Below are 281,865 nucleotides of genomic sequence, written 5' to 3'. Positions count from 1 at the left end.
CAGATGCCCTCTTATACTTCTTGGGATGCTGCTATTGATGTCACGTGCTGCACGGTCCAATGGATTTGGAGTGTTTTCACACGTGCTTCAGACATCAGTCATGCTGATGGCATTTCTCATAGTGTCCACTAGAGGATGCAGTGTCTCATTCACTCTCGGGGAACCATGGTTATATGCATAACCCCGAGATGTTTTTCAGCAAGAGAAGTTGAGTTAACATAAGAAAAAAATTCCATAAAGAAAATTTGGACGTTGGTTGAGGAGATGAAAACTATTTTTAGTTCACTGAATGTTCAGTGAGAAAATCATAACCATCTACACAAGACATAACCTTCACACATTATATCTCCAGCATCTGGAACTTTAGTAGAAGTGAATTTGACAAAGATTAGATAGTCAAACACATCTACTACAGACTAGACTATTGCTTTTTTTTGCTGACATTCCATGACGCAATTAAGGATCAAAATTAATTTCACAGACTCCATTTGAATATGACAGTAAGATTTAAAAACAAATGTAATCAAATGAATTTCCACTGGTGTATTGTTGAGAACTGGTAATCACATCAATTTGGGTGAATAATGAGTTTTCAGGCCCTGGGAAAAGGATTGCAGACAGAAGATAATAGAAGGAGCAGAGCACGAAAGACAGCAAAGACAGGCCAGAGAAGAAAGTGTCATTATGAATAATACTATTTCATCTCAGGAAAAAAAGAAAAAGAAATCACAACGAGCAGGCTGTCTGCTGCCTAACCGAATGTTTGATTAGATGTGCGGTGGGAGTTTGAGTCACTTCGGTGGCAGGTATTCTGCAGTCGGTGATGATGGCTAAACCTTGACATGTGAACCAAGCATGGAAAATGTTAAACTCATTTCTCTTGTTCTTGCCTATGATTTACTGCACAGGTCTATGCTATTTTTTGGTATATTCGTGATGTAAAGATCATCTTATAAAAGAATCCTTGCAGCGGGATGAAATGTTTTACTTGGTTTTACTTTACTTTAAGATACTAAATCCATGCTGTTGAAATGCAAATGATGTTCTCGCTACAACTTTCAGAGGTACTTCAGGTGCAAAAGGCTCTTTGAAGTGCAGAACTTGAACAGTCTGCACAAGAAAAGTAGGTGACACCCCTGTTTTGAGCAAAGGATGTTTAAAGTGTTGTTTTCTTTTGTGAAAGGACAGATTTACTCAAGTTAACATCTCACAGAGTAGATTTCTTTTCTGTTTAGACACATAAGTCTTGGCTATAATGAAAGCTCTATTGCATCCAACAATTCCATGGAACAATGTCCTTATGGGGCATGGTGGCACAATTGACTGATTAGTGAAAAAGTGTAAAAAATCTGTCATTGTTTTGGTCACCAGAATAAATTGTATTATAGGATTTTAAACCTTAATAATATTTTGTTAAAAAAGTTAATTTTATAGTTGGCGCTTGCCAACTGTATGTAGTATCAGTTTCATAATCATTCAAAATCATGATAACCGTTGGTTATGGGAGTCTGTAATGTGCTCTATTTGTACAAGTAGGTACTTTTAATTGGAAAGTCAGAGATCCGACTCTGAATCTTGGAGGAATTGCAAAAACTCCAACTTCAGTGCATCATCAGAAGAGAAACAGTAATATACTGTTTATTTGCCCTTGTGTTTATCTGTGTCTCAAACTCTGTGATACACACTGCTATCCACACTCTATTTGTAGACATATGTGTAAAATACCACTTTTTATGTGTTTTTAATAGGCTAGTATTGCTAAAAATGGCCATGTCCATATTGGTTTTCTGACTTCTCTACTGGAAAATGCTCCAGATGGGTGTGATGTCATGCAGCTCCGACATCCGTCTTCCGAGGTCAATGGAAGGCAGCATAAGTTTGGTGAACGGGTACAAAAAAAGAGTAAAAGTGCTATTTGCTTTATAGCAGCAACAAATGCTCATGTACAGCTATTTACTGTAATTATGACAGTGATATATTTACAACAGCAAATTCCATTCACTCATCTGTAGCTGGAGCCAAATTTAAAATAAATATACATTTGTCTAACTGAACTTTTGACTCAAAATCTCTGAACATCTGTTGTAAAGAATTTTTTTTTTATAAAAAATTTATAGATTTTTTATAGATTTGAATTCTAGTCTTTTAGTGCTGTTTTTCTATGCTGCGCGTGTAGAAATAAAACTCAAGAGAAAACAACTTGCAAGAAAAGCCTCTTAAAAATGCATAAATGTTGCATTTGTGTCTCTCTCATGGGTCTTCCACTGAAAACTCATTTTGGTTTAGTGAACCAATCTTGTGCTTTTCTTGACCGCATGGTCAAAAATATGTTCAGCCAAACACTAAAACAAAATCACCCACTCCTGCTCTTTGCATGAGGTCTCGAAGCAATACCACATTGAATGATTTCAAATGGTCAGTAATTAGGTATGTGGATCCATAATGTAGGATAGCATTTACGTCACCTAGCCTGGTATTGTGACCCGACGATAACTGGAGAGTGTCCCTGACTTTTACATAAGAACGACTCTCTCACTCTTCCTCAAAATTCATCTGTTTGTTTGGTTTGTAGAGTAGGCCTATGTTTCAGTGAGGAAATCCTGAATGGAGAATAACGAAACAAAATGACGACACAGTAGGGTCTTAATCAAATACAGCTGTATTTTATTAAAGTACATTTTTGTCATTTAATTTAATGTCATTGTTAATAGTAAGTTGCATAGTGCCAGGGCAAGTTAAAGGAGTGCATTTTATGTTGGGATATAATAGAGCAGTTACATGGTTGACAGCAACAGAGCTGACGGGACTTAATTCTGATATTTCTACAGATGGTTTTCTCTGTTTTATATTTCTATTATTTCTATTTATAAAATAGTTCATTACTTTAAAACATGAAAATTAAAGATTCTTTATTTATGGAACATTTCATTACTGTAAAAGGTGAAAATATGATGGTAAAAGAGTTTATTTCTATACTCTTTTATTCTGTTTTCAATAATATACCGCATTATTATAATTAGAATTAAAAAACTGAATTAAGATTATTCACAAAGGATGCATTAGAGGTGTAATAGAGGAGTAGAGGTATAACCTCGGCATCCTGGCTAAATTCGCCCATTGGCCTCTGACCATCATGGCCTCCTAACAATCCCCATATCTGCTGATTGGCTTCATCACTCTGTCTCCTCTCCACCAGTAAGCTGGTGTGTGGTGGGCGTTCTGGCGCACTATGGCTGCCGTCGCATCATCCAGGTGGATGCTGCACACTGGTGGTGGATGAGGAGATGCCCCCTGACTATGTAAAGCACTTTGAGTGCCTAGAAAAGCGCTATAGAAATGTAAGGAATTATTATTATTATTAAATTGATAAAAACTGACAGCACAAAAAAAAATAACTTTTTAAATAAATACTTTTCTTTTGATTTTTCTAATCATCAATGAAAACTGAACAAATTAAGCAGCACAGCTTGTCAATATAATCTAATCTAATATATAATATAATTTCTTGAGCAGCAAATCAGCATATTAGAATGATTTCTGAAGCATTGTCATGTAATGATAATTCATTAATGATAATCATACTGAAAATTTTAATTTTAAATATATTAAAATAAAAAAAGTAATTTGAAATTGTATTTTATAATATTACAGTTTATAATATTACAGTTTTTTTTATCAAATAAATGCAACCTCAATAAGAATAATAAATAAAATGATGTCATTACGATTTGTACGGTTTATGGAATATTTAATTACTTTAAAAATATGATGGTAACAGGGTTGCCATATTTTGTTAAAAATGTTTTTAAAATGTGTTGATACAGGAAAGAGAAGCTGGGAAAGCATGGCACTTGTTGTGAAACATAGAATGACCCTTATGTCGTTGCACTATGAATAAATGTAACAAGCACTAGAGCAGAGATGTATTGAGTCTGACAGACTGTGTGCAGTCCTCTCATGCATTGTCTTTTCTGCTATGAGCTCAATACAGACCACATAATTAATCAGAGATCACTTTTGCCCCTGCCATGTCACTTCAGATGAGCAGTTTATGTGTGTTCATCCCAGAACATTTGTATGGATGTTGTTCGTTTTATTCACATACTGGGCAGCCTGTGCAAATTTCAGCTTTTCAAAAGTCTTTGTGCTACATAAAACCAAAAGCATTCAAAGTCACTTGCATCCTCTCCGATGTCACATTAAGCCATGTGATTTATTTCATGGGTTTTATACAAAAGCCCAGCCAGTAGATTAATAGTCCCGTGGTGCTGGACAATATCATCTGAAAGGGGATATAAAAAAAAATGGTAGTTGCATTCAGGCTCAGTAGGAAAGGAAAGACTGTAATAAAAAAGAATAACTGTGGTGATCTTATCAAAGGCCAGATGGCAGAAGATGATGGAGGATTGCTTGCCAGTAGAGTGGGAGGGGATCCAGTCCTGTCAAACTCACCCCGCGGTGTCACACCAACACAAATACGGCATTAACAATAAATGCTGCCCCATGGTGCCAGCTGATGAGGTCACAACTAGACACTGTTTAACCGGCTGTTTTAAAGACATTTATACGTGTACTGTCTTCTTAAAGGAATAGTTCACCCAAAAATTTAAATTTTTTGACAGTGTACTCATCCCCAGACCATCCAAAATGTAAATGAGTTCGACTTTTCTTTTGGAACAGATGTGGAGAAAATTAGCACATAACTTGCTCACCAGTGGATCCTCTGCAGTGAATGGGTGCCGTCAGAATGAGAGTCCAAACAGCTGATAAAAACATCACAATAATGCGCAAATAATCCACACAATGTTTATAAGAAACAAATCAATCATTAAGACATTTTTATCTTAATATTAATATCTTACTATTTTATCCATAGCTTTCGCCAGTGAAAAAGTTGTATGAATCAGGAGAGAAATATGTCCTTTTTTCACTGGAGGAAGCATCATTATGGATTATGGATTATGGATTATGGATTCGTACTTCTTATCCACTTAAATACTCAAAAATGAAAATTCTGTCATCATTTGCTCATCTTCAAGTTGTTCCAAACTATATGTTCATCATATGTTTAAGTTGCTGGTGACCGAACACTAGTTTTGGCGCCCACTGACTTCCACTGTAAACATTAGAGAGACATTTCTCAAAATATATAATTTTTTCTTCTTAGATTCCATCGACTAAAGAATTCATACAGTTTTGAAATGGCATGAGGGTGAGCAAATGATAACAGAATTTTCATTTTTGTGTGAGCTGTCGGTTTAAAAGTTAATTCCCTTCTTATTTCCCTCTTAATGTGATCATTCATGTAGAATTCATTTAACCTCTTCAAATAAAAGGTCAGCAAGTGCTCAAGTATGCTCTCAATAAAAATTTAGCATTCAAATTAGCCACAAAGAAATGATCGCTCTGTTGACCCTATCTGACGGCAAAGCTGAAATTATAAAGATGACATTTTTCTCAGCTCAGTGAGCACATATGTTTTACTGTTTGAATAGGAAGATGAGGCAAACTATAGAGTTTAAAGAAAAGTAAAAGAAAAAGATTCATTTTAGGGTTAAAATAGCATATTTAATCAACAAGTTAATATCAGTTAATATTTTAACTCATTAATATAAAATATAAAATGTAGCATTTTTTCACATTTAAACTAAAATGCTTTATCATGAATCCGTTTTTAACTAAATCTGTGGGAATGCATTGGCATGAATTCTGTCTTTTCTCTCTGTATATTTAGATTTTAGTTAGAAGAACAATATAATATTAAAGAGACCAAGTCAACCCCGTTACCACCATATTTCCCCTTTTAAAGTTATTTAATGTTCCATAAATAAATCATATTTAGACAACAAGACCCATAAGTTAATATTTTAACATAAGTTAATGTTTCATTGAAGCATTTGTTAAATTATAAATGTAAATAATACATAAATAAATAAATGCATTTTATGTATTTTTTGTTTGTTTATTACATTTAAATGCTGCTGATGTTTTGCTATCACAAAATTAACTTCAAATGGAATTTACAAGAATTAATATATTAAAAAAAATAAAATTTAAATATTAAAAATATATTAGATATTACTGTTTTTATTTTATTTTATTAAACTGTATTTTTATCAAATAAATGCCATTTTGGTGAGCATAATCTTTCAAAAATATAGAAATAAATCTATATATCTATATCTGCATATTTATCTATGAATATAAGACTTTAAATTGTAAAACCAGAGAGGCTGATGTGATCATGATTTTTTATTTATGGGATATTTTTAATTAATTTAAAAGGGGAAAATATTATGGTAACGGTTGACTTTTAGTCATTTTAGTCATCATTCATATTTTAATATATTATTATTTGTTTGTTAATATTATTAGTCAACAGTCAATTAATAAATTAGCATTCATTAATATTAATATTTTATCACAAGGTAATGTTTTTATTAAAGATGGGAAAGGTGGGAGAAATTTTATGATAAACGCATAATAAATGCATTTTGTATTTTTTTTTCTTTTTTGTTTTCTTATTTTTTTTAACATTTAAATTAAAATGCTTCAACATAAATCAATCAGTTACAGGTTTTTATAAAAGTCTTGATCATCTCACGTGACCACTGATATGTTTACATGCTTTACAAGCAAGATTTATTTCAGCAATCTTATTAAAAAACTAAAAATATAATTTTGCTGACAATTAAAAGGTATATTTCAATATGGAAGATTTACATTCGATTTAGGATTTTTAAAAATGTCAACTCTAACAAATCTAATATGAAGTGGAAATGCAGTATGGTCAAAATGCACATTATGTGATGTGATGACTGGCCTGAAATATCTTCAATCAAATGTGAAGAAACAGAAAATAAATTAATTTTTCTAGCACGTTTTTCCAGTCAAATTTCAAGTTGTCCAATCAATCTATATAACACACCTTATCTGCCATTTCTGGAATGGCCAATTTTAAAGAATCTCCTGTCATGATGGCATGACAGAAGGTGCTCGGGCTGAACTCACCCCGGGGTAAAGAGGGCTGCTGAGTCTTTCAATACACTGCAATTCTCAGGGGTTTTATCTACTCTTGATATCACACTGGTCTTCAGCAGAACTCCTCAGCAGACCACGTGTCTGAACAGGCTCTCCCTGAACAAAGTTGCTTGCAAAATGACCTAGGTGCCCTCAGAGCAGCAGACAGGCTGTGAGTCTGCATTTGAAAATCCTCATTTTTGGATCATCCGACTAGAATGTGTTTTAATAAGAGATGATTCAACCAGAGCGCAAGTCAAGCTTTCGAGATCTGGGTGAGAATACAAAGAGACAAAACTATGAATGTGCAGCAATAATAAACATTAACGGTGTGTGATGATGACCATGTGTTTTCAAAATGGCTTTAGCTAAAACAGTGCTGGGTGCAATGCAATATAAGCAATTAAATTAAGTAGTCAGATTATATTACCTTAAAAAATGTATTACATAATGTAATGTAATGGACTGTAGCAAAAACTACAGTTTTTGTTGTATAATTTGGAAACAGTAACGGACCACAATTTGCAAGTAATCTACAGTTGCTTAAGTGATCACTAAAATGGGTTTCAGTGTGTTGCTACATGATAACTCACATGTTCTGCGTGATTTTAACATTCTGCTGTGGTGTTCTGAGTACATGCTCACCATGACATCGTGGTCTCTGGATATGCCTATAGGTCACTAAGGCTATTGGATTTTTCAGCCACTTTATCATCTGCCAAGTTAAAATCATAAATCTGATTGTTTTAAAAACCAATAGCACATCATTCCCCTAAAGACGTCGTGTAATTAGAGGAATCATTTCTGTCTGTATAGCATAGGTTAAATGTTGTGGGTTGAGTTACATCCTGAAGTTTAATACTTGCGCTTAAGGGTTTGTTCAAGTCACCAACCCTACATATGAGGTGATTGAATTAGCACCTCTTCTAAACCTCTTGTCTATTTTTGTCGAAAGCATGCGTCAGCGGAGAAATGCGCTCACAGTTCCACCTTTCTGTTCATCGACGGATCTGGAAATATAAATTGTGCAGGTGTCAAGACCACGAGTAAGGTTCACATCCAGGCATTTGTGCGTGGGGCATGCGGGTTAATTAATCTTCTGCGGGCGGATCAAGTCAGTGTGAGGTTTTACAGCTACGTTGAGATCTATGCAATCACCCCCACCCCCTACAACGGTCATAATAACCTTAGATGGGCTTTCATGGCAGAAAATGGTGAATAGAGGTTTCTGAGTGGTTCTTTGACAAGCACAACTGGGGTCTGGACTTCAGGCAGATTGGTTGCTATGGAGACAGCGCCCCTGCAGCACACTAATGGCAGACAGCATTGCGCAGATAAGCACAGTGCTAATCATAGACTATTGTCCTGAGATGCGTTGTGCATTTCTTGTGCCCTGTGTGACGGACCGCGCCTGCCAAATGTCTTTGGCTGGTCTCCTCGTGTACATTTAAATCCACATTTAAATTCCTTCAAATTCTCCCCTTCACCAGTTGTTTTCTCAAACTGCTGAGAAATGCAGAACAGGAGCGGAGAACTGAACAGAAGAGATTACTTCTATGTGTAATGTACTGAGAGCTCTTTTTTGTCCAGCCTATCAAAAATGGTGTATATCTATGAAACATCCAGTCCCAGTATATCTCCTCAGAAAACACATGTAGGCTGTTCTCTGTGTGATTGTGCACCTGTTGTTAGGAAGGCTCTGGAAGCACTAGCTATTACATAACATTACCGTCATCATATTGAACATAGTTGCTCGAATCACAAGGAACAACCTTGTTTACGCAGCTGTGAAAGGCTAGACATGACTAATGCTTCCTCTAAGGTGAAATAGATGCTTTTTCACTCTGTTAGAATGCTAGTATCGCTCAACACTTTCTCTAATGTCATTCAGAGACTAATTAAAGGCAAGCTCTTATACGCTAACAAGTCAAGGAGATGTTATAAACCATTGCAAAGAGAAGGGAAGGATATTAAACGTACGTCCACTCAAATTTATCATAATTACATCTTCGCCTAATCTAACAACATATACGGACCGCCTGGAGCTTCTGCTTTTTTCAGTCATTTGCGGGAACATGCAGCTGGCCCTCTTTAGCAGCCCACTGAGAGGTATTATTCAATCATCTATAGCCAGATGTGATATGCAGGATTCTACAGAGGGGGCAAAAAGTCCTCATCTATCTCATTACATCTCTCATTGCTTTCATTATGTCACGGGTGGCCTGTTGTTGAAACTCTATTCAATGAGTAGACAAGGACAGTCGCACTATGTAGGCTAGATGACGTCACTAAAAGGATAAACTGAAGACCTTTCATAAACTTACATAACATAAGTTATCTTTAACTTAAGTTGCATGCTGAAAAGATGGTAAAAATGCTACTACACTGTAAAAATGAATTACAACACTGTGGGATATTGTTGTGGGAAACCGGACAAAATAGTCAAATAACCTACTACATTTACCAAAATGTGAAGTGTGCTTTGCAATAAAATTGCATACTGTTTGTAGTTCTTTTGTTGAATAAGTAATTTCTAATCGTTAAAAAAAAAACAATAAGTGTTAAAAATTGCACACTGTCTGAATAAGTACTACATTTAAATTTGAACTTACTTCTCGACTGTTTAGAAATATGTTCTATATAGTATGAAAATGGGTGGTATTAATTAAATTCGGACGTACAATATCAGCCATGTTGTTACTGTCATGTTACCAACCAGTATCAGTTGCATTGCCATTCTTTTAATCTTCTCCCATGGCCTCATGGGATAGTAAAGTGTCCATTAAATGCGCACTTCAGAATCACGGCAGAAATAGTAGGCCATCCAGGTACTTCTCACCAACTATTTATTGAATACTGTGCAGTATTCAGTATGTAGCAAGCCATAGTTCCGTTTGTTGTTCCAAGAATTACTTTGCATATAATCTGCATAAAAACACGTGTTAGACAAACTGTGTTCTCGCAAATATTGTTCTAACAAGTCTGTTTGTTGTCTGAGATGTCTGAACAAACAAAACAGTTGCTGGTTTGATAAGGGCTTGTGAACACCCAGCATGCATTGCAGCATGAATAATTGATTAAGACAGTTGTTGAGTGATCTGAAAAACTCATCATATTGCTGTCAGAATGAGAGTCCAAAGGGCTGATTAAAAACATCACAATAATCCACACCACTGCAGTCCTTCAATCACATCAGTTGACATGGACACTTCTGAAGAAAAAAAGAAAAAGAAAAGGACTTTTTCACTGGACAAAGCATTATTATTTTTATTATTATTATTTTTACAAGTGTGTGGATTACTTGTGGATTATTGTGATGTTTTTATCAGCTGTTTGGACTCTCATTCTGACGGCACCCATTCACTGCAGAGGATCCATTGCTGAGCAAGTGATGTAATGCTAAATTTCTCCAAATCTGTTCTGATAAAGAAACAAATCTACCTCTATCTTGGATGGCCTGAGGCTGAGTACATTTTCAGCTACCTTTTCTTTTTGGGTGAACTACACCTTTAAACTGCCAGTTCTGGAAGATACTCTTGGGGAACAAAATATATGCAGTGAAATTTTTCTTCACATCATCACAATGTCTAACAACTCAATAGAGCAATGCACAGGAAATAAGATCTCCCTCAAATGTCTCTGTGTTGCATTTACACACATGCCACAGCCAATGTTGGAAATTACAGTATGTGCAAATTGCACCTAACATCTCACTTTTAGTTTTTCCTGTCAGTGAAATGAAAAAACACAGGAGGCATGAATGACCCACTAAGGGCATTTTTCACATTTGTGAAAAAAATCTCTCGATGCATTGATTATAATGACTTTCAATGCGATAAACAAAGTGATGTGTGCCTGCGATGCTTATGAAATGATTAACACACTGTAGGTGCGGTAAACAAGAGAGAGGCTGAAATGGCAGCTTGGAAATGCATGATGATGAATTCAGTTATGCTAATAACCATTAGGCAATCAAGACTAAAATGTCATTTTTTTGTTATATGAAGAGCAGACATAAAAGCCAATTTGCTCAGCCATTTTAAAAGAGAGAACATTAGCTTTGACTTACAGATGTATCACAAATCAATAATGTGCACTTTAATTACCTAAACAATTAGCACTAATAAATGAATAATATTAAGAACATTTGTGCATTATCACTTGCAGTAGAAGATTTTTTTAAAGGACTGGGTACTATAAGACTTTTAACACTGTATAATCTAATATGGAAACTAGAGGGATAGTAACTTAAATAAAGACTTTTTTAAACAATATTATCACATAGCAGACTATTTAATAAAATATAGACAAATAACAAAGGCAACAGAGAAATAACAAAGTAAGAGCATAATCTTGCTTTATGGCAGTATGTTTGCATTCTTCCCAAAGGCTCCTCGTTTCTCATTCTTACAAACAAATGACCCCTTGTGGACACAGGAAGAAAGTGCAAATACAAAAACAAATGAACTTCCAGTTCCATATGTGAAAGGACTTAGGCCATTTGATGAAAACACACACAAAAATAATATATTAGAACTTTAAGTCACGAAACAACAACATACTTTCCAAATAAGAAAAATGAAATACAAACAGAAAAGCATCATTAATTAAGGGGACACAAATTTAATGTAATTATACAATATATATATATATGAAATTGATTGAAATTGTCAATCAAAAGTTTGGATCACGTTGTTATATATATAAAACACACACACACACACGCACAACAAATACTTCTTATTGATTTAAATAAAATATGGAAAAACTTTTATTTACAAAATCTATATTAAAATTGATACTTTGGCAACTAACTGAAAATAAAAAAAGTTAAAGTACTAAAATGACTAAAACTGAAAAAATAATTTAAACTAAATGATAGAAATACAAAAAATAAAGATAAAAATAAAATATAAAAAAATGAACTAAAATTAGAATGAAAAGTGAAAACATTAAAATAAAAGCCAACTGAAAATTAATTTATATATAATAGTATATATATATATATATATATATATATATATATATATATATATATATATATATATATATATAACATTAAACACTGGCTTGCACACTTTATTTCAATTTTCCACATTTAAAAGTCATTGAAACTATTAAATAACCATTATTCAAATTAAAATATTAGCTTTGTAAAGAAATTAATAAACATGGCACAATTTATCCTTTTCTTAAAAACTAATTTCAAGCATTAAATTAAAATGTTTTTAGGGTGATGAGAAACAAATACAGTCAGGCATGTCCCGACCTTTGACCAGAATTTACTGAACCTGAATTAAAACGAGAGTCAAAGACAGCGTAATCATATTTATTAGGTGTAACTGGACCAAACTCAAAAAGTACACTCCAATAATTTAAGTAAACTGTTTATTGTTTTTTAGGAATTGTTAACATATTGTGTCCCACACCAGGAGGACAGGTTACATCTCCTGTACTTCTCTGCAAAAAGACAAACATGAATGAGGTCAAGACGTCTCTGGAATTCTGGGATGCAACGCTGCGATGAAGGCAGCAGAATCAGTGAGGAAGCTCATGAGGCACCAGCTTGTAATGAGAGCCACATGAAGGACAGCGCTGGGCTTCACCCTCATGGAGCCAGAACCAAACCACAGCGGTGTTGTCCTCCTCACCTGGACACACACACATACACATACATGTGCTTAATACAACCTCTATCAAAATAAACTGAAATGACATCAAGTACCTAGAATCAAGAGTTTTAACTTACAGACACATCCAACAATTCTTTTGTTGGTGATGGAAGGCACAAGATGAGGGTCCGACTTTGACCCAGCATACTCCTTGGGCTTCAGCATGCTGAAAGGATCCTGGGAAATAGAAGAACATGATATCAGTCAGTCATTTTGGAGAATTTGTTTGAAATGTGCTTTAAAGGGATAATTCACTCAAAAATGAAAACTACCCCATGATTTACTCCCTCTCAAGCCATCCTAGGTGTAGAAGACTTTATTCTTTCAGACAAATACAATCAGAGTTATATTTAAAAAATGTCCTGGCTCTTCCAAGTTTATAATGGCAGTGAATGGCTGTTGAGATTAATTAGTCCAATAAACTGCATCCATCCATCAAAAAAGTGCTCCACATGGCTCTGGGGGAGAATAAAGGCCTTGTGAAGTGTAAATATCCATATTTACGGTACATCTTTATAAACTATAACCTCTAGCTTCCACTAAATGTCATACATGCGTTCAAGAGAGAGTGCCGTTGCAGCAGATTGATGGATGGAAGTGCTATTTCGGACTTCTATTGGAATACTGAATCTCAAACCCCATTCACTGCCATTATAAAGCTTGGAAGAGCAACACATAGGATGGCTTGAGGGGGAGTAAATCATGGGGTAATTTTCATTTTTGGGTGAACTATCCCTTTAAAAGGACTAGAATTCCTGTATAGCATGTTGCTGACAATGCCGAGGTCATGGGTTCGATTCCCAGGTAAAGCATGACCAAATAAAATGCATACTCTGGAATACTCTGTAATCTGAAATGTCACTTCAGATAAAAACATCTGTCAAAATGCATGAATGTAAAGGAGTAGTTAACCAAAAATCAAAACTCTGCCACCGAATCATCCCTCATGTCACTTCAAACCTGTTATTTTTGTGGAACGCACATAAAAATGAACCTTCATGCAGCTCATTTCCATAATAGGAAAATAAATTAATTTTATCTGACATTTTTATTATAAGATTAATGTATCCTGCATGTTCATATCAAATATGAACCCGTTGGGTTTAACATCAATGGCATTTTTTTCACAATGGCTTTCTGCAAGTGAGAACCATAATGTCATTTTTATAATGACATTGACATTAAACCTAACATGAGGCCATTAAAATGCACCATATTTTAAAGTCAAATTGACAACTTGTGTCTTCTTTGGAGTCCTAGAGACATGACCTTTCAAGCTGTTTTATGGAAGAAAAACCTTTATAAATATTCTTCAAAAATAATTTGTTTGAGAGGAAATGAAACGGCACGCCAGTTTGGATCAACATGAGGGGGAGTAAATAATAACAGAATTTCACTTTTGGGTGAATCTGTCCTCTGCAATGAAACTGATATTTGATACAAGCATCAACATTTATTTTGGCAGCTTTCTGACAGATCATAATACATACTGAGCCTGTTTTCATAGCATCCATAATTTTCTTCTCGAGTCCAGTTGCCTGCTCCTCATCAGTGGGAATACCTGCGTGATAAATTACGATTAAAAGACTTCAACAATTCTAATTCTGTCCATTAATACAGTCCATTTCTATATTTGCAGACTATCGGCCAAGTCAAGTATAGCGCATTTGTATTTTATTTTTAAAACTAAACCAATATATCCCAACAATCCACATTAATACTCTTAAACAACAAGAAAAAATATCCCATGAGAAAGTATGTTTAAACAAGCTTTGCCATTTAGACTTCCGCTGCGGTAAACGCATCGACCTCCGCGGAAGGCATCGCGTCCTTGGCACGCGTTCAAACCGCCTCTTAAATGATGCTGCGGCGCGTTTCTGTTGTTAGAAACAGCCCGTGATAGAAGACTGACCTCCCGCTGCCATCCCTCTGCTCAGCGCGACCACCGGAGAGGCCCTGCGGGTCACAGCGGCCCGGACTGCGCTTCTCAGAAGTAACCTTGCGGCCATGTCTTCCTCTTCCCCAAAAACTACCAGAATCGGGCTGATGACGTCAAGGAGGCGTATTTGTAACACTGGCGTCGCGCGAGTTACACGTCAGCAATCTATGTATTGCATACCCTCTGATGTGAAGTGAACGGCTGGCAATGGTTCTTGGACAGATAAAGCCTTTTTCTTTCTTTCTTTTATTCAGTTCCATCACACAAAGGCACAATGCAAACATATATAAAACATATATAAAAATAATGGGATTAAAAAAATACATACATTATGGCAGCTACATTAATTTGAAAGGCTTTAGAATTTTTCTTGTTTTTATAAGCTTCTTATTTTGTGATCTCATATTAGAAAGGGTTTCAAAGTATATTTTAAGATCATGTAATATATGATGGTTTCTTATGAATGACTTTTGACTTGCGAATATAACACTTTGCTAAGATAATTAACAGATGAATAATATTAATGTTTATCAGAAAAATATGGGTTTTGAAAAAGTAAAACATCATGAGGTTCTAAATTAAGGGCTTTTTTCATTTTTTATTAAGTCTATTTTTAAAGTCAACCCCAAATGAAATAGAAAAGGGAAATAGAAAAATAAATGTTCAATAGATAAAGCCTTTTACTTACAAAAATCTTCCATTGCAATTGTTATTTTGGCTACAATAACTAAAGTTGTTGTTACAGCTTTAAAATCTTAAAAATAATTTGAAATCTCCTTCAAACAAAATAGTTTATGTTCATGACTATGACTCATGACTAATACTATATAAATGCCTGTATGTGCACACACACACACACACACACACACACACACACACATATATATATATATATATATATATATATATTTTTTTTTTTTTCTGTTGTCCTGTTTGAATCAAGATGAAAAGAAAATAAGACTTTTATCGAACTTTATTTGGATAAAGTAAGAAAACAGATTTTTCAAAAGCCCAGTAACATAATTAAAGCACATTAACAAACCACAATCATTTTGTCACACGATACTGCATCTGATTTGTGAACTGTACTTAAAGAAGCTCAACATAATTAGCAGGAAACAATCCGTAGTGACCATCAGGACTGTAACCTCTCCACCAGCCCTTATCTATCATCTCGATCCCTGTGATAATATCATCCGGGTCAAAGGTGATCTCCGAGTCATCAGCTAAATGAGAAACAAAGAAGAAAATATAGTGCATAAACTGATATGCTTTTAATACCACAGCTTCACTGATTATTAGAGTGTTTGGAATATTGTATATACATTTACAAACTTGTTAATCAGGCCTAGCTTTACTGTAAATTTGAATCTTATAATTATATAGCATATAATATATATATAATTAGATAATATAAAATAAATGTTCAAATATTTATATACAATTCATTTATAATTAAAATAAATGACTGAGATTATACAGTAGAACCACACCACTCACAAGCTTGGTAATCATAAAGTGCTCTTGCGCAGATGTTCTGGTTTCCCCCCGTCTCCGCTTCCTCACCAGCATGGGTTTGGAAATCCTCCAAATTAGACGATAAATACAGTACATCATTTTTTAGACCCAGCTGAATTATTATTATTATTACAGAAAAATAAGTCCTAATATGTCATGGAAGTAAGGTTTGGGATGACAAGACAAGTAACAAACCTGGTTAACATTCTCGTAGAGATTTTCATGTGAGGGGATGTTGGTGTAGATGTTGTTTACATCATAACTTTGTTGTTTCCCAGCATCAGGGCTCGATCCCTCCTCATCTGAATCTGCTCCAGGATACACAGCAAGTAAGATTTCAAGCATCATTATGACACTGACTGATAATAATAAGCTTTACAGAGAAACACACACCATCCCATTCATCTTCAGAATCCTCGGCTTGTTCAGTCACAAATGGATCATTAGAGAAGGGGTCTGAAAGACAGAAATTAAGCAACTTTTTACTTATCGGTTACATAATGTCAAACTACAGAAACAAAAAGGGTTGTTGCTTTTATTTACCTTCATATTTTACTGGGAAAGCCGGAGTTTTGTGCACAGGAGAGACTGGAGCTGGTATATGTAAAGCTGAGGCGGCTGCGGCAGGGCGAACTGGAGATAAGGGCTGAGACCTGCTTTCATTGGGAGGGTTTTCTGCACTGACTGCTTGCTTGGATAAAAATGGGCTTCTCAACTGACCTGGGGGAAAGACAAGAAGTTCTGAATTTTGGGATTAAAGGCTTGGGACTGCTCATGTTTTATATACAGTATGAGGTTTTGTCAGATGTTCTTTTGATGAATTGTTGGACAGGAGTTTTCTTTACCTGGTCGGGTGGCTGAAGAAGGTGTTGCACTGTTGGCCAAGCTTCTCTCCTTCTGCATGAACAGCTCTCTGGGATTGATTGAACGCTGAGAGATGAGTGATGCGGCCTCCTGAAAAAAGAGAAAATGCATGTAGAAAATGCTATTTTATGTCCTTTTATTTCTTTTTTGCCCTTTTTTACATATACTTAAACCTATAATAGAGGAAAACACTAGGATTCCAGAACTTTTTTGAACATTTTTTAATGATTATGTGTAAACTCTCCAAGACAGACCATAAGACATCAATATTTTTATATTATACCATTGTTTTATATTTTATTATATAAATCACAATGCTTTGTGGGAAGAGTATTCCATTTTATCATTAAAAAATGGTCTGATTTTTTTAATATACTCTTTTCTTTGAAGCAGTGATTCATCTCTGAGGATTTGTGCAGCTTAGAACTCATTACTAAAGAGTTTTTATCTTTCTGGAGAAAATCAATGGAATATCCAAGGACACTCTCACTGTTGTGCTGTATTTATTTTGACTCATCAAAGGTGAACTCACATTGGCCTTCTGCACAGACTCAGATCGCAATATTCCTGCTTTGACAGGAGACTGGTTTTCCTTCTGCTCTTTCTCCTTAATGACAAGCGAGGCAATCAAGAGTGACTAACGTTATATTAAATATGATTTTATCATGTTCAGATTTACTGCAGTAAAGTCATATTTTACCACTTTTCTTTGCTCCTGGTCTTCATTTCGTGCCTCTTGTTTCTTTTCAAACAGCCTGTGAGACAACAAGTAGGAAGCAAATTAGTAGTTACGTTAAGTCAAAGCAACTTGTTAATTTTTACATACACTACTTTTCAAAAGTTTGAGGACAGTAATATTTTTATATGTTTTTTGAAAGAGCTCTCTTATGCTCAGTAAGGCACTCATTTTAATATATCATATTAAATTATTTAATATAAATAATTTATATTTCATAATAATTTATAAAATATAATTTATTCCTGTGATGCAAAGCGGATTTTATTTCAGCATCATTACTCCGGTTTTCAGTCACATATGATGACTTGATGCTCAAGAAACAACTATTATTATCAGTGTTGAAAACAATTGTGCTGCTTAATATTTTTGTGGATGTTTCTAACCCATTATTTGAAATAAAAATCTTTGGTAACTGTCTCTTTTGTTCAAATTAAAATAAAATAAGAATATTAACATATTTCCGGTCACAAACTAATGAATGGTATTGTATATGAGATACTATTTGACGATATGAATAGGACAGACACAAAAACACTCGCCTCTGTTGGTCAATCTCTTTCTCTCTCTCCCTCCGTCTTCGCTCTCGTTCGTTTGCCTCTCGAGCATCATGATCCCTCCGTTCTTTCTCTAGACGCTGCCTCTCCTCATTTGCCTTCCTGCGCTCCTCCTGACGGCGGTTCTTTTCATCTTGCTGATAAAGGAAATGGAAGAGAACGTGTCAACACAACAAAGCACAGATGAGAAGATAAAAGCATTGTGTTTTACCGTGCCGTTTCCTCACCTCAGCCTGAGCCCAGAAGTTGTTTCTGTCTGTAATTTGGATTTCATCTAAAGCACTGACCTTTTTATAGACAGAACCCTATGGGAACAAAGACATTAGAGTAATTCAGAAAGCAAACAAGCAGATATTCAAAGCCTCTATAAATATGAGGCATGGACATAACTCATCACTTCACTCACCACACGTCCAAGAGGTTCACAACTATTGTTCTGGCTTGATTCTTTGTGGATGTTGTAGTTGACGCCTGAGCCCTTGGCCACCTTCTCCATGATGGCTTCAGGTTCAGCATCATCATCTGATCGAGCGTTGATGGTCACATGGGCACCCTTTAATAAAGCACACATTCAAAATGAAGAATTTGAAGCGAATGAAATTCGATGACCTTAATTTAATTACAAAATGAAAATCAAGATTTATAATAAGCTGCATCATATTAGGGGTGTAAGAAAATATCGATACACGTGAGTATCGCGATATTTTGTTAGGCAATAATGTATCGATTCTCAAAAACCTAATCATAAAAGATTCATGACAGTTTAGTTTTGAGTTTATTTCCCGACCGCTAGATGGGAGTCTTCATCTCTGAACAAATCCTGCGTGACAGGAAATACCAGTATTAGAGCATGCCACTAATGTTAGCGTTAATGTAGTTCGCTGCTAGTAATGGAGGGTGAAAGATTTGTCCCAGTTCATGTTTAGGTCTACAGAGCTGAAGTGTGCTGTCATTTAGGCTTTTGTGGTAACCTCCACTGCGGGACTGTTGAGCTGTTGAACCGCCTCGGTTCCACCGCTTGCCGCGACCCGTGTGAAGACGCTCGCTCGGGGCGCAGCCATAGGCGGGAGGGGGTCGTCCCGCAGCTTTCTCTCATTTTGGGGGCGTTTTATGCAGTTGGTGCGGTGTTCGTGTCACGGTTTCGACGGCGGTAAAGTTAGTTTGACATTTGCCATACTGTCGCTTTATAGGATTTGTATGATCTAAGCTTGTATGATTTATATGACCTTTTTGGATCTTTATTTTAGTTCCCTGGAATTTCAACGGAGAGACACTTCTCAGGTTATTTTAAATCTAAATTTGTTCTTTGAAGATTAAACTAAGTCTTATTGGTTTGGAATATGAGGTTGAGTAAATGATGACAATTTTTCTTTTCAATTTTCCATTATAAAGTAGGCTGGTTCTCATCAGTACATTCGGTTTTGGACGTTTTTGTCCAATCGTACCCAGTTGATGAGCACAAACTTGGGAACTCCAGAGTTAGGGTCAACACTTTACAGTGATTCATCTGAGGATTTGTGCAGCTTAGAACTCATAACTAAAGAGTTTTTTTTCTTTCTGGAGAAAATCAATGGAATATCCAAGGACACTCTCACTGTTGTGCTGTATTAATTTTGACTCATCAAAGGTGAACTCACATTGGCCTTCTGCACAGACTCAGATCGCAATATTCCTGCTTTGACAGGAGACTGGTTTTCCTTCTGTTCTTTCTCCTTAATGACAAGCGAGGCAATCAAGAGTGACTAACATGTTATATTAAATATGATTTTATCATGTTCAGATTTACTGCAATAAAGTCATATTTTACCACTTTTCTTTGCTCCTGGTCTTCATTTCGTGCCTCTTGTTTCTTTTCAAACAGCCTGTGAGACAACAAGTAGGAAGCAAATTAGTAGTTACGTTAATTCAAAGCAACTAGTTAATTTTTACATACACTACTTTTCAAAAGTTTGAGGACAGTAATATTTTTATATGTTTTTTGAAAGAGCTCTCTTACGCTCAGTAAGGCTGCACTCATTTGAATATATCATATTAAATTATTTAATATAAATAATTTATTTTCTATAATATTTTATAAAATGTAATTTATTCCTGTGACATAAACCTGAATTTTCAGCATCATTACTCTGGTTTTCAGTCACATATGATGATTTGATGCTCAAGAAACAACTATTATTGAAAACAGTTGTGCTGCTTAATATTTTTGTGGAAAAATAATTTTTGGATGTTTCTTTGAGAGTTCAAAAAAACTGCATTATTTGAAATCAAAATCTTTGGTAACTGTCTCCTTTGTTCAAATTAACATGTCCTTGAGGAAGGAGAATATAAATATATTTCCAGTCACAAACTAATGAATGGTATTGTATATGAGATACTTTTTGACGATATGAATAGGACAGACACAAAAACACTCGCCTCTGTTGGTCAATCTCTTTCTCTCTCTCCCTCCGTCTTCGCTCTCGTTCGTTTGCCTCTCGAGCATCATGATCCCTCCGTTCTTTCTCTAGACGCTGCCTCTCCTCATTTGCCTTCCTGCGCTCCTCCTGACGGCGGTTCTTTTCATCTTGCTGATAAAGGAAATGGAAGAGAACGTGTCAACACAACAAAGCACAGATGAGAAGATAAAAGCATTGTGTTTTACCGTGCCGTTTCCTCACCTCAGCCTGAGCCCAGAAGTTGTTTCTGTCTGTAATTTGGATTTCATCTAAAGCACTGACCTTTTTATAGACAGAACCCTATGGGAACAAAGACATTAGAGTAATTCAGAAAGCAAACAAGCAGATATTCAAAGCCTCTATAAATATGAGGCATGGACATAACTCATCACTTCACTCACCACACGTCCAAGAGGTTCACAACTATTGTTCTGGCTTGATTCTTTGTGGATGTTGTAGTTGACGCCTGAGCCCTTGGCCACCTTCTCCATGATGGCTGCAGGTTCAGCATCATCATCTGATCGAGCGTTGATGGTCACATGGGCACCCTTTAATAAAACACACATTCAAAATAAGGAATTTGAAGCGAATGAAATTACATGACCCTAATGTAACTACGAAATTAAATCTAGAATTATAATAAGCTGCATCATACACTCACCCTCAGAAAATTGGCCATTGAATGAACGTGGTTGGCGCAAACACCCTTTCTAATGTCCTTGACTCCCTCGCCAGTCTAAAACCAAATAATAATATAAAGATGATTTCTAAAATGGAGATTGAGAGGTTAAAGCGATAGTTCAGCCAAAACAATTCTGTCATTATTCATTTTAATCCCTCCACCGAAAGTCAAGGTAACCAAAATTTAGACAATCCAAAAGGATCATGATTGCAACATACAACTAATCCATATGAATCAAATGGTTTAATCCAAGTGCAAAGAGATACTGTCGCTTTATAGGATTTAAAAGATCTAAGCTTGTATGATTTGTATGACCTTTTTGGATCTTTATTTTAGTTCCCTAGAATTTCAACGGAGAGAAACTTTTCAGGTTCTTTTAAATCTTAATTGGTTCTTTGAAGATTCAAGTCTTGGAACATAAGGTTGAGTAAATTATGACATTTTTCTTTTCCATTTTGATTATAAAGTAGGCTGGTTCTCATCAGTACATTCGGTTTTGGACGTTTTTTTGTCCTTTCGTACCCAGTTGATGAGCACAAACTTGGGAACTCCAGAGCTGGGGTCCAACACTTTACAGAAAGCATACATGACTTTGCCGCTGTTCAGTTCCTCTACCATTTCTTCAAGCCCACCATCTATGGCACACTCAGAGAAAACACACAAGCATTTGTAATTGTCAACTGCTGCTAGCTCATCAAATAGAACAAAAAAGAATGACATCACGCTATTGGCATTCCTACCTGTCTTATTTAAAAAAAATCACTCACCTCCCTTCCCTGCCACCCGAATGTCATTACTGTTTCCTTCATAGGTGAACAACACCCTATAATCAACAAAAACAGTTTATTTGTTATTTCAGTCAAAATTAATTGACTGAAGGTAACCACTATAAATGACAACATACATTTATAACGTGAAAATAAAATTTAATCCAAAAGTTACGCAACAAGCAACTAATAATTCCCTTTTGAGCACGAGATATGCAAAAACTGGGTTTCTTGAAAAGTAATTTGCATATTATGTTAAAGAGAAATAGCTCATTTTAAGCTACATTTTAAGAACGTATAACGTTAAAATGTCGTTAATACTCAGAAAATATAATTCATTCATTAATTTTCGATAGTATGTATGTTGATTTGTATCAGGTAGATGTCTTACCAGTTTGTGGCCGTTCTCCCGTTCACCACTTCATTATACGCGTCTGTGAGCGCGGGTCCGTTTTTACTCAAATTTACTGCCATAGTGGGTCATTGAACTTGCTCAAATTCGTGGAGAACTTTTAATGCAGATATAATTTTAAACCTGTCTTGCTCTTTCAGTGGACCGTCTTCTGCCGTTTTGAAAACGCACCTGTCCCATGAAATCTGGTTCAGCGAGTTTTTGGGGAAATGAAACGAGGAAGAGAACGTGTATTTTATTTTCCATGCAGTCATCCCTTACACATTTGTTAAGAAAAATAAATATAGCAAACATTATATGTTGTTAGACAAAATATATTAGAGAAAAAATGCTTCTGTCGCTCTGTCGATCAGTAGACTAAATTAGTATTGGGAATCACTTTAGCGAATCGGTTTGTCCGGACCGTTTCGTTTTCATTGAATTAGTTAAAATGATTCACCAATACTTTTTAGTTCAAAGTAATGCACCCGCCCCATTTTGTGTCATTGTGTGTGTCAAGTTGGGATATTGATGGCCTATTAGCCTATTGTTCACAGTATAAGCAGCAGTGTTGTTCAGACTTTACATCTTTGCCGTTAAACCAAAAGTAATTTCGCAATCAATCGTTTGGACTGAATCACTATCCAAAAGAACCATTTGTTCGCGAATTCCACGTTAGATATTGATCAGTCTCAGGCGGGAGTTGTACTAGTTGGACTAGTAAAATCACATTTTTTGCAGTCACTTCAAGTATAGGCTAAACATAATGCAATGCTTAACCTTGCAGAACAAGAGAAACTGGAAGATCTGAAATACCAGTGTCATGGAAAACATTCATTCAAGCTTCATTCAAAAGGGAACATAGTGCCCAAATGCATCATATTATGCGAGTTATATTTTCCTGCATTCTGGCAATAGTGAGAGATTCTGTAAAGAAAAATGGTCTCTGTCAGGTCAGTAACTTAGCAAACTGAAGAAAGTATTGTATAAAAGGGTGTCAATAAATGTGGCCAACATGTATCAGAGAAAAACATTGATTTCATAATGAGATTTTTTTTTTATAAAATATCAAAAGGAATAGCACTGTAGATTATTTTCACATGCTTTTTTGATATTTGCCACAGGTGCAGCATTAAAGGGGTAATAGGATGGCCATTTTTTTATTAAGTTGATATGATTTTTTAAGTTTTTAATGAAAAGTCTGTAATATAGTTTGGTTAAATTTTATCAATGGTTTTGTAAAAAAACAATTTTTTTCCCATGTCAAAAACAAACCTTTTCAGAGGCAGTTTTGTAGCATTTTCCTTTAAATGTTAATGAGCTCTGCTGACCCCGCCCCACTCTTCAGAGCTGCTCTCTGAGGGATTGTTTACTTTAGCCGCATTCATGGCTGTGTCATTCTGCTGCCTCGCTGACATATGAGGCAGTGACTTTGCAGGCAGCGTTTTTGCATGAAAGTGATTTCCGACAGACTTCTGAGGCAATGTAACAGTTTAAAGATCTACAACAAAATAGAACAAATTTTGGTGATAATTAAACAAATATTGAATTACTATAATATTGATTTCTAGCTAGAAATAAAATCAAAACTTCAAAAAGTTAGTCAGAAATATACATTTACACACAAACTGACCACCAAACACAACTTTCAGATGCCATCTTTATTTTTTAGTTTAACAGTCATGGAATGGAACGCACAGGATTGTGGGATATCAAAGTCAGCGAAGGATACATCTATGCCTTCAAAATTCAGATATGCCTTGATTCCTTCCTGCCTTGGAATGCTGCCTCCGAAGGGCCGGGTTTAAGATAAGACACCAGTCCACTCTGTGCTGAAACATCACTGTCAATCAAACGATTGTGGGAGGGGCCTGTTGTGTGACATCACAAAGATTTAAGCAGATTAAAAAAAACACTGGGTGGGTTTTATCATTTTAGGGTTGTGTACACACTCTGTCGACACACATTTCAGTTCAAACAACTTGTAAAAGTGCATAGCATCTGATGATCTCTTTAAGGCTCATACACAACTATAACGACAACTGAGCAGATTCTGACTGTCTGCTGCAGTATCTGGGATGTGCTGAAGAATACTAATAAGTGGAATTTACTGAAGCGTGAAGCGGTAAACAACAAAATCTCTAAAAACACTTAGCTTCCCAGCTAAAACAATATATGTTCTAAAAACGCTTGTTGATGTTCCCGTTATGTTATGAAAACATTATTTTTAGCATTTGGCAAATATTATGGTAACATTACTTTTGAATAAGTGTAGTAACATAAAAAAACGTATAAACGATTTAATTTAAAATATTTCAGAAATAAAACTTTGACCAAATGTTCTATTAAAGGGTCAGTTCACCCAAAAATGAATATTATGTCATTAATGACATATAGATAGTCCGAGAGCTTTCTGTCCCTCCATTGAAAATGTATGTACGGTATACTGTCCATGTCCAGAAAGGTAAGAAAAACATTATCAAAGTAGTCCATGTGACATCAGAGGGTCAGTTAGAATTTTTTGAAGCATCAAAAATACATTTTGGTCCAAAAATAATAAAAATTACAACTTTATTCAGCATTGTCTTCCATTCCGGGTCTGTTGTGAGTAGCGTTCTCGACGCTGCTGACGTGTTTTCTGGTGCGCCCAAAGACAGCCTGATTTCTGCTGTTATAGTGGCCCTGAACAAAGTAGTAATCTAGATGTCTAGAATACTTATGACATGATGTTGTGTCATGTTGACATTGTCTGTGGAATGGAATGATGCTGTGAAGAAGAATTTCTCTAAGGGGACAATAAGAACTAAAGTCTTCGTTGCATTTACACAGTTTTGAGCAGCAGGTGTCGCCAGCATGTCGCGTTTCGAGTGCTTTGAAACAGTGACTCATTTTGCAACGCATTTTCTTGTTTTTGCTATTCTTCTGAGAAAGATGTCATTCACTTGTTTTGGCAATATACCTACACAGATAAAACATTTTCAGGGTTTTTTTTTTTATTTTTTTTATTTTTTTTAATGTTCATCCAATCTCATTTTTTAAGTGCCTATTCTTTCAGTTATAGTTATAAAGATGTTTTCTTTAGATTGTTTGACTATCCGAAATATAATATAGGAACATATCACTTAATTAATTTGTACATCCTGCTACATTTTACATACAATAAAAAAATGTCTGGCTCTAAGTTTCTATATTTTTTATACAAAGTTGATGTGGACAAGTAGGCCTATATGCTAACAATTTTTGGTTCCCAGAACTTTATTTGTTATGGTTTGTTTTTGGTTTGCCAGCAAAAGTTTTTTTAACGGAAATAGCACGTTAGATTTTGGATTGTAGAATGTTATTATTATAACGTTCCCAGAACGTTAGTTTTTGGTTCCCAAAACGTAATTTTGTTAAGATTTGTTTTTGGTTCGCCAAAGATTTCTTAACAGAAATAGAACGTTCGTTTATGGCTTGTATAACGATATTTTAGCATTCCCATAACGTTATAACGTTCCTTAATGTCTTAAGCCAACTCAAATATGATCACCCTGCTGTACGTCAGTATAAGAGTAGCGATCCTGTGGTGTTTTGACACATACGTCTGTGGGCTAAGCACTAGATATCTATCTACTCACCCTAGAACCTCCCCTGAGTGCAATTATAGATAATGACATCTCCATGTTGTACAGATGGCAGTTTCCAAATATTCCATAAATCAAAAACCAATTCAAGAGTTTTTCCAAGCAGTTCCCAAACTGAAGCTGCATATGATTTTATAAATAACATTTTTATTGTTACTTTTTGTTTGTTTCAACAATCAGCATTCTATTCTATTCTATTCTATTCTATTCTACTTTATTCTATTCTATTCTATTCTATTCTATTCTATTCTATTCTATTCTATTCTATTCTATTCTGTTGCTCAGGTCTAAAACAATGGCTGCAGTTAGTAGTTTGACCGCAGGATGTCGCCCTACTCATTATTGTTGCCCCTCATTTCGCTCACGCTATAAGACTTATGCAATGGTTTGCTTATTATAACAAAAGAGAGACAAAATGGGCATAGTTTGTAGAGGGAAAAACTTTGAATAGGGAAACCTACGTGTTTTCCAAATATATTAGTTTACACTTCATTTGAAACAAAATAACTCTGCACTTCAGTCTTCTCGAAGGATTCGAATCAGTGTAGGCCTACCTCACAATTTCAACCGCACTAATTCATCTGCCAGAGAAAATCATATGCTTGCGATTTTTTCTGTGACCACATGTGCAGTTTGAGCCAAGACCATATTTAAATGAATTAATCGCAGATTTTTGTGAAAGAGGAACCGGGCTGCTCTGTAACAGCTACACTGAGAGTTTCAATAGCAGAATCCTATTTACGTGATTTGAGTAATGCACTGTTTTTTCCCCCTATACAGAGTGGTCACATGTCTCGTTATGACCCCTCCCAGCATCCAACTGTTCGTGATATGGCACTGCCAATGCCTTTTGGGCAGATTTCAACTCCTGCTGTCAGCCCAGAGTCTTTGTCTCTGGCTAAGATAACCCAGTTTTGCGCTCGGTGTTGTGTTGCTGCCCCAGCCTTTTGTGTGTGTGTGTGTGTATGTGTGTGTGCACGCAGGTTTGTGCTAAGCACACTTGTTGACAGGTATGATATAGAGTGCATCTGCCCCCTGAGCCCTCTCACACACAGCAGACAATTGAGTGCGATATCGTAATGGGAGCGGGGCCCCAAAGGGCCCGGCCTTGGGGCTGGGAGGGCCACGGCTCCTGTGTCATGGTTAGGCTGGTGTCAAGGTTTGAGTTTACGATCATCCCCCAGTCTTTCTCTTTCTCTCCACACACACACTCAGCATTACTAAGCCATGTGCCTCACAGATCTCTGGGATCTCTCCCTTGAGGCCAATCCCTCGTAATCAAAATTAATTGCCTGTCCTTGAAACTGTAATCGGGTTTCTCTTTTGAGCTCAGCAGACTCAAGTATTTCATGTACATTGTTATTATTGCACATGCTCGCATGACTACAAATGTTTTACAAAGTTTTACAAAACTTGTAAAGAGCATGATTTGGTAGCATGGTGATACTTGATAAAATGATAAAACAGATTTACTGTCTCTCTTTACAAAAAAATATTTTGAAAATCTATCCAGGTTATTTTTCACCCCAATGAATAACAATGAAACCCAGAAACACATTCAATTTAATGTTAAGTTTTGAAGTAGAAAGTAGAAATAGTATTTTCTTGTATTTTATTGTCTTGTATATATATATATATATGTATGTATATAGACACACACACACACACACACACAAGAATTTCTGTTTAAATTCTCCTGTTTTGATTAGATTTTCTTGAATATCGTTCCTCCTGTTGAGACGTGTTTTGCCCTTTTTTTTTTGATTTTCTAAATTAGGACTTGCATTATCTGCTCTGCAAACACAGCTTTGCGGTCCATTTCCTCCAGACTGGTGTAAGTCTGTGTGTCAACATTAGCAGTCAACTGGTGGATCGTATAGCATACAACCGAGAAAGAAGCTTAATTGAAACTTTTAAAAGGTTTTTCAACTACTTTGTCACATTTTCCCCACTTCTAGTCTTGCATGATGTCAGACTGGCTCTTTCAGGACTTTTTTTTTTTTATTGGCGGGTTGCTGTAAACGTACAATGGCCTCATGGCCTGTGGGCTTTTTTTGTTTTGTTTAATGTGTGATTGTTTGTGCCTGTTTCCCACTCAAACGTTTAGAATAAATAATCGGCCACCCCCTCTCATTGCTTGCTTCTCCCACGGACATGCACACACAGTCCCATTAGCATCTGATTTGACATACATCATGTTAGTAAATGAATGGCAAACTAGTGAGTCCCCCCTGCCAGGCCAATCGATGAAATGCTTCTCAGGTGCAAACATCTCTCCAGGGCCGGTAATCAAACCCCCAACCTCAGCGAACCTCCTTATCAGAGCCATCCTTAATTAAGGGTCATTAACATTCTTTCTCACACCTTCCTTTCAGCCGAGCAGCTCGGCGGGTTCCAGACCCCTTGCTGTCAGTCTTGAATGAGCAATGCGCACATTTATTCACAAGCCGGAGTGCAGCATGCTGGCCCTGAGCCGGATGGTGCCAGACCCCCGTCCCTCCTGCACGTGCAGCCCAAACACAGCGAGAGAGGCGCTTTATCCTGTACATTGTGGGCATGTAATGTTTATTAATGCTTCGGTCATGTAAACCTTTGTTTATTTTGCAAGTAAAGCCTCTCACAATATTGCATTTTGACAGATGACGAAGGTCGGCAGTAATGGGTGTCCATTGCTCCGGGACAGCTGCTATCGCTTCACAGCACAATACAGCTGGTCTGCTCTAATTACTTCGACCGTGAGCTGGTCATCTGAGAAAAATGTAAACCATTCAGAAGGAAACAGTGAGACGGCTTCAGAGTGAGTTATTGATAATGTGGCATGTAGCACTTCATCTGGAGTTTACGCTGCTTCCTGCAAATAAATTTATCTGGAGTCAAGTCCATAGAGTGCGTTTGCATGGAGCATATAACCCGACCATATAGGTCTCAGTTTCATTATAACTGATTATGCACACATGGCTATTTCTAATAGAACAATTATATAATTGGTAGTAATTTTAATGGAAATGCATGTAAGAATAAATATACAGTCAATTAAATATGTTATCCTTAACAAGACAGCCATTTATAATGCTAAAAATGCTTAAACATACATTTATGTATTTAATTTATGCGTATAGTAAAAATGTATAATATTCAGCATAAAGAGACTTAATCCTATTTTTGGGACTATTAAGATATTGACTATATTTTCAATAAATTATCATTAAATGTGAAACAAATGTTACATTATTTACCATATACAGTACTGTATATACTATGCTTAACAAGACAGCGTGTATTTAAAAATATATGTTGAAAATTTAAATTCTATTTAACAAGATATGCATGTACTTGTTAAATGATATATAATATTTAGCACAAAGAGACTAAATGCCATTTTAAAACTGTTAAGATATTATTGACATTATTTTGCCATAATGTAGCATTAATAATGACAATTAAGCACATTTACCCCCATTTTGCAGTATTGTAATGCAAAAATAAATCTTATTCTCATTTAAATGTGAAAAAATAATGGTACATTAATTAAATAGAAAAGCATTCATATATTATCATACTATTTGCTGTAAGTTATATTGAATTCATACAGTATATATATATATATATATATATATATATATATATATATATATATATATATATATATATATATATATATATATATATATATATATATATATATATATATATATATACATATAAACACACAAGTAGAGTATTACATATAACAATAAGTCAGCACTGTAAAATGCTATAAAAATATGTATTTTACATTTATGTTGAAAGGCTATACTGCATTTAACAACATGTATTTGTTAAATCATTATTATAAAATCATCTTATTTTTAAAAAGTATTGTGTACATGTAATATATATATATATATATATATATATATATATATATATATATAAATGATTTTTCACTTTAAAATAAAAACAAACAAATAATAAATTATATTTATAATAAGATTTTGACATTATTTTCATCCCAATTAAGCCCATTTCTTCTTTTTTATAATGCAAAAAACCCCTCATTCTCATTATTAAACGTCAAAAAAAGAAAAATTTCACATTATTTACATTGTAAAGTTTGTCTATATTATGATAGAATTTGTTGTACTGCCTTTAATTTATATTGATTTTAATTAAAAAAATACATTGTGCCTGAACTAAATTACTCTCGTATTACCTGCAAAGCAAAAGTGGATATTAAGACTTATTTTCAGAGAATGTATAGTGAATATAAATCTAATAGTTTTTGTTCCACTGGTAGATTAATTGCTCAGCTCTGTAATCAGACTGAATCAGAGGTCACTGAGGAGGCCATGACTGTATCACACAGTTTTGATGTGCACTCCTGAGGCGTGAACTTAACCTCGATTCACTATGACACATTTCACAGGGGGCTTTTACAACCTGTGGGTTGCGGTGGTCTAAACGACACTGTTTGCTTTGACCGTGGTTAGCACAGTCCCCACAGTGTTAAATGCTCTGTTTGGTGTGCTGAGAAAAGGCTTTTTTTCTCAGGGTGACTGCTTTATTACAGTGAGAGTACTTCATTTCCTTTCCACACTAGGCTGGCCAACACAGTAGCAAACTGATATGTAATTTTCTGTCAAATAAACTTTTAGCATTTATCATATTTTTTTTTTACATTTATATTATTTTATATTTAAAAAAAATAAAATTGATTTGTATTATTTATATATTAAAATAAAATATCAATAATTTATCAATAATATAATAAACCATTTAATAGTGTAAAATCAGGCTTTTTAATTATTATTATTTTATTTTGTTTACATTTTATAAATAAAAAGCTATGTTGTTATATACTTTGTTCATTATGATGGTTATCAGTATATTTTAAAGTACAGATATTGTATTAATTTGTTTCTAATCTGTCAACCACAGCAGCCTTTTTTTATTATTATAATTTTTATGTTATTTCTTTTGTATAGTATGTAGTATGATATTTTTTAAAAATTAAATTAGATTTTACATCATATATTTTAAATCACATTGTTAATACTATAATATTCAGTTTAATCAAATCTGGCTTTTGATTTGTTTTTTGTTTAGTTTTTTTTTTTTTTTGTAAGTGGAAAAGCCATTATTATTTATTATTATTATTATTTATTATTAAGGTTATTGCTAGTACATTTCACAGATAATTAAAGAAACATCAAGCAACACATTGAATTGACATTCTGATGTACAGATACTGAATAATCATTTTCTTGTAAAACATACTCCAATCTGTGTTATTTCTTTTTTTTTTTGTAGTGATCAGCAATTTTTGTCCTTTACATAATATTCACTGGATTTTTAAAGTAATAATATTTGTCTTATTGTATGATTATTATTATTATTATTATTTTGATTGATGCTTGAGAATACCATCAAATATCAAATTTGGTATTCCTTAAATAGTATTACTGTAATAGTTACTTCAGATTCTTTATATTGTGAAAAGGTACGATGCAGTCATATTTAGACTTAGAACAGAAAAGGCCTGACTCATAATTCTGGTGTAATGTGGTACTTTTTTTCTAAGACCAGGATTTTTTTCCTGGTCTTAGAGGGCATAATCTAATGTGGGAGATAAATCAAATCAAGCCTACCCTGTGCTGGTGGTCAGACCTCTTGCCCATTGTTGGACTGACCCATTGTTTCCCCAGGGAGCTCAACATGGTGGCAATTAGTCTGAACCCTTCCCCTCCCATCCATTAGTCAGTCCAAACAGCATCCAGCTCTCCAGGACTCCTTCATTAGCCTCTGCTTCAAACAGAAATCAAAGTCAGATCCTACACATCCATTAGACGAGTCTATCTGCTTCTATTTAGTGTCTTAAATGAACTCTACAGTCTTTCTGGAGAGCATTTGTTCCTTTACGACATCGTGAGGAACCTACTTGATCTGTGGCTTTCTTCAGGAGATCTGACACAACAAGTGGCCGGCGCTATCTGAACAGGTTTATCACACAGCAGCTTCAGCAGGCGCTGTCCAGCTGTTTGAAATACTGTGACACATCCTTCCGCCTCACCCCTTCTCTCGGTTTCCTTGAGGAACAAAAGAGGGATTTCCTTTTGGACTGATATATGGCGTGGCTGGAGTGAAACGGCGAAAGTTAGAATGGGAGATAAAATGTCTTTGCGCTATATGCTTGTCTCATCTCATTAGCCTGCTGACCGCTGACAGAACAAAAATGAGACACAGTGATGGGAATTTACTTCCATTTTTATCCCCTTCAATCTATTTCCACCTGGGTGTCCGGCTGATTACAGATTACATAATGAAAACTGTAGTTAATAAAGTAATCTAGGTTACTCATTTTAGGTTATGTATTCTGACTACTTTTAAATTGTTTTAAACATACCATTAAATGTCCCACATTGACATAAAAAAGCAGAAAGAATATATATTTCATTCTTTGATATCAATATCATGAAATGCATTAAACATTATATTACTCCAGGGTTTCCCAAACTGGTCAATGAAAAAAACTGCAGTGGGTTTGACTGAGCTGATAAAAAGCAAAGAATTTATGAAATCATAAAAATGTAAAAGAAATAAATGTATATATGAATACATTATTTTAAAATGAAAACAAAATAAAACACTTGAACACTAAAAATATTACAAATAAATTACAAATACACACTAGAAGTATTTCATTTGTTTACCTGCAATGTTTTCTAAGTATTCTTTGTCAAAGGGCTGCCAAAAAGTTTACTTGAACAAACATTAATAAACAGGAAAGCAGCAATGACATTACACATCCAAAGTTTTCAAAGCCAATTTACGGAGCCCCGCACATGACATGCAAGAATAAATAAATAAATTGTGTGCACGATTTATTAATTAATTCCCTCGATGTACTAAAGTGTAATTAATTCTCTCGATTTATAAATTGTGTGCATGATTTACCAAATCGAGGGAACTAATTAGTAAATTGTGCGCACACAATTTATAAATGGCAGGAACAAATTAGTAAATATTGTGCACAATTTATAAATCGAGGGAATGAATTAGAATTAAAATCGGGCACTAATTGGTATGACATACAGTAGAATTTTTTGAAATTATAAAAAAAAAATAGAAAAAGACAAAAAAGAAGAATGAGGGACAATCAATAAATTCTGAATAAGTTGCTATCATTGTGTGAATAATATGTAATCATGTAATCCATAAAAAGTTACTAGTCTGAATATGAGCCATATAAAAAATGTAATTTAATCTAATTAAAGTTTGGAATCTGACTACATAATCCAGATTACATGTAATCAGTTACTATCCAGCACTGATTGGATGAGATCATCCAGTTCGTAATCTAATTGTGTGATTCAATCTCGTATCCCAAAGGTCCTGGAAAAATGAAAAGCTTTGTGAGTGGTTTAGATTTCCTTGTTCACTGTGGGTCTGTAGTCCCAATGGAAGAGCTGAATACACACACAAAGAGCCCACGGGGCTCATGGGGCCCCATCCTCCCCCAAACTCAGACGTCCCCACCAACTGCTACAGTCCACATAACTCCAATCCGGTTTTCACTTCCTGTTTGGGGTGGGTGGACATCACACAGATACTAGTTTTTACACTAACAGGCTCATAAATATTGTCAAGGGAACTGATGCAAATATTTTGCTAGACGGATGACATTTATTAGGATTAATATTTGCCTGCCATCAGTTACTAAATCTTACATGTCAACTGCAGTGATGCTAATAGAATGAAATATGTCTGTTGGAGTCTGTCTTGAGGAAAGTTACTCACAGTTTTAAATAAATTTTTAGCATAATTGCTATGCTGTTGCTAAGGCATTCTGAGTAGTTTAAGTGTGTAGTTATGACATTCTGAGTGGTTGTGGTGCATTGCTATGCTGTTGTTGAGGCATTCTGTGAGGTTTTAGTGTGTTGCTATGCTGTTGCTAAGGTGTTTTGACTGGTTTAGTGTGCTGCTATTGGCTAGTTGCATGTGGCCGCCATGTTGGATTTTCCTAAACGCCAGTGCAGAGAGCTGAACTCATGGTGCGTACACATACACAATGTATTTTTCCTTGGTAGTTATGTAAATGTACAAACCCTAAAACAATCAAATGCTAATTTAAAAAAAAAACATTAAATGTGTAAAGCCCTATCATTTCAGCTACATTAATGAGCACCAAAGAACCATCCAAACCACCGTTTGTTTCAGATTCATTACAGTAAATAATATATTTACATTTGTGACAGACAGATAACGTATATATTCCATTTTTCTGGTCATTTTTCTCAAACTCAGCAGTGAAGTTCATTTGTCAGTGCCACAAGTTTAGCCCACTGGAACTTAAGGTCAGCAAATGGAGAGGAAGGGATATGACTATGACCTCCGCAGGGATAAACGGGGAAACAGAGGGTTTGTATTTATATACAATGGGCACTCAGCAGCCACTGCTCACTGGGACTGAGAGCTTTCACCACTGCGTGGGGTTAAAGGTTAATAGCCTCTTGGAGTTTCATGCATAGAGCACAGGTGAGAGGTCACAATAGGGAGATGAAGAAAAACATGTCCAAAGTTTCATACATTCAGATAGTTTTAAGTTAGAAAGGAAAGACCTGTGCTTTAACAGGCATTTTTAAGTGTGTACATTCAGGTTTGTATTATTTTACAACCAGTGAGTAGATTACTTGCAAATTGTAGTTTGTTACTGATTACAGATTACATAATGAAATTCGCATTTAGTAATCCATAAAAAAAAGTGTAATCTGATTATGAGCTTTTTAAAATGTAATAAAATTTTAAGTAATTACGTAATACAGGTTACATGTAATCAGTTACTATCGAGCAATTCTCACAACACATGTTTGGTTATGCTACTTTTAAAGATCTTTGAAAATGCAATACAGCAGATTTGATCATGGTTATGCTGAACATAAACTGACATACTCTAGCTTTGACTCTTCCATGTGTACCTCTATAAATAACTGTATGCCTAAAGCAAGATATTATGGCTTTACAATCATATCTCCTATAGCTCAGTTAAGATTTCATTTCCTGAAATCAACTATAAAAATGTGTGCAGTATAGAAACTGCAGAAGAAAATGTAATGACGCCACTGCGTAGGCTGATCTTAAAACAAGAGCGTTCTGAATTTATAAGTCAATGAACAGTCATTAGTCACGATCAGCTGCGTACAGGCTGCATAAAATGGCTAATTTTAGTTTAATGGTCACATATATTAGAGCTATTGAAAACTGGGCTGTGCCGAGCTAATTATTCAACCTAATTGCAGCCATGTCATGTCAACAAATAAGTCGCTCTTTGTACACCCTTCCTTACTCAGATGTAGAGATTGGTATCACTATCGGTAACTGCACCTTCCTTTTCATGGAGCAAATGAGTCTATAACTATAGAATGTTATAATTGTTTTAAGGAACTTTAATTTTTCTTTTTTTGCCCAAGTGGGCTCTTCCTTCTGTTTTTAGTCATCAACGTGTGAAACCACAAAGATTTTAATAGCTTCAAAATGTTGCATTAATCTTTGTCTTTAGCAGCTGGCTTTGAGTCTAGGTTAATGTCACTGCCTGTTTTGGTATGTGGTTACCCTCCCTATTTGGATGCACCTTTGTGTCACAGCGAGCTAATTACTCAATGTAACATTCCAGATGTGAGTTTTGTCAAAATTTCCATATGCCTGTATGCTTCCAATGTCTAAAACTCACATGGATTTGACACTTCGGCTCTCAAGATATACGACTGCCGAGAAATTAGCACAACAGACGCTGTTGAAAAAAATTAATCATTGCTGCCAAACTGCATAATGCCTGTAACTGCAAAAATGCAAAGATGTAGCGTTGATTCTGAGATTCTGTGTTATGAAGGGTGGATGTTTGGGGTTGGGTGTTGCACATTTTATCTGATCTGTTTATGATCATTTGGGCCCTTGAAACTCAACATTATTGGACCTCATGGGCAAAATATATTAATAAGTTTTATATTTTCCACCCCCGTTCGTGTTTGTGTATTGAAGTAGCGACAGATGTTTTGTTCCATATTTTGATGCACATCTGGGCGTAACTGATTATCAAAAAAGAGGAACGTTGAGCGGGGCTTTGGTTTTATGTGTAAATACACATATCCCAGGGCTGTTGCAATACTAAATGAACACTGAATGTAAATTTATTTTTTGTGCAATATCCTGTCGTGTCTCAATCTGAACTCAGCAATTGGATATGAAAATATTGCTGCTTAAAGTATATATGTTTTTAAAAATATTTTATATATATATTAATGTGTATGTATATGTGTGTGTATATACATAACACTTTTGTTGATTGGATGTTGAGATGTGGGCGTGGCACATAAGGGAGACAGGTGAACATAAAGTTGCAGGGGCGGGGTTTAAGATTAAATGATTGGAGAAGTGTAGTTATGACATTATGATTAAAACATGTTTAAAGAAACATATTGTGCACGGATTAACAAGATATTTAACATATATTTAGATTAATTAATGAAATGAACAAAATTAACAAAATTTTAATTTCAAGTTAATGTGCAATGCTTTAGCTAGCAATATTCTCAGCTCTAACACAATTTCCCATGCTTAAATTGAGGTTTTGTAGCTTTTAGTCCACGTTTCTTAGCTTTGATGCTATCGTGTGGTCCTAAGAGATTTTCACATTTAATATGTTGATTTACATTTAAAATGCAGCGTTTTCCAGGAAAACTGAGCCAAAACGTTGTGTTTTGTCCTGATGGTGATTAATATAAAAATACGATTTTTGTGAAAATATTGAAATAAAGTATTACTGAACAAGATTAGAAAAGTGACTTGATAGGTTTTACTGTTCAGCTTTACATTTCATTTAACAACACTTTGCAGATTTTCCCGCAAGATGTGTGGGAAAATGTTTATCATGCATGCTATTCCTGTCTCACAGACACTGGAAAACTACCCAGAATATGAAAACCTCCTGGCCAAACCAGGAAAATGATGGCATTATGATGCTGTACAAACTAATCACTGCATGTTATTCTATCTAGGAAAAAAAATACTCTGAAGCATTAACATTTTCTTCTCACCATGTTTCTAGGCAGCTGTGGGTTTGTGTTAAAGCACCGAACTGCAGCTGCATTAGCTGTGCATGGATCCTCTGACTTAACACTGACTTAACAAGTACAAAAATATTTTTAAAAAAAATGAAACACACTGTTTGCATGAATTGCATACTTTAATGGTTCCTAAAAACACAGATCCATACCTTTGATTAAATGTTACTCAACTAAGTGTGTGATAAGCACACACTTCAGATATGTAATACTATCAGCACTGTTGTCTCTTGTACAGGAAAAGCGTGTCTGCATCTGCAAACACATTTGATCAGGTGTAGTTAATGATTCTCGGCCCAGGCCTGAGTAGGGTGATCTGTGTGCAGCTGTAGTTAAGATCAATGCTCTGAATTTGTCAGGCATAAGGACTCCACATGTGGTGCTTTTGCAATATTTGTGTAATGTTGTGGCAACATGAAAATGCCTGAAGAGCATTATTTGAATGTCAAGTGTCGGATCCATGGTGCCAATTTGTCTAGAGATGCATCTCATGCTAGAGAACATCATTTTCCCAGTGGGGCACGTGCAATGATAACCAATCAAATCTGCTCTGGTGTACTGTGATGCAAATATTAATGTGCTGTTGGGATTGCAAAATGTCATCTGTTCTAATCTGACAAGCATTTGAGAGCTTTGGGGCAATTTATATCAAGAAATACGTGACAAATTCCTTCCCACAAAATACTTAAGATAATAAATCAAGCATTGTTGTCTTCATACATTGTACATGGCTGTATGCTCAGTGGTTGCTCTTATATAATTCATGAGTCTTTTTCAAAACTGGATACATTTTTTACCTTTTTGGTTCAGTTAATGATTCTTAAATGTGCATTGTAAAGATAATAAAACACTCTCACATTGATTCCTGCAAAACTTATTCAAAAACCCTGAAACACCTACACTGAATCTACAGTGAAAAACAAACCATGTGGACAGACTCTCAAACAAATTGCTCTAATGAATGGTTATTTGTTCTGAATCAAAAACATACAGTGCAACAAGTTTAGCTCGATTCCTAAATTAATGACTCTTATGAGTTGGTTCTTTTCGTTGAATGAAAAATACAGCAACATGGGTTGATTCCAGAATGAATGACTCAAATAAATTGGTTATTTTTACTGAATAAAAAACATACTTTGTAACCAGTGTAATCTGATTCCCTGGCTCTTATGATCTGGTACTTTTCAGTGAATTAAAAACATAAAGTGAAACCAGATTTGTCCAATTCCTGAATAAATGACTCAAATGGATTGGTTCTATGTACTGAGTCAAAAACATACAGTGCAACCAGTGTAGTCCGATTCAAGAACAAGTGACTCTTATGAGCAGGTTCTTTTCAGTGATTCAAAAAATACAACAAAACCAGGCTGATTCTTGAGTGAATGACTCTAATGAACTAGTTCATTTTACTGAATCAAAAACATCCAACACAACCAGTGTAGTCTGATTCCCAAATGAATGACTCATGATCCACAACCTTTTAGTAATTCAAACACACACAACTAACTAATAAGTGTATTTACTGACTATATATTTTTTTTAATCTGAAAAGAAATGCTTTGGAGAGAAACAGTTGATTAAATAAGTGATAATCTCATTTGTGAAATGCATAATGTTCCTTTCACAACAACAACAACTTTGTTTTGTTTCAACCAGAGGAGAGTATTTCAAATTTATGCCCCATTTTTATGTGTGCAACGCCCTGATGTTTTAACAGCTAAAAATAAAACAGAACGATGGAAGTCACATTCTGCTGACTGGCTCCGTCTCATTAGAGTTTTTACTAGTGCCTGTACACAAATGCTGAAATAATGTTCATGTCTCCTCCACGCCCAGAAACGTGCTGCAGTGTGAACAGAAGGGGGCTTTTCATGGATGCTTAATATACATTATATTGGAGTTTTATTTTAGAGATTTTTTTAATGAGTTACAACATGAACATAATGCAGGAATAGCCAAAATAACCTGGATTTTTAATGCAATCGTATCAAATTTTTCATTCTAACCTCATTATTTTCCACAGTTACACTAAACAGACAACCATCGTTTGTAAGCAGCCATATCATCTGGTCATGGTAATGGACATTGAAGGCAAACACATCTGTTGAATCAGGGCACTACAGTGCTTCTCTCTTCTCTGGAGAATGTTTCTGTCTACGGCCCAGATGAGGAAAGTCTCCAAGCCACAACATGGCATCCATGTTAGGGTCTTTAATGAGGATGTCTACCACTGGAGACGCTGGATTCATGTGAGGCCCACATTGATGAGGACAAAGGGTGAATTCTTCCCCGGCCGAGTGTGGCTAGAGGAAGTAGTGCAGATGCCAGTGGAGATAACTGAGTGTGGGTTCGAGTTTCCACCAGCTGGTTGCACGTACTTCTGTTGTGCACAGACCTGTCTGTAACTGAGAGCAGAGTGTGCAAAACGTATTATGCAAATATATTTCTTAATGGCTGCAATGTCTTTTGAATGGCAAATTTTTGAATGAAGATTTTGAAATTAAGTAAAAAAGAATTAACATTTCAATTCTATATTTATAGCATGTAAATAGTTATATATATATATATATATATATGTGTGTGTTTGTGTTTGTGTGTGTGTGTGTGTGTGTGTGTGTGTGTGTGTGTACTTTTTAATATTAATGAAATGTATGTATATTTACTTTTAATTTTAAAATTAATTTTTAAACTGTATTATTCAAATATATTATTCAAATTATTCAACTATATTTTACATTTAAATTCTACATTATAAACGTGAAGGTATATGATTGTATAAAATTTATTTTTAACATTTTAATACTATATTTTATATTTATGAAGATACTTTATATTTATAAAAAATACATTAATGAATCTTACAATTTCATGTAAATTCTGTATAAAATATTTAAATACATTTAAATATGCAATTCAATATGATATATATTTGCAAAAATGTATATATAATATACAGTATAATATTATTCCCTTGTTCCCTTGGACTGTTCTACCAGAACAGGAGTTTATGAGGGTTTATGCTAACCTAATTACTCTAAAAAGAAATGTTTTAATCTACTTGCAACCAATTTGGACTTTACCCAGAATAAAGTGCAGCCATTGCAGTGCACTTTAACTGCTGACTTAAATACTCTTCAAACCAGCATACTTAACCAGCATGACAGTACTTTGGCAAAACCAGCTTCATCATGAAAATCATACTGGTTGAATAGTGTAAACTTCACCACCAGCATAAACCAGCATGAACTAGCACTGAGATGAGTTTTTGTGGATGTCTATGACGTTGTTGCACAGGGACTGCAGTTAAAAAGGCATCACATGGTACATGGGTTTAGTAAAGAGCACTGAAGTGTAAAACAATCTGATATCATGACTAATTGCTTTAATGAAGCTTAGCATTCCTAAAACATGTTAATCCGACTTAAGGTGGACCACATTAGAACTTAACCCCTGTTAAATTCAACAGCGCCTTTGAATTTGAATAAAATCTCTGTTCATATGGAGGTGTTTCTTTCTGAGTGTTTCCTATTGGTCAGAAGTATGTGTAAAACTCACCAATCCTGACTCTATTTGCTTTCCTAATGCACATTTCAAATCTCATTGTGAAAATTAATCTGTAGTCTTTTTAACCTTTAATCAAAATATATGATATTGTTCTTATTCTGTGACTTTTCAGCTGCCATCACTTTAAATGCATGAGCTTTTGCATAATTTTAACAAACAGCCAATCACACTGCAAATTCTTACATTACTAATTATTTATTTAGCTATTTTTTGTCTATTTGTGCAGTTAAAATGTTTAAAAATCCTTAAAACAAGTTACTTGAGAAGCAACACTTCATAAGATATTACAACTTTTTAGCAAATGTGTCTTTACTAATGTAAGTATATTTTGTCTTATTGCACCGGCAAATTCATGCTTCATATCTAAAATATTTAATAAATAATATATATTTAATTATTGTATTTAAAGGCATTTTATATTAATATTTAAATATTTATTACTGAATCACATTAAAGAGTCGTTGTTAAATACGATAACAAGTACAAATTACAATTTTACATTTATATATATTATATTACATAAAATAAATGTACAATTGATTATGTATTATAAAAGATCAAATATTTGTATAAATATAGTATTTGTTTAGAAACAAAAATTACAATATAAAAATTTTAATTATATGTAAAATATCTTATATATTGTATGTAATACCCACTTTTCACGATGCAGCCAATTTGCAATTAATTAAATAAAGTACTATATATTTATTAAATATGCTGTTGTATTTGGAAATATATCATGTTATGAAATTAATATGGGTTGTGAATGGGGACTCATAATGATTTAAAAAAACCTACAATCTTTTGGCTGGCAAACGTTTCTTAGAAAAATGCCGCGACTAATGTTATCAAGGCTCGCGTGTCATTCACAGTCTCTTAACATCTCAAAATAGTATTACCTAAATACTCTATGATTGCACAAACACCCACATCTTCCTTACAAAACAGGAAGGTGTCATTACCGTAAAATATTATAGTGCAGCATTCGCAGATGGTATGAATATAATTCCCTTTTGCATTCTAGCTGTTTTTGTGTGTTTTACAGCTTTGACTTTTTACATCCTGTCCAGGTGAAACTGCACTCTATTATTTATGGCTCGTATAAAAATGTGCCTGTTCCCACATGCTGTTGAATGTTTTATTGTGTTAATTATACATTGGCCCAGAGTCTGGAGGCCTGCTTAGAAAAGTGAAGGTAATTATGTCAAAAGGGAGGTTCAACACGTTTGCGAAGGCTTTAGCTCATGCCCAGAACATTTGCATCTTTTTCGGCTGTCTTACAGTTATTTGTGTGGATTTTGCATGACAGGACATGTCCTGAGTGACAAACAGCTCTCATTAGTGGTAATGATGGCTGGTTAATGTGTACACAATGTCTCTATGTGAAATATTGAATCTGTACTTTCAATAGTAAGAATCATTGGTCATTTAAATGTAAAACATAATTTAATAATTTGAATAATATATTTTAATAATACACATATAGGCAAGGCAAGGCAAGTTTATTTATATAGCACATTTCGTACACAATGGGAATTTAAAGTGCTTTACATAAAAGAAAGTAAAATAATCATTAAAAAAATTAACTGCAAAATGTAGTGTTAAAAGGTTTGGATCATATAACTATAATTAGACTGAATATATGTTATGTTATATAACAATATTTATCAAAAATATTGAAATCAATATTAACAATTTATTAATCAATTATTGATAAATCTATATTTTAATCAAGCCATTTTGGTTATTATATATATATATATAAATACTATAAAATATAATATATAAATATATATATAAATGAAAATATATGATGAAAATATATAAATATATATTTTCATCATGGGAAACTGTGGGTTAAAAAATATTTTGTACATTTATGTATCTAAAATATTGAAATCAATATTAACCATTTTTTTATCAAGCCATTTTTGTTCTTTTTTTTGTCATGGGAAACTGTGGGTTAGAGGTTTATTCAAATCACTAACCATTAGTATGAGCAAAATAAGTTATGCTTCTCTTAACAAAGAGCACTAATATATTCTGTATATCATGTGACAGTTCAGATGTAACTGCAAACGTTGATTATGAATTGTCTGTGAATTACGTTCTCAGCATGGGTCACAAAAGATGAAAGCAGAAGAAGCCAGTGGTGAACCCAGGATTGACCTCTCACATGTGCAGAATGAGGGAAAGCTTTGTTTCAGATTGTCTTAAAATAGGAACTAGTTCCTCATTTTTCTCTTGGATTATTCAGAATATAACAGTCAACAGTTTGCTGGTGGGAAACGAATTTTGCCGGCCCTACGAAACCAAGAAACGTCTCACGTCTTTGGTTGATTTAATACAGTGCTGATTTGGCTCATCGCTTCTCATTTTGCTTTGATTACACAACAAAAGGACAGAAATAAGGTGCTGAAACATGAAAGCATCCAAATTTTGCGGCACAAAAAAGCAAGGTAGGATGAGAAAGAGAAGAACTGGCAAGTAATGAAATATTCATGCGCACAAGGCAGATTTCCCTTTAGTTCTCATGATACGAGGAGGGAAATCTTCAGCCGGCCTGTCTTCTTAGAGGATGGATGCATTATTGCCAAGTTGTTATTTTTTTTGGTACTTTCAGAGAAGAGAGAAGATGTGGCTTAATCAAGGAGATGCACTTCTCCTTCCCCTGCTCTTTGATGTTGTGAAAAGACGTCCATGGTTAACCCTAAGTGTGCAGCGGCTGGGCATTTCTCTTTCAAGCCTGGGATGATGAAAGTGATAGTGCCATGGTGGAGCTGTATCAGGGGGAGTCCAGCTTCTCTCGAAAAAGAGATGTGACCCTGATTGAAATGAGGAACATATTTGATCTTGAAATGAAGTCCTTCTTTGCTTTGCACTAATGCACTCATCTTTGATCATCAAACCTAATTGATATTACCACTTTGCCTTTAAAGCTTACTGAACGATTCTCCAGCATATTGTCCTGAGAATACGGTGTCATTGGTGGAAGGATGTTCATTGTGTGGGATATACCCAGATCAGATCAGCACCACTGAAATAGAGCAAACTGTGAAAACAAATGCATCTAAATGCACTGGAAAAATAAATTAAAGTTTTAAATAAAGATTATTGGGAGGATATGTTTAACAAGAAAATAAGAGATACAGACTATACAGAGATAAAGAGATACATACATATATATATATATATATATATATATATATATATATATATATATATATATATATATATATATATATGTATATATATATATATATATATACGTGTATGTGTGTTTGTATGTCAAATTTTTTCCCCGAATTAAAATAAAATATATTATATTTTATACTTATAATATTTATTAATTTATATTATATTTCTTACAGATGTTTGAAAATATATTAATAATTTTGGTACTTCTTAGTAGTTAATTCTTTGTCATTTTTGGTGACATTTTCAGTGTGCATATGAAATACTTTGTCTATTTTATTATATAAAAACACCCTCAATCTACATTTAAAAACAAACAAAATTAGATAGATAGATAGATAGATAGATAGATAGATAGATAGATAGATAGATAGATAGATAGATAGATAGATAGATAGATAGATAGATAGATAGATAGATAAAATAAAAAATATATTATCTATATCTATATTATTTTTATTTAATTTTTTTTATGTAGCTTGAGGGTGTTTGGGAGCCAGTATATTGTATTCTAGAGTTCTGCCAGTCATTCGAGTATCACAAAACTGTTTAACACGCACCTGTTCCCCGTGCTCGATTTGATTAACCCCTCTCGTTTTATTTATTTGGATTCAAATCTATTCAAATTTTTGGTTGGATGCAGGGATGGTGCTGAAGATGTGTTATTTATCCTTGGTCAACAGAGGGGAAATCTGAGAGTGAAATTCCCATGTCGCTGATAACCACAAAGTCAACATGTCAATAATTCATTGCTCATATGATTTAATATATCAGCATTTGAATTATTCATTTTCTTGGTTTTCTCTCTCTCTCTTCACCTGACAATCTACATCTGACTCTCCCAGTACATTCATATTCATTTCAGTTGGACTGCCGCTGAATGATTTATGGATGGCTGTCTTGGCCAAGCACTCCATGTAAAAAGGCCATCCGTGTTGATGGAAAAAACAAACATGGACACAGTCCGGAGTATTTGAGCTGCTCTCACCGGCGGCCCTTGGAGAGGAGCGCTGGAGCTAGTGAACGCTCTGGAAGAGTAGGAAGATAAAGAAAACCACACAAGAGTGAAAAATAGAGGTTTAATAGAGTTCAGTAAGAGACAACGATTGTAGACTGCATGTTCAGATGAAGAGTCATTTGGCTCACAATATAGTCTTAAGCCACATCCACAGGTGGACCTGGTTTTAAAAGTTAAAAAGTTAAGGTTTAAAAGAATAACTGTTTTAAGTTTGAAAGCCACAGAAGTATATGAAGGTTATCTCAACCAACAAAAAGTTCAGATCAAGCATTATAAAACTGTATGTTTCTGTATGAAGTATTGTTGTGTATTTCCAACAACCACTTCCTCCCCTATTTATCCTCCGACATGGAAACTGTCCCGTATTGAAGCCTGCCTGCACAAAACAAGACGTGGACTGAAGTGGCCTTTAAGTTCCTCCAAAATCGGAACAGTTGATTTTTATAAACATTTGAGATCATCTACTGATTGCAAATATTATAAAATAATGTTCATTTAAACAATTGATATTGGTAATTATTAATCTATATTAATCTATTGGTAATTATTAGTCTTGATAGATAGATAGATAGATAGATAGATAGATAGATAGATAGATAGATAGATAGATAGATAGATAGATAGATAGATAGATAGATAGATAGATAGATAGATATATTCATATAGTCATATTATTAGATACTGTGTGGGAGGACATATGGGTAGTAGATGAAATCATAATAATGATTAGTAGTAGTAGTAGTAATAGGATGTTGCTGTTGTTGTAATGAAGCTTATTTGTTTGAATCCAGGAGCTCTCTCCTTGAGAAGTGTCTACTGTCTCTTTAAGGGGGACCGTCGCGTGAATAGAGTGTCGGTTTGCATCTCAGACTCCTCCTCCTTCATTCTGAGGAGGGTGTTTCTTCCTTCTGCCCCAGTCCACTTCTATCATCCAGGGATACAAATGTTTCTTTATCCACATTCGAGTCTGTCACCGGAGCTGAATTATAAATATTAAACACACAGTCGGGACCCGTTCGCGCGCCTTCAATCAAACCATGGGATTGACACGCTGACACGGAGATATTTGAGCGTTTGGAAGAGAAACTCTGAAGAACTGAAACTTTGTATCCACACCTTTGTTTCGCGAAACTTTTTTCTTGCATGTCTTTCCGTTCTGTGCAGGACTATCGGAAGATTCCAGGCACGCGAATGGATATCAAATAATGCCCTCCACTGTTTTGGAGGTTTATTTCAGTGTGGTTTTGTAGGAAGAAACCCCCATTCCAAAACCCACAGGCTTCTGAGCGGATCATGGGAAAACTGGGAACGTCTTGTTTTTTCTTCTAGCCTCGGCACAGTCGCGCTTGTAAGATTTGGGGTTAGTTCGGATTACAGCTTTCGCTGAGAGAAGAAAGTTTCGTTTTAGTCAGACTTCTGGGTTTTTAAAGTGCCAGCATGCCTCAGTTAAACGGAGGAGGAGGCGATGACCTGGGAGCAAATGATGAACTTATTTCATTTAAAGATGAGGGTGAGCAAGAGGAGAAAATATCAGAGAATGTGTCGTCGGAGAGAGATCTGGACGAGGTGAAATCTTCCCTAGTGAACGAGTCCGAGAACAACAGCAGCTCATCAGACTCCGAAGTAAGCAAACCCGTTCTATACGATCACTTTAGTGCACTAATGCATGCATGTAAGTGTTAATTAGCCGTGCTAAAACTAAACTGATGCTTTATTTTCCAAATGCAAGCAAACAGATTGGCGTCCTCGACCCAGACCAGAACTAGAAAGTTACGAGAAACAGAGAGAATACTTTGCGGAAGGTAATAAAAAAATAATAATAAACGATATTTAGGCTATTCCTTGTGTTTTGTGTTAGTGATTTATGCATAGTAATGACAATTATTCGTTTTCTGTCGCCCCTAAAGCTTTGAGACGACAACAAGATGGAGGATTTTTCAAGGGACCCACTTATGCTGGTTATCCGTTTCTTATGATCCCAGATATTACGAATCCCTACCTCTCCAACGGATCGCTATCTCCCAGCACAAGAACGGTATGCCATTTCACTTTAAACGCAACTAAGACCTTCATGACGTCACGTCGCACTCTGTAAATTTTTCTGGTGCAAGACGCGCGTTTCAAAGGTTCCCTCTCAGTGCGCAATATTCTCTTCTTTGTTTGACACTTTTGTGTTTAGAATCTCTTTTAAGACTCAAAACTAGTAAATACCACAGCAAGCTTTGTCTTCCAAAAGTTTGTTACCACTTGTTGAATCTTGAGCATGCATGTATAAGGAGGCCATTCTGATGCATTGCACAATAAGTCATTTAGCCTACTCTGGCTCGCCCGAGCACAAAAGAAGCATTTACTTGCCACTTCCAAAGGCTCAAAAATTTACATTTCGCAGTGAGATGTCTGCACAATTAATTTTGTATTATCAACACAGGATACAAACTGGAGACAAGCCCAGGCAGATAGGATTCATCCAGCTTTTGGTGTCAGGAATGTCTTTACTCCCTTTTGTTGTTGTGTGATATGATGTTACCCGGTCAGAGAGTCAAATTTACGACCGGACGGCACATAGATATCGAAAGCAGGAGGGTTCTGATTGCGTGTTTTTATGACTTAGTTATATCATAAAGACCTTTGAGTTCATTTGAACCACATTTGGATTTTCTAGATAAGTTCTTCCCCATCAGTGAAACTGTCTTTCAATTAGTGGGCTGTTAGGCGACTATTGTTATCATTAGTTACTGCTTGACAGCCCTATCTGAGGTCTCTACTGGATGCCCATTATCTTAATGACATCTTCACCTTAGGGGGCGGTTTGGCTACCTGAGCAGCAAGACCCCCACCAAGGTGTTTGAATCCCAGGCAAATTGCTGTATATGTTTGTCTTCCTCCATTTAGCTCAAGTGAAGGATATCTGGAGTGTTTTTTTTTGCACAGTGTTTGCCTGTTGCTTTCTTAAGCCACTGTGTCAATGTAAAAGTTATGAGGCATGTGAACGTAGGCTAACATGTCATTGTGGAAAAATTTCAGCAAGCCTGTGGCAATAAACATTCATTCATTGTGTTCATTGTGCTGCTAACTTGCGAGAATGCATCAATCTGTTGGTCATATACTTAGATATTAGATGAGGCATAAGGTTTGCTTGTTTGCAGCACAATGGGTTTTTTTCAACTCGTCAAACATTGTTAGCCAGAGAATGGTTGCTGTTGCATGAGTGGTTTGATTAAGGAAAGCAGGTTACCTTTAACAGCTGTAACAAAGAGCGACTGTGATTTAAGTAGATAAGATGGATAATAACATCTGACTTCTGGCTGGCTTGTGTGTATTTGTGTGTGTGAGAGCCTGAAGGCAACTGATTCAGCCGTGTCTTGCTCAGTGTACAAAAGCAAGGTTGTGTATAGTTTTAGAGTACAAAAGTTTGTTAAGCGCCACTCAGTCTATGAGGGGGAAAAAAACATGTAATGTTACCGAACCGAAGCTGCAAATTGTTTACAGCAACTGCTGGCACTGGATTTTCATTGTAAATACAACCTGCTATGCTAAGATTTTTTTCAGGGAGCTTTATTTTCTCTCAGGCTTTTTTTTTCAGTTTGCGCAATGCTAAAAAAAAACACTAAATGTCTTTTTGTTGAGGGTTTATCTTTCCTCATCCAGTTATAAAGGATACTTTTCCTTAACTGAGTTATTCAACTTTAACAAGGTCTGCGTTGACCCCAGGTTGAAGTTACTTAAGGTTTTATCTTCCACAATGTACTCTATTCGCAAATGCTAATGTAGTTTCAATGCTCCCATCAGTTTAACAAAATTGCTCTTTGTTTGCTAATTATCAATTCCTTATTTAATAATGTTTCTTTATTGATTTAATTATATTCTAGTGAGTGTTAACAGCAGGGTAAAAGTCCAGTGCTTTTGTGTGCAGATTAGTCAACATGTTGTTAGCCCTGTGAGGCTAATCTTGTTTGATTTTCTTACTTGGGATTGTTGGTGTGACTGTAATGTTTTGTTTATTAATTTGGTCTGTTAAAGTTTGCTAGATGTCGTTGCTATCATTTTATGCTAGCTTAATGTAATTGTGAAGCTGACTTAGCAAAAACTAGCAACGTTTAAGGTCCATTCACACCAATAATGATAATTATAATAACTATATTAGCAGATTGGCTAATGGATGGATTCTGATTAGCTATGTTTTTATCATTGATCAACCTGAAAAACAACAAGCTTGTTAAGGTCTGTTCACACCAAGAATAATTATAATCATAGCTATATTAGCGAATTGGCCAATGGGTGTTTTCTGATAGGCTATCAATGTTTATATCATTCTTCAACTGGAGGAAAAAAAAGTTCTGAAAGTGATTCTGAAAATATCGTTCCTCTGTGAAATAATTCGCTATTAAAATGGAATTAGAATAATAAAAATGTATAGTTAAAACTTAAAAGTTATCAGCCACAAACAGCTACAATGGCAAAAAAGCGAGCATTTGAACAATTTGAACACAAAAGAATCCACTGAATCCACTTCCATTGGGGTCGAACCATGCTAACCTGTGATATTAATTAAACTTAAGTGCACTTATTGTACAAAGTAGTACTAGCGATAGTCTCGCGTAGCCAGGCTTTCAAACTGATGGCTGAAGGTCTGGAATCTATGGCAGCTTTCAGCTTTCATGAGGTCGTTTGACCAACATATCAAACAGCCAATCACAGTTTGTTTTATTCAGCATCACGTTTTGGGGCGTGGAAATGTCGCCACAATAACAGACCAGTGTGTAAAACTCACTGACATGTTTTAAAGATTCTATGCAGCAAACCTAAAATATTTCACATACTTTTGAAAACCCAGTGCTCGTCGCCATGGTTGTAAACACAACGGGTTTCTTTTTCATGAGGGGGTTTGGCGTCATAGCATCTTTGTTTTTAGTTGGAACGTTAAAGAACGCAACATGCATAACCCCGCAGGATATCCTGTATAATTAAACCAATCGAATGACGACTTCTAAATTCCTGAAGTGTTTCCACTTTTGTGTTCCATATGCATCAGACGTTCGTCCAACTGTCTGTGGGCATGACGTCTGACGCGAGTCTATACTAGCGAGTAAATTGTAAGTCCTTGATTGCAAGGCTGCACTGTCAGAGCACGTCTGCCCTTTTTGACTGTCAGTCTCTTCCCCTCCATCTTTCTTCCACTTTTTAAACTCTCTCCTCTACTATGGTATAAAGTAATACAGTATAAAGTAAACAGAATATAAAGTATAAATATAAAGTAAACAGAAGAATTGTCCTTCGTACGAGAGGGCCTCATTTTACATAAACAAACAGTGCTCAGGAGAGTGGCTCTGTCAAAAGCCCAAACCATTTCCACACACTCAGCACTCAGAGGCGGGGTGGGGGTAGATGGCGAGAGAGAAACCAGCCACCCCCCTCTGGCCTGTCCCACCTCCCCGTCTTCAGCTACAGAGGGGACATTGTCCAGGCCTTTAAGTTAAGACGGCATTCCTGTAGTGCAAGACGTTTCAGGAAACCTGAAAACTGGTGTACCAATGTTTGTACAAATGACCAAATAAACACAGCTTTACAATTTTATCCCGACTTAATGTGTTATGTTTTTTCTCTTTTGTAAGGATAAACTCAACAAATCCAAATTAATTTAGAAATATTTCGGTCTCTCTTTTGCTGTGCAGAAGAAGTGTGTGCTATGAATGCTGCGTCTTGTTAGGAGTCCAGGAATTGCATGAGACATAAACCAATTCTCCTTTTCCCCTTTTTAATGTTAATACTTCATCAAAAGACTGTTTAAAAATCTTCCCGCTGTTGGACGCGTTCCACCGAAGACCCTTTCTGGTAACTTGATTATTGACTGAGATTAAAACCAGAAAGTTCCTTAAAGAAAGAAATGTCAAGCTAAACATTATTTTCCTCCTTTGGTTTTCCGCACAAGCCTGGCGTTGCTCTAGACATCAATTTTTTTTTATGAACGGGGCAAAATAAAGACTTAATTTACAGATGTTCCTCCTGAAAGGAGAGTGGTTTATGGATCTGTATGTGAGGGTGAACCACAGGGGCTAAAGAAATGCTACAGGAAGTAGATAAAGGAATGCAGGGAGCTGTTCCCAAGGCCGTAATGTAGATATCTTTCCTGTTGATCGTATCATGTCCTGCGCTGGCTGCATTAAATCATTCTGAATTTGCTCTATTTTTGCTCTATCTCTTTGGCAAATTATATTCATATGGCATGGTGTTAACAGTATGGTTTATATGGCAAAAGCGCCATCATTACACAGTGGTTTTAATTCGTAATGAAGCAGAACTGCTCCGTATCTTAATGCATCTAATTTCCAGTAATTTGTTTGCTACTATTTTATATATATTTATATAAATGTTTATATACATATAATGAATTGTACATTTTATATATATATATATACATACATACAAATATTCATATATATATACATACATACATTACACACACAGACACACTATTCTTTTTTTTTTTAGAGACGACTGTATTTAATAATTTTTTTAGGGTAATGAAACTTTCAAGGTTTCATGGTTCGGCTAATGGCATGATTTTTGGGGCAGGGCTATTACTTTTAATGACCAATAGCAGATGGCGGAAGCTTTTTAATTACAATTTTAAAAAATTTGCACAGAATTATAACACTTCACCTTTTAGATATTGATGTTTATTAACTTCTCCGAATAATAGGTTTTATTTATTCATATATATATATACACATCTTGATATCTAGGTGTGTGTTTATTTTTTCGTCATTGTATTCAGGAATCTCTGGGCCATAAAACAATATGATTTCAATTGTCCGAAGATAAATCAGGAATCTAAAATGGATGCAGTTAGCCTGATCTTTTAGGGACGTGCTCCATTGGGAGCAATATAAAAAAAAATCCTGAGGCAAAACAGACTGAAGCCCTTGTTGCAGTTTCTGTGTTGGTTTTAGTGAGTGTGTGTGTGTGTGAGCCGCTGACATCATTCTCCATTGATAAGATTGTGCTGGCAGTGGTCAGCGCTCATCAAAATCCACTTCGTGTTCGCTTGCATGTCCTGCAATGAATTTCACCCCCACCTCCCCATTTTGGTCACAAAAAACAGCGAGTTCTCGTTCAGAGCTGCGTACTGACTTCATGCATCACTCCATGCTAATAAAACTTGATTGTGCCGGGGATAAAGTTTAAGGGGGTGGGGGGGCTTCAGGCTTCATCAGTCTGGTATTTTCAACAGCTGTTTTCAGTTATTACCTCGCAGTCAGAGCTTCCTGGGGCCTCGGGAAGGGGAGAGAGGGAGTGAGCGGGGTGTGGGGGGTAGTTAGGGGTAAAGCATTATGGGAAAGAAACGAAGCAAGCTGTGGCGATGAGGGTGCCAGATAGGTGAAAAAGTTGGTATGCATCCAGGAAGTGTATGTGTATGCATCCTGTTGGCTTAGTTGGAGCACATGAACACTGCGATAATGTGTTATCTCATCACAGCCCTCGACGGTCTCACATGACCTTGTTGTGCCCGCTGCTTCATGCCAGGCTGAAAAGGCCACAGGAGATCTGTATCAGCAGCGTCAGGATTTTCTTGTAGGGTGAGGTGTACTTTCAGCTAATTCCTTATGTGATCAGTTGCTTTGTGATGTGGTTATCAGGGTGTGCTTTTAATTACTGCTGTCTTTCCCCTCCTAATGTTACCTTTAGGACAAAGAATGTGTGTCTTCTGACTTATGAAACCTGATAAATAAGAGAGTGGCTGATATGGAGGTTTTGAAGGCCGATTCCAACACTGTCTGGCTTTGTGAAATTCAGGATGCGTAGCTAGAAGCATCTGCATTCACATACCCACCTACAGCATGTTTCGGGCTTTATTTTATATATGCAAAAAAAATTTAGGGCCTCACAATATGTCTTGGTATCATATTGGTTATCATTTTATATTATGTATGTATATTGGCCGGTATTGGGAATTTTAAAGTGCATGCTCATGTGTCTTTTTACATTTTGATTACCATCATCTAAAGCTAATTTAAAGTTCATTTTAAAAATACTAATTAAATTATATGTTTTAAATGTAATCTTTTACAAATCTCAAAATAAATATTCATTTTAATACTGTACAGTATAATGTTATGATATTCAAATTCCTAAATTCACTTGAAGCATTTAAATATTGATTTTAGTGTTTTATTTTTTACATTTATTATCACCTGAAAAGTCGTAAATGACTTATGTCTTGTAATGAATGGAATTTTAGTTTCTGCCATGTATTGTATGTAGGCCATGATATGGAAGAATCATGGTTTTATCAGAATTGGGCATTTTAATAACAGTGCATCTCCATTATAATCCACGATGCTTATTGGTAGATGGACCTGCCACTAAAGTGTTAAAATTTTAGGGATTTACTAGTATCGACATGTACCAAAAAAAAGTGCAGTATCTTCAAAACAACAGTTAAGCCCACAAATAATTGTCCAAACACTGAAGGGCGTTGCTGGCATTAGCAGTGAGTGTATGTATTATTGTGACGGTGTCAGCTGTAAGCTGCGCCCATATTGAGCACCTTTCCCCATCTTAAGGAGTCATCGGTGGAGAAGCTTTTTGTGGGGCTTGGGGGTGGGCTGGCGGCCTCGATTCTCGTGTGAAATGAGGGATGTTCTATAGTGACTCTTGGCCGAGGCGGCTGGGAGTGTATGGGAGCTTTTATGAATAGGGGCCTTTCACGTCGTTCAGTATGGCTCTGAAAGGCTGAACAAAAGCCTAGAGGGTGGCGACTGAGAGCTACACGGTAGATCCACAAAACACTTCACTTTGCAGCGGCGTACTCGTAATCCCTAAGACATCAGCCATTCCAAACGAACGCATTCAAGAAATGACACGTAAACAAAGTGGTCGGCTGACAAATCTTTGAGAAGTTTAACGCCATAATTGGCATTCAATTGGCCTGGCTTATGGTTGTCAAAATGCTGGATTTGTTGTCCGTCTGGGAGTCTTATTCAGACTATAGCCGCTGAAATTATGTGGGACGTTGTTTCCCCATGTCCTAAATGGAGATGAGTCGTTTTTCCAAGCGTCTGACAGTGAGATACATCTTCACATTGTTTCAGTTAGGGGTGAGAGGTCAAGGTTCACAGCCTGTTGACGTGACTCACAGTTGAGTGGTCACCAAAGTTCCCAGATTCCAGTAGGGGGGCCGTCGATGTGCTCTGGGCCTGGTAGCTTTTACTCTCCCCTTCCATGCTAAACTCTCCGTTAGGAGATTTTGGGTTAGAGCTGTCAGACAACATGTGGCATAAAAAACAGTCTCAGACACCCTGCCGTTCACTTCCTCTCAAAAACGATAGTCCGTGGCATAATGATTAATTAGAAAAGAAGAACAAAAAAACCTTGCTCCAGTTCTTTTTGCTCCAGATATTCATTGGGCCACCACAGTCTGGCTCATTCAGATTGGTGGAGTGGAAGTGACATAACCGCTGGCACAAAAGAGAAGCCGTGTGATTGGAGGAGAGTGCGCATTGTGTGCTGTTGGGGGGTCCATCATAGACATGGCGCTTATACAGCTCTCACCCTGACCACAAGGTTGAGAGGGGCTCCATTGTCACATGACATGTTCACACTGGACCACAAGCTTTTGTGTGTGTGCTTTTTTGTTTGTTCGTGAGAGTGTATGTCTTATCCAGCTGGGCCTTGCCGGTCAGGGCATGGGCCGCCCCTCCCCGAGCACAGCTGCACTATGGACCCAGAGGCGTAGTTGAGGGCTTGTGAAAAACCCCTGAGCCTTCCTCATTTCTCCAGATGAGTACCTCATTGTAATTGACTGAACAGGAGTGCACTTATTTTTTTATTTTCTGGACATTTCTCTGTTTTTCGCTTTCTTATAAACCCTTCAAAAGTGACTACTATTGAGTTTAAGTTGACAGTATTGTTCAGAAGTTAGGGGATATAACAATTGTTTCCAACGTAGCTGTAAACTTCAAACTGATTTTCCTATTCTGTAATATTTCCAATTGTTAGTTTCTTAAAGGTTTGTCAAAAATGGTTACCTTTGCAAGAGTTACGTCGTCTAATTTGTTGGTGTTGTAGTCAACCAAAACTCCTACTACTCTTTCAGCAGTAATGGTTACCACGTGCTCCCAGATTGGGTTGGGTTAAAATGTTGGAAAAGTTGTATCTTTTACATCTGCTTCATCTTCTAATTGTTAGATCTTTGGTAACTTTTCGAATAGTTATGTACTCTAACTGTCAAGACTTTGGTAAATTTTCCAACCGTTATATCTTCTAACCAAAATTTGTTAGGAGAAGGAACTGTTGGAAAGGTATTTATTTGACAAGCTAACAAGTAATCAAAAATGGAGAATGATTTTTGTTGACTACAATGTCACCAAAATTATGGGATGTAAGTGTTTGAAAGTATTGAGGGTGGACTGTAGGAAATGTTTTCAGCCTTGTCCAACAGTAGTGACCCCTAACTTTGTTGATGCTGCACACAACCAAAACTTGGGTCATTTTGGGTTTCTTACAGACTTGTTGAAAGTGGTAACCTTTCCAAGAGATGTCTTCTACATTTGTTGATGTTGTACTCATCCGTTAGTGGAAATTAGTGACATGGCAGTTGCAGTGGTTACAAAGATCAACAAGTTCATAAGAAACTCAATATGGAGAATGAGTTTTGGTTGATGTAAAATGTCAGAGAAGTTAAGGGATGCAACTCTTGACACTGTCATCAACCACAAATCTTTTTCCATTTGGTGGCATTCATGACAGCTCTGATCAATATTCATGTTGTTAATTTGTGACCCATGTGCCAGTTAACACATTATTTAGGTTTATACTGTTCACTTGCGATTTGTAAACAATTCCTAGCATCACATCGCACTCTCTCTGAAACACTCCCACAGTTTGTAACAGCCAATGTCGATGGTGCGTACCCCTAGCCGCCCAGCTCCTAGACCCAACCTCATGAAAAACCACACAAACACGCTGTGTGTACTTTAGAGCTGGTTACAGCTGCGAGCAATGAAATCTGGATTGTGTTAGCCCATGCACTGTGATTTATAAATTGTTTCTCAGACCATAAATTCCCACTATAATTGCACTCCAAGCCCCCTTCCACTCTCCTCACTCTCTCTCCCCCCTTTTTTCCCTCTCCGTCTTTCACTCCTTCGCCTCCTGCGCTTCGGCGGTACGTGGTCCGGCACTAATTGTTTGCAGGAAGGAACTGGTTTGACAAGACAGAACGTTTTTGAAATTAGGTAGGGTGGTCACAGTTGTGAGTCAGGGCTGTGCGTCGCAGGTACAGTGTGTCATGCCTCCATATCGCCCCCCCTGGACTGTTATTGCACAATAATAGTTGTTAATGGTCTAAAGATAACACTTCGATCATTAAGTGCAATTTAGCAAAAATCTGCATTATTTCCTCTCCTGCATTTAATTGCAGAGGGTTTTTTTCTGAACGTGAAATTCACTCCCCCAGGCCTCTCTGTGGTAGATACAAGTTTTATACCTAACAGCCAACAGGTTATAAAAAAGAATCCTGTTTATTTGTTGTGCCTCAGGTTCTCCATATGGAGGAAAAGCTTGTCAACAAATCCACTTTAAAAGAACAAACTGCAGTGGCTGCTTTGTAAAGCTTTTCCAGTTCTGTTGCAATCGGGTGACATGATTTTTTTTGCGCTTTTGACGCCTGTTAGACTTGTGTTTTAGCAGGAGGGGGTATATTGAGAAGGGGTGAAGTTTGAGTTAGTGTGTGTGCTGGGGGGAGCTAGTCCACCAAGAGAACACAATAAGCTCTTTGTCTTCATTAGGCACTCAGCATTTGGGAAAAGGATGGAGGTTTCTTTATTTTACTTTATCTTCAACTGTCTTTAAAACCAATATACCATATTTGGATCTCTGAGTTTTGATGTATATGCTATGCATAATTTAGTCTATTTAAATACTTACAGGCTGCATTGTTGTTGATCAGTTTATTTATATTATTATTATTGCTAAATATAGTTATCATAAGTTGGATGCCTACAAAGTTGAAGATTGCTATAGCAAGCATTTTTGGGTTCTAAAGTGGCTTTGTTATCCCTCTTAGCTGCTTATGAGTTAACAAGCCCAGGCTGTTCATCGTAAACCTGGGTATAGTTTGGACTGCAGTGTTGTAACCAGATACTGAAATACTGGAAACCGCATAACTGACTTGTAATTGACTTTAAGGAGGGTGGCTGCATTTCGCCTTTGCAGAAAAACAGAGCTCCCGACAGACACCTTATTACTTTTCCGTGGTTATAATTATGTGTTGGGTTTTATTTGACCTACTGTTTTGTCCTGTGCCACAATAAAACTTATTCTTCATGTTGTTAACGTTTGTTTGTGCTTTTCTCTGGAAATAATTAAAAAGAGATCAATGTAGTATGCATTTCTGAAGTATTTTTCATGAAAATTTTTGTTTAAATGGTTGTTTTTTGGGATCAGAAACTGAAGGGGTCTACCAAAGGTAGTTCTTTTTTATCTTCTGCAACCGGACGGTTGGTGTATGCAAACTTGGTCTCTGTTGCCATCCCTAAATGGGCCACATTGCCATGGTAACCCCTGGTCTCTGGATGGCTGACCTCTGAACCAGTTCTTTAAGTAGGCAGTGAATGGAGGGAGTAGAGTTATCAGTGAGGTCACAATAGTATCCATGGGAACTCGGAGAGCAACTGTCAGTCATGAGTCTTTCCTGTCGAAGCTGAATCCAGATTCTGTGTGGAAGCCACTGTCTTGATGAAAAGAGGCACTTTTAGCTAATGTAGGCAGGTCAGCCAGCGCCACTGAACTACGGGAACAAACCACAAAAAAGTGCTTCATTGCATTAGGATGATTTGGGCTTGGATCGGTTTTATAAGTGATTTTGTAGGGATACACTGAATTTCGACCTAAATTTTCAATACCAAGAGCAGATAATTTATAAATGGCATAAAAAATAGGATGCTGTTCAAATTCTACACTATTTAAGAGTTGTTAATTAATTCAACAGTTGATACTTAAAAAAATATCTGGACTGTATAATCATTATAGTGACTATTATAAATGTTTTATTTTTTAAATTAAATATTTATTAATCGTTTTTAAAGTCTAGAATTTACATTCTTGAAATAAATAGTTTTAGCAAACATAATGATTTTAACTTAGTTATGAAAATTTGTAACCTAACTGTTCTGAACAAATGAGACAACAAATGAGATAACTTTACAAATATTTTTGTTTTTATATTTGTATTTATTTCATATTTATCTTTTTTCCAGTTTAAACCAGCGATGCATTATTTATCTATACAATAAACCCATACATAATTAAAAATTGGCTTGGTCAAATGGATAATTAATTTATTCTGATTATAATAATAATATTTCACATTACAGTTATCTTGGCCTGATTATATTGTGCATCCTAATAAATACTTTTTTTGTCCTAAAATCAGTAATATATGGTTTTGAGGAATTTATGTTATGCTGTGGCTGTTTATATGCACATAGGTTTGGATCTAATTTCTGAAACAAAATAAGCGTCTGCTGATCGTTTGTGCCTAAAAGTTCCCAGAACCCTGTTGAATTACTTCCTAATGTGATTGGAATAGGTGAATAGGTGATTTGTTGGTCAAATTTCTGCAGTCCAACCGCTTATTGTTTCTGTAATAAGATAAGTCTGCTTTAATGAGCTTCTCCTCCTCTTCTGAGTTTAATCGCTTAATTCAGACTTCATAATTACTTAATTTTTTGCTTATTAACATTGTTTGCTTTTGTTGTTCAAAGTTATTTTCTTAAAAATCTAGATCTCTCGTTCATATTTGGAGGTAGTCAAGAATTCCAGTCCTTTCCCCCGCAAATTAATTTCTAATTAGCACAGATAGGGGTGTCATTTGACTATGAATTGTTTACTTAATTATCGGAAACTCTCGCAGCTCTTAAACAAACAATAGGCCTGAATGCCGACCTGCGGTGAGGGAGGGCTGTAAACCGCCGCCTCTATTGTCTTTCCCTCTGGAGACAGTGAAAAGAGCAGCGAGAGGTGTCGCTCGCATAAATAAATGAGTCAGGTGATGTCGCACCCCTCTGGTCGCATCAGGACACTGCCCTATAGGCATACATGCACATAATACTGAGCCTTTTGTCTGGCTTAACTGTTCTGATCCTGAGATGTAATAGATTCCTTTGTGTGCCACCAGCTTTCTGCTCCATTCTAGTGGAGTGTGTGTGGAATGGGTGGGAACATTGGGATAAAATGTAGGCCATGCTTTGAATGATTGACATGAACTATTTGGCTCCGCCCAACTCCGGATTACTTTTTTTTTCTTTCCCCTTTTCAAGAAACTTGCTATTTTGTGGAAGCTCTTGCGGTTTGAAGATTCCAGAACGAAGCTTGCGGTTGCAGCAACACATGTTGAGGCTTCCAGATATCTCCTTAAAGAGGTGTCGACTTCTTTTTGTTTTGACCGAGGGCTTCATTTCGTCTAGCATATGACTGTCAGGATTGATATTTGTGCCGTTTTAAGTTGTCATAATCCTGTTAAAGATCCCCATTATCTTCGCTCAGCTGCGCGGAAAGCATTTAAGCAGCATTTCAGTCTTTCTCTGTGACCTCTTGACATCAGGTAGACAGCTACAAACTAACTCTAGGTGTATTTCTGAAATTAAACCGCATGAACCTGTTTAGAAGAATGTCTTCTGTCTCAGCCTGCCCAAGGCTGTTTTCATAAATCATATTTGTTTTCATAAATCAGTTGATTTTAATATTCAGGATTCATGTACCAGATTTTATTTTATTTATTTTAATATCAGCCAGACTGTTTAATCTGCTAATGGTTGGCCAGTTTAAGATTATCGGTATCAAGAGTAAAAATTATATAATTTTATTTCATTTCATTTTATGTTTGTTTATTTTATTTTTTTGCTGATTTTTGCCCCTTTTTAAGATTTTTGGTATCAAGAATAAACAGTTTTGCTTAATTTTTTTTCTGCAAATGTCAATATTAAGCCAGTTCAAATGTAGATACAGTTTAAAAATGCAATACAATTTAAAAAAATTGTTTTCTAAATGTAGATAGTTGTAGATATTTAATAAAAGAAGATATTTCCTTTTTGTAGTTGAACTTTTTTTTTTGGTGAAGGTTTCTGTGTTTCAGATCGTCGCTGAAATTTGACATGCATTCTGAGGGTTTCATGCCTGTGCACCATTTCTTTTCTCAACAAGAAGTCAGTGTTGCATATTGCTAAGCATCTGCTCTTGGAGTTATGGCTTTCAAATACAAATCCCCAGACCCCAAGACTGTTTACTTTGGCCGGTCTCGCTTTGTGTCTCCAGAAAAGCAGGGCACAGGTCCCTGCAGCCTGGTAGTTTGTGTGGGAAGGCAAAACTGAGATTGTATTTCAAGATAGTATGTTAAGTTTTCAGTCAGGTGATGGCGGTTATGATGAAGAAGGTAGATTGTATTTTTTCAGTCATCCGTCCACTTTAACTGCAGCTGCTAATACCAGAAACAGGGTAAGGCCTCCTGACGAGAACCAGGCTAGACGTTCCTCTCCAAAAACATTGACAGATGCCCTCTGAAAATGTACATTCTCATCATTTACTCACCCTCATATCAAACCTGTTTGACTTTCTTTCTTCTGTGGAGCACAAAAGAAATTGTGAGATGTTGCTCGGATCCCAACTTTCTTCAAAAGACCTTTTTTTTATATTCCACAGAAGAAAGAAAGTCATACAGGTTTGGAGCAACATTAGGGTGAGTTCATGTTTGGGTGAAAAGTACCTTTAAGAACATTAATTTTGACTGTTTAGCCAAATTTGTGGCTGTCATTTATCAACTCCACTACAGACAATGGAAGGTGAAAGTGAACCCAACTTCTTTAGTAAACAAGGTCTTGGGCTCATCCTGCCAGTTGAAGGAAACCGTACCAGTCCCTGCTAATATTCCTCATAAACTACTTTTGTTTTCCGCACCACCAAACCCAGCAACCCCATCCACCGCACCATAATGTCTTTTCCATTTTTAGCCCACAGCCTTATCCTAACTTCCTCACAACAATTCCGCTTGTGATGAATGAAGTTTAAAGGGAGAAACAAATCTTTATTAACCCTAAATGTGCCATGATGATTGATAGTGGAACATGTTTGGGTTACTTGAGATGAGATTTTGTGTTTTAACAATGGAATCGGCAGATTTTGGTATTGCAGTGTTGGATAATAAATAGCATGTGTCTATACTAGAGTTAGTTTACACCTTTTGATATTGGTAGTTAGTGTTGACTCTAGTTGACTGTACATATCATTGACACTCAATAAAGCAGTTGTTGCCAAATCTATTTTTAATGAGTAATCAGCTTTTGATTTGCGTCTATCAAGTTTGGATTATTCAAAGTAAGGGTTATTCAAAAGTTGACATTGCAGCATGGTTATTTAATATATAAACTATTGTATTAATTGAATTTCAGGCCAAAATACCTTTATTTTGATTTTCTGTTACCATGATTATAAGATTTTGATCCTATTGCCCACCCGGAGTATATATGCTTGGGCATTAATGTATAAGGATTTGTCTACATTTATGGTGTCCCTTAAGTAGAACTATAAATTTGGTTTGTGAAAAGCGTTCTTGAGGTATAGATATGCTCACTACAACTGCAGATGCTTTCAGCCCCTAGACTCAAGAGCTTAGATACGGGAATGATGACTCCTCAGGAACATCTGATACGGTTTGACTTCTACACAAACCAGATGACCGAGCCAGGCGGGGAAGCTCCGTGAAGGGATAAAAAAAAAAATAGATTTTATAAATTGCTCCTGAAAATCATAAGCGCTGGATGCGAGGGGCCTAAGAAAAGCTGAAACATATCAAACTTTGACACGCGCGCACTGAGCTACGAGGGCTTTCACAATAAACGTCTCCCTCTGTATAGGAAGTCCAGTCATTCATCACTGCATGTCTCCTCCATGTTCCTTCTCTCATTGCATATCAATGCTCCATGCAAGGCCCCTCCATATTCTCCCAGCGTGTTATGGGACTTCCTCCCAGCTGTTCTTCATACTGACATATACACATTTTATCCATCCAGCTGGGCATTTACTATGCTGGGACCTGCAGTCCAAATCATATTTATCTTTCACGTTTCGCCCCCTCCCTTGGGCCCGACTGCTCCTATCTCGGCCCTCCAAACTGTTCCAGCTAATGCTCCCAGGTGCTAAACAGTACTCAGAGTTCATCTCCACAGCTTTCAAATGAATTGAGACAAAGAACAGCTGGATTGCTGTAATTTGTGGATGACTCAGAGGCCTATTTAATTGATATCTTCAATTCCATTTTAAATTAATATTCCAGGTTAAATACAGGTCTTCCGAAATACGGTATACTTGGGTCAACAATTTATAAACTTTTCATCCAAGTGCTTAACATCAAGGCATAAATCTGAATTATTTCCGGTGGCCAAATATTCCTTTAATTCAAAAATTTGGCTTTCGACCTGTCTTAAAAGTAAAATCTGGTTTTGGTTGTTCAAGACAGACATTCTGCAACATCACTATAGCCGTATAAAGCACCTTTAAGAAAAATATAAGTATTTTTGGTTTTGCAGTGACATGTGGACAACCTAATGCATGTGTTGATGATCGATTGATTGTTACTTTCTCTTTTGTCACCTGCAGTATCTACAAATGAAATGGCCGCTTCTTGACGTTCCCGGGACAGCAGCCCTTAAAGACTCCAGATCACCAACACCAGGGCACTTAGTAAGTCCATCAGCAACTTCATATTCTGTATAGTTTACAATGCAGTCAAAATTATTTGATTATAAATTGGGAATAGACTAACCTTTCCATAATTTTCCATTCTTATGTTATGTTTCTTCATGATATGCATCTTTAGAAAGCAGATGCTTTGAAAGGTAATAGTTTGATCTGTAACCATTGAACCAACTATAAAATATTGTATTGTATCGGTTTTAACTGAAAAGGCTGGTTTATCTTGCCTTAAGAACAAAAGTACAGTGGCGTCCTGCATAACTTCTTTCGCAATGAACAACCGGAAACATTTTTTTCCCACACAAGCATGACTAGCTTTAAGCCGAAACCTGGCTTAGGCTGAGGGCTTTAGCTTGTCGTTCCAAGTGTCAACAAGCAATAGACTTATTTTCATGGCATTCCACCCCCTCCAGCCACTCATGCGACCCAACTTTTGACCTGCTTCACCCTTTCCAGACACCACGGCGGAGAACCTCAGGAATGCCTGCTCCACATGGTTGCTAATCCATTCCGGAGACACGTTTTTTTTTCACCCTCCAAACATGGAGATTGTCAGGTCAGAACGATTGAGGTTCTGCCATGGTGACAAAGTGATCACTGACTGTGGACTGAGCTGGAAGATTAGAGCGTTTGCCCAAGAGATTCCCAAACAGACCTTTGGGTCAGTTCTGTCTAAACGAGAATCCAATTTAAAGTTCTCAGGCCAAAGATTACGATGACCTGATAATAATACGGGGACACTGGGCCTGTTGTGTCTGGTGTTTTGTCTTTATTTACTTAGCATGTGTTTCATAAAGCATGATTGGGGACTCCAGACAGACTGCAAATATGCAGCAGGGGAATTTCAATCCAATTATACTGAGAGGAGTTGACTATTGAATCCTGTTGATGCTGACTTTGCTTTAACACTCAGCATTGTGTTGTCGAGAACGTAGAAACACTGAATGCTACTTTTTCACCCATCAGAAAAACAGACTTCACTTCCTCATTCGATGTTGGCAGTGGGGATTAATTTCTGGGATGCAGATCTGGGGGAATCTCTTGTGATCAGAGGATTAATTAAGAGTCAGTAAATAATTTAGGCGACATGCTAGAGGTTTTATTGTGTTTCTAATGAATGGCATGGGCTTTTGAAATCGCACCAGGCTGCCGAGAGGGCGTGAGTGACCTGTGGAAACCATTTCTGTGGCTGCACAGATTGGGTCCAGAAGGCACACATGCTAATAGGGTGAGCCAGAGCGGCCGAAAGGCTCAATAATTCAGGAACCAGGTTTGTTTAGCATTCCATTGGCATCCCTCTGACTGTGTTCAAGTGTGATACTGCAGCACCGAGCCCACCTCTTCACATTGCCTTCCATACAGTGCATCTGGACCCAGGCCGCATGAATAATACATCAAACCAGAACACAGGGGCAGGTGATGTATGAGGCATTGTGGGAACTTCAGACTTGTCAACCCCTGTGTAAGCTGTGTGTTAGATTTATGTGGGTTTTTTTTGGTCTTACAAAAACTTCCTGTGACTTCACTGTGGTTTATGTATCAAATGGCAATACCATGGTACAATTTTATTTCTATGTTCTATGTTTATTTCTATGTTCATGAACCATGACACTGTTAGGTACATCAAAAAAAAAGCATGGTAATGTCCGAAAACACAGTATTAGCATGATGGTTTCACAATAGCTTGATCTCTAGGTAGTTTAACGGGATGTTCTTTAGATTTTCTGATTAACAGCAATTAGTGCTAACTTTGATGCTTATCCTCACACTTCACAAAAAAATACACAACAGGTCAAGTTGTATGCACTCAGAGTCTTGTATCTGATATGAAATAATCTCACAATGATATCACAAGTGCAAACCTGGTACTTAACCCCCACAGTAAGTCACAGTGTTTAGCAAACACTTGTATTAGCAACAGTCGACGCAGCAATCACACTTGGCTAGCCAGTGCATTAACTGCTGTCTGTCTCAAATGCATGATTGCACATTAGGTCTAGTCAAGAAATTATGCCTTAAATAATTTATAATTAACTAATAAAATCTTTACCAAGCATTAGTCATGGGTCCACAAGTAATTTTCAAATTATTTTCAAAAATCGGATTACAAATGGAAATTCAATTTAAATTGCCTGCTAATGACATTGACAATGGATGAGTCTTAGTAAAAGCATGATGTTTGTGCTGATGGGAAGAGTGTTGCATCATCATGCAAAAATCCAGATGAATGCAGCATGTGATTTTAGTTTTTTTTTTTTTTTTTTTTTTTTTTCATTAAACCTGTTGTGGCCTCTATTTACAATGTATGGTAAAGTATGATGATGTAAAACAAGATTCAGATTGCATCTACAGAAAGTAGTTCTTAATGGAGATGTTAAAATCTAATTTAGAGCCATGTAACTGTAAAGGCAGATGGTAATAACTGTAAATTGCACCCCATTGTTAGGGATCAAACTGTATGGCTCATACTGCTAGTTTTGGCTTGTCCTTTCCTCTGCACTATTTTATTATCCTTCATTTGAATCTGTATTTAGCAACTCATTCTTCCACTGCTAAAGCAGTTCATTGTGTCTTGATCCCTCTTGCTCAAACGCCTGTTTGCTCAGTAACTCAAGAAAGAGATGGAGGAGGTGAAGCCAAAAGAAAAAAAACAACAGGCCACATTTGCTTCTTACTCCACAGTGTGCTTGTTTTAGCAGAGCTCCAGTTTAACAGCTCCATGTGGTGGCACCAGAAGTCATCTTTGAGTGGGTTCCTTTGCTAGCGGGCAGAGAAGAGCAACAGATTAATCAGCAGGTGTAGAGTGCTGACCCTGCACTTTGTCCTGTACACGTGTGACTTTTGTCGTTTTCAAATGGATGCGATACGTCCTTGTGGAGAGTCACTCCAAAGAACGAAAAAAAAAAATTTGAAAGAGGTGCAATGTTTGGCTAACATTGTTAACTTTAGTTCTAAGTGTCTCGTAAAATAATGGATATTGAATGAAGACTGACCTAGCACAGCTGGTAAATATGTGCTTGAGAACACTAGAGTCCACATAATTTAACTGTGATACAAAAGGTGGAACAATGTTTACACAATGACTCATTTTTTCTGTTTGGTGAGGTGTTTTGTCAGCTGTTTTTCACTGCTGTGCTGGTCAGGTGTCTTCCCCTCCTATAGACCAATTTACAAAAGTGGATTAAGGGAGATTTATCAGGCTTCGCCCTTGATGAACTGCAGGACTTGTTTGAACAAAAGATAAAAAAGATTCAGATACTTGTTGACAGACCACAATTGAAAAAGAGCCCAGTTCTGCCATCTAAAGGTGGATTCCTAAATATTGCAACCAGAACGGTTGACTGAGACAGTGCTATTGTTGTTGTGTCATTGTCCTTATGTTACTGAATCCAGTGACTCAGCTTGCATATGTTTTCAATGCTCACCACACTATGGTCATGCTGTGTTTCCCCCCAGTCCTTCGTTTAAAACTTAAGTTGTGTTTATCTGGTGGACACTTCCTTTCTATTAGCTGTAAAGAGCCCACTCAAACGACAAACGGGAGGACTTGACCAAGTGTTGATATGGATCCTTGGGATGCTTGGAGTCGGCTGGTCCCATCCAGTCCGTTTCAAACGGGGGTGAGGAGCCCAGTCTGGTGGCAGTCTTAAGCTTGGGATGTTGGTGTCAGAGGCAAAACGGCTGGTGTGTTCACACAGCAAGATTTAGTGGCAGTAGGATGGCAAGAGAGAGAGAAACCATTAGTCTCAACAGCTAATATCATAGTGCAGCAGACAAACACCATCTTAGAGGAACAGTGCAAGTTGTCCTCTACCTTTCTTTTTCAATCAACTTGCTGACAGATCTTTAAAACAATCCTGTAATGCACCTTTCTCCAGAAGTCATGCTCAGGTTGTCTTGGCTGATGCATTGCTAAATTATGTCCACACACAGAGACAGACAGTCAGACAGATAGATGGAAGGAGAAAGGCAAGGAATAGAGAGGCAACCCAGAGATCGGGATTTGTTTGGACTGTGGGAAACGAGAGCCAGTCTCGTCTCAATGCAAGCCTTGTTCATGTTCACAGAGTTCTGGTTGGAGCAGAGGTCAAACCCACTGCCTACATAGAGGTGGGGGGAAGGTTAGCATGAAGGAAACAAGAAGGCATTCTCCACTCTAGCTCACTTGTGACGTCCTGAGCCAACAAGTACCCCATTCAGTCTACGGCTCACCACCTTGCATTGCCCTATGTACACAGCATAGCAGTGCTGCTTCTGATATTATTATAGTGCTACTGCTATATTTATGTGGTTAGGGTTCTGGACGTATGTTAGTAAATTATATGCTAATATAGGCTCCTCAGTATTCAGTGGTGTGTTAGAATTGCCTTCAAATGACTGTGCTAAAAATTATGAGTTATTATTCAGGTAGCAAGCATTAAACATTTCGAGAGTTGAACTAACTTTAACTACAGCACAATTCTCTTTGAACTGCTGGTACGTCATGATGTTGGTTGACCTGAAAGAGAAAACTGAGTAGGAAGTTTTGCTATTGCTTGCTATAGTGTGCCATTTGTGGGAACTCTTCGAATGTGAGCTTGTTTAGCTTAGCATTTGCATTTATGTACTTGCATACAGTTTTTTCCAGGGCTGAAGCTCGGGTATGTGTAGTAAAAGGCTGAAATGGCCTTGATAGTTGGTTTTTGCCAGAATATACACAACTTTCAAGCAGTACTCCTCACAAAGTCATCAGGTTATAAGTCTAAGGTAATATGGAGGTAATCCTGAAGGGTTGCCTTCCTGCAGACTTCAGTTCCAATCTTGCTCCAACACACCTGCCTATTAATTTCAAGTAATCCTAAAAATGCCGATTATCTGATTTAGGTGCATTTAATTAGATTTGTTGCTAAACTCTGCAGAAAGGTAGCTTCTACAGAAGTGGACTTGCCTACCACTGGCCTATCAGCTTCCAAAATTGGGCCGCCTTAGGAATCTCAAAAGTCGTCCTGATCTGTTAAAGTTTTACTGCCTTGCCAAGAGAAGCACTGAAGGATTTGTTACAACAGGTGCCACCTTTGGCTGCCTCTTGAGAGAGTTGTAGTAAACAAGACCACTTCCATTTCGCTTCAAATGCCAGGCCTGTCCTAGTGTCATTTATGGTTGGTGGCAGCTGGAAACATCTTTCTCTTGTTGAAATGCTGCCTGTTAGGGGTGTTAGGTGTGATTTCTCCCACTCTCCATGCAGCCGGTCAAATGCCCAACTGGTGTTTATTTTCCTTTGGGAGAAGTAGTGAAAAGTAAACTCTGCTGCCGAGACCCATTGTTCTTTAAAACTCTCTGGCGCCGATCACAAGTAATGAGGCCTAATGGCTATTTTCTTCTTTTCGGTTGGTTGTTTAAACATGCACACACACTTCATTTCCTCTCCCTTACCTCCTTTTCATTTTGTTTTCAGTCCAATAAGGTGCCAGTGGTACAACACCCCCATCATGTTCATCCCCTTACACCGCTGATCACCTACAGCAATGAACACTTCTCCCCTGGGACGCCTCCCTCTCACCTTTCACCGGAGATTCTTGACCCAAAGACGGGTAAGCGATCAACAGCAATTTCCAGATATATTTGCTGAAGCTTTGAGAAAGTAGTATAATCCAGAAACGCTGAGTCATTACTTTTTTTTTTTTTGGGCTGGGGTTTATTGCAATAATTTGGTGGGAAGTCGTGGCCTAATGGTTAGAGAGTCGGACTCCCAATCGAAAGGTTGTGATTTCGAGTCCCGGGCTGGCAGGAATTGTGGGTGGGGGGAGTGCATGTACAGTTCTCTCTCCACCTTCAATACCACGACTTAGGTGCCCTTGAGCAAGGCATCGAACCCCCAACTGCTCCCCGGGCGCCGCAGCATAAATGGCTGCCCACTGCTCCGGGTGTGTGCTCACAGTGTGTGTGTGTGTGTGTTCACTGCTCTGTGTGTGTGCATTTCGGATGGGTTAAATGCAGAGCACAAATTCTGAGTATGGGTCACCATACTTGGCTGAAAGTCACTTCACTTTCACTTAATATGTGGATAGAAGTAGTTATAGGTGAAGTGTGTGATTTGGGGGGCAACTAATGGCATTAAATGAAATTGCAATCATTTTTAATCTGCCCGACTGGACCAGGGGTGTGATTTTTGGGGCAGAACTACCCTTTTTAGGCTAATTATAGACAAGGTGGAGTGTTCGAAGATATTCAGTGTTTTTGCCAATTTGATTTGGTGCCAGTAGCAGCACAGAAGTTCACCCTTAATTTCACTTACAGTCATGGCCAAACATATTGGCACCCTTGGTAAATATGATCAAAGGAGGCTTTGAAAATTAATCTGCATTGTTAATCCTTTTGATCTTTTATTTTAAAAGAAATCGTAAAAATCTAACCTTTCATTGGATAATAAGAATTTAAAATGGGGGGAAATATTATTATGAAATAAATGTTTTTTCTCTAATACACATTGGCCACAATTAACGGCACCCTTTTATTCAATACTTTTTGAAGCCAGTTTAGCAGCTCTAAATTTTCTCCTAGAATGCCTGATGAGGTTAGAGAACACCTGTATATTTTAATATTTGTCTGCAGTTTTTGTAATCAGTGATTGTTTCTTCAGGAATACCTAGGACCCCTCATCCTTCAGAGCTGTCCCCATATTACCCTCTCTCTCCTGGGGCAGTTGGACAGATCCCACACCCTCTAGGATGGCTGGTTCCTCAGTAAGTCTGAACCCTATGGCTTTAAATTGCATAACATCAACCTTATTTTACTCATACAGATGGCTTAATGAAGTTTCTTCTTAAAAGCGCATCTGTTTGTCCCTGATTTTGCTTTAGCCAGTTGTTTGACTGCTGTTGTTCTATCTTCAGGCATGGCCAACACATGTACTCCATCCCTCCTGGGGGCTTCAGACACCCCTACCCTGCACTCGCCATGAACGCCTCCATGTCTAGGTATGTAACCGAGGGCAAGACCTTCTTTTCTGCACAAACATGCTGAATTCAAGTTAAACTCATATCTATTAATAGACATGAGATGCAGACAGCGCAATTCCTCCCTGAAGGCTCAGAGAACAGTTAGTACAGGAAACTGCTGATGTATTTTTTGCTCAGTAATGGCGCCTTGATACCTCTCTTTCTTTTTCAACCCTGTCCACGTTTCAGAAAGGAAATCTTTTATTGGATGCAACACAATTTGTTTTATCTCTCTCAGATAAAAGTACAACTTAATCCCCAACGCTCAATGCTTATAATGAAATCAAATTATTAAATAACGCTGAAATGTTTGTTTAGCATGGCATATAATTGTCGTATGCATGGTATTTATACTTTTTTACCATATTACTGTAGATATGCTAGCCATTATTTGAAAGTAGCACTTCTATCTCACAATCAACTACCTACCGTTGTATTTATACCTTCACTATGCTGATATATCCATCCACTTATTTCTGTATGTTACTGACTGTGAATCTGTCTGTCTTTCTAGCCTGGTATCCAGTCGTTTCTCTCCTCACATGGTGCCTCATCATCCTCATGGCCTGCACCAGACGGGCATCCCTCACCCCGCCATTGTTTCGCCTGTCATCAAACAGGAGCCCAGCGGCGACAACGCCAGCAACTCGACACATGGGTCAGTCCATCTCCTCCATTACTACCTCACAGTTATTACTCTGCTCTTCTCTGACTGACTGTCTTGGCGTCCATCTGCATCTGTACAGAAAGCCCTCAGTGCCTGTGAAGAAAGAGGAAGAGAGGAAGCCTCACATCAAGAAGCCCCTAAATGCCTTTATGCTCTACATGAAGGAAATGAGGGCCAAAGTAGTGGCCGAATGCACCCTGAAAGAGAGCGCAGCCATCAACCAGATCCTGGGCAGGAGGGTGAGCGCTTACAACTCTATTACGAGAGGAGATGAGATGCATTAGTCTGTTTCTCTTCATCTTGTCTTAAAGTAATGGTTCGCCTAAGAATGAAAATTGGCATAATTTACTCCTCATGTCATTCCAAACCCACATGAAGCACAAAAGGAGATATCATGAAGATTGTGCTGGCTGCTCTGTTCCATGCAATTACAACAAATTAGCACTGAAGCTATCAAGCGTCAATAAAGGATGCAAAAGCATAGTAAAAGTGGTCCGTATGTCTTGCATGCTTTTACATAATGGTTTGGAATGACATGAAGGTAAATAAGGCCGGTGACACACTGGCTGCATGGTGTGAGCGTGGCCTTTCTACTGCGTGTCAGCTGCGTGGCGGCTGCTTTGCATTTTCTGTGTCTTTACACACCAGAACCGTGCCTGACGTGGCGCTGGCGCGCTGCTGCTACTGTAGGATACATAGAGGGAGGCCGCCGACAGACAGGCTCTTGTCTTCACGACAACAATATCTATGCTTCATGTTGAGCATAAATATAAAGCCTACTGATAAAGGACACAGTCAACAGTATTGACATCAAAATAGACTATGTTTGACAGGTGCAATATTTGAAAATCGATAATTATTAATTTATTTTTTAAATTACATTTATATCTAAATATATGTCAACCTATAGACTTTCAAACATCAAATTGTCATGAATTAATATGTATTTGTGTACAAAATGACATATAAACATTTTCCTATTCTATTTTGCCTGGAAACGCTTCCAACACGCTTTCGTGTCGCGTGAAAAATAGGCGTCAGTTCTATTTCTAGCATGCACGCGTTTTCCGCGCGGCTCGAGCATGCAGGCAGTCTGCGAGCTCTAACCTGTTAACATGGGAGCCGAATTAAAAACCGCCACGCCACGCAGCTGAGACGCTTGCGCTACGCATCCAGTGTGTCGCCGGCCTAAATGACCGAAATGTGCATTTTGGGGTGAACTATCCCTTTAAGGAAAGCATAAAGGAGGGAAATTTGACCGTATGTTCTTTTATTCTGCAGTGGCACTCTCTTTCACGTGAAGAACAGGCCAAATACTATGAACTCGCCAGAAAAGAACGGCAGCTGCACTCTCAGCTTTATCCGGGCTGGTCTGCGCGAGACAACTACGTAAGTGAGCCCAGAATCCAGAGTTTAATGCAAATCATGTGTGGTTCGGATTCCTCCATTGTTTTTGGCAGCCAGGGGAGTTTTGCTTAATCAAACACATCTAATTTGCTCTAATCACTTCTATCTGCAGGGAAAGAGGAAGAAACGGAAGAGAGATAGTAAACCTGATTCCCCACAAGAGAGTAAGTGTCACTGGCCATCTGTATTTCTTTCTCACATTCTGTATGCATGATCTTTCGCTGAACTTGAGCTTTTTTTCTCAGAGCATCCCTGTTGGTCCGATCACTCAGCTCGTAGATCATGTTCAGTTCAATTTTGACCTTAGAAGCTAGATGACGGACATTATAGCTTTTTTCTCCTTAACTGGAAATTTCCTGAATTTTTTTCAAGGAATAGTTCATTTACTCACGCGCATGTTTTTCAAAATAAAAAAGAATACTTTTTTAGTTATTATTATTTGTGTGTGTGTTTAAAGTAATTTGGGAGCAAATGGGAGTTATTTTTAGCAGTTTTTAATTCAGTTTTTGTATTTTTATGAAAATAACCTTTAAATATAGTCCATATTTTTCAGGTCAAAATCATTAATGTTGGTCATTGTTTGACTGAAATGCCATCTTAAATTAGTTGATTAAAAAAAAGGCAAGAATAATTATTTAATTAAATATTTAAACATATATATTGATTTATGTAACCATAAACAGCGTGATATCATTAAAATAGTTTAATTATCATCATCATTTCATTTTTTTTATTTGCCATTTGTTAACAGACTATGTGGGAGTATATTTAACCCTGTTCCTCTTTCATCTACAGGTAACTTCATGCCCCAGCCCAAGAAGCAGTGCGTCCCGTACCTGCCGTCCGAGAAAATGTGTGACAGCCCTACCTCCTCTCACGGCAGCATGCTGGACTCGCCTGCCACACCGTCAGCTGCCCTGGCTTCACCGGCGGCGCCTGCGGCCACTCACTCAGAGCAAGCTCAACCCCTGTCCCTCACCACTAAACCAGAGGGCAGGACCCACCACCCCCACTTCCCCCTGCCAGGGAAAGCCTCGGGCTCCAGCTCCACTTCCTCTTCCTCTTCCTCTTCCTCATCCACCTCCCATCCGAGCATCTCTCTCCACAGCCAGTCGGCGACCCTCCTGTCCCGTCCCATGCCGTTCAGCACCCTCCCTCCCTCCCTGCTCTCCCCGTCCTCACCTTTCCACCAGGCAGCCCTACATTCCCATCATGCCTTGCTGCAGACACAACCTCTCTCTCTGGTCACCAAATCAGTGGAGTGAATGAAAAAAAAAGACAAACTTTTTACACCTGTATATTTTTTTTTACATTTTAATAGATATTAGACCAAGTTTTTAAGATTGAACGAAAAGGAATAATTATTGGTCAATATTTGACCACCCCTCTATTTTGCCTCTGTCTTTGAAACAAAAATGAATTTTTTGTAAATTGTTTTTTTCCAACGTGATTCTCCAATGTTGCTACGTGTATAAAAGTCAAATGTATAAAGATTTCTTCTTTTTTTTTTAAGCCGTACTTGACAAAATACAATTTGTAGTTTTAGTTCAATTCGATCTAATGGTAGTTAGGAGTTTGATTTTTCATTACTGCATTCTCTCCCTAGTTTTTTTTTTTTTTTCTCTTTTGGTACCACCTCCTCCCCCTGTTCCTAACCCAGTGTGTGTGACTCTCCTAAGTCTCCATAGCTAATAAACCTCAAATTATTTCTAAAGGCTGCATTGTGTTTTTTGGGGGAGAAGACGCTGCATGTGATGACTGTTTGTATAATGCAACAGACCTTCTGAATAGAGCCAGTATCACACACACTGACAGTGTTCATTTATCTAATTACGACTTGTTAAGTAGTGTGTGTGAAATGCTGGCACTCATGATGTGCACAAACTAAATTATATAATTCATTGTTGCAAAAAATGCAGCTTCTCAAAGAAAAAGAGTACTGTGTTGTCACACTGTGACTTTATCCTGATAAAAGTACTCTCAGAGAGCAGAATAATGAAAAATACAGATTTAAGGTCAAGGTGAAATCAAAATTTATTTTGAAATCAAAATTTAATTTGCTTAGTTCATTTGGTTAATGCAAAGAAAAAACAATCGAAACTTGGAAATGTCTTTTTTAATACTGTGGTTTATCTGGCAAATGGTGTTTAGAAGAACAGACATTATTTGATTACCCTGCGGTTTACTTTATTGTCAGGCTTGTGAGATAGAAATGTAATCAAATGTTCTAGTGATTTAAAGTCAGCTTTGAGTGATGATGAGGACACGGGAATAGATTGTTTTCAGAAGGCTCTAAATAATAATCAAGACTGCAAACTCGTTCCAAATATTGTAAAAGCCTTGTCCAGAATTAAATATTTCCACGCGTTTACAGCACAATTATATGTGTTTTGACACACTGCCACTGCTTGGAAAGTCAGTCCTCTGAGATCTTATTAGCTATTTCAATTAGCAAACGGCATGGAAGGTAACTAACTGCTCCGGGTGTGTGCTCACAGTGTGTGTGTGTGTTCACTGCTCTGTGTGTGTTCATTTCGGATGGGTTAAATGCAGAGCACAAATTCTGAGTATGGGTCACCATACTTGACTGAATGTCACTTCACTTCAAAGGTAGGCTGCGGGATTCTGTGGCCCCTGGGATGCGGACGTCTGCCAGGAAGAACAATTAGGTCTTATGGAGGAGTCGGAGTGACCCACTAATTCCGCTTAACACACATAAATGCCTTCTAGCAATGGCAAATGTATATATTTATAATGTATATAAAATATGTTATTCTCTGTCCTTTGTAGAGGACCAAAAAAAAAAAATAGACATGAAAAAGCATGTATAGGCAAAAACACTGTTCAATTTTTTCATTCACCAATCAGGTTTCAGGCTATTTTTAGCCAAACTTTGTACAAAGATGATTCCCAACTGTGTTATGAAAAATACAACTGCTTTACTTTATGCATTGTGTGCATAAAATGTCCATCAGTTGGCATTCCTATTTCTATATGCATTGCATCTAATTTGCACATTAATGTGTTCTTGAGGCAAAACATGATGAAAAATAATGGGAGTAATAAATTTGCAACATTTTCATAAGAATATGTCATATTAAATAGGAATATTCATCTATAATTTCCTTCCCTATAAATTGACTTGTAGTGTCTCCTTGATTAATATACTGTTGGTCCTGGTGTCCTCTACAGAAGATATGTATGAAATAAAGCCCTGCTTTGTAACAAAAATTCATATTCCAGTTTAAAACCCTATAACGTTTTTTTGAGATAAAACGACAAACTGGTTTAGCCAGATTTAAATTATAATTACAAAACATCATATTTTCCTAAAAGTGCTAAATTTGATCATTCTGTCAACAGCAGTCATATTTAAAGACCAAGGAGAGGGAGTGTTTATGATCAAACCTAACATTTGATATAAATAGCCCTGAGTATGCTCTGTGCAGGGCATCCAGATTGAAAACTGTGGCATGTAGGGGCTCAGAGAAATACACTGAAACATTATGTCCTCTACAGAGGACAGAAGTCAATGCCTGGGTCCCAGGATATGGGTCCGCTCTCAAGGAAACTGCTGAAGCCCATAATTACGAGATGACCAGGACAGTTCATTGTGGTTGTTGTGGTGAGTAAAAATGACATTCCAGACCAGTGGAGTCGGACTGGGGGTAAAACTAGTACTGATTACCAGAGCCCCAAAGGAAGAGAGGCCCCTTGAAAAGTCTGTAATATATATTTTCGGGGGGGGGGCATTAGGACTGCCTATGCATAGGGCCCGGGATCTTGAGCAGCGCCCCTGTTCCAGACTAAGGAAGAGTTGACCAGGAAACACTTGAGGTGCTAAGAATGGCTTTCAGTTGCATTCAGTCACTGGTTTGCAAAGCTGTGTTTAATGCTATGAAACTGGCTCCTTGATTTTGTTTTGTGGGTAGGCTATAGTTATGTGATGGCATCAGATGTAAAACCACGGCATATGATAAATACGTTTGATAGCTATAATATAGCCTACATGGCTATATTAAGTTCGTGAATCATCATAATAATGTGTTTACTTCCATAGATAGATAGATTGACAGATAGATAGAACAAGAAAAAACGTTACATTTGAACAATGTGGTCTTCTGAGTGAGGATGTACTGCAACACCGCCCTCTAGTGGCAGACATAAATGTTCCTCTGGTGTCGGTCAGTAGAGTTAAAGACTTTCTGCCAGTAGATGGCGATGTTGTCTAAAGATCCCTTCGTAACGCACTTGCTGTAATTTGTTGTAATGAAACTGGGGCTAGTTGTCAAACTCCTGGGAATATTTGTCGCGGTAGGATTGTTTTGTCTCTATATACTCACAAACTTGAAAGTCTTGACTACAAAAAAAAAAAATACACCTTTTCCAAGTTGTTGCACCCCCCCCCCCCCCCCCCATATATATATATATAATTTTTTTTTTTTACTCCTGAAGCAGAAGAAACTGTTAATCTGTGTTTATTCAAATGAGCAAAAGCACTTCATTGCTCTTGAATGAAGTATTCATGTAGATCCTGACATCAGCATTTGTGCTGGCTGTGTGCACTGATGAAATCCTGCATGCCTGGATCTGCTGTCACTTCCCATTCATTCATTGTGCAATATCTTGTGGACACACCTTCATTCACAGTAAATATACAGGGGCAGAGTATGATTATGATTACTTCATCTGAGTTCCAGACAGCTGAGCCTTTATTTTTACTCACAGCATGAAATGATCTTTTTTTATTATTACATTAATTCTCTCAGACCTAATGTTAATGTGTTCTTTTTGACACTAAACACATTTGCTTGATTTATTATTATTATTATTATTATTATTTAATTTAGGTCAGTTATGTCTAGCAAGTCATTGCACTTCCATATTTCGTCATATTTAAAAAGAAGAATTTTAACATTGTTAAGATTCAACGATGTTTGAACATTGTGTTAAGATTCAGAATTAATCAAAAGGGACAGTAAAGAGTAGACATTAGGTTATAAAAGATTACTAAAAGTTATTTAGAATTTTTTGTTCATCACAGAATCCCCCCTCCTTGAACTGCCACCTTAACGTGGTGGAGGGGTTTGAGTACCCGAATGACCCTAGGAGCTATGTTGTCCGGGGCTATATGCCCCTGGTAGGGTCTCCCAAGGCAAACAGGTCCTAGGCGACGGGTCAGACTAAGAGCGGTTCAAAACCCCTTATGAGAAGGAACAATCAAAGAACCGTGACGTCGCCCGGTATGGCGCAGCCGGGGCCCCACCCTGGAGCCAGGCCCGGGGTTGGGGCTCGTATGCGAGCGCCTGGTGGCCGGGCCTCCCCCCACGGGGTCCGGCCGGGCTCAGCCCGAAGGAGCGACGTGGGGCCGCCTTCCCGTGGGCTCACCACCTACAGGAGGGACCGTAAGGGGCCGGTGCTTAGACAATCGGGTGGCAGTCGAAGGCGGGGGCCTCGACAGCCCGATCCCTGGACACGGAAACTAGCTCTAGGGACGTGGAACGTCACCTCACTGGCGGGGAAGGAGCCCGAGATTGTGCGTGAGGTAGAGAGGTTCCGACTAGCGATAGTCGGACTCACCTCTACGCACAGCTTGGGCTCTGGTACCACACTCCTCGAGAGAGGATGGACTCTTCACCACTCTGGAGTTGCCCAAGGTGAGAGGCGGCGGGCTGGTGTGGGTTTGCTTATAGCCCCCCAGCTCAGCTGCCATGTGTTGGAGTTTACCCCGGTGAACGAGAGGGTCGCTTCCCTGCGCCTTCGGGTCGGGGATAGGTCTCTCACTGTCGTTTGTGCCTACGGGCCGAACGGCAATGCAGAGTACCCAGCCTTCTTGGAGTCTCTGGGAGGGGTGCTGGAAAGTGCTTCGACTGGGGACTCCGTCGTTTTACTGGGGGACTTCAACGCCCACGTGGGCAACGACAGTGACACCTGGAGGGGCGTGATTGGGAGGAACGGCCCCCCTGATCTGAACCCGAGCGGTGTTCAGTTATTGGACTTCTGTGCTAGTTACAGCTTGTCCATAACGAACACCATGTTCAAGCATAAGGGTGTCCATCAGTACACGTGGCACCAGGACACCCTAGGCCGTAGGTCGATGATTGACTTTGTGGTCGTTTCATCCGACCTCCGGCCGTATGTCTTGGACACTCGGGTGAAGAGAGGGGCGGAGCTGTCAACCGATCACCACCTGGTGGTGAGTTGGATCCGATGGCGAGGGAGGAAGCTGGACAGACTCGGCAGACCCAAACGTACTGTGAGGGTCTGCTGGGAACGTTTGGCCGAGTCTCCTGTCAGAGAGATCTTCAACTCCCACCTCCGGCAGAGCTTCGACCGGATCCCGAGGGAGGCTGGAGATATTGAGTCCGAGTGGACCATGTTCTCCACCTCCATTGTCGAAGCGGCCGCTCGGAGCTGTGGCCGTAAGGTTTCCGGTGCCTGTCGAGGCGGCAATCCCCGAACCCGGTGGTGGACACCGGAAGTAAGGGATGCCGTCAAGCTGAAGAAGGAGTCCTATCGGGCCTGGTTGGCTTGTGGGACTCCAGAGGCAGCTGACAGGTACCGGCAGGCCAAGCGGACTACAGCCCGGGTGGTTGTGGAGGCAAAAACTCGGGCCTGGGAGGAGTTCGGTGAGGCCATGGAGAAGGACTATCGGTCAGCCTCGAAGAGATTCTGGCAAACCGTCCGGCGCCTCAGGAGAGGGAAGCAGTGCCCTACCAACGCTGTTTACAGTAGAGGTGGGGAGCTGTTGACCTCAACTGGGGATGTCGTTGGACGGTGGAAGGAATACTTCGAGGATCTCCTCAATCCCGCTGTCACGTCTTCCATTGAGGAAGCAGAGGCTGAGGGCTCAGATGTGGACTCGTCCATAACCCAAGCTGAAGTCACCGAGGTAGTCAAGAAACTCCTCGGTGGCAAGGCACCGGGGGTGGATGAGATCCGCCCTGAGTACCTCAAGTCTCTGGATGTTGTGGGGCTGTCTTGGCTGACACGCCTCTGCAGCATCGCGTGGCAGTCGGGGACGGTGCCTCTGGGATGGCAGACCGGGGTGGTGGTCCCTCTTTTTAAGAAGGGGGACCGGAGGGTGTGTTCCAACTACAGGGGGATCACACTTCTCAGCCTCCCTGGGAAAGTCTATGCCAGGGTACTGGAGAGGAGAATCCGGCCGATAGTAGAACCTCGGATTCAGGAGGAACAGTGTGGTTTTCGTCCAGGCCGTGGAACACTGGACCAGCTCTATACCCTCTACAGGGTGCTGGAGGGTTCATGGGAGTATGCCCAACCAGTCCACATGTGCTTTGTGGATTTGGAGAAGGCATTCGACTGTGTCCCTCGCGGCGGCCTGTGGAGGGTTCTCCGGGAGTATGGGGTCCGGGGCCCTTTGATAAGGGCTATCCGGTCCCTGTACGAACGGAGCAGGAGCTTGGTTCGTATTGCCAGCTGTAAGTCAGACTTGTTCCCGGTGCGTGTTGGACTCCGGCAGGGCTGCCCTTTGTCGCCGGTTCTGTTCATGATTTTTATGGACAGAATTTCTAGGCGCAGCCAGGGGCCGGAGGGGGTCAGGTTTGGTGACAACACGATTTCGTCTCTGCTCTTTGCGGATGATGTTGTCGTGTTGGCCTCATCAGGCCAGGACCTTCAGCATGCACTGGGACGGTTTGCAGCCGAGTGTGAAGCGGCTGGGATGAGAATCAGCACCTCCAAATCCGAGGCCATGGTCCTCAGTCGGAAAAGGGTGGCTTGCCCACTTCAGGTTGGTGGAGAGTTCCTGCCTCAAGTGGAGGAGTTTAAGTATCTTGGGGTCTTGTTCACGAGTGAGGGAAGGATGGAACGGGAGATTGACAGACGGATCGGTGCAGCTTCTGCAGTAATGCGGTCGATGTACCGGTCTGTCGTGGTGAAGAAAGAGCTGAGCCGCAAGGCGAAGCTCTCGATTTACCGGTCAATCTACGTTCCTACTCTCACCTATGGTCATGAGCTTTGGGTCATGACCGAAAGGACAAGATCCCGGATACAGGCGGCCGAAATGTGCTTTCTCCGCAGGGTGGCTGGGCGATCCCTTAGAGATAGGGTGAGAAGCTCAGTCACCCGGGAGGAGCTCAGAGTAGAGCCGCTGCTCCTCCACATCGAGAGGGGTCAGCTGAGGTGGCTCGGGCATCTGTTCCGGATGCCTCCTGGACGCCTTCCCGGGAAGGTGTTCCGGGCACATCCCACTGGGAGGAGACCCCGGGGGAGACCTAGGACACGCTGGAGAGACTATGTCTCCCGGCTGGCCTGGGAACGCCTCGGTGTCCCCCCAGAAGAGCTGGAGGAAGTGTCTAGGGAGAGGGAAGTCTGGGGTTCTCTGCTTAGACTGCTGCCCCCGCGACCCGGCCCCGGATAAGCGGTAGAAGATGGATGGATGGATCACAGAATCCTGGAAAAAAATGTATCATGAGAAAAGAAAAAAAGAAAAATTATAAGCAGCACAACTGTTTTCAACATTGATGGTAATAAGAATAGCAGAGCAGAAGAGACTTCTTTAAAAAGCATAACAAAAATTGAATGACCTAAAACTTTTGAACAGTGTAGTGTATATAAAGAAGAAGTAGAATATATAATGAGATAGCAATGGCAAAAAAAAAAAAAAACGCAGTAATATCTAGAGGGAGCGGGGGCCGGCGAGAGGATTTTTCACGAGTGAAGATATTAATGCGCCATGACGAAGTGCTTACAAGCACTTCCCATGGTATTCCGCCATACAATGTAGTTATCCATTTTACACGCTTAAAAAAAGCGCAACGTTTTGTTTTGTGTTAACGTCCTAGGTCGAGTTACACTACGCGAGTAACTATATTTAAATAGGGAAAACGTGGAGGTGTTTGGTAGCTTCTCTGCTTGGCCCATATTGAATGAATGGGCTAAGCTAAGTGCTTTCAAAGTGTCACCGCGCGCCAAAGCGATTGAGTGCACGCACTGAGAAGAGAGAGGTATGTATCAACTCGTCTTAGTTAAGGGAAAAACATAGTTTAATATGAAAACACGGTGGAGTATCCCTTTAAATTGAATGATAATAAAGCACATAACATCATGCAACTTTCCCAGCCGCTCACTTCCTGCTGGACATGAAACGTCTTGTGACAGGAAGTCCTTGATTCATTATCAGTCTCCTGTGAAATACTTTGAGAGATGTGATAGAAGAGTTAAGGTGAATCAGTTTGTCTACATGTTCTTTGCCGTCAGTCTCTGTTCTGTGATCTTCAGCTGATGGAGTTCTTCCGTGACCTTCTGGGTTCATTGATAAGCTGCGTTGCTGCAAAGGTCAAGCTCAAATCTTCTGCTTCTGCCATCTGACTGTCCATGAATGGGAAAACCTCTCTGGTGAAGCGGGTCACAAAACATGGCATCTGCTTTTTGCCTCCCAGCAGTTTCCCTCTGGATTCAAAGTTGTAGGCCACCTGATAATTCAGTTGTGTCAGAAGTCTCGTGATCTCCAGATCTGGACCTCCTTTCTTTTCTAGCAAATCACAGAGAGTTTGAATCAACGGCGAGCCTAGAGGATGCATGAATGCACCGTACCCTAGAAAACGATTGAACGTACGTCAGTGAGGAACTGAAGTGTTGGGGACTTTACAAACTATGCAGACAATGTTTTAGAGTTAATAAGTCAGACCTGGAGATGTGGCGTACATGACTGCTGTGTCAATAGGGATGGAAAAGAGCTCAAACATGCCGTCCTCTTCCTCTGAGAATGAAGAATCTGCCTCCACCTCCACACCTCCATCCAAACCATGCCCTCGACAAGCCTGAGCACCAGAAAGTTGTTCATTATAAACATCAGTTAGGATTTGCAACAAGTTTCAAGCTTTAAGAAAAATATACAGATAAAATTATGAAATAATATCAGTTCAAATCAACATTTAACATCCATGCATGTATTTATTTGATGAGTAGCCCTGCAATAAGCAGAGAGAAATGCCAAAAAATGCTATATTTCTATTTCTCTTTCATTTCCTATGTAAGTCATGTGAACAGTAAAGTGTGACTTAAAGTATGAGTCGTGATCGCAATTTTGACCAAGTTTCATACCATTCCGATGAATGAAGAAAAAGGATTAGCTTAAAATGACTAAACAGTACCAGAGAGTCAAAGGAATGTACGATCATCACAGCATTCAATATTTGCTGAAGTATGCAAGAAGTAAAAGGTCACAGGAGTTTGTTTGTGAGAAAGTTTTCACAAAATGTACCTGAATGAGGAAGAGTTTGCTCTTGTCTGCCATTGACGGGACTCCAAAGTAGCTGTAGATCTCTGCTAGTTTCACAGCACGTCCATCAGCACCAAACACAACTCCCTCCTCACCGTGACTGGATATGATGCCCACAAAACAGTCTTTGACCGTCTTCTCGCTCTCTGAGGATGGAAGACATCAGTGGTGGTGTGTAATTAAATAGAATAAACAGATCCTGCATGTGTTCTTTTTTTGAGCTCCTATTGTTTATGAGGTCACAATCTCTGCCATTCATATTATCTTCAGATAGTCACTGACATTGCTCATATGATTCACTCATTCGTTTCTGATCCATAGCAAAATCAAATTGTGATTCAACTCCTCAAAACCCAACACGAATCTATATTTCTTTGCATATTAAATCATTTCAATCACATTTCAATCAAGTCATACATTTCTTTGCATTATTGTAATTAAATGTAATGGACGGATTCTGCACGTGTCCTTTTTTTTTTTTAGCTCTTTTGTACATATTGTTTATGCGGTTTATGAAATCAAAATCTCTTCATTTCTGATTGATAGCAAAATCAAATTGCTATTCAACTCCTCAAAACCCAACACGATTCTACATTTCTCTGCATATATAAAAAAAATTAAGTTGAAAGAGTCTGTGCCAGAGGTAAATTGTAAACTGCTGATAAATGAGGACAGTATTATTAACAAGCGTGTGACTTTGACACCAAATAAATGACCTTTTGTAAAGTGTTTTTAAGAAACACGAGAGAGAGAAAAAAGGAATATTGTTACCTGCTTTAAATGCTTCATAAATCTCATGTGCTTCAATGTCCATTCTGATGTCCACAGAGAAGCCGAGCTTGCTGAGGATCTTGTGAAGTCTTCTAGTGTCTCTCTTCACCCCGTTCCTCTTCTTCAGATCTGCATCTGAATAGAAGTTCTCCACAGACACTATCAGTGCCCTGTTCTTCACAGTCTTGTCAGCCGTGAAGGGAAATCTAAAAGACATCATCTTTACCTCTCTTCTGTCAAACACCGAGGTCTAAAGCAGCACAATCTGTGTGTGAATAAGGAGAGCCTACTTTATGAGTCTGTCTGAACGTCATATAACAGGTGAGTCCAGCTTTTATGTGCCTCATCACATGTCTAATTGCATAAATGGAGTTTCCTCCCAGCATTTTCAGTGTTATCAGTCTGATCTACACAACACCATATATATATATATATATATATATATATATATATATATATATATATAAATATATCCAAAAGCTTTTAGGGTGAGATTGCACACCTGTATTTTTTCCAAGGAAGGGTGGATATGTATGTACACAGTAGACAGAAGACATCATGATTTACAGCTCAACATTATGTCAGCTTCAAATTATTTCTGCAATCCTGTTCTTCCCACAGGGACAGAGACGGCTAAAGGACACAGTGATAATTAGCATTAAAAAATGACGTGCTTTCGTTATCTTGTGTTTACTTTTTTATATCAATAGCTTTTCAAGTTTCTCAGTGCCAGTTTTCACCATGTAAACCATGTAAACCACCATGTTCACCATTGTTGTTTCGACCCCTGCTGAAGAAGAACATGCTGTTGTCACATATGTGTTGCGTTGGATTTGGCAGTTTGAAATATTTTTTTATAAAGTGTGTTCTTTCCAATTGTTTGTAAGGAACCGATTCTTGTCATCAACAGATTTAAATATTTATAGTTTTTAAAATTAAAAAAAAAAAAATTTTTAAAAATGAAATTTGAATGTCTCAGAATTTCATTTCTCACACGCGCCTCTTAGTGGAAGATGACTTTATGGTCTCTTCATGACTTTGACTTCATGGTCAGAATTGAAATTATAATACTGTCAGTGTCAATTTATTATTATTAACAATAATAATAGTTTTTCAGAGTAGGCATTATTTTTTTATAGTTATAAAAATAATAATAAGTTTTTAATTTATATCTATTTTTCCACACTACACTATTCAAACCATCATCAAAAAGGGTTCATTTTATGACAAAACAAATCTTGTTTTTAAAATCAGCTGAACTGTTGTATGTTTAACTGTTAGATGTTTATCAGTACCTGCTTATCCTTTATGAATGTAAATATGTATGTATACTTCATGCAGATTGCTTGTTAGTACTGATGTCTGCCGTACTCTCTGTACAGTGTGTTCTGATGTGTCCTACACGTCAAGAAGTACATCAGTTGTGTAAAATGATGCACGTCTCTCATGCTCACTGCAGCGTCGTTCTGGAAGTTCCTGTAGGTTACGGAACACTAGATACTTTACTGCATATCAGTTTGTGCTATTCGCATACCAGACATAGTTAAATGCTTCTTTTTGTATCTCATTTTCATTCTTATTTTCACCAGTTCAGGTTACTAGTATATTTTCATCGACTTCTGTGTTTCATCATTGGGAGCCAGGATGTTCAAACTCCTTTTTCAGTCATTTAATGTATAAAAGTTCACCAGAGTCCAAAGAATGACTAAACACTTTTAAGCCATACCGAACATCTCATAATCACAAATAATAGTCATCACTTTATGGACAGTTAAAAGAAACTTGGCATTAATGTTTGTGACCAACAGACCATGATGAAATCCTGCATGTCTGGATTGGCTGTCAACTCACATCATATGAGCACCTACCAATAAACACTTCACACCTACAAGTACAGTAACTACAGCAAGGACAAAGTATGAATATGTTGTAATCTGAGTCACAGAAACTAGTTTTGCATATTGTCATCAGCACAGGATCTGTATTATCGTAACATAAGCGTTTCCTAGAAATGGTGTTTCAGTTAAAATGCCGTTGCAACACTTATTGATTTTTGATTTGAGTAAGACATTGAGCTTCGAGTTCAGTTTGGGTTTTATTTGAATATCACATATAATACAGATAAACACTTTAAGATTTATATATATATATATAAATGTTTTTTTTCAATGCACTTTTACCTAAATCAGTTTTACTTTAGGAAAATATAATAGAGGTAGTAGCAGACACAGCATTATAAAACAAGTCACATCCTGCACGTTCACCAGCATCTTACTTCCTATTACCAATGCAACTTTATGTGATTATATGTTATCTTATCAAATGAGATGATACGATATCTAACATGAATCAGTTTGTCTACATGTTCTTTGCCGTCAGTCTCTGTTCTGTGATCTTCAGCTGATGGAGTTCTTCCGTGACCTTCTGGGTTCATTGATAAGCTGCGTTGCTGCAAAGGTCAAGCTCAAATCTTCTGCTTCTGCCATCTGACTGTCCATGAATGGGAAAACCTCTCTGGTGAAGCGGGTCACAAAACATGGCATCTGCTTTTTGCCTCCCAGCAGTTTCCCTCTGGATTCAAAGTTGTAGGCCACCTGATAATTCAGTTGTGTCAGAAGTCTCGTGATCTCCAGATCTGGACCTCCTTTCTTTTCTAGCAAATCACAGAGAGTTTGAATCAACGGCGAGCCTAGAGGATGCATGAATGCACCGTACCCTAGAAAACGATTGAACGTACGTCAGTGAGGAACTGAAGTGTTGGGGACTTTACAAACTATGCAGACAATGTTTTAGAGTTAATAAGTCAGACCTGGAGATGTGGCGTACATGACTGCTGTGTCAATAGGGATGGAAAAGAGCTCAAACATGCCGTCCTCTTCCTCTGAGAATGAAGAATCTGCCTCCACCTCCACACCTCCATCCAAACCATGCCCTCGACAAGCCTGAGCACCAGAAAGTTGTTCATTATAAACATCAGTTAGGATTTGCAACAAGTTTCAAGCTTTAAGAAAAATATACAGATAAAATTATGAAATAATATCAGTTCAAATCAACATTTAACATCCATGCATGTATTTATTTGATGAGTAGCCCTGCAATAAGCAGAGAGAAATGCCAAAAAATGCTATATTTCTATTTCTCTTTCATTTCCTATGTAAGTCATGTGAACAGTAAAGTGTGACTTAAAGTATGAGTCGTGATCGCAATTTTGACCAAGTTTCATACCATTCTGATGAATGAAGAAAAATTATTAGCTTAAAACAACTAAACAGTACCAGAGAGTCAAAGGAATGTACGATCATCACAGCATTCAATATTTGCTGAAGTATGCAAGAAGTAAAAGGTCACAGGAGTTTGTTTGTGAGAAAGTTTTCACAAAATGTACCTGAATGAGGAAGAGTTTGCTCTTGTCTGCCATTGACGGGACTCCAAAGTAGCTGTAGATCTCTGCTAGTTTCACAGCACGTCCATCAGCACCAAACACAACTCCCTCCTCACCGTGACTGGATATGATGCCCACAAAACAGTCTTTGACCGTCTTCTCACTCTCTGAAGATGGAGGAAAGTATTAGTGAGTATTCTGAATGGATTGTGCAAGTTAACGTTTTTGTAGTTATCCTAGAAATCTGCAGTCATAGCTGTCATTATAATGTCAGGACTGATTCAGAATGCCAAAATCTCTTCCATGCAAACCAATAAACTCAAAACCTATGAATAAAAATCATAAAATAATAATAAAATAACTTTCATCCATTTAAAAAAAAATTTTTTTATTTATTAGTCAAAATGACAGTACATCATGATTAGCTCACATTACCTGCTTTAAATGCTTCATAAATCTCATGTGCTTCAAAGTCCATTCTGATGTCCACAGAGAAGCCGAGCTTGCTGAGGATTTTGTGAAGTCTTCTAGTGTCTCTCTTCACCCCGTTCCTCTTCTTCAGATCTGCATCTGAATAGAAGTTCTCCACAGACACTATCAGTGCCCTGTTCTTCACAGTCTTGTCAGCCGTGAAAGGAAATTTACAAAAAGACATGATTTTCTCTTCTGTCAAACTCAAATTTGATCAGAATAAGCTGCATGAGTTTGTCAAGGCATCTGCATGTATATATACTAGTCCAGCCCTTATTTGCATGAAGTTACTTCCTATTTATGAAGAATGTCGCTTTTAGGCAATACCTTTGTGTCATCAACTTTGTGATTATACAACTCAAATAACTTAATATATCCGCTAACCTAAAAAAAAAGAAACCTTTCAGGTGCTTTTTAGGTATTTACTCTTGCAAGATTTTATGAGGACGAAGACTGGTGAATTTCAATTGAAATCAATATAAGAAAATATAGGGAAGATGCAGTTAATATTTACTATAATGGTTATTATTTTTGGAAATTATTCTCTGTTTATAGGCACGCTGTAAAAAACAAAACAAAAAAACACACACACACAAAAAAAAAAATCCTTTTTCCAGAAAATAAAGATTATTGGAGTCTTTCTGCTTAAAATCTTCATGTTTATTTAATGTTTGGATTAAACATCCTTTTGTTTGAAGCTGTTTCTGAAAATGAATAGCAATTTCTAAGTGAACTTTGTTTCCTAAATTCTACGCCAATGTTTTAGTGTAACAAACAGTTTATTGAGCTCATTTTACATATTGTCCAAAATATGTTGTAACACTATATGTGGTAAATTGTCACAATGGGAACATGCATTAAATAGTGAATTATGTGGTTTTCGACTATTAAGAAAATAATTCTGAAGAACTTTTATGTTTGTTTGTTTTGGCCAACTTGGAATATGCAATTACAACATAATAAACTCAAGTGACAAATTGGCCAAGTTAATAGTGACAGAAAAATTTGAACCTGTATTACAAATATTTTAATATTTGTGTCAAAATCACTTCTTACTTGAAATTATAAAGTTATAATATATATACATTATTATAGTATAAAGCCTTATAGTTACAGCCATTGTATCTGAATCAGTCTGATGACTAGTCCAGGTCTCGTTTTAATTGAGAATAAATACATTTGTTTTAAATTCTTTTTAATATTCAGTTCAATTAAAAGACAATCTGGAGTTTGCCGCTAGAATTAACTGGATATGTGTAGTTTGGTGGCATGCATATTTTCAGAGGAATTTTCCTTTTGACAAAAATTTTCCCCTTGTCTCAGACTTCCTGAATCTTATGTCTCTCTATACTCAAATCTTTCCTGGTATATAATAATGTAAATCCCAGTCACGGTTCATTTAGCATTGAAGATGCACTAAACAATGTTCAGAACAACTTACCTCATCTGTACCGAAGAATTATTAAAAGTTAACATACAAAAATAACATTAAGCGTTGTTTTGGCCAACAGATATTATAATGAATAAAGTGTATCAAACTGTTTGCAACCAACCAAAGACAGAAAATGAAAATAGTATTTAGATGGTAGTCACGAGTTCAAAGGTGGAATGCAAAGCTCCAGAGAAACATTCCGATTACATACATTGCAGCTTTCCTCTGCCCAACTTCCTTAAAAAGAATGTCTGTACTTATAAGTATTTCCTGCACAGGTTCAATTCCTGATTCTTCTACCATATAGTATTCAAATACTTTGTTTACTCATAATTTGTATGTTATTAAAAACAATGTTCAGAGGCAATTACAGCGTCTTTATTCATTTTTGCTCTCATAAACGTGAAAGTCAATTTTTACTTGTGTCTAAAAACAAAGATTTACACACACACATAAAGAAGACACTATGGTCAAAGTATTTAGTGTATATTGATGGCAATACATTTACACACATTTTTATTGTGTTTGTTCTTTTTATAACACGTAAGTGAAATGTGTGCAAAATAAGCAGCCAAATTGTATGTGAACACAAAGAAACCTAGAAAGAGATGTGAGGATTAGAGAACATGTATAGATCATTGAGTATATGCTGTCCTTTTTCTATACTATTGGGGCGAAATGCAAAGGGAAAAATGTAGATAATCATGAGGGAAAGAATACAGCGACTGAAAAGAGCTCTTGCCATTGATATTAACATTTCACGTTAAATTTCAAGCGCCACGCTATTCTCATGATGTCCGAAAATAAGACATGAAGGAATTCGACATCTCAAGCTTTATTTGTAGGCCAACCTTATGATTTGAAATGATTATTTTTGAATGGAAGTTGCCCAAATCAGAAGTGCCACGCACGGACCAAGGGCTTCAGCTCAGTTGTGGTTGGGTTGCAGTTTTCCCTCCCGTCCTGAGGGCGGCAGCAGAGCGCGCACTTCCCGAGCAGATTAACTACGTCACAGGAGTTGCCCGCACGACTGTTGTCTGTAACGTGGAAGTGGGAGAATCCCACAGAGGTATTGGTTTACATTTCAGCAAAATGTGTCATTATTTATTGTATTTAATTATAATATCTGTCGTGACGTAACACGGGTCTTGAATACGCTTGTAAAGACTGACAAAGGCTGCATGTTAAATACATTCTGTTTTGGTAAAGACTGAAAGTGAAACCAATGTCTAATTTTTATTTTATGTACTTTAACTCCCATATCTGACACGTAATCAAACTAATTTATAAATAGTTATGTTTTAGTGTTCATTAAAGCTGTACGAATAGTGTCAATCATGTATGGGATGTAATCAAACATATGTGTTTTGCAAAAGTGTTTGGCATTACAAAAGCCAAAGCAGAGCAGCTGTGAAGACATGTCTTCCAATAAGAAAAATGCCATTCCTGACAGGTTAGTTTTCATAATCTCACTTATTTTATAAGGTTCATTACCTGAAGTAAAGATTTTAGGATGGTTTGTGTCTCCTTTAGATGGACAGACTATGAAGCAGTGGGTAAACGGATTCCTGGAACTCGCTTCATCGCTTTTAAAGTTCCCTTAAAACAGGTCTGAAGACATCCACAAATCCTCCACCTGTTTGAAACACACACGTGAGCTTAGAATTAATTCCATTGCTTTTTGTTGTAGTCTTTCAGATATCATTTAACGCAATCAGAAGTCTTTGGACCGTTTGATCTTGTTCGTATTTTAGAAAAGGAAGGACAACAACTGGGTCTCATCATTGATCTGACCTTCACAACTCGCTACTACAAAGTCGAGGTAGGAATTAAAGCCTGAACAAAGGGCTAATCATATTTTTTCCTCGTGAAAGTGTAAATAACTCTTCCTTGCTGCAGAATCTAGCTTGATGAGTTTTTGTCAGGGTGGAGGGAAGCTGATGGACTGACTTTCTCTGAATGTGTGATTGTGTTTGTTTCAGGATTTGCCAAACACATTGTACCACCTGAAGATCTTCACAGCAGGGCATGAAGTGCCAAACGATGACACGATTCTCAGCTTCAAGAAGGCCGTCAGACGTTTTCTGCATGACAATGAAAACAATGGTGAGTTTTAGTTAATTAAACCAATGTGAAATCAAAAATGTGAAATCAATCCTTATCGATCAGTGGGATTTTAGCAATATTCCTGAAAGAAGTCTTTTAAGCTTACCAAGGCTGCATTTATTTGATTCAGTAAAACAGTCACATTGTGAAATACTATTACAATTTAAAATAACGGTCTTCTATTTGAACATATTTTAAAACGTTATTTATTCCTGTGATGCAAAGCTGAATTTTCAGCATCACTAGTCTCCAGTCTTCATTATCACATGATCTTTCAGAAATTATTCTAATTTCCTGCACATTAAACATTTATTATTTTTAAATGAAAACCGTTGTGCTGCTTCATATTTTTATGGATTTCAGGATTCCTTGTTGAATAGAAAATTCAAAAGAAAATCATTATAACCTTTTGTAACATTATAAATATCCCTTTTGATTAATTTAATGCATCCTTGGTAAATACAATTATTAATATCTTTTTGACCGCAAACTTTTAAACAGTAGTGTACTGTGCATGTTCCTGGTTTTATAGTGAACAATTCATCAATGCATATTATGGCAAAGACAAATAATTCTCATCAAAATGCAAAAACGTAACTAATGTTTAATAACCTATTTCACTGAGAAATATGTCATTACAGAAGTAAATTAGGTTTACGTTTGTTTAACAAAAAATACTTTTTTAAAAACAGATAAGCTGATTGGTGTTCATTGCACGCACGGTTTGAATCGCACTGGCTATTTAATATGTCGGTGAGTAAAATTACTTTCTTTTTGCTTGTTTTCCGTATTCGTGATCCATTAACTTTGTCTTTAGATGAGCTAGTGCATCCAACAGTTGTCACTGTTAAATATTGTGTCATAGATACCTAATCGATGTTGATGGGATAAACCCCCAAAAAGCGATTAATTGTAAGTATACTCACTCATACTTACTGTATGAATTTGCATGCTTTTAGGAATTCTTATTTGAATGCTCTGATTTCTTCCAAGTATTCAATGAATCAAGGGGATATTCAATTGAGAGGCAGAACTATCTTGATGACCTGAGGACGGGGCCCAAGAGAAGGTAAGCTCTTCTGCATTCCATCAGAGCCCTGTAAAGAACATTCGATCATATTTGACGCTGAATTAATTTCTAAGGCTTCTAAATGATCAATATGATCAAAACTTCTGAAAAGCTACGATAAGCCTTCTGTCATCCGATTGATAGTTTATACCTTTTTAGCTAGTAAAAAGCCTTTTAGTATGATTGTGAACATATTCAGGTTGTTACTTTTTTTTTCGTGAAACCTTTGATGATTTTTGAAAAGTAGACGTAATAATGAGTTTTATTGTTAGTAATTTTCAAGATTAACATTTACTGGACATGTTTGCCTCCCAGAATGAAAACTACAGTGTTTTGATCATAAAACTACACATTTAAAACATTTATCATCTTACTAAAACATTTGAGCAATATAAAGTGACAAATTATATTGATATGCATTTTATGTGAATAATCTGTTATACTGTTATAAAGCTTTCATTGATTTACATTACACCTCATCAGAATTTCATCTTTTGGACCATATAAATATCAGCAACTTTCCTCAGTTCGGGCCTCTGAGGAAAATTAATTTGTTCTTTCCTCCTCATATTTTCATATTATAGCTCCATATTCTCACTATATCATACTATATAAGGCAATTATTTTTTATTTTTAGACTTTTATTTGATATGGCATGCTTTACAGTGTTAACCGTGCAATTCTTCATGCAGTAATGAGGGAATGGAGGAACCAGACAAAGAACCTGTCCAAGGACTTGCAAACGAACCACGAGATGATGCTCCTCATCATCGAAGGGAACAGCATAACCATTATCCTCCTTTTAATGGACAAGAACTTCACCAATGGCACAGGGAACCCCAGAATCAATTTCTGTAAGCTCAGATAATCAAATCATTAGTCAACATGAAATCAAAATGGATTTTCTTATTCGATAAAGCTGTTTCTTTTTCTCAATCTCCCAATTTATCCTCAGACCGTTTCACCAGAAGAACAACATGAGTTGGTTCGAACCACCTGAGCGCCAGTTCTTCCGTCCACCCTTGATTCCTCATCCACCGCACGCCGTGAGACCCTGCTTTCCCAACCAGAGCATCAGAGGATTCCACTTCGGACCTTATCCAACTCTGCGTCCCTCCGACAGGTTTGGCCAACCATACCACAATCCACACGCGCCTCCAGAGGGATTCACGAGACCTCCAGGGCCTGACAGAAAACTTCGACATAGACACAGGAAAGGTCCGAAAGATTGGACTCCTCGCTGAAATGAAGGAAGCTACACATATTCAACCCAAACTGCTGGACTGTGCTTTTCTGAACTCAAGCTGCTTGTCCGATTGTTAAATTATTCTCTCTGTGCAGGAACTCTTCTTTTTCTTTGATGGAGTAAATGGATTTGGTCTCCTAAAGAGGTTGACTGTTTTATTAGACTCTTCAAGCTAACAATACTACTACTACTACGTTTTGGGATGGTTATCTGTTATTAGGTCATTTAATCCAGCAAATGTAATTCACACAGTTCATCTATAACTGCAGCTAATCTATCAGGCCTTATGTTTTAAATGAAGTGAAATATTAAACACCATTGAAAGTCCAATTACAGTTGTTTTATTATTTCCATATATTTTACACATTTTGTATTTCTTTTTTATCGTGCGCAATATGATATCAATGAGGAACAGATTATTTTGTCATGTTTTCCCTGCTTAAAACTGGACACTATTACAGTAGAAATAAACATTTTCATAACTTTTTAAATGCGATTCCATTACAGTTCAATGTTGCTTTAAGGCAACATGCAGTTTTTTTTTTTCATTTCCTATGATACATTTAATGATATATTACTTAAAGAAAAAAAACTTAAAAAAAAAAAACTTACTTTTGAAAATACTTCTTTACTTACCAGATTTTTTGTAGTTAATTATATGGATGAAAATTGATGATAAATGCACTTTTCAATGGAGAAACTATGGAGTCATGTGACATGTACACATGGGTCCTATGACCACTTTTTTGCATTTTTTTGATTAGTATTAATTTTATATTTATTTGATATTTGAGCACTCCTACTCTGAGATAGCATTTATCAACTAAATGGGTCTCTTTTTATTAAAAAATCTGAGGCAATATTTGATTAAAAATATATAATTAGAAGCAACAGCAATAATGTATTACTGTAACGGTACATAAATTCGATTTGTTTCTTCATCCTGAGGGAAAACACAAGTTCTTCGCGATTGGTCAATCTGTGGCATTACTTCACCGTCAGCTGACTGAAGTGGGCGGGGTCTTTCCATACGATGCCGGAAATGTTATAGTATTACAGTTAATGTGAACACACCAAGCTTTGTTTTCACAGTGTCGAAATATGACCAAAGTATATGAGATAAATACATCAAAGCATCTTTGAAAGCGTAAAGGAGTGTGGTGAAAGCAGGTAGGAAAGGTATTTTACCTTCATGCGAGGCTTATCTTGCTATCATTGTTTGTTGCTGGTTGGCCTGTCAATGACTCGACATCTTATTTACATATAATACATATTAATGCACAAATGTATGCATATATAATTACATACAGAGGCCCCCCAAAGTATTTGGACTTTTAAGCAATATACAAAAGTCAATGAGTTAGAAAACAAAATCAAACCAATAGGCATTTGTGTTATTTGTTTATTTATTTTTATAAAACAATAACACCTGTTCCTGAAAAGGCAGTTTTTTTGCATTTACACTTGATTTCATATTTAGATTTTCAGATTTAGATTAGTGTCCAAATGCTTTTTGAAAACCCTTTTTTATAGTTTAATCTTCATCACCTTACACAGAAGTAACTCCACCTAAAGTCAGAGCTTTATTAGTCAGTGTACAGACAGTGTACAGTGTGTTATTGATCTGCAGGCAGGAGACATGATGTCTGAGCACAGCGACTCCAGTCTGTCGTCTGAGGAGAGGGTCCGCGCTCTCACCAAGCTGGGCAGCTCTGTGGACGTCAGCGAGGATGTGCCGCCCCGCCGGTACTTCCGGTCAGGGATGGAAATCATCCGAATGGCCAGCATCTATGCAGAGGAGGGGAATGTCGAGCATGCGTTCATTCTTTACAATAAGTACATCACGTAAGTAAAGCAAGAACAGGCTGAAAGTGTTAAATGCCTGGCAGCTCTGTTATTGATTGCATTTATTAGATTCATTATACTGTTCTTTCTCTTGATGTAAAAGGTGTTTCCCAAAAGTATGGTACAAAATAGGTCCTAAAAACTCTTGAAGTCAAGATTTTTTTTTTAGGTATTGATAAGTGAAAATAGGTGCTTAACCTTCATAAAATATTGATTCTCAGTGTCAGGAGGTCAAACTAAGTGTTTTATAAGCTGAGCTGTTTTTTTTTCTATTTATTTTATGAGATTAGCAATTTTTGCAACCCTATTTAAAAACAAACGTAGGATATGTAAATAGTTTAAACCTCTGATTTGAGTGATTTTGCTATTTATTGGAAATATATTTCTTCATATTATTAGAAATAAACATTGAACACACATCAAAATTAAACAGATTTAAAACAATACCTATTATATACTGTATATAAAATTTATTATTTTATTGTTATGAATATACATACATATTCTAAAAATAATTGCACATAATATTCTTATTTTACTTTCATTAATTGAAAAACTTTATATTTAAAACTTCCTTACATTTTAAAAACGTGATTTGTGTGGTTTTGTTATTTACTGAAATAACATTTCTTAATATACTAGAAATAAACAATTACTAAATATCAAAACAAAATGTATTAAAAATAAAATTAATTAATTAATATATTAATATAATTAGTTGTCATATATTATATAAATAATAAAGATTTATAAAAAAAATTGAATATAAAAAAAAAACAATATTTAGAAAATAATAAGTAATGTTCCTGTGTTTTACTTCCTTTTAGGTTGTTTATTGAAAAACTTCCTAGACATCGTGAATATAAAACAGCCAACATTCCTGAGAAGAAAGAAACGATGCGGGTAAGATGTGATTTCCTTTTTTCTGGGGATAGTTAAGATGTTAAAAGCTTCACAAAGCATGCAAAATGTGAAATAATTTCTCAAGCTAATGAATAGCCCTTATTTTCCATGCTAGAAATTAAAGGAAGTTGCTTTTCCGAAAGCAGAGGAATTGAAAAAGCTGCTTCTCAAGCAGTACGAAAAAGAACATGTCGAATATCTTGTTCGAAAGGTGGGTTACATTTAGGGGCAGATTTTTCTTAAATGATACCTACAAAATAATTAATGTGCATGTTTATTGACGGGTGTGTGACTCCTGGCAGCGAGCGGAGGATGAGGCCCAGGCTCGAGAACTGGCCAAACAGCAGGATCTGGAGGCTGAGCAGCAGGGACTGGCCGAGCAGCAGCGTATGTGTGAGCAGGAGCAGTTCAGTGCCTTTGAGGAGCTGATCCGCAGGCAGGAGCTGGAGAAGGAGAAGGAGCGCCAGCGCATCATGCAGGGGTTCAGCATCCCGGCGTCACCCACCTCTCCACGAGATCTCCTGGTGCCTGACGTACAAGGACCTCCACAGGCCTCATTGACACCACCGACGACCCCCGGAGGAACCCCGAACCATGTCTCTCAAACATCATCCCTCCCAGCGTTTGACCGCTCACTGAAGCCTAGTGTTCCAGTCAGCGCAGGACACAGTGAGGCCTCACAGTTTGCTCTTCCTTATGCATGCTGACCTTGTGATAGAAACAGTACTATTGTCATGAAGCGCCATTAAGTTGAGATTACATGTGTTTTATTAGGTGCGTTGGTAAACGGCTTGCGGCAGCTCTTTGTGCCTGCCGAGCTGTGCCAAAGGTTTTTAAAGCTAGCAGATGCTAACACAGCACGAGCCGTGGAGACCTGTGGGATTCTCTGTGGCAGGCTGGTACGTGCAAATCATTCACAGACAAAGCAGACTGACACTAACCAAATAATTTTTTTTTTTTTTTTGAGCTATCCATTTCAGTAAATCCCACTAAAACATGTCTTTCAGCCAAAATCTAAAGAAAAAGGAGAAAAAAATCAAGACTATTTTTATGCTATTTTTTACGGAAGAGGATTAGGGCCAGGCAATAATAAAAAAATAAAACCATCTCGAGATTAAAGTCATTATAATGCGAGATTAAACTCGTTAAATTTCGAGAAAAAAATTCGAAATACAATCTTGAGAATAAACTCATTAAATAACGAGAATAAAGTCGTTGTGTTTCGAGAAAAAACTCGTTAAATTTCGAGAAAAAAGTCGAGATACAATCTCGAGAATAAACTCATTAAATATCGAGAATAAAGTCGTTGTGTTTCGAGAAAAAAACTCGTTAAATTTCGAGAAAAAAGTCGAAATACATTTTTGAGAATAAACTCATTAAATATCGAGAATAAAGTCGTTGTGTTTCGAGAAAAAACTCGTTAAATTTCGAGAAAAAAAGTCGAAATACAATCTCGAGAATAAACTCATTAAATATCGAGAATAAAGTCGTTGTGTTTCGAGAAAAAAAGTCTAAATGAAATGTAGAGAATAACGCATTCGACCAGTGTTCATTGCAGCCTACTGATAGAGGATGGCAGAGTTGGATCACTTAGTCAAGCTATATTTTAGACTTTCTTTCAGTAACAAAGAAATACTATCAATTTTAGCTAATTATGACAGAATATTAATTAGCATACGAACTTTAAAGAGAATTTGCCAGCGGCTAGGTCTTTTTAGAAGAAAAAATCAGTCCAATTTGCGCGATGTACTCGCTTTTGTCCAACATGAAATGACAACCAGTGGACAAATGCAAGGTTATCGCTGGCTTCACCTACGCGCGATTCATCGAGGTTTCGTGGTTTCCCAGGATACCATAAGACGCATTATTAAACTTGTTGATCCTCAAGGTGTGGAATTTCGACGAAGGAAACGCTTGAGAAGACGCCAGTAGTACACTTGTGCTGGCCCGAATGCACTCTGGCATATGGACAGCTATGATAAATTAAAACCGTACGGCATTGCCATTAATGGCTGTATAGATGGTTACAGTCGTTACATTCTGTGGATGGAGGCGTATGTGACAGGTTAAAGGAAATACTTACTGTACTGTTATGGGTTAAAAGGTTTTAGTAAATTAATAGGATGTGAGTATCTTAAAATATTTAAGGTTAAAAAGCTCATGCGTTCAGTACTAGTAATAAGGATTTATACAATTCATATAATTGTGTTAAAAAGTTAAAATCTGACATGTTTACAAAGGGTAACAATTATAAGAGCAATATGTAAACGTTATATTGATTACTTCATTTTGTAGTGCCTAATTTACAGGTGAAAAGTGTTGATCTGTGATCGCCAAAGTGATCTTAATCTATGCACCCGTGATTGATTGCTTTTGTCTTCCAACCCTTTTCTCCGGGGAAATCGCGGTCTTTTCCTCATAACACTAAAGTTTTCAGTGAGGAAACACCTATATCACTCTTGTGATTATTTCTCCCCTTTTTCAGGTACGTTGTATACATAAAACTGAGTTGAGTAAAGGTAATAATGAGTTCACATGTTGAAGGTGTTTTTTAGTAGCATTTTGAGTATGTGAGAGTTAAGTTTGCAGAGTTTAAATTGTGCATGAGTGAGCGGAGCCCCCGCTCGGTTACAGAGAAAAATAGCTTCATAACGAGAGCAGCCGCCATTGTATGTCAATTGTGAATAAACAGAGACGCAGTATATAATCTATTTTGCTGTGTTAATTGTATAATGTCTTTCAAGCACTTTATTGAGATGTTTGGTAAATGTAGTTATTGTTTATTGAGCTAAAGCTACTTTGTGCTTGATTGACAGCTGAAGTTATATTGACAAAATGAGTATATTTTCCAGTGCATTATAGAATATGCTGTTGTGACTTAAATAAGCTATATACCATACAAAACTACTATTTGCTGTAGACCTGTTGATCTGTCAAATGTATTATTGTAAAAGATGTGGATCTGTTGATTTGTAAAATGTATCATTGTTGCAAATATAACACTAAAGTTTTCAGTGAGGAAACACCTATATCACTCTTGTGATTATTTCTCCCCTTTTTCAGGGGTGTAACATTTTGGAGGCACCGCTGGGATTGCTGTTCAGATGTCCAGTGGCCACATACTGGTCGTTAAATTCCGAGCCAGCTAAATCCCCCCATAACAACCCGGGCAGGGAGGGAAGTGTTGCTGTTCGAAGGGACCTGGATCCTGGTGGCTAAGTACGTGTCAACTGAGGCCATTAAGAGATCATCAGAGACAGTAAAGACCATCTGGTTCAAGTCCTGCACAGTAAAAGTTTCTCCTGTCCTGTCAACATGACAACCACGTTGGAAGAGCTACAGGGAGAGTTAGTAGGGAAATTGCACACCCTGACTAAAGACGAGTTACTAGAGATATGTGATTTTCTTGGCATATCAGGTGAACAGAGAAGAAATGTCCAAGACAAATCCCGCATATCATTGATGACTCGTATCATGATGTTCATTGAAAGAGAGGAATTGGCAGAGTTAGAAGATGGCGGCATGACGGAATTGTTACTACTTCAAGACAAAATGGCGGAGATAATCAGTGGCATGGACAACAAAACAGAGCAAACTGAACAGGATATGGAACCAACAGAAACAGATCGCAGAATAGAGGAACCGAGAGCTGTAACCCCACAACAAGGAGTGAAAACTGAGCAGGTTACTGCAGTCAATGCAATGATCAGTGATTCTCTGCGCCAGCCCCAAATCCCTGTCCATCCTCAGGTGAGCATTCAGCCCTCACCTAGCGCTCAGCCACAGCCCAGTCAATACTGGCGCAAAGAGTTTAAAATTTCTGGGCAGATAGGTGAACCGGGCCAGAAAGAGAAACTGATTTTTTCCAGCCTTGCCCATCAGATTGAGAATGGACTTAACAGAGGTTATCCTGAGGTAGAAATTGTAGATGCAGTAATCAGGGCTATTTCTCCGGGCTCACAGCTCCGCAGCTACTTGGAAGGTAAACCCCAGCTAACTCTTCCCACGCTTAGATGCATCCTGCGTTCCCACTTTCAAGAGAAGAGTGCGACAGAGCTTTACAAACAGCTAACTTCAGAATCACAGCACTGCAAGGAGACCCCTCAAAGCTTCCTGATGCGCGTCTTCGATTTGAGGCAGAAAGTACTGTTTGCATCCCAGGAGTCAGAATCAGGACTTAAGTATGACCCGGCGCTGGTCCAGCGTATGTGTTTACACACAGTCCTTACGGGTCTCCAGAGTGACAGTATCAGGATAGACATGCAGCCTCTCCTGCTAGATAGTGAAACATCAGATGAGGTTTTGCTAGAGAAGCTTAACGTTGCTTGTGCTAATGAAATAGAAAGACGAAATAAAAAGCGGTTTAATGCCACACAGCCTGCTACAAATGTCAGTGTAGTCCAGTCAGATGATACGCCATCTGCAAAGTGTTCTGCGAAGGACGTCAAAGCGAAGATACCCGCAGAACTATTAACAGAGCTAGCTGAACTTAAGACGGGGGTAGATTCTCTAAAAGGTCTCAGTGCAGAGATAGCTCAGATTAAGGAGACATTACAGCAGCCTATGTTTCAGTCACAGCCTTATGCTTATGCCCCACCTCCAGTTAGGAGGCCAGATAGGGAATTCCAGCCACCTCTTCCCCAGCAGCAGTATTACAGCAACTACAGACAGCCCCAAACACCACCCGACTCTGTACAGCATCAATATGCACCTAACTGGTATACAAACCGCTCTGCTCAAGCTACAAGGAGGTGTTTTATCTGCCAGCAGGCCAGAACTGATGAACGCTGCACACACTGCTTCCGATGTGGGAGTGGAGAACATTTTCAAGCTGGATGTAAAATCCGTGGCGTCAGACCATCACGAGAGGCCCCTTTAAATGGGAAAGGGTTACCGCTGAGGGACGAGTGTTAACCATAGCTATCGAAAAGTCCCAGAAATGTGCAAATTGTGCCAGAGAAGATTTAATTGAGAACCTGAAACAATGTTCATTATGTAAAGAGACACTGTATTGTTCCAAAACATGTCAAAACCAGCATTGGACCAAACATTCTGAAAAATGCACTCACCTGAAAATTGACTCTACCAGTAAAAAGCTTTTCTGCACAGAGGAAAACGGCCTCTCTTTGCCATCTCTAGCACAGGTTTGCCACCCCCATAAGGTCACCTCGTTAGTCGGCAGACAGTGTCTTGTTGAGTGTCACCTGAATCACCAACACCTCCAAGCTCTATGGGACACAGGCTCTCAGGTCTCAGTCATTGATGAACGATGGAAAGAGGAATACCTCCCAAACGCAAGGCTGAGAGATGTTTCAGAAATCCTGGACTCACCTGACGATCTAAGATTGACTGCAGCAAATGGGACTGAAATGCCGTACCTGGGATGGATTGAGACAACTTTTCGCCTAGCCTCTGAAACTGACCAAACAAAAGAACTGATCATCCCAGTGCTGGTAATGAAAGGCTGTCACCTATCTCATCCAATCATAGGTTTCAATGTTATTGAGCACATCCTGGCAATGACTGAACAGACTAAGCGGTACAGTACAGTGAGAAAAGCTTTTCCAAGCCTCAAAAGAAACAAGGTGAGCGCTTTTATACAGGCTGTTAGCGCAGAACAGACAGATGAATATGGGGTGAAAATAAAGGAAAAGAAGGCTGCTGTACCAAAACACAGTAGTATTCAGATTGAGTGCCGTCTAGCTTCCCAGCCTTTCAAAGAGGACACGACAATGCTCTTTCAGCCAGACCTGAACCCTCAGTGGCCAGATGGACTTGAGTTCTTTGATACTTTAGTCAGAGTCAGGAAAGGTGTTTGTCCAGTCATTATGCTTGATGTCTCTAACCCCACTGACCATGACATTGCCCTGTTAGGACGCACAATAATCGGTACAGTACAAACCATTATGACTGTGCTACCTGCCCAAGTCGTTGAAAAAGCTGTCACCTCAGCCACAGTGAATCATACCAGCGTACGAACCCAATGTAATTCTAGTGAACAGTGGGATCCACCAGTAGAGTTAAGTCACCTAACCGAAGGGCAGAGAGAGGTAGTTAGGCAAATGCTTAGAGAAGAGTGTCACTCCTTCTCCAGATCAGACAATGACATTGGCTGCATTGAACGGTTGAAAATGACTATTTCTCTAAAGGACTCAGAGCCGGTCAATCGCACATACATGTCAGTGCCCAGGCCACTGTATCAGGAGATGAAAGGTTACCTTCATGACCTCATAGCTCAGGGCTGGGTGAGAAAATCAAACTCTTCATACTCTTCACCTGTTGTGTGTGTTCGGAAAAAGGACGGGACCCTCCGGTTGTGTATAGATTACAGAGAGCTGAACCGAAAGACACATCCCGACCGCCAGCCAATCCCTCGGGTCCAAGACATCCTGGACAGTTTAGGTGGTAATTCCTGGTTCTCCCTCTTAGATCAGGGAAAAGCATATCACCAGGGGTTTATCTCTGAAGAAAGCAGACCACTGACAGCATTTGTGACCCCGTGGGGACTCTATGAGTGGATACGTATGCCATTTGGTCTCATGAATGCTCCTGCAGCTTTTCAGCGTTGTATGGAGGAATGTCTGGAAGGGCTCCGGGATAACATCTGCATTCCTTATCTTGACGACACACTAGTTTTCAGTAAAACTTTCGACAGCCATGTGAATGATGTGCGTAAAGTTTTGCAGCGCCTCAGAGAGTATGGCATCAAACTCAAGCCAAGTAAGTGTGACCTCTGTAAACCCCAGGTCCGTTATTTGGGAAGAATAGTGTCTGCAGAGGGCAGCAAAGTTGACCCAGCCGATTTTGAAGCAGTAAGAGCATTGAAAGATATCAGACCAGAGACGGTGGGCCAGCTCAGAAAAATGCTTGGTTTACTCACTTACTACAGACAGTACATCAAAGACTTTTCTAGGAAGGCCAGTTGTCTTTATGACCTCCTGAAAGCAGAGAAAGTACCTGACCACCCACGGAAAACTAAAACAAAGAAAATAAGTCACGTTGTGCCCTCAAACAAGCCAATCATGTGGAGTGACCAGCACCAACAGTCACTTGAACAGTTGATTGAATGTTTGCTTCACCCACCAGTCTTAGGTTTCCCTAATTTCACTCAGCCATTTGTTGTACACACTGATGCGTCACACCAAGGCTTGGGAGCAGTTCTCTACCAAAAGCAAGATGGGAAGCTTAGGGTCATTGCTTATGGTTCTCGAACATTAACAGCAGCTGAGAAGAACTATCACTATCACTCTGGCAAGCTAGAATTTCTAGCTCTAAAATGGGCAATCACTGATAAGTTCCGTGATTATTTATACTATGCTCCGACATTTACTGTGTACAGCGATAACAATCCGCTCAGCTACATACTGTCTACTGCAAAACTGAACGCAACCACTTCCAGGTGGGTTGCAGAATTAGCTGATTTCCACTTTACGATCAAGTACAGGCCGGGCAGAGAGAACAGTGATGCAGATGCTTTGTCAAGGATGCCACTGGATGTAGAGTCACTGATGAGAGAATGTTCTGAAGAGCTTCCACCAGACACTATTACTGCCACGATACAAGCAGTTGAGGTACAGAAAGAGTATGTTGCAACTTGGTCACTCTCAGCTGCATCTATGTCAGTATCAGTTGAAGGTGAGACAACCGCTGCATCCATCAGCTCGATTCCAAAAGGTGAAATAAGAGAAGCACAAAAATCTGACCCGGTCATCCGTCCTGTGCTCGATTTCAAACTATCTGGTTCCAAACCACCAGTTAAGGAGCAAAAAGAATCCAGTCCAAAGATAAAATGCCTATTGCGAGAATGGGACAAATTGACAATAGACAGTGATGGCATTCTGTACAGAATCACTACAGCCCGCAAGCAGTTAGTTCTACCAGAGCAGTACAAAGGTAAAGTGATGCAAGAGTTACACAATAACATGGGACACCAAGGTACTGACCGCACTGTATCACTAGTCCGTGACCGCTTCTTCTGGCCATATATGCAATCTGATATTGAGCACTATGTGACTAAAACTTGTAGCTGTGTCAAACAGAAAAAGCCAAGCCATGAAATAAGAGCTCCTCTGACAAACATTGTGACTACACAGCCATTTGAACTGGTATGCATAGACTTCCTCCATCTTGACAGATGCAAAGGCGGATACGAGTACATCCTCGTTATTGTTGATCATTTTACACGCTTCACGCAAGCCTATGCCACCACGTCCAAGTCAGGAAAAACTGCTGCGAATCTCATCTTCAATGACTTTGCCCTGAAGTTTGGGTTCCCCGTCCGCATCCACCATGACCAAGGGGGAGAATTCGAAAATCAGTTGTTCCATCAGTTAAAGAAACTCAGTGGCATGGCGGGGTCCAGAACAACACCCTATCACCCGATGGGTAACGGTCAAGTGGAACGTATGAACAGAACCTTGTTGCAAATGTTAAAGACACTAACTGAGACACAAAAGTCAAATTGGAAAGAGTCCCTGCACAAACTAGTTTATGCATATAACTGCACCCGTTGCGAAGTGACTGGCTATTCACCCTTTTATCTTCTGTTTGGGAGATCACCCAGGCTTCCAGTCGATATGCTCTTTGGATTGTGCACAGAGACAGGTCCCAGTAACCAGCGAGACTATGTGGAGAAATGGAAACAAGGGATGGAGGAAGCATACGCCATTGCAAATGAAAATGCTCAGAAAAATGCTGAAAGAAGTAAGAAGTACTATGACACCAAAGTAAGGAGTGCAGTGCTACAGCCTGGCGAGCGAGTTCTGATTAAAAACCTTACACCAAGAGGAGGACCCGGTAAACTCCGTAACTATTGGGAAGATACAATTCACACAGTAGTGAGACAAATGGGTTCAGACCTGCCGATTTATGAATTGAGACCAGAAAAGGGTAGGGGACGCTCCAGAGTCCTGCACAGAAATCTACTCATGTCCTGTGACCACTTACCATTTGAGACACAACCAGACATGACTAACGAGGACAAAAGTAAGAAAAAAAGGAGACATCAGCCTGCATCACAGTCTTTTGACTCTGATGAAGACAGCGGGGATGAATATGACCTTCATCATGAGCCACTACAAGTCCCCACATACATTGAATCAGCGAGAGAGTCGGAACACAGACCTCCACCACTAAAAGAGACTGTTGTAGTGCCAGTTCCTGATATGCTACCAGCACAGCTCCTTGTTGAGAAGCAGTTGGAGAGGCCAACAACCGTTAAAGACTTACTTGCTGAAGAGATTAACTTGCCTGCTGAGGAAATGAACTTGCCTGATGAAAATCCGCCTGATGATCATCCATCAAGGACCTTTCCTTTATTAACTCCTGTTGCTGAACCTGAGGACCCAGCCTACCAGCGGCCACAAAGAGAAAGACACCCTCCAAGACGTATCACCTATGATCAGCTTGGTAGCCCTTCCTTGTACAGTATCCAGCCACAACCGCAGTTGTTCTCTGTCTACCCGGTCCCGGCACCAGGACTGGTTCCGTGGTTGCCATCATCACACCAATTTTACCTTCAGCCACCCTGCATGTATGGACTTCAGCAAGCATAACGCTATAGAGATGACATGTTTGACTGCTTTTATGGACTGTTGATTAATGCAAGAGACAATTTGTAGACTATGCCTACAGATCATTGAGTCTGATGGACTGTTGATTAATAGAGAAATGAGTCCTCAATGAGAAAGGACTGCTTATGGACTGTTTATACAGCTGGTCAACAGATATGGACTGTGGATAATGCGTTGACTCTATTTGAGCTGTGACCTTTGACCTCTGCTCAAGTACTGGCTCACAGAAGATGATTTTCTAGGTCCAGAGCCTAAGAGACTGTTTAAGATGAATGTTGGTAATGTCGGGACGACATTTATTTTGTCGGGGAGAATGTGACAGGTTAAAGGAAATACTTACTGTACTGTTATGGGTTAAAAGGTTTTAGTAAATTAATAGGATGTGAGTATCTTAAAATATTTAAGGTTAAAAAGCTCATGCGTTCAGTACTAGTAATAAGGATTTATACAATTCATATAATTGTGTTAAAAAGTTAAAATCTGACATGTTTACAAAGGGTAACAATTATAAGAGCAATATGTAAACGTTATATTGATTACTTCATTTTGTAGTGCCTAATTTACAGGTGAAAAGTGTTGATCTGTGATCGCCAAAGTGATCTTAATCTATGCACCCGTGATTGATTGCTTTTGTCTTCCAACCCTTTTCTCCGGGGAAATCGCGGTCTTTTCCTCATAACACTAAAGTTTTCAGTGAGGAAACACCTATATCACTCTTGTGATTATTTCTCCCCTTTTTCAGGTACGTTGTATACATAAAACTGAGTTGAGTAAAGGTAATAATGAGTTCACATGTTGAAGGTGTGTTTTAGTAGCATTTTGAGTATGTGAGAGTTAAGTTTGCAGAGTTTAAATTGTGCATGAGTGAGCGGAGCCCCCGCTCGGTTACAGAGAAAAATAGCTTCATAACGAGAGCAGCCGCCATTGTATGTCAATTGTGAATAAACAGAGACGCAGTATATAATCTATTTTGCTGTGTTAATTGTATAATGTCTTTCAAGCACTTTATTGAGATGTTTGGTAAATGTAGTTATTGTTTATTGAGCTAAAGCTACTTTGTGCTTGATTGACAGCTGAAGTTATATTGACAAAATGAGTATATTTTCCAGTGCATTATAGAATATGCTGTTGTGACTTAAATAAGCTATATACCATACAAAACTACTATTTGCTGTAGACCTGTTGATCTGTCAAATGTATTATTGTAAAAGATGTGGATCTGTTGATTTGTAAAATGTATCATTGTTGCAAATATAACACTAAAGTTTTCAGTGAGGAAACACCTATATCACTCTTGTGATTATTTCTCCCCTTTTTCAGGGGTGTAACACGTACACAACCAACAACGATCCTAAAGTAATAGCCAGTTACTTCATAAAAACAGTTACTGGCATAGGAGGGTGTCCCGAGAGGTTGCGCGCGGACATGGGGACCGAAAATGGTAGTGTGGCAGCAATGCAAAGGTCTTTACGAAGTAACCATGGAGACAGTTTTGCCGGAGAAATGAGTTTCCTTTACGGAAGAAGCACAGCAAACCAACGAATCGAGGGATGGTGGGGTATCCTCCGTAAGCAGAGCGCACAGTTTTGGATGAACCTTTTCCAGACATTAATCAGTGATGGACACTTTAGCGGAGACTTTTTGGATAAAAGTCTGATCCAGTTCTGCTTCCTTAACCTTATTCAGGTATGTCTTGTTTTAAAATGCCATTTTGTAGACCTACTATAGTTTTATAACCTATGACATTTCTAACATGAAAAAATACTATAGTATTTACTATAGTAAATTCAATTGTAGTATTGCCTACTGTATAGCCTATACTAAAGTATTAACAATTTGTTACTGAATCCAATGCATACTGTAGTGTTAACTATAGTGAACTGACAACTGCATATACTGTAGTATACTTTAGTTTTTACTACGGTAAACTGTAGTGTGTTGTAGTATAACCTATAGTAAAAACTTAGTAGGCTACAGTATTGGGTAAAGTAATTTGTTTATATTACTATAGTTTTTATATTACCACAACAACTATAGAATTACCCCAACAAATTAATTCAAGTACTTTACTATAGTGTGGTTCAAAAATACTATAGTATTTTTTTCATGTGGGTTTACCATGAAAAAAAAACAGTTCCAGACCTATAGCCACTAACAGCCAAGATAAACAATGAACTAGTAACTATTAGGCTAACAACGCCAATGGATTTTAAAACGATTGATATAGTAGCACTTGCTAAACTATATCTTTTAAATAGCTATATAATTACGCATACATCACACTATTGTTCAATATACCTAAAGTATGCTTTATTTCTCTGTACATTTTTATTATTTTGTATTTCTTTATTCTTTACAGGACGAACTTGATGAGGTAGTAAATACATGGAATTCCCACAAAATCAGAGCACGATCTGGAAATGATGCAGCATCAGGACGTCCGATAGTGATGTTCTCTCTTCCAGGATTGCACAATGCTGAAGATAGACTCAAATTAATTGACATGGACGAAGCGGCCTTGTGTCAGGAAGAGTGCACCCCCAAGGGTCAGTTCCCTTGTGATGAAACAGTTTTTGATCTGTGCTGTCTGTTAATGGAGGAAAATGGATGGGATGCTCCTACAGATCCATTCAGTGCAGCTAATCTTTACATTTTGTTGAGAGCAGAAATACAGCAAAATATTTGATGGTCCTTAATCCAAAGAAAAGTTTGTTAGCTGGGCACCTATCTGTCATAACTCATATTTATTTGTCTTTTCTGTAGTTCATGCTCCATATCAATGAAAATTAGAGCAGGTGTGTTAAAATGAGTGTGACTGCTATATCAACAGCAAAAGTTTAATACACAATGCTTACTTAACCCTTTGTAGGTAAACATACCATGTGTCCAAAGTATCACTATATAGTGCATTATGGATTGCACAGCCTTTATTTAGCTAAAGTGCATGTTGCTGTGTGCCATGTTAAAAATAAGAGTATTTGATGTTTTTTATGATACCGAATTACCAACATTATGTCTGATTTATGCACAGTTGTTGTATATGCACATTTCACCTTTAAGAAAAATGTTTATTTAGTACAAATGTGAACAATGAACAGCACTGCTTATGAAGTGCACTGCTTATTGAAACATGAAAACAGCACTGCTTATTGAAACATGAAAACATTTTGAAATTTCAAAATCTGTTAAATTGGCACAAAACTCCTTGGATTTTAACAGAAACATTTTCTAAAGGAACTTTGAGTCTGCACTGAAAATTAACAATAAAATATTTGAGCATACAATTACAAGTATCAGTGTATGTATGACAATAGTGTCTTTTTATCTGTATCTTAAAATGTGATCAAGCAGTTAAATTATTAACAATTTACAGCATAATTAGACTGGGATTTAAACTACTTTTTTTTTCAAAAGTATATGCTTGTATAATTGCAATCTTCAAGCTAAGATTTCTAAGGCAACATTGCTAAAACCAAACAAGCAAAGGGAAATGTGTGTTAACTCATCTTTAACTTATGATAAACTTTTGATTTCTGTAACTGAAAATCAAATAAAAATTAAATCAAACAGAAATCAAAATTATTTTTCAGATATTCTGAATGAGGTGGACAACTACATGTTAAACTATGTCCATTACCCAAATGTTGCTCTCCAAAACAGCATTAAATTCAGCACGAAAGTCTGGAAAATTCTCATAGTTCTCACACAGCTGAAGGAACATCCCACATGTACGACCAATAGGGCGCCTTGTGAAATCTGACATCACTGCAAACTCAACAGAGATGCGTTCTGACACAATCAAGTAACATCCTGTGCAGAACCTCAGAAACTTTCCTAGTTTCTCATCATCCATTTCTCTGATGTACCTTTTCAGATGATGTGCCACTTCTCTTTGCTTTGCTGTCATATCAGCAGGGAACTTCAAAAGTCCTAAGACCTTTTTAGTTGTTGGTAAGAGTTTAGCATACATCTCTTTTAGCTCCTCAAAAGTAAGGGTGATTTGTGATTGTGTGATGTCCTTCCAACAGTCTAACACAAACATTGGCTTTTGGACAAGCTCTTTGTGGGAAATCTCCTTCAGAATTTCGGAGAAGTTTTCTGCAGAGACTTTTCTGCGGCATTCATAGCTGTCAAGAACTTCCAACAGTTCATCAAGTTCAACAGAAGAGAAATCCTGTAATGCACGTTGAAGAATTTCTCGTTCTTGGGTGCTTACAAACTGAAGGAAGCACTCTATTAGGTCACTGTATACTGCACCAAAAAGCATCTCCTCCATAAAAGGGGGGGCCATCTTTATTGGAATGTATTGGCAGTCTTTGTAACCTTTCAGGAAAATTCTGCCAACAGCTTTCCAAGAGTCAGCTTGGAAATCATGTCTAATGAAAGGAACTTTCATTGTAGTTCCAAGTGTACAACGATCATAGAATTCTTGCCAGAAGGTACTATATATATCTCGGAGAACCCCTGACCCACAGCCAGCTTCCTCTGAATTGTCTGGCAATAAGCGTTTAAATGCCAGTTGCCTGGTCAAAGTCTCCGGATCAGAAAATTCATTGATCATGTCATGGAGGCAGTTTCCATGACGTATAATGATTTGTTTTGTTTGAATGCCAATTTCAGTGGTTTCTGGAGGCACATAAACTAACGTGTTCTACAGGTCAGATTCATCTCCTGAGTAAGGGCCAAATGTGATTTCAGGGTCAGAAATATTAAGTGGGTCATTCACTACATCATCTGCCATGATGAAAACTTCCTCAGCTAATGTAATACTCAGGCCTGGTACCACTGGAAGATCTGTGACAACTGAGGAATCTGCATAGTTGTTAGTGGGCATTGTAGAAAAGTCTGCTAAATCTTCACTATAATCACTTTGTAGTGAGATGATGCTGGTCTCATCATTATTTTCACTTTCAGACTCAATATTTCAATATTTGTACTGTCAGCTGACTCGTTTGGCTTAGTAGCTATGTAGAAGCGCAAATTTGGCAGTTTCACTGCCTCATGTATTGTGCCAATGGAGACATCATTGGGAAGAACATTTTGTCTGAAGTCCCAAACTTCAAATGTGAAGTCACATTCATCACCCTTACAAGAATTTCCATCCGGGAAGAAAAGTTCTTTTCCTTCTTTAAGGATCTCATTGTATCCTGCATTAATGTCCATTGCAACCTTTCTAGTACCCCCTCCTTGTTTTGTTCTGACCTGTTTTGTTTCTTTGTTTTCTGTATGAATCCAGCCAATTTCAATCTGTCGCTTACTTGCTTTGGCTCTGGATTTGGGTTTGGGTTTAGAAGTCTCAGGTCTCTCTTCAGATTGGGGTTCAGTTGTAGATTGCTTTCTCAGTTTCATCTTTTCTCTCAGTCTTTCAAACAGACCCAACTTCCTTTTGGAAGCAGGGTTTTGATTGCGGCAAAAATTGAAAAGAGCAAGTCTATCTCCATATGAGGGAATATAGTTGGCCAGAGCTGAATCCTCCATTAGCAAGATAACATCACTGTCAATCTGTGGATTAAAAAAAATAATATGCCATTTGCCTTTCAAAAGAACAATCAAGGTCAGTTTAAAGGTATAAACTAATGATTTATATTTTTCTAATGCGTAGGCACTGGCAGTAGTCATTATGAGTGTACAGAAAATGTACATTAAATGTATTATTAATGGTTTGTGTTTTATAATTTATCATCAACTAACTGTAAATAGGCTACAACACTACGGGCCAGTTGTACTAACAGCTTGCACCAGAGCTAATCCTCTTTTGCTGTTAAAAATATATTTTACTAAAGACAACGGCTGACCATAACGCCGGTTTCACACTGCACGCGATAGCAGAGCGTAAGCAGCGCAGGAGCAGTGCATATGGTGAGCAGGAGCACCATACGCGCGTTTTGCTTTCACACTGGCAGCGTTTGTCACGCGCGCCTGAACTGCGGGTTTTGTACAGACAGAGTACTCTATAATGGATAAGTTGGCATTGCTTTATTTCGTTTTCAAATACAGTTAAGAGAAAAGACTTGTCAAGAAGCTTATTTTATTAATCATTTAATTATAGCCTATAACTTTTGGTTCATCTTTGTTTTTATTGTTCGGGCAACAAGTTTATTTTTGGACATTTATTTTATTTTTAAATTGCTGTTGATCATTTGATTGACTGTTTAAAACACAATAGATATCATCAATGCACTTTTTGGATAACACTGCGGTGTATTTTGCCCATGATCAATGCATTGTCACTTTTAAGCCTGTTTTATGCTTCTGCGTCGAGTCGACGGCGTACCTCCGCGGACCCCTTTGCGTCGACGCGAACCCCTCTCCAAACCCTCCGCCGGAGCTCGACGCGCACCTCCAAAAAATTGTAACTACGCGTCGAGGCGACGCAGACCCCAAGGGCTGTGATTGGTCAGATTATACATCATTTCTGGAGTGTAGCTTTTCTGGTTTCCCCGGGTTTCCCCCTCCCGCTATAGCGACATTTTTAAAGTGAACACTGCACTGTTTGTGTTCAACGATGGACAAAGTTTTTTATATTTTTATATAGCCTACTAAGTTATTTAAAATAACCTAAGTTATTTATATTTTAATTGTACTTAAAACTTTGCCCTTTGTTCTTATTATCTTATGCTTCCATGTTCGTACTTATTGTATAGAAATTTGGGGCAATAATTATAAAGTTCACTACTCCAAAAACAAATTCGAATTATACACAAGGTGAGATATTTGACCACACAAATATATTATTTCTGCAATCTAAAATTTTGATTTTATACTGCTCAATTCTTGTATAAAGCCCACAAAAATATATGCATGTATGGGTGATAAACTGTTTTTTTATTGTGTTAATATGTATACATTTACATATTCATTTATCTTTTTTTATCAATCAATAAATAAATCAACGTTTGTTTTGCAAAAAGATTGTTGTTTATTTACAATATGTTCATGGTTACATCATGGATACAGTAATCAAAGTCTGCCACGGGACACTACATTATCATGCCATGGCACAGTCATCCATGTGGAGACTTCTTTTTCTTCTGCGATTAAACATTTGAAATAAAATCATTTGTTAAAATACATATGATATGATATAAGGCGTTTATGGATCGCAGTGGAACACGGCACGCACTGTGAATCCGAATTAGATGAGGAACATGCTCATCGCTCTGTGAGGAGAATATCCATTCTTATATGGTTATTTTTATTACTGCAGTATAATTTCGTTAAGTTCTCTGGCTGAAACACACATATAGCTTTGAAAGACGCTGGAACATTGTTGTTCAACGTCGATTAGCTCCAGCTGCAACAACACTGAACACTCTCTCTCTCTCTTTCGCTCGCACTGAACCAAAACAAACTAGCAAAGAGATTCGCGAACCCCACACCCCCCTAGCGTTCTGGCGGTGAAATGCACCGCGATGCAACGCAACCCGACGCAGAACTATAAAACGGCCACGACGCCGTAGGAGTGACGGCGTAGCAACGCCGTCGAGTAGACGCAGAAGCATAAAACAGGCTTTACGCCGGTTTCACACCGCAAGCGTCAGCGGCGCGTGAGCAGCACGTATTTTTTTCGGCGTCCATGTTATTCAATGAGTGCATTCACATCGCACGCAGAAGCGGCGCGGCAGCGCGTAGCAGGAGCAGAGCAGGAACAGCAGTGCAGCAATAGTTTCGGCGCCCAGTCTATTTTTAACGCGCCGCTTACGCTGAATTAAAATGACACGCATTGATCATGGGCAAAATACACCGCAGTGTTATCCAAAAAGTGCATTGATGATATCTATTGTGTTTTAAACAGTCACTCAAATGATCAACAGCAATTTAAAAAGAAAACAAATGTCCAAAAACAAACTTGTTGCCCGAACAATAAAAACAAAGACGAATCAAAAGTTATATAAATGAAATGATTAATAAAATAAGCTTCTTGACAAGTCTTTTCTCTTAAATGTATTTGAAAACGAAATAAAGCAATGCCAACTTATCCATTATAGAGTACTCTGTCTGTACACAAGCCGCAGTTCAGCCGCGCGTGACAAACGCTGCCAGTGTGAAAGCAAAACGCGCGTGTCCTGCTCCTGCTCACCATACGCACTGCTCCTGCTCTGCTCACGCTCTGCTATCGCGTGCAGTGTGAAACCGGCGTAAAAGAAAATTTTACAACATTGTGTTCTTATTTTGCCTAATTAACGAAATGTCAATCTTCGCCTTTATAACAGAAGATACAATACAATACAAAAATCTTCAAGATACAGCCTACAATCTTCACATGTATAACGGATTGTCACCTTATAAACAGTCCTTTGTGTGGTGGAATAAGCAATGCTATATAGAAATATATGGTTCGTATCTTAATTTAAATTTTATTTTATTATTTTATTAGTTCATTCATTATGCTAACTCAGCTAATTAAATGTGACGAGCTGGATACTAATTACTAATGAAATAATGTCAAATATTAAATGTAGGCTATTGATTAGAGTTGCCATACACTAAAGGATTTTTCTAGTCATTAATTTAAGCAATTAGGACAAATCGCACGTTTATATTCAATCCTGGGTGCATGTAGGCTATAGCCTATATTCCGCGCTCAAGCGCATGCATAAAACTTGCCGCAAAGCACCAGCAAAAGTAGGCTAATGATATAATAAATGTATCTGAAAAAAATAACGAAGCATTTTAATTGTTTATTAATTAACTAGTATTTTCTAAATCAGTGTAGGCTGCCTGCATACATATCTCCATACATCTCCGCTGTAATGTAGCCTAGATGCGCCTTTATTACGGACAGGATTACTTAATCAGATAGTAGCTACCGTATTTGCTTTCGATTGGATTTTTTTTTCGTTGGTGGACATTTTTTTATTAACTTTATAGTTATATTTCTCATGTCTGTGAGGCTTGTCTATACACTGTTTGTCAGTTCATTTTTGAGCGGCGCTCCAATTCACAGAGATCATGAAAGCGCGCCCTGTTCGTTTTAATTTTGTTTTACAAAGGCACACCGTTTTCTTGTTGTTGTGAGTTTACACAAATAAAAGTAAAAGTAGTTGCGACTGATGTATTATTCTGTTCTGTATGACCAGAAATGATGGAGTATTTTAAGTTGTTTCCACTGTTGATAGGAAAATGCGAGTGGCACCGGCGCCTTCATCCATGTCATAGTGCGCGTACCACACTCCGCACAAACACTTGGATATGAGCTTCATAATAGCAAACATTTATATAGGTTAATGTTAGAGCGAGCAGCCATGCCAGACAGATAATCCTCTTCATGTTTAACTAATCAAATTCTGTTGCATTTTATTGCCAGTTTGAAAAGGGCGGCTGAAACACTTAGCCTACAGATAAACGCCCAACGCTGGTGTTTTTCTTTAAACAAATTCGTTTAGACTTTAAAATAAATATTGTTTATGGGCTAATTAATGCCACAACAATTTGTTTATTTTATTGGCTAATTGTATTTTTCATTTTTGTTTTGCATTGAATACCATTGAATATTTTCATTGAATGCATTGAATATTCGCTGTGCACCGCAATACCACCCTCCCATAGAAAGACACGTTAAGAGCCACCTATTTTCTTTATAATAAAGGGAAGGAAAACGCTTAATGTATAATTAAATGCATTGCGTTCATATTCTTTATAACTGAAGCGTTTTCTTTATTATAAGGGTGTATTATTCCATTAAAAAAGGACTGTTTATAAGGTGACAATCCGTTATACATCTTGAAGATTTTTTTATTTTATTGTATCTTCTTATAAAGACGAAGATTGACATTTCGTTAATTAAACAAAATAAGAACACAATGTTGTAAAAAATAAACAACTCAGGCTATGTTCTGTTAGATGTGTTTTGAATACTTTTTGTTTAATTATATCTCTAGGTAATGAAGATATAGCCTATTAACAAAAATAAATCTTATTAGGCCTATATAATATATCATATTAAAAAAAACTTAGCCTATATAAAATATATTTTTAAAAAGGGCCTCATTGATTAATTTTGCATGATTGGGGGCTGCTACTATTTGCTTAAGCTTTTTGAATGTGTGATAAAGGCGCGATAGGCTGTCAATTTTATGTGGATAAAGGCATATTTTGTACATGATAACACATGCCCTTATAAGGGCAAAAAAGATGTCGTTTTAACGACATAAGATCTCGTTATTATGAGAAAAAGATGTCGTTTTAACGACATAAGATCTCGTTATTACGAGAAAAGATGTCGTTAAAACGACAAGATCTCGTTATTACGAGAAAAGATGTCGTTAAAACGACATAAGATATCGTTATTACGACATAATTGGGGGGGGAAAATAATATTTATGTGGCAGCAATGCGTCACCGTACTGTTCCAATTTGAATACATACCTTTTCTTCCTCTAGAAGTGAAAGTATGTCCTCTGAAATACCCCGGCCTCGTAAAAATTCTGTCACAGTGATGATGGACATAATTGTGCAGTCTGCTCCCCCTGGGCCTTTCAAATTGATATTACGTTAGAAAAAGCTTGGTCGTGTAAACGTGACTCGCTTAAACATAGGCTAATAAATGGGTCTAGCTAAGAAGAAAGCAATGTGGAGCTATAACCAGCTCTGTAAAGTGTTCGTTCTTGAACTATTTAGGAACTATTGATACGGTATTACAGTGCACATGGTAGCCTACAAAGTCATCAATAATCAACAAGATACATGCATGAAGTCAAAATTCACTCACTCGCTCGCGTGTCGATGGCTGAAACGCATGTAGGCTCGATTTTATGATGAATGTCGCCTCAAATCGATCTCAAAAATTTAACGCGTTCATTATTTCGACTTTTTTTCTCGAAATTTAACGAGTTTTTTTCTCGAAACACAACGACTTTATTCTCGATATTTAATGAGTTTATTCTCGAGATTGTATTTCGACTTTTTTCTCGAAATTTAACGAGTTTTTTCTCGAAACACAACGACTTTATTCTCGATATTTAATGAGTTAATTCTCAAAATTGTATCTCGACTTTTTTCTCGAAATTTAACGAGTTTTTTTCTCGAAACACAACGACTTTATTCTCGTTATTTAATGAGTTTATTCTCGAGATTGTATCTCGACTTTTTTCTCGAAATTTAACGAGTTTTTTCTCGCAACACAACGACTTTATTCTCGTTATTTAATGAGTTTATTCTCAATATTGTATTTCGACTTTTTTTCTCGAAATTTAACGAGTTTAATCTCGCATTATAATGACTTTAATCTCGAGATGGTTTTATTTTTTTATTATTGCCTGGCCCTAATCCTCTTCCGTAATTTTTCTATGTTTCATAACAATCGACAGAGATTTTATTGTTATGAAAATAAAGAATTATATTTATATTTTGCTTGAAGAAAATAAAATCCATTCAGATTTCTTTTTCATAACAATAAGCAGACCCCCCCCCCCCCCCCCAGTTCTTACTAACATAATTTTTCTGAATGGTTTATGTATTAATAACGGTATTATTAATACATTACTGTAATAACATAATTTTTAATGAACAACATTAGTGTTCATACAAAAATATTGTCAAAGTGTATTAATAATTTATATGATAATATTATTTAAGCGCATATAAATATTAAATAGTTAAGGTGTATTTATGCATAATGGTAATATTTGTTATACTACTTTTAGCTTTTTAGTTAATTTAAGTAAATTAATAATAAAACAATAAAATACAATTGGGGCCATTAAGATTTTTTTTGTCACTTATGCTCATTAAGTCTGCATTTGTTTGATCAAAAATAACGTAAAAACTGTAGTATTGTGAAATATTAAATTATTATAGGTGCTCATGTTTTTGTAAAAACCATGTTGAAGAATTCAGCATTCTTTGATGAGTAGAAAGTTCAAAATGAAAGCATTTATTTGAAATGAAATCTTTGTAACATTATAATGGTCTCAACTGTAATTTTTGATCAGTTTAATACATTTAAATGTATTATTTAAAAAAAATCTTATTGACCATAAATGTTTAAAACTGAAGTGTATATAAATCTCACTTACTATCTATATAATTGGGGCAAATTACAAACTTATTAACATATCTGAGGAAATCTGTAATATGATGAGAAAATCACAAAACAGTTTGCTTGTCTTCATCCACAGATGAAAAACGCCTTCACATTGACACACGTGATCGTGCCCAAGCAGTGTGGAGGACCAGATTACTGCGACACAGAGAACGAGGAGGAAATGTTCCTAATACAAGATCAGAATGATCTCATTACACTGGGCTGGATTCATGTAGGATGTTTTCTCTATAGTCACATGACTAATCATTTTTTTTAATAGTATCACTTTAATTATGTGTCTTGAGTATAATCGGTCTCTTTTTTTGCTACAAGACCCACCCGACCCAGACAGCCTTTTTATCCAGTGTGGACCTGCACACACATTGCTCTTATCAAATCATGCTTCCAGAGTCTATAGCCATTGTGTGCTCACCTAAATTCAATGAGTATGTTTTTAGCTATACGCTGCCTTCCTTAGTTTGAGTGATAGCAGGTATAACTCAACAATGACAGTCTGATAACTTGTCCTCCAGGACGGGCTACTTTAGCCTGACAGACTACGGGATGGACGAGATCTGTTCCTGCAAACAAAGAGGATTTCACCCGCATCCAAGAGAGCCGCCCCTCTTCTCTGTGAGTGAAGCCTGATTAGTGATTAGAGAACCCTAAATATTAAACTTCAGTGTCTAAAGTAATAGCCAAAAATGTTTTATTTGCTAAGAATTTACCCTCAGGCCATCCAAGATGTAGATGAGTTTGTTTCTTCGTCAGAACAGATTTAGAGAAATTCCATCAGTTAACATCCTGTAAAGCAAAAAGTGTTTGTAAGAAACAATCCATCATTAAGGCATTTTAGCTTTAAACCTGCGCTTCTGGCCAAAATATCAGGCAATAATCCATACTAACACTTCCTGCAGTGAAAAAAAATCAATCCCTTAGTGTCCTCTCACATCAAAATCCAACAACATATTTGTTTAGACATGTTTTGGGCTTGGTCTGAGTTTATTCTCTAGATGAGACAGCTGTTCACTGCAGGAAGGATTATTATGGATAGAAGATTCATATTAAGCTGAATCTAAGGGTTTGAAGTTAAAAGAATTGTAATGAACGATTTGTTTCTTGCAAACATTTTTTTTTTTTGCTTCACAAGATGTTAACTGATGAACTGGAGTGGATTATTTTAATGTTTTTATTAGCTGTTTGAACTCTCATTCTGATGGCACCCATTCATTACATATAACGCAACATTTCTCCAAATCTGTTAGAATGACTTAAAAATGACTTACAAATCTACATCTTGGATGACCTGAAGGTAAGTACATTTTCAGTAATGAACTACTTTTACTCCATGTGAATGATCTACTGTGTCCTTTAACCTTATGTGCACCATAATGAAGGTTTTTCATCTGTGTCTTGTGCTCAGGCTAGTCAACACATCACCATCACAGACGGAAGTGTGAACGTGATGGATTTGCGGTGATTTCATCGCTGCTGCGAAATACGTGCCTTTGCTCTTGACCTCACAGTGAACTGCTAAGAAGCTCCTAATGGGCCAAAAAGGTCCCGTGCTGAACATTGCTACATAGACACTGGGCCTTTATTATCTATATAGCAGTCTGTATTTATTGGTTTCATTCTGTAATATCCAAATGTGTCCAATAGGATCTTAAATTTGAGGTTTGTAGTTTGAAGCATTAGCAGCATCAAATTAATTTGTAAAAATGAAGAAAGTTGTGACCTCAAGAAAGCATAATGGAAAAATAGAGTTGCAAGGCTTTTGTGAGCTTCCATTTGTTAAGACCAGTTAATTCTATCATTAACTAATTATGTTGCAGAAATTCCATACTTCCCTTATAAACGCCTATGAATATTTCAGTGCGCACTGCAAAAAAAAATATTTTCCAATACAAGTATCTAAACATTTGCTCGAGAAACAAAATAAATTAAATTAAAGTTTAATTTTTCTGACAAAAAATATCAAAGGTAAGTGAGTTTATGCTTAAAACCTGAAAAAAACGTAATAAAAAAAAAAGCGATATTATTTTTCACACCCAGTTGACAGATTTTTTTTTCTTGCTTTATAGGCATAAATTGTGATAATTTTTTCAGAAATACATTATTCATCAATTTTCTTTCTCAAGTAAATATGTTTTGATTCAAGAACATTTAGATATTCATGATGAGAAAACAATGAATCAATTAAACACTGATTCTTTACGTCTGACTATGATTTTGTGAATCTCTTAATAGCTACTTTAATATGTATCAGACTGTTAAGATAAATGCAGATGATTATACGGAGCAAAGACATATGAATTTTCCTGTTCTTTCAGCCAAACTATTCTCTGTTGCTTTCCATAACATTAAAAGTGTTAGACTTTATGCATATTTTGTATGCTATTCTCTGTACTCGAGAACTTTATGTTTGGAGACTGCATCTTATCAAGACATAGTTAAATGCAAACATATCTTCACTTGAATATTATCTGTTAAGGCAAGGCACTACAGGGAAAACCATTGTTTTTTAAAGGCCCTGGTCACTTTTGGGCTATTTTCCTAACATGTCTTCTTTCAGACTAGTGGAAAGAAAATATCCAAAATAAACATTTAAGTTTTATTATACTCCGTTCTGTACATTTATGCAAATATATGCATATTTAATTAATGATATCTAATTTGCATATTTCGACATCAGATTTCAGACACTTGTAATACAAACAAATTGTACTGTGATTAATCCGCTGGGGAAGTATGGTGATATCTATTAGTTTACATGTGTCCTGTACTCATCTGTGGTGTCTTCATTTATATTAAAGGCATTGAAAACTAGCACTCCTTATATTGCACTTATGGACTGAAAAAAAAACGTTTGTTGCGGACCATATTCACTGAGTTGATGTGCTATTTAAGTGTTTACGTGTACAAGAAATGTTAAGCTGCTCAAGGCATTAAAGTTCTTTTACAGTACAAAAACAGTTGGCAAATGCTGCCGCTAGTCAATAGGTGGCGATGGAGAGTCTCTCTGCTTCAGTGTTCAGCGGAAATGATGCGAAGAAGAAGACGCTGTTCCTGCGCGCTATGCAGCTACGTTCAGCTGATGGTTTGACATGTTTTTTTTGTTCAAAATGTTTGATTAATTGGTAGTTAAAAATCGACATTTACCGCGAACTATCGTTAAAATAGGAAACAAATACGTTTTAAATATCTTAAGGCCATTCGTTAGAGAAATAAATCAGTATTTAGCATATAGGCTAACGTAAACAACGTCTTACGCAACTGGACTTTAAATCACCGTAAAAGAACAGTTTCTCCTATTAAAATAGAAATATGACTGAGTCCAAAGAGAAAGCTTTGAGTCTGAAGTCTGATGTCACTACAGTCGCTGTAATCAATCAGGTGAAAGCGACTAAGAAACCGAAGAAGATTCTCGATGAAGATGAATATATCGAGGTAAGACAGTCTTGTGTACTATTTACAGTAACAGCAGATTCCCTGACATATTTCATTGTATTATATGTAATCATTCAATAACTTATTGTATTATACCATTTTAATGCCCACGTGTTTAGAAATGTGTTCTTTGAATACACTTGACTTGTTTTTTTTTTATTATTATTAAAAAAGACGATGGCCTTCAGCACCACCGTGTTTACACAAAATAGCAAACCTCAGGCCGTTTTTCAACATGCAGTGTGATATTCAGGAACAGTTGATTGAGTTTCATGTGTCACCTGTAAACAACACGCTTATGTCTGTATAGGTTTTTCTGTCTTGATTTGCTAATGACACACATACCTGTCACCATTTTCTCCAAAGAGTTTGGAGAAGATCATCCAGAGGGACTTTTTCCCAGATGTCTCCAAACTTCAAGCGCAGAAGGATTATCTGGAGGCGGAGGAGAGCGGAGATCTGGAGCGGATGAGGGAGATTGCCATCAAATATGGGTCTGCGATGGCTAAATACACCCCACGCACCTATGTGCCCTGTAAGTAATGCTTCTTACTGTTTGTTAGTAATTCTTAAAGGAATAGTTCAAACAGCTGATAAAAGCATCACAATAATCCACACCACTCCAGTCCATCAGTTAATGCCTTGTGAAGTGAAAAGCTCCATCATTAAAACGCTTTTAACTTTAAACCATTGCTCCCATCTAAAATATGAATCCTTTATCCATTCAGCTTTACACTTTACAAAATGTAAACTGATAGACTGAAGTGTTGTGGATTACTTGTGGATATTGTGATGGGTTTTTTTCATCCGTTTGGACTCTCATTCTGACGGCACCCATTCACTGCAGAGCAAGTGAAGTAATGCACAAATTTCTCCAAATCTGTTCCGATGAAGAAACAAATTCTTTTTTTTTTTTTTTTTTTTTTTTATCATTTTGTTTCCATTTAGACACAACTCCTTCAACATTTGAGACCCCAGATGGTGGAAGTGCAACTCCATCAAATTCACAGAAACACAGAGCAGGGAAAGAGGATGGTAAGTGACTGCTGCTACATTTTTTATTTCTTACGGCTAGACACCACAGGTGAATAGAGAATAAAAACCCATTTGATAAATTAAAGTACATTGTGACAGTTGTTCTCTATTAATGTATTATTGAGATATTTTGTTTAAATATGCAAACAAGACACTATCTAATTAGATCTTATTAAATATGCACAGATTTGCAGTTTTTGATTTTGCTTTCTTAGTTTTCCAGTTCTTTACAAAGGGGATTTTGGATTTTTAGGAGTTTTAAAGATAAATGCAACATGCTACATTTGTTCTTTATGTTTCAGGAAAAGAAGGTGAAAAATCGGAAGATAAGGATCTTCCATGTCTGGACCGCTTTCTTGCTAAAAACACGAGTGAGGACAACGCATCGTTTGAGCAGATAATGGAGCTCGCGGAGGACAAGGACAAGCTGAGGCATGCGTGGCTTTATGAGGCAGAAAACGAATATAATGAGGTACAGCACAATAATAGCTACTGCATATCATTGCGTTTTGCATTGTTGGGTCTAGTTTTGAATTCTGAACATGTTTATTGTTCTATCATTTAAAGAGGCATGAGCAGAACCTCGCTCTACCATCCACAGAGAAACAGGCGCTTGAGTGCACCAAGGCAGGATTGGAAACATGGCAGTACAAGGCCAAAAATGCACTTATGTACTACCCTGAAGGTAAGGATGCCCGTCTGTTTAATATTGCATGACACTTTCTGAGGCTTGTAAATAACCTATTAGTTACTTGATTATGAGTCTGGTGATATATATCATTGAGTTCATAGCCAAAGAGCCATGAGGTAAATTGCATGTGTTTATTTTGTTCCCCAAAAGGTGAAAAAGACGACACGCTGTTCAAGAAGCCACGGGAGGTCCTGTACAAGAACACACGGTTTGATGTTGACCCCTTCAGTAAAGCCCTGAACAAATCACAAATCCAGCAAGCTGCTGCGCTCAATGCACAGGTAACACTGACTTCTGCATCTTATTTGTCAGCATCAGATCATAAACCACAAATATGATTAAAAAAAATGCATATGTCTTCCGTCTAGTTTAAACTAGGCAAAGTTGGTCCAGATGGCAAAGAGCTCCTGCCTCACGAATCCCCCAAAGTAAATGGTTATGGATTTGAGGGAGAAGCCTCTCCTGCTCCTGGTGAGTGTCACTGTTTTTGATGAATTAATATCTGCTCATCAAGTAAAAAACACTTAATATACAACACTTAATATTCAAGTACTGGGGTCATATTTTCCTAAATGGCTTGTTTGTTTTTAAGGTGTTGCAGAGTCTCCTCTGATGACGTGGGGTGAGATCGAAAGCACTCCGTTTCGTCTGGACGGCTCAGATACACCACTCGTGGAGAGGAGTCATGGTCCATCGTTCAAGGTCCAGTTCAATTCTAGTTAGCAAACATTTCACTTTCGTATTTAAACAGAATATTGGGGTTTTATCCAGACCCTATTTTCTATCATCAAAAGACTTCAATGTGTGTTCAATGGTATTGTGCGCTGTGTGTATCCTTTATTGTCCAATATTTAAATAGAAATAATGAATGGTTGTTTTTATGGCTGTTATCCAGATTCCAGAGCCTGGGAGAAGAGAGCGGTTGGGGCTGAAAATGGCTAATGAGGCTGCGGCAAAAAACAGAGCTAAGAAACAAGAGGCGCTGCGCAAAGTCACTGAAAACCTTGCCAGGTAAAGAAAAAGAGTCTGAGATTGTAAAATATCCTTGTATTTTTCTAGTTTAAACAGCATTTTTAACTAGAAAAATTATAAACATAAGCATTTTAATTATATTATTAAAAAATTCTGTATTTTATTTTCAAAATTCCAAATCATTTTAACATTTAAATTAAATCCAAGATTTTCAGTGTGGTTTCAGACGGCTGGTTGACTGATATATCAGCAAGCTAATTATATTGATTGTTATTTGGCATTTTTTAAATTATCAGCATAATTTGACACTGCGTTGGACTTTTATTTTGACAGTGCTGAGAAAGTCAGCGCCTGAATACACAAGTTTCAGTATTATACATCCTTTTTTGTAGTTTGAATAATTTGTGGGAATATCAGTTGACCACTACTTCAGAAACCCACTGTATTTTTTTACTATAAAAGAGTGTTTCAGGTTTCAGTAGGGTCAGAAAACACAGCCATGCAAATCATCTTATCTCTATAACTTAAAATAAGAAACATGAAAACCAAAAGATACCTTTTTTATGTACTTTTCAAAGTGATATTCGAAAACTGCATTTATGTTTTGTACTAAATGATTCTTTATATGTATTGCAGCCTGACTCCGAAGGGACTGAGTCCCGCAGCGCTGTCTCCTGCTCTTCAGCGTCTAGTAAACAGATCGTCCAGCAAATACACAGATAAAGCCCTGAGGGCGAGCTACACCCCGTCACCTGCGCACAGTAGCATGGGCTCGAAGACTCCTCTCGGAGGCCTAGCCACTCCCTCCAGCACACCAACACCTGGGAAAACCAGAACACCAGTCACACAGGACCCGGCCTCCATCACAGACGACCTGCTTCAGCTGCCCAAGAGGAGGAAAGCTGCGGATTACTTCTGAAACAAAAGACTGAATAAAAACTCTAACGTGGACAGGGTCACATATTTATCGTTTTTTTTATACTTTTTTTTTTTTTTAACCATGAAACTGAATTAATCATTTAGAAAAAAATGTCTACAACTTAAAACATCTACAGTTTGTAAGAATTTAGTTTTTTCTTTTTATTTTAGCCCGCATATATGTACTTTTTGAGCGTCATCCACATCAACTGATTCAGTCAGGTGTATCATTTGTTCTGTTCGGTTCTTTACTACTGTTGATTTATTTTGAACATAGCTGGTTCAGTCCTACTGAAATCTGAGCGTCTTTTATGATGTTGAAGACATTTTGCAAGATCTCAAGGACATAATAAAGAGTTCAGCAGATTTGTGTGTATTATTTCACCCTCCATATTTTACAAGATTTATTTGTTGAATCCATCATTGGGTTGGAGGCTGGACTCATACCGACTCCTTAGTGAATTTACTTTTAACAAAATCTAAGAAAAGAAACTGCTTTTTTTGCCATTAAGACTAGACTTGCATTATATGATGCAAGTCTCAGTTTTAAGATATTTTAGATTTAGTCCGAGAGCTCTCAGTCCCTCCATCGAGTCAAGAACCGGTTGCATCGGTTTTCGGATCACCAGTAGGTCTTTCTGACTGTTCGATTCAATAAACCGGTTGAAGAAAATGGTTCACCGGTTCTTTTGTGCTAGACGTAATGATGTCATTGGCGATGATTGCCCTTGATTCAAGCCTTCAGTTTACCCGCGCTCATAACACTAGCACAGAATCAGTTCGGTTCAGACGCCCTGTGTGTCAGTCTGCTTCATGCTGAATCACACATGCGCAGTATCATCAGCTCCTCGGTTCTCGAATCGGACGCGTCTGACAGAAACGGTTCTTGACTCGAGAACGAGTCAATCTTTTGTTCGTTATCTGGCTCGGCGTTCATCTTCAGTTCTCTCTTCACAGCAGTTCAGTCAGTGTACTGTTTGAGTAAATGAATTACTCCGGGATATTGGTTTGTTTTAACTCAGAGGGAGTGTCAGCCACATTAAAAAAGTTAACAGCTTAAGTTATTTGTGGATTAATGCGCATTGGAGACGTGAACTGTTTAAACGATTCAGTTCGATTTGGTGAACTGGTTCAAGAAGATCCGGTTACATCGAGTGATTCGTTCGCAAACCGGATATCACTACACTGCAGTGTTTTGAAATCTCACAACAGACACGGAAGAGAAGACAATGCTGAATAAAGTCATAGTTTTTGCTATTTTTGGACCAAAATGTATTTTCGATGCTTCAAAAAATTGTAACTGACCCTCTGATGTCACATGGACTACTTTGGTGATGTTTTTCTTACCTTTCTGGACATGGACAGTATACCATACACACAGTTTCAATAGAGGCACTGAGAGCTCTCGGACTAAATCTAAAATATCTTAAACTGTGTTCCGAAGATAAACAGAGGTCTCACAGGTTTGGAACGACATGAGGGTAAGTTATTAATTACATAATTTTGATTATTGGGTGAACAAACCCTTTAAGCTTTCAGAAAAAAAAAAACAATTGACTATTTAATGCATGTTCCCACTGTGACAATTAAACACATATTGTGTGTGAAATGTTTGCTCAATTTATGTAAATGAACTGAATAGCTTGTTTTTTTGCAAGACATTACACCAGGGGAAAAATTATGTACGATTTACATTTAAACTATTTTCACTTAGAAATTGCTAGTTCAATTCACAAATACTTACAAAGGATTGGAACACACTGAATTAAACAAGAAATGTTGAAACTTAAGTACTATTATCTCGTTAAACAAAACGGAAAAACAGTTATTTGTATCTTTGAAAAATATAGTGGCTAAACTAAATGGGTTTCATTTGTATCTTTTTCTATAAATTTGGGGAGGTATTTTTTTTTTAAAGTATTTTGACTCTTCACCCATGCTGCATTTATTTGATTAAAAAATAGTAATATTGTGCTGATTTAGTGCTCAATAAACATTTCTATTATCAATTTTGAAAACAGTTGTGCTGGTTACTTAAAAATAATATATATATTGATATTTTGATACTGTATTATTTATGTTGATTTTGTTTTCATGTTTCTTTGACGAATAGAAAGTTCACAACAGCATATGTTTTGAAATAGAACAGAAAGGCAACACTAGAAATGCATTTACTGTCACAAAATAGAAGTATTATTTTCCTTAAAAAAACTTTTAACAGTAGTGTTAATAAATTGATATATATTGGTTTAAGCAGTTATGTGACTGGCTGCAAAACAAACTTTTGAAATATTCCATGAAACATCCGCGTGAACAGTGAGACATGAGGGAATTGTCATGCGTGTGTTATCACGAGGGCTTGATGAAGCGCCTCCTCTGTGGGCTGGAGAACACACTTGGTTGGGATTGTTTTGATGGGACGGCGGCGGAGCCATCTTGTTTTATATGCGTCCTAAGTCCGTATACCGAGCCAGAGGAAACAGCCGTGGAATATGACACCACATCCCGACCCTAGCCAACTGAAATAAACGCATCCGAGTTTCAAAGCTTATTTCTGTTCGAAGTAGTACACGCAGAGAGCGGAATCTGCTGTTCGTCGTGATTTATTTTTCAACATCGGCGGCTGCTGCTTTAACTGCATTTTCTCTTTCACATTTTCTCCGGTGGAAGATACTATGAATGGAGGATAAATGTTGCCGAAGGCTGACAGCGGTGGTTTTGTGCTTCTCCTCTTCATTCTGACAATAACAGATCCGTCACGGACAGGTAAAGGTGTTGCTGTAATCATTGCTTGTGTTTGCTGCAGTCTGGACTGGTGAAGGCTTGCAGCTCTGCTTATGTTCGGTCATGAGGGCTGAGCTGCAGAGGCTCTTTCTCATGCCGTCAGGGCCTTTAACTACAACTGTGTTATCGTTTATTTTTGTGCCTTATATGTCTAAAGTTTTACGCCTTTTTAGTGCATTCCATTTGGCAAGCTGCTTTAACATTTAATTCTGAAAACTACATAGTATCTATTTATGTTACCATCTTTAAGCCTTTTATAATACGTACCATGTGGCAAGCTGTTTAAACATTTATTCCTTAATTGCATAATGTTTTTTTAATTCATTAGTTATTTTTTCCTTTTATTCTAGCTACTATACCAATCTTTTGCGTTGTTATTTGTATCAAATTGCAAAATCTTGCCATCTGTGGTGAACCCTATTATTTACTTTCAAATAGTTATTGCTGGTACCTGTTCCAGTTTTACGAGTCCTGGTAGTTTTATGGATATTTGTTTCAGTGGTGGGCAACAGCAGAAAAAATCCCACTCATTTTTTCAATAGGGAAATTTATTTTTTACAATATTAAAAAAACCTTAACAAACCCACTGATTCGTTAACTTATGGAATATGCTTTTGTTAAAGCCATCAGCCCACAATATTTTAACTTGTTTTTAAAATAAGTTTAACAATATACCAGTAAACCAAACCATACAGCAGCCATTCTGACATATGAGAAGAAAAAATATTAGAATAAGAAGCATATAAATGCACAGAGATTGTAACAGTATTGTGTTGAAAACCTGCACTTTAATAACCATTTTCAAAAGTTTGCATTTTCAGGCCTTCATAACCATTTTTGTGTAAATGAATGGCCAAAATGCGTAAAATATTCAGTTTTTAGTTAAAATGGTGTTGTGTAAACACTCCCTAAACAAGTTAGATATTAAAACTGAAATTTGTCTTCTATTAACTATTGTAATACTAGTTGAAAGTGAATAGTTATGACCACAGATTCCCACAATAAATGACAAAATTAGCCACTCAGCAATGGTATTTTTACTTGTCACTGTCGAGTTAGTGACTAGTAGCAATTTAAATAATACTGATATGTAATGAATGGTTGTTAGTGGAACTGAAAGATTTTAGTTGAAGAAAACGGTGACTATGGGATTTTTTAGTAATAAAAAATATGTTAGTACAGTAAAATAGATGCGTCTAGGTTTTAAGGAATAAATGTAAATGTTCAATTAACTTGCCATACATGCCAGCCATTTGCAGTCAATCTAGTGTTTCTGGTAGGCCACAGTTCAATACAGGAGCAGACAGATGAGGCTCTGGCTGGAGAAACATCTAAGCGCTAGGTCTCTGTTCTCATGTTCCTCTGTTAGATGGCAGGTTTATTATTCCTATAGATACAAGGTGATGCGTGGAAACCCAGCGGATCAAATAAATAGGACAGTATTTAGGTTAATGGCCTGTGATGTGCTTTTCTGTGTGTAGCTCAATTGGTAGAGCATTGCGTTATCAAGCGCAAGGTTGGGGGTTCGATTCCCTGGGAACACATGATAGGTAAAAATTGATAGCCTGAATGCACTGTAAGTCGCTTTGGATAAAAGCGTCTGCTAAATGCATTAATTTAATTTTAATTTAATTTAATTAAGCCCAGGTTATGTGCTCGGTCTGCACTTATTTTCAGTGACAAGAAGGTTTGGTCTGTCTCCATGTTGATTCTCATCGAATAAACCCACAGCTGGTGTTTAATCTCAGTGTATGCTCTTGTTAAAAGTGCATAATATTAACATGATTGCTGTGATGTTAACATTAAAGGAGGCTCTTGCATATCTTTACTACTGACCTAGAAGACGTTTTACTACATAACAAACTCAGACTGATGCATGCAAAATCCATGTGCAAAATAGTAGGACAATGAACCATTTATATTCCTCTTCATGTACATTTGAACCTAAAATCTTAATGTTGAAAAGGTTTTATCTTTTTGTCAACTACCCAAATAGGTTATTTATACTATTTTGGTGATCACTAGAACTTATGGACACATGGCCGAGGAGGATTTTACAAGTCTAACAGTTGTTCACAATGGTCTTACTGTGTACAGCGGTGAATGTGGTGCAGATCTGCTTCTAGTAATCCATCCAAAGTAGAGAACACTCCGCTCTTCTGAAGACATCTCTGTGTCGGTGTGTTTGTTTAAGGATAACTTTAGACTCAAGGGTTGCACAGGTGATTGATTAAACATCTGAATGTCTGGACCTCCCAAGAAGCTTTAAAAAAAAAAAAATGTAATTAGTATGTCTGTAGGATGCTTCATCTTCTCAAGAGATTGTTTAGTGGATTGGAGGATCAAGCTAATTGGGTGTTTGCTAACTGCTAACAGAAATTATTTTATTTATAATGTTAGATGGCTTTTAAGTTTAAGTATATAGCTATATGAAATGATACACACACACACACACAGAGATGTTGAGGTTTTTGTGTTTTATGAATCTCTTGAGAAGATGAATATACACATAATTATATATATATATATATATATACATACATATATATATATATATATATATATATATATATATATATATATATATGTGTGTGTGTGTATCATTTCATATAGCTATATACTTAAACTTAAAAGCCATCTAACATTATAAATAAAATAATTTCTGTTAGCAGTTAGCAAACACCCAATTAGCTTGATCCTCCAATCCACTAAACAATCTCTTGAGAAGATGAAGCATCCTACAGACATACTAATTACATTTTTTTTTTTTTAAAGCTTCTTGGGAGGTCCAGACATTCAGATGTTTAATCAATCACCTGTGCAACCCTTGAGTCTAAAGTTATCCTTAAACAAACACACCGACACAGAGATGTCTTCAGAAGAGCGGAGTGTTCTCTACTTTGGATGGATTACTAGAAGCAGATCTGCACCACATTCACCGCTGTACACAGTAAGACCATTGTGAACAACTGTTAGACTTGTAAAATCCTCCTCGGCCATGTGTCCATAAGTTCTAGTGATCACCAAAATAGTATAAATAACCTATTTGGGTAGTTGACAAAAAGATAAAACCTTTTCAACATTAAGATTTTAGGTTCAAATGTACATGAAGAGGAATATAAATGGTTCATTGTCCTACTATTTTGCACATGGATTTTGCATGCATCAGTCTGAGTTTGTTATGTAGTAAAACGTCTTCTAGGTCAGTAGTAAAGATATGCAAGAGCCTCCTTTAATGTTAACATCACAGCAATCATGTTAATATTATGCACTTTTAACAAGAGCATACACTGAGATTAAACACCAGCTGTGGGTTTATTCGATGAGAATCAACATGGAGACAGACCAAACCTTCTTGTCACTGAAAATAAGTGCAGACCGAGCACATAACCTGGGCTTAATTAAATTAAATTAAAATTAAATTAATGCATTTAGCAGACGCTTTTATCCAAAGCGACTTACAGTGCATTCAGGCTATCAATTTTTACCTATCATGTGTTCCCAGGGAATCGAACCCCCAACCTTGCGCTTGATAACGCAATGCTCTACCAATTGAGCTACACACAGAAAAGCACATCACAGGCCATTAACCTAAATACTGTCCTATTTATTTGATCCGCTGGGTTTCCACGCATCACCTTGTATCTATAGGAATAATAAACCTGCCATCTAACAGAGGAACATGAGAACAGAGACCTAGCGCTTAGATGTTTCTCCAGCCAGAGCCTCATCTGTCTGCTCCTGTATTGAACTGTGGCCTACCAGAAACACTAGATTGACTGCAAATGGCTGGCATGTATGGCAAGTTAATTGAACATTTACATTTATTCCTTAAAACCTAGACGCATCTATTTTACTGTACTAACATATTTTTTATTACTAAAAAATCCCATAGTCACCGTTTTCTTCAACTAAAATCTTTCAGTTCCACTAACAACCATTCATTACATATCAGTATTATTTAAATTGCTACTAGTCACTAACTCGACAGTGACAAGTAAAAATACCATTGCTGAGTGGCTAATTTTGTCATTTATTGTGGGAATCTGTGGTCATAACTATTCACTTTCAACTAGTATTACAATAGTTAATAGAAGACAAATTTCAGTTTTAATATCTAACTTGTTTAGGGAGTGTTTACACAACACCATTTTAACTAAAAACTGAATATTTTACGCATTTTGGCCATTCATTTACACAAAAATGGTTATGAAGGCCTGAAAATGCAAACTTTTGAAAATGGTTATTAAAGTGCAGGTTTTCAACACAATACTGTTACAATCTCTGTGCATTTATATGCTTCTTATTCTAATATTTTTTCTTCTCATATGTCAGAATGGCTGCTGTATGGTTTGGTTTACTGGTATATTGTTAGATGGCTTTTAAGTTTAAGTATATAGCTATATGAAATGATACACACACACACACACAGAGATGTTGAGGTTTTTGTGTTTTATGAATCTCTTGAGAAGATGAATATACACATAATTATATATATATATATATATATACATACATATATATATATATATATATATATATATATATATATATATATATATATATATATATATATATATATATATATATATATATATATATATATATATATATATATATATATATATATATATATATATAATATATAATATAAAATATAAAAACAACAACAACAACATGATTTAGAAAGATTTGAACATTAATAAAATATTTCAGGTTTTGGAAAACCTGGACCACTCACACATATGGGCATAAGTAATTGACTAAATTTATATTAAATGTAAAAAAAGAAAATATATTTCTATTATATTTCATTATATTATTGTCTTTATTTAATATAAATGTAATAAATTATTCCAAAAAATACATAATTTTATTCTTATTTTCATTCTTGTTTAATGAATTGGTAGTTTTGGTATGTTTTATTATTAATGAGATTGTTTATTTTATACACATGTAAAGAAATCTAACTTAATTAAATATACTTTAATAAAATATATAATATAAATGTAATAAATTATAATGGTAGTATTTTACAATAATAATAAATATAAATGTATTTTATACTTAATGTAGTTTATATAACTATGGTTTTATACAAATTTGATTATTTATTGGTATTTCTATTAATTATTTTTTATAAACATTAAAGAATGTAACTTAATGTATTGTGAATGTGTGTTTTTTCTACATTTTTATGGTCCTAACTGAAGGCTTTTCCTTCTTGAAGTTAGATATAATTAAAAAAAAAAATTAGTGCCTTTGCAAGATCCCATTTGAACAAAATAAATGCATTAGAGCTTTCTTGTCAATTACATTGACTCTTGTTTGTGAATGTAGATGTATCTGTGCTATCTATTGTTGTTTATACGCTGCTAACCAGGAGACAGACTGTCCCTTGAGCCTCTCAGAGATTAGGTCATGTTATACTGCTGAAATCACTAAGTCTTTCTCTCCCCCCGCAGGTCCACGGCTCGCTCTGGCCAGACTGTTGCCAGGTAAGCTGCGATCCTTGGAATCCTTACAAATGAGCTTGAGGGTTACCAGCCGGTCTGGTTTGACACTTTGCCCCTGTTTGAGTCTTATTCGGCTAAGCCTGACATTGACACTGATGTCCCTAGATGCCGTTGAACGGCCCTTAATCTATTTTCCTGTTGCATAATAAATCATGTTTAATTCTAAACCCACGTAATGGAGTCTTTGTTGCAGGTTGTCTCTTTCTAGATCAGTTTCACTAAGTGTATTGTCTGTGTTTCAGATCAGCGCTGCAGTCCGGCCCAGTTTACCTGCCGGAGCGGAAAAATGCAGTGCATCCCTCTGTCCTGGCAGTGCGATGGATGGACGGCCTGTGAGGACAAAAGCGATGAGATGGATTGCCCCAGTAAGTTCACACACATACACACACAGCCACATTCTTGTGCAATGTACTTTAAAAACACGCTCATGCTTGCGTCTGCGTGAGGAACATTTTCTCTTCCGCTTATTTGTCATTTCGCCAGTGCTTGGTACCCTGGATTTTGTGTGCTGTGGTTTCTGTGTCTTAACCCTAGAGTGAGACACGGTGCTCAGAGTCTGATTCCTGGATGGGATGAGCGGATTTACTAAGCATGTGATCTGTGTCTCGTAGCTCCTTGAGACACTGCTGATCAGAATCACACCCCGAGCACATGAGTGTAAGAGAAAATAACCCACTGACGCTGAGGATTATGGGCTTTGTTTTGGTGGTGTTGCCAGATAATCAGGAAGCGACTGCACATAGACCTGTAGTCTGGGATATTTGAGGTGGTGATGCGATTGTTTGAATCAACTGATTGTTGTTATCAACTGATTGGTCTTCATATCTCTTCCTTTGATTTATTGTGCGTTTAGCAGTCTTTTAAACTTTTCACTGACACTTTCAGGAGATTAAATAAGTTTCATATTTCTTATACGTTGCCCGATGGGACTCATATGTTGAATGTGTGATATGTTGAATATTCACAAAATATTTGTTCATAGGGTGACATTGCTGGTGACTGAAAAAAACATTTTGATTGCATGTTTATTTAATTTTTATAGTTTTTGTAATTTATTACTTTTGTGTTCTAGTTCTTGCAAAAAATGTTATGGAGCAGTTTGCCAACAGTGACCGTTTGTTTAAAAAAAAAAAATCACATTTAAAGCCATTTCAGAGCAAATTAAATATCAAAAGTATGTAAAAAAAAAAAAAAAAAAAAAAAAAAAGAGCTACTGTCTCCTGAACTCTTGTCTAGCCCTTGCCTTGCTTACTAAAGTTGTAATCATTATTAGAAAACAGTGCAGGGTTACGTCACCTGCTCATTTCATGCTTGTATTATTTACACCGCTCTTTTCTGATATCGTTGTAATCGAGTCCGTGTTCTCAGGAGTTGTTGGCTTATTTCTTGATTGGTCTATCATTCTTCTTGTTTGGTTGTCGGATTTAGTGCTCCTTCTCTTAGGAAATGAGGAAGTGGTTTAATTCTTAGAAACTCTGTTTTTATCTTAGCAGACCTGCTGCCACTCCATTTCCCTTCCGTTTGCTGTGGATTAATGTTTCAGCTTTTATGACTTTCTTAAAAGTACTTACACAGCCAGCAGTGATACTCAACTGCTTTTGGTTCAGGGCACAGATACAAAAAAAAATAACTATATATATATATATATATATATATATATATTAGTTTTTTTTTGTATATATATAATATATATATATTGATTTAACGGTTATAGTTTTGTTCAAAGTTTTTGAGGATAAGGCCCCTGAGTTCAAATCTTTCGGGACGTGAACTGGATTGACTGATCCGTTGAAATTGATGATTTGATGACCTAACCCTGTAGCATTTTATTGAATGTTATCCTTCCAAACAAATATAGATCGTTTCCACAGATGATTTATGCTTCAGTCTAGTATATTTTGGCCTTATTGTATTCTGATATTTCTTGTTTCGCTCTCTTGCAGCAATAAAGGAGGAGCAGTATCGTTACAGTAACGGTTTTGAGCCGGTGGAGGACGTCATAGGAGTCGCTCAGCCAGTGCGCTTCAACAGTAAGACACTTCCTGATCTCCTTAAACACGGGTGCTGTGAAGATGCACGGATTTTGCATTACTATATGTCAACATTTCCCTTAGCAAGCACATAAAATATTACAAAATCAACTATTTTATGCAGGATTTAAAATAAATGAATCGCATAAATATACAAAATCACAAGCACAAATAAGAGCTTAACCTGTGCAGCAGCAGGGATCATTTTAATTATAATAATAATTATTATTTTTATTGATGTTTCTATTAAACTAGAGATAAATTGGTATATTATAGACACTACTGTTCAAATGTTTGGAATCAGTTCTTTTAAGAAATCAATATTTTTATTCAGCAAGGATGCATTAAATTGGTCAAGTTTCAAAAGATTTCTATTTCAAAGAAATTCCCTATTTTTGTACATTTTATGTTATTATGTTAAGTTAGTTAAGTTATATATATATATATGGTCATAGTTTTCACAGAAATATTAGGCATCAAAACTGTTTTCAACAATAATAATAATAAGAAGAAGAAGAAGAAATGTGTATTGAGCAGCAATATTCAAATCAGAATATTCTAATTATTTCTAAAGGATCATGTGACACTGAAGACGGGAGTTGTGATGCTGAATATTTCAGCTTTGCATCACGACATTTAAAAATATATTAGAAAATAGAAGTTGTAACAATATTTCACAATAATACTGTTTTTACATATTTTTTTATCAAATGAATGCAGCCTTAAAGAGTTCCATTTATATATAAATATATGAATACAACTGTAGGGTGTTAGAAGTTATGTGGAAATGATAATGTTTTTTAAATAATGTAATTCCTGCTCCAAACACAGGGAAGTGTCCGAGCGGCTGGCATCATTATGAAAAAACAGCCAGCTGTTATAAAGTCTACCTGAGGAGCGAGAACTACTGGCAGGCGGTGGAAACCTGTCAGAAGGTCAACGGTTCCCTCGCCACGTTCGGCACCAACGAAGAGCTGCAGTTCATCCTCAAGATCGAGGTGGACTTCGATGAGAAAGTGTGCGAGCGGAAGGACCAGTGCAAGTGAGTGTGTGTGGATCTGTTTTCTGAGGAAGAGATGAGGGTTGACAGTTTAAGGTTCTCAATGCTGTGGATGTTCTGTCGTTGCAGGTTCTGGGTGGGATATCAGTATGTGATTACCAACCAGAATCATTCGCTCGAGGGCCGTTGGGAAGTGGCATATAAAGGTTGGTTTTTGAAGAAATACAGGGAACTGAAAACTCACCCTCATGTCAAGCAAACATAACTTCTGCTTTCACTGGAATGAAAGAGAACGAGGACCAGAGCTGTTACACAGCACAATCACCCCCCCCCCCCCCCCCAAAAAGTATTTCAAGTCTTATGAAGTCTTATCATAACTGAAAACTCACCCTCATGTCAAGCAAACATAACTTCTGTTTTCACTGGAATGAAAGAGAACGAGGACCAGAGCTGTTACACAGCACAATCACCCCCCCCCCCCCCAAAGTATTTCAAGTCTTATGAAGTCTTATCATAACTTAGTGTGTAGAACAGATTGAAAATGAAAATGGTTGGGTTGAACTCCTTAACCAGATCACTTTGATTTGTGAATGATTCATTCAGACTGGTTTTGTGAAACAAATCAATGAATTGATTCATTGTAACGATCAAACATCACTATTTCTGTAGTGTACTCTGATTTCAGCGAATAATTAATTTTCAACTTAATTTTTATGATTTAATTTATTTTTCATTTAAGTATTTATTAACATTTTGAATTAGCTTTTTTTTTTTTTATATTTTAGTAATATGTACTTTTTTAATATGTACAAAATGTACTTTTGTCATTTAAATTTTTTATATACATTTCTGTTTTGCTTAGTTTTTATTTGTTTCGATCATTGAATAGATTTATTTTATATTTTCCGTTTTTATTTTAATTTAGTTTTATTTGGTTTAGTCATTTTATTATTTTTATAAACAAGTATTAATGTGTGCTTTAATGTATTATTTTAGTTGTCGTAATTTGAATAGTTTAAATCAATTTACTTTCAACTTGCAGTTGCCAAAGCAACATTTATCATTTTCATTTAAGCTTAAGGTTGAATTTTACTGTGAATGAAATTTAATGGTTTTAGTTCTAAAAATAACAACTCTGATTTCAAACGACATTTGAGGATGAGTAAACAATGACAGAATTATTTTTTAATTTTTTATTAAACTATTTCTTTACCTTATAAAGAAAATCTAATTTTTTTCCACATCTGTTGGCGTTTGGAACTGTTCCCTATAATAGCGACTCTCATCCATTGTCTGTTCCTCACAGGATCCATGCAGGTGTTTCTGCCTCCGGAGGGTCTGGCTAATTTGGGCGAGGCGAACCCCACCCAGGATAATGTATTCTGTGCCCAGCTGCAGCGCTTTCAGATCAAGAGCATGAACGAGCGAGGCTTGCACAGCTGGCACGCCGAAAACTGCTACAAAAAATTCCCCTTCCTCTGCAAGAGAAGTACGTCCAACAGTGTATTCACAGAAGGCCCTGCTTGCTAGCATTCTGTTAGTACTAATGTACTGATATCTGATATCTGACCGGTTTCTTCACCAGGACAAACATGTGTGGACATCAGAGACAATGTGGTGAACGAGGGCTATTACTTCACACCTAAAGGGGACGACCCGTGTCTGAGCTGCACATGCCACGACGGCGAGCCGGAGATGTGTGTGGCTGCCCTGTGTGAACGCCCGCAGGGCTGCCAGCATTTCCGCAAGGACCCTAAAGAGTGTTGCAAGTTCACCTGCTTGGATCCCGGTATATTTCACGATCTCTCCAAATCACAGTGTGAACTGCAAGCCAGTTGTGTGTGCTTGAAATGAATCCCTGTATTACAGTTGAAGGTTAGGGGACAGATGAATGTGCATCATGTCATTTTTTTCAAGTCAAGTGAACATGGAGCCTACTCTGCTTTCTCTTATTGTAAAGCTAGATTCTCTTGATATGTGTGGACTGGCAAACTATCATTATTTCAATAGACAGACGAAAATTAAGACATTTTTATATAAATTCTATGCAATACGCAATATTGAATACATTTTTTTTATTTGAAATTTAAAGTTTTTGATTGTCATTTTTATTAGTCTTTTTTAAAAGCATTTCTGTGTGCTTTACTTTTTCAGCTAAAACTTTTTAATTATTTTTTTCTTTTAATATTAATATTTTATTTTAGCTATATTTCATTACTTTTTTTTTTTTTTTTATAATTTTCTTCATATTTACTCACACTGTGTACACACATTTCACAAAAATGTTGTGCATTATGACCAAATATCTGCTGGTTTATACGTGTACTACTACTGCATATTGTTTCAGTCACTTTTGAATATATCAATAATTTCTAGATAGTATTTTCTGTTCAGTGCTCAGCCAGCAGTACACTTCACTCACACACATTCCTAGTGTGGGGCTGTGCTCTCATTAGTGTTGTCTGTTTTCAGACGGTAGCAGTCTGTTTGACTCTATGGCCAGCGGGATGAGGCTCATCGTGAGCTGCATCTCATCCTTCCTCATCCTCTCGCTGTTGCTCTTCATGGTGCACAGACTGAGACAGCGCCGGCGGGAACGCATCGAAACCCTCATTGGAGGAAACCGTAAGGCCCTGTGTGATCAGCTGATTATATGCACGAGGTAAAGTGCTGTTTTTCTGAATCATCGCTGTGTTTCACAGTGCATCACTTTAATCTGGGTCGGAGGGTCCCTGGGTTTGACTATGGGCCGGATGCGTTCGGGACGGGCCTGACGCCTCTGCACCTCTCTGATGATGGTGAAAGTGGAGCTTTTCACTTCCAGGAGCCTCCACCCCCTTATGCTGCTTACAAATACCCAGATATCCACCACCCCGATGACCCTCCTCCTCCATATGAGGCCTCCATCAACCCAGACAGCATTCTCTACATGGACCTTGGTATGTTTTTACAAAGATTAACAACGAAGTCTTTTATATACATATGCAATTTACCATTTATGATCTTGAATTTGTTTTATGGATCACACTCTAGAGGTCAGATCCAAAACCTATATAGACAATTTTTATTATGTTAATCCTACATTCTAAGATTCCCGAAAATGGCCAAATTGTCATCGTATGTATCCTTTGCAAATAAAACAAAACCAGAATAAATTTTGCAGCGAATCCCCCCAAACTGACTGTGTGATGAATGGAGTCGAGAGGAATATCATTTGCAAATATTATATTCCATTTAATACTGAAAAGTGTTGATAAAAAAAAGTTAAATCGATTATTATAATTTTACACAATATTTGTGTATACGTCTGTGTTTTTTTTTTCTGTATTCGAGAGCAACAACATTAGCTTATAACAATGCTATAATAAAACTATTGGAAATATTGTGAATGTCTTCAGCACTTGAATATTGTTCTTTTGCAGTTAAGCTCATTTCTAAATTATTTACAAAAATACTATTTAAGAATTATTAGTATTATATAAATGACATTATAGTTTTAATTAATATTTTAAATTAGCTTTTAATTTTTGTATACCGTATTTTCCGGACTATAAGTCACACTTTTTTTCATAGTTTGGCTGTTCCTACGACTTATAGTCAGGTGCGACTTATTTATCAAAATTAATTTGACATGAACCAAGAGAAATGAACTAAGAGACATGAACCAAGAAAAAAACATTACCGTCTCCAGCCGCGAGAGGGCGCTCTATGCTGCTCAGTGCTCCTGTAGCCTACACTGAAAACAAGGAGCGCCCTCTCGCGGCTGTAGACGGTAATGTTTTCTCTTGGTTCTAAATAAATGCGACTTATAGTCCAGTGCGACTTATATATGTTTTTTTTCTCATCATGGCGTATTTTTGGACTGATGTGACTTATACTCAGGTGCGACTTATAGTCCGAAAAGTACGGTATTTATTTTAGTTTAAATTTAAGTTGTTGTTTTTTTTTTTTTAAGTAAAATTTCTATTTGGCTCTATTTTATACCGTATCTAATTACATTTATTCATTTAGATTTTTTAGTTGTATTTTTTTTTATGTAAATTATGTAAACTATTTTCTCTCTCTCTCTGTCTATTAAATGGAAAAGTTTATTTCTTCAGTTTTAGTTTGACTAACTATGAATTAAGATTATTTGATCATTTTACATTTGCTTGCTTGCTTCATTTTATTTGAGCTTTACTTCGATCAATGGAAATGCTTTGTAATAATTGTGGTTAACAATATCAAACACTAGACAGCAGTGCAGCTCACTAGGTTTTGGATGACCCTTCGCTGACCTCCTGTTCTCTCCTCAGGACGGACCGGTGTTCCGCTGGTGACTGGTCACATGAGCGGTACGGTCAACTCTCTCCAGAGAGATTTCCCAGAGGCTGTGCTCCCCGCCCTGCTGCCGCCGCCCCTGGAGGAGCGCGAGGACTCCATCGACAGCAGCACCCTGCTGGTGTCTCCAGACACCCCCAGCGAATCAGAGAGCAGCATCACGCAGAGCTCCACCGCAGACTGCAGCGGGCCCTCGCTCAGCACCATGGTGTAGGGCACATCACTGGAACATAGGGTACATGTCCAGACCGGACACTTTACTAGCTGAAGGTAGGACTCAAGGACGACTTCCCTTTTAGAGCAAAGACTTCAGACACGAATGAAAAGATACTTGTTTCGGGTTTTTATTCAGCTTGAGTGTCACATGTAAATACTTCCGTCGGCCATCGGCTGATGTCGTGGAGGGCCAGTAAAGCACCTCTCTGTGAGGTTGACACTGACATGTGTCGATCGCCACACTTTGAACTAATGAACCGGTTGATGAACAGACTTTTTAGGCCTCAGTGGTGTAATCAAGACGACCCGACGTTCTCTCACTGGACTCTTTCCTGGCACAAAGAAGCTCATTACTGCTCTGTCTAAACTGACCCTTCAGAACCCTGTCTTGATGGTCATTTACAGGAAGGATCCGTTTGGATGTGAACGACACCATATTATTATCTGGAGTTCTGTGATGTCTGGTTTTTACATTTCTGTCTGTCGGATCAGTAGCACAAAAAAAAGATTCTTTTAGATGGAGGTACGAGTTTCAGCCACTTTTAAGTGTCCTGCTGTGACATGGTGATGCCTTGTTTTTGGAAAAGAATGTCATCACCAGCCTGGAAGCTTGTGAGATTCTTTTGGGAGGTGAACTTTTTGGCGTGTCGACGATGTCTAGCAAGGTGAATCTCGTGAAAGTAGTGAAGAAATGACCCGTTTCCACCGAAAGAAAAAAATAAGAGATTATATTTTGCATAGAAGCTTATTAAGCAATTCATTTTTGCATCATGACATTTTTTCGTGGCATTCAAACACTCCAAAACTGCTCCGTGGTCCACAATATTTCAAACAATATTCACAACTATTTCATGACCATACTACCAATAAATAATAAATACTAACATTTCAAAGAAAAGAAGATTTTAAAATAATTGTAAAAATTATGGTATTTGCTGTACTAAAATTTTGAATAATCTAGGAGATTTCCATTACTCTGTTACTGGAATGAATGTTTCTGCATTACAATAGTGAAGAATTCTCATTGTTTTCATTGTGATAAGGAATTTTTATGCGAAATAGAACCTCTTTATTTTGTGGTGTAATATGATCTGGTCATTTCTTCATGAGATTCATCCAGAAAGTCCGGCACTCATATACATTTTGGATATAGAATGTAACTGTAAAAAAAAAAAAAAAAGATAAAGCTCAACATTGACCTGTGTAATAAATATTTTCAATCATTTTTATCTCTCAAACTGATCTCAGATGGTGTGCTGAAGCAAATCATGCTGTTTGATATCAATATTTCTTTAGACTTTAGTGTTTAGACTTGCCCATGATGAATTCTGAGGTTTGCGTTCGTTCATGTTCGCTCTGTCAGTGTGTGTGTGTGTGTGTGTGTGTGTTTGAGACTTTGTAAATCATCTGCTCTCATATTATTTAGATGTCAATCACCAATAACAACGTTCATTAATTGACACTAAGTAAATGTGAGCGCAGAAATGTAAATGTATCTAAGAGCAAAACACTTCTTCTTTTTTTCTGTTTAGTCATTTACCAATTTACAGACTACTTAATTACCATTTGGACAATGTTTTTCTGTTGAATGAATTGTGTAATCAAATACATAAGTTATGAACTTAGATTTGGTCTGCATTGTTGCTCACTGAAACGAACACTGCTTTTTTTTTTTTTTTTTTTTGACTGGAATAAAGCCCAAACTAAAAGACAATCAGGCGTTTCGTACAAAGTTAAAGATGTTTTTGCACAACAAAAGCACATAGACCTACTGTGTTGGGCTGAAATGCAAAGACAAGTTAATGTGAAGTCAGCCAGCAGATCCCTATTTCATTAAAGATCCATCACCAGCACCAAAATAATTGAGGAGAAAGACATTTTTGTCATCCAGGTAAATGTTCTTTTACTGTGTAGTCTTTGTTTTCCAGGGTTTCACCAGCACAGACAATCCTGTGAACATCTTTGTGTGTGTGTGTGTGTGTGTGTGTGTATGAGCACTGGTCGTGTGTACTGTAAAAGTTGGCATGAATGTTTTGCAGACCTCCGGTAGCATGTTTTTCTCTTTTGTGCATGCAGAGAGGACGTCTCTTCTGCTGTTGTACTCTTCATTTCTGCTATGCTTACAGACGCAAGGTTCAATAAACATCGGACTCCTCTCTTCCCGCCTCCCATTTGCAAACTTTTTAAAATAAAAAAAGTAGATTTCTTCTAGGTAGACTTTGTGGTACAACAAGGGGAAAAAAGCATCATGAAATGTCTTATGTAGAATGCAACGGTCAGTGAATTTGTTGATTCTTCTTTTATGTCATGTACTGCTTTTTGTCACAAGGCTTTTGTTTTGTTTTTGTTTTCTTTTAAGTAGATGTACATCTAATCCAATGCCAAATAAATTGTACCACGAAGGACAGCCATGTTTGGGTTCTTTTTGTTTTCAAATCACTTGTTTCAGATGTTGAAAGTGGGTTTGTGGTGTTAAGATCTCATGATGTCTTAGATTTTTTTGAGGGTGAAGACATTTTAATGCCTTCTCAGAGATTTGTCCTGGTATAAAAATAAAAAATAAAGCGGTGTCTGAAAACAAAATCATTCATGTACTATCATTGAAAGGTTTGGGAGTGATTTTTGAAAAAAGCCTCTTCTGCTCACCAAGGCAGGTAAGGGAAATTTTCTATTTCTTAATTTCAAGGGAAGTTTGTGACCTTAAACTATGCACACCTATATAGATAAACCAATGAATACGTTATGTGAAAAATACAAACGTACCTCAGGAGACAAACTATTTGATGTATATACAATAGCAGAGCAAGCAATAGTTTGACTCAAGCGCAAAGTGCTCTTTTACAAATGATAAAATGTTGAAATGAAATTGTTATCGGTGTGTTTTGTTGGTTTTGACTAGCTCAAAAACACGAGTTTTATTGTAGTGCTCTTACCTTTCACGTCCTGTTACTGACACTGGGGGCACTGCTCACTCACACAAAGAGCCCTTGCTTGTGTCCGTCTCTTTCAGGGAGCTAGAGGTTAGGTTAGGTTTGCTAATCTGGCCAGTGAGGTCATTCTCTGCTGTTAGCTGACAGAGCGGTCACTATTTCAGCCTAACGTTCTGAAGTGGACCTCATCAACGACTACTTGCCTATAAATGATAGTTCTTTAGCTTAATTGGTAACAATATATAAAATGTAATTTAACAAGAATCATTAAATGTTAAATTAAATGGCTAAGTCCAACGCGCGTCAAAATAAATCTATAAATAAATACATTACAAACAATAGCCGAGTCTTTACTAACAGTAAAGAGTAAACCTATGAATAGAGCTACGAGTTACGCAAGGCAATATGAAAGGCAGATTGTGAGACCCCAGTGTGCTTTGGACCTCCTACTGACTCAAATATGTTCAGTTATTAATCGTTATTAAACTCACTTTCGAACTCTGTACACAGAAACTCACCCAGATAAAACATCCAGAATTATAAACTTTGCATAAATGTGAGTCATGATGAAAAGATTAGTTCCACAACAAGGCGGTTGAAAAAAAAATCCTTTAATTTTTCCATGATCTTTCTCCAAACATTTGTGGTATAATAAATAGACAGGGAGAAAAATGTCAAATTTTACCTATCTCCCTTGCCATTTCTGAATGATAATGCTTTTCCCCCACACTGCAAACAGATTTTCATAGAATTTACAACCAAAAATAAAAAATAAAGCTTGACACAAGCTGAAAATACTGCCACCAGCTCTCTGTACTCACTGTCAGATAGACCTTTCTGAGCTGTGACGCTGTAGCAAATCCTCAGGAACAAAAATATATATATTTATATTTATATATTCACAGTTTTTACACATAAGAATCCAAAGGAAAATGGGCAGAAAAAGACGTTTCTACAAGAAACAATCTTTCCAAAGGAAGTACAAATCTGTTTTATGTACAAGATGCATCATTTTCTTTAAATTAGCTATTCAACCCCTTTTTTCATATAATGATCCCTGAAAAATATTCATTTTAAATACTCCATTTGTCGCTCATAAAAGCAGAACGATGCATCATCACTCCCCATCATGATAAAAAAAGCCTCATTCCTCAATACAAACCATTATTTTCCTGTACAATATAAACACATTTAAAAAGAAAAATAACAAAAAAGGGGAGACCTTACCCTGTGAGTGAACTAATGTAAAAGGACACGTTTCATAGCTTGTTCTTGTGAGAGCCATTTGGCCTGATGGGAGGTTAGAAGCCTCTAGTGCATTTATTAACATAACCAAATCACAAAGAAAAGCACAGTGACCATGTTGCCTTGCAGATCAGAAAGTCTTCCGCTTTCAAAGGGAAATTTGGCTGAATGAGGCTGTAATTGTTTTTCAAACTTTTTGATGGTTAAATACTGAGCAAAATGCAGAAAGACCCCAAGCGGGTCGCTCGAAGTACCAGTGAACTTAGATCGTTTGTAAAAACACACACACACACACACACACACACACGAAGGAGGAGAAAAATGGAAGAAGGTTTGCCTTTAGAGCCGTGACACATTAAAGTACACATTTGGCACTCTATTCAACTCTGTACTTGATTTTTCTGGGTCCACTGCTGACGGTTTCAGGTCGACGGACTTAATACTCCAGGGTCTGATCCTAAACATCGGTGCATGTACTTAGACTAGATTTATTCGTTGAATTGGTGTCAGGGCAACCCTTTTGTAAAGCATCAGTGCTGTGCGCCAGTTACAGCACTCACAGAGAACTCCAAATACCATGAAAACCCATGCTGAAACCAGTGCAGGTGGATTTCACCATCTTAAAGTGAACTGGTGGAGAAAATTAGGAACATACGTTAGCAGAATAGCAGCATCATGATGAGATTCGCTCCATAATAGAAAATTCAGCACTAGTGCCTGAATATGCATGAACCCAATTGGACCTCTGCATGTTTATCTGCTAAAATAGTGAGCTGACATGACAAACACAGAGTTAATACTAAGCTGTACAGCTTTAAAGTGGAATCTGATTGAAGACAAGCAGCTTTCTGTCTTTGCATCTTACAAAAGCTAGAGGGCAGCAGACATGCTCAAATCCAAAGATCACAGAGATGACTAAAAATGGCTAGAATAAATGAAAGAATAAAGTGTAGTGTATTGTATGATTTGCTTTTATCCATTAAAAAGGTCCAGTCAGTAACCTGCCACATAGGTGCAGCGCTGGCTGAAATATCGTAGGAGCGTTTCGCTTTGTGTAAATTTGACTGAGCTGTGGACCTTTTCTTCTGATTTGTTTTGTGGCCGGCACAGGTGTGCTTTTGTTGAATGTTCTTTAAACTAAAGACAATTTACCCAATTCCCCCAACAATGGTTAGTGTCACAATGAATGCTAAACCTTGAGGGCACGATACAGTGAAGTCCAACTTCATGCAAGTTGGGCTAGGAGAACAAGGAGAAAAAAACGTGATAGGAGCTTTTTTAAAGCTGAATTTTGTGCCTGTGGACCAGACGCGAGCAGCTTAAAGTGTTTGGGGTCCAAGTTCAGGGACGAGGAGGTCTCTCCATAACCAAACTGCAGAAGAAAAGGGGACTGACGAGGAGCAGGAGCTCCACGACAAAGACAAACTGTGCCAAATGGGCAAACAACAAAGTCAGTGCCCAAACATTTTGGGGGAAAAAATAAGTCCATTTCCAAAAAGGTCAATGGAAGAGTGGCAGAAAACTTATTTTTTATGCTTGAAAGAGCACCTGTAATTTGTAAACAATCTTGAAAAAGTAAAAAAAGAAGTCCCAGACACTTAGCTGCACGATTTATCCAGTGGATGTGTTGTATTTCACCCACTATTTCCTCTGTAGCTCCAGAAGATGGGGCGCCTGGGCTTGTTGTTGGGCAGTGCATGTTTTTAAAAAAGTTCTCACCTATATGTTGGGGTTAGTTTAAGGTTCCCCTGCAGTTTTCTGCACCACAGAGGCACGGTATCTTATCGTCCTCGATGGGGAACTTGTAGTCGTAGGTGATCTCCTCGTTAACATTTATTGGCTGCCGGGAGTAGATGACGATCTTTTTCTGTGACTCCACAGTGATGACCTTGGCATAACAGTTTGGCTGGGAAACACAAAGTAGGACACCATTAATATGATTTTTGGCATCAAAATAACCTTTTGTCAAAAAAACGTACAAGCAAACTCACATTGCAACTGTGATTGATGAAGCGAGCAAAGTTGCCACATTTGGTTGCATCTATAATGGTATCGTGATCCACACGGAACATGTAGCTACTGCCGATGCCCTTTTCCTCATAGCGCTTCTCTCGCATGTCTGCGATAACCTTCAAAGAGACGAGGAAATTAAGAACAGACCGGACAAAAAGCAGTGATGCTGAAAGTTTGGTTAGCTTCATGCTCACCTGTCGGATATTCTGGCCAACATATTCGATAACCATCTCATCAGCAGCAATAGGTTCCATGGCGAACAATCCCCAATCATGAATGTGACTTTTACAGAACCGGATTTTCTTTTTACGGAACTGTGGATAAGTTGTGACTCATTAGATTTGGACTTGGCTCATATTTTGAACGGTGATGTTTTGTAGGTTATGAAAGACATGAATAGCTGGGTTTTGCTTGTCCTACCTTGAGCTGGTTGAACTTGAGGAGGTCACTGTCGCAGCTGAAGGATGACAGCAGGCGGCGCTGTTCAGACCGCCGCTCTGAACCTGCCCTAGTGGACACTTGGGGCTGTGCTGGAATACTCTTCCCCTGTGAGAAATCACACAAAAACACAATCAAGATCAAGACCTTCAGCAAACCAGCTTAATGAAGTATTGATTGTGAGTAAACTCCAGTATTTTATCACTGTGGCCCACCTGAGTGTCCACATCAGGCTCTTCGGACTGCAGGTGTGAGCTTTTCAAGTACTTCATTTTGTCTTTCTTGTCGATTTTGTAGTAGCCCTCGCTGCGGGCACAGCCGGTGACATGGTCGCGTATACCATCCTCTTTCCGCTTCTTTTTCAGCCCTGATGTGCTGCCCATGTTGGTAGGTTCAGAGGAGTCAAGTAAATACAGCTTTCTTTACATGCACAGATACGTTTCCACATTACAGGTCTGCAAATACTAGCAATTAATTTTAGTGGATGTAAAAAAATATTTATCACAATAGTCAACGAGTGAGACAGTTTAAAAAATGTGAACACTGGTGTACTATTCGAGTTGTAGAAAAATCACATTTTTCAACATCAACCGAAGAACTGCAATTCAATTACGCCATTCCATTTGTAGCCACAAGGAGCCCTAGCGGCACCAAACTAAACTGAAAAAGGAACGAAATGACTTTTCCATTGTTTATTCAAATGTAATTCCATTTGTTGCCATTAGGGTCACAGATGTTACCAATGGCCACTTGAACAGGATTTTACACTTAAAAAGTCATTGCCATTGATAAAACAATGGATCTCTCTTGTTTGCTAAATTTCACTTGTGACTGCACCTTAACATTGTAGCAGTAAAGGATATGAGGATGGTGGACCCAGAGGGTGTCATTGAGCCAGTCGTTGCCATTGTCCTGCTGCAGCATCTTGTCATAAGTTATCTTAAGGTAGGAGATGTCCTCCTCATCAATGCCATCATTCCAGATGTCATATAAGATGGTCATCTCCTCAAATTCTGAGCGGGGTAGGAAGCTGGGGTGGGCCGGTGATGACACGGGGGAGTGCATGGACAACAACAACTCTTGCCAGCCCCGTCTCTGTCGGCGCGTCTTCTGAATAGGTTCCTCGACATAAAGCAACCTGTCTTCTACCTCAGGTATGACTGTCTGGGTTTGATTATTCTCTTCTTCCAAGGCTCTGGAGTCACCATCTTCTCTTTTGAAGGTCTCTGAAGGGTGTTCTGGGTACAGGTTGTTTACTGGTAGATCTGGAGGTAAAGAGGCCACCATTGGAGCTGGAGGCTCTTCAGAATCTGAAGGCGTGGTCACAGGTCCCTTTTTAGACTTGAGGCGTCCTAGTTTCCTCTTGCTTGGTGTAGTATCTAAGGGCACAGGAACAGGTAGGTCTTTTGGAGCAGCAGAAGAGGAAGTCTCTACAGAAGTGGGAGAGGAGCCTTGGAGAGGCAGAGGTGGCTCCTGAAGTGAAGCAGCAGGAAGGGGAGGACCAGGGAATGGGGAAGAAACTGCATTGTTAGGTAGGCTGGCCTGAGGAGAGGCGCTAAGTAGAGGTTCTTTAAAGAGAGACTTCTCCTCCAAGCTCTCCGACGAGGCCTTCCTGTGAATGGGAAGGCCTGCAGATAAAGCAGCAGAGTCAGGGAAGGCTGGGGCGAAAGTAAGGTCTCTACCCGGAGTCCGAGGGATACCAGCGCTGAGGACAGGGGATTGAGCAGGGTAAGAGAAAGGGCTGCCGGGAATATGCGGCGAGCTCAAGCTGTTACCTGTTAGTGGCGTGTCGCTACCTGGTGTGACTGGAACTGTATCAGTGCTTTGAGACTTGCCCAAACCCCGGGATCTGTCCATAAGATCTCTCCCCGGTGTGCGTGGGATGTCCTCTTCCGTAGGCAACCGCCCACGGACAGGCATATCCGGCAAAGCTTCAGGAGGCGGCAGAAAGGATCGAGCTTCAAGAGCATGACTGGAGGGAAATGTAAGGTGCATTGAGGGCGTAGGAAGAGAAAGATGGATTGCAGCTTCTGATTCTAGAGAAACTGGGCCAACCCGCCCAGGGGTACGGGGAAAGTCTTCTACAGGGATCTTTGGTTGGGAGTCCAGATCACTGTCTGCAAACGAACCTGTTGGAGTGGCTGGTCGCAAGCTACCGACATCCTCCAGGGTGGCTTCAGCTTTGGACAATGGAATACTGACGGCCAAATCTACGTCGGGTTTATCGGCTGAAAAGAGATGACAACCAATTATGATCAGACTTCAACACAGAGTACTCAACTGCCACAGGAACATCAGGCTAAAAAATACAGTCAGGACACTGACCTGGCAATCCTTTGGGTGATGGGGGCCACACGTCTTCAACTCCAGACTTGATTGAGCTCACCGCAGTATGCTTGTGATCGATCTCTGGCACATCTAATGCTTCCAGCCTGCCCAACTCATTTGGTTCCTCTTCTCGTGGTGGTCCTGTGGGGGTACTGGGAGCTTTTACGTCAGCAGCCTCCTCTTCAGAAGATGAGGATGTGGAAGATGAGGACGACGATGAGGTTTGTGCATCGGCTTCATCTTCATCCTCTATTCCCTCTACCTGTTCTTCTTCTTCCTCCTCTTCCTCCCCTGAACTTGATTCGTAGTCGGATGAGCTCTCACTCCCAGAGGAACCAGAACCAGATTTGGAGGAGGAGGATAAGCTAGAAGATTCTGGGGGGGGGGGGGGGGGGTGTAGTGAAGGTCATTACCTCACACCAATTACAGCGACCACAAGAGCACAATATTTATCAACCTCAAGCCATTAAACTCATTACCATCATCTGATGAGTCAGATGATTCACTCTCACTGGAGTCTGATTCGCTCTTCTTTTCATCATCTTCCCCATCCTCCATAACCTAAGAAGGCATGTTTACATTAGGCTCAAATAAGTACATAGCACATATATAGTAAATTGTACATAAAGCCTAATACCTACACTTGATTAAGGTTTGCTAAGAAATACTGTGAACTGGTGCTCACCATGCCAGAGGACAACCTCTCAGAGGCATCTTCCGCTGGCTCCTCTTCATGATCTGAAGGTGATGACTCCTCTTTGCCAGAAGTTTCCTCCTCCTCTTCGCCTTCGCTGTCCAGCTCCAGAGGTCTGGCTGGCCTTCGCTTTGCAGAAGAACCACCGCCATCCGTTCTGGATCCGTCTGTGTGAAGATCTGTTCTTTCTGATTCTGAGAACCGACCTTACCAAGTTAGTTTACAGAAATGGCATGAGACCGTGTAAAGCATTGTCACTTTAAAGCCAACAGTTTTTCAGTTTGAGTAAGTGGTCCATGTTTTGGTTTAAAGATCAGAAATCTGATAAACTGAGCAAGTATGTCAAGCACACACCTTCATCTTCCAGCTCATCATCGACAGGTGTGGATGGTCGCACCCTCTTATTGTCAGTGGAAGATGTTGGCTCAGGAGGCTGTTTCCTCTTAACCTGCAAACAAATGAGTAGCAATTGATAATGAGCAACTTTAAAATTATAACAGCAAACTAACAAATACACCTGGTGATAGTTTGGTACCTTGAAGGATGGTAACCGGATGGCACCATGCAGGCCTATGCCGAGACCCATTCCCTCAAATCCCATACCCTCAACCTTGTTCCAGTTTTCCAGTAAGCTAGAGGATATAGTCTCTTTGGGTTTGGCCCGTTCTTTTTCGTCATCTTTGCCCTCACCTGTCTTCACAGGTGTAAGCGTAGCCTGCAGGTGCAGAAACATGACAACAACAAATAATTCTGTTAGTATAATTACATGACCTCAGGTTAATAAACTGAGGTTTCAAATTGTTTCAAAACTCTTTGGAAAATACAGGTATGGAATCAGCTAACATTTGATTAAGAGCAAGATAACATAAGTTAGGGATTATTTTAAGATGGTTTTAGGAAATGTAATATTATTATATTAACTTGATACAACCATTATTAATGCATTATTATTGAAAGCTTAAACTGTTTTGATCAAACACAGACATGACATTAATAACATTTTTCAGCCAGAGTTGGGTTTGACGCATTTCATTTTGCATTATGTCAGTGCAATTCAGAATCATTTAGGATGAATGTACCATGATGTACTCTATTTGAACTGAACAAGAAGCCATTTAAAGGGAAATTATATTTATGACTTGACACTGATTTTCTATCTGGCATGACTTAAAGAGCTTGAAAAGCAAATTTACTGCATTTGTTATAATTTATTTCAAGAACTATTTACATATTCAGCAACAAGTATCATGTAACATTTAAAACACGCCTGAGTTTGTAGAATGTCACTTACCTTAGCCGAACGCTCCTGTTTGTCCCACCACTCATCAAACGCCCTGAAGGCCACCACCTCCACCATCTTGCGGTTGAGATCTCTTTTCATAATGGACTTCAGCTCCTTGACAATAAGCGTAAGCACTGCATCCACAGTGGCTTTGTGTGGATCTTCCTTTTGGGGCTCATAGCCTGGAGGGGGAACAGCAGGGTTGAACTTGGGCATGTTGGTTAGGTGCCAGGGCTGCTCCTGACCCACAGTGCTTGCAGGCGCACCAACCATAGACAAAGGTGGATACGGGCCTCCAAACTGCACGGCGGCAGCAGCGCTGGCGCTTGCAGCAGCCCCGCTGATGAATTGAGGGTAAAGGTATGGCCGCTGGCTTTGCGCCATGCGACTTAACATCTGAGTCTGCATCTGGAAGGACATGTGAACGCTTCCCCACTGTGTTAAGGAGCTCATCAGGTCCATCTGCATAATGGGCATCATGCCAGGGGGATAAGGGTGCATCGGGTGTAGCATCGGATGGGGGACCACGCCAGGTGGGCCAGCCAGGTGTGGTACGGTTGGAAGAGGAGGCAGCTGCAGTGGGAAGCCAGCCTGTGGAGGAGGCAGTGGGGGAAACCCTGGCGGGGGCATGGGAATGGTCTGCATTGGAGACATCGCAGAGTTGACCACAATGCTTTCACAATCCCCACTAGCATTCGGTGTGCCAGGCATCTCATCATCGGAAATCTCCATGTCTTCACCTGATGACTGATGGCCCTGTGTAAAATAAATAAATAAATGAATTAATACATTTGCCAACATCTGTTGCATTAGAGTATAAACACTATCTATTGGCCTGTATTGCCTCTGGCCTTGTGCAACTACGAACAGATCAATTTAATTTCCCCCCCCTTTTTAACTTGATCTAGACAAAGTTCTAATGAAGTTCTATTGCTCTTAGTGAGCATAATATTGAGTCCTTGATAAATCCACTTATAAGTAAGTGTTATTTTAGTATTATTTACATATTTATTCATGTTTTGAATTTTTATTTTTTATATTTTTATTTTTTATTTTTATATTTTCAGTTTATTTTTTACATTTTTAGTTTTGGTCATTTTGATAAATGCTTTTTATTTATTTCAATATAATTTTATTTTATCTTTAATGATTTCAGTTTTAGTTTTTGTAAAAAAAAAAACATTTGTGTTATGTTATTTTAAGTTTAGGTTTGTCATCTAATATTAAAAATTGTTATTTACTTCAGCTTTATTTCAGTAATTTATCAACTGTAATAATTACAACAATGTGACAAACAAACAAAAGTTTTTTTTTTGTTTTTTTTTAATAAAGCAAAAGTACCACTACTTAAGATGTTTGTTTTCCAATGAAAATTGTAAATCAGATCACCTAGAAAAGTATTATCATACCTCTTCTCAAACTGCATGACTTGTTCACAACACAAATGATACAGGACTAGTTATGCATCAAAATTACATTTTTAGTCTCCTTAAATCACTAATCCTAACACAGTAATAATATTCTCTTGAAACAATCATTGTAAGTAGCTTGAATGTAGGAACCCGAACACTTTCACATATGGCACAGCTCTTGCTGAATTATGGTTTTGGAGATTCAATAAGAACAGCCCTTTCCTGATGGTCCAGCTTTCAAGCAGGAAGTAAAGCACAAAAGTGAGCTAACGGCTGTTTATTTTTTCTCGTCTTAAACTACGGTAAGAGGAAGTGAAAGTGTGTTGCACATAAGCGCCATCCACAGTAGGATAAGATTTCATTGGGTTTGCCATACAGAGCTGGGGACTGCAAACAATGCAAACAAATTAATTTACAAGAGAGAGCCTTACTATGCACTGAACACTTATGTCCTTACTGCAGACACCCAATATTCTAGGATTATCTATGGAATGCAATGCTTAGCCTATTTTGTACGGATTAACATGTAGCACTTGAACTGTACCAGGCTTTTCAACATGCTGCTGAAATGTTATAGACAGCGGAGTTGCAAAATCTCAAGCACACAAGGAAATGACCAGTGATGCCAAGAAGTCTCCTGGCTAAACCTATGGGTTTAAACAAGCCCCACACAGCATACAGAGATCTAAAAAAAACAAAACAAAAAACAAAAAAACAAAAAACAAAACAAAAAAAAAACATGCTTGGAGATTCTGAAGTGGGGAAAAAATACAAAAACATGTTGTTTCGGCAGCGAGATCGCACAATTTCATCTACTGCTGAAATGTGAAACAAAAGGGAAAGAGCCTCCTTAAAGGAAGATGAGTGCAGTTGCCGCTTACATTTCTCCTGGGTCCTGAAACCCTCCATACAACTCATAATATCATATTTAATACCACATCAGAAGCCTCTGAGTAGTTAGACACACTATGAACTAATAGCCAATAGTAGCAAACAACAATAAAGCAATTTAGAGATTAAAAAAAAAGTGCCTGTATTTATAAATACTATAGTAAAGTATCAGACAACATTATTTATTTTTGCAATCTGGCACAACTCAAAAACATAGCTGCATTTCATTGAACAAGTAAGCAGAACATTTTGCTTCATAAATATATTAATTAATTACAGAAACTGAATAGCTGAATCATTGAGGCCTACGAATCAGTTCATTCCATCTGAATAAACTGAATTAATAATTCAAAAACATTTATACGCTTTCAGTTTGATTATTCTGGAGCTTCTTTTGAAACAATCTGTATTTTATAAAGCACTATATTAGGGGTGTGTGATATGAAACTTTTTGATCGTGGATGATAAAAAATTTCTCCATGATCTGCTTTTGAAGAAATATTGTAGGAATGTGCTATAGTGCATATTCTATCACCTGCAGTTCTAGCGCCTCCGTCTCAAGATACTGTACAATGCGACAAACATTCACATCAGTGTTAATTCAGATAGAGTACATTATTTGCATATGCTTTAGAGCCGTTTAACATTTAATTCAAACGCTATTCTGACGTGCCCTCTTTTGAGGGGGTACAGCCGAAGCAAGCGCACTAAAAACCATGTCAGACAGCTCCTGTTTATTGGACTAAGTTAGCTTTTGTGCTAATACTGTCAAAACAAACAATGTTTATACATAGACTAACTTGGTTATGTCTAAAATGAAAGTGAACAGAAAATCTTATACGTGTCTGTATATTAGATAAGTGCAGGGACAGTACTAAACATGTTGCTGACTGTCATTAAAGGAACGGTTTACCCTAAAATTTTATTTCTGTCATTATTTACTCACTCCAATGTTGTGCCAAAACTTTATTTATTTCTTTATTGTGCTGAATTCAAAAGAAGATATATTGAAAAACGTGAGTCACCAAACAGTTGCTGGTCCCAATTAAATTTGATAGTAGGAAAAATACTATGAAAGTCAACCAACATGACAAAAAATCATGATCAAATCGTGATATAAAAATAAAAAAATAAAATAAAAAAAATTCTTATATGATATTTTTGCCATATCGCCCACCCATACATTATATAAATAAATGTGACTTGACAGTAAAGTTCAGGAAAGAGAGATCATATCTCAGGTCTTACCGTGTCCATTGTGTCGATGGGTGTCCGTGGTTCTCCTGCCCCACTTTTACTGTGCATGAAGGGCGACATAGCCCTAGAATTTGCCAACAGGGAAGCAGTACCAAGAATAGGTTCATCATCGTCCGAATCAGGAAGTGGCGTTGGGCTGATGTCCTCCAGGCCGGTGCTAGAAGGGCGTGAGGGCCGCTGGGGTGGAATGGGGGAGAGCTGAGAGGATGATGAAGAAATCGGACTCCCGTCCATGCGCACCTCAGCATCAGAGTCTCCACGTTCATTCAGGAAGGGCTTAAGAAGCATTTCTATGCGCGAGTCCAAGCTGTTGCGCTCAGAGTCCTGGGTCGGGGTGCCCAGTGACGGGCAGAGCTCCGGTGTGGTGGGGGGAGGTGTGGCTGGTTGGGATTCTGGTGCAGGGGGTTGCGGCTCGGGGATTGGCGGTGTTACAGGCCCATCTCTGACAGGCATGAAGTCAGTACTCGGGGGAGGCGGGGCTTGAGGCGGTCTCCTATAATCCACTTCCCGTTGTACAGGCTGGTGGAAGGAAGGCTCTGTGTGAGGGTACACTGGGGGAATTGGGTGTTGATAAGGAGAGAAAGCATTCTTGAAATTTCCACTTGCTGGTGGCGGCGGCGTGTGTGCAAAAGCAGGTGACGGCGGCTCGGGGGGCTGATGTTGCTTAAAACTGGGCGGTTGCTCTGCGTTACCACGATGCACCCCTCCTACTGTACCGTGGACATAATGCCTCTCCGGTCTTCGGTTGTAGGCATCCTGGAATTTAGTTTCATGCCGTCTCGACTTGTAGCCTCCAGAGGATTCAGCACGGTTCGACTGGAATGCCGGAGTGCCTTGCCTGCTGGAGTAGCTGGAGTCCTGAGAGAACGGGGTGCCTGATGGCCGCGGGGTGTGCGGGGTACCCTGGGACTGGGGCGTATCCTGCCTTAGGCTGGAGTAGGCTGTATCCAGGGATATGGGTGTGTTGGTGCCGCCCGGTGTAGCCGTGCCTCCGACTGCAGAAGAACTGCCTTCGGACAGTCTTCGCAAGGGCTGTGGACACAAAATCACAACCAACTTAAATGCATTGTTTTCAAAAGGCTTCAATGTGTGATAATGGCCATAACTGAGAGGACCGTTCAAAGTGCATGTTGAAATAGCGTGCAGCTCTCTGCTAGTAGCAGTTATTATGTGCATTTCAGTCTGTGTCCATTTAACCACCTGCTGAACTGATAAACTGGATTAGAGATAAAGATGTTTCTGCTGGAGACAGCATGTTATACAGTGTGTTGATGTAAAATACCTTTTGCACTAAAATTACGTGTTAACTAATAGATTCAGACATTTAAATGTATTGACTTGTCATGATAAAAAAAAAATCTAAATACTCCACATTACAATATTATTAATCTCCAAGTTATTGAATAAATACAAAAATTAAAAAGTACAGTAACTGTTTTATGTGCAGAGTTTCCCTCTATTCAACAGATGAGGAAAAACTACATTTCATCTTAAATCAATTTAAATTGTAAATCATCAATTTGTCATACAGAGTAATAAACTATGGTGTTCAGAAATACATAACATGAGCATTTGTAGTAATAAATAAATAAATATATAAAAAATATATATACACACTTTTGTTTTTGTTCTGAATCATTTAATTGTTTTTGAACCAGTCTGAACAAACCAATATGATAAAATGAACCCAGCTACACAAAGCTACTTTGATAATGGCTCTCTTCATGCAGCTGTAAAAAAAATCTGTCTTTAACTTTTTGTTTTGTAGTACAATCTTAAGCGTTCTGATTCTTTCTTTAATTAATGTCACATTTAATGGCATAATCTGGTTTAGTTTTTACCAGCAGGGCTTCAGCCAAGCTGCGTGGAGAAACTTCACAGGCCTCTTCACCACCCACTGGAAGAGTGAGCGGAGTATAACTTCCATTGATCAGACGCTGGAAGTACCTTTGGCGATTTTCACCTGAACAGATGGATGATGATGGAACATGATTAATGAAACACAGTGTGGGCAACATTTGAACGAAGTACTCATATTATATATATTTGTTGCATTACAATCCAAGAAAGATAGAAAGAAATGTTTTATATTGTCCAACATAAATTGTACATTTCAATTGGTTACATTTTCAGTTGTCAAGGCACTTTTATTTGTATAGCACTTAATACAATACTGATTGTGTCAAAGCAGCTTTGCAGTGTCAAACAGAAAAATAGTGTGTCAATTATGCAAGAATACAATAACAAAGAGTCATTTTGTTGCCACAAAAACATAACTGAAAAAATAATCTGTGTCAGTATTAATAGAAATATAATAGCCAAAATACTATTGGAAAGTAATCTCAAATGAAAATAAAGTACCAAGTCTGTAAAATGTTACATTTTGTATGTTAAAATTGTGAAATTTATTTTAACATCTATATATATATATAATATTATATACATAAAAATCCTCTATATAAACACATCAAATAAGAAAATGACAGTATAATGCATGAAATGCATGCACTTGGTATTCAAGTCAATGACAATAATAGATGAAACGGTACTGTCTCTTTAAGAGAGGGGAGACCCACTACAGCTGTCATCCTGCCTTCAGGATCTCACTTTTACAAGGTTAACGACGGTTTAGTGTGATTGTCCTTCAGTAAATATTCTAAATGTAGGGTTTAACATTACCAGTATTTTAATTTGTACAACAATTACGCTTTAGTTGTTTAGTAAATTTTTTATCTCAATACTTTTTTTTTACTACAATTTTGCTTCGAACTATAGCTAAATATCTAACTAATAGTTAAAATTCTTCCGTTTCACGGAAAACGTCAAAGCAAACACATCAGTTAATCCCTCATCTGCTGATTTGACGTTTAGTGGTTACCAAGCACCCAATGTAAATTTTCGCACGTGACTTCATGTCACAAACAATCTATTCAAATATACAAACACATGCAGTATTTTAGTGTAACTCGGTCAGACGACATTCCTTTGATAATATTAAAGCTATAAATGTCAAGTTTAGTATTTGAACACATAATGCATCCTTACCTTTAGGGTCCAGCTCCACGTGGATGATGTTGCCCATGACAGACGTGTTGTGCAAGTTCTGCACAGCATCCTTCGCCGCCTTGACGCTCCCGAAAACAACTTTAGCAATTCCGAGATGTTTCTTGTTCTTCGGATTGTACAGGATTTCCACCTCCTCGATTTCGCCGAACTTCTTGCACATGTCGGTGAGGAATCCTTCTCTGACATTGTCGTTGAGCTTGGCGAAAGTGACCTCCTTTGGAGGCACGCGACCGATGTAACACTCATCGATCTGAGGAAAAGAAAACCGTTGCTTTAAAAAAAAAAGAACGTTTGTTTGGTTAACTTCAAAACGGACCAACCGTTATCTGCTGCCCTGTTTGCACGTGTCTCTAGTACAACTGAAAACAGAACGTAAAATCACTTGTTTCTTAAATTCTAAAGCAAACAATACGTTAGATGCATATGAAGCGTTGTGTGAACGTCAAACGTCCTGAAGTTTGCATAACTTTACTTAAAAAAATACAAACATGTGTCAAGGGGGTGTGACTGAACTACCTTAAATTTAGGAACCGGGAGATCAGTCTCCTTGTACTTTGTCCACAGACGACCGATTCTCGGGTCTCGGACGATGTCCACGGGTGGCATTCCGGGGTTCTGCAAACAAAACAAGCACTTTTATAAACACTTTACACGTGGAAGTGTATTCACAGACAGCACTCTCAAACCCGGCATGTCACTACTGTCACCAGAACCGGCGCGGTACAACGAGAGCTCGTCTCTCAGTAGTTTAGCTTTCAAACGAGTGGTCAGTCGTGAAAGTTTGGCAACGGTGTAACTCTTTGATGTGCTGTGTCAGGTGTTTACAACGCGAGTGTGTTAACGTAACATCCATTCACTTCGCGGGTCGATGTGTCCGGTTCTGGCCGTTGTAACGGCTCGGTTCGCTCACCGGCACGCTGAAGGTCTGTCCATCGTAGCGATACAGTTTGTGCGATCCCTTTTTCAACGCTGGGTCAATAATCAACTTGTAACTTCTCCAATGACTTCGTTTCTCTCCCGAGCTGCAGATAGGATGGCTGTTCTCCATTCCGTTCGCCAAACCTAACGAAGAGATGACAAAAACACAGAAAGTACGCTTCATAATCCTGACATGGCAAAGGTTGACATCTGCACACAATCAGTAACGTTACGTTGTAGAAAACGGGGGGTTTGAAGCGGTGCCCGAAACAGACATTACAGAGGAAGAAAAAAAGAGAAAGCTTACTTGAACTCTGTCTTTTACCGTGATCTTCATTTAGTTTGTTTCTTTCTCCAGGTCTGGACATCTTGTGTCCGAACGAGTAGTTGTATATAAAACGGCTAGATCTTGAACGTTTCGCCGATCACATTACATGATTTTAAAGATACTGCCTCTTTTTTGCGAGCCAACACATATTGTGTGCCTCTAGTCTGGGGTTTCTGTCTCTCCCACAATACACCACTATCTGAACCTTCCGGCACATTCGACACGCGCTTTCGATTTATTCTTTTTAATTGTTACCCAAAAAAAAAAATTTGTTTTACCGTCAAAAACACATACGAATGGAGTTATCTGCGGTAAACGAGCAGGAAGTGAACATATCTTGAATTTCGAACAGAAACACCAACGTTTTGAACGCGTTGAATCTGCACGATAGATTTACATGGACGTTAAATACAAGATGGACATGGAGGAGCGACGCTGGGGAAGGTTGTTAAAACTGAATCGGGGCACGCGCTGGAAGCCCAAATGATTTGGTTTAGAAACGATCTGCGTTTTTGTTTTAATTTAAACATTTATTCCTGAATATTTAATTAAGTCTTGCATTCAGAATGTGTCAGTAAAATGAACTTCCACGAGGGTCCACCTTATATAAACAAAACAAAAAAAGTTTTTTTTTTTGTTTTAACATCTAATGTTATGTACTAATACTAGTTGTGATACATTTCTCAATTCCAACCATTCCCAACATTGTTTGATATTCTGCGGTGCTTGGGCAATTGGCTGGTTAACAGCAGCTCTCTCTCTAGCCAATCAGATTGAAGCACCGCGGTAGATTCAGCTATTAGAAGCACAGCCTTCCGTTCTTCCTACAGAGAGCAGAAAGAAGGCTGAATGCAGGCGCAGCCATTTTCTCCTACATTGGGACTCAATGGCCAAAATGGGTTTCCTTTGTTCCTAAAGGGATCTAAATCTTGATTTCATCAGCCTTTTATGGACTATTTAATACATACAGTGTTTCTGTTTACAGGATCTGAGAAGAAGGAAGATGAAATGTTGGATGATATCCCTTTGACTTTTTTTTTTACTTTTTTCCTCTTCCTGGAAACCATCTTTGTCCCAGCAAACTAGGTCATGGCACACCCATATAACAGCATTTTATTCTTTAGTAAAATGCTACTGAATAAACATTTTGCATTTGATTATAATATTACTACTAACTAGACTGTAAAAAGAGAAAGAGAGAAAAAAACATGAAAATTACCAACTGCTTTTAAGCCCCTGTCTTGTTTAGGGCCAAGCATTAATCAATAAGTAAGTTTATCTTTATTGTCTTTGCTTATTTAGCTGCAAAATAAATGTATTATTGCTAACTTAACAGGCATTTTATTTAAACTGGCTGAATTTGTATTTATTTTTAGTGCTCCCTAAGTGTCATTAGTTTTCAGCAAAGCTTTGTCTTCAGAACATTCAGTTGCATGCTGTTCTTTTTTAAATTATCTATTTAAATTAATTGCTTCTCAAATTTCAGCAAACAAAGCAGGCCATAGAGAAAAAGGACGATTGGCCTTTTACAAAAATGCTGAATCACAGGTATGATTGATGGGGTTTGTGGTTGTTTTAATGCTCATCCTTGTTGCGCCTCAAAAAAAAAAAAACTACATTACTATTATCAAAAAACATTTTTAAAAGTAAAATGATATTTAAAGAAATGTGGAATTCCCTTTTCTTTCATGACGTTTCTATTGGGAATAATGTATTCCTGATTTTACAATGGAATGGAAATCCCTTAAGTTAATTAGTATTTTCAGCAAGTGAACACTCGCTGTATATCTGACCTTGCGCCAAGGGCACGCTTTAATTTCATAACACTATTAGTGTCATAGTGTACAGTTCACGCTAGAGGTATTGTATAAATATGACTCTAAACATACATAATTATTAAAACACTAACAGAGATATTTACCTTAACATTTTGTTGAAATAATTCTATCAGGCCTAAACGATGAAGAAACAGGGACGTTTTCATTCCCATCTTCGGATCCTTTAACACTGGCTTTAAAGAGGGGGTTGGGTTGCAACGCCTAAAAGGAAGAAAACGACAATAACCATGTTTCAGCCGTCGTTTTTCGACATAATTCACCATTTAACACAGCTATCTGCGCAGTCTCCAACGAGTAGAGCTGCTGGAAATCTTGAGGCACTTTTAGATATTGTAATATGCAAACAATCCCTCTCTTTCTCTTCCTGAAGACAGAATGACGAGAGATTAACTCGCCCATTCATCACTCATCATCATTCAGAAGACAGAAAAAAATGATTTTTCTTTCCGAAGGTATAGTTCATACGACCTTTTATGATAAAAAAACAAACAAAAAATTAATTGGTAATATTCTGTCATTGTTTAACAGTTAATAATAAAATATTTATCTTTAAAATTCATTTTTATAAATATAAGTATTGTTTTTCCTATTGTGATTTATTATAATTGTCAAAAAATAAACGGATAAAAGTAAAAAAAAATCATTGTTATAGACACCTCTCATTGCTGACCCATGTCCAATGCGACCTCAGAAATAGCCTGCTGTTTAATGGCTTCTCTGTTGTTCTCATTTTCAACATGGCGTCTTCACAAGGACATCATTGTGGAGAAGAAAGGCTGCCGCCCGCGCCATTTATGGGCGAGGCTGTCGGTCGCTCTTTCAAATGATTCTGCCTTTGTACGTGACAATCATTGCAAACACAAACTGACTAGATGTGGTCGGAGGGGCTCGCCGTTTGAAAAAAGAGGATATTGCACTAAACTCGCAGTAATATCTCTCGTGTGTAAAACGCGCCCTCGACGCCGCTGCTGCGCAAAGAGCTGGAAACCCTGTGGCACATAAACACACAGCAGTAATCTGAGAGTCTGGACGCTTGCCATGGGTTCTGGATATAACTGCACTGCACCCAACCTAACCATTTAAGGTCGGAGAGAGACTCTCAAACACTGTGTGGCATTTCAATCAGCAAGAACAAAGGGAATATCCAGTCCTCTGTGCGCTCTCTCGTCCCCCTTTCGAGAACGTTCGGTGCAGTTTATACGCCAGCCATTCAGAGGAACATTTGACGTGATGCATGCAGGATTGCGCACTACTTAGGTTTCTCAGACCTTCTCCTGAATAAACCACACTGTTGCAACACATACCGGTATGTGGTATGCAGATTGTCGTGTTTTGCACAATTTATGACTTTATAATTGTGTATATTTAACGTATTTAACAACTCTAAAATGTTTAGAGAACGGTCATATTTCTAACCCAAGCATTGTATTTTGTAGTTTTTTTTCTTCTTCACTTTCCCCTTGTGCGCGAAGCCATTTTCAATTGATCAACCAGAGAATGGTGTTGCGCAAGGAAACGTACCATCTGTCTTTCGCTTTTAGGAGTCACGCTTGTTATTGCATGCACATCAATACGATTCTGTCTCTCTGCCATAGTCTAAAGTAGGACTGATGTCCGAACATTCCAGAAAAAAAAGGACTGAAGACTACATCGTTTGCAGCCGCTCAAGGCTGAAGTGGGTTATGAGGCCGTTTTATGGCACTCTTGTGTTTAATTAGGAAAATCCTCTTTATCTTCAAACCTGCGAACGCAAGCTGTTTCTGACGCGAGGATAGAAGTACAGAGTGTTATCATCTTCTAGTCTCTTTGTCTGTTACCCGATATGCAGAAGTGTACGAAAAGCTCCATTTGTGCTCGGGACAGCTGGAGTGGATCCTCGACAAATTTCGACGTTCAGCTTCGCCATTAATCATAACCTATGTCAGCTTTTTCATTCTTAAAATGACATTCTTGAGGCACTCTTTCATGTGTGATATTTTGTATATTTAATCTAATTTTTTGATGAAGACTAGAAGACGTCTGAAATCTAAATTAGCCTACAAAAGGTTTTTACAGTAACTTGTGTAAATTCCCTGTAATATTCCTTTTTTTTTACGTCAACTTTAATATTCCATATTAAATCTGAGGAAACACTCAACAGATCCAGACGACGGTTCTCAATTGCATTTCTCACCATGGACAATTTTTTGTAACATTTCACTTTAGTTTTTTTATTATTATTTAGAATTGAGATAAATATGGATTGTGACACTTAATCATATGGTAAGTGTATATATATATATATATATATATATATATATATATATATATATATATATATATATATATATATATATATATATATATATATATATATATATAAGGAGATGTTGCACTCAATTAAATGTTTTTATATTGCAATAAATATAACTTCTTAAATTCATTGATGTCTTGTATTTATTGACTTTTTTTCCTTTTTCATCTTCACCTTTCAACTTGACTTATTCATGTAGCCTACATTTTTATTATCTTATGCTGTGAGTGAACTGTTTTATAACCGAACTAAACGGGCCATATGGCGGGGAACGGTTTATCCGTTTGTCGCTGCTGCTGTAGGCCGATTTTGTCCTTCATTTATTGATTAACTATGCTTTTTATGTATACCTTAACAATCCATATAAATGATTTTATGAGAGCATGGTGGGATTTTATAATTATTTAGAGTAATTAATCTCCGTTGCCACTGGAAACAGTAAATGTGAACAGAGTTACAGAGTTCTGTGACAGAGTCAGGCATAAAACGACGTCTGCTGTCTGTTGAGGAATGTGAGGAGAACAACAACAACAACCTTTTGCGAGTCTCTCATTGGCTGCGATGATGTGGGGGGTGCGTTAACTGACACCCATTGGCTATTGGTCAAATGAAATAAGGGTTTGTTGTTAAACTCGAACGAGGTTTTGCTTTGTTAAACAACAGCCTTAATCTGGTTCTACATGCCTTCTCATATAACTTGTTTTATATTAAAGACAATTCATTTTAATTGAAATGTCACAATTGAGCAGACTGATTAAATGCCATTTTAGAAGATTCAGTCCTTGAAATGCTAATTTATATTGTTTATGTTGTGTTCATAATAAAAAAAAGTTAAGACAGACAATTTAAAGTCATTTAAGAACGAAAAAAAAATTAATAAGGAAATAAAGAGTAAAGAGACATGAACTTTAAGCTTTATTGATTAACAATATTAATAATGACAACACACACACACAAAATCAGGTGTTTATTGCATCATAGTTGTTGCTGAATTGAGCATTTTAGCACAACTGCAATGCTTGGTATCCAGGACCATAATTATTATTATTAATATAACAAATAAAGATTCAGCGCCCATAAACTTACGTTACTTATGTGCTACTAAACAGGATTCAAAATGGTCTCATATAGGTTTATCTCAAAATAATATATGCAAATCTTTTTAAAGTGGGAATTTGAATCATTTTGCATTTGACATTGTAACTCTATTCTTTTTAATTCTTTTAAATAATAATTATTATTATTATACAAAAATCTTTTAAATTAAAGAGTAAAATTTTAATAGCAAAATTTTAAATTAAAGAGAACAATTAAATAGTAAAATATGTACATATGAATTAAAATTTATACACATTATTTATTTTGTAATGGGCAGGTTTATTATAGCCAACATAAACTAAAACTTAAACCATAAAAATACTTTTTTGTTACTTGAAATATAATAAACATTAACTGTAGTAAAAAAAAAAAAAAGTATAAAAAAAAACTTTATTTTATTTCAGCTGGTGAGGCAACATTTCTTATTTTCATTTGGTTCAGCTTGATGGCCTAAAACAACCCAAAACTGAGCTATATATGAACAAAAACTATATAGGAATTTTAAAAATAACAAAAACACAAAATTAAATTAAAAACATAAAATTGTAATGAAAACAGAAATTACAAAAATAAAAATTACAAATATATAAAATATGTGAATGATACTAAATAGCCTATCACGTGTAATAGGTGGGTGAATCTAGTAATAAAGTTAATAACACTTTTAGTTATGTAATTGTTACATAATTAACACTTAATTATCAACAAATTGCTAAAATAATCACTGCAATTATGTTTTTTTGTAATATCATCTTAAGCATACCATTCAGAGCAACATCCCGTCCTGCTCCACCCTCTGTAGATGGGAGAATGTGAGAAGGTTTTCAGAGGACTGTCTCAATTAACATGTAGTCAGGAAGTAAACGCTCCTGACCGGCTGGAGGGAGTGCCTTCATGAACCCCGCCTAGTGATGGTGCAGACCATGTGTAGACAGTCATAGAAAAGAGTCACAGCCTCAATTACAGTCACACGCTCTGATCTGAGGTTATTGAAAACATAGTCACATGGTTTGAAAGGAAAAAAAAGAGTCGAGAGGAGGAGGAAGTTGAGACCGGATAGTAGCATGCTTACCTGGCAGAGTGTTAGTCTCACGTTATATTCACCCGCTACTCCTACCAATGAATTTACCTGACACTTCTGTGCACTTGGGCACTTGTTGGAGGAACTGACTTGGCCGGTGAGGCCCACGAAAAGGACATGACACAGAACGGCACTGTAGCCGGCAATGGCACTCTGACTGATTCTCTCAAAATTGTTATCGTCGGAGATGGGGGTTGTGGGAAAACATCCCTGCTGATGGTGTACGCCAAAGGAGATTTCCCAGAGGTAAGCTTTTAGATTACAAATTAGCTTAAAATTATGATTTTGAGGGGTTTTATGTTGGAAAAGTACAAATTTGCTTGTGCTTACTTGACAGTTTTGTGTGTGTGTGTGTGTGTAAGTAAACCAGATTTACTTCAGTTGTAAAGATAGTTACAGAAATTACCATTTTCAAGAGAAGGAAACATTGCAAAATGTATAAGAGTCATTTGCACAACATCCACAGCAATTTCGGTTTCTGCCTACGCCTTGATCGTACTTCAAATGTTCTTGTAGAAACCTGAACTTATTATTCACTATCATCCATTGTATGCCTGTATTTGTCTAATTTTATGTTGAAAATCAACAGAAATATGCTCCATCTGTGTTCGACAAATATGTCACCACTGTATCCTACGGAGGGAAAGACATTCAGCTGAATCTCTATGATACAGCAGGTAAGTGTCTACAGACGCCAGACACACCTCAGAGTCCAAACACCCCGTTCTCTATAGTGACAAGCTTCATTAATAAACTATTTAGGCAGGAATATTGAGTAAAATGGGTTTGAAGCGTTTAGCAATAGTTGTCTCAGCTGTCATCCCTTAGGTCAGGCCACATACACACTTTGATCATTGCATGATTATATAAATAATAATAATAATATAAATAAAAATCCCTTTGGTATTGTGTTCAATTTAATTTTTAATTATTTTACAAGATTTAATAAATGCAGCCTTGGTGACAATACAATATATATATTTTTGAAAAAGAAAAAAAAATCTTACCGACCCCAAACTTCTAAACAGTAGTTTTTTTTTTGGTTATATGTATATATACAAAAATATTATTACAGGAAAAAAAAGTTATAGTTGTTTTGAAGCCTAAAATTGATTGAAAATTGGATATTTGAGTTAATATTTGAGTTAGTCGTATTCTAGTTTGTTTATAGTTCAGACATTTCAGAACTGTACATTTAGGAACTAGGATATATTTTTAAAATTTTAGTATATTTTTACAGTGAATATATTGTTATAGAAAAGGGAAGTGCATTTTTTATTAAACACACTGATCGTCAGATATTTTATACCTTATATGGAATGTTCCCTTATTGATTTAATCGTCATTTACTGTCACTGACCTTGGTGAACCACTGATGTCTATATAACTCATCAAAAACTCGAATGTGTTTTTATTTTTTTGTCTAAATTGAACTGCTTCTTCAATAATCATGCTGCTTATTAGACCCACATTGCTGGCCAGACCTTCTGTGCGTCTCATGAACAGGATGTTCAAGCCAGGATGTGGTTTCTACCACATCTCGGTTTTTCGTCAAAATACTTTGTTCATAAAATACGACACACAGGAAGATGCTGTATATGGTCAGAGGTCTCCACCTCCTCGGCTTCAATGACTTGTTTAGAAGCATCACCATAGAAACAGTCCACATAATGCAGTGCTGTTTTCAAGCATCAGTGTGATAAAATGTAATTTCCTTCTGATCTGTTTATTGACAGGCCAAGAGGACTATGATCGCTTGAGGCCTCTGTCGTATCAAGAAGCAAACCTCGTTGTCATCTGCTACGATGTAACCAATCCGACGTCTTTCGACAATGTCACGATAAAGGTGAAATCATTTGCCTCCAGTTGAGAATAAAACTGAAGGGTTCATCAGGTGAAAGTCTGTTTTAACCTTGTTTGCTGGCAACTGTGAGCTGATAAACTTTGACCTGAACAGTAGATGATTACAGATGGACCACCTCTGAAAACAAACAGTATTTCTTTGAAGCTTCCTGTCGTGTCAGTTCAGATGAATGTGTTGAGCCCTGTTTAAATAAAGACACAGCAAAGGGACTGTTCATTTATGGTCTAAAGATAGATACATTAAACCATTACGGCATTAAGGAAGACCAGAAAAAGTATTTGTATATAAAATAAGTTTACTTTTAAATGTTTTTTTATTTATTTATCCCTGTTCCCCTATAGTGGTACCCAGAGGTGCGTCATTTCTGCCGTGACGTCCCCATTATCTTGATAGGGTGCAAGACGGACCTGCGAAAGGACAAAGAGAAGATGAGGAAGCTCAAAGCTTTAGATCTGGAGCCCATCACCTACCTCCAGGTTGGCTTTACATTTACATTCATTCTTTTTGCAGACAATTGACTTAGAAAATAAAGAACATCATAAGCCCTCAGTCTCATAAATACAAGTCATATTAGGTTAAGTTCAGCTACTATTCGACTTGTATCTATCTATCTATCTATCTATCTATCTATCTATCTATCTATCTATCTGTCTATCTGTCTATCTATTTATCTATCTTTCACACATTCAGTGTTGAAAACAGTTGTGCTACTTAATATTTTTGTGGAAACAAAAGGGGGAAAAACTGCATTTATTTTAAATAGAAATCTTTGGTCTTTGTAACATTATAAATGTCTTTACTGTCACTTTTGATTAATTTAATGCATCCATGTTGAATAAAAGTATTAATTTCATTAAAAAAATAAAATAAATAAATAAATAAAAACAAATTAATGACCCCAGGATTTTTTACATTTTATTTATTTATTTGTATATTTATGTATCTTTTTATATGTTGATGTAAGCTAATTTACTGTCACAAACACACACATACACACACACACACACACACACACACACATTTATATATATATATATATATATATATATATGAGTGTGTATGTATATAGATATCATCTATCATATATATATATATCATATATATATATGAGTGTGTATGTATATAGATATATATATATATGTTTACTGAGTAATCAACCTTCATAATATCTCTTTCTTAGGGTGAAGAGACCAAGAATCAAATGAATGCTGAGGTATACCTGGAGTGTTCAGCTAAATACAGAGAGAACGTAGAGGACATTTTCAGAGAGGCAACGAAGCGAGCGCTATCGGCCAGGGCTAAAGCAAATCACCGTCGCAAGAAGAAGAAACGCTGCACCATCCTGTGACCATTACCAGAAGAAACACATTTGTTCGAGTTTTGTATATATGAACTATAGGATATTTTGTTATAAAGCTTCTCATTGTTTAAGCTGTCACGGAGGAATATTTTTCAGGACTTGTGATGTGCGTTTTCTCATCTGCCCACCATGCAAGGCTTACTTTTTGACAGAGGTCACCAGGGTGTGTGTGATAAGTGTGTAGTGGTCCACACCACATCCTCCTGCTGGTGTTACTGATATGACTTGATGCAATTTGGTCTTGCATGGTCGTGGATTCAACAGGAGATGGAAAAACTGCTGCTGATGTCTCGGATACATCACATGGTCACATTTTCAATTTGGTTACAGTCTGTGTTGTTTAATAATGATAAGGCTCAACTAGCTGAAGTAACAGCCACTATGTGACAGTGGGTGTGCATTTCACATTATACACAATAGTTGAATTTTTTTAAACCTTGAGTTACAGTATTTTGTCCATATATTATATAAACCTTCTAAACAAAAAATGTACTGTGATGTGCAAAATAATCCTGGGGATTTGTAGAAATATCATTCTGTGTGTAGACCACCACCATTTACAACGTTTTAACAGTTTTGTTTCTCACTAGGACTTTATCTCGATAACTTCTTCAAATCTCACATAGACACCAGAAAGTGTTGGATCATTTGAAAACCATTTGCCTGACAGTGTAGATTGTACAAATAAACCCGTGATATTTTAAGTTATTGTGCACATCGGTGTTTTGAAGTGAATCGTGTGGAAAACAAAATGAAGTCGCTCTTTTCTAGCCTAGCTACAGCTGATACGGCGCACACACAGATACTTTTCATTTACACACTGCAGTTTTCAGATATTAGGCAGACATTTGAATGACATTATCTACTTTCTTTAGCTAAACAAACTTGGTCATATAGTGATCTTGTGGTTAGAATAAATACTCCTGTTTAGCAGGATGTGACTGCGGTAACGGAAGCCTCCAAACTCTTACTGCGTGTCACATTCAGCTACGAAGCTGAGCTAGAAGACTGAAATGCTACTTCAGCATGAAAATATGATTAATATGAATTCACTGACAATTTTATTGAGGCTACTCTCCACTGTTATTTATATTTTATATATTGTATTCCATAAAGCGGTATATTTGGAACTAATACTAATATAATTACATTAAAACAGTAACCATTAAATTAATATCTAAAATTGGACAAACAATAATAGCTAAACACCAGACTACACAGAGCTTTGTAAACGAGTAAATAATAAATACAATCGCTTATAGCACCTTTATATCACCTACAAGCCGCGAGTAGAAGCACATGCTTCACTCTTGCTCCATCTAGGGGTGAGTGAAGACCTAAGTAACAGATTTCCACACGAGGTCACCTCTAAGTAACAGATTTCCACACGAGGTCACACAGATTGCATCAAATTCAATTTATTTGCTCAGCAGCAACGGAAGGACAAGAGAAATCCAACTTAATATCTAAAAGGCCTTTTGGAAACCTTCTTTTCCTCCAGTCTGAAGGCTTATTTTACGTTCAAGCAAAAAGTGCAGTTATTCTTTCAACACGAAACACTTACAAAATCACACCGTGAAGAGTGACTACTATTACACACGATTAACGCAGTGGTTAATTGTGCAATAAAGCATTTCTCAACATGAGAAATGGCATTTAATTACAGGTTTTTGCTTCAGGTAGAGTTCACTGAGCCTGTGAAATTGCAAACAACTTGTAACACTTGGGTTCTAGGCTAAACTAAACCAGGTGTGAACAGGCAAAGGAGAGCATTGAGGCAAACAAGTCATCCAGTAACCAAATGCAACTTCTGTCAGTACTCATCTACATCTTGGGTGGCCTGAGGTTGAGTAAATTCTAATCAAAGGTCATTTTTGGGTGGACTATTTCTTTAATTCAAGAGTCTGGCCTTGCTCAAGCACTGTACTAACAAGCCACAACATGCATAACACACCTTTCCCATGAAGTTGCATTGCATCAATGCTTTCCCAGAAACATGTAACATAAAATCGTAAAAAAAAAAAAAAAAAAAAAAAAATCTTGGATATGCTTCAGCCAAAATGCCTTGTATGTGAACAAGTACTTTAATCCGTATGTAGCCTTAAAAAAAAACTCCCTTTGAGTTGCTGCAATGAACTGAGCATCTACAGTTCCACAGCCTTCCTGCTGCATTGCATAAACTTTAAATGTGGCTTATTGTAAACATATTCATGCACAGGAAAAAAACACAAGCATACAGTCTCTGAAGGTTGTCAGTGGCTTCTAGCCCAAACATTACCCTCTAATTGCTGTGATTGCACAAATAAAAGCAAAAGCAACGTGGCAGACGATAGAGCAACGTGACACGAAAGCTTGGGTTTCATTGCCGCTGCTGAAACGAGTTCGCGGACACGTCAACATCTACCTCCAGCCTTCTCCAAACAGCTTGTGGGACGCGACTCCTATAAACGAAACAGTTTTGTGCGTTTTGAAGTTCAGTTCTGTGACATCCACACTGGCCTCGCAGCGTATGAATTCTTCGAGTTGGCGTCTCGTCAGTTATTTTTAACCTTTTCTTTGTTCTTCTGGAGCTTCTGGTGGACCACTTTCAGAGTAATGAGGAAATTTCCCAAGAACAGGACGAGAAACGTCAAGGCCAACATGAACACCTGGAAAACAAAACATTTAAGTGCAAAAATCTATTTGCTAATATTTGGGGTTTTGAGCAATAATAGTGATGTACGACAACTTCAGCTGCTCTTTTTACCTGCCATTCCTTGCAGTCATCACGGGCAGACAACTTAAAAAGACTCACAGCATTGTACAGCTGCCAAAACTGACCAGAGGACAGAAAACACAATTCTCTTATTCTTTTCAGCATCATTACTCCAGTCTTCAGTATTACATCCTACAGAAGTCCTTCTAATATGCTGATTTGCAGCTCAAGAAACAGCTGTTGTTGCAAACTTCATATTTTTGTGGAAACTGTTCAGGATTCTTTAACATTTTTATTTTAGTCTTTTGTATCATTATAAATGTCTCTACTGTCCCTCTTGATCCATTTAATATCTTTGCAAAATAGAAGTCTTGATTTCTTGTAAAAAATTTAATAATACACACAGTTATATGGTAGATGTTACACTGTCAAATGCATGACAATTTTCACAGACAAACGTTTTAAGACGACTGTAAGGTTGCATGAGAATCAACATAAAAAAATTTAAAAAAGGCAACAGTTAAATGTTGGTACTCACATGGCCAAAGAATAGGAACGGAAGGAGAAATGTAAGCCCTCTCCACATCCACGACTGAAAGCCTTCTGTAAGAGTAACACAAGAGGTCAGTCTGGGGTCTGTCTTCAGGCCAAACGTGTAACAGTTTCATGCTGCAGATATGACATCATCCAGATCAACATTTCTCCCAGGATTCAAATCAAAGACACAATTCTTACCCACTGTCAGGTCCAGCTGGTTTCTTTCCCCCAGAGCACGTAACCGATACAAGCAGCCGCTTTGATAATAATACTGAAGAAACTGCACACAACCTGTGAAACAGAGAAACACAAACCATCACATTAAACAACAAACAAAAGACAAATAAAGAATACATCGGTTATACTCACTCTGATAGATGGAGAATGCCAGGAACTGACTTCTGAACATTTGATACATTGAACCTTCTGGCCTTAAAAGACAGAAACAGAGTGGTGATGAAATACAAGGAAGTGATTTAAAAAAAAAATGATAACATTATATGATTTGTGGCCGAAACACTTACCACGTCAACATAACACCTGATAAAAAGGTTGAGACGTAGTGATGTGACACCCACCAACCTTTAATCCTAGTAAGAGATAATAAATGCAACGTAAATCATAATCATCATTAAAATAAACAAAAATAGCCGAATAAATAAAATAATCATAGCCAAACAAACTAACAAGATAATAAAATACCACAGCCAAATAAATAAACAGAACAAAGTGCTACAACCAAATAAACACACAAAAATACAAATAATAAATATACCACAAAACAAACAAAATACTACAATTAAATAAATACAAATAAAATACATCAACCAAATGAATAAACAGAACAAAGTGCTACAACAAAATAAACACACAAAAAACTAACAAAATACCACAATCAAATATATAAACAAAAAAAAAAAAACTAACAAATAAAATAAAATAATTCCACAACCAAATTAATAAACAAAAACAAACAAACTAAATGCTATAAAAATGGTCAGATAAATAAAGCACTACAACCAAATAAATAAATAAACAAACAAATAAAATACTACAACCAACCAAACAAACAAATGAAATAATACAAGCAAAGTTCATTTTAATTTATTTTGAGCATTTTGCACACATTGTTAAGTGGTAGAATAGATGGAGGCCAGGAAAATACTGGGAAGAGAGATTCAAACCTGAATCTCCCAATAGCACAACACCAAACCACTAAGTCATAACACTGATCAAATGTATTTTAAACTGAACTCACCGTGACCCATTGCTCATGAGGATACTCTCTCTTATTGTCAATGTGCAATAATACCACACTAACAAAAAGTTGAAGATTTCATCTGTAACCCTGTGAATGGGACATTAAATTATTAATGACATTACATTTAATTAATAACATTAAATTATTCAGTTCTCTCATCTTACCGGTAATTGAAAAGGAAGAGGCAGGTGACGGCACCAAACATAAGTATTATAGTCATATAAAGTTTGAACTTCTCATATTCATCTTTGTACGCAAACCTGTTGAGTAAATTTTGCAATTTCAGCAGTTTTGTTTTGGGAAATCTCTCTCTGCTCAATGGACATGCTCACATCTGACTCACTTGGCTTGGTTGCTGAGGAGCGTGACATTCACATTTCCAAGTACTAAATTTAAGTACAATCTGAAAGAAGACAATAGTTCTAAGAAAAAAGTAGAAAAGCCTCAAAACCAAACCTCACAACTGTGGTATTCTAAATAACACATTCAGAAGGAAGAACTAAAACCCACCCATTTTTCTTTGGCAAATAGGACTCCATATCAAAAAATACATTTTGCCTTTCTTTAATTTGGACCTGCAGGTCATTTATTACCTCCGTTTCTTTTTCACAGTGAGTTTTCGTACACCTGTTTTAAACAAAAAAGAAAAAAGATCCGTTTACATCATTGTGCATGTGTCCTCAAGATCTTTAGTAACATCTGAAACTCGGCTCATACTTATGAAGGTTATTCTTGAGGTCTTTCAGGCCTTTTCTTTGTTTGCTAATAGCACTGCTGCATATCGCCTGCAGGTTCGTCAGCTCCTCCAGCTTCTGTCTGTAGACTTTGTGTGTTTCCTAAAACACAAAACACACTGGAAGTCAAAATAAAATCAGAATCATTTCCTAATACATGCATGACCTTTCAATGGGCACATGGCTCCATTTTAAGGCATTTTGAACATGAGAAGGGCATTTTAAACATGGTCCAATCCTTTCGATCAACTCTAACCAGGTCCAGTAATAGATAACAGCTGAGTGGTGATGAATACTGAATGACTACCATATTCAGCTACAGTGGTATTTACATGGTTAAATTATACTATGGTTTTTAGATTTGTACCATAGCACTGAATATTTTTACTTAAGGTTTTTACATGGTACTCCAGGGTAATTAATAAAATACCAGGGTACTACCATGGTATGTATTAAAAAAACCTTGTATAACCATGGTATCATGCCCCAAAAAAGGCATTTTTTTTTTACTAGTATTGAAACCCCTGGAGCTTCATGCACCTCACTGTCTAGAGCTTCGCCATCCTTTAATCTAAAGAGTCTATCACGAATCGATTATACGCTCATTTTTACAGTTGAGTAACAACTCTTGGTTAACATCTCACATGGTTTAACCAGTTAAATTCTAGAATCATTATCAGATCTACTTTACTAACCCAAATTTATTAAAATAATAAAATATATACACGAATAAACGGAGTCATTTTAATAATTTTTTTGAGAACTGATGCCCATAACGTTACAGTAACAAAAGAAAATCAGTTAATCTGATGAGCTAAAGCCTGTTAGCCGCGTCGTAAACATCCAAAACAAACACATTTTCTTCTTTACTAACACAAGATTCATCTTTCGTCTGTCGGAGCACTAATATAACACATATTCGTTCAGTTCAAACCTGTAATTGCTGATATTCTTCCTCTATTTCTGTCCATTCACTTTGACATCTCTCTAGTGACATTGTACCCGTCTGTGCTGGCGCTGCTCTGCCGCAAACTGCCGCTAGTTGGCGCTCCAGCAACTTATATCAGCTCCGCTTCTTCACCCATCCACCAATCACAGGCAAGCGTAAGATTCCGAGGATGACGTCGCCATCTAATGACTGGGAGCGTCAGCGAATCTAGCCAAAGTCCTTTTGGTCAAGCCTGAAGGCTTGTTGCTAGGATACCGTACACGAATTCTTTTCACAGGTCAGTCGAGATCGAGCTGTTTGACTATTGCAGTGTAAATATAATTGTTTTGTTTGTTTTAAGTGATTTGGATGGTGAATTTGGTCACAGGCAAGGTCAGAGCAGGTGCTAATAAACCTACTTTATGATTACCTTACTCAACTTTTATTGTATTTACAGTTTTTAAGTGCAGAAACTACATACACAAAGTACTTTAGTGCTTGCATGTTCAAGCTAATAATATTTTAATGATAATAGTCATCTTTTTATGTACAGTATGCCCTTCTTGAAGAGACACCGGACTACAGAACCTCTTGTAAAACTTTGGGACAAAAAGGCCCAAAAATGTGGCCCACATCACACTGTGTATTCTGTCAACGGAGATCAATACACAGGCGAGTGGATGGAAAATAAGAAACATGGTAATATTTATTTTGGATTGAATATTTAATGGCATGTTTCTATACATTCGAGGCCTTGAGGATCACAGTAAGAAGCCTGTCAATTTTAATGGACAAGCCTTCATTTAATTTACTTTGTTATGTAGATGTGTTCTGCAGATTACAATATTTGTTCCTTGGAAACGCTGCTTATCAAAGCTCGATCTGGCAGAAAGATTTTCCCTCCATTAACAAAATGTTCCTGAACATAGCTTTTACTCTGATAAGGAAAAGGAGCACAGGTTTGGAAGAAAACAGGACTGATCTATGACGGGGACTGGAGGTGTGGAAAGAGAGAAGGCTATGGAACCCTGAGCAAGACTGACCCTGAAACCAAAGAGTATGTGAGAGTTTATGTTGGTTCTTGGCGGAATGACAAGAAGGAAGTAAGTATGAAACACTGTACCATCATATGGTCTATAGTTTCCACAAATACATCGTCAGCCTTTCGTTCAAAGGGTGCCGGGACATATTTCTACAGTCCGTCTGCGTTCTATGAGGGGCAGTGGAGGGAAGATCAGAGGAGTGGATGGGGACGGATGCAGTATGAGAATGGGGAGCTGTATGAGGGAGAGTGGCTGAAGGACAAACATCATGGACAGGGTTTGCTTCTGCTAGGTACGGACTAAAAACAGTTTGCAAATGAGCCAGCCTGCATGGTGGATCTCACTAAAACATCTTCAGATCACTCACATTTGTCACAAAAACCAACAAAAAATAAATGGAAAATATTTTGGATAAAGAAACTGAAGCCTGTTTTTATGACAATTAAGGGAACTTAAGGAAGTCGTGGCCTAATGGTTAGAGAGTTGGACTCCCAATAGAAAAGGTTGTGAGTTCGAGTCCCGGGCTGGCAGGAATTGTGGGTGGGGGGAGTGCATGTACAGTTCTCTCTCCACCTTCAATACCACGACTTAGGTGCCCTTGAGCAAGGCATCGAACCCCAAACTGCTCCCCGGGCGCCGCAGCATAAATGGCTGCCCACTGCTCCGGGTGTGTGCTCACAGTGTGTGTGTGTGTGTTCACTGCTCTGTGTGTGTGCACTTCGGATGGGTTAAATGCAGAGCACAAATTCTGAGTATGGGTCACCATACTTGGCTGAATGTCACGTCACTTTCACTGTCACTTTCAATTAACATTGCATTGTAACATTACTTTTTATGACAATTAAGTGCTCATTCTGTATAAAGAAGAAAAAAAATCAGAAAATCATTAACACAGACACTGATGTGTGTGTCTCTGTGTATATATATATATATATATATATATATATACACACATACATATATATATAATGTATTTAAACATTAAGCAAAACATATCTTTTATGCATTATTATTTGGTATTTATAAATCATACATATATATATATATATAATAGTAATAATTCTAAAAAATAATTAAACACACACACACACATATATATATATATATATATATATATATATATATATATATATATATATATATATATATATATATATGTGTGTGTGTGTGTGTGTGTGTGTAAAATTAACAATACCTACTGTATCCATTTTTTTGCATTATGGTAATTTGGTATTTATATATGATAAATAATAATACAATTTAATTTATCATATTTGTTATATAATACATATATTATATATAAATGATAGTAATCATTTTTTTTGTATTATGGTAATAAGAATTTGGGGTAAAATTTTCTTAATTAAAACAATGATGTAATGCACATAATCTTAATGGTCTTAAATTGGCTTCAATTTCTTCTTGCAGAGAGTTATGATCCACACATTTCTATCTTTTTTTTGCAAAGCTAATGGAAACCGGTTTGTGGGCACCTGGAGTGACGGACAGAAAAACGGACACGGCAAGTTCTACTACCTGGACAGAGGTCAGCTGTACGAAGGCTTTTGGGTTGACGGTGTTGCTAAGTCTGGAACCGTGTTTGATTTTGAGAGAGAAGCAGCAGTTAGACCAACAGTGTATCCAATTCCCAAGGTAAATGTTTAACACTGATGTTTGCTCATTTGCATGATTTCCATTTAGATACAAGCCTTCAGTCATAGGTTCCTAATGTTTCGTAATTTTGCATGTTTTTTTGTTACCAAATGCAGATTCAGAAATGCTGTGGAATTACAACTCTGCTTTATGTCCAAAGGTTTGCCTACAGGATTCACAGGCTGTGCTGATGGAGGCACAAGCATATTTCACTGAGGACAAGGAGAAATCAACAGAGACCACGATTCCAAGTCACATGGTTGCTAGGCAATATGTAACTTGACAATATTCTGAAATCAAAAAAGGCAGACGAGTGCAGTGAAATACATTTTATCAACCCCTCACGCACAATAAAATCAATTTTACACAATACATAAAAGCTGTTGGTACATTCTGCATCTACTAGTATTGAAGAAAATGGCAAGATTTTATTTTGCCAAGAATTGCATGTCATGCATGATATAGAAGAACACAAATAGGTGTTTGGTTGAAGTTGGTCTGATTAAGACTTTAATTAAAATGTAGAAAACTGTGGGTTTTTAAATTCCAGCACATGCTGTGCACTAATATAAAGAACTTAATCAAATTTTACAAGATTTTTGCACAAGATGGATATTACTACTGATGTAACTACATGTTTAAACAGTCCTCTGCTTAATAAACACTTTATAAAAATGTGTTTGCTAGCATAATCTCACAATCCTGCCAGTTCTTTAGCCGTGATGGCTCTAATCACTTCCATCCACCTTCAGAGTGAACAGAGGCCCCTTTAATGGGAAGCGGTTTCAAATATTACCAAAAAAGGTCAGACAAACATGTTGATAAAGTGCCTTTGTTTCTACTAAGATGTGCTCATTCAGGGGGTTCATTTAGGAAGGCAATGGAGTTTGAATAAGACTATGATTTCTGGTTTTGATTCAGCTGTTCAACAGCAAAGCCCTGAATCAGAAAACATCAAAATTATTTGGTCAAGTGGACATTAAAGTGTCCCCTGTACTGTAATGACTTCAAACACAGCCTCTGATCAGTATTTAAAAAAGTGTTGTTATAATACACACTCATGTCTGTAAAAATGTAGCTTGCCTTGTGTGAAAATAAAAACCTTGCAAGTAACAAAATTGGCACAGCTGCCATACTGAAATAAAGGATTTTCCCTGTGATGAATTTAAGGAATAGTTTACCCAAAAATGAAAAATTGCTGAAAATTACTCAACCTCAGGCCACTCATGTAGATGAGTTTGGAGCAGATTTTAGAAATTTAGATCAGAGAAATTAAACATTACATCGCTACATGGATCCTCTGCAGTGAATGGGTGCCGTCAGAATGAGAGTCCAAACAGCTGATAAAAACATCAAAATAATCCACACCACTCCAGTCCATCAATTAACATCTTGTGAAGAGCAATGTGTGTTTGTAAGAACCAAATCACTTTAAACTGTCACTTCTTGCCAAAATACCAGTCCATAATTCATAATAATGCTTCATCCAGTGATAAAGTCCATCCCCTGTAGTCATCTCACCACCAACTTATTTTTTAAATTGTTTGTAAACAGCACTTGTTTTGTGCATATTTCTCTCCTGATTCAGATGAGATAACTTTTTCACTGGAGAAAGCGATATTATGGATAGAGGAGTAATATTTAGCTGTATCTTTTGTTTAAATGTCTTAATGGATTATTGTGATGTTTTTATCAGCTGTTTGGACTCTCATTCTGACGGCTCCCATTCACTGCAGAGGATCCATTGGTGAACTGGTGATGTAATGCTACATTTCTCCAAATCTGTTCTGATGAAGAAACAAACTCATCTACATCTTGGATGGCCTGAAGGTGAGTACAGTTTCAGAAAATGTTAATTTTTAAAAAGAAAAAGAGAAAAAGAAAACATCCATAAAACATGCTGTGCATCCTTTCACATTTAAAACAGCCTATTATTAGTAAATCTAGCAGAAACAGTGGACAAATCCTCAACACATAAAACTGGATGTCTTGGTGACGACATGCAACAAATAGATCAATACGAATGGTCAAAAATATGATGTGTTTCAATACATGACAATGCTAGAACATTAACAGAAGCTCTTTCCCAAACTCAAAACTAGGGGTAAAGGGAACTGGGAGACTTTAACGTAGACGACTCCCCTCGATGGTCCAATTCGTTCTGTAAGTCCTCCAACTCTTCTAACTCTCGAAACTGCCTGTCGGTCTTGTGGCTGACCAGTGAGCGGTAGAAATGTACAGCGAAGACGATAAAAACCAAGCCAAAAGGGACCATGATGGAGGTAGACGTGATCGCAGCAGCCACCCCAGCAGATATAGTACCGTTTTTCTGGTCCTTCGGCTTAATGGGTAAAAACTTGACCCAGCACAGCAGGACCACCTCGGCCAGGAAGAGCAATGTTCCAATGACTGTGGAAAAAGCCCAGGCCAGCTCGATGTGGCGATGCATTCTCTCGTGAGGAGACTCCTTCACAGAGTTGAGGTTGTGCACATTGCTGACCGCTTCGATGTTGGGGAGGATGCAGGTGCTCACCATGAGGGCAAACAGGTGGACGGCCACCAACACAGTGGTGCAAGCGCTGAAAGTGATCAGCAGTCCTGGTGGATAGTCGTGATTGGTGTCCAGCTGTACTTCCACCATGGCCACCTGTTGAATGGAAGGAAAACACAGGTAAAATACAGTCTTCGAACCCAACAAATATTGTACTGTAATTTCAGTCATTATAATGATATATATATATATATATAATATAAACATAAACACGTGAGTGAGTGTGTATCTAAAACTAATTTATATTATAATAAAAAATGTATTTATTTATTTGTTTTTTTTTATTAGAATTTTTTTAGATTTTTTTTTAAACATTAAGAATATTTATACGAAACAAAATGAGCATTTAGGTTTTAAAAGGATTAAGATTTTCATTTAAACTTGGACGTGTGCAGATTGTAAGATTTCTTAGGAATCGGTTTGGCAACGAATTAAAGTGCACTGCAGTGGACGAATCAAGAAGTTGAGCCTTGGCTGCATCCGGTAGATATCCAGTGGTGTGTTGTTCTTTATTAACATCACTAAGTAAAAACTGCAATCATATATGTACATTATCTAGTTGAAGATTAGCACAATCTTAACAAATGTGGCTGTCAGTTTGTGATTGCAGATGCATAAAACAGCGAGTCATGCGCCTTTTGAAGCCAAAATATTCGCTTAAACTTACACAACATTATTAAACGCACTTTCTCTTTAACAACTCGGTGTTTATACAGCCGGTGCAAACCGAACATCCACAGCTCTAAAGAAACAGACATGAAAACCAACTCACCATTGCGAAACCGGATAAAAGAGCAGACGTGCGACTGGACGCTTTGAGTTTGGCTCTGCTCAGGTAAAGCTTTCTCCAGGACAGAGCCTGCAGCGAATGCTCGTTCCGACTCATGTTCATCCGAGCAGAGGTTCTGAGAAACTATCCGAGAGATTCAGCTGAACCGAAGCATTGCGCTGGGTTAATGGTGAATCTCCAGCATTACGCCTGAACGAGACAGTCAGCTGGCTTGTTCAAGTGAAACTGGATGCATCGTGAAGGCATTACCCACAAGCCTTCGCGACAACACATTTGTTTACACACTTATTAGTGTGTGAACATAACAGAATCGATGTAGGTTAACATTTTGTACACTTTCTTAAAAAAAAAAATTATATATTTGTTTGTAAATTTATTTGTAAATGGCTATTTAAAAACATTAATTTCATATGTATATACAATTGTATAAAATATTACTATCTTACCCGTTTTCTAAATACATCAACAAGAAATTTTACTTTGCCAAGAGGAAGCATTTTCTTTTCTCTTTATATATATATATATATATATATATATATATATATATATATATATATATATATAATATATATATATATATATATATATATATAATATATATATATATTATATATATATATATATATATATTTTTTCTTTTTTTGTCTGTATGTATTTTTGTTGATCCTATTTGTACATTAACAGCTATATTAGCAAATATTCACTTTTTATTTTTCATAAAAATATATAATTTTAATTAACACTAAATATTTCTTAAGTTGAACAAATATGCACATTTTGATAAAAAACTTTTTCATTAAAAAAATCTTTAAATTAATTTTAGTTAATTAAACTTTTATATTTTTATTTGTCATGAGGATTAAAAATATCTTCTCCTTACTATATTAGCAAATATGCACATTTTGATGTCAACTTGGTTACCATTAGCTTGTTAAAGTAATTAGTAAATAATAAATAAACAATTATAAAAATAATTTTGATGATGGTGATAACTAGGCCTACTACTACTATTAGGCTAATAATAATCTATTATAAATCTTACACTTTTTCATTCAATGCCCCAAATAAATCTTGATTTAAAGAGAATCGGTCATGCATATCTATTTCTATTGTAACTAAGGCTATAACTTGTGGGTTTTTAATATTAGAATGGGCAAACGGTAGTAAATATTCAGTTATTGTTGCAGTATTACGGTGTTGTCGAAGCACAAATGCATGAGTTTAGCAGCTGCAGCGCGTGCGTTCCAAACAGAAGAAAGAAGGAGCAATTCCGGCTCCCTAAAAAAACAATTCCTATGTGTAACCCCCCCACAAACCATTTTGATAATTCCTCAGAAAAAAAATGCATATTGTTTTGGCCCCTCATAAACACAATCCGCATTACGTGCATGCAATGTTTTGATTCTGTTGACTGTGATGTCACGCGGTGCACTATACAAAAAAATGGTTCCTGCTTAGTTTATTATGGAAGGTGGACGGGGCCAAAAGTCTCAAAATGGAATGCGTGATGAGGTGGGATTTATACTTTTGCCATCTGAGAAGAAGTCATTTGCCCGTACAGGACTTCTCACATGATGAATGAGTTGATTAATTAATTTCTTTATGTAAAAACTGATTAGAAAAATCTTAAACTATTTGCTTTATTTTGTGTCAAACATAAGACAACTTTAAACAAATATTGTATAAATAGTATCTAAATGAATTCTAAATGTATTTTTATACACTAAAAATAAAATGTACTTCAAAGAAAAAAAACATTGGATAAACTATGCAAAACATCTATGGAATGTTTTCCATCAAAGCGTCAAAAAGCACCTTATGGAGTTTGAACTTCACATCAAACTGCTTCTATTTCACACAAACGCTGGCACAGACGTGCATATTTGGCTAGAATTGCCCTGAACGCATCTTCGGATGGGGAGTTGTAGGAGGAGGGATTTATGCATTTACTTTGTTAACTAAGCAATGAGTCTTGTCAATCGCCATGCACCTTGCCGTGAGCAGAAGCCGTGACCAATGAGGTGTGATAAGAAGCGCGACACTTTCATCACCCCCTTCTTGCGTGAGAAGAGATGTGAGTCCAGTCAGACTCGGGGTGAGAATTTTGATAAGCTGTCAGACAAGGTCCGGCCCGAGCAGGGCCCCCAAACGGCCAGGGCCCATATGCACCTGTTTACCCTGCATACCCAGACACTATGCCACTGAACCGGAGGCTAAAAGCTGTGATTTTAATGTTGTCCATTAGAGAGAGCCACAGGATTTTGGCTCAGACAGCATAGGTTTAGCGTATGGGGCTGTCAGATGAATGAGACAAACGCGAGGAATCAAAAGGTTTCAATTCTTTTTCCGGCTCAGACTGCATTGGTTAAGTTTATGGGGCTGTCACGTGATGTCTCAGTCTTTTCTGTTTCTTATAACATTATAGTTTTGTATTGCTTGTGGTGTGATCAACATTTGCGTAAGTAGTAGATGTGTTAGGGAAGTAACATTTTAATTACATTTAGATAAAATGAACAAAATGAAGGAAATGCTTTGAAAAAAAAAAGGATTTATTTTTTCTGAACAAGACTCAAAGGTCCAAGTCGGTAAAATTATCTGAACTTCCCATCGCTTGCGCAGACATCATATAGTATATGATATCACGCAATTACACGTCATTGGTCACGGCTTCTGCTCACAGCAAGGTACGCAACGACTGACACGACTGATTGCTTAGTTAGCAAAGTAAATGCATAAATCACACCTCATATAATTGTGTTTGTTGACACGGTCAAATTTCACGCGTTCCGTTTCAAGACTTTTGGCCCCGTACGCTTTCCATAGTTTTCTATACAAGCAATCAAAGTGTGCACAACTTTACGCCGTTAAATATGGTCCAAATAAAGCGCTGAGAGAAATAACACGGACGAAAGGCTCGGACATGGAGGCGTGTGCGGAATCCGGACGCAAACTGGTGTGTAGTTGAAGCTGTCCTCTCAAAGACTCGTTTTAAATCGAGATTTCAGCCTCACATCGATATGCATTGTGTTTAGTGGCCTAAATCGGTGCGAATTACTGTAATACCAGAATTAGAGCGACATACGCCACACTAGTATTTTAATTGCAATAACTCTCGGATTGTAATGGTAAACAGGAAAGCGTCTCATAATATTACAAAGAGAGCAAGATGCTCCATATACAGACGCGCGTGCGAGACTGCACACACATTGTTGTTGCCCCGCGAACCTCGTGTCTAAAATTCATCGGGAAGTTTGATTTGACATGTATTAATTATATAACAGCTGCAAGATGGTCGACGATTAAGGATTGGATGTTAATCATGAAATTTGACGTTCGCGCAAATTATATAGCATCCCAGTCCAGAGTTACGTCTCACATCCAAGCACAGAATGAGGCAGGTTCTTTTCATCTTCATCATATGTTGTTTTCATCCAGCGCTCGACCTGCAGAAGGATGTACGATGAGAACGAGGACTTGTCAGATGTGGAGGAAATCACAAACATCGGGGGCTTCAGCGTGGAGGACAAACTTGAGAGCAATTTATACAACAGTGAATTTGTTCAGTATATGGAGGGAGGAGGTACATGTTATTTTACTTTTTAGTGTGTATATTGCTTATTAGTGCAATTATATGCATTATATTCTTAGACAATTGGTGGTTTTGTTCTCCTTGGCACCCGCACCTGCAAATATAAGTTGTACTTACAGTTGTGCTCATAATTTCATATTAAATGGTTGATATTAAAAGCATAGTTCATCCAAAAATTGAAATTCTGTCACTATTTACTCTCCCTCCAGTTGTATCAAACCTGTTTAAGTTCTTTCTTCTGTTGAACATAAAAGATGATATTTTGAAGAATGTTGCTGGTCCCCCTTGTGACTTGACCAGAAACTTTTTGGTTACCCTCATCCTGCAGAATGTGTTCTTTTGTCTTAAAGGTCCTATGACATGAAAATTTCACTTTCTGAGGTTTTTTAACATTAATATGACTTCCCCTAGCATGTATGTGGTCCCCAAGTTTCTAAAAATTTTAATCGGTGTAAATCGAGATTTTGCTATCTTTCTCTGCCTCTGAGAAAATGGAAGCTCAAACGGGCTGATCTGGAATCTCCTCTTTGTGACGTTGTAAAGAGAAATGTTACCTTCCCTTTCTCTGCTTTGCCCGCCCAAATATTTACATATAATTCAGTCGCAATGTCAGCACAGGCATTATAAACAGAATTTTATGATATGGATTCGACAGCACCGCCACAAACAGTGAGTAACCTTGTTCATTAATGCCTGATCTGTGATCAGTGATTTCTGATGTGTAGTTAATCATTCAAGTTCACACAGACTTTCTTCTAAATCGTTTAATACTGTTTATGCATCAGTGAATCAAGCCAGTAGCTAAACGATCAACTTCACGTTGTTTCTCTCAGTAGCATGAAACAAATCTGTTATTTAAATTGTGATTTAACTACAGAGAGCGATCAAAGAACGCTCCCTTTTTTTCGGAGCTGTCACACATCGCGAGTATATCTGCACACTTGCCTAAACTGCCGTTACAATGAATGACGCTGTTATGCTGCACAACAAAGCTCTTACTGTATTCATGTGTTTGCTGTTAGTTGTGGTGAAAGCATTTTGTGAGAGAAAATGTGTTGCAATAATGACTGCATTCACGCGATAAACAGACTCTGTCTACTCAATGCTCATCACTGCAGCCGTTCATGTGATGGGAAAAGATCGAAAAAATAATTATATAATCAACAAATCCACGATTCGTTAATCTCGACAGCTGTAGTATATATATATATATATATATATATATATATATATATATATTTGAGAGGGGTCCACATGTAATACGCATTTCAAATGCAAAGATGTCAGCCAATCACAACAGTTGTCGTTTACTCGGAGTCTCACAGCAGACACGCCCCTTCAAACAGAGCATTCAAGCCAGAGGGCTAATATCAGGATATAAAAAATGCTTTTTATTTCTAAATTTTAAATGTAAAAATCATACTAGCAATATAAGTACACCTAAGGAAACATTAAAAAGCATTTATAGAAAAGGAAATAATCCATGTCATGGGACCTTTAAACAGCAGAAAGAAACTCGTACAGGTTTGGAACAGCATGAGGGTGAGTAAATGATTAAAGAATACATTTTTTTGGGTGAACTATCCCTTTAATAACGAAGCATATATATAACGAAGTACTTTTGAACAGGACTATTTGTATAAATTATGTTTTTTAGTTTTGTCTTGTGGAATATGTAAATATCTATTATGTCAAATAGGGCTGCCACAAACAATTATTTTGATCATCGATTCATCTAACGATTAGTTGACTAATCATTGATATTTTAACTGATTAATCATTAGACATTTATTGATTATTCAGCTTTTGCAGTTAGTTAAAATATACATATTCTAACAAATAAATTAATTACTTCCACTTTTGGAAATCATATTATGTAATTACAATTATACAATTCATTTATACAAATAAGTTTATTTGGCACACAAAATGAGATGAGAGAGAGAGAGAGAGAGAGAGAGAGAAACTCTTATTCATCATTAAATTAGCTATATGAGAAAGTAGCCGAAAGACAAATCATTCTGTCTATTAATATATTTTTGTAAGTCATATGTATAAGAAACAAAAGTAAAAGGTAAGTGATAGGTCGTGTTTTTTGTTGTTGTTTTTTTTAATAACTTTAATGACATTTTTTTTTCCCTCACTAATAAAAATATTGTATCATTAGCTAGTTCCACACTGGAGAGCTGCTTTATAATAGAAAATAAAGTTATAATTCTAACTGAAAGCGACATTGACTTTTTCATGTTTAATACTGTAAAGTTGCTTGATTTAAGACTATCTATTGCATTGTACTGTTATATAAATAAACGTGACGTGACTGGACTTTTCTTTACTGTTTACTGTACTTCAGAGGTCATGCAAACATCCACATCACTTTAATCAAATGATTCTTAAGTGCTGCTTTCACACAGTGGTCAGTTTTTGTTGTTTATTTTGTTATTGAGAGGAAAGCACGCAGTATATATTTAGATATTCATCCAAATGCCGCTCAGCAGCCTCCGGTTCGGATTGTGCTCTGTTTGCTCTACTGAAGCACTTCTTCTTCTCTTAAATTGTATCAGGAGCGCTGAATTACAATCTTGCGCTACAGCACGAACTGCATTATTGCAAGCACTTACTTGAGTCATCTGAGATCAAACGACTACTCGACAACAAAAATTTGTCGACAGTTTTTTTTTTTTATTGTTGACATTGTCGATAATGTCGACATATCGTTTCAGTCCTAATGTCAAATAGCATCCAGTGAAACTAATCTTGCTGACAAGTATAAATTGTTGTCTACAGTACATAGTTTATTTACAAAATTAGAATAGTATTATATTTTAATAGATTAGTTTTAGTGGATACTGAAGAAAAAGCAGCCAACAAGTGTCCAGCATTCATATAAACCTCTTGAGTGTGGGATTATATATAAGAAGATTGATAACTACATTGTTCCCAATCAGATCTTTCATAGTTTAGATGACTTTACAATTATTAAACAATGTGGAATATTGTCATAATCAGTGGCGGTTCTACACGGAGGCCTAGGGAGGCCCGTGCCTCTTTAGACATGTCCCTGGCCACCCCTGTGGCCACCCCCTTGCTGAAAAAAAAAAGTAATATGATTTATACGTGAGCGCCAAAAGCGGAACTAATGTGACGCAACGTTCTACATGGGTAAATTAGTGCAGCGCACCCAAACACTTAAGGCCCGTTCACACCATAGACAGTAAAAGAAATGGACACAGCATCCCCATTGGAACTCAATTGAGACAAGTGAAGCCCATTTTTAGCGTTTTTTAGCACTTCCGTTTCTGACGCGCAGACTCAAACTAAGCTTGATGACGTCAGCAACCTGTCTGACAGATGTAAATCTTCTAGTAGCTGTGCTTGAAAACTGCCATCGTTAATCTTGCAGAGACGGCGAGCTTGAGCGGGGAGTTCTTTGGCGTGAGTGAGCAGGAGTAAGTATTCTGATTAATTATTTTGTATAGTATTTTAAAATGTAACGCCAGTACGCCATATTAAGTTAATTGCCTGCGAGCTTCTCCTCCTGTCTGTACGGTAATGCGACAGAGAGTCGAGTGGTTATGACGCAATCGTTAGCCTATTTTTACAAAAACTGTTTCTACGGGGCCATACTGTAACATAGAAGGTAATGGAGCCCTTTATACATTGTCGTGTATCTTTAGAAATAAATAATGGACAAACGGAGTCTTTAAACGCCTCAGATGTAAAGTTATTCGCTGTCAAAGTGACGCCAAAATGAATAGGAGTCAATGGGAATGCTAACGCAAGTGAAGTTCTGCTACAAGATGGCAGCTCGTGGCCGACTTCAACTTCCGGTCGACTTCCTTGCCGCCTGGTTCACGCCAAGCACGATAACGATAAAGATATAGTTCTAAAAATCGTTCTCAATATTAAAGAATAGCAGAGTCCACACTACAACTATAACGATAAAGGCATAGAGAAACAGTATCGTTGGAATCATTTTCAGAACGATTTTTATCCAGCTGATGTACGAACATTGACATCCAATCAGAATCCATCCTTCTATAACGAGCTCAAGGATTTAAAGCGGCAGACGCACTTGCGCTCAGAATAAACAGACGATATAGTTCGCTGGTGTGGACGCTAATATCGTTATCTTTATAGTTAGCTTTATAGTTATCGTTCTTGGTGTGAACGGGGCTTTAATCATATTCAGGGATGCAAACATCGCGCTTTTCGGCGCCTCTCTTTTTTTCACATCAGTTTGGGTGACTTGGGTCTGATTATAATTTCTCAAAGTCATCTGAAGCAATTCCATATCTTAATGTTATGGACCGAAGACTATTTACATCATTAAATTAAAGTTTACGGAAACCTTGTTTTCCCTCCTCTGTGGCTGTCAATCATTCTCCATTCAGTATTCAAATAGCGCGCACCTCGTCCATTTACAGCAGGATGCATGGTAAAACTCTCTCCAATATTATATACTCACATTATAATGCTTGATCTGTAGATAAAAAGGCTGTGGATTTCCATAAAATGACTTTATTTTGTGTATTTGTATTTGATGTTTGTTGCTGTTTTTAAAAGACTCGCTTGTGCCTGTTAGATCACACACATGTTTTAAAAGCCGTAAACTTTTAAAATCACTTTGTGAGCTCAGTTTTGAAGCGTTTCATATTATCATGGTTTTGTGCACTGACAGATTATTAAAAGCTTATTATATTTTTAGCCTGCACAATACATTTAAATTAAAATAAGCATAATTTATTTGTATATTATTTCTGTGTAGTGTAGTGTAAGCATTATAAATATATACACTCAAAATTCTTGACATTCATATATAAATATTAAATTGTGAAATGTATGATTGCCTGATTGAATTTTATAAGAGTACTAATAGTAATTTGTTTTTATTAACATGTTTAGATTGTGTAAAATTACTGTGTAGATTTTTTCAAGAATTACTTTTTGTATTTATTTGCATTATATTTAAATAAAATATGTTGCCATTTTTAATGTGCCCCTCTGGTTAAACACCGGCCCCTCCTTGGCCCCCCTAGTAAAATTTGTCTAGAGCCGCCACTGGTCATAATGAATGAGAAGTTGTGTCTAAAGTCTTGGTTTACAAGTAATACTTGGGTCATTCATGTACTCTCTATTTTAAAATCCAGGGATTTGTTTTTTAAACACAGTCTAACTTTTAGCAACCACTTCTTTTGTACCATCCTAGATTTTACTTATGAATATGTTCAGAGAGAGGCACTGCGAACTCCACTCATATTTAAAGCCAAAGATGGCCTGGGAATTAGGTAAGAACAAGTAAAACGCTTTTATTTCAGATTGATTCATACTTTTTACATTGTGAATCACTCATCTGAATTGTTTAATGTACTACAGAATGCCGGATCCAGAATTTACTGTAAGTGAAATCAAGGGTTTGGTTGGTAAGTACTATATAAAAAAAAAAATTCAGTTGTTTGACTGTAATCAGATGAAAAGCAGTAAAACGTTTTGATAACATTTGTTAATCCTTACTTTTGACTTGGACTTTTATTGCATTTTCTCGGTCTCACATCAAATCAGTTCTTGCATTATTCATGAACAGGACAATGTATTCTGCTGTATTATTAAACTAAACACATGCACCATGTCTGTTCTGTGTGCTGGTATTTTGAAGAGTACATATGCACTAGTTTATCTGGCTGATCAAATTGATGTTGTTGTGCACATACATACAGTCCTTATTAGGCTTGAGGAATAACGTAAGCACTGTAAGCCTCGTATATACTCGCATATTTATAGCCTGTACATTGAATTTATGATGTTGGTAAATAACTTTGAAATTATCTTTGTATTAAGAGGGTAATGAATACAAAACAGTGAGGCATTTTTTATTGGCTGTACATTTTAGAAAATAAAGATTCCAAGCAAAACGTTGGTTACTTCTTGTAATGGAGAGGAGTAGCCTATTGAGTGGAAAGTGTTTGTCTCTGCATGGATGTTCAGGCAGCAGGTGAGCTGTTGACGTGATGGACGTTAGTACGCAGAAGGGCTCAGAGATGAGCATGGCACAGTTTGTCCGCTACTTTGAGACGCCTGAGGATGAACGTGACAAGCTGTTCAACGTCATCAGCCTGGAGTTCAGTCACACCAAACTGGAGAATTTGATCAAGAGACCAACTGTGGTAAGAAACATGGTAGATTTTTTTTGGTTCATTTGTCACTTTTCAACATTAATTTGTGCAGTTTCCATTAAAACATTATTTAAAATGACATTTTTAAGGAAAATCTTACTTGTGACTGCAATCTTTTCTTCAAAGTATCATATATGTCAGTAATTGAGTAGATGAGAGCAGGGACACTAGTAATGCTTTACTTAATAAATGAATTGGTAATATCAAGTCAAATAAATTAGTAATAATTTATGGCCCAATGATATTTGCGAATGCAATTCAATCTTAATATCTTCATGCAATTTTTGGGTATTTTATTTACCAAAAAAATAAAAAAAATAATAATAATTCACATTTGTCTCTCAATTAAAAGTTATATAAAAGTTCACGTTTAGTAGAAATATAATTTTTTTTGATGAATATTTGAAATAAAGATAATATACAAATATTAGCTGAAGAGCTTATTTTAGTTAGTTGCCAAGTCAGTATTTCTAATTGTTTTTTTAGTTTAAGTTGAGTCACTAAAATTACTAACTGAAAATAAATCAAACTAAATCTGTAATAAATATAAATTAAACCTAAATTATAATATTTAAATTAAACCAGAACTAATAAAAATGACAAAAGCACATAACAGAATTACTATCAATTTAAAAGGAATTACTATGAAACAAAGTATAAAAATAAGAATAATTTGAATGTATCTCTGATTGTCTTTAGGTGGATCTGGTGGATTGGGTGGACAATATGTGGCCGCGGCATCTTAAACAGGAACAAACCGAAGCCACAAATGTCATGTCCGAGATGAAATATCCCAAAGTTCAGAGGTAATATTTTAGTACATTTTTGGAAAACATTTAGGAATAGACCTTTTTTCAAATATTGAAATATTGACGCATTGGTTATTACAATTTAAAAAAATAAAATTGAATGTACATTTATTTCATTATACTTTGTGTTATATTATCTTTGTATTAAATAACAGTTAAATACTAGTTTTTGTAATACAGAGGCTGAGGGAGTGATGGAAAATTAGACATTTTTCTCTCTTCTGGCTAACGTAATCAATCGCTCAATATTTTTCCTCTTTTGTAAAGTAACATAAATGCTATTGTGGATTTTTTTTTTCTGTTAGTATAAGAGCAAATGGGAAATCTATTATTATTATTTTTTTTTGAGTGTGTCCTGAGAAATCACAGGCTCTCTGACGAGTTATCATTATTATTTTTGCAATTTTACGTGCATATTTCAATGCCCGTAAAGGTTTTGTTGCTCCAGTTTCCCTTCAGAAAGTATCTTGGCTTTCTGACATCGCTCAGAGCTTGTTGAGTCAATCTGAAAACTCTTCTCTGACATCCTGCGTCAGTCAAAGATGAGGTCTGCTCATTTCCCACAGTCCCTTGTTTTGCTGCACATTTCTTTGGCCTGCAGCTGGCTGTGACTCCATCAAGTTGCTAGGCAGCACACTCCTAATGCGGAGAAGAGGCGGATCTTCACAGGCTGCTGCAGTATCCCAGTGAATCCTCCTCAGCCAATCAGAATATCACATAGCAGTATTTTCTGCACAGTAAAGCCAACTCTCTCTCTTTCTCTATCTCACTTTCCCTTTGACTCCCGACTCTCTGTATTCATTGAGCTCTTTATAAAGGAAGAATTGAGCGCTAAAAGTCACTTCTGTTGTCCTCTTTTGAATTACATGGGCAGATGTCACAATGGAAAAGTGCTTCAAATGGGGATGAACATTTTCTGGGTATGTGTCTTTCATTTCACTAAAAACTATGGTGCGAAAATTTAAAGAATCCTTTAGAGGTTCCATTACGGTTTGGTATAGTTTTCTCAACTTTCTTTGATAGTTCTATGAAAGCATGGCCAGTAATTTGTGGTCATTCCACTTATGGTTATGCGGTCTGGTGAAATACATGTTTGTTAGGGCTGCATGTGTGTTCTGAAATGTTATAAGCTCACCAAGCATGTTTGTGCAAATCAAGGTTCTAGTTGTGTTTTGGCTGCTTTGGTGCATCACTTACTGCTCTGTGGGATGGATGACACGGGCTTCAACAGTCACCGTTTTAGTTCCTAAATACACAGTTTGAGTTATCTATGTTCATATAACAGAATTATTGATTGCATTTCTTTCTTATTTGGTGTCGTTATACATGTATACCGTTATAGAACATGAAATTCTGCTCAAGTAGCCAGAAAATGCAATTCTGCACAAAAATAAGATAGGAGATCTGAACACCCATAAATACAGAGTCAGATTTAAATATAATATTATTTAAATATCATTTATATTATTATTATTTTTGTTTTTTAGTTTTGTTTTTATATTATGACTTTTTTTCAAATAATGTTTTATTAATGCTAAATTTATTTTTATTAACTTTTACTATTTAAAAAAATTTAATTTCTAATAATGTTACACAAGATGCATTTTTTATAATGTTGCACATATTTTTGAAATAAGTAATATATTAAATTATATTTAAATTCTTATATTATCAAAATTCTATTAATGTTTTACATGGGGTAACGTTAACATCAATGGTATACATTTTTTAGAAATTAAAAATGTAAATACTTCATAATGTTATGTTCATAATATTTTCAAATTCATTTTTATTTTTTATAAAATTGTATTCATATATTTTTTAAATATGTTTTTTATTAATATAAAAAATCTATTAATATAAATGTTTTATATCAATAGTCAAAGTAATTATGTCATGACCTCAGTGATAATATAAAGTGTTTTAATCCATAAAAAGGGTCATTATTACTGCATTATTAGGCCTTTTGTGAGGGTACTATGTAGTCACTGATTATTTATTCATAACCTTTCATCGAAGAGCTCCAATTATAGGATGTAACCTCTGCAGGTTCAGGTTGCAAGGTATTATCCTAGTGTTACCTGCTGCAGCCTGCAGTTAATGAGTCGAAGAATGATTTTGCCTTGTTTGCATTATGGAAACCATCTGGAATCCAAGTGCTCAATGTGCTTTTTTGTTGATGCTGTGGCATGATGTCATCTCCAGTGACATCATCTGACATTTACACTGCCAGAACTTCAGCTGGCACAGTTTGAATGCAAAACATACAAAACATGCAAAACCGTCTGTTAATAACATTTCCAATCATTGTGAAATCCTTCCTCTGGTGACCCTAAATTTAGAAGTCTCGTTTCTCAGGCCCTCAACCATCTGGGCTTGCCTAAATTGATGCCTAATCATTTTTTAGTTCACGACGCCCTGCGGTGAGTGATGCCTTTTGCTCATTACAGCTAACGGATTTCTTCACTTTCTTCTTCTCCTGGCTCAGTGGGACAGATTTTAACCAGACACTGAGGCAATTTAGGGTTTGATTAATTTTGCTCCTTGCTAAATGCTGTGGATGACAAATGCATAAGCCGCAAATAGCTTCCATCCCTGTTCTGGTGCTGAGATGGTTTTATCTCAAACAAACCAATGTCAATGACTATCGTTTTGTATGTTCTGAGAAAGAAATTAGCTTTGATTTAATGCTGTAACAATTCTTTTTGTTGCTGAAATCATAATATTTTGCTGAGCTTTGATAATGCTGTTGATCGAGAAGGGGAAATTCCACTCTATATGGTTTTGAAGGAAATATTCATTTTGAGTTGGGAGTTGAACATTTCCATGGTGTGGTTACTCCCAGTTGCACATACAATCTTTTTTGTCAGGACTTAGAAACCGCATTAAGATTTATCATTCTTCTCTATTTATGCAGATGTTGGAAATCACCTTTGTACTTTCCCTGTTTCGCTCTTTCTGTAGATACTGTCTGATGAGTGTAAAAGGCTGTTTCACTGACTTTCACATCGACTTTGGCGGCACATCGGTGTGGTACCATGTCTTCAAAGGAAGGAAGGTAAGTGTTTGGGAGTAAGTGGTGCTTTTACTATTAATATTATTGGCCATTCTTGGGGTAGGGGTTTGTTTATGCTATTACTTTGAAAGCTATTATGATTTTCTGCAGCATTGTCTTTGCTTGTGATCTGTAAAGATCGGGTATCTAGAGACACTGTAAATGAATCTCTTCCATGTTTGCATAGTTGCATTGCCGCTGGGGCTGCAGCGTCAGCAGAAATGCTGCTTGTGTATGTGTGTGTGTGTGTGTGTGTGTTAGGTGGAGGGAATCAAATAATATTCACTCTGAAAGGTCAAACAAGTGGTGGCTTGTGCAAGAAAGATGAGTGACACATGTATGACTGAAGGAACTTCTAGGAAGAGTTGTAGGAGTAAAGCCTGTTATGTAATCCTCCTGCTTTCACAAGAGAATTGAACCAATTTATCTTACATCGAAATTGTAAGGTTATCAGCTTACTAATTTTTTGTCATACAACATACACTGGGGTCCAAATTAATACATATAATACATATTTTGGTAACACTTTACAATAAACCTTCTTAGTTTATTCTTAGAAATCATAGATAATGTTAATCGCAACATGTACTAATACATTTTTAAAATCAAAACATATGTTAATATTTTTTAATAAACCTAAACTAACAATGAACAGGTGTATTTTTATTAACTAACATTAACAAATATTCATAAATACTTTAACAAAGGTATTGGTCATTCTTAGTTGATTTTTATTTTTAGTTGATTAGCATTTTTATTATTTAATACAATTTTGTATTATAGATTCTATCAAGAATTGAAGTGAAAAAGTCTCAGTTGCCACCTAGAAATCTTCACAAGTACAGAATCTCCCTAAGTTTGTCCTATTGTTTCTTTGATTTAATGTTAACGTTTAATGTCCTACAACTTTGTAAACTTCATAATGGACCACACTGTCTGCTCGGGAATAAATTGGAGAGATAAATAACTTCCTCATAAAGGATGAATGCTGACACGAGTTTGTGAATCATTCATTTCAAAGAAGAAAAATCATATCCCAGTTTAGAATCACACCTGCATTTCTCTTCAGGTCTTCTGGCTGATTCCTCCAAGCCCACACAATCTGTCTCTGTATGGGGACTGGGTTCTGTCAGGCAAACAGAGTGATATCTTCCTGGGTGACCGTTCAGACAGCTGCCAGCGAGTAGAGCTGAAACAGGGCTACACGTTCTTCATCCCTTCAGGTGACGCACTGAGCTTGAGTGCATATATAAAAGGAAAACTGAAAAGGGATGGCAGTGGCAGTGCCAAGGTCAGGTTTGATTCCCACCAGGGAATGCATGAACTGATGAAATGTCTACCTTTTATCCAGTGATGAAAGCGTCTGCCGAATGCTGAATTGTAAATGTAAATTCTGTTCTTGTTTACTCCCCTTCATTTTGTTTTCTGTAAAGCACAAAAGGAGAAATTCTGAAGAACCTTTAAGAAACTCTTTCCAATGCAACAACAGTTCTTGGTCATTGATTATATTTGTCAAGCAAACAAGCACAATTAAAGCCACCCCTATGACATTTGTGCTGCATTCCATGATTTATATACATAAGTCATTTAACAGCTTTGTGTGAGGAACAGACTGAAATATAAGGAATTATTCCACTGAAATGTCATTCTTGTTTGTGCTTGGATTCAAGAAAATAGCAGCAGGTTTGACTTTAGTGACTTGCATAAGATTAAGAATGGAGAATGAAATTATGAGAGCAGGGTACAGTTTCTTTCCTGAAGTTGAGCATTTGTATTTTTGCTCTTGTGTGTGTGTGTAGGTTGGATCCATGCCGTCTACACTCCAGAAGACACCCTGGTGTTTGGCGGGAATATTCTACACAGTTTTAACATTCCCATGCAGCTCACTGTCTACGAAATTGAGAACAGAACAAAGGTAAAGCATTTATTTGAAAATATAGATAGTTTGATGATTTATCAGTCAGCATTTAAGGATCTGTCTTTTTAATTTGATGCATGTAGAAGGGAATTCTGATTAATGTGCATCTTTCTGAATTTGTTTTCATTAATAATATTTTTGAGCATATAGTACAAAGTGCTGGGTAGATTAGGCCTACTTACAAAATGTAGTCCGTTACTGTTTCCAAATTATGTGACAACTGTTGTAGGCTTTAATGGAATCCATTACATTTCACATTTTAAATAATTTAATCAGACTACTTTTTGATTACTTTTGACCTAACTCATTCATTACATTGTTTTAAATAGGATAATGTTGTATCATATTAATATAAAAAATATAAAGAGAAAGAAGATAGAATCTTGTCTTTATTAACAACATGAAGTGCATTAAACTTTACATTACATCAATTGGGGTTTGTGAAGAAACTGCAGGGGGTTTGTGAGTTTAATTAAAAGCTAATAAATTATATAAATAATTTGATCAAAATAAGCACTTACTAAAAAAGATTAAATGTTTTTTGTTTACCTGCATGCCATGTGACCAATAACCAATGCCAGAGAACCATAAACATGTAATTGTCATACTTAATTTATTAACTTAATACCTTAAAACCTCAAGAAAGAGTTTAAGAAAAAAAGTTTGAGAATAACTGCATTATATGTAACAGTACTCTGATTACGATTATTAAAAAATGTAATATAATCTAATTACAACTACTTAATTTTTAGAATGTGATTATATAAACCAGATTTTATGTAATCAGATCTGTTTAAGCTACTACTAAATATTTGTAGAAACGCAATTTTCTGTAAAGTTGCTTTGTAATAATTTGTATTGTAAAAGGCGCTATACAAATAAACTTGAATTGAATTAAGAATGCCGTTTATATTGAGACTTGAGTATTGAGTACTTGATGCTATTGATATGGTTTCAGTCTTTTGAGACAAAAAGGACCATCTTTTCCCTGTAGCACCACCAGAAGCTCACCAGAGTGTGATCCTAAACTGCATAAATTTGAGAGGAGGACTGGGGTTAAAACAAGATTTCTGATTGGCTCGGATGTTGACTGGAAAAAGGCTGTTTTAGCGACAGCATTGGACACCTTTGAAGTGTTGTGACATTTCAAAGTGACAAATCAGTTATGGTCGCTCACTTCATGCTATCAAAAGCTCCAGGACACTTTGATGTGCTTTGCAGGGCTTAGAGCTGGTGGGCCGGGCTATTTTTATATTTGCTAGACAGAGCAGCCAGAAAAGAAGACAGATCGTGGCTGTGTTGTTCCAGGGGCTGCATTATTGCAGTGCTCTAAATTTAGCGCTGGCTGAAGGAGGTATGAGGGAATGAGAGCACAAGCCCTCCATAACTCTGAGAATGTGAGTTTCCTCCCTGGAGAGGAGCCGGAATGGAAAGATATGTGCATGAGAAGCATCTTAGACATGTTGTCGTTTCTCTCATACTGCAAGAGCCATCTATTATGAAGCCAGTTATATTAGTTTTTTATGTAGGCTTTAGGTTCAACTTTATAGTAAGATTTAATTTCTTAACATTAGTCAATGCATTAGGTATCACAAACTTAAAATGTAGGTTAACGCTAATTTGTAATCAGAGCCGGACAGTAACGGAGTACATTTACTTGAGTACAGTACTTAAGTACAATTTTGAGGGATCTGTACTTTACTCAAGTATCATTTTTGGGGAGTACTCATGACTTTACTCGAGTACATTTGAGAGGCAAATATTGTACTCTTTACTCCGCTACATTTCTATCCATAACCGTAAGTACACGTTACTTCTTCGGCCTCGTCCACACGGAGACGGAGCATACCTCAGTCCGATCTTTTTTTCCTCTCGTCTCAAGAAATATCCGCGTCCACATTAAACCACAAAACGTTGTAGTATAACGTTACATGCCAGACAAGCATGTGGCGCTGTAATTCTGCCACAGAGATACACTTAAAACGGAGAAGAAATGGACTATGCTCATAAACCTTGCGCGTAACGTGGTACACAAACGAACATGGAACAATACATTTATTAATCAGTGTTAATGTAAGTTATTAAAAAGACAATCGTTCAGTGTTTTTGTTGCGGTTACGTGACGTAGCGGTGGCTGACTAGGGGCGAGACGTGGGCTGATGACGTCATTGTTTCAGAAACGGGATTCTCTGTCAAAACAAAAACACAAAGGCGGCGTTTTGAAATTTATCCTCTCTGGGAACTGGTTTCAAAAAACATCGATTTCACTTTTCCAAAACGCCGGATCAGTGTGGACGAAACGCCTATCCGATAAAGAATTTGTGCGTATTCACAGAAACGCGTCTCCGTGTGGAAGGAAAAAAAGAAACATCTCGGAAACCCTCAACTTGTTGTTTCCCTCTCAAACGTGATTGGATTGTGCAGGCGCCAGTGATTGGGACAGCCTATCAGCAATCACCTTCAGCTTTCCGCCAAAGACTTCATGACATTTGATTGAATTGAAGTAGGCTACACACACACACACAAACACACACACACACACACACACACACAGAGTTGTCACACATAGATTGTGTGTGTGAGAATGGTGTTATTTAGCTGAAAGTATTTTCTCCTGCCTTTGCCTGTATGTCAATGTGAGAGGAAAGGGCTTAATACTGTCACTCAAATGAGCTGAATTTTTTTTCCCTTCTTTGTACACTGACCTAAACACAGCTGATTTTCTTTAATCATTATTATTTTCTCTTCTATGCTGCGTCTACACGGTCAGGTTCAGAGGTGTGTCAGAACATTGCTATATTGCCTTCTTTGCTGGTTTAGGTTTATTGATTTGATGAAAAACAGAGAAACTCACATGTACACACAATTGTTAGCTGAATTTTCTTTTCTGATATTACACATTAATGTAAGCTGAGCATTTTCTTTGATGTTCTTGAGTATGCGGTGTGTTTAACACAGACAGGTTCAAATGTGGGTGCAAAAAATCCATTAAAACTCTAGCAGAGGTTTGTCAGAGGGTTGCCATTGTGCTATTGCCTTGTGGGCAAGTGAAAAATGTTAAATAAAGCAAGATGAAAATGACTTGATTTTACTTTCAATTCCTTTTACATTCTCCAAGGTATTAACATTAACATTTTTCATAACTCCATGCAGGACGTTTCTGTACATAAATGTAAGCACTGTGGCAGTAGTAATGCAATATTTAGAAAATGTACTCTTGTACTCATGATACTCAAGTACTTTTAAAAACAAGTACTTCGGTACTTTTACTTAAGTACACAACTGACTGTAGTACTTTTACTTATACTTGAGTAAAATTTTGCAAGGGGTATCTGTACTTTTACTCAAGTAATGAAACTGTGTACTCTGTCCACCTGTTTATAATGTAATTGTTATTCATAATATGTTAATTCATGGTAATTTATACAAATTGAAATCTTAACAATTTATTAGTTTTTGTAGAAGTTAGGGCTTCAAGATTAAATAAAACCATAATCACAAAATGGTTTAGTGCTATTATCAAATCAAATTAAATAAATTAAATCAATATACCTGCCGCACATCACACTGAAGCATGGTACGGTTTAAAAAAATATTATATAATTTCAATAATGATTTTTTAAAATGATTTACAAAGATATTACCATATTAAAATTTGCTATTTTTTTAGTAGCAATAATACTAATATTTTATAATTTTAATTTTATTTTAATGATGGTAAAAAAAAAAAAAAAAAAATATATATATATATATATATATATATATATATATATATATATATATATATATATATATATATATATATATATATAATTTAAAATGATAAAATAAATATAATATTACTACTACTACTACTACTACTACAAAAAAGACAAATACATTTTTTTTTTAAATAATAATAATACAAATTTATGACTTTATTATTATTATTATTAAAAAATCATGCTGCTCTAGTAGAAATTAGCATTAACCAAGATCAATAACTGATATAAAATCCAATGTTAGTTGCATTATCTAGTGTTAACAAAAATAACCTTACTGTGAAGTGTTCCAAGGTTTGTTATAGAGTGTTAATTCATTGCATATCGGTTTTAGGTGCACTCCAAATTCCGCTACCCTTTCTTCTATGAGATGTGCTGGTATGTGTTGGAGAGGTATGTGAACTGCTTGACCAGACGTTCGTACATGAGCCTGGAGTTTGGCATTCACGCTGGTGAGTTGGCTAAACTGACAGCAATTTGCAGTGACAAACGTAATCAGAAGTAATTTTTAAGTGACGGACAGCGTTAGCAAAGTTCAAGTTTATGCAAATGTGATCTGCCAACTATTAACGGGTGTGCTGATGTGAAGCTTGCGCAACCCACCGCCTGTTACAGAATTTTCGGCTTACAACCAAAAGAACAGCAACTTGGTGACATTCTGCAAATGAATCAAAGAAAACTCTCTTTATAATCATTTAAAAAGTTGATATATCAGTTCATTGCAATCTCACAAAGATCTGTTATACCACAATGATTATATGCACAATGAATCTTTCATAATATTTACACTTCGTGTGTTTTAATGAAAAGATTCGTAATTTCAGCACTGCACAGGAACCAAAGTCCCTTTAAAGCAAGTCATTTCACTTGGCGGATTTCTCATGATCTCATAAATGTCTTTTTGCTCACATAGCATTACAATGCTTTTTCAGGCTAGACCTGCCAGTGCTTATGTGCACTCCTTAAGCATGTGTCTCAGAACACTTGCTGTTTCTATAGCAGCCGGGAATTCTAACAGCAGCTGCAGTGAGTCAGTGACTTTACCAATTAGTGTTTGCCTCTTATTCAGAAGGTGGGGCTTCCTTCAATAGAGCGGCCATATTGAGCTTTGCATTTTAACCCATTCTAAATTATAGGAGTGGCACGTCTTTGGAATTCTCATGTACTAAGACCTTCAGACTGAAGGCCTGGAATTCATACAACTTTCATTGGCCAAGGCCCACCCATGAGGCCGTTTGACCAACATGTCAAACAACCAATTACGTACAGTTCATTTCGTTCATCATCACGTTTCGTGGTGTGGAAATGATGCCACAATAACAGACTGAGTAAAACTCTGACACATTTTAAAGATTCTATGCTGCAAACTTTAAATATTTCATATATTTTTGAGAATTCAGCGTTTAGTTGATCCTGATAAGGGCTCGACGTCACAGTTGTAAACAACGGCTTTCTTCTTTCGTGAAGGGGTTTGGCATCACGGTATCTTTGTTTTCAGGTGGAATGTTAAAGAATGTGACGTGCGTCTCGTGGAAATCCTGTAGAATTTAACCAATCCAATGACGACTTTGACACTCCTGAAGTGTTTCCACTTTTGAGTCCCATATGCATCAGATGTTTAGCCAACGGTCCATGGGTGTGACGTCTGAGGCTGAGAATATGTCTTGGGTATTCTATAGTCTTTGCAGGAGGAACTTTAACATATCTGAATGGCCATTGCATTCCAGAAATCAACAGATATGTCTGTGATTGGCTACATTTCTCAAAACTGCAAACACGTTACAAATGGAAACTCTGCCTATGCTTGCACCTGTTAATTGTTTTTATTTTATATTAGTTGTTCTTGTTGCTTTTCTGCAATAGATGAATAACAATTTATTTGTTTTTAGATATTTCATGTTGAGATATTTCCATTTTGCGGGAGTGCCTTGAATCATTTTACTCTCCCGGATCCCGCACACACACAAGTCTCTTCCTGCCCATAAAGTCCTTCGAAACGATCCATAAATTTGTATTGAAGAGGGTTTATAAATATCCATTTTAATCACTCTTACTGAACTCAACCAGTAGTGAGCCAATCTACTAAGTGAGACATTTTTTGCATTTCCAATCTCAGAAAGTACATGCAAGTTCCCATGTTTCCTTATTTCAGTCATACCACTCATCAAGATGATTTCTAGGATTGCTCAAGGCCTCATCTGGTCTTTGTGTCATTTTTGGTAATTCTTGTTTTCTCTTCTGATTTTTATTTAGCAGACCCCAAGCTTGTAACTGAGAGTCTCATCTCTGCTCCTCGGCTGGATATGGAGGAGGACTTGTGTGATTCACGGTTAGAGAGGACAGAGGGGACAACACAGCCCTCCTCAGCTGTCCCTCCCTATCAGACCTTCAAATCCCCGGCCAATGCTTCTGAAGACAGTTTCAAGTCGCTGGCTTCTGAGTGTCCCAAGACTCCATCTGGTTCACCTGGAATAGAACATTCCGGCAAATGGACCCACTTGACAGAGTTTGAGTTGAGTGGACTCAAGGCCTTGGTGGAGAAGCTGGAATCCCTTCCAGAGACAAAGAGATGCGTTCCAGAGGGCATCGAGGATCCACAAGCACTGCTTGATGACGTGAAGGTCTTTATGAACTGAACTGACATCATGATTGCTGCTGCCTGACTCCATTTTCTTTTCATAAGGAATAGTAAATGGAAGTAAGCACCTTCTGGGTGGTGCGGTGTAGTTGCAGACCTAGACTTGTAGGTTCAGGTAGTAGGTTCATTGCAATGCACTTAAAGTAAGGCTGTCGTTGCAGTAACTTACAGTGACATTGTGCATTGCTACACCAAGTCAAGTCTTCAACATTAAAAACATGCACAAGATTTTAAAACAAATCAGTACATCTCTTTTTACTAACCCTAAATCTGAAATATACAGTTATCTGTTTTATTTAAATTCATATGCTTATTTGTAGGCAATTATTTGATTCTATATCTCAAATATGTCTTAAAATATATTATATATATTCAATTTATTATATATTAAAGCACAAAATATTAGCATGTTATATTTTCACAAACTAAAACTATTCACAATGTAATTCATTTTCATCATTATCAAAATAAATAAAATACAATAAAAATTGTGTCTGAACTTTTATTTTATGTTGTTTTCAATGTAGTTTTTTGTCTGCTTCTTGAACAGGTTGTGCTGAAGGAACATGCAGATGACAGTCCACAGTTGGCCATCACTGGTTCTCCTATTGTATGCTGGCCAAAGAAGACAGGCAAGGTATGAATGTTTATGCAGAGTGATTAGAAACTTTAGTATGTGGCTGAGTAAGATTGTTTAACCTATTTTAAGGTCATTAATTTGATTTACATATTGCAATGTCATTGATTAATTATACTTTAGTGTAAGACAGATAAGGACCAAAACAAACAAGGTTTTTCTGTCTCCATTCCTCCCTAATTTCTCCCCTTTAAATTCATAGTTGATGTTAAAATTAAGAATACGTTTATATGAATTTAGTTTACAAAGCCCTTTTTTGTTGTTGTATTAGCAAAATAGTTGTGTTGTGAGGTAGATTCAGTGGAAATATTATGCAATATCTTTATTTGCAAAGACAAATCAGAACTTTGTATTAGTATTTCACTGGAATGATGAATCAGCTTCACACACAAGGGAAGTGTTGCCAGTCCCCCAAAATTAGACCTGACCAATCACATGCAAATCTGGGTTTATAGACTTGTTTTGGTTTATTTCCCTATTGACTGTGACGCACATGATTGGATGTTGGCTTGTCTTGATTACTAAAAGCCCAGCAGCTGAATTTTTGCCTCCATTGTGTCTGTCTTTTGTGATTAAATACCATCTGTTCTTATACTGCCCCAATAGGCCTCTCTTCTATACCCCATGACCCTGTTTGAACACTTCTGTTCTGCATGCTTGCTTCCTAGTGGTTGTGTCCAAGCTGTGTTGGTGCATATTAAAGAGCCTGTTTTGCATATTGCACATCCATTGGCTCTGCCGCTCTCCTCTCCCCTCCCACTTCTTGGAAGTCCCCCCTGTTGCATATTCATGAGCATGTCTTGCTCTAGCCTGTGTGCTCTGATGGCTAAGGAACAGAAGGGAGGGATGTGCCGTCTCGCAGCCAGTAGCAAGCTGGAGCTGCAGCCATGTCAGTTTGCTAAGCGCTGAGAGGACTCTAAGAGCCATGGCCATGTCGCTGATCGCTGACGAGGAGGATTATGAGAACTCGGATGCTGAGCAGGTAGTAACGTTGAGCCGGACCCATGGGTCCTTAGACTTAAGAACAGAAGATGCAATAGGTTGCATGTAGCAGCTATTTGTCCATATTTACAAGTGTAACTGAAGTACATGTGATTAGTGAGCTGTCAGAAATGTTTATGGTGACCGCTAAAAACTACATATGACTAACACATGAGTTCAGTTTTGAGCCTGGTGCTCATTTTGATCCAGTTGACATTGTTTGATGTTTATTTTCCATAGTAAGGTCACATTTTTGCAAGTTTACTCACTGAACTTGAATGACTATCACAGCAGGTTGTTAAAACATGAATCTAAATGTGCATTTCTTGATGCTGTAAGATCTTTTTAGGTACTTTCAGAAGTTGCAGATGAAAGTGAAATCAGTGACACTTCAATTGTGGAAGTTGTGATATTACTATGTGATATGATAGTTATGCTATGTTAGCCACTACAGTCACAGTTGATGTTTTAATGCACACTGCAGTGTTTCAAAGGTGTTTGGGTTCTTTGAATAATTTGCATATGTCTGTATGTGCGGCTGCCCACGTGAGACTCTACCATCGCTTGTTTTATGCTTGCGGTTGGGTGAATCTTTGATTCTCTTCCAGGGAACCCTTTTGTATTCCTCTTCTGTTGAAAACATACAAATGCATTTTGCTCCAAATGCTGTCGCCACTGAGGAAAGGATGTAGCTGCTAGATTAATCATCCATCATTAGGATGAAATCCATTTTTGTGGCTTTTGTAAAAATGTACAAAAGTATGTTTGTCCGATTGTGTAAATTTTTACCTTCACCGCTTGTTCCAGATATTTGTATAGATCATTGTGTTATTCAACTTCCTCAATTTCCAGGATATTTTTAACTGTTTTGGCCACAGCCCAACAAGGGCCTCTTTGAGCCGGTCCTACAAGATGAGTGTATGGGGGAGGGGCGGGACAAAGAACCAACGTGAGTAAAAACAGTTCAGACATGTTCCTGTTGTTAACATATTTAGTCCTGGACCTGTAGTTGTAAATTTGTAGGTGTAAACTGAATCAGACATAATCATAATTAGATCTAGGAAATTAGATCTTACATACACCAATACATCTGGTCTTGGATGCTATTTGACAGTGTATTGGTGTAATATTGGCCTTGGAGATATTGGTAAACCACTATTTAGACCTATAATAAGAAAACACTATAACTTGCTTAGTGACTTTCTTGGGGCCATAGCTAGTTTTTGGTTTCTATCAGTTAATTTCCAATTTTTTGGTCACCTCTTCTTAGGACTGGCCTTGCAACGTCAGCTTTTTTTTTTGTATTGTGATATTATTCGCCTGTGAAAAGGCTTTATTTTGAAGGCCTCATCCAGTTTTGTGTTTAGTGTTAAATATCAAGTGTATCTTCACACCCTACCGATTAAATTTACCCTGCCATTGTCCCTACAGCTGAGTGTAATTTGTGATTTTTATTTTTTAGCTGTTGTTTTTGCAGTATAATTTTAATGAATATTAATTTGGATAATGTTCTTAACAAGTTGGACTATTACATTAAGAGCATCTGGTTTAATGATGGTATCACAAACTAAGTGCTTGAGTCAGTATGTGTATTTTTACCATGGATATGTATTTTTATTTTTTTAAACATACACCTGTACCAGACAGCAAGATTTAAAATCCATGTTTGGCCTTAATATCTACAGTAATCCTGCCTTAGATATCTTCTATCTCTGCAGCGCTTTTTATAAGAATGCAGTCTTTAATTTCTTACTTTGTCAGCAAACTGCTCTAGCGATGTCAAGCAAATCTGTGTATGGTATTAATCTATCATAGCACATGCACACACTCAGATGCTGTGATGGTTGGCTTGGAAAGTTCTTCTTATTTCAGTGGTTTCACAATGAGAAGTTAAACATGTCCTCCCTTTTACAAGATTACATTTTAACAATGTAATCAGTTATTTGACTGTTGATAGGTCTCCTCTGTTTGGCTTCTAAAATCTTCTCTGTATTTATGCTGAACATTTTGAATGATTCAAAAAAGCAAAACTAAGTTGGTTGACTTCTGATTGGAACCTTTGATTTTGAGTGGTGGTCTTGTGGGACCTTTAATGAATTTTCAAGGTCCTGTCATTAAACTGGGTTAAAGCAGCTCTTACAAACACAAACTCATGATGTCCAACACATTAGATTTGGCCTGGAATGTTTTTCCCACTGGCAGCCACATAACTGTCTCTCTCTTCCCCGTCTCTGCTGACCACATGCTTGTATTTGTGCTTCTGTTTTCCTCCATCTCAGTTTCATAACACATCACATCTGAGATGTTGTGAAACAGCAGTTTCTGCTTTCTGATATTTGTGGACAATTTCAAGAACTCAACAGTATGTATATGTCATTTTTTTGTCATTTCATTCATGTAGGAAAAACTCAAATTCTACTACAAGCATCAAATTCAAAGCTCTGTGTTAACAGGATTTTTGACTCTGACTGAAGAGCTAATTTCAACTCTTAGGGGCATAGAAATCCACTAAGGCTGTTTAAAAGCAATGTACCTATTGAGGAGGTTGGGTTGAATTTCCCCCTCTGGCTAATGCGATTGTTCGTGTTTTCCTCTCCATTACTCAAGGTTCCTAATGAGGGTGGAGGCCAAATTCATTTCTCATCAATCACCCTGTGTCCCATGGTGCCGTAGGAAAGTCGTGCTGTGGGTGCTGGGACAGGCATGGCTTTTTCTTGATGTAATGGGGACATGGCAGCCCATGGGATGAGGAATATAGCGGTGCGAAAAATAATTCCCATTGACTTTCTTGAGAGTATATAAGTGTGCATGTATTAAGCTTATGTATGATCTATAGTCTAAGTCCACTGTTGCCTTTTTGGACTGATAGCCAAGAATAACATAAAAGACGAGTAAAAGCTCCATCAAAAAGGAAATGGAATCTATAATGGAAAGTGCTTCACATCAAGGAGATCAGATGACAAACAAACATGCTTATATTCATTCTGATATCCCTGCTACTGCTGCCGTTTCTTCTGTTGCATAACACTGCAAAATAGGTGTTGGAATAACGTTTATGAGAAATGCTGTTATGAATAATGTTTGTTGGCTGGTTTAATGCATGTTCCTGCAGCTATATCCTGACTTATTGTTTTTCAGTTGACTCAAAATGAATAACAACAGGGAATATTCTCCAACTTTACTTGCTTTCTCAAGTTCATGGCTACTGTTCTCCTATTTTTTTTTCTTTAAAGTGCCCTGAGAGCATATAAACAGTTTGAATAACCGTGCATACAACTAAATCTGAACCATATGAACCCACTCTCAGAGTGTGGGGTCTGAAAGTTGATAGGTTTGTGTTTGCATTCCCTTGACTGTGTGGCATTGCATTGCATTACTTTGCATTAAGTCAGCAAGCAGCTCATGAACATATCATATTCATCATGTCCTGGTTTCCAAAAATGTTCAGTTTGCTACATGTCTAACAGGTTGAGAAAAATTTGTTGTATAAATAATTCTGTTTTTCTGTGTTTCAGCCACGGCCGCTTAATCGGCCAAAATCAAAGATGGGTTCGTCTCCATCGGCTGCTCCAGGCTCAACAGCGGGAGGAGTGAAGCTCTCGTCCAGCCGCGGTTCATCTAGTGCTCGGCGCAGACGGACACGCTGCAGGAAGTGTGAGGCATGTACACGCAAAGAGTGTGGGGAGTGCCACTTCTGCAAGGACATGAAGAAGTTTGGTGGACCAGGCCGCATGAAGCAGTCCTGTATCTTGAGACAGTGTATAGCGGTCAGTCTGGGTACTCAACATCAGATATGACCCTTGATCTGCTGATGACATGTCTGGAGGAACTAACTGCCACACTTTCTTTGTTTTGCAGCCTGTTCTACCTCATACTGCTGTGTGTCTGATGTGCGGAGAGGCTGGGAAAGAAGACACTGTAGAGAATGAGGAGGACAAGTTTAACATGATGCTTATGGAGTGCTCTATCTGCAACGAGATCCTCCATCCAGCATGCTTGAAGGTGGTTTTTTCTAAATAGGCCACCAAACAATTGGAAACTGTGATATCTGAGCCATAATGTAATCAACATTTTTTCACATTTAGTCTAATTTTTGACATACAATGTTGTCTGTCTACTGTTCTGTTGAGTAGAAACTTATTCTGTTCTGTTGCTCAGGAGAAGGATTCTGGCGGTGTTGTAAATGATGAGTTGCCAAATTGCTGGGAGTGTCCAAAATGCAGTCATTCTGGAAAGACAGGGAAAGTAAGCATCACTGTCCTACCTAACTTGCTTAAAGGAAAGAAAAAAGCAAAATAATGAAAATGTTGATGACAATATTAACTCTTAAGATAACAAGATATTACATTTCTGATATAATATGTAGTACATATAAACTTGTCTTGTCGTCTTTCACACCTTTTGGTCACAAAGCAAAAAAGAGGCCCAGGGTTTAAGTACGCCTCCAATCTCCCTGGCTCTATGCTCAAAGAGCAGCGAATGAACCGGGACGTAAAGGAAGAGCTGGAATCAAACATGTCTGCAGAGTCCTACACCTCTACTGTTTCACCTGTCATGAAGAAGACGACAGACCGAGAGGACAATCCTTCCTGCAAGTCAGAAGATGCGTTTAAGAAACGTTCTTCCAAATTGGAGGGCAACCCACTCCGCAAGAAGAGAAAACTCTTTGAAAAGGACTCCAATTTCAATGTTAAGAAAAAGGTAGCAAGAACTTGAATAAGTTAAAGCAAATAGATGAAATAATATTTTTTGCAAAGCATGTATTTTGACCCTCTTTTAAATCCACAGAAGAAGTGCTCAAAGCTTGAAGCTCTCTCAACCTCTAATGTCCTGGGACAGATCAAGACAGAAAGAGAGGATGATGAGTATGATGAGGATAACAGACAAGAAATGGAGAGGAGAGCCTTCGGTTTTGTGCCCTCAGAAGAGGAGGATGGAGATGATGAAGGGGAGGAAGAAGAAAAGGAGACAATGAAGGAGAAGAGTAGCCCAGAGGAGAATTTGAAGCTTGAACACAAGACCTCCGCTGCATGGAAAGGTGACCAATCACAGGGCAGTTTTACCAAGGCAGGGCCCAGCAATGACTCGGGTGTTGATGCACAGTTGAGGAACCAGCGAAAAATCAAACGTAAGCCTTGCATGCCCAGCAAAGAACTGAGCAAAGTACTAAGCAAACAACTCAATCAGGAGATCCAGAATACAGATGATCGTCTAGCACATCAAAATGGCAGAGTGGTGAAGACTGAACCAGATAGTGATGGAGAGGACAGAAAACCACTGAAGGATGGAAGCAGCCATCTGAGAGACTGGCTGGGGCCTAAGCGGGAACTAAATGGATCCTTGCGAGAGCAGCTCCCAGTTAGTTGGATCAGGACTACACCTACCCCTGTCATTCGGCCAACACCTTGCCGCTCTCCACCGAAATGTGTTCAGATGGAGCGTCATGTTATTCGCCCCCCTCCGATCAGCCCCCCTCCGGATGGTCTGCCCCTAGATGATGGGAAGAATCATGTCATGCGGAGAGAGGTGTGGATGGCAGTGTTCAGTCACCTCACACACCAAGACCTGTGTGTCTGCATGCGGGTCTGCAAGACCTGGAACAGATGGTACGTCTTCCAGAAGCTAGGAAAGAAAGCATCATAATGTTGTTGCATTTGCACTACATAACATACCTTATACTCCAGTAATACATGAGCATCCTTTTCCTCCATTGGTGCTTTTATTGGTTTATTAACTTGCTCACAGACTTAACCATATCTTTAACCTTTGTCCTGACTAATGAAAACACTGGATTGTGTTTTTACTTTCAATTGTGACTTAGATCCTTGAGGGTTGGGTCTTCCATGTTATGTATGTTCTAAACATGCAAACTCAAGTTTGTAAGATTCAAGTCTTATGTCCACTCTTCTCAGGTGCTGTGATAAAAGACTTTGGACTAAGATCGATCTGAACCGGTGCAAGTCAATCACTCCACTCATGCTGAGCGGCATTATCCGCAGACAGCCGGTCTCCCTGGACCTGAGTTGGACCAACATCTCTAAGAAGCAGCTCAGCTGGCTAATCAACAGATTACCTGGTACAATTACACTTTCACCTAGCAGCTAATTTGTGTAATGGTGGAAACCAGTTTTGTTTCAATGCTTCTCGGGTTCACTGTATAGCTGGATTCCTTTCCAGCTGTTTTGACCTGTGTATCTCCAAATGGTGTAGCTTTTATGTACTTGACTCTCCAGTCTTGTTTCCGGAGATCTATATTCCTACTAAGTTTAGCTATGACCCTGATCAAGTACACCTGAACCAGCTAATTAATATCCTTAGGAACTCTTGATTATTACAAGCAGATATTTTGGAGCAGAATTGAAACTGAGCTCTCAGTAGATCTCCAACAACTGGATTGGGCTCCCCTGATGTATGCAAACTCTACTCGTGTCCAATACTTGCATGACTCCTTTGTTTTGGTTTCATGGCAGGTCTGAGGATTCTGTTGCTGGCAGGGTGTTCGTGGGCAGCTTTATCTGCTTTATGCACATCCAGTTGTCCTTTGCTAAGAACTTTAGATATGCAGTGGGTAGAAGGACTCAAGGACAACCAGATAAGAGACCTACTCTCCCCGCTGACAGACAACAGACCAGGTACAGAATGATAGCATTAATTGCTGTTTATGTACTTTTGACCCATTTAGAAGTTCTTTATCTTCTTGTTTTGCCAATTCATAGCGCCTCCATGTGTACACAAGAAATAGTACAGGCACATTTCTGTCATATTGTTTAAAAATTGACTGTAAAATATGCATTTGCTGTCTCTCAGGTCAGTTGGACAGTAGAAGTAAACTGAGGAATGTGGAGAATCTCTGTCTAGCTGGTCTGGACATCACGGATACGTCCCTGAAGCTGATCATAAAACACATGCCTTCATTGTCCCAACTGGATCTTAGTTACTGTAACCACATCACCGACCAGAGTGTCAACATCCTCACAGCAGCCGGCACCACGACCAGAGATTCTCTCACTCACATCAACCTTTCAGGTATGCAGGTAATACTAAACCCCTCACATAACAGGTTAGACAAGCTAACATACAGTGGAGTGGGCTGGAAAACAAGTATGCATACATTGCGAGTCTGTAGCCTATATATAGGCTTATCTTAATCTGATAAGTTTGCTGTCTTGCTGTTTTATGCATTGCATCTTGAGAAAGGATGATACAAGGCCACTGCCCTAAATCGTCCCTAAATCCCTATTCCTTTCCTCAACAGTTTGTAACAGAGTTACAGACCTGTCGTTGACCTACTTCAAGCGCTGCGGAAACATTTGTCATATCGACCTGCGGTACTGCAAACAGGTGACCAAAGAGGGTTGCGAGCGGTTCATCGCAGAGATGTCCGTCAGCGTGCAGTTCAGACTGATCGAGGAAAAACTACTGAGCAAACTGAGCTAGTCAACAAAGACAGTGACAACTTGACCTAGAACCCAGGGAACTAAAAATCTCACCCTCCATTTTATACACTTTTTCAACACAGGATGGGGTTGAGTGTAACACACTCAACAGAAAACCAGCAAAGACAAAAATGACATTGCTAAACAACACACTCCAAGCAAATGCCTGAATTCATCAACAGAGTTCATCAACAAGGGAAGAAATGTTCATTTCTGGTGGCCAATTCAGCCTTTCAATCTGTTTTTTTTTTGTTTTCAATTAGTTTAGTTGTGCTACTAGGGCAAATGTTTCTTGAAATTTTTACGTTTACAAGTCACAGCTAGCAGACCGTGCCAACGTTAAAATGCTTTTGAAAGGAATGTTTATTCATATTTTGCATTAATGTTGTTATAAAAATGGTTTTATAGTCACACAGTGCAGTGTTGCAGTGACAAAACTGACTGTTATTTTCTTTCTCGGAAAAGAAAAATTCAAAATGCATGTGCTTTTTTCGTTCCCATGCAAACGTTAAGCATCATGCAGTATTAATTTTTGTATCAGAAAGAATTTCACACTTTATGTGCAGTATTAAATGCACTCATATAGACTTTATTGACAGTATTCAGTCAGTACAAAGTTTATTTATTTTTTCTACGCAGTAGGAAGTTAAGCAGATTATATCTATACTAGCTATAGTAACTGTGCAGATGTTTTTGTAATGTTAATTTAAGATATGATGTCTTCTAATGTTATAAGATGTTCTACAGGTACATTCTCTTTACATACGACTAAATAACTTACCTGGGTTTCTTTAATATGTATATATCAGGGGAAACGTATTTGCACTGTTTGACCTGAAAAATACTGATATTTTTTTCAGTAACGATGTTTTGCTTAACGGAATTTTGACTGTGAACAACTTGGTGCACAAAACGACACAAAGCATCGGATTATTATTCATAAATTAAGATCCGTTTCAAGCAATTATGATTTCCCGCCTATCCTTTTGCCGCTCTTTCCCCACACGCTCATGTTAAGACTTATAATTGAGTAAATATAGGACAGCATATAACATACAGACAGACTTACCTCAGCGAATCTGTTTTCTAGAATAATCAGCAACCATATCCGTGTTTTGTGCTGTGAATGAAAAGTTATTTTTTATCTGTTGCGTCTGACTGACTGCGTTGCACTTAGCAGCCACTAGATGGCGCCGATAAGCATTTCATCATTTGCAACGAAAGAAAAAATAAATACTGAAATGAGAAAACTCTTATTTTGTTAGCTCAAGGTACCATGTTTTATTAAATGTAATAAATCATCTTTGAATTACCAAAATAAAAAGTTCAACATTCCAAAATACAAAGACCAAATCCCAAAACTCCTTCCAGCGCTCAGTTTAAGTCGTTTAGACTGTAATCGTGTCCGTCTGCTTAGCTAGAGTAGTTGCCTACTACCAAGTGACATCTTTTAGAGATAGCAGCATTAGAAACATACACATAAGCACAGTGTCAGTGTTGGGCAGACGGGTGTGGAGATGCTCTAAAAGCAAATTAACAACAGTCTGATTATAGAAATACATGGTTGTGAAACTAGAATGTAACCAATTCTACTGTAGTATTATTTGTGACCGATTAAAAAGATAAACCACTAAATCAATGTTGTTTACATTCAAAGAAAAACTGGAACGCTGAAGAAACATAAAAAAAAATGTAAGAGAAACTGGACAACAGGAAAATATATCCATATAGCCTACTTGGTGTACATCTTTTTTCACATGTATATAAAATCATATACATTTAATTGATTAAATTTTCTTTTATATTAGTTTGTCTAGCCAATACCACAGACATCATAACTTGAATTTGACTACAGAATTCACAGCAACAAAGGGCATCTAGAGGAATCCAATAATTTCTTCTCTTCCTCTTTATCTTATCGTTATCTAGAAAATGTAAATATGCACAAAAAGGGAAAGAAACGTAAGTAAAATCACAAATGTAATAGAGAACTGTGATACGTAAATCCATATAGCACCGCTTGTGGAAATCAAAACACCAAAAAACGGACATCTTTCGTGGTATTGCTGGAGATGAAGAACATTGAAATCAAAACTCTCTTTTGACCAACAATGAAAGTGGAATATTTTGCAAATAAAACCAACCAAGGTTTAAAGGTGAACTACGTTTTTTTTATAACAATGTCTATAGTGCTTTTGACATGTTTTAATATTGTATGTGTGAAAAAAAAAAAAGGTTTTGATCTACAAAGGTGAACCTTAATGTTGAGATCACATGACCAGCCTAGCTTCCTTTACCTTGGTAATCCCCCTAATTATCTGACACTTTTAATTAAATTATATTATACAATTATAATATAGTTATAAAACTATTATAACTATTATAATTAAACTATATAATTAATTACCTTATAAACGCAGAACAATGGAGACAAACCAACCACACACCTGACGTTCGGCAGATTCTGCAAAATTTGGTAAAAGAAAATAATTGATGATCCAGTAATAAGCTACATTGTGGCAGATGCTGGATTCCAGTGATTCCAGTAAAATCCGATACGGTTTCTATCAACTTGCTATCAATAACGTCTGCTAGCTGGTCATTTGATCCGGTGATGCTGATTTTGTGGTATGGCAATAGCCGATTTAATACATGAAAACAACACGCCTATACAGTTTAATAATATAGCATGTAAAAACAGAATCTAAAAGCAGTTCTGCACATTTCTACTTTGGCACCTACAGTACCTTCCCCCTTCACGGCAATGGTTTTCACTGTTGCCACAACAACATGCATCTTAATGGCAATCGGTTTCTCTACACGCACATGTAAAGATTTCAAATATTGCACATACAATAAGACATTTCCAAAAAGTTTACAGCAATGTACTGTAAACCACTTAAACTTTCATATTTTTTATACGTTATTCCTCTAAAATCCCTTTCTTCCCTGGGTTAGTAAATGCAGAAATTATTTCAAACCTGTCAATGAATGACCAAATAAAAATGGGCAGCAGGAAATGCTTGCTCTGTAAAGAAGGGGTGCGGAGTTCCGGACTCCCCCTCTTTGAATCTAAAGAGGCAGTTCATTGGTCCAGTCGTGGCCCCAGCCTGCTCGGTCAAGCAGGAAGCATCTTCCAGCAGAGGTGATGCTCGCCCATTAAGACTTGAAGACGTGCACCGCCCGCACCACGTACTGCCTGCAGATGGGGCACTCGCTCATCCTCTTGCCGCACTTGGTGCAGGTGACCATGTGACCACACTCCAGCAGAACACAGTCTATCACGGCATCCATGCAGATGCGGCACAGGCTCTCATCAACTCCACCCAGCTGAGCTACTTGCACACTATCTGGAAGTATATCATATATGGAAGGTTTGAGATCTTATTGATCTTGTTTGTCCGTTCTGCTTGAGCAGTAAAATGTGATAATTTTCTTGAAATTAAATTAATTTAATTTAAAATGATTTAAACAAATGTTCCAGGTTCAATACAACTTAAAAATTAAATCATAAGCATTTTTTGATTATGACAGAAAATGTTTTCAACTTGACACGTAATTTAATAAAAGCATTTAAAAGTGGGAAAAAAACAAGTGCATGCATTTTAAATATTTAAATGTGACAAAAATGTGAATGACAAATTCTTTAAAATAAGAAGATGAATTAAGACATATTTATTTTAAGCTTTATTTTCTTTAAAAATAAAGAAAATAAAATCTAATTATTTAAATTACATTTAAATTGAGTTAAAGAAAGGTTCTGGGTTCGATACAACTTAAAACTACATCAAAAGCATTTTTAAGTATGCACAGATTTGATTACGTCCCATAATTTCATAAAAGCAGTTAAAATGGAAATAAATAGGGACATGTGCATTAAATATTTAAGTGTATTTTCTTTAAAAATAAAAAGCAATTTTTAAAAATATTTTATATTAAACAGAATGAGACAGAAAATGTTCTCATCCCTGAATTAAAAAAAAGCAGTTATAGAAATAAATATGGAAATGCACATTAAATATCTAAAAGTGAATTTTTGTTAAAGTAAATGAATTCAGACATTAATAAAGACATTGTTCAATTTCAATCAATCATTTTACTTATAAAAAAATGTGATTTTTGTTTTATAAAGTAACCTCAGCAAAGAGTAAATATTTTCTGTATTACTGACAGACACTGTCTTTATTATTTAATATCCTTTTAGCCGGTCAATATCAGCGAGCAAACCTTTTAATGAATGAGAAACAGTATGTGCTTTCAACTCTCCTCTATGGCAAACTAAACCAGTATTTGCTTTATTATCTCTATTAAATGCTCCCTCTAAAAAAAAAAAAAAAAAAAAAGAGCATTATGAAACTTGGTCCTTCTCCAAAAAGCCACTTAACATATTGTCTCAGACTGGACAGTATAATCTTTGGATCATTTTGGGCAGTTCTCCAAGCAGTGTTAATATAATTAATAAAGCCAAGGTGCAATTACATTAATGTGACAAGCTATAAAAAGACAGACAGATCACATTAGGAGCACAATTCATGACACAAATGTGATCATGCACGTGGAAACACACATCAAACTCTCCCAGCATGCATTTGGGAGAGTCACTTTTCATTCATGGTAATGAAATGATGGTTATGATGATGTTGGAGCCGAATTAAAAAAAGGCTGAGTCTTACCTCCAAAACCTCCATTACATATAGGAGGAGGGTAAGCTATGACTTGGATTGACAAACACAGTAGTGGAAGAGTTAGCATTATTAGCATTGGATAGCTTACGTAAGCTCACATGCATACAGTTTAACTTTATAATATTAGTATTTATAATATTATATTATATTAATATTAACAGTTTATAATATTAGGGTTTGGCTTAGGTTTATTTGCATGTAATTATGCATAGCTAATTGTTATTATAATAGTAAGTACATTTAATGTTTAACAAGGACACCTTTAAAATAAAGTGTTACCAAAAATACTACTATAATAGTATATGAATAACACGGTCAAATACAATGTATCACAATATTGGTCTGCTTACCTGCAGCTAGGCTGTTGCTGACATTTTCCACTGCAAGGAAAAGAAAATAAGAAGAATCCATTTTTTGGAAAGCAGAAGCCTATTTGAAAATCACATTAGTCATAGTTAGTTAGTTAGCTGATTTTGGCCTGATCCTTGACTGATTCAATTTCAGAGTCTGTCAAAAAGATTCGGAGACTGTAAAACATTTGCTGCATTCTTTGTCATCCATCACTCTTATTATATGATGTCAGCTGTGCTGTTTTCAGACGAAAGATCTACAAAAGCGCACCAGAGCTTCCTTCTCATTATTCTGCCGATGGTATAGCCAGTAGAAAATAAAATGGTAATATGAAGCACCCAAGGAACCTTTCATGCACTATTCTAATAATTCAACATATAGAGTATCTTTCGAGAAAAATGAAGTTGCTTAATAAAATAATGTTATTGCATTTAGCAGACTTACAGTATATTTAGGCTAACATTTTTTTTAACTAACATGTGCTCGCCTGGGAATCGAACCCACAACCTTTTTTGCAGCTAACACAATGCTCTACCACTGAGCCACAGGAACACTTTCAATAACCTTTGACTCAGTAACACATTATTGACATGAAGATCCTTTGTATTGCACAAAAAGTTATTTATTATAAATAAAAGTTCTTAAGATTACTAAAATGTTCTTATAATTAATTTAAAAACTGTTCACTGAAAGGTTCTTTTGGGAATCCGAAAACCCCATTTTAGAAGCTTTAACTTTGTCTATGCATATTTTTGGGTGACATCTAGACTACTTTGGTAAGAGCTCTACACTTTGTGTGTGACATCGTGTCTTACTCGATCTTCTGTTGAGTTGATTCTCTCTGTAGAGACGATGGACGCGCTCCACCAGCTCCCATTTCTCACAGCAGCCTGAATAGTTGACGAAGTTGCGAGCGAGAATCTCCTTCAGCTGCCGCACTGTCAAGCTCTCGATGTCATTCTCGTGGGACAGGTCCGAGAGGGAGGCACGTGCACATCTCTGCGTCGCTGGGCTGGCCTGCTCGGAGACAGATGTAGCATTTAACTGCAGTCCACATCGATATTACACAAGACTACTCATTTTAAACTCTGCAGAAGTATTGGCCAAACACTAAGCAAAGTTATGGGATGATGCTGAATTATTAATGGTAATGGATGCTCAGTGAGAATCGAGGGGTTTTACAGTGACCCATTCGTCTTCACAGTAGGTGGCACAAACAGAAGGAAACACAGGGATGCTTGTCTCACCTCCAGTATGTCGTCATGAGGCTCCAGGTTGAGGAGGGAAACTGATGCAGCATCTGCATGTTCCTGGAAATAAAACACAGAAATCAAGAACTTCTATCAGATTTATTGACTAAAACCTGGTTGAAGATAGAGTGTGTGTTCAGACACACTGAGCCGGGATGTTCAGATTCTACCATCTCTCCTCTTTAGTGTTTGTATTTATGGAGAAAACAATTCTATGGATAAAAAAAGCCTATGCTAAATGAATAAATCTAATAAATCTAAATAAAAGGTTTACGTACTTGATTTAATATGTTAAATATTTGTATGAAAATTTCAGAATACAAGTCATATTAAACAACACATAAAAAAATATTCTAAATATATATAATAATATATGTAAAACCATTCAAAAGTATTGGGTCAATCACATTATTTTATCACATTATACATTTTATTATTTTTAAAATAAAAAAAACAGCAAAAACAGTAATCTTGTAAACATTTTTAGAATAAAAAATTGTTTGTTAATTTAATATATTTCAAAATGTAATTTATTCCTGTGAACAAAGTTATTTTTTTCAGCATCATTCCTCCAGTCTTCAGTGTGACATGATCCTTCAGAAATCATTCTAATATGCTGATTTGCTGCTCAAGAGTTTAATACATATAATAAAATAATATAATACAATGCAAAATAAATATAAAAAGTCCTAAAATACATTACAAAATATTTAAAATATTGTAAATAATAAATACATTTAAATAAATATATTTATTACATCATACATCATATATTTATATACATCATCTAAGTATATTTTGATTTATACAGTACTAAAATGGTCTAATTATGTTTTACATTTAATTTAATAATCATAAAAATATTATCCGTTCTGGAATTGGGAAGTGTTTATCATGTTAGAAAAAAAAGTATTTTATTAAATTCCTTAAGAGAGCACTTAAAATAAAAACCGTGAGTAACCTCTTTCTGTGTCAGTGCAGTTTAATTAAAGCATCAACTCATCACTTCCCTTGGTTCTGTAAACTGCACGTCAAATAACAGCACATTACAGTTAATCATTCATTCCCACTGATTGCAGTAATTCCTGTCCTGTGTCACTCACACAAGAACCATGTGTTCCTGGAGCAGCCGGATTCTGTATGCTTCTGTATCTTTCTCTGTTTGCCCATTCAGAACAATTAGCTAATGGCCCTGCGTTCTTCCTGTCCGCTGTCTTCATGAGAAGACTCAGCACATGGACTGAGATCTCACACATGGGCCACACACAGACGGCGTGCAGCATTGCTGGCTGGCTGCATATTAATAATGAATGGGTCAGTCTGCCAACTTAGGCTCTAAAGTCACACTGGACCATCACAGTCTCTTCTCGAAAACATGCAGATGCTCTTGAAAACTTCAGGCCAATTTTACGTAGTTATCGAACTTAGCCATTTGAATCTTAAACTCATTCACACTTAAGTAACGTAACGTAAGTGTTTTAAGTTGCATCATGCAGGAATTATCCGACAATCTGTTCCAACATTACGTAACCCGCTCAGCATGTCAGATCTAAAAAAAAAACAAGGCTTAAACGTCACGGCTGGTCTCGTGGGGTACAGCTGTTCACGCACGTATGGATGAATCTTTAGTAAGTGAGGGTTGTAAGCAGCTTAATAATTGTACAGACAACATGAGTCAATAGATTATGGTGTAGAAATGTAGAAAATTGAGAAGAAATCCTCACTTGATGTATTCAGACACATACTACTTCTTAAAGTAAGTGAAAACAACAAAGTGCGACTCATGATTTGAAAAAGATTAAGTCTAATCTCCCAATATGGAAGTAGCTAAAACAATAACAGCGATCAAACAATAGAGTCAGATATATTTAACGATATTTACAGGAATTAAATGAGTTTGTTTGATTTGATTCAGCACGTTTAACATGCAAAATGCAATGGGTATGTTAAAAGCAAGCATGCTAAATGATGTGACAATGCAATAAACATTTACAGTAATGTTATACAGTAGAAATTAAGATAAAAAAAATGCAATTTTTTGTAGCGTGTTGTAATTTTACATTTGCAAGCTGAATTGCCAAACATCGTTTCTATAATATTGCTCAATTTAGTGGTACGGAAATTATAAAATTATTTGAAAAAAATAATAATAATAAATCGCACAAAAAAAATATAACTTCTAACCCAAGTTAACTATTATAAAAAAATATATATAAATGTAAAATAAATAAATTAATTAATTAAAATTCATTACAATAGGTAATGTTTAATTAAACATAAATACATTTAATAATTAATAAATCATATTGACTATAAATGCTGAATCACATATAGCAAATTATAAACCGAGCAAATTATAGGACCGAACTTGCCTATCCCTGTACTGGACTTACATAAACATTTAGATTTTCCTTTTAAAATCATGAAAATTCTTACCATGTTAAAAATTTGTAAAACTTAAATAAATCTTTCATGAAATTCTTTAGAGCTAGCATCATGCATTCATACATTCCAAGTGTCCAAATCCTTTTTTTTTTTAGTGTCCACTTAAAAAAAACAAACAAAAAAAAAACACAAAACAAAACAAACCAAACCAAAACAAAACAAAACGCTTAGCATGGTGTACTGCAAATATTCTTGGCACTTGTGACAATTTGCTTGTGATGTTATTTTTTGTTATTTTTATGTTGACTGCTAAATGATTATAAAATGTCAATTGACAAAAAAGTAAAAGTAAATGAAAAAAAAAAAAAATTCTCTCTCTTCCTTATTTTGTAGTCACTTCGAATAAAAGGTGTCAGCTAAATGAATACATTTAACGTAAAAAAATATATAATATATAAACAAAGTAAAACGCACTGCCGACATGGCGTTTCTTCCAGAGAGCGCCTCACCTGATTGTTTGTCCCTGAGCTAATGCTGTGACTGAGAGCCTCTCCCTGAGACACGGCTACAGACAGCGCCGACTGCTGGGAGGAGGATCGTGCCGCGGAGGCGGGCGGCGTGGAGAGAGAGCGCGGAAGTGAGGCCAGACTGTCTGTATCCGCTTCAGCCTCTTCCTCTTCCTCCTCCTCATCCTCCCCCATCTCCAGCTCGGCTCTCAGTTGGCAGAGCACCAGGTCCACCAGGTCCTCTTTCTCCCTGCAGGTGTCCGTGTTGATGTTCCGCAGCGTGAGGTACTGCCGCAGGTCTTTAACGCGGAGCCGCATTAACCTGGGCCGCTGGAAGGCCGTGCCCCACAGCAGGTGGCAGGTGGAGCAGCGCCGCAGGTTCTCCTGCAGCACAGAGCACAGCGAGCAGAAGCTCTTCTTGCAGTCTGAGCAAACATGCTGCGAAGAGAGAAAGATGATGAAACTAATAGGTGTGCATTAGACTGGCGATTTAATTATGTCATGCTTTAGTTGTTTTTAGATGCGGCATAAACTTCATTTTTCAAGACACTTTCTAACTCTCTGAAGCAGTTGTGGAGTCTCTGTTAGCAAGCTTGGTGGTGGTTATCAAATGCCACCATGCCGATGAATGAGCTGTTCAAACCATTGCACTCTAGCGTGATGTCAGTTCCATCTATCATATCTCTCAATATGTGTGCTGCAGATGCAGGTGTAAAAGTGCTGATATGATTTCAAAACACTATTGCTACGTGGAAAACTGCTTTCATCACTTTGACAGGATATGAGGAATGCCAGACAAGGCAAATCAGTGTTTCTTCCATCTCTAGTCACAAGCAATACTGTGCTATACACACACATGCACGCAGACACGCACGCATGTATATTATCATTATTTTTGAGAGAAATCTCATATGCTCACCAAGGCTGCATTTATTTGATCAAAATATTGTAAAAACTTAAATAATATTTCTATTTAAAATAACTTTTTTATTTCAACATATTTTAAAAAGTCATTTATTCCTGTGATGCACAGCAGAATTTTCAGCATCATTCCTCCAGTCTTCAGTGTCACATGATCCTTCAGAAATCATTCTAATATGCTGATTTGCTTCTCAAGAAACATTTATTATTAGTATCAGTGTTGAAAACAGGTGTCATTTATATCAGCTCTCTACTTTCACTATCAGAAAAATCTTAAATCATACTCCACAAACCCCAGGCATCCTACCTTTCGTCTGAACATGGAGAAGGCCAGTCCGCAGGCTTTACACGCCAGGCCTGCGCTTCCTGAGGTGGTGCTGCTGGGTGGGTAGGTGGAGTAACCAGTGCTGGGGGCAAAGCGGAAAGGCCCGGCTCCAGCTCCAAAGCCCGGCTGCTGAGTGCGGACCCCCCCTGTACCCATCACCTCGTTCAGCAGCCCACAACATGACGCCCACATGGAGGAGGCCCCCGCCTGGAGAAGGAAGATATGTTAACCATAAGTTCAGATATAGGGCCGGGTATTGAGATCAATTTCACAATTCGAGTTCCATTCAATTTAATATTTGTACCAGGTAGAGCACATGTACATTTTTCTCAAGGAAAAAATACCTCCAAAAACGTATTTATTTTTCTAATTTCATAATAAAAACAACTGTTTGAAAACTGAGAATTCATTTCACGGCAAAAGTAATAAAGAGCAAAGCTTACTGCAAGTTAGTGACGCTTGCACAAATTATGCTTAGTATATAGTTTTGCGCCCGCATAATTTGAAAAAAGCAAGGACTAAATGATTGATTCTTGGGATTTATTAATAGATATCTGTTCATCAGTATGAGAATCGATTAAAATAGAGTAAACGATATTAGACCCGGCCAACCCAGCTGACATGTAACGTTCCATAAACTTCAGCTTTGTTTTTTAAGTTATATAAATGTTTGAAAAATGTAAAAATAATGTTTAAGGAATGTTCTTATAACGTCATTGATATTTGATATACGTTCTCATAACATTGTGAAAACATTCTGGGAACATTCTCAAAACTGATGTTACTTGTACTTTGAACATTCTAAGAAATGTTTTAACAAAAACAAACATTCAAATAACGTTATATTTTGGCTGGAAATAAAGTTGTAAATGTTGATTTTGTAACATTTAAATAACGGTCTAATCACAACAAGAAAACAACATTTCAACGTTTTAAAAAACATTTCAAAACAACGTTCCCGAATTTTTAAAACCTAAATTTGTTCCCTGGGTATTCACATATGGAGCATGTTATGAAGCACAGGCAAAAACTATCCTGTATTTTACCCAGAGGGCAGATTTGTTTGCCGGACACAGATGAAATCAGGCACATATGCTTTACTGAGCTTCACATTATGTAACTTGTCCATCATAAACAACTGAATGCACTCAACTTTAACACTCCTAAACTCTGCTAGTAATCAACTTAAATGAATCAATGCTCTGCAGGCCTTAAGTGAATCCTCAAGGAACATGATACAGTGTAAATGGCTGTTAGGGCAAGACAAGGCCCGACTCATTCTTAGTGCACATTTGGAGCGTTAAAACGATGTCAGTACAGTAAAACAGCCATGAGAGCTAAACAGCCGAGATTAATGGACATCTCTCAGGTTTCAGCCAAATGCATGTGCAAACCAAACAATGCTTTCATAAGAATCATAAAAAGGAGACATTACCAGGCCTATTCTTACTCTCCAATGGTCTGGGCTTTCTAAGAGCTTTCATTTTGTTAAGGTGTAAATTTAGAAGATGTTGGTTAAGTCAGTAAGCTTTCACTCCGCTGGATGTTTCATAATACCACTGATATGCGACCTGCTTTTACTGTAAGCATGAACTTCCCAGCTAGAGAAAATGTACAGTAAATAAACAAAACAAGAGTTATATTTATTTTTATGTATTTTTTACCTGAAATGGATTGTAATACGATAACAATTAGGGGTGTGCAATATTGAGAAGAAAAAAAAAAAAGATAATTTTGATATTTTGTTATTTTATTGATAACGATAATTAGATGATATTTTGCTGAATGTGTTATTGTGCCTGACTATCGTGGACAGCTGAAGTTGTTTTGTGTGGTGGCCAGTTCACAGCAGTGAAGTCTTTTCCAATAAGTTTCCAAGGCATTTTTACTGTAAAGCAATTTTTACTAAAAGTATCTTATATTTAATCAGTCAGAATAAAAAAAATATATTTGGGCTGTTATCAATTAAGTATCAACAAAATCTCAATACATCAGATGTATTTACATATAATATATATATATATATATATATATTAGAGCTGCAACTAACGATTATTTTTTCGATTAGTCGACTACTCTAACGATTATTTTTTTTACAATAAATAATTAATATAATGTTCTTTTTTTGATTAGCTAATGAATCTTTTGGATAACTTTACAAAAAAATAGAAGTACAACTTCTAATATATTATTTAAACCTTTATTCATTTTCAACCAAAGTGGTTGAAGTTTTTACAGTATACATAAATAAAGAGGCAAAGAAAATTATTTTACTATGGTAAATATGAGTTTACGATAGCGCTTATAATTAAACCACAGTAGCCACAAATTTACAGTTGTCTGAGACGTCATGAAATGTTCTTTAGCATCACAAACCATAAAATGTAGTCAGGGTTCTGCTATGGTTTAGCATGGTTTCCAGAGATCTGGAGCTGATTCGGGGTAGCTCGGTGGTTTGTGACTGTTGTCTCACGGCGCGCTGTCTTTTAAGGGGCCGTTCACATATCGCGTCTGTTGCGCGCTCAAGTTCGTTATTTCCAATGTAGGCACGCGGTATGCGCGCTCATAATTGAAGCGACGCGGTCGTGCCGCGCATGCGAAAACAGGCGCGTCCGCACCGCATTGTGTTAGAGTTAAAAACATCTCAACTTTTCAGAATGCCGCAAGCGCACCGCGGGTCATGTGACAAGAACCATTCAGCTTCATCCTTTCCCGTAACAACGTTGAAAGCTCAGCTAAGATGAAGGAACTGCTGATCATAGCTGTATATGGATTGCCATTTTGAAATAAATTTAGTAGCAGAGCTACTGTAAGCGAGTTTTAGTGCTGCAAATCCATTTATCCTTTGCTGAAATTTCTGCGTCTTCATGGAGAGAGCACGTCATGGTTGCTTAGCAACGGCAGACGCCCCAGAGGCGCAACTGCCCGAGCGCTTTGGAAAGAAGGAAAAAGAACGCGACTAGCGTTTTCCACGCGTTTTTAGGCACGATATGTGAACAGCCCCTAACGCATGTTCGAAACCCGTGCCAACACAGACTTTATTTTTTATTTTATCCCTATTTCAGCCGCTACGGGTGATCATACCAATAAATTAAATTAAATTTATGCATTTAGACTTACAGTGCATTCTAGGCTATCAATTTTTACATATCATATCATGTGTTCCCGGGGAATCGAACCCCCAACCTTACGCTTGATAGCGCAGTGCTCTACCAATTGAGCCACAGGAACACTAACTTACAATAACTTTACAAGAATATCAGAATCATGCAATGAGCAAGTCTACGTTTATTAGACACTTAATAATATCACATCAGTTTGTTCCATCACATCTGCAGCAGAGACCAGAACCAGGAAGTTGGTCCCCAGATCACACGGTAACCAGTTAAACCGTAACACCGGAGAGCACTCTCGCGCCAGTATGTTTTCCTCCGAGGTGCTCGTGCATCGCAGTTGTGCTGCCGTGGTACACCATATCGGTTTTAAAAAGGGTACAAAAGGCCATTTTATTTGGCCTCTGTTTAAAGTATACCCATACTTTTGATAACAGTGGTCTCTTTTTTTGTTATAGAATGCAACTTTATAATAATATATATATATATATATATATATATTTTTTTTTTTTTGGTGAAATATAGCAGAAACAGCCAATATTCTGTCTAAAACATAAATCTCTTAATATTAAGTTCTTGTTTGTTGAACACTTGCATAAAATCAATATTACATTTGAAATCATGCTGATTTTTGGAGGAAACAAACTGCACTGAATGGTATAGTCTATAATGTTACAAAACATTAAACCAGTAACTACACCAGGTTTAAGTGTCTCAACCAAAACAACTTGTGGTACCAACCAGAGAGACACAAAATCACTTTCCAGAACACTTTAGTTCACTGTTGCTTGCTGGTGGAATGACTTTCCCAACTCTATCTGGAACGCCGAATCCTTCACAATATTCAAGATCAGCTGAAAATGTACCTCTTCCGTCAGCACTTAACTGTATTCTACTAAAAAATCGTCTATGCTTTAACTTTCCTTTATTCCTCGCTATTCTAGCTTGTACTATTCTGCACAATGTCTGAAACTTTGTATCACAAGCACTTCTATTTGCCTCCTTATGATGAATTACTTATTGTGTTCCCCATTTTTAAGTCACTTTGGAAGTGCCTGTTAAATGAATAAATGTAAATATAAAAATCCATTGATCATTTACTTCTGAATCACCTCGGTGTATCAAGCTGGTATCCTTTCTTCAGTTGTGTAAAGTCAGCAAATCAGATTCATGCTTAAACATTAAAGCATAATAAATCAACAACATGCATAAGACCTCAAAACAAACATTAAAACTTTCTACAGGCAACAGCATTCATTGTTTCTTTAATCAATAAACCCTCATCCATACATACAAATGCACACAGACATCAGTCTACTTAGCTGACCGGCGGCTTTCATTAGCGCTTGTGTGACCCAACATGGCGTGATGTCTTGTCTCAGAATAACACTCGGGAGGCGGGGGTGGGGGGAGGTCAGTGATGGAAGAATGCATCCTCTGTTTAAGAACAGGATAGTCGATGAGCTGAAATGAGCATACATGCCTCCTATGGTGCAGAGCTACGGAGAGAGATGGGCTGAGCGGATCAGATCTGTTCTTGCTTTTACGCACAGTTCAGAGAAGGTTAAGCCAGGCGGAGCGCTCCGTTTGCTCAGTGGCTTTGTTGTTTATACACTTACATAATGCAGGCCAACACTGCTGTATGTGGCATCATTCTATATGTACGGGCACATAACAATTAGATATTAGTGATGCTTTCTTTTAAGAAAGATCACAGAGAACAATGTAAAATAATAAAAATTATAAGAAAAAAAACATAAAATTGAATATAACATTTTAAATAAATATAATAAAAAAAGTTGCATCTATTTGATAATAATACACTAGTGGTATTAGTAATATTGTGAAATATTATTTCAATTTAAAATAAACGTTTTTCTATTTTAATATATTTTAAAATAAAATGTATTCCTGTGATATAAAGCTGGATTTTCAGCATCATTACTCCAGTCTTCAGTGTCACGTGATCCTTCAGAAATCATCCTAAAATGCTATCCTTATATCCTTATTATATCCTTAACAATTAAAACAGTTTTGCTTTTTACATTTTTACATTGAAATGTACATTTCTTTGGAATAGAAATCTTTTATAACATTATAAATGTCTTCATTGTTACTTTTAATCAATTTAACTTGTCTTTGCTGAATAAAAGTGTTATTTATTTTTTTATGAACTGAACGCAAACTTTAGAACAGTATTGTACATATAGATGCAAAACAAATTACCGTAGTTATCACAGTTTCTCTCAAAACTGTGGCAACTTGGTATTAACCATCACTATAACTATAAGAAACAAACATATTTGTTATGTAATAAGCATACCAAATGAATTTGTATCATCAGTGTCTAACTAAACACAGCGTTTAACAACCACAATCCCTCACGATGAAACCTGTGCTGGCAGGTCACTCATGTTTCACGTCTTCTCAGATTCTAAATAATGGTGATTGTTCCTGAAGTGCAGGCTGGCAGTGCGCTCAGTATTTGAGCAGTATGGCAGTTAGCGTGATCTCTGTGTTGCGTAACATAAGGTCAGGGCATGAAGCCGCTGCTCGTGCTTCAGTCTGGCAGAGAGCCGGTGCCACAGCTTCCCTCTGTCACTTCAATTAGAGCCCAGAGAGCCACGGCCATCACAAAACCACCAGCTCTCTTCTTAGAATTTGTTTTGTGTATTTATGCAATTTTTAGTTACCAGGCTTATTATAGTTAACTAAAACTAGAACCATAAAAAAATCCATTAATAAAAAAAAAAAAAAAGTTAACTGAAAAAAAAAACATAAAAAATAATTATTAGAAAAAAATTACAATTATTTACATTTATTTTCAAAACCTTAAATATTTTTAAAACTACACTTAGTATGAAGCCTGTATGTGTTACAAAATATGAAGTAATGTGTTATTTATTTTCATATTTTTATTAACTGTAGAACTAAATTAAGTATTATAATGTATTGTAATTCTGGTTACAATTATCCCTATTATATTTTGCATGAATTATTAAATGCAAAATATAAATTAAATGAAAAATACTGAATAAAACAACAAGAATATAATAATAATAATAGTAATAATAATTCCAAATTATGTTTTTTGAGATTACAGTTACACATAATAGATCACAAAATTACATATTAATTAACATACAATTATCCTCATAATATGATGGATGAATTATTATATAAAAATGTGTTGATTAAAAGATAAAAAATTTAATAAATAGATAAAATCAATAAATAACAATAATTCCACTACTATTAATGTCAGAATAGTGCAATAAACAAATGTAACCCTAATCCATATTACACTAAATATAGTATAAAAGTCTGTTTTTTTTTTTTTTTTTTTGGGAGCTCAACAGAGCATACTGACTGTCCAAAAATTCACTTTTCATGATACAACAGCATGAGTGTAAAAAAATAATGACAAACTTTTTTAAATGCACTATTCTTTTAAAGAAGAGTAAGAACCTTGCTGGGATCTAATAAGACATCTTTTTTAATGTCAATTTAAAATTTTTTTTTTTTTTTTTAATTAAATCTACTTTTTTTTAATTTGTTTTTAAATCTTCATAATCATCAGTGGAATTTATTTTTTTTGGCTCATCAGAATGACTGGCATTTCCAATAATGATCATCTGGTGGAGATATGCCATCCCGTTTCCACTGCTTTTTAATATTAAACAGATGAAAGCAGATTATTTCTATTTGAAACTTGTGTGTTCCAGACTTGTGCTCAAATTCTTGTCCATAAATTTAAATAATGACTTCAGCTATAGTGTGGACCAGATATAAAATACTTTTTGGCAAAATAACCCAGAATATGAAAGAACAGATTCAACATCATTGCCTGCTGTGAGTACAAATGCACAATATCAATGTTCCAAAATACCTCCAGAAACAATTCCTAATTTAGTTAACTGAATAATTCACATATAAAAACCCAGATGCTTCTGTCTTATGTCTGATTCGAAAAGCTTTTCTACTTAGATTAGACAAAACACTGTCTCAGAAGAGTGGTTATTCTCAGAAAAAGCTTTCTTTCAGAAGATTGTTTGTCCTTTTGCTTCCCGGGGAGAATCTGTGCTTTTTAACACACAGTGTCATTACATAAACCACAGGAAGAAACAAGCCAGACAGTGGAGTGCTTATGAATGAAAGGAATTATTCATAAACCTGAATTATCTGACACGATTAACCCTTTAATTATACCCACTCACGCTTCAAGGCTGCTCACTGAAGTGAGGTCAACGCTAAGTTAAAAAACTGCTTCAGAATTTCATGGAAATGAGATTATGTGGAAAACTTAAGCTCATTGCTGACAAAAATCTTGTCGCAATCATCTGTTAAATTGTCACCTGCAAGTAAATCACATTATATCAGCAAATTCCCATAATTTACTAAAAAAAAAAACATTTTAAATGCCATCACAATCAAAGAAACCTTCTCTAATCAACTTCTCTCAATCTGCTTGTTGTGACTAAGCAACTTTTTTTATAACAGCTCATAACACCTCGGCCAATCACAACGATCATAACCGCATGCACAATTATGTCCACAATCTCCCCTCCTTGTTCCTGCCACTCTTCTGACATCATAATCACTATGCAATATTTCAGTTTTGAGGTTTTAACAAGAGGAATCACCTCTGGCTGAGCAAATTTTTGATTTATAACAACTCAGTGATTTTATTTTCACACTAAACATTCCACTATTAAGACATCATATAGTTCAGTTGTGATGTTTTAGTGTTAGAATGATGTTTTAGTGTCCATTCATATCAGCCCAGCCAATCATAGTAAACATTTTCATCATTATTGTGATGTCATAATCACTACGTCATAATTTAAATGAGACATTTTAACCATAACTGTCTGGACTGCTGGTCCAGTTATAACAGCTCCGCCAGATATCACAAATAGAATCATTTTCACTATTGTGACGTCATAATCACCATGCCATATTTGAAATGTGACATCTTATTAGGGAAATCACTTCCATTCCCAAAGCGTATTCATAAGATTCTAATAAGATTCTCGCAATCGTCAAAATCAGAATCACACGCATTTTTCATAACTCTTCTGACATCATAATCACTACACACTATTAAATTGAAACATGATTTTAGGAGAGTCTATGTGAATTTCTGGTTCATTAAGATGATCCTGACTGTTTTCACAATTAAATTTATTTGTGACATAGTTGAGGAAATCACTTCTGTCACTCATGACTGTCTGAGCTGCTTGTCCATTCACATCAGCTCATCCAGTGACTGCTGGCATAGACTATCCTCCAATCTCATTAGAGAAGTGCTGCCATAAACTGGGTTATGATGAGCACTGTTTGCTTGTACACTCTGTTCCAAACCAAGCTGCACCTGTCCTGATATTTGCTGATACCTATAGTAGCGTATCTCCTGCTAAACAGCAATAAATACAACGCAGCTGTCACCCAAACAAACACTCTTAATGCAAGAGCAAGCAAAATTGCTAATTTCAGACGTCATCTGATGCAACTCTTAAGAAGTCAGGCTGTTGTCATATTAAACGTAAAACAGCATACGGAAATGATGTTGATGTTTCCACGCAGATGACAAATCTCGCCGATATCAATGCAAATCTGACATCTGTTTCTTTTTACATACCTTCATTGCAACTCCCGTCCGCGAATACTGTCGAATACTAAAGTGGTTTTCATCGTAAGGACGCTCGGGAGCACTCCATTACGTCTTCACATTCTGTCATCCTTGAGTATGTGTAGAAAAAAGCATAACGTAATGGCAAAGCGCGGATCAGCCAATCCTGAAATAGCAAGACCCGCTGGTATGTATAGCAGCCAATCGGCGTCGCTTTCGCTGGTGAGTGGGCGGTTCTAAGCGGCACGCTTGTGTGCAGGCTTTGGTTTAATTCAGCTACACTATAATATATTGCAAACAGATTATGTGTAAAACAATGATAAATATGTCCAGCTCTAATTTGCATTTCCCTACGCATGATAATTAAATCTCCACTCTCAGTTTCATTAATGATAAAATAATAATAATAATAATAATAATAATTCATAAAGTGGTTTAACTAAATTGGCGTCAGATTTTTTAAAGACTTTTTATGATATACCTGCGATGTGCATAAATGCATACATATAATATACAATACTATATAAATATAAAAAAATGATAAATGATAACGTTACTGTGATAAATGATAATCTGATAAATTATAAAATTATTTTTGTATCTGCTTAACTTCTGTCGAAGGCAGACTGTTTCTATGGTTACCTCGATCTATTTTCGCTCGCGTTTATTTAGTGTGCTCTGATTAACTTTTAATCAACATTTTGTGGCAGTGTTCGGCCTACAGTCCAGTGGAACGTGCTGGAAATTTCTAGCAGTGACGAGGTATTTCACAATTATTAATCCTCCTCACAAACAGCTGCTCTTAATACTTTAATACACAAACACCATATATTTCAAAACTCATATTAGCTGTCCGTTTGTGTTTAAGACTAAGCATTTGAACTCAGAATGTATTTAGAAATACATTATGAATAACATTCTTTGAATAAATTAATACTGTTAATACAGCATGCTCATCCACTTTCACGATTGAAATTAATTTAATATTTAAATTCCGTCAGGGTTGAACAGCTCTGACGATGCATTGCAACCATAGACTGTATAAAATCAGATTGCAACACGTCACTCTTTTAAAATAAATTGTGAAAGCAGGTCATCTAGTGGCCAGATAAGTGAACCACAATCCACACCAATAGTATGTTCCTGCACAACCGGAGGCTGCAGATTCAGGACCACAGATCTAGGACCCTAGTTTTTCGTGACAGCGCTACCTATCGTACTGGACGATATAGCGATGGCTGCAGTTTCAGGACCGCAGTTCTAGTACCCTGTTGGTTTAGTTTGCAGTCAGGTTACTTTGTATATAGCATCAATATATTAAAAGTAGTATTTGTTTGTAAATGTGGTTTTTGATTCAAAATGCAGCAGAGGTTAATTACTAAGTGTGCTTTGAGTCACAATTTTAAATTTAAACATGAATTTACAAAAAACATAAATGAAATAGCAATTTTGTAAAATTGATGTATATCAATTTTAAAACAATTGTAAAAAATGAAGAACCTTAAAAGTCTTAGTCTCTTGAATTATACAGTATATTGATTAACCTCCTTAAGGTGAATTAGCTCATTATCAGGTAAGTTAAAGTTGGAATCAGCGTATGGAGTCACTAAATTACAGCCAATATTTTAAAAGTTGTTGAGAGGCAAGACAAGACACAAGAATGATTCAAGAATGTTTTTTTATATATAAATATATATATATATATATGTCATTTTTGCAACAACAGCACCAAAGTGAACCCCTTTTTCATCGGTTGCTGCATGGATAGAATGGCTGTAGGCTTCAACTCTAGAGAAAGAGAGAGCGAGAGACAGAGAGAGATAAATAAGGCACATTTGTTTAACATATTCATCTGGAATTTATATATATATATATATATATATATATATATGAAAAGTGAAAGTCCTTGCAGCATGTGGTGCATCTCTTCAATTCGGGCAGGGATCCCCCTTTTTGGATTGTTATATGTATCTTCAAAAAGAGAGAGCCTACTTGTTAGAATATTTTGAGATCATGAAAATATCCCTAGTGCCTTTTTTAATCATCTGTCCTACAATGAGACTAACCAAATCCATAAAATCACTTCATATTGGCCATGCAGAACATGACAGAAACTAACACATGATATCAATGGACTGTATGTGGAGTAGACCTGCAGATTAGGCCAAATTGTAACAAGCTATTAAAATTGCCAAATGCCTCATTCATCATTGCAAAACAATGCCAAAACAACAGGCTAACACATACTGCAACTAGGCAGTCAGTGCAGTTTAATTATGAAAGATATTTTATACATAAATATGGTAAAGCAACGACTATTAAGCCAGTATTCACACTAATACATTAAGTTGCAGGTAAATTTTACAAACCTTACATCAACCATGCTCTTGTCATCTGATAAATTTAATTAATGTGCAGGGCTAGATTCACTTATAATACTTCATCATTAAAACTCAACAAGCATTTATGAAATCATGGCCACGAATTAAGGTCGTAGTAATTAATAAAACTAGCTCACAAATTCTTAATTTGGTGGGAATTAATTATTAATTCATAGTTAGCAGTTCTCACAATGTAAACTTCTTATAAAATATAAAATAAAACTTAATTAAATATCGGTACTCACCGTCTGATTGCTGTCCATGTCGTCCATCTTTAATTAGTGTTGATCCAGTACGGTAGGTGGCGCTGTCACAAAAAAAACTAGGGTCCTAAAGCTGCGGTCCAAGAGTTGCGGTCCTGAAACTGCAGCCTCCGGTTGTGCAGGAATACCCTTCTCATCCATACAGATACCATATTGTTGAATTCAAAATACAGTAATCAGATTTCTTCCAGAAACATCTCTGATTAGTTTAAAATGTATGTTGTATATTTTATATGATATCTAAAACATACATGTAAAATGTGTACACACACGTTTAAATACAGTTTTAATGAGAAAATAGCCTGGGATCATGTCTGATCTTATGCAAAAGTGTCACAGTGTTAAATGGGACCAGGCACGTGCACACATAGACATGAAAGGGGGCTTGAGCCTGCACCTGCTCTTTTTTTTTCCTGGAGAGAAAGTGCCCTTTTTTCTGTGATGCTTTTTTTTTTTTTTTGAAAAATAATATATATATTTCTGTTTGCACACAGCTTCCCTGTCAAACAAATATATTTATTGAAATATAGTATCTAAATATCAGGTCAGGAGTTCTGAAGCGCTCCCTCTCCCCCGATTGATAAACCCGAGTGTATTGCTTCCGCTAAAGAAAATAGTCCGCTCCGTCTCTACGGTTAGAATCCTGTGAGTCCATAGCAACGCTCTGTTTTTCATGGCAACGGTCTGTTATACTCCGCACAGCGGTCTGTTGGTTATAACAGACCGCATTCTACATTGGAATTCAACCAAGCCATGTAATAAAATAAGTTAATAAAATAAGCATATATCACCACCAGGTGATATGCTTTAGTTATTTTGTTTATCCTATTTACCTGCATTTCCCTGTCAAATAGATGCAAATGTGCGCATTTTAACTAGTTGACGCCTAATTTGCATACAGAACGTCCCCAGTTATTGACTTACATCAAGAGTCTTTCCCCCTGAAATTTAGAAATCTAAATTGGTGAATTTAGAAGAAATCTACAGATGCAAACAGATGGAGGATACACTCTAATAAATGTAGTAAACCTGAGTAACTGCATCTGGTACATTAATAAATAAAACTGAGTAGAAATAAGTTAACATTAAACTTTAAAAATAACAATATTTATAAATTAACTATTTAAGTAATTTAACTTTTTTTATTTCCTCGAAACCTTTATAAAATAGTATTCCATACCACCACAAATACATACATGACATTGGCTTTTATTGAATTTTTACTCAATTATTTTGGTAAGTTTAATTTTAAAGTGTTATGTATTCTGATAACACCAAAATAATTAAAACGATGTAGTGCCTTGTGCAAAAATAAACAAATTATTAGTAAAACACGCCCCTCTGTTTGATGCAGTTATTTAGGTTATTCTAAATATGAAGAGTTCAGATGAAAAATCCTCTAAGTGCCATCTGAAATTTCCTTCAATAATGATCATTTTTATCAAGCTTGTATGTTTATGTTCACTTATTTCACATTACTGGCAATGAAAATTACCTATTAATTGTCATTTAAGTTAAATTACTGAACTTAAATACGAGCTTGAAAAAAAAAGCTCATAAGAAAATTTCAGATGGCACTTAGAGGCTTTTGCATCTGAACTCTTCATATATACTTGAAACTAGTAGCATAGAAAATGTTTTCAAAACATGCACATTGTGGAATGGTTTCCTTTGCTGCTCTATAAACCTAGTGAATACTAAGGAGACCATGGTTTCTGTGAACTGATTATTTTGTAGACATCTTTTGAAAATGAAACAATTGCGTGAGTTTGAGGAAGATAAAATTAATTAACTTTTTAAATTATTTTTTTTAAAAGGAAGCCAGAGTTGCGTTAATATATATATACTTTTTTGTTTAAAAAAAATAAACCTAATAATGAGAAGTGCCCTTTATTTCACTTGAGCCCCTGCCCCTCAAAATGTCTGTGCACGTCCCTGAATGGGACAGTAACTACAGCCTACAGGAGAGAAAATTCAGTGGTTTACATCCACATTCATCAGTCAGTCTGTCTATCTGTCTGTCTGAAAGACAGAGAGAGAGAGAGAGAGTTCATGCCATTCAAATGTAGTGTCAGATTACAAGCAAGATACAAGTGAAAGAAGGCAGAACATTTGTCATCTGTCAGAGTGAAGTTATGCATGATGTACTTGTCAAAGTAAACAAACTTGAGAAACAAATGTGCAAGTTAATGAAATCTGATTCCATCTGAAGACTTATGACACAAATTCCTAACAGTTCGTTATGTAGGCCTTCGGCACAAGCCCAGGAGAATCAGACAAGTCCTCTGCTCAATCTGAGAGCATTGCAGCCTGGAATTAAACCACACCATGCTGCTTCGTCTGGCCCCCGACTCAGCCTTGTTTCTCCCAAGGTTTTTTTCCTCCCTTTCTGTCACCAATGGAGTTTTGGTTCCCTGCCACTGTCATCTTTGGCTTGCTTAGTTGGGAACACAGTTTAAGGCAAAATGTTGACTTGATTGCAATATTTGGAAGAGAACTAAACTGAGCTGGATGATGACATTACTGAATTAACAATGACTTCAACTGAAGAACTGACTGTTTTCTATTGTCCTCTTGAGTTATCAGCACACAATTTTCCTGTTTAACAATGTAAAGTTGCTTTAGCACAATCTATATTGTATAAAGCACTGTAACTTGACTGGACTTGAAGGTGCCTTCAGCTTTGAAGTAACCTCGGTGAGAGCTAAATGAACTAGTGGAAACTAATTAGGAAAAAACAAAAACGATATACTTTTAAAAGACATTTATGTTTGTGTATGGATGGATTTTCTAATCTTTATTTACAGTCTTTTAAAATATTGAATTTTTCTATGTCCTTTGCATGTTTTTAAAGAAATTCAACCCCTTTGTCCAATTGGGGGCGACATTGACCATACAACGTGAACCTTTAGTAGCCAAACTGTGAGTTTTACTGTAAATGGAAACTGAATTAAAGAATGGAAGGATGGATGGTAAGCTGGAAACAGGCTTTTTACAATTACAGATCAGTCAAAAGCCTAAAACTTACCTAAACATCCATGAACTCATGTAGCCTAAATGACAGGACAGTGTTTTTAATAGACAGATTTTAATTCCTAAAGCAAAATGCAATGGAAATAATAGTTTACTCTTTTATTGGGGCTACTGTAAGTACCTTAAATATAGCCATATTTTACATATATACTTAATATTTGTCTCAGAAACTAAACTGTGCTTTTTCATTGAAATGTTTTTCCATTATTTATATGAATCTAATTTCAGATTTAAATGTTTAATGTATTTAAATAAAATTTAATTATTAAATTTTTAATGTAATCATCATTAGTAATTTTACAGTGTAAATTCAAACCTTGTGTGCACGTGTTGACGAATGACATAGAGTATGTTACAGGAAACAGCAAGAAGGTCACACCAGTCTAGCTGCTTTTTTTTTTTTCAGAACTTTTCTGGTCTTCTGGGAACATTATAACTTGCATGCAATGTTTCATGCTGAAATTCCCTGATGTCATTAAGATTTGGGTTTCATGAGTTGTTTTTTTTTAATCCCCTAAAAGCCTTTTAGGGTTAGGTTAGGTTAGGGTTAGGGTTAAAAGGTGCACATAAAACCAGAAGACACTGACACTGATACAGAAATGCACTCCAGACACAGGACTTGACCCAAAAAAACAGAGCTGAATTTCCCAACCAAGGTAATTTAAAGAAAGACAAATAGCAAACACAATGAGCAAATCAACCACAGATGCTCTAACATATGTCTCAAAGCACAGTTTATAAAGGGCAATGAACTCTTGTCAATCATACGCACATCTGCACTTCAGACGACTCCAGCTGCTGTTTCCTGTACAGATAGGACATTGAACACATCAAACGTAATTTACTTTTTAGGGTTATTTAACCAATTAGCTAATCCAAACCTAATAGATATGAGAGTTTAATTAAACACCAAATAAAAAAAAATAATTTATAATATTTCATTTAAATCGCCTCTTTATATATTCAAACTGCCATTAATCTACTTAACCACATGATGCATGAATGTTTAATGAAATTATTAAGCAAATTAATTACGAAGGGGTCACAACCTTGCCTCATTTCGCTTCAAAACAAATATAATAATTCCCAGTTTTGTAATCTTTTAAAGAAGCTTTTTGAATTTAGATACTTATTTAACATTGTTCTATTGTTATGATTAAGGAGCTGTATGAATAAAAGAATCCTATACAGCAGTATAAGAAGAAGAATAAATTATTGAGTGTATGATAAAAAAAAAAACTGAAGTAAAAAGATAATGAGAATGCTACATTAGTGAATTAGAGCTCTGTTTGTGTTGTGGAGATCCAGTGGCTGCATGTGAAAGCTGCCAGCTGTTGAAATGACTTATGGAGTCTCATTAAGAAAGTGCTGTCTGCTAACACAGAGCACTGTTCTCATTAAGCAAACAGATACACTCAGAAACCCAGTATTGATCACACCAGGATGAGAAATGAAGAAAACCTCATCAAAAAGAGCCTTTTGTTTTGCACGGGCCAGCACTACAGATCGAAAAGCATATATACCGTATTTTTCGGACTATAAGTCGCACCTGAGTATAAGTCGCATCAGTCCAAAAATACTTCATGATGAGGAAAAAAACATATATAAGTCGCACTGGACTATAAGTCGCATTTATTTAGAGCCAAGAACCAAGAGAAAAAATTACCGTCTACAGCCGCGAGAGGGCGCTCTATGTCTTCAGTGTAGACTATAGGAGCACTGAGCAGCATAGAGCGCCCTCTGACGGCTGGAGACGGTAATGTTTTCTATTGGTTCATGTCAAATTAATTTTGATAAATAAGTCGCACCTGACTATAAGTCGCAGGACCAGCCAAACTATGAAAAAAGTGCGACTTATAGTCCGGAAAATACGGTACCCACTAGCTAAAATACTGTAATACCATGTTTTGAATATAAAACAGACACTTTTTTAATACAACATATACAGTAAATATCATCATGTATGAGTATGGAAACCATGATGTTACTTTTTCTTTTTGTAAGAGACTCCCACAACATATTAATCGAGTTAGAAATATATTTATATATCCCAGTACTTAGCGACAGTACTAGTGACGCCTCTAATTACTTCTGTATTCTGGGAGACAAATTAGAGGAAAAACACATCTGGCAGGTAAAAAAACAGGTTATATTCCTGTCCAGTCTGTATCTCTAAAGCATGTTGTCAAGTGCATATCAAACACAATGATGTCCAGTCTTTTTACAAACAGAGTTTATTTCACACAGCAAGAACAATCATTCATTAGAGTTATAAAACGGAAAGGATAGAACATCCAGGTGCTCGGAGCTATTAGAGTCACACTGTTTGTGACATTTATACCAGAACTGAACACATTAACTTTGAACTATGAAAATGTAGACACTGGAGTCATAAACATAAAAAAAAGCTAGAACCAGACAAGCTAGCTAGAAAAGCCTGTCGTGTAAGGTACATATCAGACATGCGTCAGTAAAGGAAAAGCCACCTGTGGAGCAAAGGGCATCACAAAACAACTCAAAAGGTCACATTTACTGTCAAACACTGGTGCATTTGCACACACACAGCATTCATAATTAATAAATGAACTCTGTTACATCAAATGTGTTTAAAAAATACAAAATACTGACATGAACCAAACAAAAACTTTATTTAAAACACAAAAAATCATTTTCAATACAATTTCATTAAATTTTTCATTTTGCGCTGATGAAACATTGCCAGCTGCTTATGTGTCTTATAATGTAATCCTTGTTGCAACCTTGATGCGATTTAATGAAAAAGAAAAAAAAAATAATGTTGCTTGTGCGGCATTGTTAGTCTCTCAGCTGCCTGTGTGTTCTGTTTAATGAGCTCTGGCTAAAGCTACATTTGCATCATAAGCTTCCACAAAAAAACATCACACACACACACACACACACACACACACGCACACACATGCAAACACACAGACATCAGTATCTCTCCTAGCCCGAGGGCACTCTAGCAGCCTTTTTTCTCTTTTCTCTCACCTCTCCTCGTCCGTCTAATTGAGGCGAATCTACCCTGGACAAAAGCTTTCTCAGAGGGGAGCATTGGGCCGTATCTGTCACAAGCCCAACGTGAACATTTCACATTAGAAGCTTGATAGTTGCTGACGTGGCTGGTAGTTGTTCTATGACTTACAAATTTGTCTTGTTCTGTTATTTTATATGTGGTTAGTTAGTATTTGACCCTAATTTTGAGTATAATGTTGCAAACAACAGATTCTCTGGTGCTTTCTGCAGCTATTGGACTAAAGAATAAAGATTGTGGGAGAGAGAAACAGGTCCTGACCCCCCCCCCCCCCCCCCCATTCTTTCAAAATCCCACTTCCAGGAACCAACTTTACACAACCATTTTTTTTTCTCACGGCAATCCATTTAGGTTTTGTGGCAAAGGGGTCTCAATGCTTTTACAATGTTGATACACTGAACCTTTATTTGGAGTGTTAAAATAACAAAAGAACAATACCAAACCAAAAGAAACAGCAGAGTCCATCACCTTTCACAGTAATGCAATGTGTTTTTCTCTTCTACACTCCAGGGCTCCAGTACCAGATGGTCTTCCAGCTCATCCTCTTCGTCCTCCTCTTCCTCCTCAAACACACTGATTTCCTCAGTAGAAGTCTCTAGGAAGTAGCTGCTGCCTTGACCCTCACTGTATTCGTAGATGGTAGGTAGGCTGCTTCTCATTCCAAAGCGTCTGCGCAGGGCGACCAGCAACGGCTGAGGCACAGTAAAGATGTCCACATTGTTCCCCAGGTCCACCCAGGCCAAACTGGGAAACTTTTCGGGGTCCTTAACCACCTCGATCAGGTCTTTAAGGATAGCTACAGTCAGCCGGTTACCGTTGATTGCAAGGGTGGTGAGTTTGGGTAGCACTCCTAAGAATGGTAAAAGAAGTCGCAAGCACTCATCTTGGAGCTCTGTGAAGCTGATGTCCACCGCTGTCACAGACGAACCATTGTTCTGAAGGTAGTATGCCACACGATGCAGATCACGGCCAGAAAGAGGGACGCCAGACAGATCCACGGTATCATTTGTTAATTTCTTTTTCAGTTTAGTTTTAAGACTGTGAAAGAAAAAATAAACAGGGTTAGCATTTTAACGTTTATAATATTATCATGTCAGTCATGATATAAAAATGTGACATTATTACAGAATAATGTGGTCATTTGAGAGTAATTTTAAATAGCAATGCTATGCAATATATCCATTCTTTTCATTGCCTTTTTTTCTGTTTCAGATGACGTTTCAGTTTATAAATTTTTATTTTTTTTGGGGTGTCAACTGTGAGGGGGGTATAGCTGTACTAACAAACTGTACTAACAAACAAAGTGACTAACAAAACCATGTGACTATTCTCCTCCAATGTAAGTTGCTTTTTGAGGCCAAGACTTTCAAGGTTTCTAGAACAGACCTATAAAGTGAGACAACGTCTCAAAAAATTAATCATTAAAATAAAAACAATAAAAAAAACGTATGCAATGGTGGTTGAAAAGATACTTTTAAGGATACATTTTACGCTTTCTAAAGCAGATCAAAACAAACTTTAATATGTTCTAAAACAGGTTTATAAATTCCCAGTGAGGCAACACAAAACACACTCTCACCAGCACTGGTGGTTCAGTTGTAGCATTTCTGCCTACCACACCGGAGGCCTGGGCTCGATTCCAATACAACAGCAAGTTTTGATGCCACTTGTTGCATTTTTGCCATCCACATGGGAGCAGGTCTCATGGTTTTCTTTGAAGTTGGGGTAATTACTCATTTTGCATTCACTTGAAACACCATTGCTCAAGGGGGACTGTTCAGTGTAGCAAATGTACTTTAAATGAACTGTAAATCTCTTTAGGAAAATCAGACTTACACATACAAGTAAAACACACCTTACCTTTTCTAACAATTATTACAGTACATTAAATATATGAGAGTATGTTACAGTTGACTTGATTCCCATAAAACATATTATCCATTCAAACATTAGTCATCATTCAATCTCAAAATCCATGTGACTTCACCAGTTTTATTAATTTTTTTCTCAGATAAAGGTCTAAAAAGTTCAATCTAACTCTGCCAACTGTTTCTAACAATGACGATCAATGCTGTTGGTGATGCACAGTGCCTGGGGGAACCCTTTGTCAACGCACATCACCAATCAGCCCATCCCCTGCATATCCATACCTGCAAAGCCAGAGCAACAGAAATGGCCACTCAGTTGAAAGCTTGTTTCAAAGCATCAAGTCATGCTCAATGCTGTGGGTTTTGGATTAGATTCTCTCGTAGACTCATAAAAAAGGAGAGAGACATGGAAATCGGATGTAAGGATGGATGGATAGGGGTTCAATGAGTCATTTTTCTTGTGGTCACGTTGACAAGTAAGTCAGAGCTGTCCGAAGAAATGAGTGCTCACGACAAAAAACTGAAAATCGTGGCAACTCGGGATGACGGAGATGTTTGCAATTGTGTGTGGTTTGCTCTGAGGTACTGCTACTGCAGCGCCCCCATTAACTGGTCTGCAGATGAAGAACAGAATGACACATTGGCCAGGGGGAAAGGTTGCCAGTTCCTGAAAATAACTGTAAATCAGCTTGTCTTCCATATTTATGGAAGACAGAACAGTTCTTTGCATTACATTGACATAAAATATACTGAATATATGGGTAGTAATAAAGACTCCCATGCATGAGCAACGGCTCCTTGTGCACTAACTACACTTTAAATTAGAGAACTGACAACTGAACAGCAATGCAGCTCCCGCCTTCATTCACCCTGCAGCACCCCACCCCTCTGCAGCAGGGAAAGTCCATCTGCTTCTCCTCTGCTTTGCTTGATAGCATTACATTCAGGGGGGCTTTTGCTGTGACTGCCGGATTTGGACTTCCTACGCCATGTGCTCTATTGTTCTGAGTTTGGGCTCGTCTGATTGGATTAAGGTCTTTCCTACAGGGGCTGCCTGGCACGCCGCTAGCACTTTTCTGCGTAGGAACCATAAGTCCAGCTAAACAAAATGCATAGATCAGTCATTTTCAAAAACAACAGTGTGTTGGTGTCATAGTCGTGAGGAAGGGTGCTGAGAGCTCCTGGAGTTGGTGGGATGGGGGTGGAATGGATGGGGTAGGTAGCAGACTGCAATCCAGAATTGGTTGCCCATCTGCAAGATAACATGGCAGTGCTAATCCTGGATTAAACTCAAGATCACGCACCCTTTATCTCAGAGACATTGTTAACAAGATCTCCTGACATTGTTGATAATTCAAGACTGAATTATATGTGATGTGGCAGTTTTGATGTGCACATTTTTGCCTTGCATTTAAATACTCTGTAGTATTATCAGTATTATCTCCAATTTCCCATGCAATATCTAAACATCTTACACTAAGGGGAAATGATGTAATTTGAAAGGTGATTTCCAGAGTTATATGTTTTTCTGTTGACAAAACCAATCAATGCATTAATTAAATTAACTGCCGAACAATCTAAAATCCATTGAGGAACTTGACCTGGCTAATGAGAGATCTGCTGGCTCTAATTGCATTGTTCATCCACTCTGCCCTTTGGGATATTGACATGTTTTCTCCAAGAGCTTGCATGACCTATCAAATGTAACCTCAAATACAGATACTACAAGGAAAGCATTCAAACATATGAGGCTGTTACATATGACACATTCTGATGAATTTGAGCAAATAATTACACGACAAGATGAATATTAATCAAATTGCACATGCATCAATAATTGCTGAGAAAAGCCACCTAAGAAAGACGATTTAAACAAATTTAATTATGGTGGCAGGCAATATCATTACAAAAAGTTAATTGCACTACATTAACATTAAATTGACAGCCCTAGTACTTATATTTCACTATTATACCTTCATTTCCACTAAACATGTGGTTTAATTTGCTAAAGATATACATTGCGTTTTCTGCAAGGTAAAATTGGTTGACTAAGTAAACCTGAGATGCACAGCTTCAGTAGCGCTTCCAACACACACTGACTTGTGGGTAAAATCTTTTCAAAAACCTGTCAGTGCAGATCTACATACCATGCACCATGACTCAAAATAACATTGTCAAAACTCTCTTCAGGTGATTTCTCTACCAAGCCCTGACGATGTGGCAGGTTTGAAGGCCCATTTCCATTAATATAGCCCCATACTGACACTTTTGACATAGGCTCTATATAAACTTATGTCTCTGAGACTTTATTTAGATTTAAAGGCACAATGTAATATGATGCGATGTGCCGAATGGACAGTCTAAGTCACATTTTTAGATTTCTTCCTCTTCTCCATAGGCTCTGAATCTCCTCTGGGATGATGTTTATGGTTTATGGTTTACTAATCAGGTTTTGTCTCTCTTCAGTGCCACATATATACACATTTTCCCAGCTATCTTAAATGTGAACTGCACAGAACAATGACTTCCAGTTGGCTAAACCCATTTCAGTACGGGTGGGATATAGTCGAGGCTATATATCAATGCCGACAATAAACAGAAAACTCAGTATAAAAGCACTATGCTGCCAGGGCTGTCTTATTATTTGCAGTTCTGCTGTGGTAATTCGCAAAATATTAAAGCCATATATACAAATACATGTATTCAAACACATACATACACACATATGCATGAAAACAAAACTTAAAACTTTGTTTTCGGTCCGAACCTTTTTATTAGTTAGAATTTTAAAATGTGGAGTTGTAAATGAGGTGAACTGTTATTCAATTACACAAAAAGAGCTCTTTATTTAAATTATACACAGCATGCAAATTTCCCTGCAGGAAAACACTCCACATACCTGATTGAACTGATTAATGAATTTATACAGGGACCTACGCTATGAAATTAATTGACCCCTTGATGATTCTTATTTGGTGCCAAGACTTGTTCAATCAAAAGAGTTTTTAAACAGTACTGTGGGCTTTAGTTTATGTTTTAGGGATATCCAGGGATGTTTACTAAAAGTTGTCATGTAAGACACTGGCCTGTCATATGAAGCTCATCTACCATAAACAGCCCTTTATGCCCTCAATCTCTAAATCATCCCACCTTTCGCTTGTTTTGTGGCACCATGAGTTGATGCCATCCTGCTTTAATTAGCCGTCAGAAGGCCACTGTGGGCTTAACGGTGAGAGTCAGACTGAAGTAGTGCCAGTTCCTGGAGCAGTTCATCCTGATTAACACACATAGCAACACTCAATCAACACAACCACACTATCACATGTGAGATCCCTCCAACAAGAGGAATCTCGGGACATCGGCTTCTCTCCCTACGTGGATCTGAGCAGCAGCTTCACCAACTGTGCCAGCAGAAATCTCATGCCACATGATAATGCGAAACGAATGTGAAGGATTAGAGGCACATAGGAAGCAATAGGATCAAAAAATATATATATATTTAAGAAATTATATTTTGCATAAAGAATGTTAATCCATGATTCTTTTATATTGTGGCATTCATTTTCATATATTTTCCTTTAAATTCACATTACTGTAATTTTGTTAAATAAATACATAATTAAATCAGAAAAACGATGATAAATTATGCATTTTTTTCTGTACTATGTTAATGAGTGAAAAAATCTGTGTGTGTGTGTGTGTATATATATATATACATACATACATACATACATATACATACATACATATATATTGCACAAATCCTATTATATTAATATTTTTTGTTGTGATGTTATTTTCAAGACAATCAAACACATTTCTTATGAATAATCATTACTGAAATACTTTAAAAAAAAACGAAACAAATAAATAAAACACATAATTTACATATTATTAATAATAAATAATAAAATAATATAATAATAATTAATAAATGATTATTATTCATATTTAACCCCAAAAGAAAAAAGAACAAATCATATTTTCATAAAGAAAATAAATAAATATAATGTAAATTAACAATTATGAATACATAAAAACATTATATTGAGGTGTTTTTTTGTTGTTGATTGAATTTAAAAGTAAATATTTTTTGAGTGATTAAAGACATTTTCTCATTACTGTGATACCATAAAAATACTGAAAAATGTCATTTATTAAAAATTAGCTTAACCAACTACGCCAAAGGACAGTACATGGTAGTTGCTAATGAGAGAAAAACTGATAAAACAGCATATTGAAGAAGTTATCTAGATAAAGCAGAAAAGTTGTGCAACTTAAAAGTTCATATAAAAGTTCATAAACAAGGTTTATGCATGTCATATTACTTATCAAACTGATTGTTCCTCGAATCTCCCTGGAAGACTCATTTCTAGTATAATCGTGGGGTGCTTTCAATGGCGCAGTAATTTTGATGAAAGGTTTGTCTAATTATGCACAATTTGAATCGGATTATAAAACATACGCTTGCTCGTTTTAGAAGTGTAGTAGTGTAGTGTTATATTTGTAGCAATTGAAAGAGCTCCCCTTTGATAAGAGCGCATGGCAGGGCAAGATTAATGATAGCAATAATTATAATGATGATAATAGCACATGATGTGTGTGATAGCCTGGTGCTCCTAAAATGGCTGATGAGGAGCACTGCTCCGTTCATATCTGCAGAAACCCTTCAAAAAAAGACACTTCAAAGCTCTGCTAAAACACATCAGCACAGCGTTTTGCAGAGATCAAGCTCAAACCCTGCTCGCAGCTAATGCTACATGCCTGTATGCATTTGTTAGCATGAGTCTAATGCCTGCACCTCCTTTCTATCCGGCTGTATAATGCTGTGACAGTTGATTTATTGGAGAGGCCTGTCTGCAAGGAAGTGATGGATTATATAACAGTAGCATGGCGGGCGCAAAGTCACTGCAAAACGGCTAAAGAAACAGCATTAAAATGTATTATTTCAGAAGGGATGCACCCCAGCGGCTGATAGCTGGTTTGAACTCTATGTACGGCGGATGGGTGCCGACTGTCTGCATGGCCTTTTTAATGTGTCAGCCCTCTGGGAATTTATGTGTCGGCAAATTCGCCTGGTTTCTGCCAAGGTTACAAACAGTGATGTGATGTTTATGCTAATCAAAGCGTTTGGAGGGCAAATGCATCTTTTCAGCATGAGGCAGAGATTTTATGGCTGTTGTTTGTGTTCATGCTAATACAGTAACATCTTTCTGAATGTCAATCAATATTTCTGTGAAACAGACTTTCACGTCTTACAAAAAACAAGGTTTTGCTATAAAATACAAAACACATAACATAAAATATTTTTTATTTTTTTAAATATTATATTTTATATATATATATATATATTGTATTAATATTATATATATATATATATATATATATATATATATAATATTAATACAATTTGAATACTAATGTTTTTAAGGCATTGCAGTAATGAGAGTTTACAGGAAAATGTGTTTAATTGTCACTAAAATATGTTTTTTTACTGAATTAATTAATATTTAATGTAGTTATGGTACAGTTCAAAAGTGTGTTTATTTTTTAACCCCTTAGTGGTCAAAGATCGGCAACGGTCACAGATTATGGTTGTTATTGTTTCTCTTTAACAGATATGTGTGATATATTAAAATAATATACACACACACACACACACACACACACATTTGTTTTCGGGAAAAGTGGGGACATCCCATAGGCGTAATGGTTTTTATACTGTAGAAACTGTATATTCTATCGCCCTTCACCAACCCTACACCTAACCCTAACCCTCACAGGAATCTTTGTGCATTTTTACTTTCTCAAAAAAACTCATTCTGTATGGTTTATAAGCGTTTTGAAAAATGGGGACATGGGTTATGTCCTCATAAGTCACCCTCTCCTTGTAATACCTGTGTCATACCCATGTCATTATACAGAGTTGTGTCCTGATATGTCATAAAAACATGGAGGATGACAGTCAGGCTGAAAACAGTCTTTATATGTTCTGTTATTTACAACAAGCTAAATATTCTGTGCTAAAAGTTCCCCATGTGGGGTTCAACGGGCGATTTATCACGGATAAGGCTTAAGGATGCTCGCTTAACACTGTTGTCAAGGTAGAGTTTGCAGAATGGCATATCTAATAGGATTAAATTGAGTGAAGTAAAGTAGCTCTATCCCTCAACCCGGGCAAAGAGGACCAGAACAAAGCAGAGCAATAACATCAGTTTGTTAAATAAAAGCAGAACGACCAGAGAGTGAAGGGAGAAACAGGAGAGATGAGTCAGACCTGTTGATGACCTTTACCTCAGGTCTCCAGGGCATGTAGGTCAAACACATTTAAACAGTCAACAGGAGGTCAGGAAGCAGAAATGATGGGGAGGACACGAGGGTTAGAGTGTACACTACCAAAATCATTTTAATCCATCTTTTTTTGTCTTGTTTTCCAGTAAAAATCAAAACCAAAAAAGTAAGCACCCTAAAAAACTAAAAAAAAAGAACTATATCAAAAAAATAAATTCAAATTAAATTCAAAATCCCATTGTAGTACCATTTGATGCCATCACTGTATTATTGTTCTACCCAAAACCAGATATAATATACACATTAATTTTTTTATTTATTTGTGGTATCAACCAAATCATATGCTACAAACTTAATCAGTATTTTTTCCAGTTTTCCAACTATAAACTGACAGTTAGCCTACATCAACATAAATGAAGGGTAACACCACCATAAATACCACAGTTATGTACAAATAAACACATTTTATATTTAAATACATTTAGAATTAATGTTTAATTTATTTTATAATTTTATAACTTCTATATGAACTTCTATAATATAACATATAACTTCTACATTTATTTATTTAATATAACTTCTCACTTAACTATAACTTCTTTTCTTGTCTTTCTTCTTTTTTTATTAAATAAAATTTCCATTTATTTAATAATCTCTTTTTATTTTTATGTATTACAATAATGAAACTTAGATATTTGAAATGGGATTAAAGGGAAGCAAATATGTTTAATTATTATTCTGCAATGCAAAATTTGCACAGTTCACAAATAAATACCATGATATATGAATCTGATAATCATAATTATAAAGGTGTATATTAAAATTACACTGTAGTACCATTTGATACCACCGGTGAATAATGGTTCTGCCTCAGCACTTTCTGGGAGAGATATAAATAACACACAATTGTCTTCTATTTTTGGAGGAACTAAATCACATCATATTTAGGAATATGCCACAAAAATCTAAACAAGATAAATTAGAGTGAAAAGCAAAACTGTAAGATCTCTTCAAAGTATATTTCTCCTATAATCTAAAAGACCCACAGTGAGTAAATGGCCGCAGGAATATATTGGACACAAAACATGGATGTGGGATGCAGAACACATCAGATGCAGATCATTCTGCGTCAACCCTCTCTCGGGTGGACATGTGTGCGTACTGTATGTGCCTGTGATAGAAAACTGGTTACTGTTCGCCAGCAGTGGGAACGTGCATCATGTAAACTGAAACCCAAGCTACCCCACATGTGCTCGGCTCAATCTGTCATCTAACAACCCAGCTAAAACAGTGACCGTCCACTGGTCCACATTTGGGTCAGACTCACTCAGTCGTGAATTCTCAACCCATCATGCTCTTAACTGTGTCTCTCTGTTGACCAGGCAGCCATGGGTCGTGTATGTTTAACCCCAGTGGCAGGCAGCCAACACACTCCACATAATGCTTATCAGAATGAAGAGGATGTTAGCTGACAAATATCAACTCCTCGCTGCTTTTAATGCGAGCGCAAACGCTCCCCCAATAAACTTTACATCAACACGTCACAGGCGACCCCGCAGCAGAGCCAGGATCTCCATACGAGAGGGGATAATTACACAGAGGGCTGCTGCTGGCTCATCTTCACCCCTGCTGACTGCTTATTAAACAGATTCATCATTCCATTTCGTTTGGGAGACCGTTATGGCTGAGAGGCGAACAGCTGCCTTGCAGGAGCGCTGGGTTGATGAAATAACAACCGCCGCTGTGCTCTCGCACGAGGGGCTTTTCCAGGAGCTATCAAGAATATGTGGGCGATTAGCCTGGAATCAAGAACAGACTTTAAAAACACCACGAAAAGAACACTAGCTTCTCAAGCGCAGAGGCTTGAGAGACGTGATCTGAAATGAATAATACAAGTACGAAAAATCTAAAAATCACGAAAAATCATTTTTATCTCATTGATATATATGTATATATATATATATATATAACACACACACACACACACACAATATTTTCATAACATTTTGAAAATTTTTAAATTTTTATATTTAATTATTTGTCATTAAAGCTTAAAGGATCAAATATAAAAAAATATATAATTATTTAATCTGCAAAAAATATTGCATTATGTTTTATATAAATATTATGTCTAATATATTATGAATAATATAATATATACACAACTAAATATAAAATAATGATATATAAAACAAACACTATATATATATATATATATATATATATATATATATATATATATATATATATATACACATACAAACACATTACCTTATTTTCAACATAATTTGAAATTATTATATTTAATTAATAATTTACTGTGTGAGAATTAACTGTAATAATTTATAATAACTATATTATATAATACACACACAAAAATATTAAATATAAAACAACTATATATAAAATTCTAATATATACATATTGCACTATAATATTATATAAATTATATATAAAACAATATGTGTTTGCATATAAAATTATTATAATATAAAAATAATCTACATCTATTAACTATATTTATATACTATAAATAATATAGAACTAATCTATGCTCAGTTACTCAGTGATGAACTACAATGCATTCACTAGAGTGTAAGTTTATTTATCAAAACTGTGAAGGAAATATGTTAAAAAACACCCATCAGAAACTCTTGCATGTTGCTCATTGATGCCACATGTGCCACTATGAATGAGATCCAAAAACTCATTGGAGGAGAAGTTAGGAGAAGGTAAAGCTATTGAATAATAGCTATTGAATTGAAAAGCACACAGACCACTTTCATAAATCATAAGTCAACAGTCATTTTTGGAAAAATTCAAAAAGATGCTACAAACTGGTTAGGATCACCATGAGGGTGAGTAAATGATGACCGAATGTTCCTTATTGGATGAACTTTCCCTTCGACTCTGGTTCTAGCAGCACAGATGCTAACAAATGCAGTTTTTCTCAGATCTCTCTCTCTCTTTCTCTCTCTCTCTCTATTTGAGTTTTTCTGATACTCTTTGTCTTTCAGATTTCCCCCTCCGGCCACCTAACCTCTCTCTTTAAAGCTTTTCTGGGAGAGGTGCTAGGCTGGAAAAAAAATCAATGTGCTTTAAAAGAGCCTGAAAGCTCTCCTAAAGAATATTAGACAGAGGAAAGAGAGATGGGACGTCTTTAGAAGCTGAGAGAATCAGCAACACAGCATCTTTCCTCTCCTCTTGTTCCCTTTAAATAGAACAATGGTTGTAACAGTCGTCTTGTTCTACTTAAGCATTCAATCTTGTCCCTCACGACCATCTCCGAGGGTGTGACGAGACTAACGGAGGAGGCATTTCTGCAGATTAGGCTTTCATTACAGAGACTGAAAGAGCAGAGGTTCACGAATTCCGTGAGCGATGGCGATGATGTCTTGTTATTGTTCAGGCTTGTTTGGAGATGAGTTGGTGATAAGACAAGAAGCAGAGGTTCTTAACTGCAGCTGTTGAAATCTCTCAAACTGGGTTAATTGCTCTGGGATGAGGAGAGAACATGGATATCATTAAAAAGACTTTCCCTTTCGTAATGACTTTTCCTCACCATACCTGCCCAACGCCCGGAGGGAATGACGTTTCCTTTGTTTCGTATGCTGTTTGGTGGGAAATCACGATATCTGAGGAAAGAACTCATCTGAGAGAAACATTCATCCGTCCACATTTGAGCCAAAATAATGAATTAAACCATTCTGATCCCTACTTTTGCTTCATTAAAGGGATCGTTCACCAAAATATTTCTGTCATCATTTACTAACCTTCCCCATTTAAACCTGCGCGACTTTTCTACTGAATGTAAAAGACAATTACACTCAAACAAAAATATAATGTCTCATTGTTTTTCGTCTATACAATTAAAGTCAATAAAGTTTAAACAATATTGGACCACAACGACTTGCACTGTATGTTTCAATTTTGTTTTCAATTTATGTTTCTTTTGTATTCACAAGCAGTGTTATTTTAGTAATTAGTAAATAAGTAGTTATTTTTATGAATATGTAGTTATTTTAATTAATATTTTGAATCTGTTTTTATTTTAATATATTTTCTGTTTTCATTTTAATTTTAGTTAGTGTTAGAATATATATTTTTTGTATTTTGTATGTTTTTATATCTATATAGGTTAACAGATATTTATTTCAGCTTTATAGTAAACATTTTTTTTAATATTAGTGCTGGGCAACGATCAATTATTTTAATCGCCATTAATCACATTATTGTAGGCGATTAATCGCATTGTTTTGCACACAACTAACAGTGCATTCAAAAGTAGTGTACAGTGCACTTTTTCTCATTTAAAAGTAGGCCTACTGCTATATGAACAAAAGTGTAATAACATTTGGTTTGCAAATACTTTAAACAAATAAGGTGCTTTTTACACCAGTATTCCTTTTACATAATAGCAGTTAAAATATTTATTTTAGCCTAAGTCTCAACTTATAACATTAATGTAATTCAATTAAATATAAAACAAGCCTTTTGTCACTTCCAGGACATTAAAGTTTTTATAGAAAATATTCAGAGTCCAGAGCCTCAATCATAACATTGTAACAGACACCTTCCGAGAAGAGACCTGCAGGATCGCGACCCATCGCAGCAGTTAAGGTGTGACCCTCAAAGCCTGGTTCATGTGACTAGTGTGATCATTCCATTTAGCAGTTCCTGGCTCATTTGGAAGAGGTGGACCAGAGCACGGTTCAGTTATAGATCAGCGAGTGTGATTGCTAACCGCACCAGAGCGCAGATCTTCTGATGCGTGCTGCATGATTGCGTGAATATTTCTGAGCGTCAAAAGCGATAGACCTGTAAAGCAATATATTGTGAGAGGGACGTGTGTTACAATAATATACCACAAGGTTAACAAAATGATTCACTCCACTGTGTTGAGCAAGCACCTCTGCTGTCTTCACATGCTATCCGAAACATCCGAAATGATAACAACGCGTTATCTTGAAATACATGAAAAATTGTAACTTGAATTTTTTTTTTATTTATATATATATATATATATATATATATATATATATATATATATATATATATATATATATATATATATATATATATATATATATATATATATATATATATATTTATTTGTGTGTGTGTGTGTGTGTGTATATATATATCATTTCGGATGTTTCGGATAGCATGTGAAGACAGCAGAGGTGATCTATAACTATATATATATATATATATATATATATATATACACACACACACACACACACACACATTTTTCATTTTAGTTTAAGTTAACTATAATAATCATAGTTTTGCATAGCGAGTATGAAAAAAATGAAGTAAGTGAAGTAGCCCAACATTAACCCAATTAAACTTTCATACCCGTTTAAGCATCTTATGCAGATGTCAGGAATGACTAATCTTGTTTTCTTCTAGTTGTCGGTTTTTTAATTTGTCAGCGCAGAGTTTTCTAAGCTCTGATGTCAGTTGCTGACCTCGCTGTGGAGGTGTATCCTAATAGGGGACAGATGGATAGATGCAAGACTCTTACCAGGCTTGAGATTTCCTCCTGGGCACGTTCTGTCTGCTCCACTTGGAGTGAGGGGTCAGGTGATAGATCAGCTGCCTGCAGATCTTCTCAGAGGACTTGAGAGCATCAGACTCCTGAAAAAGCCAGAATGAGGAGAAGCGGGTGATGAAGAGGTGTTCTGGGAGACGGGCTGACAAATAAAGCACCAATCTGAGGGCTTATGGTCACTGACAGAGAACCTTAAAAACTTGAATGTTTACCATATCTAGTGCTATTAAAATGTTGTAGTGATGTAAACTGTTCAGGTTAATCTGTCAGTGATTATGATTAGTGTAATTACATATGCAATAAACCACAAGAGCCTAAAACCCCCTTTAACATGATAAATTCACTGTAATGTTGCAACAACATGGCAAAAGTTTATGGGTTGTATAAAATGGTATGATAGAAGACACTCATATTAATTTAAGTTTTCAAGAATAATCATTATAAAGTTTCACTATCAAGTTTGAGTTTGGTAAGATTCTTGTTAGTCTCTTATACTCACCTAGGCTGCATTTATATGGTAAAAAATACAGTAAGAACAGTAATATTGTAAAATAATATTACATTTTAAAATAACATTTTTACATTTTTGAATGTTATTTCAAATGTAATGTATTCCTGTGATGCAAAACAGCATCACTACTCCAGCATTTAGTGTCACATGATTCTTCAGAAACTATTCTAATATGCTGATTTGTAGTTATTATTATCAACATAGTTTAACATAGTTGTACTGCTTAATATCTATCTATCTGTCTGTCTGTCTGTCTGTCTGTCTGTCTGTCTGTCTATCTATCTATCTATCTATCTATCTATCTATCTATCTATCTATCTATCTATCTATCTATCTATCTATCTATCTATCTATATAAAATGGCATTATTCTTTGATAATCTTTTTAACAGAACATTAATTTGAAATAGAAGCTGTCTTTACTGTCACTTTTGATCAACTTAATGAATCCTAGCTTAAAAAAAGTATTGATTAATTTAATTCATAGGAAAATCCTATTTTCTATATGTATATTACAACCCGAATTCCGGAAAAGTTGGGACGTTTTTTTAATTTTAATAAAATGAAAACTAAAGGAATTTCAAATCACTTGAGCCAATATTTTATTCACAATAGAACATAGATAACGTAGCAAATGTTTAAACTGAGAAATTTTACACTTTTATCCACTTAATTAGCTCATTTAAAACTTAATGCCTGCTACAGGCCTTAAAAAAGTTGGCACGGGGGCAACAAATGGCTAAAAAAGCAAGCAGTTTTGAAAAGATTCAGCTGGCAGAACATCTAGTGATTAATTAAGTTAATTGATATCAGGTCTGTAACATGATTAGCTATAAAAGCTTTGTCTTAGAGAAGCAGAGTCTCTCAGAAGTAAAGATGGGCAGAGGCTCTCCAATCTGTGAAAGACTGCGTAAAAAAATTGTGGAAAACTTTAAAAACAATGTTCCTCAACGTCAAATTGCAAAGGCTTTGCAAATCTCATCATCTACAGTGCATAACATCATCAAAAGATTCAGAGAAACTGGAGAAATCTCTGTGCGTAAGGGACAAGGCCGGAGACCTTTATTGGATGCCCGTGGTCTTCGGGCTCTCAGACGACACTGCATCACTCATCGGCATGATTGTGTCAATGACATTACTAAATGGGCCCAGGAATTCTTTCAGAAACCACTGTCGGTAAACACAATCCGCCGTGCCATCAGCAGATGTCAACTAAAGCTCTATCATGCAAAAAGGAAGCCATATGTGAACATGGTCCAGAAGCGCCGTCGTGTCCTGTGGGCCAAGGCTCATTTAAAATGGACTATTTCAAAGTGGAATAGTGTTTTATGGTCAGACGAGTCCAAATTTGACATTCTTGTTGGAAATCACGGACGCCGTGTCCTCCGGGCTAAAGAGGAGGGAGACCTTCCAGCATGTTATCAGCATTCAGTTCAAAAGCCAGCATCTCTGATGGTATGGGGGTGCATAAGTGCATACGGTATGGGCAGCTTGCATGTTTTGGAAGGCTCTGTGAATGCTGAAAGGTATATAAAGGTTTTAGAGCAACATATGCTTCCCTCCAAACAATGTCTATTTCAGGGAAGGCCTTGTTTATTTCAGCAGGACAATGCAAAACCACATACTGCAGCTATAACAACAGCATGGCTTCGTCGTAGAAGAGTCCGGGTGCTAACCTGGCCTGCCTGCAGTCCAGATCTTTCACCTATAGAGAACATTTGGCGCGTCATTAAACGAAAAATACGTCAAAGACGACCACGAACTCTTCAGCAGCTGGAAATCTATATAAGGCATGAATGGGACCAAATTCCAACAGCAAAACTCCAGCAACTCATAGCCTCAATGCCCAGACGTCTTCAAACTGTTTTGAAAAGAAAAGGAGATGCTACACCATGGTAAACATGCCCCGTCCCAACTATTTTGAGACCTGTAGCAGAAATCAAAATTGAAATGAGCTCATTTTGTGCATAAAATTGTAAACTTTCTCAGTTTAAACATTTGCTATGTTATCTATGTTCTATTGTGAATAAAATATTGGCTCATGTGATTTGAAAGTCTTTTAGTTTTCATTTTATTCAAATTTAAAAAACGTCCCAACTTTTCCGGAATTCGGGTTGTAATACATATGTTTTTTTCATTTGTTTCACATTGTTGCCAGGGGCGAAAATCTCATCTAAATGTTGGGGGGGACAATAAACATAACATTTCTCACGAGCAAGTTTTGAAGGGGACACCAATAAAACATGCAAGATTGTACTTGTGTACAGAGAGGAAAGCCTTACTATTGCATGGAGAACGTTCCATTATCCTTCTTCTCAAAGTTTCTTTCTGGTTCAATGAAAAAGCTGACTAAATTGACCAAAACATTCTGCAAAACATTTTTTTTTTGCAATGTTTTTGAAGTTGTTTACACAGTCAAGCCACCAAAATACAATGTAATTTGAACTTAACTTCAACTTTTATTTATTTATATAGCACATTTAATAGCAATGTTGTTGCTTCACAGTTATAATTAAAACATGCATATATAAAAAACATTTGCCATGCCTAGCAAAATGAAGGCATACACACTCTTAGACATACATCCTCACACAACTGTATAGTGAGATTGGTATAGACGTGAAAGAGGGGAAAAAACAAAAAATAATTATTTACTACGTCAATGACTGATTTGTTCAAAAAGTGGATTCATTCAGTAAGGAACACCTCCTCATTGTGTTTCTCAAAATTAGTGCTGTTACTGCTGTAGATTAGTTTTCAACTTTTTTCGTTGGTGAAATAGAGCTAAAACAGGCAATATGGTGCCTAAAATGCACTTAATATTAACTTATTGTTTATTCAATTTTTATACAAATCTAAATCACATTTGTTATGCTAATATCTGGAGAACAACTGCACTCTTATTGTGATGTTATATTAGATTGACTATATTAAATGAAGTAAACCGACTAAATCATAGTGAACGCGGGAAAATCTAAATGCGCACCCGCGCTAATCTAATCTAACGTACAAGACTGTGTGTATGTCGGTGGTGAGGTGAGATGAAAATGGGAGCAGGCAGTGGACCAAAGCAATGTGAGGCAAAGCAGGGGGAACTCGAGATGTTTAAAACTTTTTTTGTTGTTGTTGCTCCGTTTGCATTTGTATTGTTTTACTACTTACACAATTAGTTTAACTATATATCATTATATTAGTTACAATACACATATTTCAATTATATTTTAGAGGGGGACAACCCTCAGATAGGGGGTCCGGACCCCCCCGACCCCCCCGCGATTTCCGCCTATGATTGTTGCACTCTCTTGAATTTTTACAATGATTTAGATAAAGTAATATGAGAATACAACATATAGCTTGAGATGAAGATGAGAGTTAAGTTAAAATGTCTTCGTTATTCATGCCATTTTGAACTACTGGGTGAGAGGTTGGTTTAAAACGATCTCAAGGCCTTCGGTAAACAATGCTTGCAGCCATTTCTGCATCAGAACAGGCTTTGGCTTACCTCTCCCTCTTTAAACGGATTGGCCAGAGCAGAGCTGAGTAAATCTAATCAGTGCTAAAGCACAACAACGTGAGCGAAGCAGGAGAACTCAAAAGACTGGCCCAAGCCATTGACCGGAGTTGACTTGCTCATACTATCAGTCTAAGAAATGACAGGAAATAAACATGTGCATCTTAGTGGCCTCCTGACGGCTATTGAGTCAAAACAAAGCCGTCTGTTGAATCTTTAATGTATATTAAGTTGGTTTCTGGTAGCAGTGAGTGATCATCGGACTAGTTTTATTGAACTCCCTTAATAAAGACACTGTCCATTCGATGACGTGCACTCCAAAGGGACTTTCAGTCAGGGACTGAACATTAAGACATTAGCCATAGCTCAATACACAACTGCCACAGTTTAATGAAAAACTGTCAATTGTAAGACAGTTAAATGAAAAACAAAATCTATGCGCTACCCACAAACAAAAGCTCATTAAAATGCCTTTTCATATTTCCCATGATTCCCATCATGAATAACGACTGCGATTGAGGATCCCCATCAGCTCACTCCTGGGATTCAAAACTTCATTAGTTGCTGGTGTAATGAGACACACATTATACTGTATTACAAGCAGAGCTGGGGAAGTTAAGATAAGCTACAGTGTTCCCATGTAGATGACGTTAAACCAGAGACAGACCTCTCATAAAAACAGACCACATGCAGCTGCAGAACTCCGCTTTCCAGTTGACAGAGCCACCTGTGTACAGCGTTTCAGTGATACAAGCAAAAACAGATGATGATTATTTCATTACATTTTAAACTTTCTGACGCTACATATTAGTTTAGGGTCACAATTTAGTTTAGGGACCATTTCTCACTATTAACTATTAACTACGACTTTTGCTTCAATAAACTCCTAATTTGCTGCTTATTAATAGTTGATAAGGTATGTAGTTGTATGGGTAGGATTAAAGGAATCTAAAATATGGTCCTGCAGAATAAGGTATTAATATATGCAGCCAACATGCTAGTAATATGCATGCTAGTAATCAATTAGTTAATAGTGAGAATTGGTCACTTAACTTAAGTGTTACAGAATTTAGCGAGTTCTCAATCACTGAATCATTATTTCTTTTTGATCCAGTTCATGTTACTCAAACTGTCTGAATAAATTGATTCATTAAAATAAATCAGACTATCCGCAGCTACATATAAGCAGCCACATAGTGAGTTTTCAATCAGTGAATAATTTATTTTTAATCCGGTTCACGTACCCAAATGGATTAATTAAAATTAATCCAGCTCTACATAAAAGTTAGTATCCCTCAATACTGATTACATAAGTATAACAAAGCGGTTTGGCTTATGGCCAAGACATCTGAATGGCATGAATCCATTTCTTTTATAAGCAAGGTGGCTTTTCTGAGCTCAGTAGGATGGGATTTGCTCTACCTGTCAGCAGGTAACTGGGTGTTTATTAAGTCAGAGAGGAAGAAAAGAAGCAGAGAAAATTGAGAGCCCTTCAATCCCTCTCTCTCGTTTTTCTGGGTTTACATGATTAGCTCCTCAAGGCTTCTTCTGTTAAAGGAGGATAGCAAGCATTTTTACAGGCACCTGTTAAGAGTCCAGTTGGGAATAAGAGAAAACTTAACCACATATCCAGTCTGAATTCTCTTTTCGCAATGTTAAAATGTTCTCTTTAATCCCACTGTCCAGATCAGATCTGATCCAAACTTTCCCCACAGTGCAAATGAAAATTTTTGGTTATTAAATGGATAAAGTAAGAAGCAGAGGCAGAACTAACTATCTATCTATCTATCTATCTATCTATCTATCTATCTATCTATCTATCTATCTATCTATCTGTCTATCTGTCTATCTATCTATCTATCTATCTATCTATCTATCTATCTATCTATCTATCTATCTATCTATCTATCTATCTATCTATCATCCATCCATCCATCCATCCAGCCAGCCAGCTAGTTTTATCATTCATTCTGTTCATAATGCCTGTAAACTTTCTAAAGGCATTTCATTCTTTTTTCAAACCTTTTAAACAAAGATTTGTCAGTCCAACGTTTAAAGTTTGTCTTGCTTTTTTTTCCAGTTAAAATATTATTATATAATATTAATATGATTTTCAATTTTAATTGATTTACATCCATTCCAATTTCTACATCATTTGCTAACTCATTTCAAATTAAATACAAACTAAGGAACTGAACTGGAATTTGAAATGGAAATTTTGATTCTTAATTCAATTCCTAACAGCGCACAACCCTGCTTTCTATATCAACACATTTACAAGGTTAAATAAGTAAATGAGTTGCATCCTAATTCAGTCTATTACAATTGTTTATGCTCATGATGTGCTCCTGTTCTTACTTTAGCAAGCATCACATTGAATTACTGTCAAAATGGACCGTTGCAATACGTGACAGGGAATTGAAAGGCAGTGTCAGAGCCAGCCATTTAGTCGGTGACCTCACTTTCATTCTTAATCAGGGAGTGGCGTTAGGTTACATTAGGCTATCCAAAATGTCAGCTAGTGGGAGTCTTCCTTTATCAGACATGCAAACTGACTGACAAAAAGTTTGCTCTGCACTACTTTGTATATGAGAAATATGCAGACTGAAAAATGACATGATGTTGTTTCTTTTATGTTTCAGAGTGAAATTTCCAGTTAATAACACATAAAGCACATTTGGTTATATCCAAAGTGTGAATCTGTTTTAATTTGTTGGATGTTATACACATACACTAGTTTGTATGTGAAAAGTCAGATGAGATGCGCTTCAAGATTAATGCTCTTTCAGGTTTGAAAATACCACAACACCAACACTAACCCCTACCTTAAACCCAACCAATAGCGTTAAAAAAAAGCAAACATGAGATAAAAATGCATTTGAGGAATTAACATGTCATTTTAACTTGCTTCCACAAGCTCTTTTGCACACAGACTCATGTTTAGCATTTTACATAAAGGTTTTACAACACAGATACCAGGCGAGCTACTAAGCAGGTTTACTGTGTGAGAAAAATCACACATATGGAGCTGGTTATGTGATACAATAGTCAAAACCTTTTGTTTAAAAATCATACAATATGGTAAAAGCGTTTTGAGGTCATAACATAATATTGTGCAAGGACTGCACAAAAATAAGATGTTATAAAGCAATAATCTGACCCTGTTATAATAATTTGTGTGAAAAGGAATAAAAGTTGTTGGTGTTTTACTGCAATAGTGTTCAGCTGCAGACAGTTGTTTGTATTAGTGGTCGACCAATATATCGCCAAGGCCGATATATCAGCTGATATTTGGCATTTTTCAAATATCGGCATTGGCCGATATGTTTTTCTGCTTGGCCTATATATATATATATATATATATATATATATATATATATATATATATATATATATATATATATACACACACACACACACATATATATATATCGGCTTGATTTTGGCTATCGGTTCCCCTGCTTTCCAAGATATCAGCATTGGCTGTAAAAAAAAAAGCAAAAAAAAAACAATATCGGTCGACCACTAGTTTGTATGTTTTTGGAGTTTTGCACATTTTTCTAAAGACTCTATGTTGGAAACATGACATGTTGATTCAATTTGCTATTTGTAAAGTCCTTGCTAAAAAGTCTCGAAAGAAAAGGACAAGCCATGCCCATTCAAGTCGATCTAATATAGGAAAGTGCTCCTCTTGCTACCCTTTCTGTCCAATTAAGTCCAAACAGAACTGTGGAATTTCAGCATGGAATGAAAACATCACTGATGGCTCTCTTGAGCAAAATAAAGGTCAGTGCCATCTTTCTGTACTTCTGATGTTTTGCAAACTAATTTAGGATGGGACCGAAGCATGAGCGCCCAAACTCAAGTCCTGGCCATGGGATGACAGCTGCCTGTGGTCTTATCCAGGCGACGGAGCTGTAGAATTGTCGCGCCAAGCCTCTTACCGCCAGCTAAAAATAAACACTATACATATCTGGAGACTGAGTAATGAACATGTGCACAGGTTTTAGCTCAAGCTAAAGCAGGGATCCAGAGTTAATGTTGACAGCTGTGAGCTGGTATCACAACTAGCCACCTCATGAATTTGTGTTTACGATCATCTTCACTTATTAGCACTGGTGGCTTACCCTCTTTGGACACTGCATGTCTCGGGCCAAACTGAGCAAAAGCTCGTGGGAAATTGGATCCACTAGGTTGAGGAAGGCAGCATTCTTGTAGAGGATGTCATTGAGAGATGTTCCTTCAAGACCCAGGTCCTGTTGAGAAAGAACAAGAGAGAGTGATAGAAATGGTTAAGCATGTAGGATTCCAAATGCGAGTAAAGGTCACTGATAAACCTCGATATTCAATAACTTAATCCTTTCATCCTACGCCTCCAATCTCCATTCAAGAGATTACACGAGGGTCTTTTTTGAATGACATAGAGATAAAGTAATCTTTCCATCCTGTTTACTTCACTATTGCTTCGGAAGAAAACTCTAAATAGCAGTCGAACTGTTTGTTTTTCTATTGCTGGACTAGCGCTGCTAACTTAAGTCCAGATTCTTTAAGTATGGCAGAGAACATGTGTGCAGACACAGTGACAGCTTATTAGCCGGGCTTATCGTAGACAGCTAAAGTGTTCCCCCCCACCGAACAGCCAAGGCAAGCGAGTCTGATATGACCATCAGGGAACAAGTGGGAGAACTGAGAAAAAATTCCCTGAGGACGACGTTTCTTGTTTAAGCCAATTAGTAGGGACAAAACGAATATATAGAAGTGAATACAGAGGGCGAAACACATTTGATGCCTCTAGGCAAACACAGAAATTGATGAAGAAACTGGCAGGAGGAGGAAAGCTGCTGAATCCAGGGAAGTGGAAACCTCCCTTTGGGTTTCTCACTGATATTCTGTTTCTCAGGGATTCCCAGACATCCGGAAGCTCCTCCAAGCCCTCTGTTGTCCATCTGCAAAGCATTAGCACAGGTCATTTCTGTTCTGCAGTACTTTCTGAACAATGTAACCAAATGAATACAGTGATTTCACTGTACAGTGTAAATTAATAAACGGTTTTGTATAAAGCATTTAGTGGAATTTCTTGGGGGGGGGGTCTTTGTGCTTTGTATCTTTACACAATGGCAAGAACAGGCGGAAATAAAAAGCTAAAGTTAACCTTTGCTCAGTAAAATACTGAGAGTTACTATATTCTCTGATGCAGCTTTTAAGCTGTTCTTTTTTTTCAAATGAAATGATTTTAATTTCCTGAAGAATGACATCATTTAGGAACTAGCCTTTGTTAAAGTGTTGTTGTTGTTAGTTAAATAATAAAAGACAAGCGAAACCTATACAGCAATATTCAAAACTGTTTAGATCAGAGAAAAAAAAAATTAAGAAATACAAATAGCAAAATCCACTTAAACCAAAGCAGTGAAATTATTTAAAATGAATATGTGCTTATTTAATTGTAATTTTAATAATATTTATACACTTTTATAGTATTTTTTACATTTTAAAATAGCTTTTTAGATTGTAAATTTTACTTTAGTTTAAGTTTTACTACTTTTATTATGCGCTTATGTCATTTTTATAAGTTTTTGCTTTTGTAATATTTCTTTAAAGGCTTTCAATTTAATATTAACATTTGATTTTGTTTTGGCTTACTGTTTCAATTACCGAAAAACTCATATGAAAAATTCATATTTTCTGTTCAGTTAAGAATAACAACACTGATTGTGATAAACGTTAAGTAACTCATTTGATTTCCATCTTTATCCAGCATAAAAAGACCAATAAATGACATGAAAGATGAGAACATGAAAATATATGACCTACACCCAGACAATATAGGCAAAGCAGAGTCAAGTCTGGGAGATTAAAGTCAAGGAGACATCATTTTAAATTCAATGCTATTATACAACCACAAAATCTTATAGCATTGACATCGACTGCACGTGCTCAGTAGAGCATGTAAGCAGAGTTGTTTCCTGGATTGCTCAATGAGAGTCAACGGCGGAAAATGAATTGCACTCATTAGGGCACAGGAAGAGCTACAGCGGAGATAAGGGATGTTGTTTTTGTCCTCCTCTCTTTGGTTCTTTTTCACTCTCTCTGGGGCAAAAGGAAGCATCCTGCTCCATCATTCTGACCCGCAGTTGATTAAAATCCAATCCATTTTTCTCTGAACAGAAAAGCTGCTTTTCAACACACAGAAATTAATTTCTTTCAGCAATCTACAGTCTTAAAAGGTAGCGAGGTTTGCCTTGACATGACCCCTCTCTTCTCAAACAGGGTGCTAAGGGCTTCCAGGGCCAGGGTGAGTGAGACGACTCCATGTTTGGAAAGCTTTTCGACTGGCTGGGCATCCATGTGACAAAGTGCCATATCTAGACAGGGCTGAAAGTGATGACCTAACATGCACTTAACCCTGACTAAATCCGAACCATCAAACAGATATTTAAATGACTAGAATAATTTGAACAAACTACTGTACCACATACCAACAGTCACGAATGATACTTTAAATCATGACATGGACCAAAACTGAAGAGGGGACTCGAGACATTAGAATTCAGGGTAGCCTATCACAACCATATTAATCGTCTACAATAGCAACATAATTGTTGTTTTAAATATATGCAAGACATTAACGATATAATTTGCAAAAAACAAACAAAAACACGTTTGTTCAAAAGCATTCACTGCAAGATGAAGCTTATTAGAATGCAGTTATAGTGCCCCTAAGTTGAAAACCAAAATATATCCCAGAAGAACAAAAACTATCTTGTTTCAATTGACTGTTTTCAAGCTATCAGATTCCATCATTTCATTCTGTTCCAATTATCGTTTGATCCAGATGTCCAGAATCTCCCTCCAGATGTTCAACAAGCTAGAAAACATCACATTAAAATGACTCCTGTTGAATAAAAGAAGGTTTCCTCAGCACCTTTTATCCAGTGAGGGTGGACCTGGAGGACCCTCATCATCAGGTTGAATACATTTGAGATGCTCCTGTGAACATCCCTCTTGACAAGCTAATCAATAAACACAATTCAATGCCTTCCTGAAGTCCATAATATGTGCTCATTCTTAATATGTGTGACTTCAGGCTGGAACTGTGGTGCTTCCATTAGCATACACTGGATCAATGAGTCTGCACCAGTGACCTTACTGCACAGATCTGAATCGCCATCAGGATAAAATGATGGACTAACGGAGCACTGAGCTGCCTGCCAATCATCAGCTGTAATATTTGAGCAATACCCCTAACCTCAAGAGCTGAACTGTTCATCAACAACTCTCAGTCGTGATCAAGACATCACGTGAAGAGCTTTGGAGAGGTTGGTTTTACTCTGAGCTGTATGTGACATCCAGCTTTTGGAGTCCAGCTCATCCTTTTTGACAATTACAGTAAATGCAAATCAGAACATTTATGAAGCACTCATGTAAAGGAAAATCTTGAGTGACCGTGATGATTTCGGATTAAGTTGTGAAGAACATGTGAGACAGATTCTATCAGTCATGTAGAGAAAAGCTTAAAAAGCGGTCTGTCCATCATGATATACAGCACAAAAAGAATCATATAAAACATAATGGAGAATCATATGAGAATCAGAAATATTGTTTTACCATCAACCTAGAGGAAATGTTTAATCACACAAAGAGATTTTAAGGAGTTTTCTAATACAAAATATGCATGTACAAAAATCTCACTATCATGATATGGTAAATGATAGTATTGGAAAAAAAATGGAAATACCATGATAATTTCCTGTTTTAGATACAAATGAGTGTACATGTTTATATCACAGTATGAATTTAAAAAGAATATGATTATAACTGATAACAGCCAACATAACAGAATTAATAAATTATACTATCTTTATACTATTATACTAACAACAAATGAACATTGCATTACTTTGGAAAAGGTTACATGTAAATACCATTATACACAATAATAATTTACCTTACAAATACTATGGTTTATTATGATAGTCATTTAGTAACTTGGCACATATTAAAGCACCATGGTTTACCAACACTGTACCATGGTACTTCCAACGTAGTTTGTAAGACTTGTAACATTTTTAGTTCAAATTATTTAGTTTGCTTTAGTACAGCCCGATAAAAATGTTAAATAAATAGTTTATTAGAACTGATTGCATTCGTGTTGAAACCTCACATTTTTCATTGCAGACTTTAGTATCTGATCGCAGTTCGACACTGAAATTTCTCAGTTCATTTTTTAAGGGTAGGATTTAAATATTGAGATATTAAAGAGATCTCATTTGTGATTTTTTTATTTTCTCTGTCGAAAACATCATGCAGCATCAGCATCAGCAGCAACAACAACCACCTGTAGTTCTGTGTAACAACTAGATAATCTGCTTTATTAATAAATAAGGTATTGTACCTTTCTAAGCAGTTTTAACACATCGATGGCTTGTTCCACCTTCTGCTCCTTCAGCAGGGTCTGGATCTCCCGAACCCAAGCCACTCTCCGGACATACGGGCTGGGACTGGATTTGCGCAGCATTCCGGGGAGCTTGTCGGACTTGAGCATCAGTGTCCTGAGTAAAAACTCTCCTTTTCCTCCTGTCCTCTTCTCCACATCCCGCTCATGATGCTGTCGTCCCCTCCGAAAGAAAGTCGCCTGGCTGTCCAGACTACTTTGTTTGGTTAACTTCGATCCCATGCTTCAACTTTCCTATTTCATTCTCAGTATCAAATAATACAAAGATTTTTTTCAATAAGCATGTGTAAAGTAAACCTTATAAGCTCTCTTTATTGAGTGCGCGCTCATAATTACACTTCGTCGTGTTCAATTGCTCGTGTTGAATCAAATGAATCAAGTAAAATTTACATTTGAGCGCATGAAATAATTTAAATGTCACTTTCTCTGCGTTTCTCTTGCCCCTGCGCACCTTCCGCTGTGTTTGTGTTCTTCCAGGCTTCCCCACATGCCACGCCCATATCTCAATCGCTGTCCAATCAGAGCGCTCGGTTTCCACATTTGTTTACAGGAGACACGGCTCCGCCCACTTGAAGTCCTTTCTGTCCTGTTAGCAGGTTCTGTATTGGTATCGGTTTACAATTTTTTTTGTAACAATAACCATCAACACAACCATACAATTTAACATAAATATTTCTAGTGTTTCACAAAAACAAAAAAACAAAAAAAAAAACGTTTTTAATGAATGACAAGATGTAAATTGGTACATGGTTGTTCAGAAATCATGTAACTAGCCTACATAAAATTATATTTTTTTCGTTAATGCCTTAATCTGTCACAAATTAATTTTACTTTTAGCATGAAGGTGTTGAATTTAATACAGACCTTAATTTTTATTTCAAACGATAGGATGCATTTGATTTTTGTTTTCTGTGTAATACCGATAAATCCGCTTCAAACAATCTAGCGTGTTAGTGAGATGTCCGAATGATTCAGACTGAATCGATTCACATCGTTTAAATCATGACAAAGAACCGAGTACAGTGATTCACTCGCGAATAGTTGTGATTGTGAACAGCCGAGCGACGAACACGCGACTTGTTATAACTTGTTAACAGTTATGACTGTTTTGATTTTTACATATGAAAGAAGTTTAAAGAATTATTAGTTCATTTCAAAGTATTTGGCATATTTCAATTTAACATTTTTTTTTTAAAAGTGGGCCTATGGATATGTATTGGCACAATCATTTGATGCCACAATGGTAAATTGTTATGTATAGGTTTTTGTTTTTGTTTTTTAGATTTCTGTTAGCAGCCAAATGTAGACTACAACTCATTCCTTATGTAGCTAAATCATATAACTGCCAAAAAAATTGTACAGAGACATCTAATGATTCAAAATCTAGATATTTGGTTTTCAGGACATGGTGTTTTGGACATATTGATTGAATGGAAGTGTGTGTTGAGTAAAGGCATTGAAGAGGCATGTTAGACCAGTAAACAGAGGTTAGATGTTGATTAATTTTTTTGCTACATACATTAACATCCCATATGAATCATTCACTAGAACTAGGCAAATATAATAGATGACAACATGAACAGCTTAAACATTCAAAGATTAAATGCGTATACAAGTGATACAACAGTACAACAAAAAAAGCTGTTGAAAGTTTGCTAGTGTTGTTTTTTCCAGATGTCATTCTGCAGTTATTGTGGCTCGGGTGGGTTTACCATCACCACTCACTTTGCCCTTTGCAGTGTTAATAAAACAATTATGGAGAATATCACGGGGTGATTTGGTTAAAGATTGATGGCTATTATAGTTAGACATTGAGAGCCAGAGGTTCTTAGCTTTGGCTCAGTCAGCCTGCGGAAAGAGGTCTCATTCTATGGGAGATTCTACAAGTTGCCTGTTTAGTTTTTAGGTAGGTGATACTACTCAAACCTCAATGGACATTAAACTCATGAGTTATGAAATTAACGGAATCATCACAAGATTATTTTCACACACAAAGCCTTCCCGTTGTTGTGTTTTATTTGTTGAAACACACTGAACTCTGAGGATGGTAATTTGTGGCCTTTTGTTGCGATTTGTGGGAGGAAAAACACAATCTTTTCTGTGTGTGTGTGAGAAAATTCTAGTCTCTTGTGTGGTGGGCTTAATTTTGTTGGCTGCAGTCACTGCAGGTTTCTCTGAGATGTTCTGCAGTTCGTTCCCACACACAGCACAGTCTGACAGGATTTAATGTGGACAGTAGCAGGGCTTTGAAACTATGAAAAGGCGCTTTTCTGAGGAGGATTTCACTTCATACAAGGCTTTTTTAATTCAGAGTTTTCAAATTATAAATGCATGAAATCTTGCTACTTTGGCAGGGATACATAAAGCTACATTAAGCAACATAAAACGCAGAATAAAAAAGAGCCAGGATGCATTCTACAATTCTTTATAGTGCTCATTTTGTTCTCCCATGATACAGAATCAGGAGTTGATTTACACTGGGAACCAAATTGCAAGTTTATAATGATCAAATAAGCAATACAAGCATTTTAGAAACAAAACTACTAGAAACGGCAGTAATGGAGAATCCTGATTAGCTACAATCTTCCTCAGAAGATTGCTAACGGCCAACTAACGGAGAACAATTTATTGTGCTTTTTTTTAATGCATATTCTTTGAAATTATGCCTTGACTATGTATTTATCCAGAAAGAAGAAAAAGTGTATTCAATCTCCAGCTGTTAGATCTGCTGTTAGTATTCTGCTTTATGAATTATATTGTGTTACATAAAGGTTAGAAACGATTGAAGAGCACCTTTAAGCACAACTTACATCGCACAATCATTGATTGCAAAGGTTAATATGACCAAGTCATGGTTATATGAGAATACACAAGCCCCATTTATCTTATCTATTAGGTAGGATTAGTCCATGACCTTTTCACTTCACTGAGTAGTTAAAATTAATCTATTTGTTTAAATTCAGTAATTCATTGTGTTCAGTTTCACTTGAAGGTTCACTTGAATGTTTCAGCTTGGGCTTTTCACACTGTACTTAACCTTGGGTTATTGTTGTTCAAAACCCCACTTTTAACCTCAGGTTAAACACTTGTAATTTCAAGGCAGAGGTTATGAAACCCTGCTTTTATAGTGTTAACCACACATTTTCATGCCAAACTTGTAGTGAAACAAAGCAGTGTTAATGGCTTTTCCCATGATAATTCTAAGCCTCAGGTAAAGGGAATCCTAGGTTAAGTTGCATCTTGATTCCCACTGCTCATAATTAGTTAACAATTAACCCTGCAGTATCCATAAGGTGCCAATTTCACACTGTATATGAGTAGAACCCAGGTTATTTTTCTTATTTGCATATTTGAGGTGTCAGTGTCATTGATTAGATGAACATTCAGTTTACGTATGCAGATATTTAGGAAACATGCAAAGTTCACATACTTGTTACAACGAAAAACAATGCTGCAGCCAGTTATTTTACTTTTGAAATGTATGTTCTGTGTCTGAATGTGTGTTTTTGTTTTGGTCTGTGTGATCATACCCCCTGCCAATTTCCAGCTGAAAACACCACTTATTTGCAGCCTTAGAAGCCAGGCAATGAACTGGGTCAGAGATTGCGAATTCTAACTGGCTGCCTTGGCATCCATCTAAAAAAGCTCTTTGATGCCTTCTTACCTATCAGGGCATGTCTGAATCCAAGACTGTTTAATTCTTACCTTTATAGTCTGAAAAGTACATTGTTGACATAGTAAATATGCAAAGAGGAACACTGACCCGGGGTTTAGAAATGTACAGTATGAAATTAAATAATATATGATTACTTTCCGATAAGGTGGCATGAAAACATCAACATGCAGTCTATATACATCAGCAACAGAAAACTAGACATTTGCTCTTGCAGGAAAATGTGCAGAAGTCTATCGTAGTGGGCCTTACTTTACTGCTGCTGGCTGCAGTTGGCATGTTTTTGGCTGTTTCCTTTTCAGTGCAGGGCAAGAAGGTCTCTCTTGAACCTGAACCTGAAAATGGTTACTTTAAGGCAGCGTTGGCAGCAGATGCTGGGACGTGCTCAGAGATCGGCAGGATTGAGCTCTGTTCTCTTGAAATGCACATTCACTTTTTGCCATCTATGACCTGTAGTTTTTGTGAAATTGAAATAACATGAATCCATTGAGACCCCTTTACATCAGAATTTATATAATTGTAAATAAACAGCACAGATGTAAGGAAGGCCATATAAAGAGCACACCTAAATGTTTGTTAGGTAACATAGTTATTTACATCGGAGATTTGAATCATCCTCACTTTATCCTCACATACCATACACCAAAGAAAGTGTTTCTAAGGATCACATCATGCAGAAATTGGTCCTAAAGGAATCAAATTCAAATGTTACAGTAGCTTGCAAATAAACACTTTTTCTTGTACAATTTCTCAACAAACAGTTTTGTTGTGTTGGATAATAATAGCTCTGTGGAAAGCCAAGATAAAATGTAAAAATGTTTAGTAAGGTAACTTAAAAATGTGCTGCGTAAAGTGAAATCCACTTTAATTAGTTTTATGTAAGTGAAAGCTATTATTTAATACCACTGAATCAAACCGAGCACACCAATGATCATCATTTTAAAGGTCACATCCAGTAGAAATAGATCCTTAAGACACGACACCAGAAGTGAAAAAATAATTTGTATCATCATACTTCTGCTTAATGTTAAGTCAATATGCAAATGAGGCATCACTTAATTAATTAAATACGCGTTCATTTACATACATTTCCAGAACAGAAATCTGAACACTGGAAAAATACAGGATCAAAATTCTTGTTTCATTTTGTAGGCACATTAGTTCAAGGTTTTTACAGAGGAGATTTTCGATATTTCTTTTTATCACTCCATAAATCAGAAAATATTGTCATGATTCAGGAATAAAGGAATGAAATGTTTTATTAATCAGGTGAATGATATATGAACAAGTCCCTCTGTAAAAACATTAGGAATACAGCTCTCAGATTTGTGCAACAGAAAAAAAAGAAAGAAAAAATTAAATGTTGGAGATAATCAACACCTACAGATACTAATGATAAAGATAAAATGTAATAAAATGAACACACATATTGCACGTTTTTGTCAGTGCATAATATATTTGTGTATATTTGTATATTTTATATTTTATATATTTTTTTTTTTTTAGTTTTTCGTGCAGTTTGATATTTAAAAGGATATATCCAGGTTTGCATGGCAAATGCCCTGTCTGTGTGTCCTCCAGGGATGTTCTGAAGAGAGGCGGTTCTGCTGTAGATTCTGCCATGGCTTCTCTGCTGTGCGTGGGATTGATGAATGCCCACAGCATGGGCATTGGAGGAGGGCTCTTCTTCACTATTTATGATGCTAAAAAGGTGCATTCAGTATTTCCTGTCTGATTCAACCTGACACACCAGTCTGTAGCGTCTCTGTGTATATAAAGAATTTCTGTGCATATTTTAAGAATCTATTTTTTTAAATGTTATTTAATTTATTGTATTTTTATTTTTCAATATTATTTATATTTTAATAATACTTGCAACTTTTGTGTTTAAAGTATTGGATTTTTATATTTGCAACTTTTATTTTTTATTTTTATATGCACACTGTATGAATAAAATATAAATAATTGTAAATCATGTCAAATGTAATGCGAATACATGTAATTATACAAAACAAAATTAAAAACACAACACTTTTGTTTCTGAAATCCATTTTTCATGAGCTAAACTCAAAGATCTAAGAGTTTTTCTATGTACACAAAAGGAATATTTCTCTCAAATATTGTTCACAAATCTGTCTAAATCTGTGTTAGTGAGCACTTCTCCTTTGCCGAGATAATCTATTCACCTCACAGGTGTGGGGTATCAAGATGCTGATGAGACAGCATGATTATTGCACAGGTGTGCCTTAGGCTGGCCACAATAAAAGGCCAATCTAAAATGGGCAGTTTTACTGTATGGGGGGCGGGGGGGGGGGGGGGGGGTTTGGGCGGTCCGAAAACCAGTCAGTATCTGGTGTGACCACCATTTGCCTCACCCAGTTCAACACATCTCCTTCGCATATTTGATCAGGTTGTTGATTGTGGCCTGTGGAATGTTGGTTCCCTCCTCTTCAATGACTGTGTGAAGTTGCTGGATATTGGCAGGAACTGGAATGCAAGTAAAATGTAAGTTGTATATATACCAGTCTGCATGAAGAATTATGCATGTAATTTAAGGATATTTTTTTATAATATGATGTTTATTTTATTCATATTTAATTTTATTCACATTTATTAAAAATAGATGTATATATACCGATAGGATACAGATTTTTTACAGAGATATTTTATTTTTATGCACACATTTTAATATTTTAATCTATTTTATATTACTTATGTTTGTTTTATTTTTATTTATTATTTTTTATTTTTGGATTTATTTATATTTAAAGATTATTTATTTGATTTTGTAGGAAAAGTCAAAACCATCAATGCACGTGAGACGGCTCCTGCAAAAACACCCAGAGACCTGTTTGGAATCGTACGGAACTTGTCCAGAAAGGTTTCTATTGATTACATTACAGTAGCTGGGGAAATTCATTAATTAATTTTATTAGTGAATTCAGGGATTAGTCAGGGAATAGTCAATTAGTGAATTTAGGGATTTACACGATGAGTGGCCTTGTGATACAGTGCCAGCATGGAGAGATAAGCATCTAAAACTATCAACACGATTTCAATCAATAACTCACAGCCAGTGGTGGACAGTAACGGAGTATCTTTACTTCGTTACTGTACTTAAGTACATTTTTCAAGTATCTGTACTTTACTGGAGTAGTTTTATTTTGAGTAACTTTTACTTTTACTTCACTACATTCCAAAGCATAAGATCGTAGCCTACTTTTAACTTCACTACGTTTCATAAAACATATCGTTACTCCCTATAATATATCACGTGCTCCGACACGCAGAAGCGGTGTCTGATTCATCATGAACGAACTGAGTCTTTTCAAAATAAACTTTTAAATCGGATCGCAAATCGCACCAAACGCTTCGTTTACGAATTAGAATTATCCGAATGCAGCTGTTCTGGAGTCGACAACTCACTGATTCAAATGAACCGTTTAATGCGAGTCTACAGAAGTAAGAACCGGGAGATCTTGTGAGCGCGCGTGCGTCTGATGTCGCTAAAAGTAAGTTATTAATGTCGAAATGTAGGATTAATTATTGTAACTGAAAATCATATTTAGGTCAAAATTGTCAGTTGACTTGTTTGGGAACTAAATCCGCTGTAAAGAGTGATCTATTTAAGACCACTGAAATGCTGGAGTGCAGACGATGCAGACGCATCAATCAGCGTCTCTGTGTTTTAGGTAAAAAAAAAATTAACCATTAAACTAACACAGATTAAATAAAATAACTCATGCATGTTCAAAATCCCCGCTGCCGTAATATTAACAGTATTATTAAATGCACTAACTTTTTCTCCTTATTGTTTGTTCATGTAGTTCAGTGTTTGGCGATTCCACTGGAAAAATCCTCCATCACCTTCACAAAACTGGCTGAAACTTATGAGCTAATAGCAGAGAATGGGCATGATGCGTTCTACAGTGGACTGCTCGCTGAGAACCTTGTGAGGAACATCCAAGCTGCAGCTTTTTTATTCACAAATACATCTATTCCATTATTTGGTATCAATAACTCATTATCTGGACAACAGCCTAAACTAAGTCAAAAGCACGGTTGGAAGTGGTAGTCTAACTTACAATCTGATTGGTTGGTTGAAATATTGATTCAATAATACATTCTGCTATGATAAATCACAATAAGCGTAGAGACACATTTTTTATTATTTGTCAGATAGGCTTGACTGCCCATATTAGTGTGTTAAAGATGCTAAGTTGGGTAGTTTCAAAGCTTCTGTTGTGGCTGAGGTGTTTTGGCTCATTGATTTCCAACTATTTTATATCCCACTAATTCCTGCAGTGCTGCCAATAGTCCACGCAGACAGAGGTGTTGAAGGATGGAACACAATTGGTTATTAATGCCTAAATCAATAACTCAGTGGGTTTGATCTTATTAAGTTGCTTAGCATCATGCGTCATATGGGCGTCTGTGTCGTGTGTGTTGCAGAGGGGATTAGACTCTGGAGGACTTGAGAGATTACAAGCCCTTGCTGGATGAATCCCCCCTCACTGCCACTGTTGGTGCATACACAATGGTGACACCAATAGTGGGCAAGAAACACTGGTTCGCACTCAAACAAGATAACAGGTGACTTGTGAATGCATACAAAGCTTTCCATGCTGGATTTTAAATTATTGTCACACATATGCTTATTATGTTTTGTTATATGTCATTTTTACTATTATAAATGTTTATTTTTGTGGTCATTTCAGCCATAGTCTGGAGCCCTGAGTTGAACAAAATCCTCTTATTTAATGTTTCTAATACTTTACCCTGTGTTAGTAATTAAAGGTAATGCGTTTCATTTTTTTTACATTAAATTCTATAATTCATATTTTTATAAAGAGTATATTTGTTTTTGTGGCACTATTAAAACATAGGTATAAGGCGTATACATCTCACAATATAAACTATTTTTATTTTAAAATAAAAAAATATAAATATCTTGCATAGTACTCAAGTTTGCATTATCAAAAAATATTTATATTAATGAATAGATATTTATATGTATATACTGTACATTAATATAAATTAAACGTTATATTAATGATTATTATCGTATTATTATAATGATTATTTTTTTACTGGTCAATCAACCCTCCTCTGGGGGTTACCATATTGGACTAGCATGAAAATAAACTTTGGTCCAAGTTGGTCTTTTTAGCAGCGAGAGGAAGCATCTAGTAATACTGATTACAGGATGACCGCTAGTCAATCTTTAATGTTCTTAACTGTTTCCTCATGTGAATGATGTCAGGAGGAGGATGAGACTTCAGAAAGTCCCAACTTTTCTTGGCTATGAGCTATTAAAAATCCCTTCACCCTTCACTCCCTCGCGCCTGTCCTCCTGTCTCTCACACCAACACTAACGTGGGGTGTTTGCCACTAATTGGCATAAACCAAGCATGGAAAAATCCATGCAGTCAGCATGTTCCGACCCTTTTCCTTGAGGTTCCACCAGTAGGGGATACTCTGAAGCAGCCTGTCATCTGAGAATCATCAGCTTTGCTTTCTTGCGGCGAGCTGGACGCTCTCCACGGCTCTTTGTCGTGGTCTTTTTCAGACACCCACTCTGTAGCTTTACTGATGAGATACTTAGTCATTAAATTGCAGCCAGATAAACACTGTTAGCACAATTTTTTTTTTTCACAATATAGCTTAATTTATTCTGTATGAAATATCTTCCATGGCGGATCACTCATAATTGTTCAATTATTTCAAATAGACGGGTCTGGCATGAATGGTCGAGACAATTTAGGAAGTTTTAGGAAGACTAAAACTGGGTCAGTTGTCCAACATTAAAATAATAGTTGACCTAAAAATTAAAATGATGTCGCCATTTACTCACTCTCATGTCATTTCCTTACACACATGACTTACTTTCTTCTATGGAACACATACTCATTGACATCACAATAGATAACCACATATTGATTACCCAGCTAAAAAAAGTTTATCGAATTTTTAGGGGTCATTGGATGCTACATGCACTTTTACAAGTTGCTTGCACTGAAATGTGTGTCAGCGGTGTGTGTACACAAACATCCTATAATGATAAAAATCCACCCATTGCTTTATTTTAAATCTCGTTAAATCATTTCCTCTTTCTCAAATTGAGCTTTGAGAAAGGTAAGATTGTCTTACCTTAGACCCGCTGTGAGTGAGCTGTCATCAGTTCACCAAAGTTTCACCGCCAGAGCAGATGTAGACAAGAATCTCTCCTAAGCAATCAAGGCGTTCTTTGTTGGATGTAATAATGAACATAGCAGAGTGTAAGGTTTTTAATGAATCTTTGCAAATGGCCTTTCCTAATAATGTGCTAATTAGCAAGTTTCACGATGAATGCGGCTTAAGTAAACAGTCCCTCAGAAAGTAGCTAGGAAGAGAGGGGCGGAGTCAGCAGAGCTCATTTGCATTTAAAGGAAAATGCTATAAAATGGCTTGAATTGAAAAAAGCTGAATTTTTTACCAAACTATGTTACAGACTTTTCATTGAGACCCTAAAGAATCATATCAGCTTGTATTGAAAATGGGCATCGGGTGACCCCTTTAATGTTATGCAAACATTTTATTGTATCATTTTGCAAACATTATGGGAACGTTACTTTTGAATGTTCTCTGAACATTCTGAAACAAATAGTAAAATGTTAAAAAGACTAGAGGAACATTCCACTTTTCAGAAAGAGGAGTGTGATTATAACTTGTGATTATAAGTTGTGATTATAGCGGTATTTCATTCGAAAAAATGGAAAAGTCTGTAATATTTACTCATTCTCATGTCTTTGCAAACCATATGATTAAATTTTGATCATGGAACACAAAAGAAGATATTTTGTATCATGTTTTTCCTTCTTTTTCCCCTTATCGTGTCATTTTTTTTTATACATTTCTATACAGTAGCTTTAATTTTATTTCATTTCAATTTTAGTAATTTTAGAACATCAGCTTATTCTTTTATTTCATTAGTTGCCAATGCAACATTTCTTAAGTTTAAGGCAACATTTATTATTATTATTATTTTTAAGATTTTCATGTATTCCAATTTATTATTTTATTTCAGCTTTATTCCAATTATCAAAACAGTTTTTAATAGGTTTAGTTTTAGTTGACAACTCCATTTTGGACTGGATTGATATTATGCGGTCAAAGTTATAATTGAAATGTCCTTCAAAATATCTTCTTTTGTGCTCTGTAAAAGTCATACAGGTTAGAAACGGCATGACAAGAGGATGAGAAACAGCCTCATATATATCCTTAATACATGTGACCCTGTCAGTGGAAACCCAGCTAAAGACTTTTTTTTTGGTGATTTACTGTTTTCTATATAAAATCATCCTTCATAAGGTAAAAAACATCATGTGAAAATGTAACATTGATATCTTTATTATTACTGACTTAGACCATATCAAAGATTGAAATCATAGTGAAATTAATGGTTGATATCAAACGTTGATGCTTGTTATCTCATAATTAGATTTTGAGACTGGATTTCACCGAGAAGGTCACACATCTCTAAACCACAACCATCATGCATTATCTTATGTAAAAATGCTCCCATGTATCTTCAGCAGCTGTTCACATTGACAGAGGCATATGTTAGCCAGCTGTGATCAAAGCCATTACAGAAACCGGCGTGCTGCATCTCACACTAATCACAGAGCATGAAAATAGTGTGCTATTGAACAGCTCATTGTGCGTTCGCCCTTTTGATCAGCGGTTCTTTCAAGCTGTAGATTATTGTGCCGCCAGCAGGGCCGCAATAATGACCTTCTTGCCCCCTCCTCTTTCTTGCTGGCAGTTCATCCAGAACATTACCTCAAAGGACTATGCTGACATGATACTCCAGAAGATCACAGATAATACGACTCAGCAAGAGGACTACTACCAACCCGCAACAATAATGATAATAAAAAAAAAACAATATTAGTTATAGTGAAAATTGGTGTATGTGTTAAAAATAATTCACCTTTACCTAACCTTTATTACTGCGACTTTGTTGTTGACAAGAGGTCAGATCAAATATTCAAAACTTAAAATACAGTAGTAATATTAAATAGAATCAATATTTTAAATGTAAATAAGCAAATATATAATTATAAATCTAAAATATTATAATAATAATTATTATCATCATTCAAATCAGTTCAAAAGATAATAATTTGTATTCAAAATGAAAAATAAGTACAGTTATTTCTCAGATGAACTGCAATATACGGTTTCAAATATATATTTTTTGTACAAATAGTAAGCAAATTACTACTTTTAAATGACTACAAAATTAATATTCAAATATTGCTTAAATATTAAATAATAATTTAAAAAAGTATTACATTTAATCAGTATTTTAAATGCATATATATAAAATACATTCTTATAAAAAGCGAATATAATTATTATTATAACAAATAATTAAGTGGAATTATAATAATGTAATATTAAATATGTAATAATTTTATTTTAACTTCTCATTCTCTGCTATTTCAAGTGAGTTCAAAATTTCAGAATTGTATTAAAAGTGGAAAATGCTTATTTCTGAGATGAATGGCACTCACATATATTACACAATTACATTATGCTGTTTCATAAGCATTTTATGTATACTATACAGTATGCATTACACACTAGTAAATAATTTCAAACACAGCCATGAACTTCAGTGTGTCTTTCAATATTTTACTGGTATGATATGGTATGGTAACTCTATTGCTTCTCATCTTTACTCAGATAAAAGGCCCATGACTTCTATGTGTCCTGCCATCCTGCTAGCCTTTAGAGGAGCAAAGATCACCACAGCAGTGGCCAAGGTGCATCTCAGGTGATCTTAAATGCACTGTTCCTTGACTGTTCCTGCTTGACACCACACAAGCAGAGCCTGACTTTGACAAGGTGGGTGAATCTATATTACAGATTACATTTTTTTTTTTACAGTGGTGAGTGTTTTTTGAGTGTCAAGTCACCTTTATTTATATAGTGCTTTAAACAAAATACATTGTGTCAAAGCAACTGAACAACATTCATTAGGAAAACAGTGTCAATAATGCAAAATGATAGTTAAAGGCAGTTCATCATTGAATTCAGTGATGTCATCTCTGTTCAGTTAAATAGTGTCTGTGCGTTTATTTGCAATCAAGTCTACGATATCGCTGTAGATGAAGTGTCCCCAACTAAGCAAGCCAGAGGCGACAGCGGCAAGGAACCGAAACTCTATCGGTGACAGAATGGAGAAAAACCAGGCTCAGTTGGGGGGCCAGTTCTTCTCTGACCAGACGAAACCAGTAGTTCAATTCCAGGCTGCAGCAAAGTCAGATTGTGCAGAAGAATCATCTGTTTCCTTTGGTCTTGTCCTGGTGGTCCTCTGAGACAAGGTCTTTACAGGGGATCTGTATCTGTAAACAAATATTAGCGTAGATGCCATTCTTCTAATGATGTAGCAAGTACATAGGGTGTTATGGGAAGTGTTCCCGGTTCCGGTTTACCTAATTAATGCAGCCTAAATATTAAAAGTATATTAGTATGTTATGTGTAAGCCAGGTTAAAGAGATGGGTCTTTAATCTAAATTTTAAAAAGTGTCTGCCTCCCGAACAATGTTAGGTAGGTTATTCCAGAGTTTAGGCGCCAAATAGGAAAAGGATCTGCCGCCCGCAGTTGATTTTGATATTCTAGGTATTATCAAATTGCCTGAGTTTTGAGAATGTAGCGGACGTAGAGGATTATAATGTAAAAGGAGCTCATTCAAATACTGAGGTGCTAAACCATTCAGGGCTTTATAAGTAATAAGCAATATTTTAAAATCTATACGATGTTTGATAGGGAGCCAGTGCAGTGTTGACAGGACCGGGCTAATATGGTCATACTTCCTGGTTCTAGTAAGAACTCTTGCTGCTGCATTTTGGACTAGCTGTAGTTTGTTTACTAAGTGTGTAGAACAACCACCCAATAAAGCATTACAATAATCTAACCTTGAGGTCATAAATGCATGGATTAATATTTCTGCATTTGACATTGAGAGCATAGGCCGTAATTTTGATATATTTTTGAGATGGAAAAATGCAGTTTTACAAATGCTAGAAACGTGGCTTTCTAAGGAAAGATTGTGATCAAATAGCACACCTAGATTCCTAACTGATGACGAAGAATTGACAGAGCAACCATCAAGTCTTAGACAGTGTTCTAGGTTATTACAAGCAGAGTTTTTAGGTCCTATAATTAACAACTCTGTTTTTTCAGAATTTAGCAGTAAGAAATTACTCGTCATCCAGTTTTTTATATCGACTATGCATTCCATTAGTTTTTCAAATTGGTGTGTTTCACCGGGCCGCGAAGAAATATAGAGCTGAGTATCATCAGCATAACAGTGAAAGCTAACACCATGTTTCCTGATGAGATCTCCCAAGGGTAACATATAAACCGTGAAGAGTAGCGGCCCTAGAACTGAGCCTTGAGGAACTCCATACTGCACTTGGGATCGATATGATACATCTTCATTCACTGCTACGAACTGATGGCGGTCATATAAGGACGATTTAAACCATGCTAATGCACTTCCATTAATGCCAACAAAGTGTTCAAGTCTATGCAAAAGAATATTGTGGTCAATTGTGTCAAACGCAGCACTAAAATCCAATAAAACTAATAGAGAGATACACCCACGATCAGATGATAAGAGCAGATCATTTGTAACTCTAAGGAGAGCAGTCTCAGTACTATGATACGGTCTAAATCCTGACTGGAAATCCTCACATATACCATTTTTCTATAAGAAGGAATATAATTGTGAGGATACCACCTTTTCTAGTATCTTGGACAGAAAAGGGAGATTCGAGATTGGTCTATAATTAACTAGTTCTTTGGGGTCAAGTTGTGGTTTTTTGATGAGAGGCTTAATAACAGCCAGTTTGAAGGTTTTGGGGACATATCCTAATGACAATGAGGAATTTATAGTAGTCAGAAGAGAATCTATGACTTCTGGAAGCACCTCTTTTAGGAGCTTAGATGGTATAGGGTCTAACATACATGTTGTTGGTTTAGATGATTTAACAAGTTTATACAATTCTTCCTCTCCTATAGTAGAGAATGAGTGGAGCTGTTCCTCAGGGGGTCTATAGTGCACTGTCTAATGCGATACTGTAGCTGACGGCTGAATGGTTGCAATTTTATCTCTAATAGTATCGATTTTAGAAGTAAAGTAGTTCATAAAGTCATTACTGCTGTGGTGTTGGGAAATGTCAACACTTGTTGAGGCTTTATTTTTCATTAATTTAGCCACTGTATTGAATAAATACCTGGGGTTATGTTTGTTTTCTTCTAAAAGAGAAGAAAAGTAATCGGATCTAGCAGTTTTTTTTTTGTTAGGATAGGTTACTTTCCCGCCAAGCAATACGAAATGCCTCTAGTTTTGTTTTCCTCCAGCTGTGCTCCATTTTTCGGGCTGCTCTCTTTAGGGTGCGAGTATGCTCATTATACCATGGTGTCAAACTGTTTTCCTTAACCTTCCTTAAGCGTAAATGTCACGTACGGTGATACAAGAAACACAGGAGAGATCCAATTGCAGGTGTGAGATTTATTACAAGGGCAAATCCAAAGGGGTAAACAGTCCAGGCAGGGTCAAAACCAGAAAATCCAAACACATAGAAACAAGAACACATGGGAAGAGCAGACTCTGGGAAGTATCAATCATACAACAAGGACTCCGTGACAAAGACTCAGACAGACCAGGTATAAATACACAACAGGATAATGGGGAAACAGGAGACAGGTGGGGAACAAACAATTAACTAAACAAGGAGGAAGGTGACCAAATAAGGAGACAGGAAGTGATAATATGATAAACACGGTGGGAACTGAGGACACCTAGTGGATACCCAGGGAACACAACCCAGACACTGTGACAGAACCCCCCTCTACGGAGCGGCTTCCAGACACTCCACGATAGACAGAACAGAGACCAGGAGGGAGGCGGACAGGTGGAGGCTCAGGGGGAGGGACGGAGGGCCAGAAAAGAAAAACATGAGGAACAGGCATCAGAATGTAACACAAAACAGGAAGACCAGGAGGGAGGAGGACCGGAGGAGGTTAAGGGGGAGGGACGGAGGGCCAGACTAACAGAAAGGAACAGGGACAGAAATTAACACAAAAACAAAAGGAAAAAACAACAATATGAAGCCCCCCAGGGCGGAGCAGAAGACCACCACACCCTTGTGGTCAACGCCAGCGTCCTCCAGGGCGGAGCGGAAGACCACCACAACCGTGTAGTCAGGGCAAGCACCCCCCAGGGCGGAGCAGAAGACCACCATGTCCGTGTGGTCAGAGCGGAAGCCCCCCAGGGCGGAGCAGATGACCACCACGTCCTCGTGGTCGATGCCGGAGTCCAACAGGGCGGAGCAGAAGGCCACCCAGTGTCTTGACCTGACTCAGAAAGGTCCCGATGAGTAGCCTTGTCTCTGGAAAGTCCATGGTACCTAGCCCTGGCTCTGGAAGGTCATCAGTGACTAGCCCTGACTCTGGAAGGTCAGCGGTGACTGGCCCTGACTCTGGAGGGTCATCGGTGACTCTGGAAGCCCAACGGTGCCTAACCCTGAATCTGGAGGGTCCACAAGCACCTGACTAGCCTCTGGAAGGTCAACCGGAACCCCACTCAACTCTGAAAATTCAACAGTCACCTGACTCGACACTGGAAGGTCAACAGGAACTTGACT

The 281,865-nt window shown here is 36.9% G+C and overlaps 17 protein-coding genes and 1 long non-coding RNA gene across 25 annotated transcripts; 9 read left to right on the top strand and 9 right to left on the bottom strand.

The window, feature by feature from the left end:
- Window positions 1-12,335: 12,335 nt before the first annotated feature.
- On the bottom strand, window positions 12,336-14,763 carry LOC132132155 (cytochrome c oxidase subunit 5B, mitochondrial-like). Its single transcript, XM_059544451.1, has 4 exons — window positions 14,605-14,763; window positions 14,183-14,253; window positions 12,770-12,869; window positions 12,336-12,671 (listed from the first exon to the last, which is right to left on the bottom strand). Exons 1-4 carry the CDS (start codon window positions 14,699-14,701, stop codon window positions 12,559-12,561), a joined length of 381 nt encoding a protein of 126 aa, XP_059400434.1. The 5' UTR covers window positions 14,702-14,763; the 3' UTR covers window positions 12,336-12,558.
- Window positions 14,764-15,586: 823 nt separating this feature from the next.
- Window positions 15,587-22,849, bottom strand: LOC132132183 (drebrin-like protein B). The gene is made up of 15 exons (XM_059544492.1): window positions 22,582-22,849; window positions 22,191-22,246; window positions 21,946-22,058; window positions 21,403-21,477; window positions 21,143-21,289; window positions 20,964-21,041; window positions 20,722-20,873; window positions 20,114-20,168; window positions 19,944-20,018; window positions 16,995-17,103; window positions 16,693-16,869; window positions 16,543-16,605; window positions 16,345-16,457; window positions 16,132-16,216; window positions 15,587-15,857 (listed from the first exon to the last, which is right to left on the bottom strand). Exons 1-15 carry the CDS (start codon window positions 22,662-22,664, stop codon window positions 15,721-15,723), a joined length of 1,518 nt encoding a protein of 505 aa, XP_059400475.1. The 5' UTR covers window positions 22,665-22,849; the 3' UTR covers window positions 15,587-15,720.
- Window positions 22,850-45,966: 23,117 nt separating this feature from the next.
- LOC132132992 (transcription factor 7-like 1-A) lies at window positions 45,967-73,593 on the top strand. The gene is made up of 12 exons (XM_059545649.1): window positions 45,967-46,703; window positions 46,810-46,882; window positions 46,988-47,115; window positions 62,733-62,816; window positions 68,263-68,398; window positions 69,448-69,550; window positions 69,701-69,784; window positions 70,320-70,463; window positions 70,552-70,711; window positions 71,754-71,861; window positions 71,992-72,043; window positions 72,675-73,593. The coding sequence occupies exons 1-12, from the start codon at window positions 46,518-46,520 to the stop codon at window positions 73,142-73,144; spliced, it is 1,728 nt and encodes a 575-aa protein (XP_059401632.1). The 5' UTR covers window positions 45,967-46,517; the 3' UTR covers window positions 73,145-73,593.
- A 7,329-nt stretch (window positions 73,594-80,922) lies between these two features.
- LOC132132820 (caspase-7-like) lies at window positions 80,923-83,116 on the bottom strand. Its single transcript, XM_059545347.1, has 4 exons — window positions 82,897-83,116; window positions 82,108-82,271; window positions 81,532-81,664; window positions 80,923-81,438 (listed from the first exon to the last, which is right to left on the bottom strand). Exons 1-4 carry the CDS (start codon window positions 83,114-83,116, stop codon window positions 81,119-81,121), a joined length of 837 nt encoding a protein of 278 aa, XP_059401330.1. The 3' UTR covers window positions 80,923-81,118.
- A 1,974-nt stretch (window positions 83,117-85,090) lies between these two features.
- On the bottom strand, window positions 85,091-86,933 carry LOC132132821 (caspase-7-like). Its single transcript, XM_059545348.1, has 4 exons — window positions 86,714-86,933; window positions 86,282-86,445; window positions 85,706-85,838; window positions 85,091-85,612 (listed from the first exon to the last, which is right to left on the bottom strand). The coding sequence occupies exons 1-4, from the start codon at window positions 86,931-86,933 to the stop codon at window positions 85,293-85,295; spliced, it is 837 nt and encodes a 278-aa protein (XP_059401331.1). The 3' UTR covers window positions 85,091-85,292.
- Window positions 86,934-89,202: 2,269 nt separating this feature from the next.
- Window positions 89,203-92,932, top strand: LOC132132120 (RNA/RNP complex-1-interacting phosphatase-like). The gene is made up of 10 exons (XM_059544394.1): window positions 89,203-89,250; window positions 89,558-89,634; window positions 89,715-89,790; window positions 89,872-90,003; window positions 90,164-90,287; window positions 90,980-91,040; window positions 91,153-91,199; window positions 91,281-91,356; window positions 92,049-92,210; window positions 92,312-92,932. Exons 2-10 carry the CDS (start codon window positions 89,600-89,602, stop codon window positions 92,598-92,600), a joined length of 1,002 nt encoding a protein of 333 aa, XP_059400377.1. The 5' UTR covers window positions 89,203-89,250; window positions 89,558-89,599; the 3' UTR covers window positions 92,601-92,932.
- A 736-nt stretch (window positions 92,933-93,668) lies between these two features.
- Window positions 93,669-119,032, top strand: LOC132132293 (STAM-binding protein-like A). Of its 3 annotated transcripts, none has more exons than XM_059544675.1 (10): window positions 93,669-93,772; window positions 94,215-94,447; window positions 95,275-95,350; window positions 95,466-95,561; window positions 95,653-96,019; window positions 96,125-96,249; window positions 117,042-117,179; window positions 117,281-117,393; window positions 117,481-117,580; window positions 118,371-119,032. In XM_059544675.1, the coding sequence occupies exons 2-10, from the start codon at window positions 94,242-94,244 to the stop codon at window positions 118,425-118,427; spliced, it is 1,278 nt and encodes a 425-aa protein (XP_059400658.1). In that variant the 5' UTR covers window positions 93,669-93,772; window positions 94,215-94,241; the 3' UTR covers window positions 118,428-119,032. The 3 variants fall into 3 exon arrangements, with proteins under 3 accessions (XP_059400658.1, XP_059400657.1, XP_059400659.1); XM_059544674.1 differs by having other exon boundaries at window positions 94,233-94,447; window positions 118,371-119,031; XM_059544676.1 differs by having other exon boundaries at window positions 93,699-93,781; window positions 94,233-94,447.
- A 906-nt stretch (window positions 119,033-119,938) lies between these two features.
- On the top strand, window positions 119,939-124,058 carry LOC132132292 (splicing factor ESS-2 homolog). 2 transcript variants are annotated; one of them, XM_059544673.1, is made up of 11 exons: window positions 119,939-120,047; window positions 120,271-120,397; window positions 120,764-120,932; window positions 121,346-121,432; window positions 121,735-121,904; window positions 122,000-122,117; window positions 122,274-122,404; window positions 122,492-122,594; window positions 122,716-122,825; window positions 123,019-123,134; window positions 123,732-124,058. In XM_059544673.1, exons 2-11 carry the CDS (start codon window positions 120,275-120,277, stop codon window positions 124,012-124,014), a joined length of 1,410 nt encoding a protein of 469 aa, XP_059400656.1. In that variant the 5' UTR covers window positions 119,939-120,047; window positions 120,271-120,274; the 3' UTR covers window positions 124,015-124,058. The 2 variants fall into 2 exon arrangements, with proteins under 2 accessions (XP_059400656.1, XP_059400655.1); XM_059544672.1 differs by having other exon boundaries at window positions 119,957-120,397.
- Window positions 124,059-126,405: 2,347 nt separating this feature from the next.
- Window positions 126,406-140,334, top strand: LOC132132285 (integral membrane protein DGCR2/IDD-like). Its single transcript, XM_059544661.1, has 11 exons — window positions 126,406-126,779; window positions 132,263-132,295; window positions 132,556-132,678; window positions 134,257-134,343; window positions 135,175-135,385; window positions 135,473-135,549; window positions 136,650-136,832; window positions 136,929-137,132; window positions 137,816-137,968; window positions 138,046-138,282; window positions 139,639-140,334. Exons 1-11 carry the CDS (start codon window positions 126,704-126,706, stop codon window positions 139,875-139,877), a joined length of 1,623 nt encoding a protein of 540 aa, XP_059400644.1. The 5' UTR covers window positions 126,406-126,703; the 3' UTR covers window positions 139,878-140,334.
- Window positions 140,335-143,404: 3,070 nt separating this feature from the next.
- On the bottom strand, window positions 143,405-161,474 carry LOC132132141 (histone-lysine N-methyltransferase SETD1B-A-like). 2 transcript variants are annotated; one of them, XM_059544435.1, is made up of 20 exons: window positions 161,176-161,474; window positions 160,603-160,720; window positions 158,346-158,497; window positions 157,952-158,050; window positions 157,415-157,685; window positions 156,211-156,332; window positions 154,361-155,401; window positions 150,819-151,565; window positions 150,063-150,242; window positions 149,882-149,975; window positions 149,519-149,721; window positions 149,313-149,394; window positions 148,831-149,208; window positions 147,370-148,733; window positions 146,721-146,897; window positions 146,488-146,613; window positions 146,262-146,381; window positions 146,046-146,183; window positions 144,346-145,960; window positions 143,405-144,315 (listed from the first exon to the last, which is right to left on the bottom strand). In XM_059544435.1, the coding sequence occupies exons 3-19, from the start codon at window positions 158,481-158,483 to the stop codon at window positions 145,787-145,789; spliced, it is 5,454 nt and encodes a 1,817-aa protein (XP_059400418.1). In that variant the 5' UTR covers window positions 158,484-158,497; window positions 160,603-160,720; window positions 161,176-161,474; the 3' UTR covers window positions 143,405-144,315; window positions 144,346-145,786. The 2 variants fall into 2 exon arrangements, with proteins under 2 accessions (XP_059400418.1, XP_059400417.1); XM_059544434.1 differs by lacking the exons at window positions 160,603-160,720; window positions 161,176-161,474 and adding an exon at window positions 158,661-158,871.
- On the top strand, window positions 159,294-160,735 carry LOC132132143 (uncharacterized). Its single transcript, XR_009429013.1, has 2 exons — window positions 159,294-159,950; window positions 160,168-160,735. It is a non-coding gene; the product is annotated as an uncharacterized LOC132132143 (long non-coding RNA).
- A 2,859-nt stretch (window positions 161,475-164,333) lies between the features above and the next one.
- LOC132132142 (rho-related GTP-binding protein RhoF-like) lies at window positions 164,334-168,919 on the top strand. Its single transcript, XM_059544436.1, has 5 exons — window positions 164,334-165,237; window positions 165,581-165,668; window positions 166,728-166,837; window positions 167,197-167,331; window positions 168,036-168,919. The coding sequence occupies exons 1-5, from the start codon at window positions 165,109-165,111 to the stop codon at window positions 168,201-168,203; spliced, it is 630 nt and encodes a 209-aa protein (XP_059400419.1). The 5' UTR covers window positions 164,334-165,108; the 3' UTR covers window positions 168,204-168,919.
- Window positions 168,920-169,617: 698 nt separating this feature from the next.
- On the bottom strand, window positions 169,618-174,476 carry LOC132132507 (transmembrane protein 120B-like). Its single transcript, XM_059544906.1, has 12 exons — window positions 174,377-174,476; window positions 173,426-173,544; window positions 173,219-173,335; window positions 173,052-173,111; window positions 172,873-172,968; window positions 172,706-172,795; window positions 171,972-172,037; window positions 171,817-171,878; window positions 171,646-171,738; window positions 171,449-171,513; window positions 170,962-171,030; window positions 169,618-170,863 (listed from the first exon to the last, which is right to left on the bottom strand). Exons 1-12 carry the CDS (start codon window positions 174,437-174,439, stop codon window positions 170,750-170,752), a joined length of 1,014 nt encoding a protein of 337 aa, XP_059400889.1. The 5' UTR covers window positions 174,440-174,476; the 3' UTR covers window positions 169,618-170,749.
- Window positions 174,477-174,616: 140 nt separating this feature from the next.
- On the top strand, window positions 174,617-177,639 carry LOC132132236 (MORN repeat-containing protein 3-like). The gene is made up of 6 exons (XM_059544572.1): window positions 174,617-174,758; window positions 174,924-175,069; window positions 175,316-175,473; window positions 175,546-175,705; window positions 176,882-177,066; window positions 177,227-177,639. Exons 2-6 carry the CDS (start codon window positions 174,925-174,927, stop codon window positions 177,347-177,349), a joined length of 771 nt encoding a protein of 256 aa, XP_059400555.1. The 5' UTR covers window positions 174,617-174,758; window position 174,924; the 3' UTR covers window positions 177,350-177,639.
- Window positions 177,640-178,718: 1,079 nt separating this feature from the next.
- LOC132132237 (calcium release-activated calcium channel protein 1-like) lies at window positions 178,719-180,666 on the bottom strand. Its single transcript, XM_059544573.1, has 2 exons — window positions 180,390-180,666; window positions 178,719-179,713 (listed from the first exon to the last, which is right to left on the bottom strand). The coding sequence occupies exons 1-2, from the start codon at window positions 180,507-180,509 to the stop codon at window positions 179,165-179,167; spliced, it is 669 nt and encodes a 222-aa protein (XP_059400556.1). The 5' UTR covers window positions 180,510-180,666; the 3' UTR covers window positions 178,719-179,164.
- A 9,338-nt stretch (window positions 180,667-190,004) lies between these two features.
- LOC132132659 (lysine-specific demethylase 2B-like) lies at window positions 190,005-212,215 on the top strand. 3 transcript variants are annotated; one of them, XM_059545119.1, is made up of 17 exons: window positions 190,005-190,160; window positions 190,869-190,975; window positions 193,943-194,036; window positions 195,103-195,256; window positions 195,833-195,948; window positions 200,047-200,164; window positions 201,966-202,333; window positions 202,901-202,987; window positions 207,484-207,735; window positions 207,827-207,970; window positions 208,127-208,213; window positions 208,382-208,669; window positions 208,757-209,574; window positions 209,881-210,044; window positions 210,439-210,600; window positions 210,776-210,994; window positions 211,224-212,215. In XM_059545119.1, the coding sequence occupies exons 1-17, from the start codon at window positions 190,005-190,007 to the stop codon at window positions 211,403-211,405; spliced, it is 3,516 nt and encodes a 1,171-aa protein (XP_059401102.1). In that variant the 3' UTR covers window positions 211,406-212,215. The 3 variants fall into 3 exon arrangements, with proteins under 3 accessions (XP_059401102.1, XP_059401104.1, XP_059401105.1); XM_059545121.1 differs by lacking the exons at window positions 190,005-190,160; window positions 190,869-190,975 and adding an exon at window positions 191,676-191,898 and having other exon boundaries at window positions 211,224-212,212; XM_059545122.1 differs by lacking the exons at window positions 190,005-190,160; window positions 190,869-190,975; window positions 193,943-194,036 and having other exon boundaries at window positions 195,116-195,324; window positions 211,224-212,208.
- Window positions 212,216-212,657: 442 nt separating this feature from the next.
- Window positions 212,658-230,722, bottom strand: LOC132132660 (E3 ubiquitin-protein ligase RNF34-like). 2 transcript variants are annotated; one of them, XM_059545123.1, is made up of 8 exons: window positions 230,582-230,722; window positions 221,810-222,034; window positions 220,585-221,019; window positions 217,688-217,750; window positions 217,256-217,457; window positions 216,440-216,469; window positions 216,078-216,119; window positions 212,658-214,754 (listed from the first exon to the last, which is right to left on the bottom strand). In XM_059545123.1, exons 1-8 carry the CDS (start codon window positions 230,585-230,587, stop codon window positions 214,564-214,566), a joined length of 1,194 nt encoding a protein of 397 aa, XP_059401106.1. In that variant the 5' UTR covers window positions 230,588-230,722; the 3' UTR covers window positions 212,658-214,563. The 2 variants fall into 2 exon arrangements, with proteins under 2 accessions (XP_059401106.1, XP_059401107.1); XM_059545124.1 differs by lacking the exon at window positions 216,078-216,119.
- A 7,743-nt stretch (window positions 230,723-238,465) lies between these two features.
- Window positions 238,466-265,984, bottom strand: LOC132132492 (leucine-rich repeat-containing protein 75B-like). The gene is made up of 4 exons (XM_059544889.1): window positions 265,431-265,984; window positions 261,166-261,294; window positions 252,991-253,103; window positions 238,466-240,339 (listed from the first exon to the last, which is right to left on the bottom strand). Exons 1-4 carry the CDS (start codon window positions 265,710-265,712, stop codon window positions 239,766-239,768), a joined length of 1,098 nt encoding a protein of 365 aa, XP_059400872.1. The 5' UTR covers window positions 265,713-265,984; the 3' UTR covers window positions 238,466-239,765.
- Window positions 265,985-281,865: the final 15,881 nt, after the last annotated feature.

Source organism: Carassius carassius, chromosome 49 (genome assembly GCF_963082965.1).
Source record: "Carassius carassius chromosome 49, fCarCar2.1, whole genome shotgun sequence".
Lineage (NCBI taxonomy): Eukaryota > Metazoa > Chordata > Actinopteri > Cypriniformes > Cyprinidae > Carassius > Carassius carassius.
Note: the sequence above shows the minus strand (reverse complement) of the source record. Positions and strands in the feature narration are given on the sequence as shown.

Bases quoted from the DNA above. Each gene is read 5' to 3' on its own strand.
- LOC132132155 (XM_059544451.1), bottom strand. From the start codon at position 14,701: ATGGCCGCAAGGTTACTTCTGAGAAGCGCAGTCCGGGCCGCTGTGACC. The intron at 12,870-14,182 runs GTATGTATTATG...TCTATTTCCCAG, and splicing joins ATGCTATGAAAACAGGCTCA to GATCCTTTCAGCATGCTGAA. The intron at 12,672-12,769 runs GTAAGTTAAAAC...GTGTGTGTCCAG, and splicing joins AAGAATTGTTGGATGTGTCT to GTGAGGAGGACAACACCGCT.
- LOC132132183 (XM_059544492.1), bottom strand. From the start codon at position 22,664: ATGGCAGTAAATTTGAGTAAAAACGGACCCGCGCTCACAGACGCGTAT. The intron at 20,019-20,113 runs GTAAAATATGAC...CTTGTCATTAAG, and splicing joins ACCAGGAGCAAAGAAAAGTG to GAGAAAGAACAGAAGGAAAA. The intron at 16,458-16,542 runs GTGTGTGTTTCT...ATCCTGGAGCAG, and splicing joins TTCTGAAGATGAATGGGATG to ATTCAGATGAGGAGGGATCG.
- LOC132132992 (XM_059545649.1), top strand. From the start codon at position 46,518: ATGCCTCAGTTAAACGGAGGAGGAGGCGATGACCTGGGAGCAAATGAT. The intron at 69,785-70,319 runs GTATGTAACCGA...CTGTCTTTCTAG, and splicing joins ATGAACGCCTCCATGTCTAG to CCTGGTATCCAGTCGTTTCT. The intron at 71,862-71,991 runs GTAAGTGAGCCC...TTCTATCTGCAG, and splicing joins GGTCTGCGCGAGACAACTAC to GGAAAGAGGAAGAAACGGAA.
- LOC132132820 (XM_059545347.1), bottom strand. From the start codon at position 83,116: ATGATGTCTTTTAGATTTCCCTTCACGGCTGACAAGACTGTGAAGAAC. The intron at 82,272-82,896 runs GTAACAATATTC...TTCCATCCTCAG, and splicing joins TTATGAAGCATTTAAAGCAG to AGAGCGAGAAGACGGTCAAA. The intron at 81,665-82,107 runs GTACATTTTGTG...TCTGGTGCTCAG, and splicing joins GCAAACTCTTCCTCATTCAG to GCTTGTCGAGGGCATGGTTT.
- LOC132132821 (XM_059545348.1), bottom strand. From the start codon at position 86,933: ATGTCTTTTTGTAAATTTCCTTTCACGGCTGACAAGACTGTGAAGAAC. The intron at 86,446-86,713 runs GTAATGTGAGCT...CTCCATCTTCAG, and splicing joins TTATGAAGCATTTAAAGCAG to AGAGTGAGAAGACGGTCAAA. The intron at 85,613-85,705 runs GTCTGACTTATT...ATCGTTTTCTAG, and splicing joins CATGTACGCCACATCTCCAG to GGTACGGTGCATTCATGCAT.
- LOC132132120 (XM_059544394.1), top strand. From the start codon at position 89,600: ATGTCTTCCAATAAGAAAAATGCCATTCCTGACAG. The intron at 91,041-91,152 runs GTGAGTAAAATT...ATTGTGTCATAG, and splicing joins ACTGGCTATTTAATATGTCG to ATACCTAATCGATGTTGATG. The intron at 91,200-91,280 runs GTAAGTATACTC...ATTTCTTCCAAG, and splicing joins CCCCCAAAAAGCGATTAATT to TATTCAATGAATCAAGGGGA.
- LOC132132293 (XM_059544675.1), top strand. From the start codon at position 94,242: ATGATGTCTGAGCACAGCGACTCCAGTCTGTCGTCTGAGGAGAGGGTC. The intron at 96,250-117,041 runs GTACGTGCAAAT...CTTCATCCACAG, and splicing joins GGATTCTCTGTGGCAGGCTG to ATGAAAAACGCCTTCACATT. The intron at 117,180-117,280 runs GTAGGATGTTTT...TTTTGCTACAAG, and splicing joins TTACACTGGGCTGGATTCAT to ACCCACCCGACCCAGACAGC.
- LOC132132292 (XM_059544673.1), top strand. From the start codon at position 120,275: ATGACTGAGTCCAAAGAGAAAGCTTTGAGTCTGAAGTCTGATGTCACT. The intron at 121,433-121,734 runs GTAAGTGACTGC...TTTATGTTTCAG, and splicing joins CAGAGCAGGGAAAGAGGATG to GAAAAGAAGGTGAAAAATCG. The intron at 122,118-122,273 runs GTAAGGATGCCC...GTTCCCCAAAAG, and splicing joins ACTTATGTACTACCCTGAAG to GTGAAAAAGACGACACGCTG.
- LOC132132285 (XM_059544661.1), top strand. From the start codon at position 126,704: ATGTTGCCGAAGGCTGACAGCGGTGGTTTTGTGCTTCTCCTCTTCATT. The intron at 132,296-132,555 runs GTAAGCTGCGAT...TCTGTGTTTCAG, and splicing joins TCTGGCCAGACTGTTGCCAG to ATCAGCGCTGCAGTCCGGCC. The intron at 135,386-135,472 runs GTGAGTGTGTGT...CTGTCGTTGCAG, and splicing joins GAGCGGAAGGACCAGTGCAA to GTTCTGGGTGGGATATCAGT.
- LOC132132141 (XM_059544434.1), bottom strand. From the start codon at position 158,721: ATGTCCAGACCTGGAGAAAGAAACAAACTAAATGAAGATCACGGTAAA. The intron at 149,209-149,312 runs GTAATGAGTTTA...CCCCCCCCCCAG, and splicing joins ATCTGACTCATCAGATGATG to AATCTTCTAGCTTATCCTCC. The intron at 146,898-147,369 runs CATATCCTTTAC...GACTCCTCTGAA, and splicing joins CCCTCTGGGTCCACCATCCT to CCTACCAACATGGGCAGCAC.
- LOC132132142 (XM_059544436.1), top strand. From the start codon at position 165,109: ATGACACAGAACGGCACTGTAGCCGGCAATGGCACTCTGACTGATTCT. The intron at 165,238-165,580 runs GTAAGCTTTTAG...GAAAATCAACAG, and splicing joins CCAAAGGAGATTTCCCAGAG to AAATATGCTCCATCTGTGTT. The intron at 167,332-168,035 runs GTTGGCTTTACA...TCTCTTTCTTAG, and splicing joins AGCCCATCACCTACCTCCAG to GGTGAAGAGACCAAGAATCA.
- LOC132132507 (XM_059544906.1), bottom strand. From the start codon at position 174,439: ATGTCACTAGAGAGATGTCAAAGTGAATGGACAGAAATAGAGGAAGAA. The intron at 171,879-171,971 runs GTAAGTGTTTCG...CTGTCTTTTAAG, and splicing joins TCAGGTGTTATGTTGACGTG to GCCAGAAGGTTCAATGTATC. The intron at 171,514-171,645 runs GTAAGAATTGTG...TTACTCTTACAG, and splicing joins CCAGCTGGACCTGACAGTGG to AAGGCTTTCAGTCGTGGATG.
- LOC132132236 (XM_059544572.1), top strand. From the start codon at position 174,925: ATGCCCTTCTTGAAGAGACACCGGACTACAGAACCTCTTGTAAAACTT. The intron at 175,474-175,545 runs GTAAGTATGAAA...TTTCGTTCAAAG, and splicing joins GGCGGAATGACAAGAAGGAA to GGTGCCGGGACATATTTCTA. The intron at 177,067-177,226 runs GTAAATGTTTAA...TTATGTCCAAAG, and splicing joins CAGTGTATCCAATTCCCAAG to GTTTGCCTACAGGATTCACA.
- LOC132132237 (XM_059544573.1), bottom strand. From the start codon at position 180,509: ATGAACATGAGTCGGAACGAGCATTCGCTGCAGGCTCTGTCCTGGAGA. The intron at 179,714-180,389 runs GTGAGTTGGTTT...TCCATTCAACAG, and splicing joins TTTTATCCGGTTTCGCAATG to GTGGCCATGGTGGAAGTACA.
- LOC132132659 (XM_059545119.1), top strand. From the start codon at position 190,005: ATGGACGTTAGTACGCAGAAGGGCTCAGAGATGAGCATGGCACAGTTT. The intron at 195,257-195,832 runs GTGACGCACTGA...GTGTGTGTGTAG, and splicing joins CACGTTCTTCATCCCTTCAG to GTTGGATCCATGCCGTCTAC. The intron at 202,334-202,900 runs GTCTTTATGAAC...CTTCTTGAACAG, and splicing joins CACTGCTTGATGACGTGAAG to GTTGTGCTGAAGGAACATGC.
- LOC132132660 (XM_059545123.1), bottom strand. The intron at 217,751-220,584 runs GTGAGGCGCTCT...TTTTATTTCCAG, and splicing joins GCTCAGGGACAAACAATCAG to GAACATGCAGATGCTGCATC. The intron at 214,755-216,077 runs GTAAGACTCAGC...ATATACTTCCAG, and splicing joins ATGTAATGGAGGTTTTGGAG to ATAGTGTGCAAGTAGCTCAG.
- LOC132132492 (XM_059544889.1), bottom strand. From the start codon at position 265,712: ATGGGATCGAAGTTAACCAAACAAAGTAGTCTGGACAGCCAGGCGACT. The intron at 261,295-265,430 runs GTACAATACCTT...CTTTCTCAACAG, and splicing joins TGTTAAAACTGCTTAGAAAG to GACCTGGGTCTTGAAGGAAC. The intron at 253,104-261,165 runs GTAAGCCACCAG...TGGCTTTTTCAG, and splicing joins ACATGCAGTGTCCAAAGAGG to GAGTCTGATGCTCTCAAGTC.